Genomic DNA, 288,358 nt, shown 5'->3' on the forward strand with positions numbered 1-288,358 from the left:
CTCATATAGTTACAAATTCTTTTTTTCTTGTGATAAGAACTTTTAAGATTTGCTCTTGCAACTTTCCAGTATGATATAATATTGTTAACTTTAGTCACTATGCTGTACATTGCATCCTCAGAACTTATTTGTCTTATAACTGGAAGTTTGTACCTTAGACTACCTTCGCCTGTTTCACCCACCCCCAACCTCTGGCAACCACCAGTTTCTTCTCTGTATCTATGAGTTTGTTGGGGTTTTCTTGTTTTTGTTTTTGATTCCACATATAAGTGAGATCATACAGTACACGTCTTTCTCTGACTTGTTTCACTTAGATGTCTATTTGGTTCCTCTGCCCATTTTTATTAGATTATTTGGGTTTTTGTTGTTCTTGTTGAGTTGAATGGATTCTTCATATATTTTGGATATTTACCTCTTATCAGATAAATGATTTGTAAATATTTTCTCTATTCTGTAGCTTGCCTTTTCATGTTGTTAATGGTTTCCTTTCCTGTACAGAAACTTTTTAGTTTGATGTAGTCTCATTTGTTTGGTTTTGCTTTTTGTTGCCTTTATTTTTTTGTCAAAAACAAAAAATCATCGCCAAGACTGATATTAAGGAGCTTCTCCCCTATGCTTTCTTCAAGGTGTTTTATGGTTTTAGACCTTATATTCACGTCTTTAATCCATTTTGAGTTGACTTTTGTGTGTGGGGTAAGATAGGAGTCCAGTTTCATTCTTTGCATGTAGCTGTCCAGTTTTCCCAACACCATTTGTTAAAGAGACTATCCTTTCCCCATTATATATTCTTGGCTCTGTTGTCATTAAATTAATTGACCATAACTGTGAGGTCAGTTTTTAATTCTGGACTTTCCATCTTATTCCATTGTTCTGTGTGTCTGTTTTTATGCCAATATCTTACTGTATTTATCACCATAGCTTTGTAATACAGTTTGAAATCAGGAAGTGTGATGCCTCTAGCTTTGTTCATTCTTTCTCAAGCTTGCTTTGCCTGTTTGGGGTCTTTTGTGGTTCTATACAAATTTTAGGATTATTCTATTTCTGTGAAAAATGCCACTGGAATTTTGATAGGAATTGCATTGAATCTGCAGATTGCTTTGTGCAGTGTGGATGTTTTAACAATAATTTTTCCAGTCCATGAGTGTGGAATATCTTTCCATTTATTTGTGTCATCTTTCAATTTCTTTCATCAGTGTTTCATAGTTTTCAGTATATAGATCTTTCACCTCCTTGGTTAACTTTATTCCTGGGAATTTCATTCTTTATGATGGAATTGTAAATGGGATTGTTTTAATATCTCTCTGATAGTTCATTATTAGTGTATAGAAATGCAATTGAGTTTTGTATATTGATTTTGTATCCTGCAACTCTACTGAATTTGCTTATTAATTCTAACAGTTTTCTGGTGGGGTCTTTAGGGTTTTTAAAAATGTCAGCTGCAAATAGAGACAGAAATTTAAGAAGTTGTACTTCTTCCTTTCTAATTTTTGGATGCTTTTTATTTTTTTTCCTGCTAATTGCTTTGGCTAGGACTTCCACTACTATGTTGAATAAAAGTGGTGAGAGTGGGCTTCCATGTCTTGTTCCTGATCTTAGAGGAAAAGCTTTCAGCTTTTCACTGTTGAGTATGATGCTAGCTATGGGCTTGTCATATATGGTATTTATTATGTTGAAGTATGTTCCCCTACACCCAGTTTGAGATTTTTAAAATCATAAATGAGTGTTGAATTTTGTCCAGTCCCTTTTTTTTTTTTGCTTCTATTGAGGTGATCATATGATTTTTATCCTTCATTTTATAAGTATGTTGTATCACATCAATTTTGTATTTGTTGAACTATCCCTGAATCTCTGGAATAAATATCGCTTGATCATGGTTCATGATCCTTTAATGTATTTTAGAATTTGGTTTGCTAATATTTTGTTGAAGATTTTTGCATCTATGTTCATCAGGGATATTGGTCTATGTTTTTCTTATCTTGTGTGGTGCTTGCCTGCTTTTGGCATCAGGGTAATGCTGGCATTGTAAAATGAGTTTAGATGTGCTCCCTCTACTATTTTTTGGAAGAGTTTGAGAAGGATTGGTTTTAATTCTTTAAATGTTTGGTAGAATGCACTAGTGAAGCCATTTGGTCCTGAACTTTTGTTTGTTGGATGGTTTTTGATTTCTGATTCAATCTCCTTACTCATTATTGGTCTGTTCAGATTCTCTGTTTTCTTGGATTTAATATTGGTAGGTTGTATAATACTATGTTTCTAGGCACTTACTTCTTCTGTGTTGTCCAGTTTGGTGTATAACTCTTCATGGTAGTCTCTTATGATCCTTTGTATTTGTGTCGTATCAGGTGCAACGTCTCCTCTTTCTTTCTTTCTTTCTTTTTTTTTTTACTTTATTTTTTTTGAAGTATAGTTGATTTACAATGTTCTGTTAGTTTCAGATGTACAGCAAAATGATTCAGTTATACATATATATAAATCTATTTTTTTCAGATTCGTTTCCCTTGTTGTAAACTGTAAAATACTACATTTCCCCATGCTATACAGTAGGTCTTTGTTGTTTCTCTATTTTATATATATATATAGTAGTGTGGATATGTTAATTCCAAGCTCCTAATTTATCCCTCCTCCTTTTCCCCTTTGGTAACCATAAGTTTGTTTTCCATGTCTGTGATCTATTTCTGTTTTGTATATAACTTCATTTGTATCATTTTTTTAGATTCCACATATAAGTGGTATATGATATTTGTCTTTCTACATATACTTGTAACAGATGTTGGTAATAACATTAACCACTTGGAGTGAAATGTGGAAAGCTTATTTCCACTTAGGTACCTTTACTTTTCTCACTTTTATTTAATTTATTTTTTTATACAGCAGGTTATTAGTTATCCATGTTATATATATTAGTGTATATATGTCAATCCCAATCTCCCAATTATTCACACCACCACCACCACCCCCTGCTGCTTTGCCCCCTTGGTGTCCATATTTTTGTTCTCTACATGTGGGTCTCAATTTCTGCCCTGCAAACCGGTTAATCTGTATCATTTTTCTAGGTTCCACATATACGCATTAACATACAATATTTGTTTTTCTGACTTCTCTCTGTATGACAGTCTCTAGATCCATCCACGTCTCTACAAATGACCCAATTTCATTCCTTTATATGGCTGAGTAATAGTTCATTGTATATATGTACCACCTCTTCTTTATCCATTCATCTGTCAATGGGCATTTAGGTTGCTTCCATGACCTGGCTATTGTAAATAGTGCTGCAATAAACTTTGGGGTGCATGTGTCTTTTTGAATTATGGTTTTCTCAGGGTATATGCCCACTAGTGGGATTGCTCGGTCATATGGTAATTCTATTTTTAGTTTTTTAAGGAACCTCCATACTGTTCTCCATAGTGTCTGTATCAATTTACATTCCCACCAACAGTGCAAGAGTGTTCCCTTTTCTCCACACCCTCTCCAGCATTTGTTGTTTGTAGATTTTCTCATGATGCCCATTCTAACTGGTGTGAGGTGATACCTCATTGTAGTTTTGATTTGCATTTCTCTAATAATTAGTGATGTTGAGCAGCTTTTCATGTGCTTCTTGGCCATCGGTATGGCTTCTTTGGAGAAATGTCTATTTAGGTCTTCTGCCCATTTTTGGATTGGGTTGTTTATTTTTTTAATATTGAGCTTCATGAGCTGTTTATATATTTTGGAGAGTAATCCTTTGTTGATTTGTTAGCAAATATTTTCTCCCATTTTGAGGGTTGTCTTTTGGTCTTGTTTATGGTTTCCTTTGCTGTGAAAAAGCTTTGAATTTTCATTAGGTCCCATTTGTTTATTTTTGTTTTTATTTCCATTACTTTAGGAGGTGGGTCAAAAAAGATCTTGCTGTGATTTCTGTCAAAAAATATTCTTCCTATGTTTTCCTCTAAGAGTTTTATAGTTATAGCCACAAGAGAAGCCACTGCAATGAGAAGCCCATGCAACGCAACAAGGAGTAGCCCCTGCTCACTGCAACTAGAGAAGGCCCGTGTGTAGCAACAAAGACCCAACGCGGCCAAAAATAAATTAACATATTTTTAATATAAATTTATTTATCTATGTAATTGTGCTTAGAATACTGCACATAGTAAGAACTGTTTAAGTATTTGCTATCAGCTATCTTTTTTTAGAAATGATCCTTGCTCCAGGGCTCATGATACAGTTCAGGTAAACTCATAAATTAAAACTGGCTTGGATTATATTCTATTTCTAAAATAAAGTTCTTACTGAATCAGTAAATATTAAAAAATTACTATACTTGAGAAACAAAGAATAGGATAATGTCTTAGTCTGGGGCCTCTAGAAATCAGAGCCTAAGTTAAGGATTAGGGTGCTACAACTTTAAGAGGTACAAGCCTAGGGCAGTGAGTGTGAGGGAAGAGGGGAAGAGAGTCAAAGAACGATATGAAGCAATTCAAGTGTTACCCTGTGGCTACACAATAGGCTATTGAGGACATAGCACACACCTCAGCGGTTGTATTCACTCACCACACAGGGCTTCACCAGGAAAGAGCCACACCTCAAAATTTCACAGGGGAGAGAAAGGAGAGACCTTTTATCTGTCTCCTTTCTCCTGTCTTCTGTTTCCTATTGGTCCTCAAGGGGAGCTAAATCTCCTGTATCTCTAGTCCATCAATAGCTCTTCAGGGGGCTTCCCTGGTGGCGCAGTGGTTGAGAGTCCGCCTGCTGATGCAGGGGACACAGGTTCGTGCCCCGGTCCGGGAAGATCCCACATGCCGCGGAGCGGCTGGGCCCGTGAGCCATGGCCGCTGAGCCTGCGCGTCTGGAACCTGTGCTCTGCAACAGGAGAGGCCACAGCAGTGAGAGACCTGCGTACCGCAATAAAAAAAAAAAAAACTCTTCAGGGAGTCAGATCCATGTCCTGCATTACGGTACTTCATCTAAATCCAGAAGTAGAGGCAACTCAGCATGCGTAAGATAAGAGAGAAAAGAAGGAAGCTTCTGTGTCCATAGGTTGGATAGAATTACCTGCAATTTGGTATTCTTCCCTCAGTGACTCCTGGATGGATTTGTATACACCTTTCACATCACTCTGGTTCAAAAAAAAAAAACCCACAAACAACCCAGTGTCTTGACAGTGTCTGCTTGATTAAGACTGTTAACTACTTTCCCCTACCTTAGCTCTGGTGGATCACTCAGTGAAGAATATACAATACTCGTATCTACTGTTAAATCCTAAAATCCCTGAGGATAGGAACCATGCATTATCTTCACTGGATTTCTCAAAGCACTCAGCAACTAGATGGTCATGGATGAATAAATAAATATTTGTCATAGTGGTTAACCTTTAGATCCTGTCTGCCACATCTGCTATCATTTCCTTCTCATTTCTACTTTCAGGGACTGGTCCAGTTGTCACCTTAACTAAAAATGATAAAATTTTCCTGAGAGATCTTGTTGCGTGAGAGATCCCCCATCAAATTTGCCGTCGCATTTTACTTGAAAATCGGAATGCATCCCGTGCTGTTTTGCACTGCAATCTAGTTAAACGCGTATTTTAAACATCTCATTTTTACTTTATTCAGTAAACTTTGAACATCTATGTCTAGGATGTAGAGTTACATAAATGAGAAGACTTGGTCATTATCTTCTAGGAACTTATGATTCAGGAGAGAGGGATTCACAGAACAGTATCTCCATCACAGTCATATTGTTATGCTCAAGCTGTAATGTGAGCAGAAAGAAAAGAGAGGCTTTAAAGCAGTTCTCACAGGGGAAATCATGCTAGAGTTTAAAAATGAGAGGCGAATGAATGTGTACATTTTAGGGAAAATGAGGCTGGAGGGTCATGGATATTGGACAGCTTGGGGGGGTGTTTCTTGCTTGTGCTGCGGGGATGCACTGGTGAGAGGACAGTTGTACTCTTGTGAGGCTGAGGGACAGGACATATGGGAGAGCGCTGGAGCGATCAGGCTGAGTAGGAAAGTTGCGGCTAGTAGGGGAGCATGATGAACTATACACTACAGATATTATCGTAGGGGCAAAGGAGGGTCACTGGAGCACTATAAGTAGAAGGGACGATGCACGCTTCCTGAGGGTCAGGGACTATGTCTTGGACACATTTGTTTCCTTCATGGTACCTAGCAGAGCTCATACATACCCCACACTCAGTGAATTTTGGTTAAAAGATGAAACTCCCATAGTTATGGGATACCACGTGAAAGGCACAGATCTTAACATTGACTGTCTTGCTGTGAATTCTTAGAATTTTTTGTTCCTGGGGACAAACTTCTGACTTACCACCTTGTATTTCATACAACTTTGTTCTTCAAAAACTGCTGCTGTATAGTACTTTTTGTCAGTTAGTTGGAATTGCATTCGGTTAATGGCATATGTAATTAGCCGTTTTATCTTGCTTGGAAGGGCACCTAACGAGGTAAAATGAGCTATTTTCAGTGGTTGTTAAACTACTGAGCCACAGAAATGGAAGTTGAGACCCTTTAAGGGCTCAGAGGAAATGGAGCTGAAACTAAAAAAAAAAAAAAAAAAAATACTATTGCAAATGGAAACTTTTCTGTAAAAAGGGAGAGAATTCAGGTCTGATTTTTGAGATTATGCTGCCATATATATTAAATTCCCAGAATCGGTTAACCTCTTCTACCACACTCCCAAGCTGCGTTTTTCCTTTTCCCATTTACATAAATATTGAACCCAAGGAGATAATTGCTTAGTTTCATAAATCTATTGTTTATCTTATCAAACTACAAAAAGCTGGTTACTAATTAAAATTTAACAAAAATCAGCTACATAAAATAAGAGTGTTAATAGAAAAGCTAACATTTATTTTGTGTTTACTATGGACTACGTAACGTTTGAAGTACTCTACATGTATTCCTATTTAATCCTTGTAATAACTCTGGATAACAAAATGGAGTAACTGCTTGATTACACTTCAGTAAGGAAATAATTATTCTCTACTCATGCTTATCTCTAGAGCTGTGCTGTCCAGTGCAGTAGCCACTGGCCACATGTGGCTATTTTTTGATAAATTAAAGTAAAAAGTTTAGTTCCTCAACCACACTATCCCACTCTAACTGCTCTATAGCCGTGAGCGGCTAGTCATTACCATATCGCATAGCACAGCTACAGAACATTTCCATCATCAGAGAAATTTCTATCGGGCAGTGCTGTTCTAGAGAGACTTGACAAATATTGTCACACAGCTCAGAGCATTTAGACTTAGAAGAGAACTAAGAGGTTATCTGGTTCAATATCTTTATTTCCAGTTAAAAAACTATTTGTCAAAGCCGGTAGGGGACTTGCTTAAGATCACACAGTTTATAATTGAGAGAGCCACGACATAAACTTTCACGTCTTTATCCATCACATGCAGTGCTAGATCCAGGTAATGCACAGCAGGAAGAGGGCAGTGAGGATGTGATAATAGCTACAGCCTTGACCATAAGTACTTCTGTAAACAGTAATCTCAGGGAGGGTCTGACTGTGGGAGGATTCAACTCCAAAGGGCATGGACTAGTGTTCATTATTCTCCTGTGGATACCCAGATGCTAATCCAGGTGAAAGAAGAACACCAAGGAGCAACAGGGTGCCCTGTACAATGCGACAGCCTGAGAGGTGGCGGATACAGAACTGAACCTCCATTCCTTCCTTCAAGGGCCAGGGAAGTCTGAAGCTTTCCACAGCCCCTGCTTTTTCTCCTATGATACCCTGTGGCATTTTTACCATGACTTTTGTTTAGCACCTCTGAGAGATGGCTTGTGCCAAAGACTACGTTTTAAAGTTTTCTTATTAGTATTTTCATGGTGACTTTCTTTGATTTAAAAAAAACTTAAAACTTGAAGTATTATAAATACTCTAATTAACAATACGTAATGTATTTCATACACTTTTTTAAAGTACTATCTCTGTTCTACAGCCTTAGCCTTTTTCATTTGTATCTAATATTTTAAGCATATCATAAGTAATAATTTTAAAAATAGGTGTTTAAAATATAATTTGTTGTTCCTTCCCTTATTTTAAATTTATTGAGGTATTGCGGGTGCTCTAGTGCTTAGCCGGCTTCCTCTTGGCCCTTGCAATTCTCAGACATGCTGAAGTCTTCTTACGCAAGCAGCTGAGCCTCACTGCTGCAGGGCTTCCTCTGGATGCAGGAGCACATTTGTTTGTCCAGTGTGGAGTAGGCAAGAAATGATAGGGAGTAATGACAGCTGGGGATTGGTAGATGAATCTCCCCATATTTCTGCTCTGCAGGTGGGACAACTCGGTTATGTTTTTACCTCTAAGGGTAAAACATTCATTGTGGTTTTGAATCATAGCCTTGGATAATATCCTTCACTTTGCTGTAGGCAGAACCTGAGACTTGCTTCTACTCAATAAATATGGCAAATGTGATGGGCTCTTCACTCCTGTGATGATATTATGTAAGACACCATCTTAGCAGACTGGAGTGAGAGATTCTCCTGCTGGCCTGGAGAAGTCAGCCGCCATGTTGTGAGTGGGCCTAGAGAGGGCTGCATGGCAAGGAGCTGCAGGCCCTCTGCAGGAGCTGAGGGCCCAGTCCTAGAGACACATGGAGCTGAATTCTACTATCAATTATGTGAAGCTGGAGAAGACACTAAGTGCCAGAAAGAAATGCAGCCTGGCTGACGTCTTGTTTGAAGTTTTATGAAACCCTGAATAGAAAATCCAGGTAAGCTGTGCCCAGACTTAGGACCCATGGAAACTGTGAGATGATAAATGTATGTTGTTATAAGCTGCTATATTTGTAGTAATTTGTTACACAGCAGTAGAAAACTATACAAGGTTCTTACACAGCCTCTCAGAGGTGCCCAGTGGGATGGAGCACAAGTGGCTATCAGTGGTAAGCTCTTCATTACTGTACCCCATATTAGGCTTCCTTCTATTTTCTTTCCTACTTCCCTATTCTCCTAGTGCTACTTCTTGGAATCACCTTCTAAATAAAGTAGTTGTACTCAAATCCTTCTTTTATGACCTGCTTTTGGGAGAACCAAACCTAAAACTTAAGCATTTTGGCTCCTTTTTTCTTTTTTTAAAAAGTCTTTATTGAATTTGTTACAATATTGCTTCTGTTTTGTGTTTTGGTTTTTTGGCCACCAGCCATGTGGGATCTTAGCTCCCCGACCAGGGATCAAACCTGCATCCCCTGCATTGGAAGACGAAGTCTTAAACACTGGACTGCCAGGGAAGTCCCCTGGCTCCTTATTTCTAACAAGTTATTTTTTTAAATTGTTTTATGAAGATATAATTCACGTCATGCCGTTCACCAACTTAAAGTGTACAACTCAATTAAAAAAATATACACAGTTGTGCAACCATCACTACAATCAATTTTAGAACATTTTTATCACCCTAAAAAGAAATCCTATACACACAAGCAGTCATTCCCCATTCCTTTCTACCCTACCCCCCTCCCACCTCAAGGCAACCCTAATCTACTTTCTGTTTGTATATATTTGCCTATTCTGGATATGTCATAGAAATAGAATCATAAAATATGTGATCCTCTGTGAATGCCATCTTTCACTTAGCATAATGTTTTCAAGGTTCATCAATATTGCGGCATGTATCAGTATTTTATTCCTTTTTATTGCTTAGAATTCCATTATATGGATATAGTATGTTTTATTTATTCACCCATTGATGGGCATTTGGGTTTTCACATTTTGGGTATTATGAATAATGCTGCTATGAACATTTATGTACAAGTATTTTTTTCTAAATATGAGTTCTTTATTATACATGTTACTAGTTTGTGTTCACTTTCTTCAAGGTGTCTTTGATGAAAAGTGCTTAATCTGTTAAAAAATTTTATTTATTTATTTGGTTGCACCGGCTCCTTCATTGTGGCAGGCAGGCTCCTTAGTTGTGGCATGTGAACTCTTAGTTGTGGCATGCATGTAGGATCTAGTTCCCTGACCAGGGATCAAACCCGGGCCCCCTGCATTGAGAGCGCGAAGTCTTAGCCACTGTGCTACCAGGGAAGTCCCTATGTACAAGTTTTTGTGTAGACATATGTTTTCATTTCTTTTGGCTATATACCTAGGAGTGAAATAGCTGGGTCATATGGTAACTCTATGCTAAACATTTTAAGGAACTGCCAAAATGTTTTCCAAAGTGATTGCATCATTTTACATTAGCTACCAGCAATGTGTGAGTGCTATAATTTCTTCACATACTTGCCAATACATGCTATTATCTACCTTTTTGATTGTAGCCATCCTATTATGTATAAAGTGGTATCTCATTGTGGTTTTGACTTGCATTTTCCTAATGACTAATGATATTAAAGGTTTTCATGTGTTACTGACCATTTGTATATATACTTCAGAGAAATGTTATTCACATCCCTTGCCCATTTTAAAATTGAAGTATTGATCATTTTGTTGTTACAAGTCTTCTTTATATATGCTGCATATAAGTCTTATCAGATTTGTTTGCAAATACTTCCATTCTATGAGTTATTTTTTCATTTTCCTTTTTAATTTTAATTTTTAAATTTTTATTGGAGTATAGTTGATTTACAATGTTAGTTTCTGCTATAAAGCAAAGTGAATCAGTTATACATATATATATATATATATATATATATACACTCTTTTTTAGATTCTTTCCTATACAGGTCATTACAGAGTATTGAGTAGAGTTTGCTGTACTATACAGTAGGTCCTTGTTAGTTGTCTGTTTTATATATAGTATTGTGTATATCTCAATCCCAATCTCCCAATTTATCCCTCTCCCAACTTTCCCCCCCGGTAACCATAAGTTTGTTTTTCACATCTTTGACTCTATTTCTATTTTGTAAATAAGTTCATTTGTACCATTTTTTAGATTCCCCATATAAGCAATATCATATGATATTTATCTTTCTCTGTCTGACTTACTTCACTCCGTATGACAATCTCTATGCCCATCCATGTTGCTGCAAATGGCATTATTTTGTTCTTTTTTATGGCCGAGTAATATTCCATTGTGTATATGTACCACATCTTCTTTATCCATTCGTCTGTCAATGGGCATTTAGGTTGTTCCATGTCCTGGCTATTGTAAATAGTGCTGCAATAAACTTTGGGGTGCATGTGTCATTTCGAATTATGGTTTTCTCTGGATCTATGCCCAGGAGCGGGATTGCTGGAACATATGGTAGCTCTATTTTTAGTTTTTTAAGGAACCTCCTTACTGTTCTCCATAGTGGCTCTACCAATTTACATTCCCACCAATAGTGTAGGAGGGTTCCCTTTTCTCCACACCCTCTCCAGCATTTATTGTTTGTAGATTTTTTTGATAATGGCAATTCTGACTGGTGTGAATTGTAGTTTTTATTTGTATTTCTCTAATAATTAGTGATGTTGAGCACCTTTTCATGTGCTTTTTGGCCATCTGTATGTCTTCTTCAGAGAAATGTCTGTTTAGATCTTCCACCCATTTTTTAAATGGGTTGTTTGTTGCTTTGATATTGAGCTGCATGAGCTGTTTGCATATTTTGGAGATTAATCCCTTGTCAGTCAATTCATTTGCAAATATTTTCTCCTCACTTTCCTTTTTAAAATTTATATTTATTGAGATGTAATTGACATGTAACATTATATAAGTTTAAGATGTACAAAATGTTGATTTGATACATTTATATATCGCAGCATCATTAACACCGTAGCACTAGCTAACACCTCTGTCATGCCACATAATTAATATTTATTTTTGTGGTGGGAACAGTTAAGATCTAGCCTCTTAGCAACTTTGAAGTTTATAATACAGTATTGTTGTCTGTAATGGCTAGGCTGTGTCTTAGATATCCAGGACTTATTTATCCACTGGTTGCAAGTTTGTACTCTTAAACAACATTTCCCCAATTCCCCCATTCCTTAGCCCTGGTAACCACCATTCTGCTCCCTGCTTTTTATGAGTTTGAGTTTTTTAGATTCCAAATTATGGTATCATATACTATCTGTCTGTCTTTGACTTATCTCACTTAGCATAATGCTCTCAAGGTCCACCCATGTTCTCACAAATGGCAAGATATCTTTCTTTCTTATGACTGAATAATATTACATTTTATGTATATATATCTCATCTTCTTTATTCATTCATCTATGGATGGACACTTAGATTATTTCCATATCTTGGCTATTGTGAATACTGCAAAATATTGGAATGCATTTATCTCTTCAATATTCTGTTTTCATTCCCTTTGGATATATACCTAAAAGTAGAATTTCTGGGTCATATGGTAGTTGTATTTTTAATTTTTTGAGAAACCTTCATACTGTTTTCAATAGTTGCTGAACAAATTTGCATTCCCATCAACAGTGTAGAAGTGTTCCCTTTTCTCCATATCCTCACCAACTTTTATCTCTTGTCTTCTTGATGATAGCCATTCTTACGGGTGTGAGATAATACATCATGGTAGTTTTGATTTGCATTTCCGTGTTGATTATTGATGTTGAGCATCTTTTCATGTGTTTGTTGACCATCTGTATGTCTTCTTTGGGAAAATGTCTATTTAGTTCCTCTGCACATTTTAAAAATCAAATAGTTTGTTATCGACTTGTATGACTTGTGACTTATTTACATATTTTGGATATTAACCCCCTGTCGAGTATATGGATTAATAATATTTTCTCCCATTCCACAGGTTGCCTTTTCATTTTTATTGTTTCTTTTTAGTTTTTAGTCCTGCTTGTTGATTTTGCTGCTTATACTTTTGGTGTCATGTCTAAAAAATAATTGCCAAGACTGATGTCAGGAGCTTTTCTCCTATGTTTCCTTCGAGGATTTTTCTGATATCCGGTCTTAGGTTTAAGTCTTTGATCTACTTTGTTAAATTTTGTGAGTGGTGTATAGTAGTGGTCTAATTTCATTCTTCTGAATGTGGTTGTTGAGTTTTACCAACACCATTTGTTGCAGAGTCTCTTCTTTCCCAATTTATTGTTCTTGGCTCCCTTGTCAAATATTTGTTGCCCATAAATACATGGGTTTATTTCTGGGCTCTCTATTCTCTTCCATTTGTCTGTGTGTCTGTTTCTATGCCAGTACCACACCGTTTTAATTACTATAACTCCATAGTATAGTTAGAATTCAGGAATGTGATGCCTCCAGCTCTGTTCTTTCTTATGATTGCTTTGGATATTCAAGGTTTCTGGTAGTGCCACGAAGATCTTAGGATTGTGTTTTCTATGTCTGTGTAAAAAAGCCATTGGGATTTTGATAGGGATTGCCTTGAATCAATAGATGGCTTTGGGTAGGATGGACATTTTAACAATATTCTTCTGATCCATGAACACAGGCTACTCTTCCATTTGTTTGTCTTGTCTTCAGTTTCTTTCATCAAAGTCTTGTAGTTTTCATTGTACTGACCTTTCACTTCCTTGGTTAAATTTATTCCTAAGTGTTGCTTTTTGATGCTATTGTGAATGGGATACTTTACTTCTCTTTCAGATGTTTTGTTCTTAGTGTATAGAAATGCAACTGATGTCTATATGTTGATACTCTGCAGCTTTACTGAATTTGTTGATTTGTTCAACAGTCTTTATGGTTTTCTATATATAAGATCATGTCATCCGCAAATAATGGCAATTTGATTTCTTCCTTTATGATTTTAATTGCTTTTCTTTTTCTTGCCCAGTTGTTCTAGCTAGAACTTCTAGTACTATGTTGAACAAGAGTGGTGTGAGTGGTCATCCTTGTCCTGTTCCTGATCTAAGAAGAAAAACTTTTAACTTTTCATGGTCAACTATGTTAGCTGTGGTTTTGTCATATATGGCCTTTTATGTTGAAATATGTTTCTTCTATACCCAGTCTGTTGAGGATTTTATCATGAAAAAAATATTGCAAATTTTTTTCACATATGAGTTTTATATTTTATTCTATTAATGTGGTGTATAACACATTAATTTGCATATGCTGAACCATCCTTGCATCTCAGATAAATCTCATTTAATCATGCACAATCCTTTTAATGTGTTGTTGAATTCTGTTTGCTAATATTTTGTTGAGAATTTTTACATCTGTATTCATTACAAACATTGGTCTATAGTTTCCTTTTCTGTAGTGCCCTGGTCTGGCTTTTGGTATCAGGGTAATGTTGGCCTTGTAAAATGACTCTGGAAGTGTTCCCTCTTCAACTTTTTGGAAGAACTTTACAAGGAATGGTGTTAATTCTTCTTTAAATGTTTGGTAGTATTCACCAGTGAAGCCATCTAGTCCTGGGGTTTTCTTTATTAAAGGTTTTTGATTTCTGATTGAATTTCCTTACTCATTATTCAGACTTTCTATTTTTCTCTGAATGTCTTGGTAGGTTGTATGTTTCTGGGGAATGTGTCTATTTCTCCTAGTTTGTTCAATTTGTTGGATATAATTGTTCACAGTAGTCTCTTACTATCCTTTGTATTTCTTAGTATCAATTGTAATGTCCCTCTTTAATTTCTGATATTTGAGTCCTCTCTTTTTTTTTTCTTAGCTGGCCCTAGCTATATGTTTATTAATTTTGATAACTTTAAAAAAACCCAGCTCTTAGTTTTGATTTTTTTTTTTTTTTTTTTGTACATGGGCCTCTCATTGTTGCAGCCTCTCGTGTTGCGGAGCACAGGCTCCAGATGTGCAGGCCCAGCGGCCATGGCTCACGGGCCCAGCCGCTCTGCGGCATGTGGGATCCTCCCAGACTGGGGCAAGAACCTGTGTCCCCTGCAAAGGCAGGCGGACTCTCAACCACTGTGCCACCAGGGAAGCCCAGTTTTGATTTTTTTTCTTCATTTTTTTCTGGTTTATATTTATTTCTGCTCTGATCTTTGTTATTTCCTTCCTTCTGCTAGCTTTGGGCTTAGCTTCTTTTTCTAGTTTATTGAAGAGTAAAGTTTGGTTGTTGTTGATCTATTGTCTTAATATATGCATTTATTGCTATAACTTTCCTCTCAGAATTATTTTGCAGCATCCCATAGGTTTTGGTATTTTTTCCTGTTTTCATTTGTTTTTGAGAGATTTTTTGATTTTCCTTTTGATTTTTTCTTTGAACCATTGGTTGTTCAGAGTATGTTGTCTAGTTTCTACATATTTGTAGATTTTCCTCCTTTCCTATTGTTGATTTCTAGTTTCATACTCTTGTATTTGGAAAGAATACTTAGCAAGTTTAAGAAGGTTCAAATCTTAAAATGTATGTTTTATGTCCCATCATATGGGCTGTCCTGGAGGATGCTCTGTGTGCACTTGAGAAGAATACGTATTGTCCTTCCGTTGGATGGAATGTTCTATAAATGTCTTTTAGGTCCATTTGGTCTAATGTGTGATTCATGACCAACATTTCCTCATTGATTTTTCTGTCTATCTTGTTGAACTATCCATTGTTGACAATGGGGCTATTGAAGTCCCATACTATTATGTATTGTTGTCTATTTTCCCTTCAGATCTGTATTTGTTTAATATACTTAGGTGCTGCAATGTTGGGTATGTATATATTTATGATTGTTATATCTTCTGTTGAATTGATCACTTAATCATTATATATTGACCTTCTTTGTGTATTGCTTCCATTTTTGACTTAAGGTCTATTTTGTCTGTTAACAGAAGGTCTGTAAGTATAGCCACAACCCCTTTCTTTTCATTTCCTCTTGCGGGGAATATCTTTTTTCATCCCTTCACTTTGTGCATATCCTTAAAGCTGAAGTGAGTCCATGTGTATATCTGGTAATAGCCAGACAAACCTTAGTATGGACTGTGGAACCAGCAGAGCAGAAAACCTTCCCCAACCCCTCTTATCAGTCAAGAAAAAGACTGGAGATAGCTGTCCTGGACAGATAGCACAGAAGAGAGAGAAACTGTAGAAGTCCAGCATATAGTTAGTTAGTTCTTGTTTTTTTATACAGCTACTCTGCCTTTTGACTAGTGAAATTTAATTCATTTGCACATTTATTTATTTATTTATTTATGGCCACACCGTGTGGCATGTGGGATCCTAGTTCCCTGACCAGAGATCGAACCCCTGCCCCCTGTGTTGGGAGCATGGAGTCTTAACCATTGGACCACCAGGGAGGTCTCTAGATTTATTATTGATATGTATGTACTTACTAATGTCACCTTTTAGATTGTCTTCTATCGTGTTCTAATTCCATTTTCCCTCCTCCTTTCTGCCTACATTTGCAAATTTGATTTTTTTTTCCCCATGGTGGTATGTTCTCTTTCTCCTTTCTTTATCTTTGGTACATTTATTCTAGGTTTTTGCTTTGTAATTACCATGAGGCTTACATAAGATATTGCATATATAAAACAGTCCATATTAAGCTGATAGCAACTTAACTTCACTTGCCTACAAAAGCTTCACTCTTCTTCTCTCCCCTTTTATATTTTTGATGTCATTGTTTGCCTCTTTTTTATTGTATATTCATTAACAAATTATAGTAGCTGTAATTATTTTAATACTCCTTTCCTTTGACCTTTATACTATAGTGAAGTGGTGAATACATCATCTGATTACAGAATTAGTTTTCTAATCTGTCTGTGTACATACATTTACCAATGTGTTGTATATTTTTGTAAGTTTTCATGTTGCTGATAGTGTCTTTTCATTTTAGCTTGAAGAACTCCTTTCAGAATTTCTTGCATGGGTGGCCTAATGGTGATGAACTCCCTTAGCTTTTTTTTTTTTTCTCCCTAGGAAAGTCTTTATTTCTCCTTCATATTAGAAGGAGAAATTTGCTGTGGATAGAGTACTCTTGGGCTGGCAATCTTTTCTTTCAATCCTGTCATTTCATTCTGTCCTGGACTGTAGGGTTTTTGCTGAGAAATCCAATGGTAGTCTAATGGGGGTTCCTTTGTAAGTTATCTTCCCCCCCGCCCCGGATGAGTGGACTTTCTGTTGAGCTCAGTCTACAGGAATCATGTTCCTAAAATTCCCTTTGATATTCTTATGTACCTTTTTCCTGATCTCCTACCTCCTCCCAGTCATGGACCTCTGCTGCTTCAGTACTCTGGGCACAGCTAGAGAGAAACAGGTTTCTCCAGCAGCATCCTAGACACTGGTGTGGCTGGGTACTCACTCATCACTATTTCCCCTGAAGCAGAGTTTGCTGTTGCCTGGTAGTCCAGCCCCATGCAGTGTTGCCTTGTTGAGGTGAATGGTGGTGGTAGTTGTTTCTGGTTCTTCTTTCTTTCTGTGCTATGCCCAATTTTTTTCCCAATGGTATATTGGAATCTCTCCTTGGGGAGGCTGGACTTCTACAGTTTCTCTCTCTTCTGTGCTCTCTGTCCAGGACAGCTATCTCCAGTTTTTTTTTTCCTGACTGATGAGAGTGGTTGGGGAAGGTTTTCTGCTCTGCTGGTTCCACAGTCCATACTAAGGTCTGTCTGGCTATTACCAGATATACATATGGGTAAGACTTCACCCAGATCCCTTGGTGTATGGTGCTAGGCCCCCATAGCTCCCACAAAGGCACTTTTGTCTCTGAATGGATGTCTAATGCTTTGTTGAAAAAGGAACAAAAAGCAGGAATGTCTTATGCTGCCATGATGCTCTTTTTCACTTTCTTAATGGTGTCTTTTGAAGCATAAATTTTTTTAATTTTGATGAAGTCCATTTTATCTTTTCATTTGTTGGTTCTTTTGGTGTTATATCTAAGAAACGATTGTCTAATCCAAGGTCACTGAGATTTATTATTATGTTTCCTTCTGAGAATTTATAGCTTTAGGTCTTATATTTAGATCTGTGATCCATTTTGACTTACATTTGTGTATGGTGTAAGGAACATGTCCCAGAACCATGAGGCTTCTTGTGGTCTTGGTATCACTTGTTGAGAAGACTATACTTTCCCCATAAAATTGTCTAAGAACACTTGTAGAAAATCATTTGACTATAAATATAAGGATTTAATTCTGTTCTCTCAATTCAGTTCCATGTTTCTAAATGTCTAACCTTATGACGGTACCACACTGTCTTGATTACTATAGTTTTGTAGTATGTTATTAAAATTGGGACACATGAGTCCTCCAACTTTGTCCTTCTTTTTCATGATTTTCTTAGATATTCTATGTTCCATGTATTTGCATATGAATTGTTTTTTTAAAAGGCAGCTATAATTTTGATGAGGAATGTGTTCAATCTGATGATTGACTTAGCAGTATTCCCTATCTCAACAATATTAAGCCTTCCAATCAATGAACATGAGTGTCTTTCTAAATACTTATATTTTTAATGTCTTTCAATGAACTTTTATAGTTTTCAGTGTGTAAGTATTGCACTGTTTTGTTAATTTTTTTCTAGATAATTTATTCTTTTGATATTGTAAATGGAATTGATTTCTTAATTTCATTTTTAGATTATTCAATGCTAGTGTATAGAAATACAATTGATATTTTACTTTGACTTTGTATCCTACAGACTTTCTGAACTTGTTTATTCATCGTAATAGTGCTTTGGTGGATTCCTAAGGTTTCTTTAGATACACAATCATGTCATCAGCACATATAGATAGTTAACTTCTTCCTTTTAAATCTGAGTGTCTTTTACTTTAGTATTTTTTCCTTATCACCCTGGCTAGAACCTCCAGTGCAAATCTGAATAAAAGTGACGAGAGAAGATTTTCTTATCTTGTAGATCTTAGAGGGTAAGCATTCACTCTTTCACTACTAAGTATGATGTTCACTGTGGGTTTTTTTTTTTTTTTTTTTTTTTTTTGGTGGTATGCAGGCCTCTCACTGTTGTGGCCTCTCCCATTGTGGAGCACAGGCTCCGGACGTGCAGGCTCAGCGGCCATGGCTCACGGGCCTAGCCACTCCGTGGCATGTGGGATCTTCCCGGACTGGGGCACGAACCCGTGTCTCCTGCATCAGCAGGCAGACTCTCAACCACTGCACCACCAGGGAAGCCCTAGCTGTGTTTTTTAAAAATATCAAGAGATGTCTTTTGTCATGGACTGAATTGTCTTCCAAAAAGATATGTTGAAATCCTAGCTTCTGGTAATTGTGAAAGTAGACCTCATTTTAAAATAGTCTTGCAAATGTAATCGAGTTAAGATAAGGTAATTAGGGTGGGACATAATCCAATATGACTGTGTTGTTATAAGGAGAAAAAAGAGACAGAGACATACACACAGGGAAGACGGTCATGTATGACAGAGGCAGAGGTTGGAGCTATGTTGCCAAAAGCAAAGGAATGCCTGGAACTATCAATACAAGAAGCTGGAAGAGGCAAGGAAAACTTCTCTAGACGCTTCAGAGGGAGCATGGCTCTGCCAGCACCTTGGTTTCAGACTTCTAGTCTCATTAACTGTGTAAGAGTAAATTCTTGTTTTAAGACACACCCAGTATGTGGTATTTTGTTACAGCAGAGTTAGGAAACTAACATTCTTTTTGTCAGGCTGAGAAAGTTCCTTTCTTTGCCTGTTACAGATCTATTCAGATTTTCTATTTCTTCTCAAGTCAGTTTTGATAGCTTGATTCTTTTAGATGAAATAGACAATTTCCTTAAGTAATTTGTTGACATAGAGTTGTCCATACTATTCCCCTATCATTCTTCCTATTTCTGTAACTTTTATAGTCATCTCCCCTTTTCATTCATGATTTTATTGATTTGAGTCTTTTTTCTTTTTTCTCTTGGTAAGTCTAGCAAAATATTGTCAATTTATTGCTCTCTTCAAAGAACTAACTTTTGGTCTTTCTGATTTTTTTCTGTTTTTTTCCCTATTCTCTATTTCAATAATTAAATCTGTAATCTTTATTTTTTTTTCTTCCTGCTGTTTGATATACATTTAGTTTGCTCTTTTTCCAGAGTCTTAGTGTAGAAAGTTAGGCTATTTATTTGACATCTTTCTCTTTTTGGTAATATAGATGTTTGTAGCATAAATTTCCCCTCTAAGCACTGCTTTAGCTCATGCCCTTATGTTTTGGAATATTATATTTTTATTCACATACATATTAAATTCTGACTAAATATAGAAACTTTAGTCTTATTCCTTTTTGCTATTATTGTCATATATATGGCATCTGTCTATGTTATAAGTTCAATATGGTTTACTATTTTTAAGAGTCTCTCTCCATTTATTTAGATTTTATTTGATTTCTTTCCACAGCATCTCAGTTTCCTGGACATAGATTTGTACATACTTTGCCAGATTTACAATTAATTATTCCATTTTTTGGTGCTATTGTAAAGAGTATTTAAAAAAATTTCAGTTCTGAACATCTGAAACCAACATAATACTGTGTGTCAACTATATTTTAATTAAAACATTCATTAGTCAGAAAACATTTTCAATTCTGATTACTCATTGCTGGTACAGAGGAAATACACTGACTTTTTTTCTTTACAGTTCTGTTAGGATAAAATTGACATATAGCACTGTAGAAGTTTATAAACAATATAGTTTTATAATTATTTTCTTATAACCTTATTATTTTAAATAAATTGAAAGAAGGGAAGAGAAAGATTTATACAGTCTGTATATGTACCTATGCATAAACCTCTTCTGCTCCTTATTTCTTCTGTGGATTTGAATTTCTGTTTGATGCTATTTTCTTTCAAAATGAAAGACTTTCTCTTGTATTTCTTATAAGACAGGGTGTGTTGGCAACAAATTCTTATTCTTTGTTTATTTGGAAATGTCTTTATTGCACCTTCATGTTTAAAATTAATAGACTTTATTTTAGAGCAGTTTTAGGTTTATAGAAAGATTGAACAGAAATTACAAAAAGTTCTTTACATTTCCCCTTTGTCCACCCACAGTTTCCTGCACAGCTAACATCTTGCATTGGTGTGGTACATGTTTTACAATTGATGAATCAATATTGATATATCATTATTAACTAAAGTCCATAGTTTACACTAGGTGTCATCCTTTGTAGTGTACAGTTCTATGAGTTTTGCCAAATGCATAGTCATATATCCACCATTACAATAACATAAAAATTAATTTCACTTCATTAAAATCCTCCTCCCTTAACCTTCATCCTCTTTCCCTTAGCCTTCCTTGGCAGCCACTGTCTTTTTAAATACTATCTCTATAGTTTTGCCTTTTCCAGAATGTCATATAGTTGGAATCATTTAATGCATAGCTTTTTCAAGCTGACTTCTTCCACTTAGAGGAAACTTAAATGCATACTGCTATCTTTTCATGGCTTGAAAGGTTCATTTCTTTCTATCATTTAATAATATTCCATTGCATGGATGGGCCACAGTTTATTCATTGACCTATTGAAGGACTTCTTGGTTGCTTCCAAGTTTTGGTACTTATGGATAAAGTTGCTATAGACATCCATGTGCAGGTTTTTGTGTGGACAAAGTTTTCAGTTTCTTTGGATAAGTACCTAGAAGCAAGATTGCTGGAATGTGTGACTATGCTTAGCATTGTAAGAAACTGCCAAACTTTTCCAAAGTGGCTGGACCAATTTGCACAACCCCCTGGCAATGAATGAGAGTTCTTGTTGCTCCATATCCTTACCAGCATTTGGTGTTGTCAGTGTTTTGGATTTTAGCCATTCTAATAGGTATGTAGTGGTATCTCAGTGTTATTTTAATTCCCAATTACATATAATGTTGAGCATTTTTCCATATGCTTATTTGCTATCTGTACATCTTCTTTGGTGAGGTGTTTGTTAAGTTCTTTTACCCACTTCTTAATTGGGTTGTTTTTCTTATTGTGGAATTTAAAGAGTTCTTCATATATATTGGATTCAAGTCCTTTATCAGATAAGTGTTTTGCAAGCATTTTCTCCCAGTCTGTGGCTTGTCTTCTTATTTTATGGATGTCCAGTTGTTCCAGTGCTCCTTTCTCCTTTGGATTGCCTTTGCTTCTTTGTCAAAGATTAGTTTACTATATTTGTATAGGTCTATTTCTAGGACCTCTATTATGTTTCATTGGTCTTTTTGTCTATCCTTCCATTCATAGTACAGTACCCATTGAAGTTGGGTAATATTAGTCCTCTGACTTTGTTCTTTTTTATTATCATGTTCACTATATGTAAGTTAAATTTCCATGTAAACCTTTTTTTAGGAGAATATTTTTATTTTTTTAACTTTATTTTATATTGAAGTATAGTTGATTTCCAATGTTGTGATAGTCTCACAGCAAAGTGATTCAGTTATTCATATACATGTATCTTTTCCCATTTAGGTTGTTACATAACATTGAGCAGAGTTCCCTGTGCTATACAGTAGGTCCTTGTTGGTTATCTATTTTAAATATAGCAGTGTGTACCTGTCAGTCCCAAACTCCCTAACTATCCCTTCCCCTATGGTTCCCCCCAGTAAGCATAAGTTCATTCTCTAAGTCTGTGAGTCTGTTTCTGTTTTGTAAATAAGTTCATTTGTATCATTTCTTTTTAGATTCCACATACAAGTGATATCATATGATATTTCTCTTTGTCTTACTTCACCTAGTATGACAGTCACTAGGTCCATCCTTGTTACTGCAAATGGCATTATTTCATTCTGTTTAATGGCTGAGTAATATTTCATTGTATACATGTACCACATCTTCTTTATCCATTCTTCTGTTGATGGACACTTAAATTGCTTCTGTGTTTTGGCTATTGTAAACAGTGCTGCAATGAACACTGGGGTACCTGTAGCCTTTCGGACCATGTTTTTCTCCAGATATATGCCCAGGAGTGGGATAGCAGGATCACATGGTAGCTTTAGTTTAAAAATTTTAAGGAACCTCTGTACTGTTCTCCATAGTGGTTGTACCAATTTACATTCTCACCAATAGTGTAAGAGGGTTCCCTTCTTGCCACACCTTCTCCAGAATTTGTTGTTTGTGGATTTTTTTTGATGAGAGCCATTTTGACTGGTGTGAGATGATACCTCATTGTAGTTTTGATTTGCATTTCCCTAATAATTAGCAATGTTGAACATCTTTTCATGTGCCTCTTGGCTATCTGTCTTCTTTGGAGAAATGTCTATCTAGGTCTTCTGCCCATTTTTTGATTGGGTTGTTTGTTTTGATGATATTAAGCCGTGTGAGCTGTTTGTAAATTTTGGAGACTAATCCCTTGTTGGTCATATCATTTGCAAATATTTTCTCCCAGTCTGTGGGTTGTCTTCTTGTTTATGGTTTCCTTTGCAAAAGCTTTTGAGTTTAATTAGGTCCCAGTTGTTTATTTTTGTTTTTATTTCCATTATTCTGGGAGAAAAAAGATATTGCTGTGATTTATATCAGTGTTCTGCCTATGTTTTCCTCTGAGAGTTTTATAGTGTCCTGTCTCAAATTTAGGTCTTTAATCCATTTTGAGCTTATTTTCGTGTATGGTGTTATTAGAACATTCTCTTTCATTTTTTTTTACATGTAGCTGTCCAGTTTTCCCAGCACCATTTATTGAAGAGACTGTCTTTCCCCCATTGTATAGTCTTTCCTCCTTTGTCATAGATTAATTGACCATCGGTGTGTGAGTTTACTTCTGGGCTTTCTATCCTGTTCCATATTTCTGTTTTTGTTCCAGTACCATACTGTTTTGATGACTATAGCTTTGTAGTATAGTCTGAAGTCTGGGAGCCTGATTTCTCCAGCTCTGTTTTTCTTAAGATTGCTTTGGCTATTCGGGGTCTTTTGTGTCTCCATACAAATTAAATTAAAAATTTTTTTGTTCTAGTTCTGTGAAAAATGCCATTGGTAATTTGATAGGAATTGCATTGAATCTGTAGATTGCCTTGGGTAGTATAGTCATTTTGACAATACTGATTCTTCCAATCCAAGAACATGATATATCTTTCCATCTGTTTGTGCCTTCTTCGATTTCTTTCATCAGCGTCTTATAGTTTTCGGAGTACAGATCTTTGTCTCCTTAGGTAGATTTATTCCTGGGTATTTTATTCTTTTTGATGCAATAGTAAATGGGATTGTTTCTTAAATTTCTCTTTCTGATCTTTCATTGTTAGTGTATAGAAATGCAGTGGTTCTGTGTGTTAATTTTGTAACCTGCAACTTTACCAAATTCATTGTTGAGCTCTAGTGGTTTTCTGATAGCATCTTTAGGATTTTCTATATATAGTATCATGTCATCTGCAAACAGTGACAGTTTATCTTCTTTTCCAGTGTGGATTCCTTTTATTTCTCTTTGTTCTCTGATTGCTGTCCCTAGGACTTCCAAAACTATGTTGAATAAAATTGGTGAGAGTGGACATTCTTATTTTGTTCCTGATCTTAGAGGAAATGCTTTCAGCTTTTCACTGTTCAGTATGATGTTAGCTGTAGGTTTGTCGTATGGTCTTTATATGTTGAGGTATATTTCCTCTATGCCCACTTTCTGGAGAGTTTTTATCATAAATTGGTGTTGAATTATATCAAAAGCTTTTTCTGCATCTATTGAGACAATCGTATGGTTTTTATTCTTCAGTTTGTTGATGTGTGGTGTATCACATTGATTGACTTGCAGATATTGAAAAATCCCTGGAACTTCCCTGGTGCCACAGTTGTTAAGAATTCGCCTGCTAATGCAGGGGACATGGGTTTGATCCCTGGTCCGGGAAGATCCCACATGCTTTGGAGCAACAAAGCCTGTGTGCCACAACTACTGAGCCTGTGCTCTAGAGCCCACGAGCCACAACTACTGAAGCCTGTGTGCCTAGAGCCCATGCTCCACAAGAAGAGAAGCCACTGCAATGAGAAACTCACACACCACAGCAAAGAGTAGCCCCCCCCCCGCAACTAGAGAAAGCCCACATGCAGCAACAAAGACCCAATGCAGCCAAAAATAAATAAATAAAAATACACTTGTATTTATTTACATTATTTAACATGCTATAAATAGACCCCCACCCCCATCCTGACCTGTGGCTCTCAGCTCCAGCAGTGCTGAATTCTGGTCTCCTCCTCAGCCCCATGTGCCAGGCTGTGTCTTACCATGGAGTTTGCCTTCATGCTGTCCCATTTGTTGGAATGCCCCATCCCCACCTAAGTAGCCCTCTCCTCATCTTGAAGACTGGGCACTGATTTCACCTTTTCCAGCATGTTTCTACCCTCTTCCCAAGTCATAATAAGATAAAACGTCTGCATAATAACTTCCTGATAAATATGTGTGCCTCTCTTATGGAAAAAAATTTTATAAACAAAGGAAAAGAAAAATCCCTGCATCCCTGGGATAAATCCCACTTGACTATGGTGTATGATCCTTTTAATGTGTTGTTGGATTCAGATTGCTAGTATTTTGTTGAGAATTTTTGCATCTATGTTCATCAGTGATGTTGGCCTCTAATTTTCTTTTTTGTGGTATCTTCGTCTGGTTTTGGTATTGGGGTAATGGTGGCCTCATAGAATGAGTTTGGGAGTTTTCCTTCCTCTGCAGTATCTTGACCAGTTTCAGAAGGATAGGTGTTAACTCTTCTCTAAATCTGTGAAGCCATCAGGTCCTGGACTTTTGTTTGATGGAAAATTTTAAATCACAGTTTCAATTTCAGTGCTTGTGATTGGTCTCTTCATATTTTCTATTACTTCCTAGTTCAGCCTTGGGAGATTGTACCTTTCTAAGAATTTGTCCATTTCTTCCAGGTTGTCCATTTTATTGGCATAGAGTTGCTTGTAGTAGTCTCTTATGGTCCTTTGTATCTCTGCAGTGTCAGTTGTGACCTCTTCTTTTTCATTTCTAATTTTATTGATTTGAGTCCTCTCCCTTTTTTTCTTGATGAATCTGGCTAAAGTTTTATCAATTTTGTTTATCTTTTCAAAGAACCAGCTTTTAGTTTCATTGATCTTTGCTGTTGTTTTCTTCATTTCTATTCCATTTATTTCTGCTCTGATCTTTATTATTTCTTTGCCTCTACTAACTTTAGGTTTTGTTTGTTCTTCTTTCTCTAGTTGCTTTAGGTGAAGTTTAGGTTGATTTTTTTGAGATTTTTCTTCTTTCCTGAGGTAAGATTGTATTGCTGTAAACTTCCCTCTTAGAACTGCTTTTATTGCATCCCATAGGTTTTGAATCCTTGTGCTTTCATTTTCATTTGCCTCTAGGTATTTTTTTATTTCCTCTTTGATTTCTTCAGTGATCCATTGGTTGGTTAGTAGCATATTGTTTAGCCTTACATGTTTGTGGTTTTACAGTTTTTTTTCTTGTAGTTATTTCTAATCTCATAACATTGTGGTTGAAAAAGATGCCTGATATGATTTCAGTTTTCTTAAATTTACAAAGGATAGCTTTGTGGTCCAGCATGTGGTCAATTCTGGAGAATGTTCTGTGTGCATTTGAGAAGAATGTGTATTTTGCTGCTCTTGGATGGAATGCTCTATAAATATCAATTAAGTCCATCTTGTCTAATGTGTAATTTAAGGCCTGTGTTTCTTTATTGACTTTCTGTCTGGATGGTCTGTCCATTGATGAAAGTGGGGTGTTAAAGTTCCCTACTATGAATGTGTTACTGTCGATTTCCCCTTTTATGGCTGTTAGTATTTGCCTTATGTATTGAGGTGCTCCTATGTTGGGTGCATAAATATTTACAATTGTTATATCTTCTTCTTGGATCGATTCCTTGATCATTATATAGTGTCCTTCTTTGTCTCTTGTAATAGTCTTTATTTTAAAGTCTATTTTGTCTGATATGAGAATTGCTACTCCAGCTTTCTTTTGATTTCATTTGCATGGAATATCTTTTTCCATCTCCTCACTTTCAGTCTATATGTGTACCTAGGTCTGAAGTGGGTCTCTTGTAGACAGTATATATATGGTCTTCTTTTTGTATCTGTTCAGCCAGTCTATGTCTTTTGGTTGGAGCATTTAATCCATTTACATTTAAGGTAATTATAGATATGTGTGTTCTTCTTGCCATTTTCTTAATGGTTTTGGGTTTGGTTTTGCAGGTGTTTTTTCTTCCCTTCCTCTCTTGTTCTCTTCTCTTGTGGTTTGATGACCCTCTTTAGTGTTGTTCGGGCTGCTTTTTCTTTTTTGTGTGTGTATCTATTGTAGTTTTTGGGTTTGCTGTTCCCATGAGGTTTTGATATAGCCGTCTATATATGTACGAGTTTGTTTTAAGTTGCTGGTCTCTTTCCCACCTAGAGGAGTTCCTTTAGCATTTGTTGCAAAGCTGGTCTGGTGGTGCTGAATTCTCTTAGCATTTGCTTGTCTGTAAAGCTTTTGATTTCTCTGTCAAATCTGAATGAGAGCCTTGCTGTGTAGAGTATTCTTGGTTGTACGTTCTTCCCTTTCATCACTTTAAATATGTTGTGCCACTCCCTTCTGGTTTGCAGACTTTCTGCTGAATAATCAGCTGATAACCTTATGGGAGTTCCCTTGTATGTTGTCATTTTTCCGTTGTTGCTTTTAATATTTTTTCTTTGTCTTTAATTTTTGTCAATTTGATTACTGTATCTTGGCATGTTCCTTCTTGGGTTTATCCTGCCTGGGACTCACTGTGCTTCCTGGACTTGGGTGACTGTTTCCTTTCCCATGTTAGGGATGTTTTCAGCTATTATCTTTTCAGATAATTGCTTAGGTCATTTCTCTCTCTGTTCTCCTGCTGAGACCCCTATAATGCTAATGTTGGTGCATTTAGTGTTGTCCTAGCAGTCTCTTAGACTGTCTTCATTTCTTTTAACTTTTTCTTTCTTTATTCTGTTCCATGACAGTGATTTCAATCATTCTGTCTTCCAGGTCACTTAGCCATTCTTCTGCCTTAGTTATTCTTCTATTGATTCCTTCTAGTGTATTTTTCACTTCAGTGTTTGTAATGTTCCTCTCTGTTTGTTTGTTCTTTAGTTCTTCTAGTTCTTTTTTAAACATTTCTTGTATCTTCTCAATCCTTGCTTCCATTCTTTTTCTGAGATCCTGGATCATCTTTGCTATCATTATTCTGAATTCTTTTTCCAGAAGGTTGCTTATCTCCACTTCACCTAGTTGTTTTTCTGGGGTTTTAGCTTGTTCCTTCATCTGAGACATATTCCTCTGCCATTTCATTTTGTGTAACTTTCTGTGATTGTGGTTTTTGTTCCGCAGGCTGAAGGATTGTAATTCTTCTTGCTTCTGCTGTCTTCCCTTTTCCATGTAAACTTTAAAGTCAATTTGTTGATATCCACAAAGTAACTTGGTGGGATATTGTTTGGGTTTGTGTTGAAACTATAGATCAAGTTGGGAAGAACTTATATCTTAGGAATATTGAATCTTACTATCCATGAGCAATAGAATATTTTTGCATTTTAGATATTTGATTTCTATCATCAGAGTTCTGTGGTTTTCCTTATGAGAATCTTATACATATTTTGTTAGATTTACACTAAGTGTCCATTTTTGGGGGGGAGGTTATATAAATGGTAGTGTTCTCTTAATTTGAAATCCCACTATTTCATTGCTGGTATATAGGAAATCAATTGGCTGTTTTATATTAACCTTGTATCTTTCAAGCTTTCTATACTCATGTATTAGTTTCAGGAGGGTTTTTTTGTTTGTTTGTTTGGGTTTTTTTGGTCACTTCTTTAGGATTTTCTACATAGACATTCATGTAACCAGCAACGATGTTTTATTTCTTTCTTCATGGTGTGTATAACTTTTATTTTCTTTTCTTATTGTATTAGCTAGGAATTCCTGGAAACTGTTGAACAAGAGTGGTGAGAGGGGGCATCAGCATTTCTGAAGCATATTTTTGATGGATATAGAATTCTTGGTTTACATTTTTCTTTCAACACTTTGAATATATCATTCCACTGCCTCTGGTCTCCATTTTTTTTTTTCTGATAAGTCAGCTATTAATCTTATTGTGGTTCTCTTGCTCCTCTTAAAATATTATCTTTGTCTTACATCATTTTTTACTCTGATGTGTCTGTCTTTGTATCTCTTTGCATTTGTCCTACTTGGATTTCACTGAGCTTCTAGCATATGTAGATTAATATAATAAATCAAGTTCAGAAAGTTTACAGCTATTATTTCTTAGATTTTTTTTCTGTTTATTTTTCTCTTTCCCCCCTCTGGCATTCACATTGCTTATTATGTTGTTACATTTAATGATGCCGTACATTTATCTGAGGCTCTGTTCATTTTTCTTTTTTCTTTCTGTTTTTTCACATTATATTATCTTAATTGGTTTATCTTAAACTTCACTTATTCTTTATTCTGCCAGCTTAAATCTACAGTTGATCCTGGTAGCAAAATTTTCATTCCAGTTTTTGTATGTTTCAACTAAAGAATTTCCATATGATTCTTTTAAAATATAATATCTGGCTCTTTATTGACATTATCTATGATGAAATATTATATTTCCTTCTTTAGACATTACTACATTTACTTTTTTGAGCATATTTATAATAGCTGCTTTCAAATTTTTGTCTGCTAAATTTGACATCTGGGACCTCTCAAAGGCCATTTCTGTTGTTCCTTTTCCCTGTATGTGGGTCATACTTTGTTGTTTGTATATCTCATAATTTCTAGTTGGAAACTGAACACTTTGGATAATAAAGCAAATTTGGATACTTATTTTCCCACTACCACGCTTCTGGGGCTTGTTGTTGATTGCTTTTACACTTGTTTAATTTGTTTAGTGACTTGGCTGAATAATTTCATGAAGTTTATTCCCCCCTCAGTATGCAGACTCCAGTGTTGCATCTTAGAAGGTACAAGCTTGGGCAAGTGCACAGTCACTCTGACTCCCTCATCTCCCATCCCAGATATGACAATGGTTTTACTAGTCTCTTTAAATGTCTCTCAATCTCCTTGTTACCTGTTTTATCTGTTGGTATCACACCCAGCTGCTAGCCCTCCAGTAATTGCTGATTTCTCTCTTGTTTTCTATCCTGGGGCATAAATTTTTCCACAATATGATCCAGTTAAGTTCAATCTATTTTGCAGGGACAATCTTTGAGGCTTAGGCCAACCCCAGGAGGGCTCTTCTTAGCTGTCTCTTTCCCTAAGTCTCTCCATTAAACTAGTTGGCCTACCATTTTGCTTGTTGCCCTCATGGAGCTACCACCAGCTGGTGAATTGCTCACTACCAAACTCTTCATTGTTTTTGACATCACCCTTGGCTTGAACTTCCAGATTTGTTCCAAATAAAGTCAGTCCTCTTAGGGAAAGCTTTGGGTCTCTTTATTATTGCCTGCCTCTTCCCATGCCAGAAATTCTGTCCTGCAACTCCTGGGGGCAGGGACTGCATCCTGTTTCTCTCTGAGTTAACACTGCTCTATGAGGAGGTCAGTGGGTGGTCTCTTGGCTTGCCTCCTTCTGCATGGAATGTCCACCCCATGAGTGATCTGGTACAAGCCCGAATCAGAGCTCAGGATTCTCTTCCTCCCATACCTGGAGTAGACCTTCTACCCTATGAGTGAGGGCTGGATGGAAGAAAGGAGTTGCAGATCACTCAGCTGCATTTTCTGGGAAAGAGCCTCTGCAACACAGGCCTATGTGAAATGAGAAACACTGACAGTCTGTCTATCTCAGAGAGAAAACATAGCCCTATATTGGGAGCTGAGAGAGAGGGATCCCTTTCATCTTGGCTGCATATACCCACAGTAGAGCTTCCATAACACAGAGTTGGGGATAGGGCAGGGGTAAGGTGGCATTTCATGGCTCAAATGCCACAAACTCTCACCTTTTTGTAGATATTTAATAGATATTCTTGAATAGATATTTCTATGTTTTCTGTATTCTCTTGGAACAATTTCTAGAAAGTTTAAGTGGTTCTTTTAAAATATATATATAATTTTCACCAGTTGTGGTTGTTCTTCTTAGAGAAGGTCTGCAGAGCTCCTTACAACACCATTGATGTCTTACCAAATTAATTTTTACTTAATCACCTATTTATTTTATAATCTCATGTTTTCCTCCTTATAACAGTTTTCTGATTTTCTTATGAAGCAAGAAAACATCATGTACCTACATTGGACTTACCTTATGGTTCAGGCACCTCTGGAATATTTGGTCATCTGTGTGAGTACAGGCCTCCCAAGATTATATTTGTCAGAGAAAATGAGGAAGCCTCCTGAGGAAGATTCACTGGAGGAAGGATTAAACAACTGTGCTTCAGTTATGGGGCAGGTGGAGGGTGCTTGTGACTCAGATTTGAGAGAATGAAACAAATTTGGGGGAAAGGGAGTCTCCCTGTGAATATAAGAGGGTGGAACAGTGTTCGTCAGGATGGAAAAGACAGATTGCTGTAGGCAATGGGCTTTCTGGGTAGTCCAAACATAGGAGGCAAGGATGTGCTGCTTAGGAACATCAGGGGACCATTTCTGTCCTCCCCTCCTCCCGATGCAGGTATGGACTTTCTGGCATGGAGTTTAGTTTAAGAACTAGCAGATCCTGATGTCAGGCAGCATTCCCTTAAGTGAAAGCATCTAAATCATCAGTCATTTATATGATTTCTTCTTAGAATAAAATATCTATAATTTTGTACACTGTTAAGTTTTCTGATCTAGTAAGACATGTCTCACATTCCTACTGCTGCTTTGCAGCTGTGAGCCAGTTGGTGTTGGGTGTGGACGACTATATAAAACACTGTGATCCTAGGGGGATGGAGATTCTAGGAGGGGAGCCTCCTAGTCAGAGTTTGCACAGATTTATGGTGTCCACATTGGATGGAAAAAGAAAATTGGAGCCTTATTGGTTGTCCTTGTTCTGGTCATCACCACTCTGTGATGTGGAATTCATACTACTTGGCACAACAAAATTAAGGTGTCACCAGCTTGAGGCATAACAGAGGTAGGTTTGGCATCTTGAGGACTTTATCACTCATTTGTCTCCCAGGTGGGAGGTCTGACAAGTTCTGAAGGCAGAGGTGAGGCGTCCATGTGGCTTTGCATAGCCCTTTCCAGGTAAATAATAGTAATGATTTATAATAATAATAGCTTAAAAAAAGACTTTATAGTTTCAATAACTGTTTTAGATTCACAGCAAAATTTAGGGGAAGGTACAGAGATTTCCCATCTACCACGTGCTCCCACACATGCACAGCCTCCCTGGTTATCAACATCCCCCACCAGAGTTGGTACATTTGTTAAAACTAAGGAACCTGCATTAGCACATTATATAATCACTCAGAGTCCATAGTTTACCTTAGAGTTCACTCTTGGTCTTTTACTTTCTGTGAGTTTGCACAAATATTTAATGACAAGTATTTATCATTATAGTATCACAGTATTTTCACTGCCCTATAAATACTCTGGTCTCTACCAATTCATCCCTCCACTCCCCCCTCCTTTAGTAATAGCTTTTGAAAGCTTACTGTGTGCCAGTAAACATGGTGCAATATCATTAGGGGGTAGATCTTTTCATTAACTTCATTTTACAGTTGAGAAAACGGAGACAAAGTTGAGAGGCTTGCACATACCTTGATCAGGTCTAGCAAGTGGAGAAGGAGAGAATCTAAGTCCTAAGTCAGCACTGTTGATCAATACACTATATTTCCTCTGCAGAGATTCTTAGAGGGGAGTGTGGATGACCCTGGTAGGTAGGAGGAGGGCAAGAAGCAGGGAAAACTATTGGGTTGGCCAAAAAATTCGTAAGATCCCATGGGAAAATGAATAAACTTTTTGGCCAACCTAATACTTTACTACTTAGAGTGATCGCAGTTCTTTGTTTAATGCCCCAGGGTAGGGTGTCCTTGAGAAACACTGTTCATATTTATTAGTATTTTTGTGTTGTTTTACTTTCCTTTTTTCATCATGTAGAATATAGCATTTAATAGACAAACATTTCACATTTTTGTTTCAAGTTGCTATACTTGTTATGAGTATTAAAAACCATATTTTAATCACATATTTACTGATGTTTTGTAGTAGCAAATGAAATTTACAGAAAAATTGGGTAATTTCTTTTGCTATGATTCTCATATACACCAAGAGAAACATTTATCCCTCCTATATATGTTTATGTCCTTCATAACGTTTCTACTATTTTACTTACCCACCTTTGGAACAAAGCAATTAAATTACATTTTTCTACATTTTATTGTCAACAGATAATCTACAACCCGATGTATGGTGTTATAATGACTTTATTTGCATCTTTGCTGAGCAGTGAGAGTTACCATTATTTACCATAATCATATTTGAAGTGTTCAGAAAGAAATCTTTGTTCTATACCATTTGCCAAATCTACTTAACCCTCTTTTGAACTGATAATTCTCCAAATATGTTGCCATCTCAGATTTTGCTTCTGTGCACTAGACCCTTGCATCAGTTACCAACTGGACACTTGTGATTGTAATACTCCCTGTTGTGGACACTGCGATGCCTTGTCCAGATCCCTGTTTAAAATACCTCTTATTCCAGGTATGGAATATTTACTGTTGTCAGCCTTATTCAGGGAGGGCTGGCTAAAGAGAGGCAGCTCCCTCAGTCTCCTATCCCTTCCCTGGGGCAGCTCCCTTCCAATGACTGATCAATGTAGGAGTATAAATGCCTGACCTTCCCACTCAGCTGGGGACAACTCTGAGGTTTTATTTCATCTTCAAAACTCCTCCTAGGGCTCCCTGGGGCTGTATTGCTGCCCAACTTTTCTCTCTTCCCAATCCTGTTTCCTTCCCTTTCCTTCATCATGATTGATTCCGATGGTACTCGAATAAACCTCCTGTATGCTAATCTCCAGAGTCTTCTTTCCAGGAAACCCAACTTGCAATACTGACAGATATCTCAAATACAGATGCATGCTTAAAACTTAACATGGATTTGGGGAAGAGGATTAGGGCTTTTCTCTATTTCCTAAACCAGTTAATAGCACCATCATCCACTCTAACAGCCAAGCTAGAGATCTGGGAGTTCCTCTGGACTCTTCATTCTTCATCACTATTATTTCTTTGGTTGCCAGTCCTGCTAAGTCTCTCAAATTCATTTCCAAATGCTCCCTTTTCTCTTCATCCCTACTGCTACTGCTATGGCTCAAGCCTCTTATTTCTTGCCTGCCTAGGACCACAGCCTTATAACTTACAGAACTGTAGCAGATGCTGTCAGTGCTCTGTACATCCCTTGACACTCACTGTTCCCAGACTTGCTGAAGGCTTGGTGCAGCAGCCACCTGCACCTCTTTGCCTGAGGGCTTTTTCTGGCCTTTGGAGACTACTGAGATTGTGCCATGGGCACAGGAAGTGCTGGCGAGTTACACTCCCAGAAGCAGCCCTAACCATTGGCGGATAGGAGTTGGTGGATAGATATTCTGATGGGAAACTCTGAGGCATGTTCTGTATGGTCTCCCAGAGGGCACCTGTGGACCTGAACTTTAGCTGGCCATCGTTGTAACCTTATCAATAGTGTAAACTTCAATGATACCCTCCCCTACCCCATCTTACTTCTTTACTCCTGTATCAGTGTTTCCTGGTATCACCTCCCGTAGGAACTGGCTGTGAGAAGGATTTCACCTTAGTCTGGGTTGCCCCAGAAGCAGACCCCAAGATAGGGGTTTAAGTGCAGAAAGAGTTATCTGGATAAAACACACATGTTATGATTTCATTGTCTTATTTAAAAGTTGAGGCTGCTAAAGGTAAAGCCCAAAGTCCTTAGTATGCCATCCAAGGCCCTTCATGACTTCTAGCAGGATCTTTGCTGACTCATTCAGCTAGCAAGTCAAAATCATGGCCCTCCTAAATAATCCACAGTCAACTCTCACTTAGATAGAAGGTGAGACCTCAAGCTGCTAAGCCGACCTGGTTCAGGCTAAATGTAAGATAAATCTGATAGTTCTAAGAATAGTTCAAAGCAGAACTTCACTGAGCCAAGAAATAAAGTAACCTCTATCCTAGGCATACAAAAGTGTGGGCTTCTCAATAGTACTTCGATGGTAAGTTTTCCCACCTACACCCTATTTTAATGGGATTTGGATTAAAATCTCATTAGTTTTCCACAGCTGAGCATTTCTTCATAATGAAGATTGAAATTTTAGAGCCCACACTAAAACAGGCATTCATTCTTATTTGTGCCTTTAACTTGGCCACTAGGGTCCAAATGGAAATGAAACCCAAAGCTAAATTTATTAGATTTGAAAACAAGGCAATGTGGTACTACTAAACGAACACGTATTGAACACCTACCACACAGCGTGATGTCAGAAATGCAGGAGAGGTATTGGAGCTAGGTAAGAAGACTTGAAAGAGAAGGGAGATGACATTTGAATAGATGGTAAATAAACTTCAAAACTATGAGTCTCTTCTCAAAGCCTTTTGCTGAACTGTTATTTAATCCTGTGCCCACTATAAGGGTCTCCACTTTACACATGAGGCAGTGATCTTAAATTGAATAGCTAGCCCAGTCACAAACTTAAACACCATTTCCCCAGGGATGACTTTCTGACCCCATAATCTCTTTTCCAGAACGTCTTAGAGTTTTTCTTTTTAGCTATTACAACATCTCCCTCACTGGACCGCAAGTTCCAGGAAGGTCGGGAACACATCTGTATTGTTTACAACCATATTCTTAGTACCTACTGCCTGATACATGGTGGGAGCTCAATAAATATTTGTTAACCAAATGAATACTCAAATGTGACAGATCAAGGAAGGGCCATCAGAACTGGGCCTAGAGGTCTTTAATGATTTTCCTCCCCGCCCCGCATCATACTTCTTTCTTAGCACTTATTGTCATGTGACCCATATCAGTAGAGTTCTATTCCTAATTTCCTAATCTATGACTTCAAGGACTCCAAAGTATAGTAACTTATTTATCTTGGTACTTCTATGACTGAATGCCCTGTGTATAATCAATGCTTGAAGTAGATTCTCTCTCTTCCCTGTATCTATACCCTTTGTACTTATAGACTTTCCTTATTGATGGGAGGAATTGCAATTTCCCTACCCCTCAAAACTGGGCTGACTGGTGGCCTGCAGCAGTCCTTAGCCAAAACAAAAGTAACAGTATGTTCATTCCGAATCTAGGCTTCAAGAAGCCTTTATATGCTTCTGCTCTCACTTTCTATCAGATTAGCCTGTGTTTGTTTATGCAGCATAGCAGAAGGGGTGGGGGAGGAAGAGAGTGATAGAGACCATGTAGAGGAGAACTGAGACTATCTTGGACAAGCTGACAGCCAGCTGACCCCAAAACAAATGGGAAAGCCAAGTCAGGATTGACAGATATGCCTATTCACGTCACAGGTGACCCAATGCACATCTGTGAGCCTCCAGAAACCAGAAAAAATCCCCATCCAACCTATAAACATGTGAACAATATAAAATATTATGTTTTTCAGCTACTATGTTTTGGGGTGGTTTTTACAGAGCAATAATCTACTAACACCATGATCAATAATTTATTTCATTGAAACCACCTTTGGTAATTCAACAAGAATTTCCATCCTTGACAAAGGTCTAATGAGTACATGGTCCAAATTCTTAATTATCATAGATAGTTAACTAGCTGACACAAAGTGAGAAACAAGTTAATAAGATAACACTTCCACTTACTTTTTAAGGGTTTTCTTTAAAGTATACGTGATACGAAAACAAGATGAAAAAGTCCAAGCATAAAATCATTTAATACTAAGTATTTTCATTCCTGAATAAAAGCTTTTCATGTGCCTAGAGAGAGGGTAGTAATAACATTCAAAAGTCAAATTTATTCAGAAAGGCTTTCAAGCATTCTTTTATTGTTATGCTAATTAAAATTCATAAATAAAATATCAAGTTGAGATGTACATGTTTGGCAAACATGATCTATTAAGGAGCACTTAGGTTCACAACCACCCCCCCAGTTGGCTGAGTTCTTAATACTGCACGGTTCTCTGCCAGGCAATGGGGCTTATTCTCATGTTATGCTCAACATCATTAATCATTAGAGAAATGCAAATCAAAACTACAATGAGATATCATCTCACACCAGTCAGAATGGCCATCATCAAAAAATCTAGAAACAATAAATGCTGGAGGGGAGTGGAGAAAAGGGAACACCCTTGCACTGTTGGTGGGAATGTAAATTGATACAGCCACTATGGAGAACAGTATGGAGGTTCCTTAAAAAACTACAAAATAGAATTACCATACGACCCAGCAATCCCACTACTGGGTATATACCCTGAGAAAACCATAATTCAAAAAGAGTCATGTACCACAATGTTCACTGCAGCTCTATTTACAATAGGCAGGACATGGAAGCAACCTAAGTGTCCATCGACAGATGAATGGATAAAGAAGATGTGGCACATATATACAAAGGAATATTACTCCGCCATAAAGAGAAACGAAATTGAGTTATTTGTAGTGAGGTGGATGGACCTAGAGTCTGTCATACAGAGTGAAGTAAGTCAGAAAGAGAAAAACAAATACACCGTATGCTAACACATATATATGGAATTTAAGAAAAAAAAGTCATGAAGAACCTAGGGGTAAGACAGGAATAAAGACAAAGACCTACTAGAGAATGGACTTGAGGATATGGGGAGGGGGAAGGGTAAGCTGTGACAAAGCGAGAGAGAGGCACGGACATATATACACTACCAAATGTAAAATAGATAGCTAGCGGGAAGCAGCCGCATAGCACAGGGAGATCAGCTCGGTGGTTTGTGACCACCTAGAGGGGTGGGATAGGGAGGGTGGAAGGGAGGGAGACGCCAAGAGGGAAGCGATATGGGAACATGTGTATATGTATAACTGATTCACTTTGTTATAAAGCAGAAAGTAACACACCATTGTAAAGCAATTATACTCCAATAAAGATGTAAAAAAAAAAAAAAAAGTAACAGGCATTCGCCAAGAATCCTGATTTAACTATGTCTTCATACAACTATAAACAAATCATGTTGGAGTCTCAGCGTTCTGTGCATAGAGAGGGATCATCAGTAGCCCAGAGCTCCCTGACTCAGAACTTTAGATTTTATGTGACTGGCATCAGAATGCTAATCTGAATTAGTGATGCAAAAGATATTTTCAGACTCCAACATTCAAAACCTGTTAAGGAAGAAAACATCATTCTACTTTAATCAGGATTTAAATGGATATAAAAGATTGCACTGTGTTTGCTCTTTCTTCTGTGCCTGGCAAAATCAGCTTTCTGTGACTATAATTAAGATAAGCCATAGAGAAACTCAGTAAAGGGACAAGAGTTGGTCACATGCCCAAATCTTTTGCTTCAGGGGCAAGGTAAAAGGAAGGTTTAAATGTGCACAGGATTGCCCTACTCATGTTAGAATTTAAGGAAGAGGCAAACACTTAGGCAGTGGTTCTACTTAGAGTTCTATCTGTGGGTTCAGAGAAGGCATCCACTTGGAGGTAAGACCTGGGACTGTGAAGTTCATCTAGAGATGCACACAATAGGAGGTGATAATACTGCAAATATTTCTTTGATATTGTCCCTTAGGGTCTGGCTTTCCACTGAATGCTAATGAATTTAAATTCAGTCAATATTTACTGAGCACCAGGTGCATCTGGGGTGTGTGTTGGGTGGGAGGGAGCAGGGAAGGAAAGCGCACCACTTTATCTCTGCTCAAAAGTTTACTGTCTTAGGGAGATCAGCTCAGTGCTTTATGACCACCTAGAGGGGTGGGAGAAGGAGGGTGGGAGGGAGGGAGAGGCAAGAGGGCAGAGATACGGGGATATATGTATAGCTGATTTACCTTATTATAAAGCAGAAACTAACACACCATGGTAAAGCAATTATACTCCAATAAAGATGTTAAATAAATAAAGTATACGGGAGGATGTGCATAGGTTATACATACACACACACACACACACACACACACAAGTTTACTGTCTTATTGAAATAGGAGGGGGGATGTGAAGGACATTAAATACTGAGCAGCTCTATGCCTCCTGCCTCACATATATCTTTACATTAAATACCTCTTCCACCACACCCTGCTGGCAATTCCCCCGTATGAAACAGTAGACATGATGGACAGAGACTCTGAGAAGTTATGTAGACCAAGGCCACGTAACTAGTAAGTGGTAAAGCAAGGATTCAAAATCAGGTGTGACTCCAAAACCCATGCTCTTTTCACTACAAAACACTACAGAAGAGCTGGAAGAGTAGTTTTTGTGACTAGTACTGTATCTGTGAGAAAATACCTAAACCTACACATGTATGTAGGTGCTTTTCCAGGGAAGTGTGCCTCCACCAGAAGGGCAATTTCCTCAGGGCCAGGCTACTAGGTCCTTGATTACAGTTACATTTAATCTCTTTTTGTGGGGGAATAATGTTTTCCTTTAAAAAAAAATCTTGCATGTCAGCTCACAGTATTAGAGGTGCTTGGGAGTCAGGGAGTTGGTAGGTATTTTTTCGAACTGTAGCTTTTTTTGGAGCCTAAAATGATAGAATCCCTACAAACTTAGAAGCATTTATGTCCAATCCCATTGATCTTGGGGCATTGTTAAAGGGTGTGATTGACCTAAGAAACATCAATGTTGAAATATGTAGTTAGCAAAGGCAAATTGTTTTAGGCAGATGGTCCTCTTATTACCCTCTCAGGAGACATTCCTCAGAAACAATTTTAGAGCAAAAATGATTAATAATATACTTTTTGCCTCATGTAGTTTGTGGCAATTGAAAACTGCTTGCATGTATGGCATCCTTAAACAAAAACTTTATTTAGATATACTTTACATGCCATAAAATTAATCCGATTAAAGTGAACAATTCAGGGATTGCAACTATATTCATAGTTATAGAAATATCACCATAATCTAAGTTTAGAACAGTTTTATCATCCTTAAAATAAACCCTGTACCAGATTTTAAAATCCATTATTCATTTGATGAATATTTGAGTTGTTTTCACTTTTTGGCTATAATGAATGTTGCTATGAGCATTCGTGCACAAGTTTTTATGTGGACATATGTTTTCATTTCTCTTTGGTATGTACCTAGGAGTGAAATTGCTATGAGCATTTGTGCACAAGTTTTTATGTGGACATATGTTTTCATTTCTCTTTGGTATGTACCTAGGAGTGAAATTGCTGGTTATGTGGTAACTCTCTACTTATTTTTAAAAACTGCCAGATTATTTTCAAATTGCTGCACCATTTTAAATTACCACCAGCAACGAATGAGGGTTCAATTTCTCCACATCCTCATTAACACTTGTTATTGTCTTTCGGATTTTAGTTTGTAACAGTTGCGTATCATTGTGGTTTTAACTTGCATTTCCCTAATAACTAATGATGTTGAGCATCTTTTCATGTGCACATCGGTCACTTGTGTATCTTCTTTGGAGAAATGTCTTCTCAGATCCTTTGTTCATTTCTAAATTGGCTTATTTCTTTTTTTATTATTGAGTTATAAGAGTTTTTAAAAGTGTGAATTTTAGATACAAACCTCTTATCAGATATGATTTTCATTTGTCTTCTATTGTATGGGTTGTCTTTTCACTTTCTTGATGGTATTGTTTGCAGCACAAAAGTTTTTCTTTCTGATAAAGTTCAGTTTATATATCTTTAATTTTGTTGTTTGTGCTTATAGTATCATATCTAACATTGCTTAATCCCAGATCACATAGATTTATCACTATGTTTTCTCCGAGGAGTCTTCTAGTTTTAGCTCTTACATTCAGGTTGTTGATGCATTTTGAGTTAATTTTTGTGTATGATATAACATAGGGGTAAAATTCATTCTTTTGCATGTGGATATCTACTTGTTCCAGCACCATTTGTTGAAAAGACTATCCTTTCCCCTTCATTGTCTTGCGACCCTTGTAGAAAATCAATTGACCATAAATGCAAGAGTTTATTTTGGCCTTTCAATATGTTTAATTGATTTATATGTCTGTTCTTATGCCAGTACCACACTTACGTGACTGCATATTTGTAGTAAGTTTTGAAACTGGGAAGTATGAGCCCTCAAACTTTGTTCTTTTTTCAACATTTGGTTATCTGGGTCCCTTGCATTTGCATATGAGTTTTAGGATCACCTTGCCAATTTCTATCAAAAAAGTCCAGCTGGGATTTTGATAAGGATTGTGTTGAACCTGTATATCAAATTGAGGAATACTGCCATCATAACAATAAGTTTCCAGTCCATAAACTTGGGGTATCTTTATGTTTAATTAGCTCTTCCTTAATATCTTACAACAATGTTTTGTAGTTTTCAGTGTATGGGTCTCCTTTTTGAGGATCTACTGTACTCCTCCTCTTTGAGTACATAGTCTACTCCTCCTGTATTAGAGGATAGAAGGACAAAGCACTGTTTAATGCTGCGCATTCCTCCAGTCCATAAGAAGTTCTGCCAGGTGTCTTAAGTCTCTGAGGCTCCCCTCCTACCCACCTCAGTGTGAGTCTGCCATAGTCCCTCTCTGTCCTCATGAAGGCCCTAGACTTCTGTTCACAGGATATGGTCAACCACACAGCTAACAAAATTTCACTTAATAATGCATAGGATTGTAATTAAGATGTTGCTAGGTGTAATTTACATACATTCAAAGAAGTCTCATAGGCTTGCCATTAGTTGATAGGTTGTAACTCTTCTTCAGGAAAGTTAAACTTCTCTTGTTTTACTTTACATCTTTGATTACCTAGACCATTTTTCTAGACTGAGATTCTCCTAAATCACTGGGGCTAAGAGGTCTAGTTGGCACTTAGATAGATGCTTAGGAATGGGGTGAAATGCCTATCTTGGAGCAAGTAGTCATGCAGGAACACACACTCTTCAAAGACCAGATCTACTTGAAGGTAGGATTCCTCCAGGAGAAGCTCTGCTTAACACACACAGTGGGGAGAGACGGTGGGAGGAGGTAAGTGAGCTCTGATGTGTTAGATGTTTGGAAAGCAGAACAAGGTGACAAAATGGTATGGGGGCTTTCCTGCTCTGACATTTCAGGACACTGGTGGGAGAGCAGTCTGAAACATGGGAGGCAGCATTATTTTGTAGAATGTGCAAAGTTTTATTGTCATGGAATTAAATCCTGAATCTGAGAATTTCTACAGCCTTGGGCTATGTTACTTCTCTACATTGGACCTTCAGCTTCCTTAAGTCAACGCCCACACTTCAGTGCTATATATCCAATATCTACCCCCAAATGAATGCTGGTGTGCTTACCAAGGTCTTCTCCATAGTTTACATTGTTGTGAGGGTTATGTTGGGGCCCTAAGGGAAAAAGATTTTCCAGTTACCAGTCATATTGGGAGGAGGAGAGATATGGGTTGGAGAGAAAGTAGAAAGAGAGGTCAGTCGCCAGAATGGATGAAATTGTATGTATAGAACACTTCTGGAGGTCGTGGTGAATTGATTGGCATTTATGAAGCAAGAGAAGGAACTACATTTTCTCTTCATTTTTTATGATACTGCTGGGTGTCTGAGTTTCTGCTCCAGCTATCACATGAGAGTAATGAGAACTGGAGTCCTAGATATAAATTATGGTGTTGGTACCCAGTAGTATGAGGGCAGCAGATACAAGTGACAGCATTGCAGACTGGCCAGAAGCAAAGACATTAGGCTTCCCCTGCTGGGGGATCACTTGTAGCTTTCTAAGACACTTTGGAGAAATCAGCATCTAATAGCAGTTGTGGAGTCCTCCAGCCTCAAGGAGGCACATTGAAATTCTGGTTCAGAACTGGTGCTTTTTACAGATGCATGTGGGGATTGATGGATATATACCAGTATCCTCATATACACACACACACACACATATATATCTATATACATATATTAGAGGTGTGATGTGTGTCGTGTGACAAACGTAATGGCATTTAATTTGATGAAATGCCATGTCTTCAGTCTACATTGAGAATTAGGGTATATATTTATTTAAAGTATCTGACCTGATAGATACTCAGTAAGCGATAGTTAAGACATGAATTTCCTGAAATTGAGATCAGTATTCTCAGGGTTTTTTTTTTTTTTTTCCTAAAATTGGATTTAATGTGTAGTAAAATCTAACCAAACTTGCATTAATCAAACATGCTTACTTATCTGTGATGTGATTTGGTTGATGAAATTTTTTAACAACCATTCCTGAACTCTGGAGAAGGCTAGCATTCCTTTGTTTGTTTTGTTTTTTTTGTAGGGGGAAGCAATGAGAGGGCCTATATATCCAAAAATATAGCGGTGACTTAGGACAAAATAACACTGTACAATTTTATTCTATTAATTATTAGATTTAGCCACACTTTATTCATAGACAAAATATCAATGCTAAAGACCATGAGATTATTTACCAGCATCTTTATAGGTGTAGTTCTGCTGGGTTTGAAAGGACTGCTCCTAATAAATTATCCATTATTCTACAGGAAGTTCCATTTCTAGGGTCCTTTATAGATCTAAGAAAACTCTATTTGTATATTTTCATATTTTGTGTGAAAATAAACTGTTGTATTCTTCTTTCTTTCGAGGCTTTCAATCATGAAAAATTTCACCCTTACCCATAATCCTACTTTTTAAGTGTAAGCACTGTTAATTCTATATGCAGAAGATAAACTTAAAAAATTTTAGAACACTCCCAGATCAAGCGAACATTCTATTTTTACAACAGTGTTTCTCAAAATGGATTGTTTAATATAAAGAGTGTACATCCTCTGTTGCAAATGACAAGTCAGTGGGTGACAGGATACTGACCTTTACCATACAGAATGGCTCAGGTTATAATGTATACTACTAGTGACCACTATAACATCATTAGAATTTTTAAAACTGATTATTAAATCAAAGTGTTGAAATAAGAACTATTATTTCAATGCATTAAATTGCAATTGGGAAAGAATATACTATATCAAATAATTCATATATTAGGAGGAAAGAAATCCAAGAGAATGCATCTATATGTTGAGGTTTGTGTCAGTTTGGGTCCTTGTATGTAGAAGAAATCTATTAGGGAAAACTTGTGAAGAATAAAGAGGAGAGGAAGCAGAGTGAGAGAGGGAAGCCTTCAGACTATGATCCAGGTCTGACATCTATGAAAGGAGAGAGGAAAGGAAAGAGACTTCGGGAGGTAGAGCCTCAGACTGAACTGCAGCTCTGAGAAAGCTTTGGCCAGGCTGCAACATACCCTAAGATGCATTACAAGCTCTTTGGGTTAAAATATGTGAAGTTTGTAAAGGTTGCTAATCTGTAAAAGTCAGCTTCAAATGTTGTAGATAGTCTTTCAGAGTATATTTCAAATCTTAAACATTTTATATATAATATACATTTAAGAACAGCAACAAAATAACGGATTATTTATGTGAACCAGACAAGTAAAAATATAAGCACGAAGGTAAGTTTATTCCCATCCCACTAGGGGGGTGTGTGTGTGTGTGTGTGTGTGTGTGTGTGTCTGCGAGCACACACGTGCTCCTACTGAGCACCTCTTATGCATAATTTAATGACCTCGTGGCTTCTTCTTTTATTCCAGCCACTACTGAAATGACTAGTTTCACACAGGTCAGCTTTGTGCAGGTACAACTTCACCTCTTGTTTCTTATCCTGGGATTCCTGATGCCATTATATGGGATGCCCATGGGCACCTGTTTGACACTGAAGTGCACATCTGTAAGCACAACTTAGAAGTACAAGAGAGTTAATGTCTGTGGTCCTGTCTTGAGCAATGGAGAAAGGGATGTGATGGATAAATGCTACCCCTTTTGTTCACTGAGTGCGTGGTTCTGAAAGTGGCATGAATATGCAGACAGGCAGTTGTCTGCTATGTAGATAACATATCCTCATATTGCCTTTCCCCACTTCCTTGTTTCATTCTTCTGTCCTAAAATCCTGCTCCCTGGGATTGTATTCCCTAACTAATGTCCTGTACTCAGGCTCTGCTTTCATGGCAACCCAAATCAAGTCTTGAGGCAAACACAGCCTCATTTAATGGTAGCATAACTTTAATTTTTATGACTATGACTATGCTATTGTTTGTGCAATCTTTATAGAAACAGTTGGATTTTTAGAAAAATAGAAAAATGTCAACTTAAACATATTGGGACAAGCCTCTTGGCATAAATATTTCTCTGTTGAATAATTTGCCCTAAGGTTTATAAATATTCTGGCTTTCTTTCTGGGACTTGGTAGGATTGCATTTCTCTATGATCTTTGAAATTAGGCGTGGACATAAGATTTACTATAACCAATGACAGGTGGGTGGAAGTGAAAAGGATTGGGCACAAGTTTTATGGGCCAAGGCATGATTTTCCATATTTCTACCCGCTTGCTATAGGAATTGTAAAATATTGAGAATATATCTTTTCATCAACCTGGATCTCAGAGTGACAATGATCAGCAGATCCTACCTTTTGGTCTGCATTGAATGTGTAGCATTATCAAGAAATACACTTTGTCATGTTAAACTACTGAGATTTTGCAGTTGTTTGCTGTGGTTTACAAGTCAGGATGGGCTAGGTTATAACAGTGTCACAACACATACATGTGCACATAACACCCACGTAACACTGTGTACCAAGCATTGCTCTAAGAATAAAAACAAAATAAAACAATTAAAAACAACAACCATGTAAGTAAATCCCCTACATACGAACCTTCAAGTCCCTAACTTTCAAAGATGCTAATGTGCCCAGAGAAAGGACAAAGAGAGGCAAGAGGAAGAAGAAGTAACTGAAGAACCAAAGAGATTTTGAGACGCAGGAAATGGCAAGGGGATCTTCTTTATTTGAGGAGGCACTGTTAGTTTTTGAGGCACAGGACCTGAACACAGAATGGTACATGAAGGTTGTAGCAGCCGTTCAGAATGCAATCCAGTGCTACCGTGTCATCTATGACGAGAAATAAGAGCTACTACCCAGACATCACTGGATCGTTTTTTCAAGAGGGTAGATAGAATTGAATCCAGCAAGGAAACAGAACCTGTGCCATCAATGTCAGGCATGAGTGAAATTGCAGCTTGCCCTCAGTCTCCTATTGCTGACGATCCTTCAGCTCTACCATCTCCCACCTTCTCTCCCTCCATCAGTCAGTAACTCTTCTTGGCTGTTCACTTGATGCCAGCCCCTGTATGCCAGCTGTTGTATTGTACTACTGTACTTTTCAAGGTACTGTACTGTAAGATTAAAAATGTTTATTTTTTGTTTTTTATGTATTATTTGTGTGAAAAATATTATAAACCTATTAGAGTACAGTACCATGTAGCCGATTGTGTTAGTTGGGTACCTAGGCTAACTTTGTTCGACTTATAAACAAACTGGACTTGAGAACAAGCTCTCGGAATGGAACTCGTTCGTATGTAGGGGACTTACTATAGTAGCTAATGAAGTGAATTAAATGAGCTTCTCAACCATAAAATGGGAATTGTAATTGTGTCTAAAGTTCATGTGTAACAACCTGTTGAAGATCACCCTGCTAGTGAGTCAAAAAGCCAGGATTCAAACTTCAGAACCCTATTTCTAACACCTACACCAGTATTTCTTGGCGTGGATATAGATTGTTGATGATCCCTGGTGGTCTTTCAAGTAGTTCACATGTGAGTTTTGTATTTTTAATGATTTCTCTCACGTACTTTACAAATTTTACATTTGAGATTATTAATTGTATTAGTTACATAAATTATACAAAATGGATCTCGTTAACAGGTATAGCTGATATTAACTAATAAATTGCATATGCGCTAAGATGGACTGCACTTAAAAACACAATTATGAAGGGTTCCTTTTCCTCCACACCCTCTCCAACATTTATTTGTAGACTTTTTGGTAATGGCCATTCTGACTGATGTGAGGTAATTTCACTTTGCATTTCTCTAATTATTAGCGATGTGGAGCATCTTTTCATGTGCCTATTGGCCATCTGTATGTCTACTTTGGAGAAATGTCTGTTTAAGTCTTCTGCTCATTTTTTGATTGGGTTGTTTGGGTTTTTTTTTGATATTGAGCTGTATGAGCTGTTCGTATATTCTGGAAATTAATCCCTTGTCAGTCACATCATTTGCAAATATTTTCTTTCATTCTGTGGGTTGTCTTTTCACTTTGTTTATGATTTCCTTTTGCTGTGCAAAAGCTTGATCCAGCAATCCCACTCCTGGGCATGTATCCAGAGGAAACTATATTTGAAAAGATACATGCACCCCAGTGTTCATTGTGGCACTAACTACAATAGCCAAGACATGGAAGCAACCTAAATATCCATCAACAGAGGAATAAAGAAGATGTGGTACATATATACAGTGGAATATTACTCGGCCATTAAAAAGAATGAAATAATTCCATTTGCAGCAATATGGATGGACTTGGAGATTATCATACTAAGTGAAGTAAGTCAGACAGACAAGAAAGACAAATATTATATGATATGGCTTACATGTGGAATCTAAAAAAATGATACAAATGAACTTATTTACAAAACAGAAATAGACTTACAGACATAGAAAACAAACTTATGGTTACCAAAGGAGAAAGGGGAGAGGGAGCAATAAATTAGGAGTTTGGGATTAAATATATATACACTACTACTTATAAAATAGATAACCAACAAGGACCTACTGCATAGCACAGGGAACTATATTCAATATCTTGTAATAACCTATAATGGAAAAGAATCTGAAAAATATATATATACATATATATGTATGCATGTGTATATATATATATATATATATACATGCATATATATGTATAACTGAATCACCTTGCTGTATACCTGAAAATAACACAGCATTGTATATCAACTGTATTTCAATAAAAATAAACACAATTGTGAAGAACATGAGATATCTGTGTAAATAAATAGTAATTTATCTTTACTGTTAGATATAACATTTTCAATTCCACAATAGTGTAAAAGTAGTTCATTAAGAAATGAAAGCAAATGAAGTAGTGATAAACTAGGTGTAATTACTGCAATGCAAAATAATGTTTGATATGTAAATACGGTATAGTACTACAGTGAATATAAAAAAATGACAACTGAAAACAGTGATGTGGCTAGTGTGATGATTTTTCCATATACAACCAAGGAAAGATGAGGAAGAATCTGAATATTGATTTTATTGGATGGAACCACAATACAGTCTTATGAAATTGTCATGAAACCCTTAAAGTGTTTACGTGGCTTTCCAGCAAAGCACAGTGACCTCTAGGGCAAAACAAAAAATTTTTTTCAGGAGAAGTATAAAATAATACTTATATTACAAAATTGATTGTCACCAGGATAGAAAAGAGACCAAAACATTAGAAACATTGTGTAAAGTTATAATACTTATAGAAATCCAATCCCTGCTCTAGCTAAGAATCTTGTAAAACCACCCATAAAGTAGACAAATAAAGCTCATACAGAAAGGACAAACTATAGGCACAATTTCTTTACTAAAAAGTCATTTTGGGCATTGCCTTATATCAATGGCATACAACATGGAAAAGCAATTACTGTCACTTATGTGCTGGCAGGTAATTTGCTTTTATTGTTGGACAAAACCAATTCCAGCAGATGTGTAGCACATGAAGAAATGCCAGGCACTGTTTTTTGTCTCATTTGTCACTAGAACTCATTTTGTGAACTGTATTATCAAGGAGGAATCTTTTCAATAATAACTGAGAAAAAAGATGCACTGGGATCAGTATTGTCAGAACACCACTTGTGAGTACAACAAAGAGCATTGCTACATGAATGAAATTGCACTTAAATCAGATCCACACACTACTTTATTCATAGGAAATAGTTGTGGGTCAATATGATGTGTGAAGGGTATTCTCTGCTTGCTTCATTAGAATAATTCTCTGCATTTTTGAGCCAGGGTCCCAACAAAGATCATATGGCACACATAAGATAATTCAAGGAAGGTTTATTTACAAAGGAACTATTTGCAAATATGTGGTAGAGAACCAGAAGGGCTACTGGAGCAATCCAGGGCTCAGTAAGAGCCAACTCATTACAATGTTTTCACTCCTTTGTGTAGGTCTAACCGACTTCATTTAATATAAATATTATGGACACAGAGCAAGGAATGTGCTAGGGTTCCTGTATCAGAGTCCTCTTGTGTGAAGTCTTACATTGTCTCTGCCCCACCTGATTCTAGCAATGTCCATGGCCAGGAATTTCACACCGATTCTGATCTGCTTTGTACCAACATCACCTCTCCCCAGGCTTGCACTGAGTCTCTTGCTCCCTGCCTGAATCTTCTGATTTCACTCATGTGGGACCTTGAGATCCCAGTGGGCATTACCATATTCAACTAAGAAGTGGGGGGAGATAAAGCTTTAAGGAGCCAAGCTCAGCCAAATGGGGGATGGAAGTCAATAAATGCCTTTCACCCCTTGGGAAGCTGTTCTGAGATGTGCTCCACATACTCTTCGGAAGGTTCCCACAACATTTAACATCCACCACCTACATCAGTAAGTCCACTTCATAATGCATCCTTGTATTGACTTCCCCTCCTTCTCTATGTCAATGTAGATAATACCCCGAAGATACGATACCAGTAATTTCCTCCAACAAAGAAGTACTTCCTGACCCCCATGCTATCAGGGGCTTAATTTTAGGCAGAGGTATCTTTGATGGGAAGGCCATATCAGAAATTTTGAAGCCACAATTGTCCCCCTCTACATTCAGACTTGCACACATAAAGTTGAAGTATAGTTAATTATATTTATGAATATTTTACTTAGAGTGAAGGGCTCCAAGCCCGGGTGAGGTGGTCTCAAGCATATATCCAAGTTAGGCTAAGTAATTTAATGTATAATGTGACTGCAGTTACAACAGTTCACTTAAGATTCGTTTATCATCCTCAGACTCTCTGGGACAGTAGCACCTAATTCAAAAACATTCCTGAACTCAGTGCTGCAAAATTGAAATAGGAGTTAGTGTCCTAGTGCTTCTTGGAGTTGTGCTAACAAACTCTTAAACTAGATCTAAAGTTTACCCTGTAGATGGCCTTTTCTCTTCTTTTCTAGCAGCTTGTAGAATTTTGTGTCTAACCTTGAACAATGATGTTTCAATGTGGATAACTTTCCTATCAAACTCTTCAGTTGTGGAAAAATCTTTTCTAGAGTTTTTGATAACTTTATCCTTTTTCGCCTATCTTTTCGGAAAGTCCTCTTATCTAGAGGAATAATCCTACAGATTCAACACTCATGCCTCATCTTATGTTTTCCATGCATTAGGTGTAAATACTGGGAAATTTTTTGAAATGCAATTTTAAACTTTAAAGTTTAGTTTATCCTTAAACTTGCTTTTTTTGTGTGGAGGGGATATATTTAGGTGGGAAATAAAAGGACCTTAACAGATGAAATATTTTATTTGATTCATTTGACACATATCTTATTTGAAGCATGACTGTTTGTTTCCTTGCCTGCTTTTCATCTGATAGTCTTAAGGGGTGAGTTTAATCTGTCCATTTTTATGATAATTACTGGTATATTCAGACATTTCTAACAACTTATTTTGTACTGTCTTTATTATTATTTTTCCTTCCTTGCCTTCTCTTGGCTTGATAAACTTCTTTCTTTGCCCTCACTGATTTAAATTTTAAAAAGACATTTAAAATTTATATTTTATAATAAAGTCTGTAATTATACAGTGTGTCATGAGTGTGCTGGTGTTTTCTCCTTGGGATGAGACCGAAGATACCAAGGTCACCCTTTCTGTTTTTTCTATTAATGTTTATAAACTTAGTTCTACCTTTGAAATAAGATTTCAGTTATTAGTTATATTTACCAGTATTTTACGTAGTTTTCTGCGCACCATTTGTTTTGCATTCCATTCCTTCCTGTCTTCTTGCTGTGGTAATTATTTAACAGTGTTTACCATCCACAGATCCCTGCTGAAAGAAAGAGCTTAGTTCTTTTCCATCTGAAAACACCTAGTTCCCTTACTCTTGAGTAGTAATCTGGTTGGTTTAAAAATCTCCACATTTTATATTTTCCCCAAGAATTTTGGGAATTTTAGTCTATTTTCACCTGTAATTTACTTATGTTGGTGAGATTACTTCTGTTTATCTATGAGATACATGAGACAGAATATGCATAAAAGGATAGCAAATAGAGTAAGATAATTACAAACTATAATGAAGTCTATAGTTTTTCTAGATGTGGATATATTTCTATTGGTTTTAATTAGATTTTGGTTCAAACTTTTCTAGAGAGGAAGAAAAACACATGTATTCAAAGTGCATGTGATTATTTTTGACTATTACTTCAATTCTTCTCTCCTGAAACTTCTGTTAGACACATGCTGGGGCTTCTTTTATGTTCCCAGTTCTCTGTCACATGTTTTCTTTTTTTTTTTTCTTTTTTTAAATAAATTTATTTTATTTATTTCTGGCTGCATTGGGTCTTCATTACTGTGCATAGGTTTCTCTAGTTGCAGCGAGCAGGGGCTGCTCTTCATTGTGGTATGTGGGCTTCTCATTGTGGTGGCTTTTCTTGTTGCAGAGCACGGGCTCTAGGCACGCGGGCTCTAGAGCACAGGCTCAGTAGTTGTGGCACACGGGCTTAGTTGCTCGCGGCATGTGGGATCTTCCGGATCAGGGCTCGAACCCATGTCCTCTGCATTGGCAGGCAGATTCTTAACCACTGCGCCACCAGGGAAGTCCCTCTGTCACATACTTTCTGTATTATTTCTCGGCTGCTCTCTGGGTGCATTTCTCAAGATTAATTCTTTGTTCAACTCTCTTGTATCAGGAATTTATCTCATATGTGTCACTTTGAGATAGACTCAGAGAGACCTGTCAAGGCCATTTCTCAGACAAAATTACAAAGTAATAATAAAAAAACTCATTACCTGTCACAAAAATCCCCCAATTTAAGTTGAATGATACCAGTAAGAAGTAGATGTGATCGGTTTTTAAATAATATTTTCTTGCCATTGTAATTTTAAAACCCTGCTAAAATATGTCTAAGCATTGATGTTTTAATTTTACTCAGAATTTGGAGAACGCTTTTATTTTTTTTATTTTTTTAACATCTTTATTGGAGTATAGTTGCTTTACAATGATGTGTTAGTTTCTGCTTTATAACAAAGTGAATCAGTTATATATATACATATGTTCCCATATCTCTTCCCTCTTGTGTCTCCCTCCCTATCCCACCCCTCTAGGTGGTCACAAACCACTGAGCTGATCTCCCTGTGCTATGTGGCTACTTCCCACTAGCTATTTTACGTTTGGTAGTGTATGTATGTCCATGCCACTCTCTCACTTTGTCACAGCTTACCCTTCCCCCTCCCCATATCCTCAAAACCATTCTCTATTAGGTCTGTGTCTTTATTCCTGTCTTACCCCTATGTTCTTCATGACTTTTTTTTCTTAGATTCCATATATATGTGTTAGCGTACGGTATTTGTTTTTCCCTTTCTGACTTACTTCACTCTGTATGACAGACTCCAGGTCCAGCCACCTCACTACAGATAACTCAATTTCGTTTCTTTTTATGGCTGAGTAATATTCCATTGTATATATGTGCCACATCTTCTTTATCCATTCATCTGTTGATGGACACTTAGGTTGCTTCCATGTCCTGGCTATTGTAAATAGAGCTGCAATGAACATTGTGGTACATGACTCTTTTTGAATTATGGTTTTCTCAGGGTATATGCCCAGTAGTGGGATTGCTGGGTCGTATGGTAGTTTTGTTTGTAGCTTTTTAAGGAACCTCCATACTGTTCTCCATAGTGGCTGTATCAATTTACATTCCCACCAACAGTGCAAGAGGGTTCCCTTTTCTCCACACCTTCTCCAGCATTTATTGTTTCTAGATTTTTTAAATTTATTTATTTATTTTTGGCTGTGTTTGGTCTTCGCTTCTGTGCGAGGGCTTTCTCCAGTTGCGGCGAGTGGGGGCCACTCTTCATCACGGTGCACAGGCCTCTCACTGTCATGGCCTCTCCCGTTGTGGAGCACAGGCTCCAGATGCGCAGGCTCAGTAGTTGTGGCTCATGGGCTTAGTTGCTCCGCGGCATGTGGGATCTTCCCAGACCAGGGCTCGAACCCGTGTCTCCTGCATTGGCAGGCAGATTCTTAACCACTGCGCCACCAGGGAAGCCCTGTTTCTAGATTTTTTGATGATGGCCATTCTGAATGGTGTGAGATGATATCTCATTGTAGTTTTGATTTGCATTTCTCTAATGATTAATGATGTTGAGCATTCTTTCATGTGTTTGTTGGCAATCTGTATATCTTCTTTGGAGAAATGTCTATTTAGGTCTTCTGCCCATTTTTGGATTGGGTTGTTTGTTTTCTCGTTATTGAGCTGCATGAGCTGCTTGTAAATTTTGGAGATTAATCCTTTGTCAGTTGCTTCATTTGCAAATATTTTCTCCCATTCTGAGGGTTATCTTTTGGTCTTGTTTATGGTTTCCTTTGCTGTGCAAAAGCTTTGAAGTTTCATTAGGTCCCATTTGTTTATTTTTGTTTTCATTTCCATTTCTCTAGGAGGTAGGTCAAAAAGGATCTTCCTGGGATTAATGTCAAAGAGTATTCTTCCTATGTTTTCCTCTAAGACTTTTATAGTGTTCAGTCTTACATTTCGGTCTCTAATTCATTTTTAGTTTATTTTTGTGTATGGTGTTAGGGAGTGTTCTAATTTCATACATTTACATGTACCTGTCCAATTTTCCCAGCACCACTTATTGAACAGGCTGTCTTTTCTCCACTGTATATTCTTGCCTCCTTTATCAAATATAAGGTGACCATACGTGTGTGGGTTTACCTCTGGGCTTTCTATTGTGTTCCATTGATCTATATTTCTGATTTTGTGCCAGTACCATACTGTCTTGATAACTGTAGCTTTGTAGTATAGTCTGAAGTCAGGGAGCCTGATTCCTCCAGCTCCATTTCTCATTCTCAAGAGTGCTTTGGCTATTCGGGGTCTTTTGTGTTTCCATACAAACTGTGAAATTTTTTGTTCTAGTTCTGTGAAAAATGCCAGTGGTAGTTTGATAGGGATTGCATTGAATCTGTAGATTGCTTTGAGTAGTAGAGTCTTTTTCACAATGTTGATTCTTCCAATCCAAGAACATGGTATATCACTTCATCTATTTATATCATCTTTAATTTCTTTCATCAGTGTTTTATAATTTTCTGCATACAGGTGTTTTGTCTCCTTAGGTAGGTTTATTCCTAGATATTTTATTCTTTTTGTTGCAATGGTAAATGGGAGTATTTTCTTAATTTCACTTTCACATTTTCCATAAGTAGTGTATAGGAATGCCAGAGATTTCTGTGCATTAATTTTGTATCCTGCTACTTTACCAGATTCATTGATTAGCTCTAGTAGTTTTCTGGTAGCATCTTTAGGATTCTCTATGTATAGTATCATGTTATCTGCAAACAGTGACAGCTTTACTTCTTTTCCGATTTGGATTCCTTTTATTTCTTTTTCTTCTCTGATTGCCGTGGCTAAAACTTCAAAAACTATGTTGAATAATAGTGGTGAGAGTGGGCAACTTTGTCTTGTTCCTGATCTTAGTGGAAATGGTTTCAGTTTTTCACCATTGAGGACGATGTTGGCTGTGGGTTTGTCATATATGGCCTTTATTATGTTGAGGAAAGTTCCCTCTATGCCTACTTTCTGCAGGGTTTTTATCATAAATGGGTGTTGAATTTTGTCGAAAGCTTTTTCTGCATCTATTGAGATGATCATACAGTTTTTATTCTTCAATTTGTTAATATGGTGTATCACATTGATTTGCATATATTGAAGAATCCTTGCATTCCTGGAATAAACCCCACTTGACCATGGTGTATGATCCTTTTAATGTGCTGTTGAATTCTGTTTGCTACTATTTTGTTGAGGATTTTTGCATCTATGTTCATCAGTGATATTGGCCTGTAGTTTTCTTTTTTTGTGACATCATTATCTGGTTTTGGTATCAGAGTGATGGTGGCCTCGTAGAATGAGTTTGGGAGTGTTCCTCCCTCTGCTATATTTTGGAAGAGTTTGAGAAGGATAGGTGTTAGCTCTTCTCTAAATGTTTGGTATAATTCACCTTGAAGCAATGTGGTCCTGGGCTTTTGTTTGTTGGAAGATTTTTAATCACAGTTTCAATTTCAGTGCTTGTGATTGGTCTGTTCATATTTTCTATTTCTTCCTGGTTCAGTCTCGGCAGGTTGTGCATTTCTAAGAATTTGTCCATTTCTTCCAGTTGTCCATTTTATTGGCCTAGAGTTGCTTGTAGTAATTTCTCATGTTCCTTTGTATTTCTGCAGTGTCAGTTGTTCCTGCTCCTTTTTCATTTCTAATTCTATTGATTTGAGTCTTCTCCCTTTTCTTCTTGATGTATCTGGCTAATGGTTTATCAATTTTATTTATCTTCTCAAAGAACTAGCTTTTAGTTTTATTGATCTTTGCTATCGTTTCCTTCATTTCTTTTTCATTTATTTCTGATCTGATCTTTATGATTTATTTCCTTCTGCTAACTTTGGGAGTTTTTTGTTCTTCTTTCTCTAATTGCTTTAGGTGTAAGGTTAAGTTGTTTATTTGCAATGTTTCCTGTTTCTTAAGGTAGGATTGTATTGCTATAAATTTCCCTCTTAGAACTGCTTTTGCTGCATCCCATAGGTTTGGGTCATCGTGTCTCCATTGTCATTTGTTTCTAGGTATTTTTTGGTTTCCTCTTTGATTTCTTCAGTGATCACTTCGTTATTAAGTAGTGTATTGTTTAGCCTCCATGTGTTTGTATTTTTTACAGATCTTTTCCTGTAATTGATATCTAGTCTCATAGTGTTGTGGTCGGAAAAGATACTTGATACGATTTCAATTTCCTTAAATTTACTAAGGCTTGATTTGTGACCCAAGATATGATCTATCCTGGAGAATGTTCCATGAGCACTTGAGAAAAATGTGTATTCTGTTGTTTTTGGATGGAATGTCCTATAAATGTCAATTAAGTCCATCTTGTTTAATGTATCATTTAAAGCTTGTGTTTCCTTATTTATTTTCATTTTGGATGATCTGTCCATTTGTTAAAGTGGGGTGTTAAAGTCCCCTACTATGAATGTGTTACTGTCGATTTCCCCTTTTATGGCTGTTAGCATTTTCCTTATGTATTGAGGTGCTCCTATGTTGGGTGCATAAATATTTACAATTGTCATATCTTCTTCTTGGATCGACCCCTTGATCATTATGTAGTGTCCTTCTTTGTCTCTTCTAATAGTCTTTATTTTAAAGTCTATTTTGTCTGATACGAGAATTGCTGCTCCAGCTTTCTTTTGATTTCCATTTGCATGGAATATCTTTTTCCGTCTCCTCGCTTTCAGTCTGTATGTGTCCTTAGGTCTGAAGTGGGTCTCTTGTAGACAGCATATATACGGGTCTTGTTTAATATCCATTCAGCCAGTCTATGTCCTTTAGTTGGAAAATTTACTCCATTTACATGTTAGGTAATTATCAATATGTATGTTCCTATTCCCATTTTCTTAATTGTTTGGGGTGGTTTTTTTTTTTTTTTTTTTTTTGCGGTACACAGGCCTCTCACTGTTGTGGCCTCTCCCATTGCGGAGCACAGGCTCTGGATGCACAGGCTCAGCAGCCATGGCTCATGGGCCCAGCCGCCCCACAACATGTGGGATCTTCCCAGTCCAGGGCACGGACCTGTGTCCCCGCATCGGCAGGCGGACTCTCAACCACTGCGCCACCAGGGAAGCCCTGGGGTTTTTATTGTAGGTCTTTTCCTTCTCTTGTGTTTCCTGCCTAGAGAAGATCCTTTAGCATTTGTTGTTAAGCTGGTTTGGTGGTGCTGAACTCTCAGCTTTTGCTTGTCTCTAAAGGTTTTAATTCGTCCATCAAATCTGAGTGAGATCCTTGCTGGGCAGAGTAATCTTGCTTATAGGTTTTTCTCCTTTATCACTTTAAATATGTCCTGCCACTCCCTTCTGGCTTGCAGAGTTTCTGCTGAAAGATCAGCTGTTAACCTTATGCGGATTCCCTTGTGTGTTATTTGTTGTTTTTCCCTTGCTGCTTTTAATATGTTTTCTTTGTATTTAATTTTTGACAGTTTGATTAATATGTGTCTTGGCGTGTTCTCCTTGGATTTATCCTGTATGAGACTCTCTGTGCTTCCTGGACTTTATTAACTATTTCCTTTCCCATATTAGGGAAGTTTTCAACTATAATCTCTTCAAATATTTTCTCAGTCCCTTTCTTTTTTTCTTCTTCTTTTGGGACTCGTATAATTGGAATGTTGGTGCATTTGATACTGTCCCAGAGGTCTCTGTGACTGTCCTCAGTTCTTCTCATTCTTTTTTCTTTATTCTGCTCTGCAGTATTTATTTCCACTATTTTATCTTCCAGGTCACTTACACAGTCTTCTGCCTCAGTTATTCTGCTATGGATCCCTTCTAGAGAATTTTAAATTTCATTTATTGTGTTGTTCATCATTGTTTGTTTCCTCTTTAGTTCTTTTAGTTCCTTTTTAAATGTTTCTTGCATTTTCTCTATTCTATTTCCAAGATTTTGGGTCATCTTTACAATCATTATTCTGAATTCTTTTTCAGGTAGACTGCCTATTTCCTCTTCCTTTATTAGGTCTGGTGGGTTTTTACCTTGCTCCTTCATCTGCTGTGTGTTTTTCTGTCTTCTCATTTTGCTTAACTTACTGTATTTCGGGTCTCCTCTTCGCAGGCTGCAGGTTCGTAGTTCCCATTGTTTTTGGTGTCTGTCCCCAGTGGCTAAGGTTGGTTCAGTGCGTTGTGTAGGCTTCTTGGTGGAGGGGACTAGTGCCTGTGTTCTAGTGAATGAGGCTGGATATTGTCTTTCTGGTCGGCAGGTCCACGTCTGGTTGTGTGTTTTGGGGTGTCTGTGGCCTTACTATGATTTTAGGCAGCCTCTCTTCTAATGGATGGGGCTGTGTTCCTGTCTTGCTAGTTGTTTGGCATAGGGTGTCCAGCACTGTAGCTTGCTGGTCGTTCAGTGAAGCTGGGTGCTGGTGTTGAGATGGAGATCTCTTGGAGATTTTCACTGTTTGATATTATGTGGAGCTGGGAGATCTCTTGTGTACCAGTGTCCTGAAGTTGGCTCCCCCATGTCAGAGGCATAGCACTTACTCCTGGCTGGCACACCAAGAGCCTTTCATCCACAGGGCTCAGAATAAAAGGGAGAAAAAATAGCAAGTAGGAAAGAAAGAGGATAAAATAAAATAAAATAAAGTTATTAAAATAAAAAATAATTATTAAGAAAAAATCTTTTTAAAAGTAAAGAAACCAAAACAAAACAAGAAAATGGATGGACAGAACCTTAGGACAAATGGTGAAAGCAAAGCTATACAGACAAAATCACACACAGAAGCATACATACAGACACTCACAAAAAGAGAAAAAGGGGAAAAAATAATATATCTTTGCTCCCAAAGTCCACCTCCTCAATTTGGGATGATTTGTTGTCTATTCAGGTATTCCACAGATGCAGGGTACATCAAGTTGATTGTGGAGGTTTAATCCACTGCTCCTGAGGCTACTGGGAGAGATTTCTGTTTCTCTTCTTTGTTTGCACAGCTCCCGGTGTTCAGCTTTGAATTTGGACCCACCTCTGTGTGTAGGTCGCCTGAGGGCGTCTGTTCTTTGCTCAGACAGGACGGGATTAAAGGAGCAGCTGATTCGGGGGCTCTGGCTCACTCAGGCCGGGGGGGAGGTAGGGTACGGATGCGGGGCGAGCCTGCATTGGCAGAGGCCAGCGTGACATTGCACCAGCCTGAAGCGTGCGTGTGTTCTCCCGGGGAAGTTGTCCCTGGATCACAGGACCCTGGCAGTGGCAGGCTGCACAGGATCCCAGGAGGGGAGGTGGGGATAGTGACCTGTGCTCACACACAGGCTTGTTGGTGGCGGCAGCAGCAGCCTTAGCATCTCATGCCCGTCTCTGGGGTCCACGCTGATAGCCGAGGCTCGCACTCATCTCTGGAGCTCCTTTAAGTGGTGCTCTTAATCCCCTCTTCTGGCGCACCAGGAAACAAAGAGGCAAGAAAAAGTCTCTTGCCTCTTTGGCAGCTCCAGACTTTTTCCCGGACTCCCTCCCAGCTACCTGTGGTGCCCCAGCCCCTCTCAGGCTGTGTTCACGCCGCCAACTCCAGTCCTCTCCCTGCTATCGGACCGAAGCCCGAGCCTCAGCTCCCAGCCCCCGCCCGCCCCGGCGGGTGAGCAGACAAGCTTTTCGGGCTAGTGAGTGCTGGTCGGCACCAATCCTCTGTGCGGGAATCTCTCCACTTTGCTCTCCGCACCCCTGTTGCTGTGCTCTCCTCCGTGGCTCCGAAGCTTCCCACTCTGCCACCCGCAGTCTCTGCCTGCGAAGGGGCTTCCTAGTGTGTGGAAACCTTTCCTCCTTCACAGCTCCCTCCCAGTGGTGTGGGTCCAGTCCCTATTCTTTTGTCTCTGTTTATTTTTTTTTTTCTTTTGCCATACCCAGGTACGTGGAGGGGGGTGGTTCTTGCCTTTTGGGAGATCTGAGGTTTTCTTCTGCCAGCATTCAGTAGGTGTTCTGTAGAAGCAGTTCCATGTGTAGATGTATTTCTGATGTATCTTTGGGGAGGAAGGTGATCTCTGCGTCTTACTCTTCCGCCATCTTGAAGCTCCTCCTGGAGAATGCTTTTAATCCCATATGAAGATTTTCATCTCTGGAAACTTTTATTCATGTATGTTAGTTTCCTGCTGCTCCTGTTCCATTAGTCCTGAAGATCTATAATTATAGAAATGGGAAAAAATCAGTGGTGACACTTTCACCTCAAGTTGACATTTACTTTGATCCATTTCCTCTTTATTCAGAGAATTCACCAAGTGTGTCTTCTTTGTCACTGATTCTGTTATCTGCAGTTTGAATGCTGTTTGGTTTTCCTTCCAATATGGCTTCAAATTATTCTACTACATTTTTAGGGTTTTTTTCTTTCAATTATTTTTTCCCCTGTCACCTATAGAATTTCTTATAAACTTTTGGTTTACATTCCTTAGGAACCACATTTTCATGCGTTTTAGTGAGGATGAAATTTTGTTTAAAATAATTTTCTAAGATTTTTTTAAAAGATCTTTATTGGAGTATAATTGCTTTACAATGTTGTGTTAGTTTTTGCTGTACAACTAAGTATAACAAAGTTTCAGCTATATGTATACATATATCCCCAAATCCCCTCCCTCTTGCATCTCCCTCCCACCCTCCCTATCCAACCCCTCTAGGTGGTCACAAAGCACTGAGCTGATCTTCCCATGTGATGCAGCTGCTTCCCCCAGCTATCTATTTTACATTTGGTAGTGTATATATATCAGCACTACTCTCTCACTTCATCCCAGCTTACCCTTCCCCCTCCCCGTGTCCTCAAGTCCATTCTCTACATCTGCATCTTTATTCCTGTTCTGCCCCCGGGTTCATCAGAACCACTTTTTTTTTTAAGATTCCATATATATGTATTAGCATATAGTATTTGTTTTTCTCTTTCTGACTTACTTCACTGTGTATGACACACTCTAGGTCCATCCACCTCATACAAATAACTCAATTTCGTTTCTTTTTATGGCTGAGTAATATTCCATTGTATATATGTGCCACATCTTCTTTATCCATTCATCTGATGATGGGCACTTAGGTTGTTTCCATCTCCAGGCTATTGTAAATAGAGCTGCAATGAACATCTGATACATGACTCTTTGAATTATGGTTTTCTCAGGGTATATGCCCAGTAGTGGGATTGCTGGGTCATATGGTAGTTCTGTTTGTAGTTTTTTAAGGAACCTCCATACTGTTCTCCATAGTGGCTGTACCAATTCACATTCCCACCAGCAGTGCAAGAGTGTTCCCTTTTCTCCACACCCTCTCCAGCATTTATTGTTTGTAGACCTTTTAATGATGGCCATTCTAACTGGTGTGAGGTGATACCTCACTGTAGTTTTGATTTGCATATCTCTAATGATTAGTGACGCTGAGCATCCTTTCATGTGTTTGTTGGCAGTCTGTATATCTTCTTTGGAGAAATGTCTATTTAGGTCTTCTGCCCATTTTTGTATTGGGTTGTTTTTTTGATATTGAGCTGCATGAGCTGCTTGTATATTTTGGAGATTAATCCTTTGTCAGTTGGTTCGTTTGCAAATGTTTTCTCCCATTCTGAGGGTTGTCTTTTCATCTTGTTTATGGTTTCCTAAATTTTCTAAGTTTTATAGAAAGTAATTTTTAGGAAGTTTGTTCCTCTTGAGTTTATAATGATATGTCTTTTTTATTTTTAATACACTGTTCACTGGTTAGACAGAAGAAAACCAATATGAGAGCTTTTTTGACTAAAGATGTGCTTAAATGTGTTGTGTAAATTGCACTCAGTCCCATTCCAATCCCCTTTTCAGAGCTACAGCTGGAATGGAGCCATCTTGCTTGACTCCCCAACAATTACTAGTGTTTCAGGATTTTTCTTTACCTCAGTTCATTAGTTATAGTAGTCTTATTCTATCATCACTGCATGGTTATAGGATATTTTATATTTAATATATTCTAGAGGAATACCATCTCTATGGGAACACTGCGGGCAAGAGAGGTTAACAAACCCAGCTGGTGGCAAATGCTGGGATTATAGTTTTATGATTGGTTCCAACACTTCCATTTTGTCTTCTATTATTTTCTTGGCCTTAAAGATTGTGACTATTTATAGAACGATGTACTGATGGGAAACAAGGGAGGCACAGAACTCTACTTGTAGGTAATGATTTTTGAGGCAAAGTTGGCTACTAAATAATTTCGTTATATAAAACTTTTATCTATAATCTAGGGGAAGACTGTGGGGGAGGGCTGAAACATATATCTCCTTCCATGCTCATGGATTCCCTCTGTAAGTAGAGTTTGTGCCTTTACATATTTTTTTATTGATAAGTTGAGAAGAACTAACCCAGAGCCTGTCAGAAATCACAAGTCCCTTATAACTGCTCTAAAAGCCTGCTTGCTCTTTGTTCTTCTCACTCCCCTATGGATCTTTTCCATTGTTGCTCAAATTAATCTCTCTACAGTGCAATTCTGATCATCACTTTTCAAAGTTTCTAGTGATTATATTTCTGTAGGCAATGGATAATTTCTTATCCTTTTTTTTCAATGACTTGTGTAACAGTGGAAGTGTAGGTTAAGGGGATCTTTTCATAGTGTTGGTACTTTTACATTGGAACTTATGTTCTGGTCTAGTTTGAAAGTGTCAGGTTTGTTTTGTTTGTTTTACAGTATTCATATCATTTGATCCATGCAGAATGCCTTCTTCTTTCTTTATATGATAAATTCTTGTCCATCCTTCAATACACATTTGAGATACCATCTTTACTATAACCTATTATCTGAGATTCACACAGCTGGATGTTGGGGCCTTCATGGTCCTTTGCATTTCTTTTATGGTATTTATGTCATCAGTTAGTGTTCTGAACAGAGACTGAATCTTTATTAGTATGTCTGTATAATACCTAGTAAGCAGTGTCTTATACCCTATAGGGGTTCATAAATGCTATTCATTACTTTTGGCCTTTGGGTCCAGTTTGCACATTGGGAAGTTCTAGAGTCTTCACTTGTGATTGTAACCACATAACCCAAAGTCTTGCATTCTATGACCAAAGTGTCTTCTTTCTCCTTAAATGTTTTGCCCCTCCAGAATTATACAGAAATTAGTCTCTCTTTTGTAGGTTGATAAAACACATTACCCAAACATTTTTCAGCAAGTGTAAAACCGTCTGATCCTGTAGATCCTAGAAGGGCTCAGAAAGTGAGATTCAATAAGTCTGGGTGTCTATGCAAATGTCCAATGCCCTTATGGATTTACAGCTATGATACAGATTAATTTGCCTCTGTATGTACAACTGTCAGCAAGAAGAACAGGTACATAAGAAACTTATTGAATATAAGATCGAGGATCCTCAAGTACTTAGCAGGAGACACCAAATGACATACAGTTAACTCTCAAAATTAAGTAACATTCTCTTATCAAATACCTCAAGTATTACTCATGACTTTGTAAAACATTCCAGGACTTGGTAGGTTGGGGATAATAGTTTATCTGAATCAACCTCTCAGAATCAATTCCCAAACACTTCACAGAGATAGTCCTTATTCACTTGTAGCAGGAATAGAAAGTTGTTTTACCAAGCAAAATATGAATGAATTAAGTGTGGAGAAATTACTCTGGTAGCAATGTGGAGGCCGGAAAGACTAGAGAGTAGATGCCGATAGACTAGTCTGAAGACTATTGATATAGTCTAAATGATTACAGCTTAAACTAAATTCAGTGCAATGAGAAGAGGTGAAGAATGTATTGGAAAGATAAGGTAGATGAAAACAGTGCTATCCTTCTCTGTCTCACCTGTTTATTTGCCATTTTCAAAGGCGATTGTCTACAAGTTTGGGAAATTGAGGCAACAATGTTGTTAATAGAAACAGAACCACCAGAAAAGGAGGTTGCTTTCCTGGTTTGTTTCTGCAGCAGCACTATGAGGTGCGCTTCTCCTCAGTTGGGACTTTTAGAGACTCACTGGAAGGATGAGACAAGTAAAGAGAAGAAATGTTGGGAGCCCAACAGAGGTAGATTTGGGCTAGGGAATGTGCAATTTAGTCCTGGCAGTTTTAGAGTTATTTGATTCTCAGAACAGTATACATCTTGATTATAGGAAAATTACTGTCCCTGGAGTTAGAACAAATTAAGCTTGGGGTCAAAGGCAGTTCATAATTATGCTACGAAGGAATGGTTGTGGACACCAAGGACACTGCTGGTTTGGAGACATACTGATGAACTGTGAAAATGATGAAATTGAATACATGCTCTAAACTGCATAGAGTCCTTGATAAGCTGTGCTGAGAACATCAGTGCAGACTTGCTAGTGGTTTCAGAGGAAACTGATTATTCTGCAAACACAAGGTTAATTTAGGGAATGGTGGCAATCTGGAACGTGATCTCTCAGTCCCTTACCTTAAAGTTTTTACAATAAGATGGTTGAAGAGAGACCGGCTACAACTTTCAATCTCAGGAAGAGGGTCACAAACCTTGGCTAGGAAAGCACCTCTACAGTTCCAAACCTGAGCATGTCTTCAGAGATATGGGCCCAAATATTGGGTCAACCAGTAGGGAGGGATGTTCCATGTGTTGGAAAAATCATGAGGTATCCAAAAAAGCAGACTATTCTCGGAGTTTTACTAAGCTCAAGGAAGTAATCCTTTACCTCTGGCCAAGGGAGGGTGCTGACTTCAAATAATGAATATTTAGTGCCCATCACCATCAACCCTACTTTCCCACTTCAGTTTATAAGCACTTATTCAGCATCTCAGTATCATGAAATGGAAGAACATTTCAGAATTTTGTTTTAATTAATTTAAAGCATTAGTTACTCTTACGAACATTTAAAAATATCTAAATGTAGTCCTAAGTTCTTCATTTATATATCAAAGGGCTGAAAAGATCTCACTTTATGAAATAACCTCTAACATAAATAAGGAGATAATATAAATGGGCAATAGAGGGGGCATAAATTGATTCATTTTGAGCAAATGGTAGATGGAGCTACATATAATAAGGTTTTAGCTGAAGCTCCTGTTGTTAACCAAATTAAGGAGAGACCCTAGTTATTTCCTAATTAACCAAAGCAAGAAAGTGGGATGCTGCTGCTCAGAATAGAGATAATGAGAAAACAATTGAGAAAACTGAAATTTCCAAGACACTCAATAGTGCTTTGGTGATCAGGGCAGATGAGGATTTGACTCAATACCATATAAGCGTCAATATCACACAGGAATTCAGGAAAGACTGGCAGAAAAGCCTAAGTGCAGGTTTCTGAAAAACTAGTGGGGGGTGGGTAGTAAAGATGATGTTGTGGGAAAGATAAAACAATGTAAATTCTGTTGTAGTAAAGGGAAAGCTCTTTAGGATTCAGAGGGTTAAAAGCCACTTGGTGAAGGTTAGGAGACTAAGAGTCTAGGGATACCAGTTTTTTCTGGTCCTCTCAAGGGCACATCAGGCTTGGTGGCCACAAGGTTACTTTGATGAAGATAGGTGGGCAGCAGAAGGGATGAGAAACCAAGGGCAGAGGGCCTGGGTAATGAATGGAATTGAATGATAAATCAGAGTTTTCTATAACTTAAGCCACTTTACAAATGTGTCAGTTGGGTCCTTTAGACAGCAGAGGCAGAGGTGAGATTGGGAATGAAAAAGGTGTGTTGGCCTGTAACACCCATGAAAAGAAAAGGGAGGTGACAGGATTGGGCAGAGGAAGCCATTGGACCACGCATCTCTAACAAAGTCTCTACTAGCCAAATCGTGAGCTCCTGAGCAAAGGTTGCCCGTTAGAAAGTCCTCTGTTGGGTATAATTGGTAAGGCTCTTTTACCACAGCCTTGTGTAGTCACTGGCTGGAACCACCCCTCTTTAAGAGCATGATCTCAGCTCAAAATGTGAGACAGTTATGAAGGGGCCTGTCAGGTAGCCACATTCCTCACAGCTGATCCAGGATTTCAGTGAACCACTTACTCTGAGGGGAAACTTAGAAGGAAGATGGTGGGACTAATACAGTTCCTGTTGGTGCATTTGGTCTCAGGGCTGCAAATGGTCCTTACTGTCTCCCTTCTCCAACAACCGTCTTAAATTCTCTTTACCTTTAGCTATTACCTCTGCTGGGGTATCTAGTTTATCTCCTGGTGTGATCAAACTTTCATTCCTGAGGAGCTTATGCCCTTGGTAACCATACTCTTCTCAGGCTAGCATTGCTGCATTCATCCATTTAGTGTCACAATTAGGTAAGTATTATGAACTGAATGTGTCCTCCCCAAATTCATGTTGAAGCCCTAACCCCCAATGTGATGGTATTTAGAAGTGGGGTCTTCGGAAGGGAATGAGGTCATGGGTGTGGGGCCCTTATAATGGGATTAGTGCCCTTATAAGAAGAGGCATCAGAGAGCTTGTTCCCTTTCCACCATGTGAGGACATAGCAAGAAGGAGGCTGTCTACAAGCCAGGAAGAGGGAATCTCACCAGGAACCAATCAGCCAGTGCTGAACTCAACTTCCGAGGCTCCAGAACTGTAAGAAATAAATGTCTATTGTTTAAGCCACCCAGTTGATGGTATTTTGTTATAGCAACACAAACTAAGACAGCAGGGGAATACCAAGAGGTACCCAAGTGTACATATTCCTCCCTGCCTCTATTGAGTAAAAGGAACATTTTTAAATACTTTTTTAAATTTTAAAAAATTTATTTTTTTTTACAGTAGGTCCTTGTTGGTTATCTATTTTAAATATAGAAGTGTGTACATGTCAGTCCCAAACTCCCAATCTATCCCTCCCCACTACCCTTTCGCCTGGTAACCATAAATTCATTCTGTACGTCTGTCTTTTTCTGTTTTGTAAATAAGTTCATTTGTGTCATTTTTTTTAGATTCTGTATATAAGCAATATCATATGATATTTGTTTTTCTCTGACTTACTTCACTGAGTATGATAATCCCCAGGTCCATCCATGTTGCTGCAAATGGCATTATTTAATTCTTTTTAATGGCTGAGTAACATTCCATTATATACGTACACACACACACACACACACGCACACACACATCTTCTTTATCCATTCATCTGTCAATGGACATTTAGGTTGTTTCCATGTCTTGGCTATTGTAAACAGTGCTGCAATGAACACTGGGGTGCATGTATCCTTTCAAACCATGTTTTTCTCTGGATAAATGCCCAGGAGTGGGATTGCTGGATCATACGGTAGCTCTATTTTCAGTTTTTTAAGGAACCCCCATACTGTTCTACATAGTGGCTGTACCAATTTACATTCACACCAACAGCGTAGGAGGGTTCCCTTTTCTCCACACCTTCCCTAGCATTTATTGTCTGTAGATAAAAGCAACATTATTTCATTCTGTTGATCATGATCAATTAATCCTACCAAGGAGACACCTCTTCTTGCCTGCTCATCCATGAGCATAAAAAGTCCAAAGTGCTCAGGTATTAGCTGTACCTTGTAGCGCAATGGGATTCTTGCTGAGCTCCCTGGCAAGAGTGCATTGTCTTTGTTGAACAGAAACTCTAGTCCCACAAAGCTGGGAATTATGAGGATGAAAAGCACAAAGTCCTCTAGTGGGTCACTGGAACCATTATAAGTAGAGCCATTCCTGCTTTCACCCTTTAGGTCCAGGGCCTATGTAATCTTCCTATTGGGGATACAGTGCCAAAAAGAGGCATGGCATCCTATCTGAGTATTGCCTCTGAGCTGGTGCTTCAGTTCACATTCAGAAGACCATTCCAATATTTTCACAGGCCAGCAGATTTGGGGTGGTACAGGATGTGATATAATCAATGGATCCTATGAACATGGACCCACTCTGTTACTTCTTCTGCTGTGAAGTATGCCTATTGGCCAGATGCTTTGTTGTGTGAGATTCCATGACTGTGGATCAGGTACTTTGTATATCCATGGTGATGGCTGAGGCTCTGTGGGATGGAAGGGCAAATTCACCTGGGATAAATATCTATTCTTATGAGAAGAAATCAATAACCTTTTCTAGGATGGCAGTGCCCACTTTGGTTAACTTGTTAACAAGTGTCCAATTGGTCTCCTTAGGGGGAATAGTGCCAAATTAGGGGATCAGCTTTATTTTACTGGCAAGTTGAACATCAGAACTACTGAGGTGATATGACCCTTGATAAGTGGAAACCTATGCTAATGGGTCCAAGTATAAATTCTTTCTCTGCCACCATGGTCATGTCATTTACATTCCCATCATACCAGCATTGGGTAGCTGCTGAAAAAAGCTAACTAATAGCAACTGGCTGAGTTATTTTATCTGATTGTTTAGTGTCTCTTCTAAAGTGAATGCTTTATGGTGGTCATAAATATGTTATGAAAAATTTAAATTTTGTGCCCATTCCTATATGTCTATCTACATGCATCTGTTCTAGACTTCCTTTTCTTTGATCTTAGTCTTTTTCCTACATATTTTATCACCTTGGGCCACTTCACCTTTCACACAAAATAGACGCCAGATGTCCAAAGCTTTGCCCTTTGGGAGGATTTTCTAATTCCACTGTGTAGGCCATCCCTGAGTGAGATACCTATCTTTTTTTGGCTTGTATCCATAGACTGAGCAAACCCGCCCATGAGTCAAGTTCAGAATCTTCCCTCCTTTTTTTTTTTGATTTTTTGAATTTTATTTATTTTATACAGCAGGTTCTTATTAGTTATCTATTTTATACATATTAGTGTATATATGTCAATCCCAATCTCCCAGTTCGTCCCACCACCCCCACCCCGTCACTTTCCCCTCTTGGTGTCCATAAGTTTGTTCTCTACATATGTGTCTCCATTTCTGCCCTGCAAACTGGTTCATCTGTACCATTTTTCTAGGTTCCACATATATGTGTTAATATACGATATTTGTTTTTCTTTCCCTCCTTCTTTAACTTGATGTCATCAGTTTGAGAGCAGCTGGAGGAGTGCTGGTATAGCAGTGGTGGGTGACATGGAGATCTGGGCTATCTGCTCATGAGCTTGTTTGTGCCCTGGTTCTGTGTGTGCTTGGTCCAAAATGTGCCATTTCTGCATTGCTATATATCACTACTCAGGCTATTAGGTTTTATAACTTGGAGAGTCCTGATAGGATCCAGGACACTTCTGGATGCATGGGCACTTGGTATCCCATAGTCAAGCACTCATTTATATAAAATCTGAGGGATATGCCAAGAGGTGTTTGTCAAAAGATGGGCAATTCTCTGCTACAGATGGCTTATCCTTGCTGTAAAACTCTCAGAGCCTCTGTTGTGAATGTATGTGGTTGCCCATTCCATGTAAGTGCAAACTGTGTCTGGCCTTCTTTCTTAATTGGGATAGAAAAGAACCCATTTTCAAATCAGTAGTTGAATGTCATGTAACTGCTCTAGCAGTGATTCCACAACCAGCGTGGAAATATTTATCGAACTTTCAGGAGTCTATAGTCATTATCTAGGGCCCATCTGTGTCCATCCATGTCTTCAGGAGACATATAAGGGAATAAAATAGGGATATGAAAAGAATGACAACCCTTGCATCCTTTACCTTTTAAATTCTGACACTAATCTTTACCTTCCCTACTGCCATGAAATGTGATATTGTTCTTGATATTGGCCAGGAAGTTGGGAGGAGTTTCAGAAGCTTCCATTTGGCTTGTGGGGAACAGCTGTAACAGTGGGACAGACCAAAGACCAATAAGACTAACTTCAACTGCCAAGTATATCAATTTCAATGATATCACAGGTAACTAGGGAAATGACTACCAAGTGGGTCCATGGATCCAGTAAATTTATCGTAAACTGAACTTTGGCCAGGACTCTACTTACTTACTGCCTATCTCCTTTATACCCCCATTTTATCTGGGAACCATGACAGTGCTTCAGGTCTTTGGGTATCAAAGACATTTTGACATTCATAGGCCACAGAGCCTGAGTTATCAGAGTGTTCTCTTTTCCACAGTGTGTAGTTACCAAAGTAACATTGGTCTCTTTAGGAAAAGACTAGGGGAATTATTTCAGTATATACTTGTTGTGATGTTTCAGGGTCCTTTGTCCTGGTGATCTGGTCCCTACTTTAGTCATTATTTGGGTCTGAAATCTGGCTTAAGTCTGGAAATTTGGCAAGGAGTTCTAAACTTTTATTGGGGTGATCATTCTTAGCTTTCTAATCATCCATTCTTCCTTTCTTTTGATTATATATTTTTCAAGCAGTACCTCCACTGGCCACCCATCCATTTTTCCTCTATGGAATTATATCCTATTAGCCATTTCCATAGCCTTCTATGGGTCAAGCCCCCTTGGCTGTCACTATGAGGTTGCTTATTGTTGTGATAATTGAAATCCCCTGCCTTCTGGAGGTTAAGCATGTGGCTGACTAGCCTGTATTGCTTTGGGACCCGTTCTTCCACATCGCTATCCCTGAGCCAAGCTCTGGGACAACTTCTCCTACTGTCAACCCTGGCCAAACTGCTATGTGATGCTGGAGTCTCCTTACTAGCCCATTGCTGATGGTCTTGGTGAATAGTATGCCCTCTTAGTCTTCTCATGCAACGTCATTTTCTGTTGGGGCTTTTGGTCTCGTATATTCATTTCAGCAATGTCCACTTTCCTGAGCCTTCTACTTCTTCCTTTAATGTTTACTTTTTATCGTGGTGAGGACACTTAACATGAGACCTACCTTCTTAATAAATTCTTAAGTGCACAATACAGTATTGTTAACTATAGGCATACTATTGTATAGTGGATTTGAGCCTTTTACTTTTCTCCACAATCTGCGCGGAAGCTCAGTGGTAGCAGCTTGACCCAGTACGAATCATCATTTTCTCCAGACTTCTAGGTGACATTCTAACAGTGATTTATACCATCCCTTGGGGTTCTTGTCAAGGTGTAAATCTCATATCCTGAGAGAGTGCTTCCTGAGTCAATAAACTCTTTCTTATCCCAGGCTTATGTTCCAGCCCCTTTGATCAAGCTTTCTTAAAATACAAGCTGACTTTTACTTTCTTGGCCCTTGTCAGTATAATTTGGTTAGTTCTTTGAAGATATCATTCCTTTCCTTCCTTATCAGGTCCTGCATATCTCCAGCGGTATTAACTTACCCTGTGCTATTGATCTGGCAGCTAGGACAGGAAGTGACAGTAGACTCTGAGAGGTCCATCTGTTGCCTGCTTAGTAACAGGTCTCTGACATGTCTTTACACATGAAGGGATTACTAGCTCTTGATAAGGAGAAGGGGCAGCTCTGTAAGTTCTGAGGGTACAGAGACGTATGGTGAGCCAAAGCTTTCAGGTATAGGCATTTAACTGTCCTTGTCCCATGTGTCCCAGGCTTTCCCAACAGACCCGCTTCTTGGCCAAACATTCTATCTTAAAGCTCTGTACTTGTACTATTAAATTCTGAGTTTGGTTTTCCTTCTGCTCTCCCACAGTGCGGGATAAGGCCTCTTTGAAATCTAACGGCGTTCCCTCTGGCCTTCAACCTTACATTTCGTTGCCCTCACTTTTCATTATCCTTTTGTAGGGCTTTAATGCAACTTAATAATGAGTTAATTCTATTGTCAAAATATGAAATACAGTTGACCCAAACATGGGGGTGTTAGGAGCACTGACTCCCATGCAGCTGAAAATCTGCATACAACTTTACGGTTGGCTCTCTGAATTCATGGTTCCAGATCCACAGGTTTAACCAACCACAGATCGTGTAGTACTGTAGAACCTATTTATTGAAAAAAAAAATTCCATGTATAAGTGGACCTACACAGTTTAAACCTGTGTTGTTCAAGGGTCAACTATACTCTCCTTCCTCTCTTTTTAGATTTAGAAAGGTTTTATTATATGTTGAAAATAAGAAAAATTAATTTCCTTGACTAACTCTGCTCATGAAATACTGCAAAGGATCCTAGAAAGCTTTCTAATATAATTTCATTCATTAATAAAAATTGTATATATTTAAGGTGTACAACATGATGTGATATACATAGTGAAATGATTACTACAATCAAGCTAATTAACACACCTCCTCAAAATAGTTATTTTTTGGGTGTGTGATGGGTGCATCTGAAATCTATCCTCAGCATATTTTCAGTGTTTAATACAGTAGTATTAAGTACAGTCAACATGCCTGTACCTTAGATCTCTAGACTTACTCATCCTACAAAACTGCAAATTTTACCCTTTGACCAACATCTTCCCATCCTCCCCACCTCCTACCCATGGCCCCTGGTAACTGTTCTACTCTCTGCTTCTATGAGTTCTACTTTAAATTTTTTTCTTTTAATTATATTTATTTATTGTGGAGAACACTGCAGGTTTTGAGTTGTACTTAAAATATGTAAGTTTCAAGTGTACAACATAGTGATTCGATATTTTTATACATTATGAAATGATCATCACAATAAGAGCAGTTACATCCATCATCATACACAGTTGTTACAATATTATTGACTATGTTCTCTATGTGTACATTACATCCTGTGACTTAATTATCTAATAGTTGGGAAGTTTGTACCTCTTAATCTCCTTCATTTTTTTTTTACCCATCTCCCTTATCCTCCTCCCCTCTGGCAGCTACCAGTTTGTTCTCTGTGAGTTTGTTTTGTTTGTTCATTTGTTTTGTTTTTTAGATTCCATATATGAGTGAAATCATACAGTATTTGTCTTTGTCTGACTTATTTCACTTAGCATAAAATCCTCAAGGTACATCCATGTTGCTGTAAATCACAAGATTTTATTCCATTGTGTGTGTGTGTGTGTGTATTCCATTCCATTCCATTGTGTGTGTGTGTGTGTGTGTATATATATATATATATATATACTACATCTCATTTATCCATTCATCTATGGATGGACACTTAGGTTGCTTCCATATCTTGGCTACTGTAAATAGTGCTGTGATGAACATAGGAGTGCATATATCTTTTTGAATGAATGTTTTCCTTTTCTTCATGTAAATACCCAGAAATGGAATTGCTGGATTGTATGGTAGTTCCATTTTTAGTTTTTTAAGGAAACTCCATACTATTTTCCATAGTGGTTGCACAGAGTTACAACCTCACCAATAGTTAAAGAGGGTTCCCTTTTCTCCATATCCTTGCCAGTGCTGTTGTTTCTTGACTTCTTGATAATAGACATTCTGAGAGGTGTGAGGTGATATCTCATCATGGTTTTGATTTTCATTTCCCTGATGATTAGTGATATTGAGCACCTTTTTATGTACTTGTTGGCCATCGGTATGTCTTCTTTGGAAAATTATCTATTCAGGTCCTCTGCTCATTTTAAAAATCAGGTTATTTGTTTTCTTGCTATTGAGTTGTTTGAGTTTCCTATATATTTTGGATATTAACCTCTTATGAGAAGTATGGTTTGCAAATATTTCTTCCCATTTTGTATATTTCTCTTCACTCTGTTTATTGTTTCCTATGCTGTGCAGAAGCTTTCTAGTTTGATGCAATCCCATTTGTCTATTTTTGTTTTTGTTACTTGTGCTTTTGGTGCCATATCCAAAAAATCATTGCCAAGACCAATGTCAAGAAAAATTTTCACTATGTTTTCTTCTAATGGTTTTAAGTCCTATATTTAGTCTTTAATCCATTTCTCTTTGAGGTGGTTTTTGTATATGGAGTGATATAAAAGTCCAGTTTCAGTGTTCTGTATGTGGAAAACCAGTTTTCCCCAAACCATTAAGAGACTGTCCTTTCCCCATTGTGTGTTCTTGGCACTTTTGTCAAAGATCAATTGTCCATAAATGTGTGGATTTATTTCTTGGTTCTCTCCTCTGTTTCTTTGGTCTATATGTCTGTTTTTATGCCAGTACCATGCTATTTTGATAACAATAGCTTTGTAGTATATTTTGAAAGCAGGTAGTGTAATGCATCCAACTTTTTAAAAATTTGCTTAAGTTGGTTGGGCTATTGGTAGTCTCTTGTGGTTCCATATTAATTTGATTTTTTTCCCTACTTCTGTGAGAAATGTCATTGGAATTTTGATAGGGATTGCATTTAATCTGCAGATTACTTTGGGCAATATGGACATTTTAACAATATTAATTCTTCCAATCCATGAACTTGGAATATCTTTCCATTTGTTTGTCTTCACTTTGTTTTACCAATGTTATACAGTTTTAAGTATAAAGATCTTTTACTACCTTCATTCAGTATATCCCTAAGTTTTTTTCTTTTTGATGCTATTATAAATGGGACTCTTTTCTTTATATTTTTTGGATGGTTTGCTATTAGTTTATAGAAACAACTGATTTCTGTATGTTGATTTTATATTTATTTTTCACTGAGATATAATTAACATATAGCATTATAATAGTTTTAGGTTTACAATTTAGTGCTTTGATATATGTATATATTGTGAAATGATTACCAGAATAAGTTTACACATAGTTACAAATTATTTTCCTTGTGATGAGGGCTTTGAAGATCTACTCTCTTAGCAACTTTCAAATTACAGTACAGTATTGTTAACTAGAATTCCCATGCTGTACATTACACCCCCAGGCTGTGTTTATTTTAAACTAGAAGTTTGTATTTTTTTAACATTTTTATTGGGGTATAATTGCTTTACAATGGTGTGTTAGTTTCTGCTTTATAACAAAGTGAATCAGTTATACATATACATATGTTCCCATATCTCTTCCCTCTTGCGTCTCCCTCCCTCCCACCCTCCCTATCCCACCCCTCCAGGGGGTCACAAAGCACCGAGCTGATCTCCCTGTGCTATGCGGCTGCTTCCCACTAGCTATCTACCTTACGTTTGGTAGTGTATATATGTCCATGCCTCTCTCTCGCTTTGTCACAGCTCACCCTCCCCCCCCCCCATATCCTCAAGTCCGTTCTCTAGTAGGTCTGTGTCTTTATTCCTGTCTTACTCCTAGGTTCTTCATGACTTTTTTTTCTTAAATTCCATATATATGTGTTAGCATACGGTATTTGTCTTTCTCTTTCTGACTTCCTTCACTCTGTATGACAGACTCTAGGTCTATCCACCTCATTACAAACAGCCCAATTTCATTTCTTTTTATGGCTGAGTAATATTCCATTGTAGATATGTGCCACATCTTCTTTATCCATCCATCTGATGATGGGCACTTAGGTTGTTTCCATCTCCGGGCTATTGTAAATAGAGCTGCAATGGACATCTGATACATGACTCTTTTTGAAGTATGGTTTTCTCAGGGTATATGCCCAGTAGTGGGATTGCTGGGTCATATGGTAGTTCTGTTTGTAGTTTTTTAAGGAACCTCCATACTGTTCTCCATAGTGGCTGTACCAATTCACATTCCCACCAGCAGTGCAAGAGTGTTCCCTTTTCTCCACACCCTCTCCAGCATTTATTGTTTCTAGATTTTTTGACGATGGCCATTCTGACCAGTGTGAGATGATATCTCATTGTAGTTTTGATTTGCATTTCTCTAATGATTAATGATGTTCAGCATTCTTTCATGTGTTTGTTGGCAATCTGTATATCTTCTTTGGAGATATGTCTATTTAGGTCTTCTGCCCATTTTTGGATTGGGTTGTTTGTTTTTTCGTTATTGAGCTGCATGAGCTGCTTGTAAATTTTGGAGATTAATCCTTTGTCAGTTGCTTCATTTGCAAATATTTTCTCCCATTCTGAGGGTTGTCTTTTGGTCTTGTTTATGGTTTCCTTTGCTGTGCAAAAGCTTTGAAGTTTCATTAGGTCCCATTTGTTTATTTTTATTTCCATTTCTCTAGGCGGTGGGTCAAAAAGCATCTTGCTGTGATTTATGTCATAGAGTGTTCTGCCTATGTTTTCCTCTTAAGAGTTTGATAGTTTCTGGCCTTACATTTAGGTCTTTAATCCATTTTGAGTTTATTTTTGTGTATGGTGTTAGGGAGTGATCTAATCTCATATTTTTACATGTACCTGTCCAGTTTTCCCAGCACCACTTATCGAAGAGGCTGTCCTTTCTCCACTGTACATTCCTGCCTCCTTTATCAAAGATAAGGTGACCATATGTGCGTGGGTTTATCTCTGGGCTTTCTATCCCCAGAGATAAACCATCTCCTCTTTAAACTGTGATACAGCAATTTAATTGTTTCTTAATGGAACATAGAGAGATAACTGAAAGACATCGATATTTACAGTCTCAAGTTAGCATCAGTCTGACAAAGCATAATGGAAGAATAAACTACCCATCCATACAAGAGAATACTGAAGTTTTGTGCAGTAAAGGGTCTATCAACAAAGGCAATTTTTGAGGGGATTGAGTATTTAGATTGTGATTTCAATTCTGCTAAAGTGTTTTGAAATACCCTCTGTGCTATGGCTACAGGATTTATTGAGTACAGGAGATACAACTAGTAACCAGTTACAATTCTGAGCCTAGGACACTGATATGACTCAACTAGAAGTGATGTCAGATGTAATGTCTTACCATCTCCTGTGGCATTTAAGGAATAAAAATGGTTTGTTAAACCTCTAAGGAAACAATGGAAGGACCAGCAATGTTCACCATATGGTTGATTCTATATGATATGAGCAGGCTCAATGCTTAACTTAGTTTCATCTTGATCTGATCTGAATTACCTGAGTGACCAGAGGTCATCTCTTCTAACACCCTCATTTTAAAGAGTGGGAAAGAAGAAATGAGGTTAACTTGTTAAAGCAACCTATTTTTGCCTTTAATGAACTGAACCTTAGGTCAGGGTTTTCCTGATTTGTAGCCCATTTCTCTACACTGGATAAAATTGCTCCCAGCTCCACTTTTCACCACATCTGTTATGTGTTGAATTGTGTCCCCTCAAAATTTGAATTCCTAACTCCCTGTACTTATGAATGTGACCTTATTTGGGAATAGAGTCATTGAAGATGTAATTACTTAAGATGAGATCATACCAATATAGGGGGGATCCTTAACCATATGACTGGTATCCTTATAAGAAGAAGGAAAGTTAGACATAAACACAAAGGGAAGATAGCCATATGAAGACAGAGGCAGAGATTAGAGTTATGCTGCTGCAAACCAAGGAACACCTGAGGCTCCCAGTAGCTGGACCAGGAAAGGAAGTTTTAGAAGGAGCGTGGCCCTGCCAACACCTTGATACCAGATTTCTAGCCTCCAGAATGGCAAAAGAGTTAATTTCTGTTGTTTTAAGTGTGTGGCGCTTTGTTACAGCAGCCCTAGGAAACTAATACAACATGTAAAAATTAATTTTGTGGCCTTGTATGAATGTGCCATGTTTATGCCAGAGCTGGTAGCCAGATTTCAGCACTATAGACAGCAGGTAATTTGGAATTAGTGTTGGGTTTAATTGGTTGAACCAGAAGGTCTGGTGCTTTCACAAACTGTGCCTCTGAAATCTTCATGTTAGAAATTTTTAGCCTCTTAATATTAACACATACTTTTAAGTGCTTATATAATGAATTCTATTGGATTACAATAAAATGTGGACACAGCTTGGTGGGTATACATATTGGCTCAATGTCTGAAAAGGTCTGATTACTCCAGATTGCCTAATAGCCATGCATTTCACTATTGTTCACACTCTAAGAGCTGCCAACGAGGATGTACTCTTCTATAATTATCATGACTCTTGTTGGAGTTAAGTCTCCACTTCTATTTTAATAGCAATATAACAAAATGATTATAAAAGGTGTACCTTTGTATGACTGGCCAGGTGGACTCCAATGTAGTGAAGCCAACTGCAGTTTAACCCAGTTTATCTAATGAGTGTCTCCCGTGCTTCTGTGTTCACAGTAGAATGGGGAATAGCACAGACATTGCCTTCCCTGTAAGTATATGACTTAACCTGGGAAGTAGGTTCATCATTAGAATAATTTCTGTTTAATTACAATGGTGACGAATGCTATGAGGATAAGCACAAGTTGGGGTGGGGGGTTACATATAACCTGAGTTGGTTGGGGGAGAAAGACAGTCAGAAAGGCATCTGAGGAATTGACACAAACTCTGTTTCTGAAGAATGAGGAGGAAGCTCACAGCCCTCATCCCATCCATCAGTAAATCCTGTGAGCTCTCCTTCAAACAATAGCTTTAATCCAGTTATTTCATTGCCTGTATTGCTAATACTGTGATGGCCATTCCAATACCACCACCTCAGCACCTGGACTATTTTAATGTGCTCCTAACTGTCTATTGCTTCCATCCTTGTCCCCTTACACTCTAACTCTGGCTGTTGTGGTAAGAATATTCTTTAAAACTATGATTCAGATCATGTCAGTCATCTCTCCAACAACTCCTATGATTTCCCAGCTGGAGTAAAATCCAGAATGCTTTATGGTGGCTGATGGTCGATAAGCCACCTTTCTGACCCTGTCGCCTACTGCCCTCTGCCCTCCCTTACTCTGCTTCAGCCACACTGGCCTCCTTGCTGTAGCTCAATAGCCACTGAGAGGTTTGATTTTTTTTGGGTTTTTTTTTGGCCTGGAACGCTGTTACCAATACAGCTGATTGGCTCACTCATGCATTTCATGTCTCTGTCATTTGTGACCTTTTTAGAAGGTCTTCCCTTGGTCATTCAGTAAAAAAATGACAACTTCCTCCTTTCCCTCAGTCATTCCCTGCCCCTCTTACCTTGTCTTATTTTCTTCTATAGAATTGGGCACCATCTGATAAACTTTCACTTTGTTGCATGATGAGAGGCGGTGGTAGGATAGGGGTGACTGGGATGATACTGTACAGGCAGTCGTACAATGTGGAAAGGAACTTCACTTGTTGAAGGAGTTGAAAGGCCACTGTGAAGGGAGAGCACTGAGCCAAGGGCAAATGGCAAAGGAAAAGGAGGGGCAGGCAGGACCAAATTTGGTGGGCTACAGAGGGCAGATTAGGATGAGGGCCCAAAGCCTAAGAGAAACGGGTAGCCACTGAAAGTTTTAAATGGGGGACTGATGATACATGTCCATACTACAAAGACCATTGTTGATGGTATGTAGAGAATGTTTGGGAAATGACAAGTTTGCAGCAGCCCATTACAGTGATCTGGATGGAAGGTGATGTGTCTTAGATCATAATGTGGGCATGGGGGTGTAGAGGCAGAGGGATGGTGGACAAGGTAGGAGACATTTGGGGAAACTATCAAGACTTCCTCTAAGGGAACAAGGGTGGTAGGCTGGCTCTTGCTGAGCCTGGGATCTTGAGACAGAGTAGGTTTATGGGCATTGACACTAGGGGCTGGGAGAGCAGACCATGAATTCTATTTTATTGATAGATACATTGTCTTTATACCAGAACTCTTCTCACAGCCAGACCCATTTAGGTAATCACTTAGTTAACATTTCTACTCACCTATTTATAGGCAGCTCAAAGCTTAGCATGTAGCCTGGACATGGTGTTTGAACTTGTGGAAAAGATCTTCTAAGGAGAAGTGTGAGAAGTAAACACATGAGAGCCCGGGACTGACCCCTGAGACATTCTAACTTGTAACAGAAATCAGGTGGAAAAGAAAAATCCCCAGAAGATGACTCTCCTCCCCTTGGAGATTCACTCTGGTCAGGTTTTGACAGATGAAGAAACAGATGCGAAGAGCAGGGAGGCAACTTGCCTGATCTCATGGGTAGTTGGGCAGTGAGATTAAGCAGTCTTTCTGGATTGGGGTAGGGTAGAAAGTAAATAAGCCAAAATAAGAGGTTTTTGAACTTTTAGGAGAATGCTTAGATCTTATTACCACTACCTCCTTGGACAAAGGGTCTTGGATATGTCCCTAGCTTCTTCCATATGAAATCTATGTCCACCCCCATTTAGAAGTATCTAGAAAAGGTACTTCCATTTATCTTTTTCAGAAACCTCCCCTCCCTATCCTTGTGACATTAAAAAAATTACTATGAGTTATTAGGCTCTTTTAATTTTTAAATTCATTCTCCCTCCCTCCCTCTGTCTCTCTGATTTCTCCTTTTCTTAGATAGGGATGTATATTTGTGTGTCTGCACCTCTTAACACTGTGAATATACAATAAATTGTTGATAGACATGTGTTTAAATAGAATATGCAGAATGTGACAAAAGTGCATTTTTAAAAGTTTAATCCTACAGACTTTTCAGTATGTTCTAAGGAGAGCTGTAATTCTCACTGTTCTGGATAAAGAATAGATTCAGATCATTAGCATTCTTCTCCTCACAGGAGGAGCAAGTTTTGCAATAAGTTATGCTCATCAGAGCTCCCATAGACCCTTAAGAATAAGGCTCGCTGAGCCATTGAAAGCTGCTTCTACCAACTTTATAAGGGACATAGGACCTAGTTAGGACAAACTGCTAACCATGAATGTAAACCCTATAAGGGACCCACCAGATCAATGTTAGTAGAGTCCCTAAATCTCCTCAAAAGAACCTTGTTATCTCTCTTCTTTAGAGTTACCACAGAATTATAAGTTAGTACTTCAATGCCCTTTACAAAGAGTTTACGTCCCTTGCTCTTCCCCACAAAAAACATTTTCGTCAAAATGTACTTGAGCTCCAATCACTTGGTGAAAAAACAGGTCACTGCTAGTCATGTTTAGCATTCTTCTTTCTTCCCCTTTGGGATAGAATCTGCCTTCAGACTATTTTTCACACAGAATAAGGATTAGTGCTCCTTTATCAATGTTGTCCATATTCCCACTCAGTATAATTTATCATCACTGCTAGAAGGTGCTCCTCAAAGACTGAGGTATAGAGCTGTAAAAAAAAAAAAAAAAAAAATCAAGCTCCCCAAAGCCAGGGAAAATTGAAATGTCACTCTTTACAAGGAGTTTTAGGAGGGAGACTAAGCATTTACTTCAATACAGACCATCCATTCTAGGGCCTAGTTGAGAAACTTTCAAAATCAATTTTAAATCTTTTCTTTATAGCTTTCACATCCCCTCAATATCATCTTTTTTTTTTTCTTTTTCTTTTTCATGCAATTGCCTTGGCCAGGCAACTCAGGCCGGGGCGGGGTGGGCCTGGGGAGGGTTGGAGGGAGGCTGGTGGTTGATTTGTTGTCCCTTCTGCAGCTCCGCACACCAGCCCGGTTGCTAGCCTCGACGCCTGCCCCAGACGCACTGAGCCTGCCTGCTGTTTGGTAGACATTTCCCTTTATTTGTGGGCCTTGTGCTGCTCTAATAACCCTCCTCAAGGTCAAATTAGATTTATATGGAAGGAGAAGTCAGCTAGAGGCTTCAGAATGACTATGCTAATTAGAAACCAAAGTATAAACAACAGCACCACATGGATGTATTAAATAGGCCAGCATTCTCCACAGCAAATCAAATTAAGAGAAATCCCATTATCTGCTCAGGGCTTCTGCGTTGTTTTTCTGACCGCATGCTTTCGTGTTTGAACAGAACAAGCGTACGAATATATTTCATTTGCGGTCTGGTTCTAAACTACAACCTCTTTCACCCTTATCCCAAATTACAATGCTACCAAGTCATTATTAACAATTAAACTAATTTTTTATCCACTGTAAGTTTATGTATCACCCTCTAAAGATTTTAGGTTCAATGCAGCCTCAAATATTTCATTTATTTTCACCAGCTTGGCTTCAGTGTCAACTGCCTATCTAATATCTGCTACAGGAAATGAATGTACCATCCCTTAAATCTCTAACCTTGTGCAGTCAGGCTCATTCTGCAAGGGAATGTAAAACAAAAGTAGCCTCTTTCTTTAAAATGAACCAGTACTAGTCCTCAGGAAGCTCTTAGGAGCTTAGTATTACAGGTGGCAAAGCAGGTGGGAAGAGTAGTCACTTTTGCAGCTAAAAGCTGCTGAGCTAGTGATGGGGGAGGCACTGGGAATGAGAGGTTTTCTCAGAGGCTGGGGAAAGAGAAGGCAGGTCTCTGTTAGTCATCTTAAGCGCTTTTTATGCACAAGGCAACCCTAAGAGGCAGGTACACCAAAGCTGCATGGAGTGGAGAATCATGGCTCCTTTCTTTCAACTTTTTATGTAAATAAGTTTTTCACTACTCATAGCTTTCGTTAGCACGACGTGATAAGTGCGCTGATGATACCGTAGTGAGCATGCTACAAGTCCTTGAGGGAGAAGTAGGATGCTTCAGGAAGACAAGGCCCCAGGAAAAACAGCAGGACTAAGAGACTGGAATGTCAAGGCAGCCAGAACAGCCGTAGTGCTCATTTGGTTGAGTTCTTGGAGGAGGAATCATGAAAGTACATTTTCCACCTGACTCCTGGGCCAGGTTCATCATGGTCTTGTCAACTCCTTTCCTGCTCACTGTGAGAACCCTCAATTCCTTTTTCTTTCTTTTGAAAAGAAGTCATACCGCAAATTTGCAAGTCAGAGGCAAACTAATCTATTGTAACCAGAAAAGAATCAAAGCATTGTGGTAAAGAAAGTAGTGGGAGGGCAAGCACCCTGGCAGCAGACAGGAATTCTGGTCCTCAGGATTAAGTAATGGTGGACATCCCTTCACAACAGAACATATATACCACCCTTTTAGGTTTTTCCTGATTACCTTTTTCTCAGGACTGTCTCTTCTTAAGTAAATGTTAAGCCTACTGCTTCTTCTGGGGAGGGATAAGAAGAGTGACTAGAGGAAAGGAATTTCAGATTACAACACGATTCACATTATTTAGGGAAAATAAGGGTCTCTGAGAACTACTCATTCACCTGTCATCTACTATTCCAGTGAAGGTCTTAGCATTAATCTTCTTTTGTGGTTTCTTATGACAAAGACTCTCCCCTTGATCAAAATTTAGTCAGGTTCCTCTGAGCAATCTTTCTGACTAGCTCTTTGCCTTCCCAGCCTGACTGTAGCAAGAATTCCACTAAGTCAGTTTAGAGAGAATCCTGTCAGACACCCTCGATATCTGGTCACCCTCATACCTGATCAAATTCCTCATCCCCCACCATCCCCCAGGTGATATCTGATCACCTGGCCTGCCTTCAGCAAGAATCCTGTTAAGTCAGTTTAGCAAGAATCCCCTACCCTTGATTTCTCCTCTTGGTAAGTTTCCATCCATTGTACCCTGCACCCCAGCCCCCATGGCCATAAATCTCCAGTTATCTTTACAGTATTCTGAATTGTGTCCCATCTCTCTCTCTCCCATGGCAACAGTCTTGACACCTGTTGCAAGAGTCCTGAATAAAGTCTTCCTTACCATTTTAAGTATCAGAATAATTTTTGCCTTTAACGCTTGACAGGAATAAAGAGGTGCCCTTTTCTAATAAGAAGCAGTTGAATAAATGAAACATCTGTTCCACATCTTGCTTAAACCAAATTCTCTCTCTGTGGTGTGTGTGTGTAATATATGTATATATATTTATATATATCAGACACACACATATGTATATCAGAAGATTTCTAAAAGAATGTCAAAAGAAATAATGTTAAATACTCTTTATTATCTATTACTACCTTCAGGGTAAAAATTCTGATTTGTTAGCAAGGGTAGAAAATCTTCGTGTTTAGGCCTTTTCCTCCAAGCCCCTTACTTTCCACCCAGCTGTTCCTCTATCTATTTCAACTTTCATCTAAAGATCCAAGGCACGCAAACAGGCTGTATTTAAAAAGTCTCTAGATATGTGCCACCCAACATGGGAACCACTAGTCCAAAATGGCTATTTACATTTAAATTAATTAAAATTAAGTTAAAACTGCCTCAGTCACAGTAGCCACATTTCCAGTGTTCAGTATCCAGCTGTGGCTAGTGGCTACCATTTTGACAGCACAGAGAGGATTTCCGTTATCCATCATTAGTAGAAAACTCTATAGAATAGCACTGAGCTATATAATTCAGACTTGCCAGAACAAGAAGTATAGACAGTTCTCATAGCCAGGCTTACAACAGCATACAGTGTGGAGAAGTTTTCAGTATTTCACCAACTTTTACTTTTATTCATTTTTAAGGCTTGTTGTACGGCACACTCTGTGAATCTTGTCTTGGTTCTCCCAGCACAAGTTAATCAACGTCTGCTTCTGTTGCTTACGCAGTTCATTTTTTTGGGGGGGGGGGGTTTCTGTCTGTAAATCTGAAATCTAAGAAGCAGAGTCCATTTCTAAATCTGCAGGAATAAGCAGATGGAGTGAAGGGTCTTGTCTCCATAGCATGAGTGCAAAGTGTCTTGTGAGTTTGGGAAAGCTGAACCTTTAGATAAGGGACAAATCCGCGGCTCTTTCACTTATTATCTGATGTCATATCTCCATTTTACAGATACTGAAACTGAGGCTTAGGAATTAAAAACACCTGCCTTAGGGGTCCTTAGGGTTGCAGTGAGCATTGGTTTAATAAATCACTTAGCACTGTGCTTGGCACGTAAGTACGTAATGTTGGGTATCATTTAATCTAAGTTTTGCATCCTTAATTGTAAAAAAAGGTTTTATTGGGATATTGGGAAGGAGATCAAATTAATATTTTATACAAAATACTTTTAAAAACGTTATTTTGATGTTCAAAACAAGAATTTATTAGTAATGGAAAAAGGGAGGTATATTTCTAGCTTGAACTTAAATCAGGCTTTGTTTTAAGACTTGTATCCAAGTTGGATACAAAGGATGATACTTTACGGTCAGAAGGATTTGTGTTAAAAAAGAAAAAGAGGAATATATCAAAATTATCCTTTAAGCTTTAGAAAGGAGGCAACGGTAATATCCTTAACATATTAGACACAGAGTCATTGAATAAAGTCTCAGTGATGCCACAGATGTTCCTTCTTTCAATTTTATCAGTTTGCAAAATTCATGAGGTTAATAAGTATTAAGAATCTCATTACTGTACCATATCAGATAGGGATGTGGCTCGAGGGTGTAATTAACTAGTTCTATTGCTGAAACTCCATCAAAAAGCAAGACTGAACTTACCCAGCACTATAAAAATCTCTATCTCTCTGCATGCAGCTCTATCTAATGGAAAATATTACATATGGGGTTTCTGAAAGCTCACACTTCAAATCCTGAAGCTCACTGACTTCGCATATAAAGTTACAGCAGGTGGCTATTAGAGTTTGAAAGAGATTCACTGTCAGCAAATGCTATTGGTCTAGATCTCGATATACTGGGCAGTTATATCAATAGCCATATTTTGCTTTTTTTTTTTAAATCTTGTGTAACTTTGCTGAAGCAATATTAGTTCCAAGTACTTTGCACAGTAGGTGTAACTGTTACCCCTCCTTCCTGTAGAGGTTATAAGTCAATATTGATAGGGTTTAATAGCCGCCTACTCCTTTTCAGGACGAAGTGAAGAAGTTTCACTAGCATTCACCTATATTGACTCTACTTACTTCCTGTACTACTAACAACCCTCCCAGCTCAGCCTGGGAGCCTACAGCACCCCCAGTGAGCTGTCATCTACACTATTGCCCTTCTCAAATGTCACTCTGTTTTAACAGATAACTAGAAATTGATCTAGAAATTGATGTGGGAGCCCTACTTGTAAGGCGACTGAATGGGGGAAAATCCTACATAGAAATTTAAGCTAAATACTTTGATAGTATATGAGCTATTTGTTCCTCTCTCAAGTTATTCCAAGTACATCAGGAAGAGAAGGTGGGTTTGCAAGATATATTGCTTTCCTACCCATGTCTTTTTGCCTCCTAAAGAACTCCTAATTTTCAGGGAGGAGCTAGGGTTCTATCTATGATCTCTTGGAGGTTAGGCTCTTATCCCCACTGATTGATAGATCATGATTTGTCTAAACCACTCATGGATATCTATTTTCTCAGACTGATATAAGTATGAGGAAGGGCAGGGAACATGACTCAGTTTTGGCAAATGAACTATAGGGGAACATTTTCATTTTTATTCAGAAAGGCTCAACAAAGCCTTGGGAGGGACAGGCTTTTGCTCCTTCCTCATCATTTCTGCCTAGAAGTCAAATGAGATGCATGGAGGTCATCTTGCTATCACAAATTGAAAAGCTTGTGGACAACAATCCAACATTTTAAAGAGGGAGGAATAAAGGGTCTGGGCCCATGACATCAATATTGAGTTTACAATTCTTACTATGTGAGAAGAATAAACCTACGTTTTAAAAGTACCTCTAAGCTGGGTTTTCTTGTAGCAGGAAACATTCCTAGGTAAGTAATACAGTAGCTGAGAGGCCTTAGCATTCTCAGGCCACATCTTATTCTCTGTGGCCAGAACAGTATTTTTTAGAACTACTAGTGTTTTCCACCATGGCTGGGCATCATTAGACAGCAGTCAAACTTTGTCTTAATCATCATATTAGTCAGCTCAGGCTGCCGCTGTAAATTATCATAGACTGTGTGGCTTAAACAACAGAGATTTATTTTCTCACGTTTCTGAAGGCTGGAAGTCTGAGATCAGTGTGTCAGTGTGGTCGTGTGCTCTTCTTGGCTTACAGATGGCCACCTTCTTGCGCCTCATATGTCACAGAGAGAGCTTTGGTACCACTTCTTGGGCACTAATCCCTCCATAAGGACCCCACTGCTATGACCTCATCTAAACATAATTATCACCTAAAGGTCTCATCTCTAAATACCATCACATTGGAGGTTAGGGCTTCAACACATGTGTTTGGAGGGGGGCACACTTCAATCCACAGCAGTAGGCATCTCCACTATTTTTACTGCTCAGCTGTCAAAGGACCTTGTATTCACGAGGTATATGTGAAGACTTACATATACATCATTTCAATGATGAGGCTATTCCCTGTGCTGGCTTCACAGGCTTGTTGGGGCTTATATGATAAGAGGGAACCTGGTCATGTTTATCAGGTTTTTTCTCATTCAGTGCATCATCGTACTATGTTGCTTCCTTATGAAGGTCAGTCACCCATCTTTTCTTCCTGGCCTCCTACATTGTCCACTGGGTTCCTTCCTGTTTAGACAGGACTTATTGTCTCTGCTGGGAAAGATGAAGAACTTACTAAATTTACCCAACCTCTTGTCTCTTCTACCAAATCTGTTAATTATAGTTACATAAAAGATTGTAAATGTCAAAGCTTGATTTAAAAATAAATTATAACTAAGTCTTCCATTTTCTGGTTTTTAGATTCCACCCATAGATAATGAATGGCATTTACCTTATTATGTAAATGTTCTTTTAAAACAAATTATTATGAATGGATTCTTTCTGAAGTAGACAGTCCTAGATTATTGAAACATTGCTGTTTTTAGGAGACTTTTCCATGTGTTAAGGTCTAATAGATCCATTAATTTCCTTTTATCTAACTTTTTTGGGTTCTTATAACTATTCTCTCCCTCAGACCTAGTGTTGGAATGTCTCCTTCTGTTGCTAGACCCAGGAAATATTGCATATCTTTTTTTTTTGGTCCCTCTGTACCCTGTCCATACTCTGAGGAACTCTTAATAGAGTTGGGTGTATTCTACCCTGATTGGGTGGGTCAGCTTGTTCTTATTAGGATCCTTTTAAGTCTAGTCACAGTCAATCTATTACTCATGTGTAAAGGTGTAAATCCAAAATTTTCACTCAGAACTTTAATGCAAAACAACAAAGCAAAACAACAATACATTGTTGTCACTAAAATATCTGTAGAACTGTTACTTACAAAGGTATTTCTTTCTGAAAGCTGGTATAATTTAGAAATTCCAAGGATGATGAAGTTCTCAGTGTGTGTTTAGGTATGAGTCATATTTTGTTCATCCTACTCAGTACGTGGGGGATCCTTTCAATCAGAATGTCTTTAATTTATAAAGCATTATTTGAAGTAATGCATTTATGAAATTAAAAAAAGTCAGATAGTGCTAAAAGACTTAAAAACAATGATCCCTTTCTCTACCCCATACCTCCTATTCCACTAGTGTTCTCTAGAGGGGACCACTGTTAACTCTTAGCTGTTTTATCTGGAATTTACCTATGCATTGATGATTTCCTTCTATTTCTTTATCAGTTGGGATATTGTATCTTATTATGGATGTTGGTTATTTAGTTCAACCTCCTACCCCTGGCCTTAGTCTGCCCATTCCCATGATTTTCTCAACAAAATTATCAGTCAGATCAAGACAGCATTTACAATATAACTATAAAAATATTGTTCTCTGCTGAGCCAGGTCGTGTACCATACTCTCTTCCCATAAAATGTTTAGTTTTCTATGTATCTGTTTTTTAAAAAGTTCAAGTTCAAATACCGACAGAGTTTTTTAAATGCCAAAATACAAATGCATCCGTTCCCTTTATCTCCCAGATAACTTCCTCTTGCAGCCTCCGTGCTCTGGCACCAACTGGGATTGATTATTCTCTGAGCATGACTTGTGACTCATCTGCGACCTTCCTTTCCTGCTCTCCAGTGTTTGAGCTCCCACTTCCTAAATCATATATCTTACCGTTTTTGTTGTTGTTGCCATCATTGTTTATAACCTTGATTGATGGAATCCATCCTCCAGTAGCATCTGAGAAAAGGTACAGGAAAGGTATATTTTAGTTTTAGACCTGAAAATGTCTTTTTCAACCTGTATTTCTCTGCCTATACAAACCACCCATCAAGTGTGAGGGTAGAACAATCATTGATTTTTCCTCAGAATTTTAAGGGCATTGTTCTATTGCCTTCAGGCATCTAGTGTTGCTGGTGAAAGGTTGCTGTTGAAAGTTCTGAAGACACTATGATTCTCATTCCTTTTTTGTAACTTATTCTCCCCTCTGGAAAATTTTAGGATCTTACTCTCTGTGGTGTTTAGTGATTGTAACTAAACATCTGTGTTGTTTAGTGATGTAACTTTGTGTAGATCTTCTGTATTTTGTGTGCTTTTAAAGGGTAGCTGACTATGCTCATTTTTTTCTCTTGCTGATATTAGAACTAGCATCTTCAAGGATAGCATATCAATTTTGATGTATAAAAACTAAAGAATGAATCTGTGTATACAGTCAATACCACACTCATATCTCAACAAGCATGTACAAACTTGAGATGTTCAAAAGCATTGAGTTTATAATGTACCCCATACCTAAGAATTAAAATAAATTTACTATTAGTTAATTTTCCCTAACAATGAAAAATAATGGTCCATTATGCTCAAATTCCAAAGATTCAACTTGGCAAGTGAAAAATCTTCAATGTGGTTAATGATAGAACTTTTAAGCCCAAATCACATTACATTAATATTGTTAATTAGCATGTTATTATTTAGTAGGTTTTAAAATCAGTTTGTAAATCTGCTTTAGTTTTACAATTACATAAGAAGTCTTGATTCCAATATTTGCTAAATGTCTATAATGTGTAGGACACTGCTTTGGTATCACTAAATACCAAATATATAGCACAGAAATCTCTTTAAGCTTATATTCACTATATTGTAAGTGCTATAGACTGAATGTGTCCTCCCAAAATTCATATATTGAAGCCCAATCCCCAAATGAGAGAGTATCTGGAGGTGGGGACTTTGGGAGGTGATTAGGTCATAAATGGAATTAGTGCCCCCAATAAAAAGACCCCACAGAAGTGTCTGACCCCTTCTGCATGTGAGGACATAGCAAGAAGACAGCCATTTATACCAGGACGTGAGTCCTTACCAGACACTGAATCTGCCACTTCCTTGATCTTGGACTTTCCAGCCTCCAAAACGCTGAGAAACAAATAACTGTTTTGTTAGTAAGCTAGTCAGTCTATGGTGTTCTCTTATAGCAGCCTGAACTAAGACAGTAAGTTTTATGAGGAAGGAATTTATTCTTAGCTAAATTCCTAGGATGTTATATATATGATGCATACATTTAGCATATAAAATGTGTATATGTACATATTTCAATACATAAATTTAAGTTAACTCTGGGTGACTACAAGAGTGTTTCCCGTTAATGGAATCCTCTGAAGTTTGAGAAGCATGTGTATTCCTTATACTTCCACAAGTGCTTTCTTCAGACTTCTCATGTTTTCCCTACTGACTCAGTAGAGAAGAACCTTAAAGATTCACTAACATCCTTGTCTTACTCTAATTCTTCTTCTCGGCAAAATTTCCTCATGGATAAAATGAGAGGATATAGATTCATATCAGAAGAGATAGGGCCAAGGGTATGAGAGAAACATGTTCTCAGAGGTTATTTGCATTGGTTATTTAGAAAAGGACAGAAATATCCTGAGTGCAATATCTATTGCAGCTCCCATGGATGACTTGACAGTGCATATTGTTTTCTGGACTTGGAGAACACCAGGGTGTAGAGGAAATATGCCTGCTTTTTTCTCCTACTTCAGCAAGAACAAAGTTATGGGTAAGAACTTGGCTCCTATAGAAAAAAAGTCAGTACAAAAATTCCTTCTCTTCTACAGATTTATTTGACCTAATTTCTTATGGATTTTCTTATTTGTAGATTCAAGAATTGAGGCAAAAACTTACTTGGTTGCCAGAGAGAACTCTCAGGGCATAATCAGCTCTCAACATATTGCTTTTGTCAGAGAAACAGACACAAAAAGTGACAAATGCAGTCTGGATGAAACACAGCATGCTTTTCTTAAAATGGAAAGGACATCTGCTAGTTGCCTATTTGTATGTGCTTCCCTTTACTTCAATGTTTAGAGTACAAAACAGATTCGGGACCTTTGGGAAATGGGGTTCAGGCTATAAGAACCCCTACTGGCTGTCCTATATACAGTTAATGGCTACGTGGATGGAGGCCAGCCTCCATTTCACCTTTCCATTGTCTGCCAGAGTAGCATGTAATCTATTCCAGGCATCTGCAACTGAAAGCACAACATGCCAATTATTTTTTATTGATCTAAAGCCTTCATAGGTGGGACACTTTGCCAGGGCAGCATATGGAAATTTAGATAAGGGAATGATTGCAGAGACATGGAAAGGGCTTCATTGCTCTTTGGAAAGGAATGTGTAAGCCTTAAAAGAAATGAACAAGCACTTGGTATTCCAGAGCTTAAGAGCGCCGAAGATGAATTATGCAGTCACTGCAATAGAAATTGATTACTAAGCCTTCGATGAGTCACATGCCTTAGGAATTAAGTACTCCAATCTATTATTGTCAGTATCCTGATGGGTCAACCAGGCTGTGAATGGGAATTTGCATTAAATTGATTTGAGTGTTTTTCTTGAACTAACATCACTCAATCAAGGGACACATTCAGACAGAGAAAGATAAGTCTAACTAAATTTGATTTGGAAAAGCAGAGTAGCAAGGGATGAGCAGGCAGAATCTAAAAGCGCCATAAATCTGGCACTACAGCCTGGGCTGCAAGAAGCAGGTGAATAGTTTTTGTGCCACAAATAGTGTATAGAGTCAAAGCAAATTTGTTTTGCAGGTCTGTAGCATGTTGATACAGTCATGGTTTACAAAAATCATCATCAGGTAATAGAGGACTACTTCTCGGAGGATTTCAGAAGATCTGATTCAGAAATGACAAAGTACTTGCCACCTGTCTCAGGACTGAGTCTATGTTTTTAGTGTATGTTTGCTATGCAATGATCTTTTGACCTAAGGGAAGTCATTCACTTTATGTGTAAATAAGCTTTTATGCAAAGAGGGTAAGTAGATTAGATGAACTCAGGTCCACTCAAGTTTAACATTACATGATTCTGTGAGTGGAAAGACATCATCGAGTGCCAAATTTCGCTCAAACATGTGACGCTTTTTGTTGGCTAGATGCTAGGATTCACAAGGAACCTCAGCTGTACCAGCCACTCTGTCCTGGCAATTTAACTGATAGTTTAGGGGAGGCGTGAGTCCCCAGGGGCTATGGTGGGGTGGGAAGTTTTGAGACGAACTGTGATAGGTACTGAGAGTTTACAACATTTGAATGTTGACTGGACAAATACCTACAGCTCAGGAAGGAGCATCTGCTGATGCTCAGAATGATTCTGACTCATTAACTAATTATGAATATAATAAATGAGTTCTCTTTTTCTGCTATTAACCACTTACACAGATACAACAATAAGGATCCAGCTTTGAATGGTGGGGAAAGGGCATTAAAAACTTGTCAGGTGGTTCTTTACAGTAAGAGAAAAATACGAATTCTCAGTGAACCTACAGTATCTGTGCAGCTTAACCTGTTCTAACTAAATAACACCACGTTGAAATTTTATTCCTTCATTCTCAAAAACATTTAACTTTGAACTGTTGTAGTATTGCTCTTAGCTGGTTAAAAGCTACTTAGAAGGATCATAACTAATATTCACCTGTACTAGCCAGTAAGCTGAAAATTTGGTAAAGATGTGAGGTTACTGGTTTATTGATCAAGCAGGAATTGTAGGAGTAATAGCTGACCTCTTATCAGTGTTGAATCTCTTCCATTTCCATCTTATCTGGTCCCCAGGTTGCCAGGGTAACACTGTCAGGGTATCCTTACTGCTGATTCCTGCTTGCCACATGTCCCTTCTAAAGCTCTTTCTGTCACGGCAAGGTACAGAAATCAGTAACAATGAATGAGTCTTTAATCATGCTGGTATTCAAAGGATATGCATCTTTGATGTTTTAGCCTATACCTTTGGTTTGATTAGAATACAGGAAGTTCTTAAAGATCAGTATCTTGGAAATTACCTTGTCCCTTGAAGTTTTCTCTTAAGCAGAAGTTGGTGAAGTTTTGAAGATAGGTCAGGTCATTTGCACAAGAAGAGCTCATTGTTTGAATATGTTATCATTTAAAGGTACAGTAATCAATATTTTTGCAGTATTGTGCATTAGGGTTGTTCAGTCAAACTCCATTCAACATGAACCATGGGTTGTGTTGAATTCTTGTTTGAAATAGAAAGCTATTAAAGTCAAAAGCAGTACACCAAAGATAAAACTACCGTATTATAATTCTCTAGTCAATGTATGGGATGTACTGAGCCCAGAATGATGAAAAGTAGATAGAAGCCAAGGAAAAGAAGTTGAAAATCCATTTTCAAGGACATGAAAGCTTGGTCAGGAGATGACTCTGAAGTAACAGTAAATGTGTATATTATCCTTAACTATTAAACCTATAGAAAGGGCCTGGGAAAATAATCCTAGAGAGAGCACTACTTGTGTATTTCCGGTAAGGAGGGGAGATGACCCTAGTCTGTAAATAATCAGTGGGTCTGAGATGGAAGTTTCAAGATGCCCCAAGAATGTGCAGAAGATTTGTACTGCAATGAAAGCAAATGGTGAGAGGATCCATGAAATGAAATATGAAGTGGAGACAGCTGCATCTCCACCAAACTTCTAATAAAATTTGGAGAAATTGGGCTGTAGAAGATCTTGGCAAGGGTTTCCCTGGTGGTGCAGTGGTTGAGAATCCACCTGCCAATGCAGGGTACACGGGTTCAAGCCCTGGTCCGGAAGATCCCATGTGCCACGGAGCAACTAAGCCGGTGTGCCACAACTACTGAGCCTGAACTCTAGAGCCTGTGAGCCCCAACTACTGAGCCTGTGTGCCACAACTGCTGAAGCCCGCATGCCTAGAGCCTGTGCTCTGCAACAAGCGAAGCCACTGCAATGAGAAGCCCGCGCACCACAACGAAGAATAGCTCCTGCTCGCCGCAACTAAAGAAAGCCCGTGCTCAGCAACGAAGCCTAAATAAATAAATAATAATAAAAAAGAACTTGGCTAACATTTCCTCAGCCACTAGGGGACCTCAGTTGAAAGTACGATGTGTATCTAATGCCCCTTCTCCCTCATTCTGTGTCCTCCCCCATCTTCTGACCCTAGAGAGAAGATCAACAGCTGGTCAGTGTTTATACAGATGTCACAGTATGAGTTTCTGATTGTATCTATAGTGACCTTCAAAGAGAAGAGACAAAATAGGTGAGAACACAAGCTCATTTTTGTGGTACCTCCTACTTAAGAGAGACAATATTTCTGAACAATAAAACCCTATGGGCTACCTTTAACTGAGGTGCTGTGATGTGAAAAATTTACAAATAAATTCGTGTTTATACTTTTACAACTAACTTCATGGGAAATAAAATTAAAATTGAGCAGAACGAAGTCAATACAATATTATGGTCTAGGTTATAGAATATATAGTAATCCTATCAATATCACAGACATTGATTTAAGTCTGACATGGCTATTATTAAGTATTAAATTATTCATAGATTTACCTCTGAATTGTCTGAGCCCATGGTTACCATACTCTTCTCAGGCTAGAGTTGTAGTATCTGTCCATTCATTGTCAAAGTTGGGTAACAGAATCCTTAGTGCCCAAGAGGGTCGCATTGTGTAAAAGGAGTCCTACCTCCTGCTGATGATCAAGGTCAGTTTTCTCTGTCATGATTGTGAGTCTTTTCTTTCTTGCTACTCCCTGGATACAGGTAGAGGCCCAAGTGTCCATGAGCCAATTTACAATTTGATGGGATGCTTGGTATGTCTTCTGTGAAAGTGTTAGTGCTTTGGGCCCCAGGACCCTTCCATGCTGTGATTTGCCAGGAGTTTCAGAAAACAGAAGCATAAATTAAGGGCTCCCAATGAGTCATTTAGGGTAAATGGCTTTGACTGGAGCTATTACTTCGTTGAGGTTTTGGATATCTATAGTCACCCCAAATTCTCTCTGGTTTTCGTAGGACCAGATAGGATAAATGGGAACCACCATCCTTGCATACTTGAAATCTTTAAAGGTAATACTAATATCCACTATCCCTCTCCCCAAGATGTGATATTAGTTTTTGATTTACTGCATTGATCATTGGCAAAGGCAGTTTTAGAAGCTTCCACTTAGCCTGTGGGATTAAATTTCATTCTGGGAAGGGCCATGACCCCAGTAATGGAGTTGCAAAATTTGTCAAATATGCTAATTCCAATCAAAACTTTCTGGAAATGGAGAAATGACCAGCACTCTTTAAAAACAAAAAAGAAGTACATGGCTATAAGCTCAATATAAGGAATTATAAGACATATGCAAATCCAACCACAAAAAGGTATCAGCTCACACTGGTCAGAATGACCATCAGCAAAAAAATACAAACAATAAATGCTGAAGAAGTTGTGAAGAAATGCATACCCTCAACTTTAAGTGGCTCCTAAACTGGTAAGTGCCATGAAGGAAGACAGAATGGACCTGCCTTTAAAAGGTAAACACTGAGATACCATATGATCCCGCAGGCCCACTCCTTGGCCTATAACCTAGGAAGACAGAAATGGAAAGACACAGGCAGGCAAATGTGCACTGCAGCAGTATTACAATAGCCAAGACAAGGAAGCAGCCAAAAAGTCCATCAAGAGACGAATGGACAAAGAAGAACTGGTCCATGTACACAATGGAATATTAGCCACGGAAAACAATGAAACACTGCCCTTTGCAGCACCATAGATGATCCTAGAGATAATCACAGAACATAAGGTAAGTCCGAAAGCAAAAGACAGATATCTTATATCACTTCTAGGTGTTATCTAACAACTGACACAAATGAACTTATTTCCACAGAGAGAGACACTCCCAGACTTAGAAAACAACTACGGTTATCTAAAAGGAAAGGTGGGATCAATAGACAAATTAAGATTAGGGTTGCCATACGTATACCAATGCATATTAAATACATATATCAAACAAACTAGGGCTTCCCTGGTGGTGGGGTGGTTGAGTGTCAGCCTGCTGATTCAGGGGACGCGGGTTCGTTCCCTGGTCCGGGAGGATCCCACGTGCCGCAGAGCGGCTGGGCCCGTGAGCCATGGCCCCTGAGCCTGCGTGTCCGGAGCCTGTGCTCCGCAGCGGAAGAGGCCACAGCAGTGAGAGGCCCGCGTACCGAAAAAAAAAAAAAAAAAAAAAGAACCACCATATAGCAAGGGAGGTCTACTGAACACTGTATTAATTTACATGGGAAGAGGCTCGGTACATGAATAGATACATATAATGTACAAATGAACCAGTTTGTGTACACCTAGAACAAATAATATTCTAATCATTAACCTGATTAAGAAAATTATAACAACGAAGAAGATGGACTGAGACATAAACTTATGGAGTTTTTTCCTGGCATATTCCATTCTAATTGACAACCTAGGAACACGACTTCCAGGAAAGCTCTGCTGCCCTAGTAACCAGATTTGAAAATGGAGAAACGCTGCCGCCGTGTGGCCTTTTCCCACAACAGCAGCTTTCAACCCAGTGCTAATGGTCACTACATATTAACAACAATTGCAAGCCTGTAACTGACAGGCTCCCTCAAAAAAAATCCTGGGGTCGAAAATCGACCAAACAATTCAAAAGAGGGCAAGGTGTTAAGAACACAATTTCAACAGGTATATTTTACTCGCACTTTTTTTTTTTAACAACAACAGAAAGGTGTGGAAAAATGCTCATCATTAAAGACATGCAAATCCAATCTACAAAAATGTATCAGCTCTCACCCATGAGAATGACCATCAGCAAAACGTGTGCAAACAATAAATGCTGAAGGGGCTGTGGAGAAATGCCTACCCTCAGCTCTAAGAGGGACTAAACTGGTAAGAGCCACGAATGAATACAGAATGGAGGTGCTTTTAAAAGGTACACATTGAGCTACCATGCGATTCAGCAGGCCCGCTCCTGGGACTATGACCTAAGAGGACACAATTAGAAAGACACAGGCAGGCAAAACTGCACTGCAGCACTTTTACAATAGCCAAGACAGGGAAGCTACCAGAAAGTCCATCAACAGATGAATGGAAAAGAAGAACTGGTACATGTTCAGGTGGAATATTAGCCGAGGAAAAACATGGAACAATTCCGTTTGCAGCACCATACATGTATCCAGAGGTAATCACAATTTGAAGTAAGTCAGAAAGCGAAGGACACATATCCTATGATATCACTTATTGGTATTACCTAAAAATGGATACCAATGAAGATTTCTGCACAGAGGAAGGAAATCAAAGATTCAATCAACAAACGTACGATTAACCAAATGCAATGGCGTGAGGATTGGATAAATTAGGATATTGGGGTAAACAGAGATATAAACAGAGATATATAAGCACCAAAGACCTACAGAATACCAAGAGAAGACTACTCAACATTGTGTCATAACCTAAATGGGAAATGGATCCAAAGATGAATGGATATATGTGTAAAAGAACCACATCTTGCACACCTAGATCAAACAAAACATTGCAATCAAATTTGCTGTGATAACAAATAAAAATTAAATTTACAAAACCAACAAGAAGTAATGAGACATAAACATATGGGGGTTTTTCCTGGCACATTCCATTCTAATTTACAAGTTGGAACATTATGCCCAGGAATTCTCTTTTGCCCTAATAGCCAGATGTGGGAATGGAGAAATGCCACAGCCTTGTGACTGTTTCCTGCAAAAGCAGCTTTAAGCACACTGCTAAGGCTCACTTAATATTCACAAGAGTTGCAGCACAGTAAATGACGTCTGAACTCAAAAAGAACCCTAGGTTCAAATATCGATGATAAAATTCAAAAGAGGGCAACCTTGCAAGAAGACAATGTGAAGAGGCATGCTTAACTTACATTTCTTTCTTTCTTTTTTTGGTTTAACAATAAAGGGCATGGAAAAAGCTCAACATCAGGAATTAATAAAGACATGCAAAGCCAATCTACAAAAGCTTTTACCTGACAACAATCAGTCATAACCTACATGGCAAATGGATCCCAAGATGAATAGATATATGTATAGGTGTACAACAAACACATCTTGCACACTTAAAACAAAAAAACCATTATAATAAAATTTGCTGTGATAAATATAAAAATTAAATTAAAGAAACGAACAAGAAGTAATGAGGTATAAAAATATGGGGCTTCTTCCTGGCTTATTGCATTCGCACTTACAACCTTGAAACACGGCTTCTAGGAAGGCTCTGCTGACCTAGTAACCAGGTTGGAGAACGGAGAAATACTGCAGCATTTTGGCCTTCCTGCAACAACAGTTTTAAACCCAGGGCTAATGGTCAGTATAATTCACCTTAACTGCATGCCTGTAAATGACACCTGCCCTCAAAAAAAATTCTGGGGTCGAAAAATGACCAAAAAATTTAAACGAGGGCAACCTTACAAGAAGACAATTTCAAGAGGCACATTTAACTCACATTTATCCTCTTCTTTTTTTTTCTTTAACCAAAAAAGCAGCATGGAAAATTGCTCTACATCAGAAATTAATAAAGACATGCAAATCCTAAGTATAAAAACGTTCATCTCACAACAGTCACAATGATCATCAGCAAAACAGTCCACAAACAATACATGCTGAAGGGGTTTTAGACAACTGTGGATCCTCTAGCTGCTGGTGGGATGTAAACGAGTAACAGCCACTAGTGAGAACAGAATGAATATGCATTTCAAGGTAAAAATTGAGCTTCCATATGATCTGGTAGGCCCACCTCTGGGCCTATCACCTGAGAAGACCAGAATCAAAAGACACAGGCTGGCAATCCTACACTGCAGTAATATTTACCACAGCCAACACTTGGAAGCAACCAAAAGGTCCATCACCCAAGGAATGCACCAAGAAAAACTGGACCATCTATACAATGGAATATTAGCCACGGAAAAGCATGAAACAGTGCTCTTTGCACCACCATAGCAGGACCCAGATATAATCACACAACTTGAAGTAACAAGGAGACCGAAAGATATCCCATGATATCACTCAGAGGTCTTACCTAAAAAATGATACCCCTGGATTTATTTCCAAGGAAAGGCTACTCATGCATTACCAATCCAAAATGGATTCGTTTAACCAAATGGAAAGGTGTGAGGAATGGATAAATTAGGATATGGGGGTGACAGACCTATACAAATACGTATGAAACATATAATCACCAAAGACCTATGGCATACCAAGAGAGGTCTATTCAACACTCTGTAATAACGTACATGGGAAAGGATCCAAAGATGAATAGATAGATACATAGATATAAGGAGCCAGATCCTGTACAATTCTAGTGGATATACAACATTTTTATCAAATTTGCTCTGATAAAAAATAAAAATTGAAAAACAAAGAAGAAGTAAGGAGATATAAGCTGTTGGGGCTTTGCCTTGGCACATTCCACTCTAATGTACAGCCTACTAACACGATTTCCAGGAAGGCTCTGTTGCCCAAGTACCCTGAGTTGTAAATGTAGAAATGTTGCCGCCTTGTGGCCATTTCCCACAAGGGCGGCTTTAAACCACAGCTAATGGTCACTTAATATTCACAAGGACTCAGGGCTGTAAAGGACACCTGCCCTCAAAAATATGTTCTGAGGTATGGAGTGGCCAAAAAAACTCAAATGAGAGCAAATTTTTCAAGAAGATCGTATGAGACTTAACTTTTACACACTCTTAAAAAAAAAAAAGGGAAAATGGATAAAAGGTCAACATGAGGAATTATTAGATCATGCAAATCTAATCTACAAAAAGGTTTCAACACACACCAGTCGAATAACCATCAGCAAAAAGTCTACAAACAATAAATGCTGAAGAGGTTTTAGAGAACTGTGGACCCTCTCGCTGCTGGTGAGATGTCAAGTGGTAAGAGCCAATGATGCGAGCAGAAAGGACCTGCGTTTCAAAGTAAAAACTGAGGTACCATTCAATCCAGCAGGCCCACGGCTGGGCCTTTCACCTGAGAAGACCAGGGTCGAGAAGACACAGGCTGGCAAAGGGGCACTGCAGCAATATTCACAAAAGCCAAGACATGGAAGCAACCAAAATGTCCATCAACAGATGAATGGACGATGAAGAGGTGGTCCATGTACACAGTGGAATATTAGCCGTGGAAAACAATGAAACACTGCTCTTTGCAGCACCATAGATGATCCTAGAGATAATCACAGAACATAAGGTTAGTCGGAAAGCAAAAGACAGAAGTCTTATGATATCACTTATAGGTGTTACCTAACAACTGACTCAAATCAACTTATTTCCACAGAGAAAGACATTCACAGACGTAGAAAACAATCTATGGTTATCTAAAAGGAAAGGTGGGAGAAATGGATAAATTAAGATTAGGCTTACCATACGTATACCAATACATACTAAATCCATATATCAAAGAGACCGACCGTATACCAAGGGAGGTCTATGGAACACTATTAATTTACACGGAAAGAGGATCTGTACATGAATAGATATATATGATGTACAAATGAACCAGATGGTGTACACCTAGAACGAACAGTATTCTAATCTTAACCCTGATTAAAATAATTAAATTCAAACAACGAAGAAGATGTACTGAGATATAAACTTATGGGGGTTTTCCTGCACATTCCATTCTAATTGACAGCCCAGGAACACGACTTCCAGGAAGGCTCTGCTGCCCTAGTAACCAGACTTGGGAATGGAGAAACGCTGCCGCCGTGTGGCCGTTTCCCACAACAGCAGCTTTCAACCCAGTTGAAATATTCTTAACAAAATATTAACAAGAACTGCAAGCCTGTAAGTGACAGGCGCCCACAATAAAAATCCTGGGGTCGAAAATCGACCAAACAATTCAAAAGAGGGCAAGGTTTTAAGAAGACAATTTCAACAAGTATATTTTACTCGCACTTGCTTTTTTAAACAACAAAAAGGCGTGGAAAAATGCTCACCATTAGGAATTATTAAAGACATGCAAATCCAATCTACAAAAATGTATCAGCTCTCACCCATGAGAATGCTCATCAGCAAAACTTCTGCAAACAATAAATGCTGAAGGGGCTGTGGAGAAATGCCTACCCTCAGCTCTAAGAGGGACTAAACTGGTAAGAGCCACTAATGAATACAGAATGGAGGTGCTTTTAAAAGGTACACATTGAGCTACCATGCGATTCAGCAGGCCCACTCCTGGGACTATGACCTAAGAGGACAGAATCAGAAAGACACAGGCAGGCAAAACTGCACTGCAGCACTTTTACAATAGCCAAGACAGGGTAGCTACCAAAAAGTCCATCAACAGATGAATGTTAAAGAAAAACTGGTACATGTTCAGGTGGAATATTAGCCGAGGAAAAACATGGAACAATGCCGTTTGCAGCACCATACATGTGTCCAGAGGTAATCACAACTTGAAGTAAGTCAGAAAGCGAAGGACACATGTCCTATGATATCACTTATTGGTGTTACCTAAAAATGGATACCAATGAAGATTTTTCCACAGAGGAAGGCAATCAAAGATTCAGTCAACAAACACATGGTTAACCAAATGCAATGCTGCGAGGATTGGATAAACTAGGATATTTTATCCAATATCCAGAGATATACCAACACATGTGAGATATATAAGCACCAAAGACCTATGGAATACCAAGAGAAGACTACTCAACATTGTGTCATAACCCACATGGGAAATGGATCCGAAGATGAATAGATACATGAATATGTGTGAAAGAACCACATCTTGCACACCTAGATCAAACAAAACATTGCAATCAAATTTGCTGTGATAACAAGTAAAAATTAAATTAATAAAACCAACAAGAAGTAATGAGACATAAACATATGGGGTTTTTCCTGCCACGTTCCATTCTAATTTACAAGTTGGAACATTACACCCAGGAAGGCTCTTTTGCCCTAGTAACCAGATGTGGGAATGGAGAAATGCCACAGCCTTGTGACCATTTCCTGCAAAAGCAGCTTTAAACACACTGCTAAGGCTCACTTAATATTCACAAGAATTGCAGCACACTAAATGACGCCTGAACTCAAAAAGAACCCTAGGTTCAAATATCGATGAAAAAGTTCAAAAGAGGGCAAACTTGCAAGAATCAATGTGAAGAGGCCTGTTTAACTTACAATTTTCTTTCTTTCTTTCTTTCTTTCTTTCTTCCTTTCCTTCTTTCTTCCTTTGCTTTCTTTCTTTCTTTATTTGGTTTAACAATAAAGGGCATGGAAAAAGCTCAACATCAGGAATTAATAAAGACATGCAAATCCAATCTACAAAAACTTTTACCTGACAACAGTCAGTCATAACCAACATGGCAAATGAATCCCAAGATGAACAGATATATGTACAGGTGTAAAACAAACACATCTTGCACACCTAAAACGAAAAACCATTACAATCAAATTTGCTGTGATAAAAAATAAAAATTAAAGGAACGAACAATAAGTAATGAGGTATAAAAATATGGGGGTGCCTCCTGGCTCATTCCATTCGCACTTACAACCATGGAACACGGCTTCCAGGAAGGCTCTGCTGACCTAGTAACCAGGTTGCAGAACGGAGAAATACTGCAGCATTTTGGCCTTCCTGCCACAACAGTTTTAAACCCAGTGATAATGGTCAGTTTAAATTCTCCTTAATTGCATGCCTGTAAAGGACTCCTGCCCTGAAAAAAAATTCTGGGGTCCACAAATGACCAAAAAATTTAAATGAGGGCAACCTTCCAAGAAGACAATTTCATAAGGTATATTTAACTCAGGTTTTTCCTGTTATCTCTTTTTTTCTTTAACCAAAAAAAGGGCATGGAAAATTGCTCTACATCAGAAATTAATACAGACATGCAAATCCAAAGTATCAAAACGTTCACCTCACAACAGTCAGAATGATCATCAGCAAAACAGTCCACAAACAATACATGCTGAAGGGGTTTTAGAGAACGGTGGACCCTCTAGCTGCTGGTGGGATGTCAACTGGTAACAGCCAGTAGTGAGAACAGAGAGGAAGTGCGCTTAAAGATAAAAATTGAGCTACCGTATGATCTGGATGGCCCACTACTGGCCCGATCACCTGAGAAGACCAGAATCAAAAAGACACAGGCTGACACTCCTACACTGCAGCAACATTTACCCTAGTCAAGACTTGGAACCACCAAAATGTCCATCAACGGATGAGTCCGAAAAGAAGAAGCTGTCCATGTACAGAAAGGAATACTACTCCGATAAAAAGTATAAATTAAATATGAAAAACAGACTAAAGTAAGGAGACATATACCTCGGGGGTGTATACACGCACAATCCCCTCTAATTTACAACCAAGGAACACTACTTCCAGGAAGGTGCTGTTTCCCTTGTAACCTGAGTGGGGAATGTAGAAATGCTGCTGCCCTGGGGCCGTTTGCGGAAACAGCAGCTTTAAAACCTGTGCTAAGGTCGTCACTTCATATTCACAAGGACTGAAGGGCTATAAATGACACCTGCCAACAAAATGTGTTGAGGGAGGTAATGGTGAAAAACATTCAAAATATGGCACATACTCCAAGAAACCATTTTAACCGGTTAGCTGTACTCTTAAAATAACAAAACAAAGTACACGGCTATAAGCTCAATATGAGGAATTATGAGACACATGCAAATCCAACCACAAAATGGTATCAGCTGACAGCGGTCACAATGACAATCAGCAAAAAAATAGAAATAAATGCTGAAGATGCTGTGAAGAAATGGATACCCTCAACTTTAAGTGGCTCCTAAACTGGTAAGTGCCACTAATGAAAACAAAATGGAGCTCCCTTTAAAAGGTAAACATGGAGATACCATACGATCAAGCAGGCCCACTCCTTGGCCTGTAACCTAGGAAGTCAGAAATGGAAACACACAGGCAGGCAAAACTGCACTGCAGCAGTATTACAGTACCCAAGACAAGGAAGCAGCCAAAAAGTCCATCAAGAGACGAATGGACAAAGAAGAACTGGTACGTGTCCAGACGGAACACTAGCCACGGGAAAAAAAATGAAACAATGCACTTTGCAGAACCATAGATGACTCTGGAGGTAATCACGCAACATGAAGTAAGTCAGAAAGCGAAAGACACGTATGCTATGGGATCAATTACAGGTGTTACCTACAAATTGAAACCAATGAAGGTATTTCCACAGAGAGAGGCGGTCACAGATTTATTAAACAAACTGATGGTTAGCCAATTGGAAACTTGTGAAGACTGGATATATTAGGATCTTGCGGTTAAACACAGATATATAAACACACGTGAAATATGTAACCACCAAAAGCTATGGAATTCCAAGAGAAGACTACTCAACACTGTGTCATAACCTACATGCCAAATGGATCCAAGATGAATACATATATGTATAGGTGTAAAAGAAACACATCTTGCACACCTAGAACAAGCAAAACATTATAATCAAATTTGTTGTCATAAAAATTAAAATTATATTAAAAAAACAAACAGGAATTAATGAGGCATAAAATTATGGGGGTTCTTCCTGGCTCATTCCATTCTAACTTACAAGCTTGGAACACAGCTTCTAGGAAGGCTCAGTTGAGCTAGTAGCCACATTTGAGAATGGAGAAATCCTGTAGCATTTTGGCCTTCCTGCAAGAGCAATTTTAAACCCAGGGCTAACGGTCAGTTAAAAATCACCTCCATTGCAGGCCTGTAAATGACACCTACCCTCAAAAAAACGTTGGGGGTCGAAAAGTGACCAAAATATTTAAAAGAGGGCAATCGTTCAAGAAGACAATTTCAAGAGGCATATTTTATACACAGTTTCTCTTTTCTTTCTGTCTGTCTTTTTCTTTAAGCTAAAAACGTCATGGAAAAATGCTCAACATCACAAATTAATCAAGACGTGCAAATCCAAAGTATAAAAACGTTCACCTCACAACAGTCACAATGATCATCAGCAAAACAGTCCACAAACAATACATGCTGAAGGGGTTTTAGAGAACGGTGGACCCTCTAGCTGCTGGTGGGATGTCAACTGGTAACAGCCAGTACTGAGAACAGAATGAATGTGCCTTTCAAGGTAAAAATTAAGCTTCCATATGATCTGGTAGGCCCACCTCTGGGCCTGTCACCTGAGAAGACCAGAATCAAAAGACACAGGCTGGCACTCCAACACTGCAGTAATATTTACCACAGCCAACACTTGGAAGCAACCAAAATGTCCATCACCCGAGGAATGCACCAAGAGGAACTGGTCTATCTACAAAATGGAATATTAGCCGCGGAAAAGCACGACACAGTGCTCTTTGCACCACCATAGAAGGACCCAGATATAATCACACAACTTGAAGTAACACAGAAACCCAAAGAAATATATCCTATGATATCACTTATAGGTGTTACCTGAAAAATGATACCCATGGACTTATTTCCAAGAAAAGGCCACTCATAGATTACAAAACCAAAATTACGTTTAACCAATTGGAAAGGTGTGAGGAATGGATAAATTAGCATATGTGGGTGACAGACCTATACTAGTATGTATGAAACATATAATCACCAAAGAACTATGGAATACCAAGAGAGGTCTATTCAACACTCTGTAATAACGTACATGGGAAAGGATGAATAAATAGATGAATAAATAGATACATAGATCTAATGGGCCAGATTCTGTAGAAGTAGAAGATACACAACATTTTGATCAAATTTGCTCTGATAAAAAATAAAAATTCAGTTGAAAAACAAACAAGCAGTAAGGAGATATAAGCTCTTGGGGGTTTGCCTTGGCACATTCCACTCTAACTTACAGCCTCCTAACACAATTTCCAGGAAGGCTCTGTTGCCCAAGTGCCCTGAGTTGTAAATGTAGAAATGTTGCCGCCTTGTGGCCATTTCCCGCAAGGGCGGCTTTAAACCACGGCTAATGGTCACTTAATATTCACAAGGATTCAGAGCTGCAACGGACATCTGCCCTCAAAAACATGTTCTGAGGTATGGAGTGGCCAAAAAACCTCAAATGAGAGCAAATTTTTCAAGAAGATCGTATGAGAGGTAAGTTTTAAACACTCTTTTAAAAAAAAAGGGAAAATGGATAACAGGTCAACATGAGGAATTATTAGACTCATGCAAATCTAATCTACAAAAAGGTTTCAACACACACCAGTCGAATGACCATCAGCAAAAAGTCTACAAACAATAAATGCTGAAGAGGTTTTAGAGAACTGTGGACCCTCTAGCTGCTGGTGAGATGTCAAGTGGTAAGAGCCAATAATGCGAGCAGAAAGGACCTGTGTTTCAAAGTAAAAACTGAGGTACCATTCAATCCGTCAGGCCCACGGCTGGGCCTTTCACCTGAGAAGACCAGGGTCGAGAAGACACAGGCTGGCAAAGGGGCACTGCGGCAATATTCACAAAAGCCAAGACATGGAAGCAACCAAAATGTCCATCAACAGATGAATGGACGATGAAGAGGTGGTCCATGTACACAGTGGAATATTAGCCGTGGAAAACAATGAAACACTGCTCTTTGCAGCACCATAGATGATCCTAGAGATAATCACAGAACATAAGGTAAGTCCGAAAGCAAAAGACAGATGTCTTATGATATCGCTTATAGGTGTTACCTAACAACTGACTCAAATCAACTTATTTCCACAGAGAAAGACACTCACAGACGTAGAAAACAAACTATGGTCATCTAAAAGGAAAGGTGGGAGAAATGGATAAATTACGATTAGGCTTACCATACGTATACCAATACATATTAAATACATATATCAAAGAGACCGACCGTATACCAAGGGAGGTCTACAGAACACTGTACTAATTTACATGGGAAGGGTATCTGTACATGAATAGATATATATAATGTACAAATGAACCAGATGGTGTACACCTAGAACGAACAGTACTCTAATCATTACCCTGATTAAAATAATTAAATTCAAACAACGAAGAAGATGTACTGAGATATAAACTTATGGGGGTTTTCCTGGACATTCCATTCTAATTGACAGCCCAGGAACACGACTTCCAGGAAGGCTCTGCTGCCCTAGTAACCAGACCTGGGAATGGAGAAACGCTGCCGCCGTGTGGCCGTTTCCCACAACAGCAGCTTTCAACCCAGTGCTCATTATTAACAAAATATTAACAAGAACTGCAAGCCTGTAAGTGACAGGCGCCCTCAATAAAAATCCTCGGGTCGAAAATCGACCAAACAATTCAAATGAGGGCAAGGTTTTAAGAAGACAATTTCAACAGGTATATTTTACTCCCACTTGCTTTTTTAAACAACAACAAAAAGGCGTGGAAAAATGCTCATCATTAGGAATTATTAAAGACATGCAAATCCAATCTACAAAAATGTATCAGCTCTCACCCATGAGAATGATCATCAGCAAAACTTCTGCAAACAATAAATGCTGAAGGGGCTGTGGAGAAATGCCTACCCTCAGCGCTAAGAGGGACTAAACTGGTAAGAGCCACGAATGAATACAGAATGGAGGTGCTTTTAAAAGGTACACATTGAGCTACCATGCGATTCAGCAGGCCCACTCCTGGGACTATGACCTAAGAGGACAGAATCAGAAAGACACAGGCAGGCAAAACTGCACTGCAGCACTTTCACAATAGCCAAGACAGGGAAGCTACCAGAAAGTCCATCAACAGATGAATGGAAAAGAAGAACTGGTACATGTTCAGGTGGAATATTAGCCGAGGAAAAACATGGAACAATGCCGTTTGCAGCACCACACGTGTCCAGAGGTAATCACGACTTGAAGTAAGTCAGAAAGCGAAGGACACATATCCTATGATATCACTTATTGGTGTTACCTCAAAATGGATACCAATGAAGATTTTTCCACAGAGGAAGGCAATCAAAGATTCAGTCAACAAACATATGGTTAACCAAATGCAATGTTGTGAGGATTGGATAAATTAGGATATTGGGGTAAACAGAGATATACCAACACATGTGAAATATGTAAGCACCAAAGACCTATGGAATACCAAGAGAAGACTACTCAACATTGTGTCATAACCCACATGGGAAATGGATCCGAAGATGAATAGATATATGAATATGTGTGAAAGAACCATATCTTGAAAGAACCACATCTTGCACACCTAGATCAAACAAAACATTGCAATCAAATTTGCTGTGATAACAAGTAAAAATTCAATTAATAAAACCAACAAGAAGTAATGACACATAAACATATGGGGGTTTTTCCTGCCACATTCCATTCTAATTTACAAGTTGGAACATTACACCCAGGAAGGCTCTTTTGCCCTAGTAACCAGATGTGGGAATGGAGAAATACCACAGCCTTGTGACCGTTTCCTGCAAAAGCAGCTTAAAGCACACAGCCAAGGCTCACCTAATATTCACAAGAATTGCAGCACAGTAAATGACGCCTGAACTCAAAGAAAAAAACACAATCCTGGGTTCAAATATCGATGAAAAAGTTCAAAAGAGGGCAAACTTGCAAGAAGACAATGTGAAGAGGGCTGTTTAACTTACAATGTTTTTTCTTTCTTTCTTTCTTTCTTTCTTTGCTTTCTTTCTTTCTTTGGTTTAACAATAAAGACCATGGAAAAAGCTCAACATCAGGAATTAATAAAGACATGCAAATCCAATCTACAAAAACTTTTACCTGACAACAGTCAGTCATAACCTACATAGCAAATGGATCCCAAGATGAACAGATATATGTACAGGTGTAAAACAAACACATCTTGCACACCTCAAACGAAAAAACCATTACAATCAAATTTGCTGTGATAAAAAATAAAAATTAAATTAAAGAAACGAACAATAAGTAATGAGGCATAAAATTATGGGGCTTCTTCCTGGCTCATTCCATTCGCACTTACAACCTTGGAACACGGCTTCCAGGAAGGCTCTGCTGACCTAGTAACCAGGTTGCAGAACGGAGAAATACTGCAGCATTTTGGCCTTCCTGCCACAACAGTTTTAAACCCAGTGATAATGGTCAGTTTAAATTCTCCTTAATTGCATGCCTGTAAAGGACTCCTGCCCTGAAAAAAAATTCTGGGGTCCACAAATGACCAAAAAATTTAAACGAGGGCAACCTTCCAAGAAGACACTTTCAAAAGGTATATTTAACTCACGTTTTTCCTGTTCTCTCTTTTTTTTTCTTAACCAAAAAAAGGGCATGGAAAATTGCTCTACATCAGAAATTAATAAAGACATGCAAATCCAAAATATCAAAACGTTCACCTCACAACAGTCAGAATGATCATCAGCAAAACAGTCCACAAACAATACATGTTGAAGGGGTTTTAGAGAACTGTGGACCCTCTAGCTGCTGGTGGGATGTCAACTGGTAACAGCCAGTAGTGAGAACAGAGACGAAGTGCGTTTAAAGGTAAAAATTGAGCTACCGTATGATCTGGTAGGCCCACTACTGCCCCTATCACCAGAGAAGACCAGAATCAAAAAGACACAGGCTGACACTCCTACACTGCAGCAACATTTACCCTAATCAAGATTAGAAACCACCAAAATGTCCACCAACGGATGAGTCCGAAAAGAAGTTGTCCAGGTACAGAAAGGAATACTACTCCGATAAAAAATATAAAATAAATATGAATACATATTTATTTTATAAACAGACAAAAGTAAGGAGACATATACCTCGGGGGTGTATCCGCCCACAATCCCCTCTAATTTACAAGCAGGGAACACTACTTCCAGGAAGGTAATGTTTCCCTTGTAACCTGAGGGGGAATGTAGAAATGCTGCCGCCCTGGGGCCGTTTGCCAAAACAGCAGCTTTAAAACATGTGCTAAGGTCGTCATTTCATATTCACAAGGACTGAAGGGCTATAAATGACACCTGCCAACAGAATGTGTTGAGGGAGGTAATGGTGAAAAACATTCAACATATGGCACATACTCCAAGAAACCATTTTAACCGGTTAGCTGTACTCTTAAAATAACAAAACAAAGTACACGGCTATAAGCTCAATATAAGGAATTATGAGACACATGCAAATCCAACCACAAAAAGGAATCAGCTGACAGCGGTCGCAATGACAATCAGCAAAAAAATAGAAACAATAAATGCTGAAGATGCTGTGAAGAAATGGATACCCTCAACTTTAAGTGGCTCCTACACTGGTAAGTGCCACTAATGAAAACAAAACGGAGCTCCCTTTAAAAGGTAAACATGGAGATACCATACGATCAAGCAGGCCCACTCCTCGGCCTGTAACCTAGGAAGTCAGAAATGGAAACACACAGGCAGGCAAAACTGCACGGCAGCAGTATTACAGTACCCAAGACAAGGAAACAGCCAAAACGTCCATCAAGAGACGAATGGATAAAGAAGAACTGGTACGTGTCCAGACGGAATACTAGCCATGGAAAAAAAATGAAACAATGCACTTTGCAGAACCATAGATGACTCTGGAGGTAATCACGCAACGTGAGGTAAGTCAGAAAGCGAAAGACACGTATGCTATGGGATCAATTACAGGTGTTACCTACAAATTGAAACCAATGAAGATATTTCCACAGAGAGAGGCGGTCACAGATTTATTAAACAAACTGACGGTTAGCCAATTGGAACGTTGTGAAGACTGGATATGTTAGGATCTTGCGGTTAAACACAGATATATAAACACAGGTGAAATATGTAACCACCAAAAGCTAAGGAATTCCAAGAGAAGACTACTCAACACTGTGCCATAACCTACATGGCAAATGGATCCAAAGATGAATACATATATGTATAGGTGTAAAAGAAACACATCTTGCACACCTAGAACAAGCAAAACATTATAATCAAATTTGTTGTCATAAAAAACTAAAATTATATTAAAAAAACAAACAGGCATTAATCAGGCATAAAATTATGGGGGTTCTTCCTGGCTCATTCCATTCTAACTTACAAGCTTAGAACACAGCTTCTAGGAAGGCTCAGTTGAGCTAGTAACCACATTTGAGAATGGAGAAATCCTGTAGCATTTTGGCCTTCCTGCAAGAGCAATTTTAAACCCAGGGCTAATGGTCAGTTAAAATTCACCTCAATTGCAGGCCTGTAAATGACACCTACCCTCAAAAATATGTTGGGGGTCGAAAAGCAACCAAAAAATTAAGGAGAAGGCAATCTTTCAAGAAGAGAGTTTCAAGAGGCATATTTTATACACAGTTTCTCTTTTCTTTCCTTTTGTCTTTTTCTTTAAGCTAAAAAAGGTCATGGAAAAATGCTCAACATCACAAATTAATAAAGACATGATAATCCTAAGTATAAAAACGTTCATCTCACAACAGTCACAATGATCATCAGCAAAACAGTCCACAAACAATACATGCTGAAGGGGTTTTAGAGAACGGTGGACCCTCTAGCTGCTGGTGGGATGTAAACGGGTAACAGCCAGTAGTGAGAACAGAATGGATGTGCATTTCAGGTAAAAATAGAGCTTCCATATGATCTGGTAGGCCCACCTCTGGGCCTATCACCTGTGAAGACCAGAATCAAAAGACACAGGCTGGCACTCCTACACTGCAGTAATATTTACCACAGCCAACACTTGGAAGCAACCAAAAGGTCCATCACCCAAGGAATGCACCAAGATAAACTGGACCGTCTACACAATGGAATATTAGCCACGGAAAAGCATGAAACTGTGCTCTTTGCACCACCATAGCAGGACCCAGATATAATCACACAACTTGAAGTAACAAAGAGACCCAAAGATATCCCATGATATCACTCATAGGTGTTACCTAAAAAATGATACCCGTGGATTTATTTCCAAGGAAAAGCTACTCATGGATTACCAATCCAAAATGGATTCGTTTAACCAAATGGAAAGGTGTGAGGAATGGATAAATTAGGATATGGGGGTGACAGACCTATACAAATACGTATGAAACATATAATCACCAAAGACCTATGGAATACCAAGAGAGGTCTATTCAATACTCTGTAATAACGTACATAGGAAAGGATCCAAAGATGAACAGATAGATACATAGATATAATGAGCCAGATCCTGTACAATTCTAGCAGATATACAACATTTTTATCCAATTTGCTCTGATAAAAAAAATTGAAAAACAAAGAAGAAGTAAGGAGATATAAGCTGTTGGAGGTGTGCCTTGGCACATTCCACTCTAATGTACAGCCTACTAACACGATTTCCAGGAAGGCTCTGTTGCCCAAGTGCCCTGAGTTGTAAATGTAGAAATGTTGCCGCCTTGTGGCCGTTTCCCGCAAGGGCGGCTTTAAACCAGGGCTAATGGTCACTTAATATTCACAAGGACTCAGGGCTCTAAAGGACACCTGCCCTCAAAAATACGTTCTGAGGTATGGAGTGGCCAAAAAAACTCAAATGAGAGCAAATTTTTCAAGAAGATCATATGAGACTTAACTTTTACACACTCTTTAAAAAAAAAAAGGGAAAATGGATAAAAGGTCAACATGAGGAATTATTAGACTCATGCAAATCTAATCTACAAAAAGGTTTCAACACACACCAGTCGAATGACCATCAGCAAAAAGTCTACAAACAATAAATGCTGAAGAGGTTTTAGAGAACTGTGGACCCTCTCGCTGCTGGTGAGATGTCAAGTGGTAAGAGCCAATGATGCGAGCAGAAAGGACCTGCGTTTCAAAGTAAAAACTGAGGTACCATTCAATCCAGCAGGCCCACGGCTGGGCCTTTCACCTGAGAAGACCAGGGTCGAGAAGACACAGGCTGGCAAAGGGGCACTGCAGCAATATTCACAAAAGCCAAGACATGGAAGCAACCAAAATGTCCATCAACAGATGAATGGACGATGAAGAGGTGGTCCATGTACACAGTGGAATATTAGCCGTGGAAAACAATGAAACACTGCTCTTTGCAGCACCACAGATGATCCTAGAGATAATCACAGAACATAAGGTTAGTCGGAAAGCAAAAGACAGATGTCTTATGATATCGCTTATAGATGTTACCTAACAACTGATTCAAATCAACTTATTTCCACAGAGAAAGACACTCACAGACATAGAAAACAAACTATGGTTATCTAAAAGGAAAGGTGGGAGAAATGGATAAATTAAGATTAGGCTTACCATACGTATACCAATACATATTAAATACATATATCAAAGAGACCGACCGTATACCAAGGGAGGTCTACGGAACACTCTGTATGAGAGGATCTGTACATGAATAGATATATATGATGTACAAATGAACCAGATGGTGTACACCTAGAACGAATAGTACTCTAATCATTACCGTGATTAAAATAATTAAATTCAAACAACGAAGAAGATGTACTGAGATATAAACTTATGGGGGTTTTCCTGGACATTCCATTCTAATTGACAGCCCAGGAACACGACTTCCAGGAAGGCTCTGCTGCCCTAGTAACCAGACTTGGGAATGGAGAAACGCTGCCGCCGTGTGGCCGTTTCCCACAACAGCAGCTTTCAACCCAGTGCTCATTATTAACAAAATATTAACAAGAATTGCAAGCCTGTAAGTGACAGGCGCCCTCAATAAAAATCCTGGGGTCGAAAATCGACCAAACAATTCAAAAGAGGGCAAGGTTTTAAGAAGACAATTTCAACAGGTATATTTTACTCGCACTTGCTTTTTTAAACAACAACAAAAAGGCATGGAAAAATGCTCATTAGGAATTATTAAAGACATGCAAATCCAATCTACAAAAATGTATCAGCTCTCACCCATGAGAATGATCATCAGCAAAACTTCTGCAAACAATAAATGCTGAAGGGGCTGTGGAGAAATGCCTACCCTCAGCTCTAAGAGGGACTAAACTGGTAAGAGCCACTAATGAATACAGAATGGAGGTGCTTTTAAAAGGCACACATTGAGCTACCATGCGATTCAGCAGGCCCGCTCCTGGGACTATGACCTAAGAGGACAGAATTAGAAAGACACAGGCAGGCAAAACTGCACTGCAGCACTTTTACAATAGCCAAGACAGGGAGGCTACCAAAAAGTCCATTAACAGATGAATGAAAAAGAAGAACTGGTACATGTTCAGGTGGAATATTAGCCGAGGAAAAACATGGAACAATGCCGTTTGCAGCACCACACATGTGTCCAGAGGTAATCACGACTTGAAGTAAGTCAGAAAGCGAAGGACACATATCCTATGATATCACTTATTGGTGTTACCTCAAAATGGATACCAATGAAGATTTTTCCACAGAGGAAGGCAATCAAAGATTCAGTCAACAAACATATGGTTAACCAAATGCAATGTTGTGAGGACTGGATAAATTAGGATACTGGGGTAAACAGAGATATATCAACACATGTGAAATATGTAAGCACCAAAGACCTATGGAATACCAAGAGAAGACTACTCAACATTGTGTCATAACCCACATGGGAAATGGATCCGAAGATGAATAGATATATGAATATGTGTGAAAGAACCACATCTTGGCACACCTAGATCAAACGAAACATTGCAATCAAATTTGCTGTGATAACAAGTAAAAATTCAATTAATAAAACCAACAAGAAGTAATGACACATAAACATATGGGGGTTTTTTCCGGGAACATTCCATTCTAATTTACAAGTTGGAACATTACACCCAGGAAGGCTCTTTTGCCCTAGTAACCAGATGTGAGAATGGAGAAATGCCACAGCCTTGTGACCGTTTCCTGCAAAAGCAGCTTAAAGCACACAGCCAAGGCTCACTTAATATTCACAAGAATTGCAGCACAGTAAATGACGCCTGAACTCAAAAAGAACACTAGGTTCAAATATCGATGAAAAAATTCAAAAGAGGGCAAACTTGCAAGAAGACAATGTGAAGAGGCCTGTTTAACTTACAATGTTTTCTTTCTTTCTTTCTTTCTTTGCTTTCTTTCTTTGGTTTAACAATAAACGGCATGGAAAAAGCTCAACATCAGGAAATAATAAAGACATGCAAATCCAATCTTCAAAAACTTTTACCTGACAACAGTCAGTCATAACCTACATGGTAAATGGATCCCAAGATGAACAGATATATGTACAGGTGTAAAACAAACACATCTTGCACACCTCAAACGAAAAAACCATTACAATCAAATTTGCTGTGATAAAAAATAAAAATTAAATTAAAGAAACGAACAATAAGTAATGAGGTATAAAAATATGGGGGTGCCTCCTGGCTCATTCCATTCGAACTTACAACCTTGGAACACGGCTTCCAGGAAGGCTCTGCTGCCCTAGTAACCAGGATGCAGAACGGAGAAATACTGCAGCATTTTGGCCTTCCTGCAACAACAGTTATAAACGCAGTGATAATGGTCAGTTTAAATTCTCCTTAATTGCATGCCTGTAAAGGACTCCTGCCCCGAAAATAAAATTCTGGGGTCGACAAATGACCAAAAAATTTAAACGAGGGCAACCTTTCAAGAAGACACTTTCAAAAGGTATATTTAACTCACGTTTTTCCTGTTCTCTCTTTTTTTTCTTTAACCAAAAAAACGGTATGGAAACATGCTCAACATCACAAATTAATAAAGACATGCAAATCCAAAGTATAAAAACGTTCACCTCACAACAGTCAGAATGATCATCAGCAAAACAGTCCACAAACAATACATGCTGAAGGGGTTTTAGAGAACGGTGGACCACCTAGCTGCTGGTGGGATGTCAACTGGTAACAGCCAGTAGTGAGAACAGAGAGGAAGTGCGTTTCAAGGTAAAAATTCAGCTACCGTATGATCTGGTAGGCCCACTACTGGCCCTATCACCTGAGAAGACCAGAATCAAAAAGACACAGGCTGACAGTCCTACACTGCAGCAACATTTACCCTAGCCAAGACTCGGAACCACCAAAACGTCCATCAACGGATGAGTCCGAAAAGAAGAAGTTGTCCATGTACAGAAAGGAATACTACTCCGATAAAAAATATAAATTAAATATGAAAAACAGACAAAAGTAAGGAGACATATACCTCGGGGGTGTATCCGCCCACAATCCCCTCTAATTTACAACCAAGGAACACTACTTCCAGGAAGGTAATGTTTCCCTTGTAACCTGAGGGGGAATGTAGAAATGCTGCTGCCCTGGGGCCGTTTGCGGAAACAGCAGCTTTAAAACCTGTGCTAAGGTCGTCACTTCATATTCACAAGGACTGAAGGGCTATAAATGACACCTGCCAACAGAATGTGTTGAGGGAGGTAATGGTGAAAAACATTCAAAATATGGCACATACTCCAAGAAACCATTTTAACCGGTTAGCTGTTCTCTTAAAATAACAAAACAAAGTACACGGCTATAAGCTCAATATAAGGAATTATGAGACACATGCAAATCCAACCACAAAAAGGAATCAGCTGACAGCGGTCACAATGACCATCAGCAAAAAAATAGAAACAATAAATGCTGAAGATGTTGCGAAGAAATGGATACCCTCAACTTTAAGTGGCTCCTACACTGGTAAGTGCCACTAATGAAAACAAAACGGAGCTCCCTTTAAAAGGTAAACATGGAGATACCATACGATCAAGCAGGCCCACTCCTCGGCCTGTAACCTAGGAAGACACAAATGGAAACACACAGGCAGGCAAAACTGCACGGCAGCAGTATTACAGTACCCAAGACAAGGAAACAGCCAAAACGTCCATCAAGAGACGAATGGACAAAGAAGAACTGGTACGTGTCCAGACGGAATACTAGGCACGGGAAAAACAATGAAACAATGCACTTTGCAGAACCATGACTCTGGAGGTAATCACGCAACGTGAGGTAAGTCAGAAAGCGAAAGACACGTATGCTATGGGATCAATTACAGGTGTTACCTACAAATTGAAACCAATGAAGATATTTCCACAGAGAGAGGCGGTCACAGATTTATTAAACAAACTGACGGTTAGCCAATTGGAACGTTGTGAAGACTGGATATGTTAGGATCTTGCGGTTAAACACAGATATATAAACACAGGTGAAATATGTAACCACCAAAAGCTATGGAATTCCAAGAGAAGACTACTCAACACTGTGCCATAACCTACATGGCAAATGGATCCAAAGATGAATACATATATGTATAGGTGTAAAAGAAACACATCTTGCACACCTAGAACAAGCAAAACATTATAATCAAATTTGTTGTCATAAAAAATTAAAATTATACTAAATTATACTAAATTATACTAAAAAACCGAACAAGAATTAATGAGGCATAAAATTATGGAGGTTCTTCCTGGCTCATTCCATTCTAACTTACAAGCTTGGAACACAGCTTCTAGGAAGGCTCAGTTGAGCTAGTAGCCACATTTGAGAATGGAGAAATCCTGTAGCATTTTGGCCTTCCTGCAAGAGCAATTTTAAACCCAGGGCTAATGGTCAGTTAAAATTCACCTCGATTGCAGGCTTGTAAATGACACCTACCCTCAAAAAAATGTTGGGGGTCGAAAAGTGACCAAAAAATTAAAAAGAGGGCAATCTTTCAAGAAGACAATTTCAAGAGGAATATTTTATATACAGTTTCTCCTTTCTTTTTGTCTTTTTCTTTAAGCTAAAAAAGGTCATGGAAAAATGCTCAACTTCAGAAATTAATAAAGACATGCAAATCCTAAGTAGAAAAACGTTCATCTCACAACAGTCACAATGATCATCAGCAAAACAGTCCACAAACAATACATGCTGAAGGGGTTTTAGACAACTGTGGACCCTCTAACTGCTGGTGGGATGTAAACGGGTAACAGCCACTAGTGAGAACAGAATGAATGTGCATTTCAAGGTAAAAATTGAGCTTCCATATGATCTGGTAGGCCCACCTCTGGGCCTATCACCTGTGAAGACCAGAATCAAAAGACACAGGCTGGCACTCCTACACTGCAGTAATATTTACCACAGCCAACACTTGGAAGCAACCAAAAGGTCCATCACCCAAGGAATGCACCAAGAAAAACTGGACCATCTACACAATGGAATATTAGCCACGGAAAAGCATGACACAGTGCTCTTTGCAACACCATAGCAGGACCCAGATATAATCACACAACTTGAAGTAACAAAGAGACCCAAAGATATCCCATGATATCACTCATAGGTGTTACCTAAAAAATGATACCCGTGGATTTATTTCCAAGGAAAAGCTACTCATGGATTACCAATCCAAAATGGATTCGTTTAACCAAATAGAAAGGTGTGAGGAATGGATAAATTAGGATATGGGGGTGACAGACCTATACAAATACGTATGAAACATGTAATCACCAAAGACCTATGGAATACCAAGAGAGGTCTGTTCAATACTCTGTAATAACGTACATGGGAAAGGATCCAAAGATGAATACATAGATACACAGATATAATAAGCCAGATCCTGTACAATTCTAGTAGATACACAACATTTTTATCAAATTGTTCTGAAAAAAAATAAAAATTGAAAAACAAAGAAGAAGTAAGGAGATATAAGCCGTTGAGGGTTTGCCTTGGCACATTCCTCTCTAATGTACAGCCTACTAACAGGATTTCCAGGAAGCCTCTGTTGCCCAAGTGCCCTGCGTTGTAAATGTAGAAATGTTGCCGCCTTGTGGCCATTTCCCGCAAGAGCGGCTTTAAACCATGGCTAATGGTCACTTAATATTCGCAAGGACTCAGGGCTCTAAATGACACCTGCCCTCAAAAATATGTTCTGAGGTATGGAGTGGCCAAAAAAACTCAAATGAGAGCAAATTTTTCAAGAAGATCGTATGAGACTTAACTTTTACACACTCTTTAAAAAAAAAAGGGAAAATGGATAAAAGGTCAACATGAGGAATTATTAGACTCATGCAAATCTAATCTACAAAAAGGTTTCAACACACACCAGTTGAATGACCATCAGCAAAAAGTCTACAAACAATAAATGCTGAAGAGGTTTTAGAGAACTGTGTACCCTCTAGCTGCTGGTGAGATGTCAAGTGGTAAGAGCCAATAATGTGAGCAGAAAGGACCTGCGTTTCAAAGTAAAAACTGAGGTACCATTCAATCCAGCAGGCCCACGGCTGGGCCTTTCACCTGAGAAGACCAGGGTTGAGAAGACACAGGCTGGCAAAGGGGCACTGCAGCAATATTCACAAAAGCCAAGACATGGAAGCAACCAAAATGTCCATCAACAGATGAATGGACGATGAAGAGGTGGTCCATGTACACAGTGGAATATTAGCCGTGGAAAACAATGAAACATTGCCCTTTGCAGCACCATAGATGATCCTAGAGATAATCACAGAACATAAGGTAAGTCCGAAAGCAAAAGACAGATATCTTATGATATCACTTCTAGGTGTTATCTAACAAACGACACAAATGGACTTATTTCCACAAAGAAAGACACTCACAAACATAGAAAACAAACTATGGTTATCTAAAAGGAAAGGTGGTAGCAATGGATAAATTAAGATTAGGATTACCATACGTATACCAATACATATTAAATACATATATCAAAGAGACCGACCGTATACCAAGGGAGGTCTACGGAACACTCTGTATTAATTTACATGGGAAGAGGATCTGTACATGAATAGATATATATAATGTACAAATGAACCAGATGGTGTACACCTAGAACGTATAGTATTCTAATCATTACCGTGATTAAAATAATTAAATTCAAACAACGAAGAAGATGTACTGAGATATAAACTTATGGGGGTATTCCTGGCACATTCCATTCTAATTGACAGCCCAGGAACACGACTTCCAGGAAGGCTCTGCTGCCCTAGTAACCAGACTTGGGAATGGAGAAACGCTGCCGCCGTGTGGCCGTTTCCCACAACAGCAGCTTTCAACCCAGTGCTCATTATTAACAAAATATTAACAAGAATTGCAAGCCTGTAAGTGACAGGCGCCCTCAATAAAAATCCTGGGGTCGAAAATCGACCAAACAATTCAAAAGAGGGCAAGGTTTTAAGAAGACAATTTCAACAGGTATATTTTACTCGCACTTTTTTTTTTAAACAACAACAAAAAGGCATGGAAAAATGCTCATCGTTAGGAATTATTAAAGACATGCAAATCCAATCTACAAAAATGTATCAGCTCTCACCCGTGAGAATGACCATCAGCAAAACGTCTGCAAACAATAAATGCTGAAGGGGCTGTGGAGAAATGCCTACCCTCAGCTCTAAGAGGGACTAAACTGGTAAGAGCCACTAATGAATACAGAATGGAGGTGCTTTTAAAAGGTACACATTGAGCTACCATGCGATTCAGCAGGTCCGCTCCTGGGACTATGACCTAAGAGGACAGAATTAGAAAGACACAGGCAGGCAAAACTGCACTGCAGCACTTTTACAATAGCCAAGACAGGGAAGCTACCGAAAAGTCCATCAACAGATGAATGGAAAAGAAGAACTGGTACATGTTCAGGTGGAATATTAGCCGAGGAAAAACATGGAACAATGCCGTTTGCAGCACCATACATGTGTCCAGAGGTAATCACAACTTGAAGTAAGTCAGAAAGCGAAGGACACATATCCTATGATATCACTTATTGGTGTTACCTCAAAATGGATACCAATGAAGATTTTTCCACAGAGGAAGGCAATCAAAGATTCAGTCAACAAACATATGGTTAACCAAATGCAATGTTGTGAGGATTGGATAAATTAGGATATTGGGGTAAACAGAGATATACCAACACATGTGAAATATGTAAGCACCAAAGACCTATGGAATACCAAGAGAAGACTACTCAACATTGTGTCATAACCCACATGGGAAATGGATCCGAAGATGAAAAGATATATGTATATGTGTAAAAGAACCATATCTTACACACCAAGAACAAAACTTTGTAATCAAATTTGCTGTGATAACAAATAAAAATTAAATTAAGAAAACAAAGAAGTAATGACACATAAACATATGGGGGTTTTTCCTGGCACATACCATTCTAATTTACAAGTTGGAACATTACACCCAGGAAGGCTCTTTTGCCCTAGTAACCAGATGTGGGAATGGAGAAATGCCGCAGACTTGTGACCATTTACTGCAATAGCAGCTTTAAACACAGTGCTAAGGGTCACTTAATATTTACAAGAATTCCTGCTCCGTAAATGACACCTGCCCTCAAGAAAAATCCGGGGTTCGGATATCAATGAAAAAAAGCAAAAGTGGGCAATCTTTAAAGAAGACAATTATAAGAGGCGTATCTCGCTTACATTTTTTCTTTTCTTCCTTTCTTTTTGTTTAATAAAAAAGGTCATGGAAAAAGCTCAACATCAGGAATAAAGACTCGCAAATGCAATCTACAAAAACTGTTACCTGACAACACTCAGAATGATCATAAGCAAAAAATCTCTAAACAATAAATGCTCAAGCGGTTTTAGAGAACTCTGTACCCTCTAGCTTCTGGTCTGATGTCAAATGGTAACAGCCAGTAGTAAGAATAGAAAGGAGGTGTGTTTAAAGGTAAAAATTGAGCTACCATATGATCTGGTAGGACCAATACTGCCCCTATCACCTGACAAGCCAAGAATCAAAAAGACACAGGCTGACATTCCTGCTCTGCAGCACTATTTCCCGTAGACAATATTTGGAACAACCAAATTGTCCATCAACAGATTAATCCTAAGAGAGCAAGTGGTCCATGTACACAAAGGAATATTACTCCGATAAAAAAAATAAATTAAATATAAAAAACAAACATAAGTAAGGAGACATAAGCTTTGGGGGAGTATCTGCACAATCCACTCTAATTTACAACCAAAGAACACTACTTCCAGGGAGGTACTGTTTTCCTAGTAACCAGAGTGGGGAAAGTAGAAATGCTACATCCCTGTGACCGATTGCCACAACAGCAGTTTTAAAATCTGTGCTAAAGGACACTTCTTATTCACAAGGACTTCAGGGCTAGAAATGACGCCTGCCAACAAAATGTGTTGAGGGAGGTAATGTTGAAAAACATTCAAAATATGGCACATACTCCAAGAAACCATTTTAATAGGTAAGCTGTACTCACTCTTTAAAAAACAAACAAAAAAAGTACACGGCTATAAGCTCAATATAAGGAATTATAAGACATATTCAAATCCAGCCACAAAAAGGTATCAGCTCACACCGGTCAGATTGACCATCAGCAAAAAAATACAAACAATAAATGCTGAAGAGGTTGTGAAGAAATGCATACCCTCAACTTTAAGTGGCTCCTAAACTGGTGTCACTAATGAAAACAGAATGGAGCTGCCTTTAAAGGTAAACATTGAGATACCATACGATCCCGCAGGCCCACTCCTTGGCCTGTAACCTAGGAAGACAGAAATGGAAATACACAGGGAGGCAAAACTGCACTGCATCAGTATTACAATAGCCAAGACATGGAAACAACCAACAAGTCCATCAAGAGACGAATGGACAAAGAAGAATTGGTACGTGTAGAGATGGAAAACTAGCCACGGAAAAAAAAATGAAACAATGCAGTTTGCAGAACCATAGATGACTCTGGAGGTAATCACACAACTTGAAGTAAGTCAGAAAGCAAAAGACACGTATCTTATGATATCAATTATACGTGTTATGTAAAAATTGATACCAATGAAGATATTTCAACAGAGAAGGCAATCACAGATTAAACAGACTTATGGTTAACCAACTGGAAAGTGGTGAAGATTGGATATATGAAGATATTGGGGTTAACAGAGATACACAACCACATGTGAAATATATAATCACCAAAGGCCTACGGAATTACAAGAGAAGACTACTCAACACTCTGTCATAACCTACATGGCAAATGGATCCCAAGATGAATACATATATGTATAGGTGTAAAAGAAACACATCTTGCACAGCTAGAACAAAAAAAAATTATAAACAGATTTATTGTGATAAAAAATAAAAATTAAATTAAAGAAACAAACAAGAAGTAATGAGGCATAAAATTATGGGAGTTCTTCCTGGCTCATTCTATTCTAATTTACAATCTAGGAACAAGGCTTCCTGAAAGGCTTTGTTGACCTAGTAACCAGATCAGAGAATGGAGAAATCCTGCAGCATTTTGACCTTCCTTCAACAACAGTTTTAATCCCAGTGGTAATGGTCAGTTAAAATTCACCTCAATTGCAGCCCTGGAAATGACACCTGCACTCAAAAATAATTCTGGGGTCGAAAAGCGACCAAAAAATTTAAAATAGGACAAACTTTCAAGAAGCCAATTTCAAGAGGCATATTTTCCACACATTTTTTCTTTTGTTTCTTTTTTTAACCAAAAAAAGGGCATGGAAAAATTCTCAACATCAGAAATTAATAAAAACATGCAAATCCAATCTATAGAAATGTTCACCTCACAACTCTCAGAATGATCATCAGCACAACAGTCCTCTAACAATACATGCTGAAGGGGTTTTAGAGAACTTGGACCCTCTAGCTTCTGGTGGGATGTAAACGGGTAACAGCCAGTAGTGAGAACAGAATGACCGTGCGTTTCCAGCTAAAAATTGAGCTGCCATATTATCTGGTAGGCCCACCTCTGGGCCTATCACCTGAGAAGACCTGAATCAAAAAGACACAGGCCGACAATCCTACATTGCAGTAATAGTTACCACAGCCAAGACCTGGAAACAGCCAAAACGTGCATCAAGAAATGAATGCACCAAGAAGAACTGGTCCATGTGCACAATGGACTATTAGCCATGTTAAAGCATGACATAGTGCTGTTTGCACCACCATAGAAGGACCTAGAAATAATCACACAACTTGATGGAAGAAAGAAACTGAAAGAAAGATATCCTATGATATCACTTATAGGTGTTACCTAAAAATTGATACCCATGAACTTATGTCCTAGAGAAGGATACTCGTAGATTAAGAAAACAAAATTAACTTTAACCAAATAGAAAGGTGTGAGGAATGGATAAATTAGGATATGGTGGTTGACAGACGTATACTAATACATATGAAACATATAATCACCAAAGACCTATGGAATAGCAAGAGAGGTCTACTCAACACTCTGTAATAACCTACATGGGAAAGGATCCAAAGATGAATAGATACATAGATATAATGAACCAGATTCTGTACACCCAGAAATAACACAACATTTTATCAAATTTGCTCTGATAAAAAGTAAAAATTAAATTAAAAAAACAAACAAGAAGCAAGCAGATATAAGCTGTTGGGGTTTGACTCGGCACATTCCATTCTAATTTGCAGCCTACTAACACGATTTCCAGGAAGGCTCTGTTACCCATGTGCCCAGAGTTGTAACTGTAGAAATGCTGCCACGTTGTGGCCGTTTCCCGCAAGAGCGGCTTTAAACCCACAGCTAAGGGTTACTTAATATTCGTAAGGACACAGAGCTGAAAAGGACACTTGCCTTCAAAAAATGTCCTGAGGGAGGGAATGGCCAAAAAAATTGAAAACAGTGCAAAATTTTCAAGAAAATCATATGAAAAATTAAGTTTTACTCACTATTTTTAAATTAAAAAATGGAAAATGGGGCTTCCCTGGTGGCACTATGGTTGAGAGTCCTCATGCCGATGCAGGGGACATGGGTTAGTGCCCCGGTCTGGGAGGATCCCACATGCCATGGAGTGGCTGGGCCCACGAGCCATGGCCACTGAGGCTGCATGTCCAGAGCCTGTGCTCTGCAACAAGAGAGGCCACAGCGGTGAGAGGCCCACGTACTGCAAAAAAAAAAAGCAAAAAAAAAAAAGGAAAATAGCTAAAAGCTCAATATCAGGAATTATCAGACTCACGAAAATCTAATCTAGAAAAAGGTTTCAACACACACCAGTTGAATGAACATCAGCAAAAAGTCTATAAAAAATATGCTGAAGAGGTTTTAGAGAACTGTTTACCTTCTAGCTGCTGGTGAGATGTAAAGTGGTAAGAGCCAAAATGAGAATAGAAAGGAGCTGCGTTTCAAAGTAAAAACTGAACTACCATTCCATCCATCAGGCCCACTGCTGGGCCTATCATCTGAGAAGACAAGAATTGACAAGACACAGGCTGGCAAAGCTGCACTGCAGCCATATTCACAAAAGCCAAGAAATGGAAGCAACCAAATGTCCCTCAACAGATGAATGCACAAGAAGTGATCCGTGTACACAATTCAATATTAAGCACTGAAAACAGTGAAACACTGCTCTTTGCAGCACCATACATGGGCCTAGAGATAATCCCAGAACATGAGGTAAGTCGGAAAGCAAAAGACACGTATCTTATCATATCACTTATAGGTGTTATCTAACAACTGACACAAATGAACTTATTTCCACAGAGAAGACACTCACAGACTTAGAAATAAAACTCCAGTTATCTAAAAGGAAAGGTGGGAGGAATGGATAAATTGAGATTAGGCTTACCATACCTATACCAATACATATTAAATACATGTATCAAAAAAACCGACCATATACCAAGGCAAGGCTACTGAACACTCTGTACTAATTTACATTAGAAGAGGATTTTTACATGAAGATATATATAATATACAAATAAACCAGACTGTGTAAAATTAGAACAAATAATATTCTAATCATTACCCTGATTAGAAAAAATACATTAAAACAACGAACAAGAAGTACTGAGACATAAGCTTATGGGGGTTTTTCCTGACACATTCCATTCTAATTTACAACCTACAACATGACTTCCAGGAAAGATCTACTGCTGTAGTAACCAGATTTGGGAATGGAGAAACGCTGCCACCTTGTGGCCATTTCCCACAACACCAGCTTTAAACCCAGTGCTAATGCTTAATATTAACAATAATTGCAGACCCCTAAATGACATCTGCCTCAAAAAAAATCCAGAGGTCGAAAGTCAACCAAAAAGTTCAAATGAGGGAAACCTTTCAGAATTCAGAACAACGATACTGACAATGATCCAGGGCCTTGGAAAAAGAATGAGGGCAAAGATCGAGAAGATACAAGAAATGCTTAACAAACACCTCGAAGAATTAAAAAAGAAACACCTAGAAGATTTAAACAACAAACAAACAGGAATGAAAAATACAATAACTGAAATGAAATATACACTAGATGGAATCAATAGCAGAATAACTGAGGCAGAAGAACGGATAAGTGACCTGGAGACAGAATGGTGGAATTCACTCCCACGGAACAGAAAAAAGAAAACAGAATTAAAAGAAATGAGGACAGCCTAAGAGACCTCTGGGACAACATTAAACACAATAACATTTGCATTATAGGGGTCCCAGGAGAAGAGAGAGAGAAAGGACCAGAGAAAACATTTGAAGAGATTACAGTCTAAAAGTTCTCTAAATGGGAAAGGAAATAGCCACCCAAGTCCAGGAAGTGCAGTGATACAGGATAAACCCAAGGAGAAACACGCCGAGACACACAGTAATCAAATTGACAAAAAATAAAGACAATGAAAAATTATTGAAAGCAACAAGGGAAAAACGACAAGTAAAAGACAAGGGAACAGCTGGTTTCTCAGCAGAAACTCTACAGGCCAGAAGGGACTGGCACGATATATTTAAAGTGACGAAAGGGAAGTAACTACACCAAGAGTACTCTACCCGGCAAGGATCTCATTCAGATTCAACGGAGAAATCAAAAGCTTTACAGACAAGCAAAAGCTAAGAGTGTTCAGCACCACCAAATCAGCTCTACAACAAATGCTAAAAGAACTTCTCTAAGTGGGAAGCACAAGAGAGGAAAAGGACATAAAAAAACAAACCCATAACAATTAAGAAAATGGTAATAGGAACATACATATTGATATTACCTTAAACGTGAATGATTACATGCTCCAACCAAAAGATACAGGCTTGCCGAATGGATACAAAAACAAGACCCATATATACGCTATCTATAAGAGACTCACTTCAGACGACGGGACACATACAGACGGAAAGTGAGGGGATGGAAAAAGATATTCTATGCAAATGGAAATCAAAAGAAAGCTGGTGTAGCAATACTCATCAGATTTTAACCCCTGGTGGCACAGTGGTTAAGAATCTGCCTGCCAATACAGGAGACACAGGTTCGAGCCCTGGTCCAAGAAGATTCCACATGATGCGGAGCAACTAAGCCCGTGTGCCACAACTACTGAGCCCACGTGCCCCAACTGCTGAAGCCAGTGAGCCTAGAGCCCGTGCTCCGCAACAAGAGAAGCCACCGCAATAAGCACGCACACCACAACGAAGAGTAGCCCACACTCTCCACAACTAGGGAAGGCCTGCGTGCACCAATGAAGACCCAACGCAGCCAAAAATAAATAATTAAAAAAAAATAGACTTAGATTTAAATAGATAGATTTTAATAGATTTAAATAGACTTTAAAATAAAGAATGTTACAATAGACAAGGAAGGACACTAAATAATGATCAAGGGATCAATCCAAGAAGAAGATATAACAATTATAAATATATATGCACCCAACATAGGAGCCCCTCAATACATAAGGCAACTGCTAACATCAATAAATGAAGAAATTGACAATAACACAATAAGAGGGGGAATTTAACAACTCACTTACACCAATGGATGGATCATTCAAAATGAAAAATAAATAAGGCAACAGAAGCTTTAAAAGACACAATAGACCAGATAGAGTTAATTGATATTTATAGGACATTCCATCCAAAAACAGCAGATTACATTTCTTCTCAAGTGCACATGGAACATTCTACAGTATAGACCACATCTTGGCTCAAAAATCAAGCCTCAGTAAATTTAAGGAAGTTGACATCATTTCAAGCATCTTTTCTGACCACAATGCTAAGAGATTAGAAATTAATTACAGGGAAAAAAATGTAAAAAACACAAACACATGGAGGCTAAACAATACGTTGCTAAATAACCAAGAGGTCACTGAAGAAATCAAAGAGGAAATCAAAAAATAACTAGAGACAAATGACAATGAAAACACAACGATCCAAAACCTATGGGGTGCAGCAAAAGCAGTTCTAAAAGGGAAGGGTATAGGTATACAAGCCTACCTCAAGAAAAAATTAAAATCTCAAATAAACAATCTAACCTAACACCTAAAGGAACTAGAGAAAAAAGAACCAAAAACCCCCAGAGTTAGCAAAAGGAAAGAAATCATGAAAATCAGAGCAAAAATAATTGAAATACAAACAAAGAAAACAATAGCAAAGGTCAATAAAACTAAAAGCTGCTTCTTTGAGAAGATAAACAATATTGATAAACCATTACTCAGACTCATCAAGGAAAAGAGAGGGAGGATACAAATCAATAAAGTTAAAAATGAAAAAGGAGAGGTTACAACAGGCACTGCAAAAATACAAAGCATCCTAAGAGACTACTACAAGCAACTCTATGCCAATGAAATGGACAACCTGGAAGAAATGGACAAATTCCTAGAAAGGTATAACCTTCCAAGAGTGAACCAGAAAGAAATAGAAAATATGAACAGAACAATCACAAGTAATGAAATGGAAACTGTGATTAAAAATCTTCCAACAAACAAGAGTCCAGGACCAGAGAGCTTCACAGGTGAATTCTATCAAACATTTAGAGAAGAGCTAACACCCATCCTTCTCAAACTCTTCCAAAAAATTGCAGAGGAAGGAACACTCCCAAACTCATTCTAAGAGGCCACAATCACCCTGATACCAAAACCAGAAAAACATAAAAAGAAAATTACAGACCAATATCACTGATGAATATAGATGCAAAAATTCTCAACAAAATACTAGCAAACAGAATCCAACAACACATTAAAAGGATCATTCACCATGATCAAGTGATATTTATCCCAGGGATGCAAGGATTCCTCAATATACACAAATCAAACAATGTGATACACCATATTAACAAATTGAAGAATAAAACCCACATGATCATATCAATAGATGCAGAAAAAGCTTTTGAAAAAATTCAACACCCATTTATGATAAAAACTCTCCAGAAGGTGAGCACAGAGGGAACCTACCTCAACATCATAAAGGCCATATACGACAAACCCACAGCAAACAACATTCTCAATGGTGAGAAACTGAAAGCCTTTCCTCTAAGGTCAGGAACAAGACAAGGATGTCCACTCTTACCTCTATATTCAAGATAGTTTTGGAAGTTCTAGCCGAAGCAATCAGAGAATAAAAAGAAATAAAAGGAATACAAACTGGAAAAGAAGAAGTAAAACTATCACTGTTTGCAGATAACTGATACTATACATAGAGAATCCTAAAGATGCTACCAGAAAACTACTAGAGGTAATCAATGAATTTGGTAAAGTTGCAGGATACAAAATTAATGCACAGAAATCTATTGCATTCCTATATACTAATGATGAAAAATCTGAAAGAGAAATTAAGGAAACTTTCCCATTTACCACTGCAACAAAAAGAATAAAATACCTTAAATAAACCTACCTAGGGAGACAAAAGACCTGTATGCAGAAAACTATAAGACACTGATGAAAGAAATTAAAAATGATACCAACAGGTGGAGAGATACACCATGTTCTTGGATTGGAATAAATATTGTGAAAATGACTGTATTACCCAAAGCAATCTACAGATTCAGTGTAATCCGTATCAAATTAACAATGGCATTTTTTACAGAACTAGAACAAAAAATCTTAAAATTTGTACGGAGACACAAAAGACCCTGAATAGCCAAAGCAGTCTTGGGGGAAAAAAGCTGAGCTGGAGGAATCAGACTCCCTGACTTCAGAGTATACTACAAAGCTATAGTAATCAAGACAATATGGTACTGGCAGAAAAACAGAAGATCAATGGAACAAGATAGAAAGCCCAGATATAAACCCATGCACCTATGGTCAGCTAATCTATGACAAAAGAGGCAAGGATATACAATGGAGAGAAGACAGTCTCTTCAATAAGTGGTGCTGGTAAAACTAGACAGCTGCATGTTAAAGGATGAAATTAGAACACTCCCTAATACCATACACAAAAGTAAACTCAAAATGGATTAGAGACCTAAATGTAACACTGGAGTCTATACAACTGTTAGAGGAAAACATAGGAAGAACACTCTTTGACATAAATCACAGCAAGATCTTTTTTGATCCACCTCACAGAGTAATGGAAATAAAAACAAAAATAAACAAATGGGACCTAATGAAACGTCAAAGCTTTTGCACAGCAAAGGAAAAGTTTAATAAGACGAAAAGGCAACCCTCAGAACGGGAGAAAATATTTGCAAATGTATCAATGGACAAAGGATTAATATCCAAAATATATAAACAGCTCATGCAGCTCAATATTAAAAAATGAAAAACCCCATACAAAAATGGGGGAAAACCTTAACAGACATTTGTCCAAAGAAGACATACAGATGGCGAAGAAGCACATGAAAAGCTGCTCAACATCACTAATTATTAGAGAAATGCAAATCAAAACTACAATGAGGTATCACCTCACACCAGTTAGAATGGGCATCATCAGAAAATCTACAAACAACAAGTGTTGGAGAGGGTGTGGAGAAAAGTGAACCCTCTTGCACTGTTGGTGGGAATGTAAATTGATACAGTCACTATGGGGAACAGTATGGAAGGTCCTTAAAAAACTAAAAATAGAATTACGATATGACCCAGCAATCCCACATATAACCAAAGAACACCATAATTCAGAAAGACACATGGACCACAATATTCACTGCAGCACTATTCACAGGAGCCAGGTCATGGAAGCAACCTAAATGCCCATCGACAGATGAATGGATAAAGAAGATGTGGTACATATATACAAATGGAATATTACTCAGCCATCAAAAGGAGCAAAATAGGGTCATTTCTAGGGACGTGTATGTACCTAGAGACTGTTATACAAAGTGAAGTAATTCAGGAAGAGAAAAACAAATATCGTATATTAACGCATGTATGTGGAACCGAGAAAAAATGGTATAGACGAACCACTTTGCAGGGCAGAAATACAGACACATACGTAGAGAACAAACGTATGGACACCAAGGGGGGAAAGTGGCTGGGGGTGTGGGATGAATTGGGAGACTGGGATTGACATATATACACTAATATGTATAAAATAGATAACTACTAAGAACCTGCTCTATAAAAAAATAAAATAAAGTTCAAAAGTTATAAAACAGAAAGAAAAAGTTCTTCCCTTCCCATAGACGTATTTATATGAATGAATTATTTCTATGCTTATATCTATACATAAAAAATAAAGGAATTAAACTACCTTGAACAAAAGAAAGAAAAAAAAAAGGAGAAAAAAAACCAGAACCCAGCAGTTATAAAGATGAAAACCCTATCAGGACACATGCTCCAGCGGTAAACAATTCTGAAGCTGGTCAGAGGTGGGGAATCGTCTCCCATGCAGCAAGCAGCGCCCCCGCAAGGAGCGTCCTCATTGCAAAGCTGGTGGACGGTGCCGAGGCGTCTCTGAGTAAACGTGAGCTGAACCCCAGGCCAGCTGCTGCTGAACTTTTCCCACCCTCCCCAAGGAAAACACCTGAATATGTGCAAGGACTTGAAGCCTAGAGGAAGGGGCGTGGAGTCACACCAGGGATAGCAGGCAGGCTCGATTTGGTGCCTGCAGGCCAGCCAGGATGGTCGTGGCCCTGGGCGCTCTTCTGGAAGCTTTCCATTTCCCTACTTGAGTTACTGCTCCTGTCCTGGTCTCCACTGCTTTTTTCCTTCTTCACCTCTGCCCGGGGAGAAATTCCAACGGCAGTTATTGGTGACACATCCTCTTCTTTAGCAGGTGGCAGACTGGCAACACCGGCGGAAAGTCCAGCAGAGCCCCACTCACACCAGGCCCCCCACAGAGCTGTGGCCCCTCACTCCCTCCCACCAGCCCAGCCCCGAGACTGCTGACGGGGCAGAGAATATGGCGTCAGGCACAGCTGCAGGCACTCTTGCTGCCTAGAGGGGTACACCTGGGGAGGGCTGGCCGGCCGAGTCAGGCTGCGCAGGTAGGCCAATCCCTGCCCATCAGAGACGCAGAGTTGCAGAAAATGGGCCCTGCTGCACTGGCCAGGTCCAAGGAACAGGTGTGGCGTCCTGAGGGTCAGGATAGAAAAGGGGCTGCAGCCCTGGCTTGCTTTCTAATCATTTCATCTGGTCCATGAGTGGGAGACAACTTCAAGAAGGCCCTCTCCTAAAGAGAAGAAGCCAGGAGTCAGGGAGAGGACGGGTGGTGGGTGGAGACAGAGGCCTGGTGCCCCGGCTGCAGTGGAAGCCTCTGGAAGTCCAGGCGGAGTGAGGCCGCACAGAGTGAAGCCCAGTGTCACAGACCTGTCGGAGCTGCTGTTTGTTAGTTCAAGTCCTGCTCTGAGGTGCTCCGGGTGGGCTCTGACCAACAGGTGAGCTGGGGGTGCTCTGCGATGAGGGCTACATGCACGGTTCCTATGGGCCCAGGCTGCCGGGGTACCTGCCCATGTGAGCTCCGTATACTGGGAGGGCCCTGCCCATGAGAGCCCCGTGGGCTGCTGGGTGCCAGCCCAGGTAAGCTCCATATCCTGGGAGGGGCATGACCACGAGAGCCCTGTGGGTTGCTGGGTACTTGTACAGGTGAGCTCCATATCTGGGGGGGGGGGTATGACCACGAGAGCCCCGTGGGCTGCTGGGTACCTGGTAAAGGACGTCAGGACAGTCAGTGAAGCCACCGAGGATATACATCCAGTAGTTCCTAATTCCTACACACTGTTCGTCATTCTACTCTCCACCAGCACCTGGTATTCCGTATTAGACTTAAAAGATGACATCTTCTGTATTCCATTAGTCCCAGAGGCACAAGAAAGTTTAGCTTTTCACTGGCAGGACTCAACATACAACAAAAAGAATACTGCTGGGCCGTCCTACCACAAGGGTTCAAAAATTCCCCCACCACCTTTGCGGAAACTTTAGCTAAAGACCTAAAAGATCTGCCTCTGGAGAAGTGAACCCTCCTTCAATATGCAGACGACATTCTGATCGCCAGCCCTACTAAGGAGGTCTCTGAACTACCCAGGCAATAAAGGATAAGAGGTGTCCAATAAAAAGGCTCAAATATCACAGACTAAGGTGACTTGCCTGGCCTTCATTCTCACAGAAGGTCGAAGAAGCCCATCCCAGGAAAGGGAAGAAGCCATTTGCAGCCTTACCCTTCCTAAAACAAGAAGACAACGTAAGGGTTCCTGAGCGAGGCTGGGGTTTGCTGCAACTGGATCCCTAACTACAGTCTAATAGCTGGGCCTCTATATGAAACATTGAAAGGAAAAGGTGATTCTTTTGAATAGAATCCGGAAGCGGCCTTTCAAGAACTGAAAGAGCAGTTAATTCAGGCCCTTGCCCTGGACCTCCCAAATTTAGCTAAACCCTTTGACCTTTACCTTCCCCGTAGAAGGTGAATCGCCCTTGGAGTATTAGTGCAAAAACTGGAACCACTTGAAATGGAACAACTCAAGAATGCCCTCCAGGTAGGAGAAATTACGGTAACCAAGGGCTGGGCCCGCTGCCCCATACTGCCAGGATACTGGAGTATCTAAAAATCTATAAATCAGCAGCCTGCAAGGCCAGCTGCCTCCTAAGGGAAAAGGCCCCACTTGGTGATCCTAACCACCCACCTTGCCCAGAAGTTGCAGGGATCACTCCGTGGACACACTGACCTCGAGTGAGGAGGCCCTCAAGCTCCAAACTCCAGTGAGACAACCTGGGGCAACGGGCCCCCATGACGACTCGTGTGACCATCACTTAACCTGGAGCTTCTCTCAGAAAACAACAAGAGTGTGCCCCAAAAGAGCACACTACTGCTTGCAGGTCTTACTGCACCCAGAGAGGAGCTAATAAGCTTGGCGGGGAAGTGTATATCACGGTGTCACCACAGAAAACCCAACGCGCACGGCGGTGACGGCGGCCAATGAGACCAGCTGAACTCCTGGCTACTTCAAAAGTCCGTTGAGTCAGTGGCCGTCATGGTCCTGGATCACCACTGGCCCTGGACTCTGGGAGTTGACCAGGCACGGCTCTGACACCTGGTGCTGTTTTTAAGGTAATTCAGTGGCCTAATTGAAGAAAGCGCAGACTGCTAGTCAGCGCATCTCGGCTGGCAGAAACCATCAGCCTAAGGTAGCCGAACAAACGTGGGGCCGGGGTAAAACCGGCCACCCTAGCGTCTCTGGGCATCTCTTTCCTGGACCCTTAAAAGTCATTAGAATCTATAAACTTCAAATGTTGGTGCTCATGCACATGAGCAGTGAGGGAGGAGCCCTGGGGACAATCAAACTCACCTGGAGGCTGCTGGGGAGAAGTTCTGCCCCTCCGCCCCCCGGGTATGAGGACTCCCAACTCAGCACAAAGCAGTTACAGAAGAGGGGTCTGAACCCTCAGCCCCCCAAGAATGAGTAACGAAAAAAAGACACAGGAGGGCTTTCTCACCCGCAAAGCCCATTAAAAATTCCTGGGAGATAAACAGAATCTGGGCCATAAAATAAAGTCTAACCTTTTTTTCCTTTGTGCTTTGTCTAATTTCACTTGCTCGTAGGGTTCCACAGGCAGAGGCCTCACGCCCGGCACTTCAGACCTGATTTCCTAGTGCAAAATGGCTGGGCCCACACCTCAGCTCGCCGGGCCAGGTGCAGACTCCCTGACAAACAGCCAGAGCTCCGCCCCCTCCCTCCTGCTGACACTGACGGGATCCCTACACAGCCTATGAAAAGCGGCAGAATTTCGACAATGATGCAGTTGGCCAGAAAGGGCGTAGGCATTTTTTCTTGAATCTATTCAGGAAAAAACCGCTACGCCCTTTCTGGCCAACCAAACAAGCCGGCAATGCAAATCAGCACTACAAAGAGGTCTCACTTCCCATCGGTCAAAAGGGCCATCCTGAAAATGTGTAAAAACAAGAAATGCAGCACAGGCCACGGAGAAAAGACAGCCTTGTTACGCTGATGGGCGGGATGTAAATGGCCAACGGTCATTCTGCAGAAGTGTATGGTGTTTCCTGAAACATCTGGAAAACAGAGCTACAGAGAATAGGGCACTTCCACACATGGGGGTATATCTTGGGAAAACCAAAAATCGACAGGGCACAGGAACACCAAAGTTTAGGGCTGCTCTGTTTACAAGAACCTCGACTTCAGTACACCATAAATATCTCAGGAAAGAGAAAAATGGATAAAGAAGTTGTGGTACAAATGGAATATGGAATATAAATGGAATATTACCAATGGAATATTACTCAGCCATCCAAAGGAGCAAAATTGGGTCATTTCTAGAGACGTGTATGTATCTACAGACTGTCATACTGAGTGAAGTAATTCAGGAAAAGAAAAACAAATATCATATATTAACGCATATATGTGGAACCGAGAAAATAGTACAGATGAACCAGCTTGCAAGACAGAAATAGAGACACAGATGTAGAGAACAAATGTATGGACACCGGGAAAGCGGCTGCGGGTGTGGGATGAATTGGGAGACTGGGATTGACATATATACACTAATATGTATAAAATAGATAACTAATAAGAACCTGCTGTATAAAAAAATAAAATTCAAAAGTTAAAAAACAATAAAACAGAAAGAAAAACTTCTTCCCTTCCCATAGAGGTATTTATATGAATGAATTATTTCTATGCTTATATCCATACATACAGAAAAAGGAATGAAACTACCTTGAACCAAAAAAAGAAAAAAAAAGGAGAAAAAAACAGAACCCAGCGGTTGTAAACATGAAAATCCTATCAGGACACTTGCTCCACTGGTAAACAATTCTGAAGTTGGTCAGAGGCGGGGAACCTCTCCCATGCAGCCAGCAGCGCCCCTGCAAGGAGCGTCCTCATTGCAAAGCTGGTGGACGGTGCCGAGGCGTCTCTGAGTAAACGTGAGCTGAGCCCCAGGCCAGCTGCTGCTGAACTTTTTCCACCCTCCCCAGGTAAAACACCTGAATATGTGCAAGGACTTCAAAGCCTAGAGGAAGGGCCGTGGAGCCACACCAGCGACAGCACGCAGGCCGACTTGGTGCCTACAGGCCAACCAGGATGGTCCTAGCCCCGGGCCCTCTTCTGGAAGCTTTCCATTTCCCTACCTGAGTTACCGCTCCTGTCCTGGTCTCCACTCCTTTTTTGCTTCCTCACCTCTGCCCAGGGAGAAATTCCAATGGCAGGTATTGGTGACACATCCTCTTCTTTAGCAGGTGGCAGGCTGGCAACACCCGCAGAAAGTCCAGCAGAGCCCTCCTCACACCGGGCCACCCACAGAGCCGTGGCCCCTCACTCCCTCCCACCAGCCCAGCCCCGACACTGCTGACGGGGCAGAGAATATAGCGTCAGGCACAGCTGCAGGCACTCTTGCTGCCTGGAGGGGTACACCTGGGAAGGGCTATTCAGCCAATCCCTGCCCATCAGGGGCGCAGAGTTGCAGAAAATGGGCCCTGCTGCACTGGCCAGGTCCAAGGAACAGGTGTGGCGTCCTGAGGGTCAGGATAGACAAGGGGCTGCAGCTCTGGCTTGTTTTCTAATGATTTTATCTGGTCCATGAGTGGGAGAAAACTTCAAGAAGACCCTCCCCGAATGAGAAGGCAAGAAGTCAGGGAGAGGAGGGGTGGTGGGTGGAGACAGAGGCCTGGTGCCCCGGCTGCAGTGGAAGCCTCTAGAAGTCCAGGCGGAGTGAGGCTGCAAAGTGAAGCCCAGTGTCACAGACCTGTTGGAGCTGCTGTTTGTTAGTTCAACTCCTGCTCTGAGGTGCTCCGGGTCAGCTCTGACCAACAGGTGAGCTGGGGGTGCTCTGCGATGAGGGCTACGTGCACGGTTCCTGTGGCCCAGGCTGCCGGGGTACCTGCACATGTGAGCTCCGTATACTGGGAGGGCCCTGCCCATGAGAGCCCCGTGGGCTGCTGGGTGCCAGCCCAGGTGAGCTCCATATACTGGGAGGGGCCTGACAACGAGAGCCCCGTGGGCTGTTGGGTACTTGTACAGGTGAGCTCCATATCCTGGGAGGGGCATGACCACGAGAGCCCCGTGGGTTGCTGGGTACTTGCACAGGTGAGCTCCATATCTGGGGGGGGTCTGACCACGAGAGCCCCGTGGGCTGCTGGGTACCTGGTAAAGGACGTCAGGACAGTCAGTGAAGCCACCGAGGATATACATCCAGTAGTTCCTAATTCCTACACACTGTTCGTCATTCTACTCTCCACCAGCACCCGGTATTCCGTATTAGACTTAAAAGATGACATCTTCTGTATTCCATTAGTCCCAGAGGCACAAGAAAGTTTAGCTTTTCACTGGCAGGACTCAACATACAACAGAAAGAATACTGCTGGGTCGTCCGACCACAAGGGTTCAAAAATTCCCCCACGATCTTTGGGGAAACTTTAGCTAAACACCTAAAAGATCTACCTCTGGAGAAGTGAACCCTCCTTCAATATGCAGACGACATTCTGATCGCCAGCCCTACTAAGGAGGTCTCTGAACTTCCCAGGCAATAAAGGGTAAGAAGTGTACAATAAAAAGGCTCAAATATCACAGACTAAGGTGACTTGCCTGGCCTTCATTCTCACAGAAGGTCGGAAAAGCCCATCCCAGGAAAGGGAAGAAGCCATTTGCAGCCTTACCCTTCCTAAAACAAGAAGACAACGTAAGGGTTCCTGAGGGAGGCCGGGGTGTGCTGCAACTGGATCCCTAACTACAGTCTAATAGCTGGGCCTCTATATGAAACATTGAAAGGAAAAGATGATTCTTTTGAATAGAACCCGGAAGCGGCCTTTCAAGGACTGAAAGAGCAGTTAATTCAGGCCCTTGCCCTGGACCTCCCAAATTTAGCTAAACCCTTTGACCTTTACCTTCCCAGTAGAAGGTGAATCGCCCTTGGAGTATTAGTGCAAAAACTGGGACCACCTGAAATGGAACAACTCAAGAATGCCCTCCCGGTAGGAGAAACTACGGTAACCAAGGGCTGGGCCCGTCGCCCCATCCAGCCAGGATACTGGGGTATCTATAAACCTATAAATCAGCAGCCTGCAAGGCCAGCTGCCTCCTAAGGGAAAAGGACCCCAGTTGGTGACCCTAACCATCCACCTTGCCCAGAAGCTGCAGGGATCGCCCAGTGGACACACTGACCTCGAGTGAGGAGGCCCTCAAGCTCCATCCTCCAGTGAGACAACCTGGGGCAACGGGCCCCCATGACGACGCGTGTGACCATCACTTAACCTGGAGCTTCTCTCAGAAAACAACAAGAGTGTGCCCCAAAAGAGCACACTACTGCTTGCAGGTCTTACTGCACCCAGAGGGGAGCTAATAAGCTTGGCGGGGGAAGTGTATATCACGGTGTCACCACAGAAAAGCCAACACGCACGGCGGTGACGGCGGCCAATGAGACCAGCTGGACCCCTGGCTACTTCAAAAGTCCGTTGAGTCAGTGGCCGTCATGGTCCTGGATCACCACTGACCCTGGGCTTCCTGGGAGTTGACCAGGCACGGCTCTGACACCTGGTGCTGTTTTTAAGGTAATGCAGTGGCCTAACTGAAGAAAGCGCAGACTGCTAGTCAGCGCTTCTTGGCTGGCAGAAACCGTCAGCCTAAGGTAGCCGAACAAACGTGGGGCCGGGGTAAAACCGGCCACCCTAGCGTCTCTGGGCATCTCTTTCCTGGACACTTAAAAGTCATTAGAATCTATAAAACTTCAAATGTTGGTGCTCAGGCACATGAGCAGTGAGGGAGGAGCCCTGGGGACAATGAAACTCACCTGGAGGCTGCTGGGGAGAAGTTCTGCCCCTCCCCCCACCGCGGGTATGAGGACTCCCAACTAAGCACAAAGCAGTTACAGAAGAGGGGTCTGAACCCTCAGCCCCCCAAGAATGAGTAACGAAAAAAAGACACAGGAGGGCTTTCTCACCCGCAAAGCCCATTAAAAATTCCTGGGAGATAAACAGAATCTGGGCAATAAAATAAAGTCTAACCTTTTTTTCCTTCGTGCTTTGTCTAATTTCACTTGCTCGTAGGGTTCCGCAGACAGAGGCCTCACGCCCGGCACTTCACACCCGATTTCCTAGTGCAAAATGTCTGGGCCCACACCTCAGCTAGCGGGGCCCAGTACAGACTCCCTGACAAACAGCCAGAGCTCCGCCCCCTCCCTCCCGCTGACACTGACGGGATCCCTACACAGCGCCAGGCCCACAGCCCTCAGGGGAGCGCAGGCTCTCACCTCTCCATTCTCTGATCAAATTATAAAGTTTTCCTTTGCTTCTCAACCAAACTTAGTCCCGTTCTCTTGGCTCCAGTGACACTGGGCAGGAGGACCCTTGTTGGGGCCCAGTCTGGAGGATTAGTAACAGAATTTGAGAACATTGTAACTTCAATGAACAGATGTGTGAGCCAAACTGTTAACATAGAGCAGTGTATAAGGCTTGGGTAAAATGTTTCTAACACTTCCATTTGATATTTCCATCATTTTATTATAAGCAGTTCAGTGGAGGGGTTGGTCTTATTTTTCAGGTCAACATTAAAGAAATGAAGGGATTTCTTTCCAAGGATGTACATCTAATAATCTTGGCTGAAGCGTCAATCTTGTTTTGAATGCTTATCCACTGAAAATGATACCTCTCTTTCAGCTCCCCCATTTCTGAGAAGTAAAAAATCTTATACCTTATTATTACCAAAGGAGGAATGCAGGAGGAGGGATAAATTAAGAGTTTGGGATTCACACATACACACTGCTATGTATAAAATAGATCATCAACAAGGAACTACTGTACAGCACAGCGATCTACACTCAATATTTTGTAATAACATATAAGGGGAAATAGTCTGAAAAAGCATACATATCTATATCTACCTCATCAATCAACGACAGATAAAATGTAACCTAAAGGAGAGCGATGGTGAGCGCTTCTGACCCTGAAGCATTCAATCATTTACTGCTCGGACTCTGCCTACTGCCCAAGACCCTTAACGAACAAACATGTACCCGTAGCTTAAAAATTTTCCAGTATACGGTTTGGGGAGACACTGATTTGGAAAAATCCCTGGTGTTCCCTTATATGCAGGGGACTCTTCCTACGGCTAAAACATGCCTGTGACACACAGAAGATGGTACAGTTTCAACGAGAAGAGTTAGGAAAAGACACGTCAACTCTACATCTCCCGGTGCTCGGGTCCAGCCTTCCAACCGTATACTAACAGGTACACGACTTGGAGAATCACCACCTTTAACCTCCTATTTCGTACAGTTGGCAATTTGTCCGGAGGACGAAGGGGAAGAGGTGAAACCAAAGAGAGACTAGCTCTAGGTATTTGAACAGGCATATGTTACTCTAACTTCTAATCAGGAAGAAGAATTAACCAATGGATCAGCCTGACCCCCGCAACCAGAAATAGGGCCTGAAGCAATCCTGCGGTTTTGCGGCCAACTCCCAAAAAAGCGAGTTGAAAAATGGAGCTCAGGGGCACTGCAATTCACAAAGCTTCAGGGTTACTAATGATAACCATCATCCAAAAATATATTGAGGTAAGGCCACGAAGAGGATTTGAAAGCAAGGCAGAATTGCAGGAAACACTTTTCAACAGGTAGATGGGAGTCACCTTTAAAGCACATGAAAAGCGGCAGAACTTCGACAATGATGCAGTTGGCCAAAAAGGGCGTAGGCGTTTTTTCCTGAATATATTCAGGAAAAAACGCCTACGCCCTTTCTGGCCAACCAAACAAGCAGGCAATGCAAATCAGCACTACAGAGAAGTCTCACTTCGCATCAGTCAAAAGGGCCATCCTGATAAGTGTAAAAACCAGAAATGCAGGACAGGTCATGGAGAAAAGGGAGCCTTGCTACGCTGATGGGCCAGATGTAAATGGCCAACGGCCACACTGGAGAAGTGTACGGTGTTTCCTAAAAAATATAAAATGCAGAGCTACAGAGCACAGGGCACTTAAATCATGGGCGTATATCTTGGAAAAAACAAAAATCGACAGGACACAGGCACCCCAAAGTATAGGGCTCCTCTGTTTACAAGAACCTCGACTCGGGTACACCTTAAATATGCCACGAAAGAGAAAAATGGGTAAACAAGTTGTGGTACTTATGTACAATGGTATATCTCTCAGCCATGAAATCAATGTCATAAGGGCAGAGCAGCATAATGAGTGATTTAGGTACTATGATTCTAAGAGAAATAAGTCACACAGATAAAGAAACTTATATCACTTATACACGGAATGTAAGAATCACTACACATGAACTGAATTACAAAACAGAACAGAATCACATGTTTAGAAAACACACTTATGGCTGCTCAAGAGGAAAGGTGAGGTGGGGTGATCCATAAGACAAGAGTTTGAAATTAGCACAGATACCGTTCCAGCAGCCACATATGTAACAGACAAGACCTATTCATTGCTCAATGAACTGGAATCAACACACCCTATTCAAGCCAGAAGAATATATCTGAGTAGCACAAACCTTACGTAGTATTTATTGATATCTCTCTGTAAGTGAATCTAGTGGGTGTATAGTGGCATAAACAGAGCATTGAAAATCAGCTAAACCCCAGTATAAATATAAATTACACCCAAAAAAAGATAGGTAAAGAGAGAGAAATTCTTACAAAATTCGTTCAGGGGCTGTGATGCAACCTGGATTGACTACATCTAGACCCACAGCTGGAAGAGACATAAGGCTGGACACTCTGGGGCCGAGAGGATTGGTGAGGTTGGCTGTGCAAATGCAGACCCTTTAAAGTACTACTGCGTTCTACCCATTCCATGGGTCCCACATCTCCAGGTTAGAGGGAATCTTCTTACAGCTAAAACATGCATGAGAAACCCAGAGGATGGTACACCGTGTGATCGGGAAAGGTTTCTAAAACGCACCTCATTTTTCATTTCCTGGGGCTCGGGTTCGCCATTCCAGCCGCTTAACTAACAATCTCCCCACTTGGAGAATCAGCACCTTTAACCTCCTGTTTCGTAGTTTGCAATTTGTCCCGAGGGTGAACGGGAAGAAGGGGGACCAATGAGAGACCAGATTTCAGGGTTTGGACATGCATATGTCACTCTAATTTCCAATCAGGAAGAAGAATTAACCAAAGGCTCAGCCTGCCCCCTGGACCCAGAATAGGGCCTGAAGCAATCCTGTGGTTTTGTGGCAAGCTCCCAAAGAGGCGAGCTGAAAAATGGAGCTGAGGGGCACTGCAATTCACAAAGCTGCAGGGTTATAAATGGTAACTATCGTCCAAAAATATATTGAGGTAAGGCACCGAAGAGGATTTGAAAGCAACGCAAAATTTCAGGAAACAGTTTTCAAGAGGTAGATTGGAGACACCTTTAAGGCACATGAAAAGCGGCAGAATTTCGACAATGATGCAGTTGGCCAGAAAGGACGTAGGCGTTTCTTCTTGAATCTATTCAGGAAAAAACCCCTACGCCCTTTCTGGCCAACCAAACAAGCGGGCAATGCAAATCAGCACTACAAAGAAGTCTCACTTTGCATCGATCAAAAGGGCCATCCTGAAAATGTGTAAAAACCAGAAATGCAGCACAGGCCACGGAGAAAAGGGAGCCTTGTTATGCTGATGGGCGGGATGTAAATAGCCAACGGTCATTCTGCAGATGTGTATGGTGTTTCCTGAAACATCTGGAAAACAGAGCTACAGAGAATAGGGCACTTCCACACATGGGGGTATATCTTGGGAAAACCAAAAATCGACAGGGCACAGGAACACCAAAGTTTAGGGCTGCTCTGTTTACAAGAACCTCGACTTCAGTACACCATAAATATCTCAGGAAAGAGACAAATGGATAAAGAAGTTGTGGTACAAATGGAATATGGAATATAAATGGAATATTACCAATGGAATATTACTCAGCCATAAAAAGGAGCAAAACTGGGTCATTTCTAGAGACGTGTATGTATCTACAGACTGTCATACAGAGTGAAGTAATTCAGGAAGAGAAAAACAAATATCGTATATTAACGCATATATGTGGAACCGAGAAAAATAGTACAGATGAATCAGCTTGCAAGGCAGAAATAGAGACACACATGTAGAGAACAAACGTATGGACACCAAGGGGGGGAAGTGGCTGGGGCTGTGGGATGAATTGGGAGACTGGGATTGACATATACACAGTAATATGTATAAAATAGATAACTACTAAGAACCTGCTGTATAAAAAAATAAAATATTCAAAAGTTTAAAAACAATAAAACAGAAAGAAAAAGTTCTTCCCTTTCCATATACGTATTAATATGAATTATTTCTATGCTTATATCCATACATACAAAATAAAGGAATAAAACTACCTTGAACCAAAAAAAGAAAAAAAAAGGAGAAAAACAGAACCCAGCGGCTGTAAAGATGAAAACCCTATCAGGACACTTGCTCCAGTGGTAAACAATTCTGAAGCTGGTCAGAGGTGGGGAACCTCTCCCATGCAGCCAGCAGCGCCCCCGCAAGGAGCGTCCTTATTGCAAAGCTGGTGGACGGTGCCGAGGCGTCTCTGAGTAAACGTGAGCTGAACCCCAGGCCAGCTGCTGCTGAACTTTTTCCACCCTCCTCAGGTAAAACACCTGAATATGTGCAAGGACTTGAAAGCCTAGAGGAAGGGCCGTGGAGCCACACCAGCGACAGCACGCAGGCCGACTTGGTGCCTACAGGCCAACCAGGATGGTCCTAGCCCCGGGCCCTCTTCTGGAAGCTTTCCATTTCCCTACCTGAGTTACCGCTCCTGTCCTGGTCTCCACTCTTTTTTTGCTTCCTCACCTCTGCCCGGGGAGAAATTCCAACAGCAGGTATTGGTGACACATCCTCTTCTCTAGCAGGTGGCAGGCTGGCAACACCCGCAGAAAGTCCAGCAGAGCCCCCCTCACACCGGGCCACCCACAGAGCCGTGGCCCCTCACTCCCTCCCAACAGCCCAGCCCCGACACTGCTGACGGGGCAGAGAATATGGCTCAGGCACTGCTGCAGGCACTCTTGCTGCCTGAAGGGGTACACCTGGGGAGGGCTGGCCGGCCGAGTCAGGCTGCGCAGGTCAGCCAATCCCTGCCCATCAGGGGCGCAGAGTTGCAGAAAATGGGCCCTGCTGCACTGGCCAGGTCCAAGGAACAGGTGTGGCGTCCTGAGGGTCAGGATAGACAAGGGGCTGCAGCTCTGGCTTGTTTTCTAATCATTTTATCTGGTCCATGAGTGGGAGAAAACTTCAAGAAGGCCCTCTCCTAAAGAGAAGCAGCCAGGCGTCAGGGAGAGGAGGGGTGGTGGGTGGAGACAGAGGCCTGGTGCCCCGGCTGCAGTGGAAGCCTCTAGAAGTCCAGGCGGAGTGAGGCCGCCCAGAGTGAAACCCAGTGTCACAGACCTGGTGGAGCTGCTGTTTGTTAGTTCAAGTCCTGCTCTGAGGTGCTCTGGGTCAGCTCTCACCAACAGGTAAGCTGGGGGTGCTCTGCGATGAGGGCTACGTGCACGGTTCCTGTTGGCCCAGGCTGCCGGGGTACCAGCCCATATGAGCTCCGTATACTGGGAGGGCCCTGCCCATGAGAGCCCCGTGGGCTGCTGGGTGCCAGCCCAGGTGAGTTCCATATCCTGGGAGGGGCCTGACCACGAGAGCCCCGTGGGCTGCTGGGTACTTATACAGGTGAGCTCCATATCTGGGGGGGAGGTCTGACCACGAGAGCCCCGTGGGCTGCTGGGTGCCAGCCCAGGTGAGCTCCATATCCTGGGAGGGGCCTGACCACGAGAGCCACGTGTGCTGCTGGGTACCTGGTAAAGGACGTCAGGACAGTCAGTGAAGCCACCGAGGATACACATCCAGTAGTTCCTAATTCCTACACACTGCTCGTCATTCTACTCTCCACCAGCACCTGGTATTCTGTATTAGACTGAAAAGATGCCTCCTTCTGTATTCCATTAGTCCCAGAGGCACAAGAAAGTTTAGCTTTTCACTGGCAGGACTCAACATACAACAAAAAGAATACTGCTGGGCCGTCCGACCACAAGGGTTCAACAATTCCCCTACCATCTTTGGGGAAACTTTAGCTAAACACCTAAAAGATCTACCTCTGGAGAAGTGAACCCTCCTTCAATATGCAGACAACATTCTGATCGCCAGCCCTACTAAGGAGGTCTCTGAACTACCCAGGCAATAAAGGACAGAAAGTGTCCAAGAAAAAGGCTCAATTATCACAGACTAAGGTGACTTGCCTGGCCTTCTTTCTCACAGAAGGTCGGAGAAGCCCTTCCCAGGAAAGGGAAGAAGCCATTTGCAGCCTTACCCTTCCTAAAACAAGAAGACAACGTAAGGGTTCCTGAGGGAGGCTGGGGTTTGCTGCAACTCGATCCCTAACTACAGTCTAATAGCTGGGCCTCTATATGAAACATTGAAAGGAAAAGGTGATTCTTTTGAATAGAACCCGGAAGCGGCCTTTCAAGGATTGAAAGAACAGTTAATTCAGGCCCTTGCCCTGGACCTCCCAAATTTAGCTAAACCCTTTGACCTTTACCTTCCCAGAAGAAGGTGAATCGCCCTTGGAGTATTAGTGCAAAATCTGGGACCACTTGAAATGGAACAACTCAAGAATGCCCTCCAGGTAGGAGAAATTACGGTAACCAAGGGGTGGGCCCGTCGCCTCACACAGCCAGGATACTGGGGTATCTATAAACCTATAAATCAGCAGCCTGCAAGGCCAGCTGCCTCCTAAGGGAAAAGGACCTCACTTGGTGACCCTAACCGTCAACCTTGCCCAGAAGTTGCAGGGATCGCTCCGTGGACACACTGACCTCGAGTGAGGAGGCCCTCAAGCTCCAACCTCCAGTGAGACAACCTGGGGCAACGGGCCCCCATGACGATTCGCGTGACCATCACTTAACCTGGAGCTTCTCTCAGAAAACAACAAGAGTGTGCCCCAAAAGAGCACACTACTGCTTGCAGGAATTACTGCACCCAGAGAGGAGCTAATAAGCTTGGCGGGGAAGTGTATATCACGCTGTCACCATAGAAAAGCCAACACGCACGGCGGTGTTGGCGGCCAATGAGACCAGCTGGACTCCTGGCTACTTCAAAAGTCCGTTGAGTCAGTGGCCGTCATGGTCCTGGATCACCACTGCCCTGGAATCTCTGGGAGTTGACCAGGCACGGCTCTGACACCTGGTGCTGTTTTTAAGGTAATGCAGTGGCCTAATTGAAGAAAGCGCAGACTACTAGTCGGCGCATCTTGGCTGGCAGAAACCGTCAGCCTAAGGCAGCTGAACAAACGTGGGGCCGGGGTAAAACCGGCCACCCTAGCGTCTCTGGGCATCTCTTTCCTGGACACTTAAAAGTCAATAGAATCTATAAAACTTCAAATGTTGGTGCTCATGCACATGAGCAGTGAGGGAGGAGCCCTGAGGACAATGAAACTCACCTGGAGGCTGCTGGGGAGAAGTTCTGCCCCTCCCCCCACCGCGGGTATGAGGACTCCCAACTCAGCACAAAGCAGTTACAGAAGAGGGGTCTGAACCCTCAGCCCCCCAAGAATGAGTAACGAAAAAAAGACACAGGAGAGCTTTGTCACCCGCAAAGCCCATTAAAAATTCCTGGGAGTTAAACAGAATCTGGGCAGTATAATAAAGTCTAACCTTTTTTTCCTTCGTGCTTTGTCTAATTTCACTTGCTCGTAGGGTTCCGCAGGCAGAGGCCTCACACCCGGCACTTCACACCTGATTTCCTAGTGCAAAATGTCTGGGCCCACACCTCAGCTCACCGGGCCCAGTGCAGACTCCCTGACAAACAGCCAGAGCTCCGCCCCCTCCCTCCTGCTGATGCTGACGGGATCCCTACACAGCGCCCGGCCCACAGCCCGCGGGGCAGCGCAGGCTCTCACCTCTCCATTCTCTGATCAAATTATAAAGTTTTCCTTTGCTTCTCAACCAAACTTAGTCTTGTTCTCTTGGCTCCAGTGACACTGGGCAGGAGGACCCTTGTTGGGGCCCAGTCTGGAGGATCAGTAACAGAATTTGAGAACATTGTAACCTCAATGAACAGATGTGTGAGCCAAACTCTTATTAACATAGAGCAGCGTATAAGGCTCGGGTAAAATAAGATGTTTCTAACACTTCCATTTGATATTTCCATCATTTTATTATAAGCAGTTCAGTGGAGGGGTTGGTCTTATTTTCAGGTCAACATTAGAGAAATGAAGGGATTTCTTTCCAAGGATGTACATCTAATAATCTTGGCTGAAGCATCAATCTTGTTGTGAATGCTTTTCCACTGATAATGATACCTCTCTTTCAGCTCCACCGTTTCTGAGAAGTATAAAATCTTATAACTTATTATTACCAAAGGGGAAACACAAGAGGAGGGATAAATTAAGAGTTTGGGATTAACACATACACACTGTTATCTATAAAATAGATCATCAACAGGGAACTACACTCAATATTTTGTAATAACATATAAGGGGAAATAGTCTGAAAAAGCATACATATCTATATCTACCTCATCAATCAACGACAGATAAAATGTAACCTAAAGGAGAGCGATGGTGAGCGCTTCTGACCCTGAAGAATTCAATCATCTAAAGCTCGGACTCTGCCTACTGCCCAAGGCCCTTAACGAACAGGTACCCGTAGCTTAAAAATTTTCCAGTTTAGGGTTCCAGGACACACTGATTTGGAAAAATCCCTGGTGTTCTCCTTATATGCAGGGGACTCTTCCTGCAGCTAAAACATGCCTGTGACACCCAGAAGATGGTACACAGTTTCAACGAGCAGAGTTAGGAAAAGACACGTCAACTCCACATATCCCAGTGTTCGGGTTCACCCCTCCAGCCTCTATACTAACAGGCACCCCACTTGGAAATACACCACCTTTAACCTCCTATTTCGTACAGTTTGCAATTTGTCCGCAGGATGAACGGGAAGAGGAGGAACCAAAGAGAGAATAGTGGGCTTCCCTGGTGGCGCAGTGGTTGAGATTCCGCCTGCCGATGCAGGGGACACGGGTTCGTTCCCCGATGCAGGAGGATCCCACATGCCGCGGAGCGGCTGAGCCCTTGAGCCATGGCCGCTGAGCCTGCGCGTCCGGAGCCTGTGCTCTGCAACGTGAGAGGCCACAACAGTGAGAGGACCGCGTACTGCAAAAAAATAATAATATATAAATAAAAACAAAGAGAGACTAATTCTAAGTGTTTAGACAGGCAGATGTTACTCTAATTTCTACTCAGGAAGAACAATTAACCAATGGATCAGCCTGCCCCCCGGAACCAGAATAGGGCCTGAAGCAATCCTGAGGTTTTGCGGCCAGCTCACAAAAAAGCGAGTTGAAAAATGGAGCTCAGGGGCACTGCAATTCACAGAGCTGCAGGGTTATAAATGATAATCGTCCAAAAATATATTGAGGTTAGGCAACGAAGAGGATTTGAAAGCAAGGCAGAATTGCAGGAAACAGTTTTCATCAGGTAGATGGGAGTCACCTTTAAAGCACATGAAAAGTGGCAGAATTTCGACAATGATGCAGTTGGCCAGAAAGGGTGTAGGTGTTTTTTCCTGACTATATTCAGGAAAAAACGCCTACGCCCTTTCTGGCCAACCAAACAAGCGGGCAATGCAAATCAGCACCACAAAGTAGTCTCACTTCGCATCAGTCAAAAGGGCCATACTGGAAAAGTGTAAAAACCAGAAATGCAGGACAGGCCATGGAGAAAATGGAGCCTTGTTACACTGATGGGCAGGATGTAAATGGCCAACGGCCACTCTGCAGAAGTGTATGGTATTTCCTAAAACATCTAAAAAAGAGAGCTGTAGACTATAGGGCACTTCCTCTCATGGGCGTATATCTCGGGAACACCAAAAATTGACAGGGAACAGGCCCCCAAAGTTTAGGGCTCTCTGTTTACAAGAACCTTGACTTCGGTACACATTAAATATCCCAGGAAAGGGAAAAATGGATAAAGAAGTCGTGGTACTTGTGTACGATGGAATATCACTCAGCCACAAGTCAATGTCATAAGGCTCCTAGAAGCATAATGAGCGGTTTTAGGTACGATAATTCTAAGTGAAATAAGTGACACAGAAAAAGAAACTTATCATAAGATATCACTTATAGAGGGAATGTAAAAATCGCTACACATGAACTGAATTACCAAAGAGAACAGAGACACATATTTAGAAAAAACACTTATGGCTAATTAAGGGGAAAGGTGAGTTGGGGTGATGCATCAAAAAAGAGATTGAAATTAGCACAGATACGGTTCCATAAGCCAAATATGTAATAGACAAGACCACTCATTGCTCCGTGAACTGGACTCAAAACACCCTATTCACCGCAGAAGACTTCATCTGACTAGTAAGAATATTAAAAACTATTTACTCGTATCTCTCCATAAGTGAATCAAGTGGGTGTAAAGCGGCATAAACACAGCAGTGATCAGCTAAACCCCATTATAAAAATAAATTACAAAACAAAGACTGTGAAAAGGGAGAAGTTCTTACAGAATTCGTTCAGGGGCTTAGATGCAACCTGGATTGACCACATCTACACCCACAGCTGGATGAGACATAAGGCTGGACACTCTTGGGGCTGAGAGGATTGGTGAGGGTGGGTGAAAAAATGCAGACCCTTTAAAGTAATACTGCGTGGTACCCATACCATGGGTCCCGAATCTCCAGATTCAAGGGAATCCTCCTACAGTTAAAACATGCATGGGAAACCAGAGGATGGTATTCCTGTGACCGGGAAAGGTTTCTAAAATGCACCTCGTTTTTCATCTCCTGGTGCTCGGGTTCGCCATTCCAGCCGCTTCGCTAACAATCTGCCCACTTGGAGAATCAGCACCTTTAACCTCCTGTTTCGTACAGTTTGCAATTTGTCCGGAGGATGAACGGGAAGAGGGGGAATCAATGAGAGACTAGCTCTAGGTGTTTGGACAAGCACATGTCACTCTAATTTCCAATCAGGAAGAAGAATTAACCTAAGGCTCAGCCCGACCCCCGCAACCAGAATAGGGCCTGAAGCAATCCTGCAGTTTTGTGGCCATCTCCCAAAAAAGCGACATGAAAAATGGAGCTCAGGGGCACTGCAATTCACAAACCTGCACAGTTATAAATGATAACTATCGTGCAAAAATATATTGAGGTTAGGCAACGAAGAGGATTTCAAAGCAAGGCAGAATTGCAGGAAACACTTTTCAAGAGGTAGATTGGAGTTGCCTTTAAAGCACAGGAAAAGCGGCAGAACTTCAACAATGATGCAGTTGGCCAAAAAGGGCATAGGCGTTTATTCCTGAATATATTCAGGAAAATACCCATATGCCCTTTTTGGCCAACCAAACAAGCGGGCAATGCAAATCAGCACTACAAAGAAGTCTCACTTCGCATCGGTCAAAAGGGCCATCCTGAAAAAGTGTAAAATCCAGAAATGCAGGACAGGCCATGGAGAAAAGGGAAGCTTGTTATGCTGATGGGCGGGATGTAAATGGCCAAAGGCCACTCGGGAGAAGTGTATGTTGTTTCCTAAAACATCTAGAAAACAGAGCTACACAGCATAGCGCCCTTCCACTCGTGGGTGTATATTCTGAGAAAACCAAAAATCGAAATGACCTGGGCACCCAAACGTTTAAGGTTTCTCTGTTTACAGGAACCTCGACTTCGGTACACCTTAAATATCCCAGGAAAGAGAAAAATGGATAAAGAAGTTGTGGTACTTATGTACAATGGAATAACACTCAGCCATGAAATCAATGTCATAAGGCTAGTAGCAGCATAATGAGTGGATTTAGGTACGATGATTCTAAGTGAAATATGTCAGACAGAAAGAGAAACTTGTCATAAGATATCACTTATAGGGGGAACGTAAAAATCGCTACACATGAACTGAATTATAAAACAGAACAGAGGGCTTCCCTGGTGGCGCAGTGGTTGAGAGTCCGCCTGCCGATGCAGGTGACGCGGGTTCGTGCCCTGGTCTGGGAAGATCACACATGGCTGCTTAAGGGGAAAGGTGAGGTGGGATGATGCATAAAACAAGAGTCTGACATTAGCACACATACCGTTCCATAAACCAAATATGTAATAGACAAGACCTGCTTATTCCTCAATGAACTGGAGTCAACGCACCCTATTCATTGCAGAACAATACATCTGACTAGTAAGAATCTTAAAAAGTATTTATTGATACCTCTCTGTAAGTGAGTCAAGTGGGTGTAAAGCGGCATAAACACAGCATTGAATATCAGCTAAACCGCATTATAAAAATAAATTACAAAAAAAAAAAAACCAAGATAGTGAAATTCTTACAAAATTCCTTCAGGGGCTCTGATGCAACCTGGATTCACCACATCTAGACCCAGGATGGATGACACCTAAGGCTGGACACTCGTCGGGCTGAGAGGATTAGTGAGGATGGGTCAGTGTATGCAGCCCCCAGAGTAATACTCCCTGGTCTCCATTCCATGGGACTAAAATCTCCACGTGCAGAGGAACCTTCCTACAGCTAAAACATGCATGGGACACCCAGAGGACGGTACAGAATGTGATCGGGAAGAGTCTGGAGAAGGCACCTCATCTCCTCATCTCTTGGTGCTCAGGTTTCCTCCACCAGCCTCTTTCCTAAAAATCTCCCCACTTGGGGAATCATCACCTTCAACATCCTTTTTCGAACAGTGTGGAAATTGTCCAGAGGATGAAGGAGAATGGATGGAACCAATGAGAGATAAGTTTGGACAGGCACATATCACTCTAATTTCTAATCAGGAAGACGAATTGACCAAAACCTCATCTTCACCCCGGAATCAGAATAGGGCTTGAAGAAATCCTGCTGTTTTGTGGCCAGCTCCCAAGAAAGCAAGTTGAATAATGGAGCTCAGGGGCACGGCAATTCACAAAGTGGCAGGGTTGTTAATGATACCTATCGTCGAAAAATGTCTTGAGGTAAATCATCGAAAAGGACTTGAAAGCAAGGCAGAATTGCAGGAAAGGGATTTCAAGAAGTAGATTGGACTCGGCATTAAATCACATGAAAAGCGGCTGAACTTCGCCAATGATGAATTTGGCCAAAAAGGGCATATGCATTTTTCCTGAATATATTCAGGAAAAAAGCATACACCCTTTTTTCCCAGCCAAAGAAGCAGACACTTCTAATCAACACCTCAGAGTTATCCATTCACATGTGTCAGAAGGGCCATCCTCAAAAAGTGTAAAAACCACATGCAGGAGAGTGCGTGGAGAAAAGTGAGCCCTGTTATGCTGTTGGGGGGAATGTAAATTACAAACGGCTACTCTGGAGAAGTGTACTGTGTTTCCTAAAACATCTAAAAAACAGAGCTACAGAGCATAGGGCACTTCCACTCATTGGCTTATATCTTGGGAAACCCAAAAATCGACAGGACACAGGCACCCCTACGTTTAGCGCTGCTCTGTTTAGAAATGCCTCAACTTGGGTACAACTTACATGTCCTTGGAAGGAAAAAATGGATTAAGAAGATGTGGTACTTATGTACAATGGAATATTACTCAGCCATTAAATCAATGCAATAAGGCCCATTGCAGCAACTCATGGAGACTTAGGTATGATCATTCTAAGTGACATAAGTCAGACATAAAAAGAGACTTATCATAAGGTATCACTTATAGATGGTACCTAAAAATGGCTACACATGAACTCAATTACAAAACAGAAACAGAGTCACACATTTAAAAAACACACTTATGGCTGCTAAAGGAGAAAGGTGGGGTGGGGTGATGCATAAACCAGGAGGTTGAAATTAGCATCGATACGGTTCCATAAGCAAAATAGGTAATCGACAGGACCTACTGTATAGCTCAAAGAACTGGACTCAGTACACTGTTGTCACCGGAAAAGAATATATAAGACTGGTAAGAATCTGTAAAAGAATTTATTGATGTGTCTCTTTAAGTGAGTCAAGTGGATAGATGTAGAGCAGCGAGAAACACAGTATTGAAAATCAGCTATACCCCATTATAAAATTAAATAACAAGAACAAAAAAAAAAACAGTGTGAGAGAGAGAAATTCTTACAAAATTTGTTCAGGGGCTGTGATGCAACCTGGACTGACCACATGTAGACACACAGCTGGATGGGACCTAAGGCTCTACACTCGTGGGTCTGAGAGGCTTGGTGAGGATGGCACAGCAAATGTAGCCCTTTTAGAGTAATACTGCGTGGTACCCATTCCATGGGCCCCATATCTCCTGGTGCAGGGGACCCTTCCTACAGCTAAAATATGCATGGGACATCCAGAGGATGGTACACCGTGTGTTCAGGAAGAGTTTGGAAAAGTCACCTCATCTCCACATCTCCTGGTATTCGGGTTCCCCCCTCCAGCTCCTTTCCTTAGAGTCTCCTCACTTTGCGAAGGCAGCACACTCAACAGCCCGTTTTGCACAGCTTGGAATTTTCCGGGTGAAGAGGGGAATTGGGGTTGGAATGAGACACAAGCCCTAGATGTTTGGACAGGCATATGCCACTCTAGTTTCCTAATCTGGAAGAAGAATTTCCCTATCCTTCAGGTGCCCGAGTAACCAGAATGGGTCTGTAGAAATCCTGCCCCTTTGTGGCTGCTTCTTCCCTAAACAGCAAGTTGAAAACTGGTGCTCAGGGGCACTGCAATTCAGACATGCAGGGTTGTAACTGACACCTCTAATGGAGTCATTTCTTTAGCCAAGTATTCGTAAAGGCCTTGTAAGCAAGGCAGAATTGCAGGAAAGGGATTTCAAGAGGTAGTTTGCACTCACCATTAAAGCACATGCAAAGCTGCTGAACATCGCCAATGATACAGTTGGCCAAAAAGGCCATATGCGTTATTCCTTAATATATTCAGGAAAAACCCTTACTCCCTTTTTGGCCAACAACACAGGCGGGCAATGCATATCAATACTACAAGGAGGTATCACTTCTCACCAGTCAGAATGGCCAACCTCACCAAGTGTAAAGCCTGAAATGCAGGACAGGGTGTGGAGAAAAGGGAACCTGACAAGCTGATGGTGGGAATGTAAAGTGCTAACAGCCACTGTGGAGAAGTGATGGTGATTCCTTAAAAATCTAAAAAACAGAGCTTCAGAGCACATGGCGCTTCCACTCCTGGGCCTGTATCTTGGAAAAAACATAAATTGACAGGACCCAGGCACTCCAACATTTATGCAGCCCTGTTTACAAGAGCCTCTACTTGGAAGCTACCTAAACGTCCTCGGAAGGAAGACTGGATATAGAAATTATGGTGCATATGTACAATGGAATATTACTCAGCCATGAAATGAATGAAATAAGGCCATTTGCAGCCCCTCGGAAGGACCTAGATACATTCATACTAAGTGTCATAAATCAGACAATGATAACTATCATATGGTATTACTTACCGGGTGGAATCTAAAAATTGATACAAAGGTACTATCTGGGCTTCCCTGGTGGCGCAGTGGTTGAGAGTCCGCCTGCCGACGCAGGGGATGCAGGTTCGTGCCCTGGTCCAGGAAGATCCCACATGCCGCAGAGCAGCTGGGCCCGTGAGCCATGGCCACTGGGCCTGCGCGTCTGGAGCCTGTGCTCCGCAACGGGAGAGGCCACAACAGTGAGAAGCCCGCGTACTGCAAAAAAAAAAAAAAAAGGTACTATCTTACAACACAGAAATAGAGTTCCAGGCTTAGAACACAAACTTATGGTTACCAAACTGGAAAGGTGTGTTGGAGGCATAAATCATGAGGTTGGAGTTGGTATATACATATTTACAGAGGGAAAACTTGTAATCAACATGGACCTGCTGTAGAGCACTTGGAACTTTTCTCAACACTCTGTAGTAACCTCAATGGGAAAATAATTCTAAAAAGAATATATAGTTATCTCTGTATAAATGAATCATGTTGGTGTATAGCAAAAATGAACACAACATGGTGAATCAACTATATTCCATTATAAATTTAAAATTAAATTATAGAAAAGAAAAATGATCACTAAATTCGTTTAGTCATGGTGAACGTGCTGGTGTCACATCCCTGGACATAGATCCCATTTGGTCCCAAGGCTGGACTGTTGTGAGCCTGAGGACCCTGGGAGGATATGCCAGCTACTTCGCCCCCCTTGAACATGTAGTACCTGGTCCCCTGTGCATGGGATCACAATCTCCAGATCTAAGTGTGCCCTTATACTACGAATTCAATCCTCTGACACCCAAAGGATGGTGGACTCTCTGGGCTGGATGACATTTGGAAAATCACCTGGTCTCAACATCCTGGTGTTTGGGTTCTGACCTCCAGACTCCTTCATTAGGGTCATCCCACTCTGCAAGACAGCACCCTCAACAGGTGATTTTGCAGGGGGTTGTATTTGTTCGGGGGATGAAGGGTAAGGGGGAAGAAGGAATGGGACAGAAGCCCTTACATGTTTGGTCAGGCACATTCCACTCTAATTTAAAACCCAGGAACAGGACTTTCCCTACATCTAAGGTTGTGTCAGTAACCAGAGAGGGACAGTAGAAATCCTGCCGCCTTCTGTTTCCCATAACAACAACTCTAAAACTGGACCTTATAGGCACTTCATATTCACAATGCCTGGGGAGCTGTAAATGACAACAGCCCTCAAAAAATGTCTTGGGGTAGGTAATCGAAATAGACTTCAAAACAAGGCAACCTTTCAATAATCCTTTTTCAAGGGGTAAATTTTACTCACACTGTTCAAAAAAAAAAAGCACATATGAAGATGCTCACCATTGCTTTATGTTAGACAAATGCAAATCAGATGTACAAAGAAGTATCACCTGGAACCACTCAGAATAGCCATCATCACAATGTCTACAGCACGAAATGCTTCAGATGGTGTGGAAAAAAGAGAAACCTACTACTTCTTATTATTTTTTTAAATCTGCTTTGGGTCTTCGTTGCTGCGTGCGGCTTTTCTATAGTTGCAGCAAGCGGGGGCTACTCATCATTGTGGTACGCAGCCTTCTCTTTGCGGTGGCTTCTCTTATTGTGAAGCACAGACTCTAGGCACACAGGCTTCAGTAGTTGTGGCTCGTGGGCTCTAGAGCGCAAACTCAGTAGTTGTGGCACACGGGCTTAGTTGCTCTGCGGTGTGTGGGATCTTCCCGGGCCAGGGCTCGAACCTGTGTCCCCTGCACTGGCAGGTGGATTCTTAACCACTGTTCCACCAATACTATGCTATTGGTGGCAATGCCAATTTGTAACCGCCACTATGGAGCACAGAATGGAGGTTACCAGAGTAAGGGGAGGCGGGAGGGATAAATTGGAAATTGGGATTGACATATACACACCACTATATATAAAACAGATAACAAATAAGGGCCTACTGTATAGCACAGGGAACTTTAGTCAATACTCTGTAATGACCTGTATGGGAAAGGAATCCAAAAAGGATTGGATATATGTATAACTGATTCACTCTGCTGTGCAGCAGAAAGTAACACAACATCGTAAATCAACTATACTCCAAAAAAATTGAAATTGAAATGAAATGAAATAAAATAAAATAAAATAGAGCTACCAGATGATCCAGCAAGTTCACTCCTGTGCGCATATCTGGAGGAAACCATAAATCGAAAAGACACACCTTCCCCAATGTTCACTGCAACACTCTTTACAATAGCGAAGACATGGAAGCAACCAAAATGTCCATCAACATATGAATATAGGTAAAGAATATATGGTACATATATATAATGGAACATGACTCAGCCATAAAATAGAAGAAAATAATGCCAATTGCAGTAACATGGATGGACCTAGAGATGATTGTACTAAGTGAAGTAAGTCAGACACAGTAAGATAAATATTGTATGATATCACTTCTAGGTGGAACCTAAAAATTGATACAAATGAACTAATTTACAAAACAGAGGCTGACTCACAGACTTTGAAAACAAACTTATGGTTACCAAAGGGGAAAGGTGGGGGGTAGGGATAAATCAGGAACTTGGGGTAAACATACGAATACTACTCTATATAACATAGATAAGCAACAAGGACCTACTGTATAGCACAGGGAACTCTACTCAATATTCTGGGAATACCTTTATCAGAAAAGAATCTGAAAAAGAATGAATATATGCATATATGTAACTGAATCACTTGCTGTGCAGCTGAAACGAACACAACATTGTAAATCAACTATACTCCAAGAAAATTTAAATTACAAAATAAAGAAAATCACCTATATTTCAAAAGAAGAAAAGAATTTCTCCATATTTTTATGGCTTGATAGCTTACTTTTTTAGTGCTCAATATTATCCCATTCCCAGAATATATTAATACTATATCATTTCATTCACCTATTGGAGGACACCTTAGTTTCATTCACATTTTGGCAATATTGAACTAGGTGCTATAAATATCCATATGCAGGTTTTCGTCTGGACGTATGTTTTAAACTACTTTCAGTAAATATCCATGAGAACACTTGCTGGATTGTACAGTAAGGGAATGTTCAATATTATAGCAAGTGTCAATCAGACAACCAAAGGAGCTGTATTATTTTTCATTTCCACCAATAACAAATGACATTTCCTATTGTTCCACACCCCCTACAGAATTTGTTCTTGTCATTGTTCACATTTTAGCCATTCTAAGTGTTACATAGTGGTATGTAATTGTATTTTTAATTTGCTTTTCCATGGCAGCATGTAATCTGGATTATTCTTCTGTATACTTATATGCATACTGTCTATTTTCTTTGGTGAGGTATCCATAAAATATATTGGTCCACATTTTATTTAGGCTGCTTTCATTTTTTTCTACCCAATCTGTATTTGTTTTATTTATTTTCGTGCCTTGTTGCATTAGCAAGGACTTGGAGTAAAATATGGAAAAGGGTCATGAAAGGGGACATCCTTGCTTTTACCTGAACTTAGCGGAAAAGCTTCATGTTTTTGACCATTAATCATGATGTAAGATAAACGTTTCCTGTAGATCTTTGTTATCAACTTGAGAACGCTCCAGTCTATTTCTTTAACTGAGAGTTTTTATGAAGAATGGGTGTTAGATTTTTTTCAAAGGTCTTCTGAATCTATTGATACGCTAATGATTGTCTTTAGGGTGTTGATATGATGGATATAATTATTTGATTTTAGAATGTTGAACCAGCCTTGCATACCTGGGATTATTCCCTCTCATTCATGATATAAAATTCTTTCAAAATATTGTTGGATTCAATTAGTTAATATTTTGTTGAGGATTTTTGCATTGATGTTCCTGAGAGATATTGGTCAGTTTTCTTTACTATTCATATGTTCCTCTAAGTTTGGATGTGTGGTTTTAGTGTCAGACATTCATTTGGGGAGATTCTCAGTCATTTTAAAAAAATATTTTCTGGGCTTCCCTGGTGGCGCAGTGGTTGAGAGTCCGCCTGCCGATGCAGGGGACACGGGTTTGTGCCCCGGTCCGGGAAGATCCCACATGCCGTGGAGCCGCTGGGCCCATGAGCCATGGCCACTGAGCCTGCGTGTCCGGAGCCTGTGCTCTGCAACAGGAAAGGCCACAACAGTGAGAGGCCCGCATACCGCAAAAAAAAAAAAAAAAAAAAAAAAAATTTCTGTTCTTTGTTATCTTTATTCTCCTCCTGCTATACCCATTACATATAGGTCACAGCATTTTTCATTGTTCCACAATTATTGATTACTCTGTTCTGTTGATTTCTTTCCTGTCCATTTTCTCTTTTCTTTTGAGATTTAAAGGATTCTCTTGATATGTCTTCAAGCTCACAGATACTTCTCCTCAGCCAGCTCTTTGACTGCTAAAACAAAATACGAGAGACTTGGTATTTTATAAACAACAGAATATTTTTGTTTTCTCATAATTGCTGAGGCTGAAAAGTTCAAGAACCAGTTACCAGGGGCTTCCCTGGTGGCGCAGTGGTTAAGATTCCGCCTACCAATGCAGGGGACATGGGTTCGAGCCCTGGTCCGGGAAGATCCCTCATGCCATGGAACAACTAAGCCCATGCACCACAAATACTGAGCCTGTGCTCTAGAGCCCACAGGCCACAACTACTGAGCCCGTGTGCCACAACTACTGAAACCCACACGCCTAGAGCCCATGCTCCGCAACAAGAGAAGCCACCCAATGAGAAGCCTGCGCACCGCAACAAAGACCCAATGCAGCCAAAAAATTAATTAATTAATTAATTTTAAAAAAAAGAACAAGTTGCCAGCTGACTTAGTGTCTGGTGAGGGACAAATTTCTGGTTCATAATGTGGGTCTTCTGGCTCGACAATGAAATCATGTAATGGGCATAAGATCTTCTGTGTGTTACATTTATTAGGTCACTAATCCCATGTTTGAGGTCTCTGGCCTCATGCCCTAATCACCTCCCAAAAGCCCCACCTCCTAATACCATCAACATGGGAGCTGGGTTTCAAAATTTTAAAATTAGAGGTACAAAGTGTTTACACCATGACAGGGACCACAGAGTTCACTGATTTTTCCTTTCATGTTAAAGGTTTGCACATTTATATTTATTATATCATCCCCAAACCCTTGGTTTTTTTTAAGATTCTTTTCCCATATAGGCCAGTACAGACCATTGAGTAGAGTTCCCTGTGCTATAAAGCAGGTCCTTATCAATACTTATCTATTTTATAGTAGTGTGTATATGTCAGTCCCACTATCCCAATTTATCCCTTCCTCACTTACCCCATGGTAACGATAAGTTTGTTTTCTATATCCATAACTCTATTTCTGTTGTGTAAATAAGTTCATTTGTACCTTTTTTTTTAGATTCCTCATATAAGCAATATCATATGGTATCTGTCTCTCTGTGTCTGACTTGCTTCACTCAGTTTAACAATCTCTAGGTCCGTCCATCTTGCTACAAAACCCTTAATTGTTCAGGATAACTCTCAATTTTTTCCAGTATCATCAGCAATTCTTTCTGTCAGACATGTGATAACACTTTTTAAACAGGGATATTGAGACTAAGGCTCCTGACTTGCAAACAAACAAAACATCGTTCATATAGTGAAAACTTTGCACATCAAAGGATGAAAGCACTTGGTCTAAATCCCTTTGCACCCACTGCTGACAGAGGGCAGAGGAGTTTGACTCACTAATCTTCCTTACATGCACTTCTTCCTAATGGGGTATTCCATCTAAAACTTATAAGAAGCGGGAATGCATCATGGAACACACCAAACTCTACTACAGATTCTGAGGCAGCAAAAAAACCCCCACAAAAACATGATGAATCCATCCAAAGGGTTCTGTCCACATTGTTATAGTAGTTTCCTTCGCACTGGGAACGCTTTTCAAACCCTATCACTTGAACCTATTTTTTTTTAACAAAAATAATGTTAATCTGCAGTCACACGCTCCAGTAGTATTACACTATCCGTTGTGCAAGGATGTAGGGATTTGAGGAGCTATGGGAGGCTATCATGAGAGGTTGCCTAGAGTAATTAGGACATTTCATTTAATGTTGGCTCTTCTCCTTAGATGTCTGCTGCCCTCTTCTTTCTGTAGCTACTAGCATTGAGAAAGTGACCAAGATAAGGCCCTTCTCTTTTACTGTCCATGAATGCAGCTGTGATTAACCCCACAGACCTTGGTGCTTCCAGAATCCCCTGAACCTACTGACCCTCCATGCATGGCATCACACAGATAAGGATGGTGACGTGTATACTTGTATAAAGCATGCTATAAAATTTTTGACTTTGGCTTCCCTGGTGGCACAGTGGTTGACAGTCCGCCTGCCAATGCAGGGGACATGGGTTCGTGCCCTGGTCCAGGAAGATCCCACATGCCGCACAGCGGCTAGGCCCGTGAGCCATGGCCGCTGAGCCTGCGCGTCCGGAGCCTGTGTTCTGCAACGGGAGAGGCCACAACAGTGAGAGGCCCGCGTACCGGAAAAAAAAAAAAAAAAAAAAGAATTTCGACTCTTCCCTTCCTCATAATTCCAAAGAATAGATTTCTTTGGATTTCTGCTTAATGCTGCTGGTGTTGGTACATAACGTGAGGGAGGTATCAGGGCACACCAAAAGAGAGGGTAACTGCACAGAAAATACAAGCAGGTACGTTTCTGTGTAGTTTCAAGCAGCTTATTTGCTATATCAACCATGGTGACATGTTGACCCTTCCTCTTTCTACTAGTAGTACAACAAACAAACATAAAGGATATTTAGGCTGCTTGTTTTATCCCCACCTCTCACAATTGATCTGCATTCACATATAGGACAATGAAGGGCCCTTACTACCATCTTAACCAATACTGGAGAACTAGAGAATGTCCAGATTTTTCCAAGGATTATTTTCATATTCCCCTATCAGGCCTATGAAGGAATCTTAGCTACTGTGTTTAATGAAGTCATATCTCTGATGGCATCCCATCATCACCAAAACTGGAAAGAAATTTGAAGGGTCTTAGATTTTACCATATTTGAAATTCCAGTATTTTAGCCTGACACGTTTTTGGATTTTAGAAAAAAATATTTTAAATGAGACAAAAAATCATTTTTATGACACAAAAAGACAGCAGTAGTTTTATATTATCTGTTCCACTTGCACACACAAGTCTCATGGGGTGATGTAAAGCAGTCCTGTTGGGTGCCGTGCATGGTGCAAGTATGGATTAAAGCTTAGGAATCTTAAGCTTCAGTCACCTGAAACTTTTAAATTAGGATGCAAGCAATCCTGTCCAACATTTGAACAGAGCAAGACACTGTCTTTATTTTATTTGTCAGGTAATTAATCTGTCTTTTGCCCCAATGAGAGAAACTGGCATCTTCCATCAATGTGTTGTACAAAAATCTTTGAACAGAGAGTGCAAGCAGAGGCTGATACAGGATGTGAAAAAAAAAAGAGAGACCCTTGTGGTATTTTCTCCTAACTTATTTCAATCTCCCATTTAAAATGTGAGAATAATCAATCTTCTGAGGAAAAAGGCCCAAGGAAGGTTTTTGCTTTTGTGGAATAATGGGATGGTTAAAGATTTCAGGAGGCAAGAAGAATTAGTGGGAATGATCATGAGACATCAGAGAAAAGTCAGATCCATGGATGAAGTGATATTTACCTCTGTGAATCAATGAGAAGTAGGAGCAAATGAAAAGAAAGCTGAATACAACATTTTCTGAATGAATGTAACCTTTCAGCTGTCATAGAAAAATTAATACTCACTATGATACAACATATTTAGTTTAGAAAGTTAAATTTAAAGCTTAATAATTAGATTTATTGAAGAAACAAAAACATTTTTGTGGTTTATAATAAATAATGTGTTCTGCTACAGATAAGAAGACTACATAAGTAAATAGAAATAAGACTAAATAAAGAGGAAAATAACAAATTAGATGTTATGAACATTAAAAACTGACACTCATCTAAAGAAAGAGAAGGACAGAAAGAGAGAAGAACTCATATCAAGCATATATAAAAAACTCATAAATAAGAAGTCTTCAGATGTTAAAAAAAAAGAAGTCTTCAATAAGAAGATAATGTAATAGCAAAAATGGGGAAAATATACCAAAAGATATTTCAAAAAAGAGAGTACAGAATGTTAAGTAAACATGTCAAAAGATGCTTTGCTTCTTAGTAGTCAATTAAATGCAAAAAAGTGATACCTGGAATTATCACTCACCAACCAGAAAGTTCAAATGAAAATGACAGGTATTATCAAGTTTGACAAGAATGTGTATAATCCTTGAATCTCATTCACTGCTGATGAGGATGAAAAATCATACAAATGTTTTGAAAATTGTTAGAAATATCTAAAAAGATAAACACATGAAAGCTATGACTCGAAAATTTTACTACTACATGTATACTGAACAATAATTTATACACACCCCACCAAAGCTCAAGTTCTAGAATTTATATACCAGTGCTATTCTCAATAGACACAAACTGAAAATCACTCATATTGTAATACACATTGGAATAAATTAATTAATAGTTAAATATTTACACTATGGAATCCTATGCAACAGTGGCAATGCATGATCACAACAACAGGCAACCATATAGGCATATTCACAAACAACATAAAATAAAAAAGCCCAATCCAAAAGTGATTTTACTATGCCATTACATTTATACAAAATATAAAATACAGGTAAAGTGATCTTTTTGTTATTTACCAGAACAATATTAAACCTTAAGGGGAGCCACTAGAATGGGACCAGGGGGCTTCTGAGTATCTGGCAATTTTCTGTGTCTTTATCTATAAGCTCTGTATGGAGTGTATTCAGATTCTGAATTTTCTGAAATTTGTCATTTCCTTACAAACCATGCATGTTTTTAGTTTTTTATACATAACAAAAAGTAAAAAAGATAGACTAGGGAAGGTAATTATAGTAGCACTTTAATATCCATGCTTTTCAAGGTGGAAGTGAAAGGTATTAAATACTTGACATTGTGATTAGTTCTTAAAAGGTGAAAATTTGAGATTAATAAATAAGACATACTTCTTCATATATAATCCTCAAAGAGGAGGAGTAGAAAGGAGAATTTTTTTTAATTTAATACAGAATCGTTAAGATAGAAAATAATGAAAACAGACTAGGTTTAAAAAAGAGCACACTGGACTTCCCTGGTGGCACAGTGGGTAAGAATTTGCCTGCCAATGCAGGGGACAGGGGTTCAATCCCTGGTCTGGGAAGATCCCACATTCCACAGAGCAACTAAGCACGTGTACCACAACTACTGAGCCTGCGCTCTACAGCCTGCAAGCAACAACTATTGAGCCTGCATGACACAACTACTGAAGGCCATGCACCTACAGCCCATACTCCACAACAAGAGAAATGACCGCAAGGAGAAGCCCGTGCACCACAACGATGAGTAACCCCTGCTTGACACAACTAGAGAAAACCTGTGCAGCAACAAAGACCCAACACAACCAAAAACAAATAAAATTAAATCTTTTGACTTCTGAGATGACTCACTCACGTGGCTGTAGGTAAGAGGTCTCAGTTCCTTGCCACATGGATCTCTCCTTAGGGCTGCTTGAGTGTCCTCATGACATGGCAGCTGGCTTACCCCAGGATGAGTGATCTAGCAGAAACCAAAGCAGAAGCTGCAATGACTTTTATACCTTTGGAAGCTGCACTCTGTCATTTCTGCAATGTCTTATTAGTTAAACAGTCAGCACTTTTCAAGTGTGAGGAGCCACATAGGTGCATGAAGACTGGGAGATAATTAGGGGATGATTAGGGCCATCTTGGAGGCTGGCTACCAAACTGGCTGACTCGCCAAAGACTGACTTTTGTTTTCTTCACTTCTGGAGACAAAATGGTCAGTGAATCCCATTGGTGTTCTTTGAGATGTAGCAAAGCTACCTCTTGCTCTCACCCCCAGCCATGTGGCTGACAGGGTCTTGGTGCTCCGGCCGGGTGTCAAGCCTGTGCCTCTGAGGTGGGAGAGCTGAGTTCAGGACATTGGTCTACCAGAGACCTCCGGAACCTTGTAATATCAAACGGCAAAAGCTATCCCATAGATATTTGTCTCAACACTAAGACCGAGCTCCACTCAAAGACAAGCAAGATCCAGTGCTGGACACCACATGCCAAACAACTAGCAAGACAGGAATGCAGGCCCACCCACTGGCAGAGAGGCTGCGTAAAATCATAATAAGGTCACACACATCCCAAAACACACCACCGGATGCGGACCTGCGCAACAGAAAGACAAGATCCAGACACACCCACCAGAAAACAGGCACCAGTGCCCTCCACCAGAAAGCCTACACAACCCACCGAACCAACCTTAGCCACTGGGGGCAGACAGCAAAAACAATGGGAACTACGAATCTGCAGGCTGTGAAAAGGAGAACCCAAACACAGTCCCGAAAGCCAAATAAGACAGAGAAACACACAACAGATGAAGGAGCAAGGTAAGATCCCACCAGAACAAACAAATGTAGAGGAAATAGGCAGTCTACCTGAAAAAGAATTCAGAGTAATGATAGCAAAGATGATCCCAAATCCTGGAACTGGAATTGAGAATATACAAGAAACATTTAACAAGGACCTAGAAGAACTAAAGAGCAAACAAACAATGATGAGTAACACAATAAATGGAATTAAAAATTCTCTAGAAGGAAACAATAGCAGAGTAACTGAGGCAGAAGAATGGATGAATGACCTGGAAGATAAAATAGTGGAAATAACTACTGCAGAGCAGAATAAAAAAAAAAGAATGAAAAGAATTGAGGACAATCTGAGACACCTCTGGGACAACATTAACCACACCAACATTCGAATATAGGGGTCCCAGAAGTAGAAGAGAAAAAGAAAGAGACTGAGAAGATATTTGAAGAGATTATAATTGAAAACTTCCCTAATATGGGAAAGGAAATCGTTAATCAAGTCCAGGAAGCACAGAATCCCATACAAGATAAACCCAAGGAGAAACACGCCAAAACATATATTAATCAAACTATCAAAAATTAAATACAAAGAAAAAATATTAAAAGCAGCAAGGGACAGATAACACACAAGGGAATTGCCATGAGGTTGCAGCTGACCTTTCAGCAGAAACTCTGCAAGGCAGAAGGGACTGGCAGGACATATTTAAAGTGATGAAAGGGAAAAAGCTACAACCAAGATTAATCGACCCAGCAAGGATCTCATTCAGATTCGACAGAGAAGTTAAAACCTTTACAGACAAGCAAAAGCTAAGAGAATTCAGCACCACCAAACCAGCTTTACAACAAATGCTAAAGGAACTTCTCTAGGTAGGAAACACAAGAGAAGGAAAAGACCTACAATAACAAACCCAAAACAATTAAGAAAATGGTAATAAGAACATACATATCAATAATTAGCTTAAATGTAAATGGATTAAATGCTCCAACCAAAAGACACAGACTGGCTGGATAGATCTGAAAACACAACTGGTATATATGGGGTCTACAAGAGACCCACTTCAGACCTAGGGACACATACAGACTGAAAGTGAGGGGATGGAATAAGATACTCCATGCAAATGGAAATCAAAAGAAAGCTAGATTAGCATTCTCATATCAGACAAAAAAGACTTTAAAATAAAGACTACTGCAGGAGACAAAGAAGGTCACTACATAATGATCAAGGGATCAACCCAAGAAGAAGATATGCACCCAACATAGAAGCACCTCAATACATAAGGCAAATGCTTACAGCCTTAAAAGGGGAAATCAACAGTAACAGAATCATAGTAGGGGACTTTAGCACCTCTCTTTCACCAATTAGCAGATCATCCAAAATGAAAATAAATAAGGAAACACAAGCTTTAAATGATACATTAAACAAGATGGACTTAATTGATATTTATAGGACATTCCATCCAAAAACAACACAATACACTTTTTCTCAAGTGCTCGTGGAACATTCTCCAGGATAGATCATATCTTGGGTCACAAATCAAGCCTTGGTAAATTTAAGAAAATTGAAATCATATCAAGTATCTTTTCCAACCACAATGCTATCAGACTAGATATCAATTACAGGAAAAAATCTGTAAAAAAATACAAACACATGGATGCTAAACAATACACTACTTAATAACCAAGAGATCAATGAAGAAATCAAAGAAGAAATAAAAAAATACCTAGAAACAACTGACAATGAAAACATGACGAACCAATACCTATGGGACTCAGCAAAAGCAGTTCTAAGAGTGAAGTTTATAGAAATACAATCCCACCTCAAGATACAAGAAACATCTCAAATAAACAACCTGAACTTACACCTAAAGCAATTAGAGAAAGAAAAAAAAAAAACCAAAGTCAGCAGAGGAAAGAAATCATAAAGATGAGATCAGAAATAAATGAAAAAGAAACGAAGGAAACAACAGCAAAGATGAAAAAAAACAAAAAGCTGGTTCTTTGAGAAGATAAACAAAATTGATAAACCATTAGCCAGACTCATCAAGAAAAAAAGGCAGAAGACTCAAATCAATAGAATTAGAAATGAAAAAGGAGCAGTAACAACTGACACTGCAGAAATACAAAGGATCATGAGAGATTACTGCAAGCAGCTCTATGCCAATAAAATGGACAACCTGGAAGAAATGGACAAATTCTTAGAAAAGCACAACCTTCCAAGACTGAACCAGGAAGAAATAGAAACTATAAACAGACAAATCACAAGCACTGAAATTGAGACTGTGATTTAAAATCTTCCAATAAACGAAAGCCCAGGACCAGATGGCTTCACAGGCAAATTCTATCAAACATTTAGAGAAGAGCTAACACCTGTCCTTCTCAAACTCTTCCAAAATATAGCAGAGGGAAGAACTCTCCCAAACTTATTCTATGAGACCACCATCTCCCTGATACCAAAACCAGACAAAGATGTCACAAAGAAAGAAAACTACAGGCCAATATCACTGATGAACATAGATGCAAAAATCTTCAACAAAATACTAGCAAACAGAATCCAACAGCACATTATAAGGATCATACACCATGATCAAGTGGGGTTTATCCCAGGGATGCAAGGTTTCTTCAATACATGCAAATCAATGTGATACACCATATTAAAAAACTGAAGGATAAAAACCATATGATCATCTCAATAGATGCAGAAAATTCTTTCAACAATATTAAACACCCACTTATGACAAAAACTCTCCAGGAAGTAGGCGCAGAGGGAACTTTCCTCAACATAATAAAGGCCATATATGACAAACCCAGAGCCAACAACACTCTCAATGGTGAAAAAGTGAAAACATTTCCACCAAGATCAGGAACAATACAAGGTTGTCCACTCTCACCACTATTATTCAACACACTTTTGGAAGTTTTAGCTACAGCAATCAGAGAAGAAAAAGAAATAAAAGGAATCCAAATCGGAAAACAAGAAGTTAAGCTGTCACTGTTTGCAGATGACATGATACAATACATAGAGAATCCTAAAGATGCTACCAAAAACCTACCAGAGTTAATCAATGAATTTGGTAAGGTTGCAGGATACAAAATTAATGTACAGGTATCTCTTTCATTCCTATATACTAAAGATGAAAAATCTGAAACAGAAATTAGGGAAACACTCCCATTTACCACTGCAACAAAAAGAATAAAATACCTAGGAATAAACCTACCTAAGGAGACAAAAGACATTTACTCAGAAAATTATAAGACACTGGTGAAAGAAATCAAAGATGACACAAACAGATAGAGAGATATACCATGTTCTTGGGTTGGAAGAATCAACATTGTGAAAATGACTATACTACCCCAAGCAATCTACAGATTCAATGCAATCCCTATCAAACTACCAATGGCATTTTTCAGAGAACTAGAACAAAAAATTTCACAATTTGTATGGAAACAAAAAAACCCAAACAGCCAAAGCAATCTTGAGAAGAAAAACAGAGCTGGAGGAATCAGGCTCCCTGACTTCAGATTATACTACAAAGCTACAGTAATCAAAACAGTATGGTACCGGCACAAAAAACAGAAATATAGATTGATGGAACAGGAGAGAAAGCCCAGAGATAAACCCATACACATATGGTCACCTTATTTTTTAATAAAGGAGGCAAGAATATACAATGGAGAAATCACAGCCTCTTCAATAAGTGGTGCTGGGAAAACTGGACAGCTACAGATAAAAGAATGAAATTAGAAGACTCCCTAACACCATACACAAAAATAAACTCAAAATGGATTAAAGACCTAAATGTAAGGCCAGACACTGTAAAACTCTTAGAGGAAAACATAGGCAGAACACTCTATGACATCAATCACAGCAAGATCCTTTTTGACCCACCTCCTAGAAAATGGAAATAAAAAGAAAAATAAACAAATGGGACCTAATGCGACTTAAAAGCTTTTGCACAGCAAAGGAAAATGTAAACAAGACGAAAAGACAACCCCCACAATGGGAGGACATATTTGCCAACGAAGCAACTGACAAAGGATTAATCTCCAAACTTTACAAGCAGCCCAAGCAGCTCAATATCAAAAAAAACAAACAACCCAATCCATAAATGGACAGAAGACCTAAATAGACATTTCTCCAAAGAAGATATACAGATTGCCAACAAACACATGAAAGAATTCTCAACATCACTGATCATTACAGAAATGCAAATCAAAATTACAATGAGGTATCACCACACACAGGTAAGAATGGCCATCATCAAAAAAATCTACAAACAATAAATTCTGCAGAGGTGTGGAGAAAAGGGAACCCTCTGGAACGGTTGGTGGGAATATACACGGATACAGCCACTATGGAGAACAGTATGGAGGTTCCTTAAAAAACTAAATATAGAACTACCATAAGACACGGCAATCCCACTACTGGGCATATACCTGGAGAAAACCATAATTCAAAAAGAGTCATATTCCACAATGTTCATTGCAGCTCTATTTGCAATAGCCAGGACATGGAAGCAACCTAAGTGTCCATCAACAGATGAATGGATAAAGAGGAAGTTGCACATCTTCAATATACAATGGAATATTACTCAGCCATAAAAAGAAATGAAATTGAGTTATTTGTAGTGAGGTGGATGGACCTAGAGTCTGTCATACAGAGTGAAGTAAGTCAGAGAGAGAAAAACAAATACTGTATGATAACACATATATATGGAATCTAAAAAAAAGAAAAAAAATAGTTGGGAAGAACCTAGGGGCAGGACAGGAATAAAGATGCAGACAGAGAGAATGGACTTGAGGACATGCGGAGGGGGAAGGGTAAGCTGGGATGAAGTGAGAGAGTGGCATGGACTTATATATACTACCAAATATAAAATAGTTAGCTAGTAGGAAAGAGCTTCATAGCACAGGGAGATCAGCTCAGTGCTTTGTGATCACTTAGAGGGGTGGCAGGGAGACCCAAGAGGGAGGAGATATGGGGATATATGTATATGTATAGCTGATTCACTTTGTTATAAAGCAGAAACTAACACACCATTGTAAAGCAATTATAGTCCAATAAAGATGTTAAAAATAAATAAATAAATAATTTATGCCCCCCCAAATTAAATCTTTCTTAAAAATAAATAAATAAAAAAGAGCACTCAATAACATGGTAACTCTAAACCTAAGTATTTCAGTACTATAGTAAATGTAAATGGATTAATATCTCCTATTAAAGTGTAATTTTTTATATTATGTGCAACTAAATTTTTTCTACAATATACACATAAAATAAAAGAATTACATTAGAAAGGAGAAAACATTCCATGTATTGAAAAACAATAAAACAATATGCATGTAATATGCATCTTAAATAAAGTAGTCTTTAAGTCCAGAACAATTTGTCATTATTGTAATTAGTATTATTATCCCAATTTCTTAAAAATATTTCAATACTTTTTCTATTTGAAATAATATTTTAATATTTTTTTCTTTGCTCTTTTGTGGTCTAATACATGGTAAGTATTTAGGTGCTAACATAACCTAAAACTATATGTTGTTTTTTTTTTTTACAGCCGAACAAAACTGAATCAAGAAGAAATGGATAACTTGAAAAGACTGATCACTAAAAGCAAAATAGAATCTGTCATTTAAAAAAACTCCCTACCAACAAAAGTCCAGGATCAGATGGTTTCACAGGCAAATTCTACCAAATATACAAAGCAGAACTTACACTGATTCTTCTCAAACTCTTCGAAAAGACTGAAGAGTAAGGAATACTTCCAAAGACATTCTATGAAGCCACCATCACCCTGATATCAAAACCAGATGCTGTGGGGGGGACTTCCCTGGTGGCACAGTGGTTAAGAATCCATCTGCCAATTCAGGGGACATAGGTTCGAGTCCTGGTCCGGGAAGATCCCACATGCCACGGAGCAACTAAGCCTGTGTGCCACAACTACTGAGCCTGCGCTCTACAGCCCACAAACCACAACTACTGAAGCCTGGGCACCTAGAGCCCATGCTCTGCAACAATAGAAGCCACCGCAATAAACAGCCTGCACACCACAATGAAGAGTAACTCCCACTCACCACAACAAGAAAGAGCCCGTGCACAGCAAAGAAGACCCAATGCATCCAAAAATAAAGAAGGAAATAAATTTACTTAAAAAAAACAAAAACAAAAACAGAAAGGGACTTTTCTGGTGGTCCTGTAGTTAAGATTTCACCTTCCAGGGCAGGGGGTGTGGGTTCGATCCCTGGTCGTGGAGCTAAGATCCCACATGCCTCACAAACAAGAAACCAAAACATAAAACAGAAGCAATATTGTAACAAATTCAATAAAGACTTAAAACACACACACACACACACACAGAAAGACACTACCAAAAAAGAAAATTGCAGGCCAATATCTTTGATAAATATAGATGCAAAAATTCTCAACTGAATATTAGAAAACCGAATCTGACAACACATAAGAGGATCATACACCATGACGAAATTTGATTCACCCCAGTGTCACAAAGTTGTTTCAACATATGCAAATCAATCAACATGATACACCCCATCAACAAAGGAAAAACACAAAACAAATGATCATCTCAATAGATGCTGAAAAAGCATTTGAAAAACTTCAATATCCATTCACGATAAAAACGCTTACCAAAGTGGGTATAGAGGAAACATATCTCAACATAATAAAAGCTATTTATGAAAAACCCACAGCCAATATAATACTCAATGTTCACAAGCTGAAAGCCTTCCCGCTAAAATCTGGAACAAGACAAGGATGCCCACTCTCACCTCTTCTCTTCAACATAGTATTGGAAGTCCTAGCCACAACAATCAGACAAGAAAAAGAAATAAAATCTAACCAAATTGAAAAGAGGTAAAGTTGTCATTATATGCAGATAACATGATAATATATATAAAGGAAACCCTAAAAATTCCACAGAAAAACTACTAGAACTGATAAACAAATTCAACAAAGTAGCAGGATACAAGATTAACATACATAAATTGGTTGTATTTCTTTGTTTTTCTTTTTTTAATTTATTCTGGCTGCATTAGGTCTTCATTGCTGTGCACGGGCTTTCTCTAGTTGTGGCCAGTGGGGGTTAGCCTTCGTTGTGGTGCGCAGGGTTCTCATTGCAGTGGCTTCTCTTGTTGCAGAGCACAGGCTCTAGGCATGCGGGCTTAAGTAGTTGTGGCACACGGACTCAGTAGTTCTGGCTCACGGGCTCTCGAGTGCAGGCTAAGTAGTTGTGGAGCACAGGTTTAGCTGTTCCATGGCATGTGAGATCTTCCTGCACCAGGGCTCAAACCCATGTCCCCTGTATTGGCAGGCGAATTCTCAACCATGGAGCCACCAGGGAAGTCCCTGGTTGCATTTCTTTACACTAACAATGAAGTATCAGAAAGGGAATGTAAACAAGCAATACTTTTTAAAATGGCATCAAAAAAATAAAATACTTATGAATAAACCTCACCAAGGAGGTGAAAGACTTATATGCTGAGAACTACAAAACATTAGTAAAGGAAACTGAAGATGATCCAAAGAAATGCAAAGACATCCCATGCTCTTGGACGGGAAGAAGTAATAGTGTTAAAATGGCTATACTACCCAAAGCAATCTACAGATTTAATGTGATTCCTATCAAATTGCCCATGACACTTTCCCCAGAACTAGAACAAATAATCCTAAAATGTATCTGGAACCATAAAAAGTCAGAACTGTCAACACAATCCTGAGGAAAAAGAAGAAAGCAGGAGGCATAAGCCTCTTAAACTTCACACAATACTACAAAGTTACAGTAATGAAAACCGCATGGTATTGGCACAGAAAGAGATGCACGGATCAATGGAATGGAATAGAGAGCCCAGAAATAAACCCACACACTTATGGTCAATTAACCTTCGACAAAGGAGGCAAGAATATACAATGGGGAAAAGACAGTCTCTTCAGCAAGTGGTGTTTTGAAAGTTGGACAGCCGTATGCAAATCAGTGAAGTCAGAACATACCCTCACACCATACACAAAAATAAACTCAAAACGGCTTGTATGCTTAAATATAAGATATGACACCTTAAAACTCCTAGAAGAGAACATAAGCAAAACATTCTCTGACATAAATCATACCAAAGTTCTCCTAGGTAGTTCTCCCAAGGCAGTACAAATACAGTAAGTCACTTACATATGAACCTTCAAGTTGCAAACTTTCAAAGATGCAAACATCCATTCACATGTCCAATCATGTAAGTTAGTTCACGTGCCTGGCATACATTGTCACGTGCATGCATCCTCTATAAGTGGTTGTGCTTTTGTGTGCTTTACAGTACTGTATAGAGTACAGTAGTACAGTACTTTTATTTCAAGTCCAAGATGTCTGGAAGCAAGCGTACAAGCAGCGGTGATGTAGCTGGTACTGTTAAGAAGTGCCAAGCGATAATGATGGAAACAAAAGTGAAAGTAATTGAGAGAGTGGAGCAAGGCAAAAAGATGTTAGACACCGCACATTCTTATAACATGAATCATTCAATCATTGGCATGAATCTAAAGAACAAGGACAAGATCATGGAACATGTGAAGTCTGCTGTGCCAACGATGTTGACAAAATATCGAAGAAGCATGGAAAAGTGATGGAGGAGATGGAGAAACTTCTCAGTGTGCGGATGCAGGATCAACATCAGCACTGAGTCCTGCTCAGCTTAATGCTGATTCAAGAGAAAGCTAAAGGCCTTTATGAAGATTTGAAGAAGAAATATGGCAAAGAATCAGAGGGCACATCTTTTAATGCCAGCCATGGCTGGTTTCATCGGTTCAAGGCTAGAGCCAACCTTCACAATGTAAAAGTAAGTGGAGAGGCAGCAAGTGCAGATAGGGTAGCTGTCCAGGAACTTCCGGAAACACTTTGAGAAATTATTGATGATGGGGTGTATTTACCCAAGCAGGTTTTTAATGTGGATGAGAAACAACTGTACTGGAAGAGGATACTGGACCGAAGTTACATCAGTAAGGAGGAAAAGTTGATGCCAGGCTATAAAGCAGCAAAGGACAGGCTAACTGTTGTTTGGTGGCAATGCTTCCAGTGATATGAAGCTGAAGCCTCTCTTAGTTTATCATTCAGAGAAGCCAAGAGCCCTTAAAAACATAGCCAAGGGCTCTCTTCCTGTTGTGTGGAAGAGTAACCCCAAAGCCTGGATTACACAGGCCACGTTCCAGGACTGGTTTTGCCACCACTTTATCCCAGATGTAGAGAAATATTGCTTGGAGAATGACGTCCCAGCAAAACATTCTTTTGCTGCTCAACAATGTTCTGGGCCACCCCCCATTCATGGATGACTTTCATCCCAACGTCAAAGTAGTGCATCTGTCACCAAATACTACATTGCTCATCCAACCTATGGATCAGGGAGTTATAGTGACTTTCAAGAAATATTATTTATGTCACATTTTTTGTCAGACAGTAAAGGTAAGTGACAAATCAGGAACAACCTAGGGACAATTTTGGAAGGACTATAACATCTACAAGACCTTAAAAAACATTGACTTTGCATGGTGTGAGTGTATGGTGGTCACCATGAATGTGGTTTGGAAGAACATTTGCCCACAGTTTGTCCATGATTTTTGTGGATTTGAGAAGGTAGATCAGAAGTGCGAAGAGGTCTTCAGCAACGTAGTGACCCTCAGTGAGAAGCTGGAGCTAGGTCTGCAAGAGGACGATTTCACTAAACTCCTTGCTGTGCAACATGAGGAGCTTACTAATGAAGACCTGATGGAATTGGAGGCCCAGAGAAAGGATGAAGAGGGGCAGGAGGAAGAAGAAGTAAGTGAAGAACTGAAGAGATTCATGACACAGAAAATGGCAAGGGGATCTCCTTTATTTGAGGAAGCACTGTTAGATTTTGAGGCACAGGACCCAAACCTAGAATAGTACCCAAAGGTGGCAGTAGCAGCCATTCAGAATGCAATCTAGTGCTACCTTGTCATCTATGATGAGAAGAAAAGAGCTACTACCCAGACATCAATAGATCATTTTTTCAAGAGGGTAGATAGAATTAAATCCAGCAAGGAACCAGAACCTATGCCATCAATGTCAGGTATGAGTGAAATGGCAGCTTGCCCTCTGTCTCCTACTGCTGATAAACCCTCACCTCTACCATCTCCCACCTCCTCTCCTTCCTCCAATCAGTAACTCTTCTTGCCTGTTCACTCGATGCCAGCCTGCGTATCCCAGCTGTTGTACTGTACTACTGTACTTTTCAAGTTACTGTACTGTAACATTATAAATGTTTTATTTGGGGCTTCCCTGGTGGCGCAGTTGTTGAGAATCTGCCTGCCAATGCAGGGGACACGGGTTCGAGCCCTGGTCTGGGAAGATCCCACATGCCGCGGAGCAACTAGGCCTGTGAGCCACAACTACTGAGCCTGTGCGTCTGGAGCCTGTGCTCCGCAACAAGAGAGGCCACGACAGTGAAAGGCCCGCGCACCGCGATGAAGAGTGGCCCCCGCTCGCCGCAACTAGAGAAAGCCCTCGCACAGAACTGAAGACCCAACACAGCCAAAAATAAATTAATTAATTAATTAATAAAAAATTAAAAAAAGAAAACTCTAAGGCAACCACTAAAACATTAAAAAAATGTTTTATTTGTTTTTGTGTTTGTTTTTTATGTACTGTTTGTGTGAAAAGTATTATAAAACCTATTACGGTACAATACCATATAGCTGACTGTGTAAGTTGGGTACCTAGGCTAACTTTGTTGGATTTACAAACAAATTGGACTTACAAATGCACTCTTGGAACAGAACTTGTTCATATGTAGGGGACTTACTGTAAAAGCAAAAAAGAAACAGGAACTAATCAAACTTATAAGCTTTTGCACAGCAAAGGAAACCATAATCAAAGTGAAACTACAACCTATGGACTGGGAGAAAATATTAGCAAATGATGAGACTGACAAGGGCTTAATTTCCAAACTATACAAACAGCTCATGCAACTCAATAACAAAATAACAAATAACTCAATGGAAAAATGGGTAGAAGACCTAAATAAACATTTCTCCAAAGAAGACATACAGATAGCCAATAGGCACATGAAAAGATGCTCCTCATCACTAATTATTAGAGAAACGCAAAATCCAAATTACAATGAGGTATCACTTCACACTGATCAGAATGGCCACCATTAAAAAAGTCTACAATTAACAAATGCTGGAGGGGGTATGGAGTAAAGGGAACCCTTCTACACTGCTGGTGGCCATGTAAGTTGGTGCCGCCACTATGGAAAACAGTATGGAGGTTCTTCAGAAAAACTATAAAGAGAGTTGCCATATGATCTAGCAATCCCACTTGTGGACATATTTCTAGAAAAAACTATAATTCAAAAAGATACATGCAACTCTGTGTTCATAGCAGCACTATTTATAATAGCCAAGACATGGAAACAACCTAAATGTTCATTGAAAAATGAATGTATATAAAGAAGGTGTGGTATACGTATACAATAGATATTACTCAGACATAAAAAAGAATAATGCCATTTGCAGCAACATGGATGGACCTAGAGATGATGATACTAAGTGAAGTAAGTCAGAAAGAGAAAGACAAATACCATATAATATCACTTATAAACAGGACACAAATGAACATGTCAGCGAAACAGACACAAACACACAGATATAGAAAACAGTTGTGGTTGCCAAGGAGAGAGTGAAGGAAAGATAGGGAGTTTTGGAATAGCAGAAGCAAACTATTCTACATAGGATGGAAAAACCACAAAGACCTACTGTATAGCAGAGGGAACTATATTCAATATCCTGTGATAAACCATATGGAAAAGAATATATATATATAAAACTGAATCACTTTGCTGCACAGCAGAAATTAATACAACAATGTATAAAGGCTGGAGAGGGTGTGGAGAAAAGGGAACCCTCCTGCACTGTTGGAGGAATGTAAACTGATACAGCCACTATGGAGAACAGTATGGAGGTTCCGTAAAAACTAAAAATAGAACTACCATATGACCCAGCAATTCCACTACTGGGCATATACCCGGAGAAAACCATAATTCAAAAAGAGACATGTAAAAAAAAAAAAAAAGAGACATGTACCACAATGTTCACTGTAGCACTATTTACAATAGCCAGGACACAGAAGCAACGTAAATGTCCATCGACAGATGAATATATAAAGAAGATGTGGCACATATATACAATGGAGTATTACTCAGCCATAAAAAGGAACAAATTTGAGTTATTTGTAGTGAGGTGGCTGGACGTAGAGTCTGGCATACAGAGTGAGGTAAGTCAGAAAGAGAAAAACAAATACCGTATGCTAACACATATATATGGAATCTAGAAAAATGGTACTGATGAACCTAGTGATAGGGCAGGAATAAAGACACAGATGTAGAGAACGGATTTAAGGACACAGAGGGGAAGGGGAGACAGGGACGTAGTGAGAGAGTAGCACTGACATATATACACTACCAAATGTAAAATAGCTAGTGGTAAGTTGCCGCATAGCACAGGGAGATCAGCTCGGTGCTTTATGTCCCCCAGAGGGGTAGGATGGGGGTGTGGGAGGGAGGCTCAAGAGGGGGGGATATGAGGAATATATGTATACATATAGCTGATTCACTTTGTTGTAAAGCAGAACCTAATACAATGTTATAAAGCAATTATACTCCAATAAACATGTATTTAAAAAACCCACAACATTGTAAATCAACTACACTTGAAAATATTTCTTAAGGGCGAAAAATTTTTTGAATGTAAGTTTTATTGTGTGTGTATACCACAGGTTCAATATATATGAATTATGTCAAATTGATTATTGTTTTTCAAAAGAAAGAATTTTTGATATTTCACATCAGCTTCATAATATAAAGGCAGAAAAACTATAGTATTTTTTCTAAAGCTCAGAAATAGCCATTTTGCTCATTCAGTATACTATAAACCACTAACTTTATTAAAAAGGGATTCGTGACCTCTCCCTTCCAAAGAAATATTTCTCCACTCACGCAGGTTTAATAGAATGTTCCGCCATGAACTGACTTCCCACCTTAGAGACATGAGATTTGCATCCTGAAATCTCTTTCTTGCAAAAATGTCCAATTAGCATCCTAGCATTACAGAAAAGAAATGCTTTTTTCCAGATCTCAAATTCCATACAACTTTACTCAAGACATCATGTATTTTTTTCACACACACACACACACACACACACACACACACACACACACACACTGTATTTTATTTTTATAAGAGATAAATAAACTGACACCAAGCATTGTAAATGGATGACCACAACAAAAGCAACAATGACTGCAATTACCAAACATGAAACACACTCATACTGTGTCATAATATTAACATTCAGTCCAGGAATCCTCCACTGTAACAGCTCCTTTACTTTGCAGTGAAAGACATCATGTATTTGTAAATTATCAACACTCACCTGAGGTATTTAAAGATCAACAGAAACATAATTTTGTGTTCTCTTTCATTTATTCTGGTTCTAAGTGGTCATTTTTAAACGAAAGTATTTAAGTATGTTAATGTCACCTTATAACATCATATTTCAAATGACTACCGTCTCTCCAAAGATGAAATATGAGGAACTATTGAAATATTAGGCTCTCCAAAGTTTTACTCTCTGAATCTGTATTACCCTTCTGCTGAACTCCACATTGTTCATTATTCTCTGAGAATATTCTTTTTCTCGTATGGCCGTCTCACATGCTCTTTCATTTCATGAAGTTTTTCCTACAATTTTATGCCTAGTTTATTTCTGAGAAAATGCATTATTTCAGATTGATATTTATACACACAAAGACTTCTCTATAATTCTGAGAGTTTCAAGAACTCCTTTTTTTGTTTAATACTTAGATTCTGAAGCTCTCCACAAAGCATTACTAAAATTGCACTTACATAAGTATCTACATATTAATCACACATTAATGCATTTACAATTGTATTATGATTTATTGCTAATTTTGAAGCATAAACGTAGCTGTCTTATTTACCACCCTCTTGGAAATCACTTTAATATTTGCACTTAGGACTTGAAAGAGAATGGATAAATAAAAACCTGAAGAATATGCAAATACAATTTATATATTTCTCATAAAATTAGGTGATTATCTAACCTTTATCCAGAAAAAAGAAGAGCCCAGATACTCTTCAGGCATGATACTCGAGAATGTAGGGTCTTCCAGCAGGAAAACAGGCAGTAATCCATGTGGCAGAGTTTACCTGTGACCAGCTGGGGTAAGTGACCTATGCGTTCCTTACATGCAACATATCAGGAGTGGAAAAAGGGAACTTGTCAGTTGTGGCAATAAGTATAATGAAGTTTTGTAGCAGGTCATGCTCATATATTCAACACAGGTACAATCAAAATTTTGCTCAATTCTGGTAAATCTAAGTCTGTATCTGTTACCTTGTCTTTAATGAGGAAATGTCAGAACTGACTTACAAAAAACAAAGTGTTTTGTTTGTTTGTTTGTTTTAATTACAGTCACGGTTAGTAAGACATAGCTCAGAACAGCTAACGTGACTTAGTGATTCTCTCATCAGGAAATACAGTTTCTACTTCCTTGTTTATTCTCCACATCCTGTAGTAAGTAAAGTTTCAATGAAAGATAAATCTACAGGGCGAAAAGAAAATTACATGTGTTGATAAGATCATTTTGACAGGTTTTACCACATATGTCAGTGTTTCTGGGGATGGACACAAGCCAGAGCTCCCTACTCTGACATTTTCACTGATGTCATTCCCTTTGATCCTCAATTTGAAAGTGGATAAAAATGTTTTCTATGTTTTCTTCTTTAAGAAATTAAATAAAGAATGCTGTCTAGACATGATCCTCTAATGATGTTCAGTCAGTGGTCATCAACAGAGGAAAAGCACAGAATCTGATCCCCACAGAAGGATGACATTCAGTCAGGTAAGAAAATTCTCCCTGAAATCAGAGCTTCATCTTTAACATGCAATCAAAGGCTTTCACAGGTTCTTCATCACTCTGCACTCAGCCCTATTATATGGGATTGGCTCTGAGAATCTCACCTCAGAGGACTGACAAACATGTCATAGTACACTGATCTGGTACCAGATCCTGCCTCTCTTAATGATCTCCTGCAGGGACATTGGAATATTCTAGGATACTTCCTGGAGCCCTCTACTCCATACAGGTACACTTCCAAGTAGAAACAGAAGCTTTGATTCTCACTGGGAGAAGCTTTGATTCTCACTGGTCCAACCAACCTCTCTAGAAATATGATGTTCTAATCTCTCCTGATTAGAACATTTCAAGGTCTCTCCCTGTGCTAATTTAGTAAAGCTAAAAGAGAAACAAGAAAGAGCAAACTATACAGGGAGCAATATATAAGATTCCTTTACTTACTGTATTTATCTGATATACCCAAATACTGATAAATATAGATTCATTTCATAATGGTCAAGAAAAGAGGAGGAGGAACCTCCATGCCAACAGTATATATAAAATGGAATCAATATTGCATAAGCTCCTGCTTAAGCTTGGCTACGAGGTACTAACTCTTCTAAAGAAGCAGTAACTCTCCATCATTTGAAGCACACTGAGGACTCAGACAGCTGGACACTGAGGGTGTAGTCTCCTCACTCGAATTCTGTACCTGCATCACAGAACAATGAAATATTCCCAAAGAATTATTAAGGATGAGGTGGGGAACCGAAATAAAAAAGATGAATCCATAGTCTGCCCTACCATCTGTTCTGTGGGATATTACCCCCATCGCGGCCCAATATGACCTTCCCACTTTTCTCTGGGCCTCCCTACTTTCCACCTCCATCCTCTCATTATATCTTACCTACACTTGGAAACGACTCTAGTTTTTCCACTGATCTTTATCTACAAGTAATCCAAAGAGCAACTGTGTATATAACTCCTTAGAAACCTCAGGTCTGACTCAGTAATACATGACCTTCGAAGTCCAAAGTTTTCCTAATTCCCTTTATTATTTTTTTTCCAATTTCCATGTACTTAAACTCTCAGGACCTCCACTGTTCTCAGGTTCGTCTTCCCTGCAAAATCTGTCAACCTAGACATAGACTTAAGTACCATCCTCTAATTCTCTCCTAGGGAATCCAGTTTTTAAAAAAGCCTCAACAAACCTTATGGACTTTATTAAAGACTCTTTAAGATAACCCATGGGAGATAGCAGTACACCCATAGATATCTATTTAATACACCCTCAGAGTATTTATTTTTTCTTTTTTATAAAGTCTCTTCTGGCCAATGAAGACTCTCAGCTCTTCTTCCTCAGCATATGCAGTGTCTCACCCTTCTGATTACTCTCTGCTCTAACCCAGGTCCACTCCCTTTCCTGATATTACATTCTTTCCCAATTTTGTATGTTGGTAAAATCAAATAACATAAAATGTAACATGTTAACTATCATAAAGTGCACCGTTCAGTGATATTAAATACGTTCATATTATTGGGAAATCAACATCACCATTTATCTTTCTAATTCTTTTCTACAGTTTTAAAACTGTAACTCTATATCCTTTAAACATAACTTTCCTTTTTGTTCCATAACCACCTGAAAAGCATCATTACCCTCCCAATTTATATGGTTTTGACTACACTAAGTACCCCATATAATTGAAATAAGTAGTTGTTATGACTCACTAAAAGTCACAAAAATGGCATTTTTGGTAGCTAAATTTCCTCAAGATTCATCCATGTTGTAGCATATTCCTAGATTTCTTCCTTCTTAACAGTGAATAATATTGTATTATATGGGTATACCACACTTTGTTTATCCAGAATCTAGTGGATGAACACTTAGGTTGCTTTCATATTTTAGCTACTGTGATTATTACTGCTCTAAACACTGGCGTACAAATATTTCTTTAGGACCCTGATTTCAATTCCTTTGGGCATACCTCATAGTACAATTCCTGGATCATGTAGTAATTCTATTTTTCAATATCTGAAAACTTGCCATACTCTTCTGCAAAGCAGCTGTATCATTCTACGTTCCCACTGACATAGCACAATGCTTCCAACTCCCTCACATCCTCACCAATACTTGTTTTCTGCTTGTGTATGTGTCTGTGTGCTTGTGTGTGTATGCATGCACACAAATATATAAACATGCATTTAGTGATATGGAGCATCTATTCAAGTGCTTAGTCATTTGTACATCTTTCTGAAGAACCATCTATTCAAGTCTTTTATCCATTTTTGAATCAGGGTGTTTGCTTTTTGTTGAGTTGTAGGAGTTCTCTGTATATTCTGAATAGAAATCTCTTGTCAGATAGATGGCTTTCAAATATTTTCTCCCATCTTGTGGGTTGCCATGTTATTCTGTTTACATTTCTTTGATACACATTTTTTTAAATTATGTACTGCAAATTGTTTATTTTTTTGTCAGCTGTACTTTTGTTGTTCCTTCGTTTCATATTGAGGAAAACACTGCCAAATCCAATGTCATGAAGCTCTTGTCCTGTGTCTTCTTCTAAGACTTTTTATTTTATTAGGTCTTATATTTAGTTTCTTGATACGTTTCCATCAATTTTTGCATATGATGTTAGGTAAGGGTCCATCTTCCTTCTTTTGCATGTTGACAACAAGACTTCTCAGCACCATTTGTTGAAAATACTATACTTTCTACTTTGAAAAATCTTGGCAACTTGTCAAAAACCATTTGGCCATATATCAGGGTTTATTTCTGGGTGTCGTATTCTATTCTGTTGGTCTTGAATAAGGGAGAAAATAGTAAAACCTATCCAGGTTGATGAAGAACAGAAAGAAAGACCAGGACTGAGAATTAGGAGGGCAATATAAAACAGCAGGGAATAAAAGACAGTGTGAGAGAAGATCTTGTATTTCCGAGTTCATGGAAATATGATCATGCTAAAACCAGTAAACGCCTGACTTTGAACAACACGGTAAATGTGCTAGCAAGAAACATAACACTTACCCATCTCTGGGAAATATAGTATAGACATAAAGATAAACTACACACAAATATATTAAAAGGGGAAGGGATTTCATGGTGTGAGAATATTGTGGGATTTGAAATACAATTTACTTCTGTTCTACCATTGTCTCTAAAATTTATCAAAGTATATATACAAGCAATTCCAATTCTGGTAATGTGCTTGACAGGTTTATATATGAACTTCAGCAGAGCAGTAAATGTACATTCATAGTAGGACTGTTCCCTAAACCAAAAAACAAAACACAAAAACTGGAAAGACTACAGTTCACTTTGTCAACACACATACAGATGCAATATGATGGTTAACAGTCCAAAAACAGAAGGTGAGCATGGGTGCAAGAGGTTAATCCCCAGGCTGGGGTGGGGTGCAGAGTTTGAGGGTAACACAGGTAGAAAAGGCTTTTGTCCTATCCTAGATTTCTGAGGTATGGAAATTCACAGGTCACTACCTACATTTCAAAATGAATGAATTTTTTTTTAATTCAATTTTTTAAAACAGGCGAAGTAAACATGAGTGATAATAAATTTCAATCTGTTGCTAATCAAATAAGATACTAAGAAAAATTAAATAATATGATTTAAGAATGAAGTGGAGAGATTGTCCAAGATGGTAGCATTCAAAGACCCAGAGCTTGATGCCTCTCATGGGCACACCAAAGTCACAACTGTTTACAGAACAGCAATTGATGAAAAAGGCCGGGACCTACCATAAAAGATGTTTTACAGCTAAAGACATAAGGAAGGCACCACGACAAGACAGGAAGGAAGGGGAAAATCTCAATATAGTCAAGACCCATACCACCAGGTGGGTGGCCCACAAATGGGAAAATAATTAAAATTTCAGAGGTGCTCCCAGGTAGCAAGGGGTATGAACCCAACATCAGGCTCCCAAACCCAGTGATCCTGTGCTGGAAAGAAGAGTTCCTAGAAAGTTGGGCTTTGAAGACCAGTAGTGCTTATTTTCCAGAGTTCCAGAGGGTTGTGGGAAATAGAGATTCCACTCTTAAAAAATGCTCACAGGGCTTCCCTGGTGGCGCAGTGGTTGAGAGTCCGCCTGCCGATGCAGGGGACGCGGGTTCGTGCCCCGGTCCGGGAAGATCCCACATGCCACGGAGCGGCTGCGCCTGTGAGCCACGGACGCTGAGCCTGTGCGTCTGGAGCCTGGTGCTCCGCAATGGGAGAGGCCACAACAGTGAGAGGCCCGCGTACCGCAAAAAAAAAAAAAAAAAAAAAGTTAAAAGATGCTCACAGGGCTTCCCTGGTGGCGCAGTGGTTGAGAATCTGCCTGCCAATGCAGGGGACATGGGTTCGAGCCCTGGTCTGGGAAGATCCCACATGCCGCGGAGCAACTAGGCCCGTGAGCCACAACTACTGAGCCTGCGCGTCTGGAGCCTGTGCTCCGCAACAAGAGAGGCTGCGATAGTGAGAGGCCCGCGCACCACGATGAAGAGTGGCCCCCGCTCGCCACAACTAGAGAAAGCCCTCGCACAGAAAAGAAGACCCAACACAGCCAAAAGTAAATAAATTAATTAATTAAAAAAAAAAGATGCTCACAAAATCCCACATGATCCGAGAATCAGAACAGAAGCAGTCATGTGAAAGGATCCTGGGTCACACCTACCTCCTGATGTTGGAGAATCTCCCAGAGAGGCAAGGGGCAACTACAGCACAGCCTCAGGGACATAGACACTGGCAGCAGCAGTTTGGGGGAGTTCCTTCTACCTCGTGGCCACTGGTACCAGCAAGCATAATTTCAGAATCCTCCCTCTATCTTTTTAGCCTCAGGACCTAGTCCTACCCATTTCCACCAGACTATAGACACAAGTACTAGGATGCTGCAGGCCAAGCAACTAATTGAGCAGGGGCATAGCCCCATCCACCAGCAAACAGGCTGCCTTCAGACCCTCTCAATGCACAGCTGCCCCTGGACATGGGCCCAGCCACCAAAAGCCCCAGGACCAGCCTCCACACCTCAGTGGACAGACACCAGCCCTAGAATCCCTGGCCCCTCTGACAAGTGAGCCTGCTCTGGCCTCGGAATCAGCCTCACCGTTGGCAGGTGTTTACTGCACAGGGACTGGATGGAGCTTGGACTTACCCAACAGCAAACCTGCTCTAGCAGTGCGATCAGCCTCACATACCAACAGGCACGCACCATCTCCAGGAATACCACAGCCCAGCAGCCGGTGTGACCAGAACACTCACTTGCAGGCCAGAAGCAGCCATGGACTCAGCTGGGTCCTGACCCTGCCCATCAGAATGCCAACACAAGATTAGGGATACCGCAGACCCTGCAGATAGTTGTGTCAGGAACAGTGATCCAACACCAACTCTGCGACTCCTGGGCCCTGCAGCCAGAACTCAGGACCTGTGTCTTCCTCCCAGTAGCCAGTATAGCCCCAGGACCAGTGACTGGGCACTAGCCCTGATATCACCTGGACTGCAATTCAACCCATAAATGATCCAGCACTAGATTTGGTGTCCCCCAGAGTTGTGCAGCCAGCTGCCTTATGATTTAGCCTCACCAAGCAGCACAGACAGCCTCCATACTAGGCAGGGTCTGGCAAACATGCACTCTGGGGGCAGCCAAGCCTACCAGACCACCCACAGTAGTCAGCCCACCACAACAGAAGAGCCCAAGCAGCCTGCATAGGGGGAACACCTAGAACATATAGTTCTCGTGACCAGGGGACAGTGGGCTGCTGGGACACATAGTACATCTCCTACAAAAGGCCACTTCTCCAAGGTCAGGAAATGTAACGAGCCTACTACATACATAGCAATAAAAACGGCAAGTTAAGAAAAATGAGGTGACACAGAAACACTATCCAAATGAAGGAATGAGATAAGAACTCAGAAGAAGATCTAAGTGAAGTGGAGATAGCCAATCTATTCAAGAAAGAGTTCAAGGTAAGGACTGTAAAGATGATCAAAGAACTCAGGAGAAGAACCGAAGACCAGAGCAAGAAGTTAGAATGTTTGAAAAAAGTTAGACCATTAAAGAACAACAAAACAGAGATAAGGAATACAATAACTGAAATGAAAAATACACTAAAAGGAAACTATTGTAGACTAAATGATACAGAGGAATGAATCAGAAAACTAAAGGACAGAGTACTGGCAATCACTGAAGATGAACGGTAAAACAACAGATTAAAATGAAATGAGGAAAGTTGAACAGACCTGTGAACAACATCAAGTATACTAACATTTGCATTATACTGGTCCCAGAAGCAAAAAGCAAAGAGAAAGCAGTGTAGAACATACCTGAAGACATAAGAGCTGAAAACTTCCCTAACCTGGGAAAGAAAACAGACAACAAAGTCCAGTACACACAGTAAGGCCAAAACAGAATCAACCCAAAGAGGACCACAACAAGACTCATTGTAATTAAAATGGCAAAAAAAAGTAAAGATAAAAAGACACTATTAAATGGAGCAAAGGAAAAGCAACAAGTTACAATCATGGGAACTTGCCTAAAGTTATTAGCTGACGTTTCAGGATAACCTCTGCATGCCAGAAGGGAGTGGCATGGTATATTGAAAGTCATGAAAGGGAAAAGCCTATAACCAAAAATACTCTACCCAGCAAGGCTCTCCTTCAGATTTGATGGTGAGATCTAAAGTTTTACAGAGAAGCAAAAATAAAAGAGCTCAGCATTGCCAAACCAGCTTTATGAGAAATCTTAAAGGGGCTTTTCTAAGTGAAAAAGAAAAGGCCACGACTGAAACATAAAAATTATGAAAAGAAACTTACTAAAGGAAAAACCTCATTGGTTAAGGCAAATATTCAACAAAGGTAGTAAATCAACCATGTACACAGCTAATAGGAAGGAGGAAAGAAAACAGTAAAAAAAATCATCTATATTCACAACAAGAAGTTAAGGGACACACAAAACAAGTAGATGTAAAATATAAGGTCAAATTCAGTAACTGTGGGGGAGCAGAGTAACAGTTCAGCGTTGTTAGTGTCCACGTGAAATTAAGAGCTCAGCAACTTAAAATAATCACACACACACACACACACAACTGAAAGAAATCCAAACATAATATTAAAGATAGTCCTCACATCACAGATGAAGGGAATAAAAGGGGAAGAAAGCAACACTGAAGAAATTAAAGAGGGATTCTAAAAATACCCAGAGACAAATGAAAATGAACACACAATGATCCAAAATCTATGGGACACAGCCAACGCAGTTCACAGGGGGAAGTTATAGTGATACAAGCTTATTCTGAGGAAACAAGAAAAATATCAAATAAACAACCTAACATTACACCTGAAGGAATTAGAAAAAGAAGAAAAAGCAAAACTCAAAGCTGCCAGAAAGAAAAGAATTAAGAAAACAATACCATATGCAATCACATCAAAAAGAATAAGATATGTAGGAACAAACACACCTAAGCAGGTAAAAGACACGTACTCAGAAATCTATCAGCCATTGGTGAAAGAAGTTGAAGGCAACAGAAAAAGATGGGAAAATATAGCATGTGCATGGACTGGAAGAATTAATACTGTTAAAATAACCATACAACCAAAGACAATCTACAGATTTAATGCAATCCCTATCAGAATACCAAAGCATTTTCACAGAACTTGAAAAAGTAATTTTAAAATTGGTATAGAAACACAAAGACCCCAAATAGCCAAACAATCTTGAGAAAGAACAGAGCTGGAGGCATCACACACCTTGACTTCAGACTATACTGCAAAGTGACAGTAATCAAAGAGAATCGTACCGGAGCAAAAACAGACACAAAGATCACTAGAATAGACTAGAGATCCCAGAAATAAGCCCACACACTTATATTTAATTGATTTATGACAAAGCAGGCAGTATGGAGAAAAAACTGTCTCTTCAATAAGTGGTACTGGGAAAACTGGTCAGCTACATGGAAAAGAATAAAATTAGAGTATTTTAGCACACCATATATAAAATAAACTCAAAAGTGAATGAAGACCTAAATGTAAGACCAGAAACCATAAAGTTCCTAGAGGAAAATATAGAACATTCTTCAACATAAATGACAGCAACAGTTTTACGTTCAGTCTACTAAGGCAAATGAAACAAAAGCAAAAATAAACAAATGGGACTTCACTAAGCTTAAAAGATTTTGCACAGCAAAGGAAACCAAAGATGAAATGAAAAGACAACCTGCTGAAGGAGAGAAAATATTTGCACATGATAAGAGATTAACACCAAAAACATGACCAAGCAAGGGTTAATATCTAAAATACAGAAACAGCACACACAACTGATTATCAAAAAAACACCCAAGATCTTTTTTAAAAAAATGAGAAGACCTAAAGAGACATTTTTCCAAGGAAAAAATACAGATAGACAGCCAGAACTCACAAAGATGCTAAACATAGCTAATTGGCAGTAAAATGCAAATCATAACTATGAGATATATCACCTCAGTCTTGTCAGAATGGCTGTCATCAAAAAGTTCACAAATAACAAAGGTTAGTGAGGATGTGGAGAAAGGGAAACTCTTGTACACTCTTGATGTGAATGTGAATTAGTGCAGCTACTGTGGAAAGCAGAATGAAGGTTCCACAAAAAACTAAAAATAGAACTACCATAATATCCAGCAATTTCACTCTTGGGTATATATCAGAAGAAAACAAAAACACTATTTCAAAAAAATAACTGCACACCAATGTTCATAACTGTTATTTGCCATAGCCAAGATATAGAGTCAAACTAAGTGTTCATCAATAGGTTAGGGGATAAAAAAGATTTTTTATGATGACTTCAACAAAAAATGAAATTTTGCCATTTGCAAGAACATGGATGGACTTGGAGGGTATTATGCTTAGTAAAATAAGCCGCAGAGAAAACAAGCATGGTATGTTATCAATTACACGTGACATCTAAAAAATTGAATAAAACAACAACAACAAAAAACAGATTCACAGATTAAAGAACAGACTAGTGGTTACCAGCAGGGAGAGATAGGGTGGAGGAACAAAAGAGTGGTAGGAGATTTTGAGGTATAATCCACTATGTATAAAATCAATAATCTACAATTATGTAGTGTATAGCATGGGGAATATAACCACTCTTTTATAATAAGTATAAATAGAGGAGAACCTAAACATGTATGAATCACTATGTTGTACCTCTGAAACTGATACAATAATGTAAATTAACTATAGATCAATAAGATATAAAGAAACAATAAAGGGGAGACAGATTATTAGATAGAAATCAATTACATAAACACAAGTTTTGGAAATCAAGGAAATAAAAAACAACATGTAAGACGTAACATTGGCATTTAAAGTGTACAATCTATCCATTTAAAAGAAATCATTTAAGTGGTAAAAAATGTTACCCATTCTCACAATTTTGTATATCTAGGATAAATTATTATGTACAAAAATGTTACAAATATTCAGTCAAAAAGAAAGAGAAAATTTGGATTAACCAAGTTTAGTATACAAATTTAATATCAAAGTCTCTATCTAAAACTGATTTGAATAAGTTCTGTTAGACACTTCTAGTTTCTTTGTGATGTAAAATCTTTTAAAGCATAAAAATCAGCCTTTCTACATTATTCCATTAGACATACATAGAAGTTAAAAGAAATGAGAAGACAGAACAATCAACCAGGAAGGTGAATTTACTGAGAAACAGTCATTCGTTCTCCCTCCTCCTTTTCTTCTCCTCCTTTTCCAGGTCTCTTTCGGTTCCAATCAAGAGAAGTCTTGAGAATTCTGAAAATATTTCTTGGAGGGCTTCAAATCACCATACCTACATCCTCTGCCACAACTACTCACACGGGAACAAAAATAAACCTCTGCTATCTACTCGTGTAGGAGGGATTCGTGCAAAATAAACTCCTACATGGAGACCAACAGGTGAGTTTTCTACTTGTTCTTTATAATGTCCTTCCATTATAGTAAATCGCACACATTATGAGGCAGAAGTGGTTATGTGGGCTTTTCCTTGAAGTCAAAAAACTTGCATTCATTTCAAGTACCTGGTGATCATAGGGTACAGCCAGGGAAGGTGCCATCCCCCTTGGGGGGAGGGCGGTGAATGGGCTCCCGCAGCCATGCACCTCCTGATGTACAGATTCTGGAGAAACAAAGGGCGGTCACACCGCAGGTCAGCCCGTCAGGCTGTCGGGCCACTGGGCAACTCAACCAGCCTGGAAGTGCTCCGTCAGTTGCTGAAAGCAAAACTCTGTCCCTGCTGTGAAGCCAGGCAATTTGGGCTAGAGAGTCAGAGGAGACCGGTAATCAACTCCTCTCTACTCACCTCCTTGGGGTTACAGCAAACCCATCTCCAAACCCAAATCTGACCCTGGAGTGCCAAACTGGGAGTGGCAGGTGGGCTCTGCCGCTGCTTCAGCGCCCTCTGGAGGTTGTCTGCAATAATGGCAACTCTCAGCCCTTCCTCCTCCTCCTTCCCTAGTCCTGGGGGATGCCTTGGCCTCCTGCAGCTGCTGGCCTGATTTCATTCTTCTTTCTTCTCCAATTACAATTAAGTGTTTTACAGAGGTTTGGAATATTTTGAAGAAGGAAGATCTTTTAGTCAATACACCTTAACCGTGAGAAGTTGGTTTCAAGAATGAACCTGAAATACTGTATTTGTCTCCTGATGATTCCAAGGAGAGACAGCTCAAGTTTTCTAAATCATAAGAAAAATCAAGTTATAAATATGATATTCTGAGCCAGAGATGAAAAAGCAGTTTTTAGTACCCCCTCCTCTTGTCATATGACTGGGATTTAAATCAATCAGCTGCCACTGGTTTTTAAGTCCCATGACCCAACTTTAAATCAATCAGCTGCTTCCCTGTAACTCACATGACTTGGTTTTGAAGAGTAAGAAATGCAGAGGTATAAAAATGATGTTCTGAACAATAAATGGAAAAACAACATTTTAGAAAGTTTTTTTCTTTTCGAATGGACCATTCATTGCATACAGAATAAAGGATTCTCTTGTGGATTTCCTGAACTGTAAACACATACAATGTCTCCGTTGGCTTGACTGACTTAGTTTTTGGGGGTTTTTTTTGTTGTTGTTGTTAACATCTTTATTGGAGTATAATTGCTTTACCATGTTGTGTTAGCTTCTGCTGTATAACAAAGTGAATCAGCTATTCTATACATATATACCCATATCCCCTCCCTCTTGCGTCTCCGTCCCACCCTCCCTATCCCACCCATCTAAGGTGGTCACAAAGCACAGAGCTGATCTCCCTGTGCTATGCGGCTGCTCCCCACTAGCTATCTATTTTACCTTTTTTAGTGTATATATGTCCATGCCACTCTCTCACTTAATCCCAGCTTACCCTTCCCCCTCCCCGTGTCCTTAAGTCCATTCTCTACATCTGCATCTTTATTCCTCTGCAGTGACTCCTGCTAGGGATGGATACTACCTTTTATGCTCAGGGGAAATCCCCTAGTTTGAATATGATTTGAGTTTGGTCCTGTGAAACCATCAGAACTTCCCACCAGAGATAAATGAGGAGATTCTGGCCTTTACTAGTATGCAGGATGAACACGGGTGTCCTGGCTGTACTTGCCAACCCTCCTATTTTATCCACCTATTTTTATCCAACTTCCACCCTGTGAGTACTTTTGACCAACCCTGAGCTCAGACTCCTGACCTATTACAGTGACTTTGTCAGTCTTTCTTTTAAAATGGACAGGTAATAAAATGAATTTAACCTAGAAGCAGCAGCTCAGTAAGGGAAATAAAATCACCAGAAGTTATCTAATCACAGCCACAGCCATCCAGGGCTCTGTCTTATCTGCTGGGTCATAAGAATGAGACCTTCCTAAACTTGAAGGTCATCCAATCAAATAAGTAAAGGTGTTGCTCACCTCTGGCTCTTGGAGGGATTGCTAGGCAGTCTACCCAGTGTATACTAATGTCAAAACTCTGTCATGGTTTTGAAACACTTATGTTCCAGGAAAGCTTTTTGGGGTGCGTGGGGGAAGGTTTTTTTTTTGACATCAAGCAAAAAATAAATCACCAAGCTCTTTGAGCACAGGGGTTCTTAAGAGGGCAGTAGAAGGAATTAATGGGCAGAAAAGACGATCTCCTCCAAAGTGAAGGTCGTTTTTCCAAAAGAGTAGGATTTAATCTCAGTTTAAGGAGAACACTTTTAAATAGCTGGGACAGCTCCAAACTGCAGTTTAGAGAATGAGTGCTTCAAGAGAACAGTGCTTTAAAGGTCCTGGCAAGGCAGCAAGAGGATGAAGAGTTGGTTTTGCATAGTTTTGAACACAGGAGTAAAGAAGCAGAGGCATCTCTGACTAAACGGCCCTGAGATCCTATGGCATCAATGCGTCAGTTGCAGCGGGCAGGGGATGGGGGTGGGGATATATTCCTCTCAAAGTCTCCCAGGGCCGTCACCCCTCCCTGCCCCACCCCCTACTCCCTTCACCCTTCCTCCCTCCACTGTTGGGTCCCCAGGGATAGCACTTCTTAAGCTGGAGCGCTCAGGCACCATCTCTGCAGTCTGGATTCTGGAGCCTGGCAAGTTCTGGGACAGGAAGGCAGGTCTTCAAGGCCTCTGGGGTGCATTCAGACTGGAGGGCTGGAGGGGAACTGGAGCTCCGAAGCCCCCTCATGTCCTTGAAGCCGAGGGAGGAACACATCCTCCTAACAGTACTTCTCAGGGGTCAGCCTGCTCCCCACCCGACGGTGATCCATACTCACTTGAGGCAGCAAGGACTGCTTCTAACTGGCCCCCTCGATTCCACCTTAAGGGTCCTCACACATGTGTGACAGCGCAGGCCCTGGCTCTCTTTAGTCAGCTGAGGCTACTGCTGCCGGGGTCCCTCCAGTCCCATCCCCCAGCCCCTCCCTCTGGTACTTCATCTAATAGAAGAAAGAGCACAGAAGAATTGGCTGAATCAAGGGACCTGTGAGACTGTGTATGAGTTTGAAGACCGAGAACCTAAGGCACAATTAAATATTATTGGAAACTATTGTAGGGTGTGTGGTGGGAGGTAAGGAGGCTGAGAGGCTGAGTCAATCTGGTGAGTCCAGCCCCAGGACACCACACAGCCCCTGCCCCACCTTCCCTGCCATCAGACAAGGGTTGCTGCAACTCGAGCCAGGACTGTGCATTTCCCCCTCCCTGATTCTCCTCAATAAGAGCAGGTGGCCCCCCTCTGAGGGCAGGGGCAAGACAACGGACCAAGTTCCCGTGGACTAAGGTGCTGCTGGAAGCTCTCCCTGAACAGCAGTGCTGGCTTGGAACGAACCCGTACACCTCCAAAGTTGGTCTCGTCCTGCAACTGAGGGACGCAGGCTTCAATTCAGGTGCCCTGGCTTTAAATCAAACAGCCCCCCCTTTAAGTCAGGTGACCCGACTTTAAGTCACTGTGTGCCCCTCAAGCCTGCAGCTTCAAAAGTTGGGAACTTCACTTTCATCCCAGCACCTCACATAGCTGAATGCACACTGCAGTCACCCCCAAGCCTGGCTTAGAGGCAGGGTATAAGATAAGGGGATGGGCGTGCACACATGGTGATGAGGATGTACTTCATGTGCCAGAAGGGTCTAGGTACTCTGGGGTACAGCAAGCAGTGCACGATACAGCAGCTCCCTGGCAAAGCTGGGGATACACAGGGAGAGCGGGCACACCCATGCATGCAGATGTTCCAGGGCGGGGGCTGCAGCACAGCCAGCCAGGAAGGTGTGAAAGCGGAGGATCTGAGCCTTCTTGAGAAAGGCAGACACAGAGGATGGATGAGAAACAAAGACCAGATGAAATACAGATTTGAAAAACACACCCTGCTCTTGAAATTGGGGTGGGGGGCACCCCAGATTTGAGTCCTCTTACTCTCCAGTTGCTAGTGCTTTAGCATTTGCCCAATTATTTATAAAATGTGACTGATAATATCTAACCCATAGAATATTGCATTTGTAGTGGTTTTGCGCGTTTATGTTTCTATAGTGGAATAATCTTTTCTACAAGAAAAATGTACATTATCTGAAATAAATCAAAACCCCTTTTTAAAAAGTACTATATCGGACTTCCCTGGTGGCATAGTGGTTAACAATCTGCCAGCCAAGGCAGGGGACATGGGTTCGAGCCCTGGTCCGGGAAGATCCCACATGGCGTGGAGCAGCTAAGCCCATGCACCACAACTACTGAGCCTGCCTGCCACCTACTGAAGCCCGTGTGTCTAGAGCCGGTGCTCCATAACAAGCGCAGCAAGGGAAGCCACCACAGTGAGAGGCCCGTGCACTGCAACAAAGAGTAGCCCCCGCTCGCCGCAACTAGAGAAAGCCCGCGCGTAGTAACGAAGACCCAACGCAGCCAAAAATAAATAATTATTATTATTTTTTAAAGTACTTCTGTACAACTTCTCTGGGAAGAACAGAGAGATGGTGTGGGAGAGTGAGAAAGACCAATATTTAGTGCACATCTCTGATGCAGGTGCTCTGCTGGCTCAGATAGCTTTATCGCCACTTTACAAAGGAGGAAGTAAGCTCAGAGAGGTTTAGTAATTTTCCCAAAGCCAAACAGCTATTGAGTGGCAGAACCAAGATCTGAACCAAGTCTGTTACCTTCAAAGCCTAAGTCCTCGTCACAACAAAACTCAATTAAAAATGACATTTATCAAATTACACTGCAACCTGGTGAGTTCTTGGCACAATCCTGAATAAGAGTGAGAAAGAAAGAAATAGCATTGTTCCTACAGTCAACCAAAATTTTTGAAGCAGCTGCTAGATGCCTGGCCCTCTGGGGTTCAGCAGTGATCAAGACAGGAAGAGTCCTGCTTTCACGAGGTATGTAGTGCGGAAGAGAGACGGGTGCAACTTGGGTGAGGGATTTCACCTTGCTGGGCCTCTGTTTTCTCATCTGGAAAATGGGACAGGTGTTCCTCATTTTCTGGGATTGTCCAGCCCTCACATTCTCTGATTCCATGAGAAGCATTTGTTTTCCTATTTCTTTAAAATTCAATCAGGCCATGAGCTGTGATGAATGTTGTTAGCTGCTCCCCAAATCACTCTATTCCCACCCTTTTCCTGTGATCAGGTCTTTCCCGAAACATGACTCACAATCAATCAAGTCCCAGAACCTAAGGGGCACCCAGCAGAAAAATTCCAACCCTGGCTTCTCAGGAGCTCTGCGGTCTACCTGGCCAGGTAAACTTAACTCACTTGGCACAAGGTGACCATCCCTGGTTTCACATCAACATGATCTCAGGCACAAACCTCCTTGTTTTTCAATTTTGTCTTTAAGTTACTTGTTGAAACAACTGCATAAATATGACAAAGATATAAAATCAGGCATCTTCTGCCCCCAGTGCCTACTAATAAATGATTTTCTGCCACTTTAATGATAAAGATAGAACATTTCAACATTCTGCTGCCCTTATTATTTGCCATTTTTGTTGATATTTCTATTGAATACATCTTTCAATATTTTAACAATGGAACATTATTTAGGTTGATCCAGACCCAGCCTTGAGTGGTAAAGGTTTTGTTGTTATATTTCTATTATGTTTCCTTTAAAAATCATTATCCTATTTAAATGGATTAAGTCGATTCTATAGGCATTTATCTTATGATATTGATGAAATTAATACATAGAGGGCAGTGGTACACGTTGATTGGACTTGAGAACCTCTATTAGCACAGTTAAGTATAAATATTATCTATATGTAAGCCAAAGTACATGCTGAGTGAGATTCTCTGACTCTTTTTCACTGTCTGCCCCTCAAGCCTGTGAGAAATGGAATATTTCTTGCCATCTCAGTAAACAAAGGATGTCACAGTCATCAGCACTTGCAGCCCTCCAATGTGAGCCGGTGGGCCCTGAGGAAACTCAGGATATGCAAATACAGAATGCAGGCCCCAGAGAGCTGAGGTGCATATCAAAGGAAGGATTTCAGTGAGCCCAGACTCTTGCATCCTCCCATACAAAGAAAAGCGCTAAATTCCTTAACTTGGCATATCCGGTTTTCCTTAGTTAACAATCATCTTTTGATGTTCCCCATTACCTGCGCCAGTCCCCTGCCCTGTCCCCTCCCCCCTGGTACTTTAATTCTGGGAGGAAGGGGCTCAGAGGGACTTGGTTGAATAAGGGGCCTGCGAGCCTAGGGATGAGTTTTAAGCCGCTTTCCCCGCAGTCAGGAGGAGAGGCGCTGACGCTCCAGCCGGACCCTGCGCCTCCCTTTCCCAGATTTCCCCTCAGGACGCTCAGGCCGACCCCCTCCCCACGCCCACCGGGCCCCGCGAGCCAGGCCGAGGGCAGGGGAGAGAGGAGGGACCAAAGTTCCCCAGGACCAGATGCTGGAGGCAGCTCTTTCTAAACAGCAGCGGCGGGTGGCAGCGAACCCCTGCCCCTCAGAAGTTGGTCTTGCTCTGCCGCCCCGGCACCGAACCAGGCGGAGGGTCCGCGTCCACTTACCTGGCGCGCGGTCCCAAGGACTGTCGCGGCTTCGGCTGGTGGGGCCCCTACAGAGCCGGCAGCCTCAGTGAGGCCGCCCTCCTCTCGGGCTCCGGGGCAGTTCAGTGACGGCGGAGCGAAGAGACCCCAAGCCAGGAGCTCCAACTCTGCGGAAGCGCGGGCTCCATTCTGGGCGCAGAGGGTGGGACGGCTCTGCCCCGAAGCTTTCTGGGAGGGAGGGGGTGCGGGGGTAGGGAGCCGCCAGGAGCGCGCAGGCCCCTTTGGGGGTCCTTGGAGGGGCGGCCCGCACTGGGGGCCCCGCCCACTGTGACCGCAGCCCAGGCCTTTTTACTGTAATCCTACACAAAAAGTTAGAAAGATACAGTCTATAGTAAATATTCAAAAATGATTGTTGCTGTTGTGCTTACTATTCTATTAAACGTGTAAAATCCATAAAACACTTTAAGTTCAAAGTTAAATATGAATTTTTACCTTTCCTTATTATCTCTCTGCTATTCACAATTGTGGTTAATGAATTAGAGACTGCAGCATCACTAGTTAAAAATGAGCTTGTTAAAAAAATGGAATTCAGGCCCACCAGACCTACTGAATCAGAATCTGAACGTTTACAATCTCCCTAGTGTGCTTGTGTACCCATGAATAGTTGAAAGGTACATTTCTACCTCGAAATGTCTTTTCTGTCTGAGAAATATACACATTTTTTCCAGTTTGACATAAATAAAACACTCAAAAATGCATATGCCTGTGTTGAAACCATCATTTTGTAATTTCTTTTCCAGATAAGTATAGTCTCTATACTGATTTTGTGGATCACATGTCATACTCTTTACTTGTAGTTAGAAATAAGGTATAGAATGTTACTTTGTAATATATGTGGATAATTCAAAACACTCTTCTAAATTAAAACCAGTTCTTTTAACTTGTTGTTTTCTTCTTGGGTTACATTATGAACTCTTCCCGTGGCCACACGGCCTGTGTACTTTTAATTTCAGGGACGGCTGACATTCCAGGATGTGGCCATAGATTTCTCTCAAGAGGACTGGGAATGCCTGGACCAAGATCAGTGGGAATTGTACAGGGATGTGATGTTAGAGAACTATAGGAACCTGCTCTCCTTGGGTGAGGATACCTTCCTTCCAGAATTCCTTATCCAACCACAGGGTTTAGATCTTTCATTTGTAGAATGTCTCCTGTAATTTTCTGCTTCCTACAGTAGGGTTTCAGATTGCTACTTTTCAGGAAAGATTGGGAGTTTGTGGGTATATTTTATTTTATTATTTTAAAATTGCAACCTCCCTTTTAATATACTTTGTAACTGCTTGGGATGTGTCTATATGAACTGTGTACTATATGCTTCTGTTATAGTCCTTACAATATTTTATTGTCTTATTTTCTGTAACAATTTTCAATGGATTCTTTGGGTTTAAGGTATATTAAAAGGGAGACTGCGATTCTGGGACTTCCCTGGTGATGCAGTGGTTAACAATTCGCCTGCCAATGCAGGGGACATGGGTTCGATCCCTGGTCCGGGAAGATCCCACGTGCCACAGAGCAACTAAGCCAGTGGGCTGCAACTACTGAGCCTATGAGCCAGAACTACTGAATCCGGTGCGCTTTGAGCCCGTGCGCCATTTATTTTTTGGAGAATAAAACCACCTCTGAATGATTAAAATTTAGACCAGCTAGTCAAAATGCTTTATCACCTGTTGTTCTAAAACACTGATCAACGGAACAAGTTAGACAAGGGATAGCAGTGTAATCGTATTCTAGACTTCATATCGACAATATGGTTTATGACCTTCATGCTGGATCAGGACATTTCAATGGTATAACTGCTATTAATGGTCTGTTTGTTCAACGATTAAAGTCCCACATGATCGGAGTTCAGACTGGGTCATCCTGGTTGGTTTCTGTCTATTATAGACTTCTCCCAGTAGGAAAGGACAAGAGAAATACGGCTTACTTTACAAAATGTCTTCAAACTAAATGATGATATAATCTACATTCAATTAATTTATACATACCCTACTGTAGAACAGGGTTTGATACGGTGGCAGAGCCCGGTAATTATGTAAAACTGAAACCTTTATCTGCAGTGGTTCAAGTCCTCTTCCTAAGAATATGTTTATAATCAACATTTTTTCACAAATTACCCAATTTAATTCACCATAGCATTCCTCATATTAACTAAATGGAGAATCCTAGGCTATATACAAATCCAGAAAGGGCCCAAAATCATCAGCCCCTGTGGATTATTACAACCCATTGCTGAGGCATTCAAATTATTTATTAAAGAACCACCATGACCATCAACATCATCAACTTATATATTATTACCCCAATGCTAGCCTTAACCATGGCTCTCACAACATTAATTCCTCTTCCCATATCTTATCCATTAATTAATATAAATGTAGGCATACTATTTATATTAGCCATATCAAGCCTAGCCATTTATTCCATCCTCTGATCTAGATGAGCTTCAGATTCAAAATACTCACTCACTGGAGCTCTACAGACAGTAGCACACACAATCTCATATGAAGTCTTGTTAGCAGGTATTCTATTCTCAGTCCTACTGATAAATGGATCACTTACACTTCCAACAGTATTTATTACACAAGAACACCTATGACTAATTTTCTCCTGACTCCTACCCAGAATTTGATTATCTCTGCAGTAGAAGAAATCCAACGAAGCCCCACTTGATGTAACAGAAGTAGAATCAAACCCTGTATTTGGCTTCAATGAAGAAAATGTAGCAGGCCCATTCACCCCATCCTTCCTAGAGAATAGGTCAATTTCCTTATAATAAACATTTCCACAACATTCTATGTTTAGGAGCATTCGACAATCCCTAGGTGCCAGAATTATATACAGCCCAAGTCATCATTAAAACACATCTGACAATCTCCTTTCTATGAATTCGAGCATCCTACCCACAATTTTGATATGATCAACATATACATCCCTTATAAAAATATTTTTACTACTAACGTTAGCCCTATGTATATGAGAGTTTTCACTACCTGTCATCATACCAGGCAACCCACCACAAACTTAAGAAATATGTCTGACAAAAGAGTTACTTTGACAGAGTAAATGATAGAGGTTTAAATGCTCTTATTCCTGAAATTGAATTCTTCCTAAGAATTTTACATTCTCCATGCCACCACTTTATACCACATGCTATATAGTAAGGTTCTCTAAGAAAGCTTCAAGGCCCATACCCCCAAAATATTGTTGTATATCCTTCCTGTACTAATAAACTCTCATTGTTTTTACTATCATTCTACTGACCATTATCTCAGGAAATATAATTGTAGTAACAAGCTCACACTGGTTAATGGTTTCCCCATTCTAATAAAAAACATGAACCCATAAGCTACAGAAGCATCCAATAAATATTTTCTAAAACAATCCACATCAATACTACTTATATGGCTATTATCATTAATCTAATATACTCTGGTCAAAGAACACAATGAATTACAAAAATCTTTAATCTAGCAGCATCCACTATCATAGAAATCGTCCTTGTCACAAAAGTAGGACTTTCCGGGCTTCCCTGGTGGCGCAGTGGTTGAGATTCCGCCTGCCGATGCAGGGGACACGGGTTCGTGCTCCGGTCCGGGAAGATCCCACATGTCGCGGAGCGGCTGGGCCCGTGAGCCATGGCCACTAAGCCTGCGCATCCGAAGCCTGTGCTCCGCGGCGGGGGAGGCCACAGCAGTGAGAGGCCTGCGTAGAGCAAAGAAAAAAAAAAAAAAAAAAAAAAAGTGGGACTTTGCCCATTTCACTTCTTATTGCCCGAAGTAACTCAAGGCATTCCATGAAGAGCAGGCCTGATGCTATCAACATGACAAAATTGCACCCCTATCAGTTTTATACCACGTCACCATCCATCAACCTAAACATACTGTTAATCATAGTGATATTATAAATCATAGCTGGAGGCTGAGGCAGACGTAGCCATACTCACCTGCAAAAAATTACACCCTCCTCATCAATTGCCCATATAGGATGAATAACAGCTATTATAACGTATATTCCAATTATAACAATCCTAAACATACTAATTTATATCATTACAACACTATCTTCCTATTTACACCCAGATCATGTACTACAAGAGTATCATTATCACACACATGAGATAAAACACCTCCCGTCACAATCCTTATCCTCACCATTATAGTGTCATTAGGAGGTTGCCCACCATTATCAGGGTTTGGACCCAAATGAATAATTATCCAAGAGATAACAAAAATGATAACATCATTCTACCAACACTAATGGCCATCACAGTACTCAGCATAGATTTCTACTTGCAGTTAACATACTCCACATCACTAACTATATTCCCTTCAATAAACAACACAAAAATACAAACATACAAAACAAATAACCTTCCTATCATTACTAATCATAATAGCTGTAAGGTCGGATCTTAACAAACGGCACCGCGAAACAGAGGAAAGCTTCAAGTGAGCTTTATTATGGAGCGCTCCCGGGCGAGGTTCACTGGTCCGAGCGAAAAGGGCCAGAGAAGTCGCACCCGGGCAAGGGTTGGGCAAGATTTTATAACGGAAGAAGGGAAAGGGGTGTGGTGAATCTGGGAGGGCGCAGGGTATTCCTTATTTGGTGGTCTTTTCGGGTATCCTGGGGGACCGTTGGTCCCGCCCCTCGAAAGGCGGGAAGGCTAGGCTGGGTTCAAATTCCCCAGGTCATTTCCTGGAACTGGGTGGTCCGGAAAGTCTCCAGGTCAGTTTCTGGAACTGGGTGGTCCGGAAAGTCTCCAGGTCAGTTTCTGGAACTGGGTGGTCCGGAGAGTTTCGGTCTGATGCAACCTGTGAATCTGATTGTGTTCCCCTGCCTCGGGCCAGTTGGCCTTACAATAGCCACACGATTACTACCCATAACACCCATTCTATTGGTGCTGGACTAGGAATTTAGGTTAGTTTAGACCAAGAGCTTTCAAAACCCTAAACAAGAACAATTTGCTTAATTTCTAAAAATAAGGACTGCAGGACTTTATCCTACATCAATTGAATGCAAAGCAAACATTGAATGCATAAGCCAAATCCTTACAAGATTGATGAGTTTTAACTCCAGGAAATTTTAGTTAACAGGCAAATCCTCTAGTCAACTGGCTTCAATCCACTTCTCCTGCCTTTGAGAAAGAAAAAAGAAAAAAAAGGCAGGAAAATCACGGGCAGAATTGAAGCTGCTTCTCTGAAGTTACAATTCAATTTGTTGATTCAGCACAGGCTTTGTGAGAAAGAGGGCTCAATCTCTGTCTTTAGATTTACAGTCGAATGCTAGCTCAGTCTTTTTACCTCTGTTCATACACTGCTGATTATTTTCAACAAATCACAAAGATATCGGCATTTTATATTTACTATTTGGTGCTTGAGCTGAAGTAACAGGCAGCACCTTAAGTATATTAATCCAGGCTGAGCTATGCTAACCTGGAGCGCTACTTGGAGATGCCCAAATCCATAAGGCAGTCATAACAGTCCCTGCACTTGTAATAATTTTCTTTATAGTTGTACCCATTATGATTGCAGGGTTTGAAAACTGACTTAGGCCACTAATAACTGGGGCACCTGAGGTAGCATTTCCCCAAATAAATCATATAAACTTTTGACTACTTCCCCCATCATTCTTACTCCTACTCATATCACCAATAGTAGAAGCTGGGTCTGGTACAAGTGGAACCGTATATTCAGCTCTAGCCAGCAATCTGGCCCACACAGGAGCCTCTGCTGACCTAACCATTTTCTCCTTACATTTAGCAGGTGTCTCTTCAATTCTTGGTGCTATTACTTTTATTACTATAGTCTTTAATACAAAACCAGCAGTCATATCCCAATACCAAACACCAGTATTTGTTTAATCTTCCCCAACTATAGCCATATTACTATAATTACCAGTGTCAGTCCGAGCAGTCAGAATTGCCATACTGTTAAGAGATAGAAATCTAAACACTACTTTCTTTGACCCTGCAGGAGGAGACCAAATCCTATACCAACATCTATTTTGACTCTTTGGTTACCCTGAAGTCTGTATTCATGGCCTACCAGGTTTGTTATAATCTCACATATCATTACATTACTATTTAGGACGAAAAGTGCCTTTCAGCTATTTGGGAATAGTATGAGTCATGTCCACTGGCTTTGTAGGATTCCTCTTGTGGGCCCATCATATGTTTACCATAGGGATAGCTGTCGACTCAGGAGTATACTTTGCATCAGCTACCACAATTACTTCTATCCCTACAGGAGTAAAAGTATCTAGCTGATTAGCAACTCTTTTTTAATTTTTTTTTTTCTTGGCTGTATTGGGTCTTCATTGCTGCGCGCAGGCTTTCTCTAGTTCCGGTGAGCGGGGGCTACTCTTCGTTGCGGTGCGCAGCCTTCTCATTGCAGTGGCTTCTCTTGTTGCAGAGCACGGGCTCTGGCACGTGGGCTTCAGTAGTTGAGGCTCTCAGGCTCTAGAGAGCAGGTTCAGTAGTTGTGGCGCATGGGCTTTGTTGCTCCGCAGCATGTGGGATCTTCCCAAACGAGGGCTTGAACCCGTGTCCCCTGAATTGGCAGGTGAATTCTTAACCACTGCGTCACCAGGGAAGTCCCTGATGAGCAACTCTTCACGGAGGTAATATTATATGACCTTCCACTATATTATGAGTTTTAGGCTTGATTTTTCTTTTTACAGTAGGTGCTTTGACAGCAATCATCTTAGCCAACTCATCCCCAGACATTGTCCTCTAGGATACATACTATGTAGTAGCACACTTCCATGACCTAATGTCCATGGGAACAGTCTTCACTATTATAGGAGGCTTCCTACACTGATTCCCACTAGTCTCAGGTTATACACTTAACTCAGCATGAGCAAAAATTCACTTTACAAGTATATTTGTAGTAGTAAATATGACTTCCTGCAGCACTTTCTTGGCCTCTGAGGGATGTCACTACGTTAGTCTGAGTACGCTGAGGCACACACAACATGAAATATTTTGTCTTTAGACTCATTCATCTCAGTAGCAGCAGTAATGCTAACAACCTTCATACTCTGAAAAGCTTTTGTGTCCAAACGAGAAGTATCAGCAGTGGAAACTGCTACTCCTAACCTAGAATGGTTACACGGATGCCCTCCACCATATACTGTGTTTGAAGATCCTACCTATGTAAATGTAAAATAAGGAAGTACTCAAGTCCTTTTCAACCAGTTTCAAGCCAACACCAGAAAAATTATGCCTTTCTCAATAAATGAGATAAAAGTAAAAAGTGATGTCACTTTTTCAAAGTTAAATCATAGGCTAAAATCCTGTATATCTCTAAGGCATATCAACTTCATCTAGGCTCTCAAGATGCAACATCGCCGATTATGGAAGAACTTTTGCGTTTTCATAATCACACATTAATAGTTATTTTTAAAAGAAGTTCTCTAGTCCTCTATACTATTTCACTAATATTAACAACTAAACTAACTCATATACGTACAATAGATGCAGAGGTAGAAAAAATTTGAACAATTTACCAGCCATTATTTTCATCTTAATTGCCCTATCATCATTGTGAATCCTTCACATAATACATGAAATCAATAACTCTTCCCAAACCATAAAAACTATGGGTCAGTAATGATACTGATGCTACAAATACACAGATTATGAAGATTTAAATGTTGACTCCTCTGTAATCCCCACATCAGAGCTAAAACCAGGAGAATAATGACTAATGGAAGTCAACAACCTAGCAGTATAGAGAGAGTCATTGAATATTAGTTTCATCTGAAATTGTTGTACACTCCTGAGCTGTTCTTTCTTAGAACTAAAAAGAGCTGCTATCCCAGGACGGCTAAATTAAAGAATCTTAATACCGACAGGACCAGGACTATGTTGTGGACAATGATCAGTAGAGGTCATTTTCCTGAGTCCAAAGACAGGACAGAGGGATATGGCTGAGATATGGGGTGAATCTGGAGCCCATGGGGATGCACTGTCCAAGCTCCAGGATAGGAATGGGCCCTCTGGGGTCCCAGGCCACCCACTGCGCCCTCCCGAGCAGGATCTTGGCAACATTCCCTGTCAGTGATTAGGCAGCCCTAGCACTTGTCATACCCCAGTGCTGTGTCCTATGTGGGTCCCATGCTCTTGGGACCACACCCTACACTCTGCAGGTCCATGCTGCAGGGTCCTTTGTGCCTCAGGAGTAGAGACCACACAACAAGCAGTTCCCTCCCCAACCAGCAGGAGGAGGGAAGGAGAGCAGGGGCACCAGGGGAATCTCACTCAGACAACAACACCCCAGGGGCGCCAGTGGGGCCAGTGATGATGCAGATGAGGCCCAGGCCAAGAGATGGAACCAGAGGACCCAAAAGGCAGCTGGTCAGGTCCTGGCTCATCTGCATCCCGGACACCTTTGTCCCTCATACACCCCCTTCCTCATACACCCTCTCCTTAAATGCAGATCCTTCAGATACAAACAGGCAGAGCTTCAGACTGAAAGTCAGCTCTTCCACAGTGACCCGTCAGCAAACACTGCAGGATTCCACTCCAGTGGGTGCCCTGGAGTCGACAACTCAGGGACTGAAGTGGATATCGGTGCCAGGGGCAGTGAGAGGGAGTGGGGAGTGAGACTTGCATGGTTGTGGAATTTTGGTTTTGCAAGATGAAAAGTCCTAGGAATGGTGGTGATGGCTCCACGAGAAAGTGAATAGATCTGATGCCTCAGAAACGTGCACTTTAAATGGTGGTGATGGTAAAGGGTATGTGATGTGTGTTTTATTTCACTTAAAATAAATTCTTAAAATAATGTCTTGTTAATTGAGATTCCATTTCGACTCCCCTTCATCACAAATGTTGGAGGACCAAACAGTCCCCCACCTAAGGGGACATCATAGTACCCTCACATGGCACATGGGAGACCATTCTTAGGGGGGGCTAGTCTGTGCTCATCTGACCTCTGTCCAGGGCGACCCAGGCAGTGGTGACCCCCATAGATTAGATATATGATATGCTATGATATTAATATGATACCACCAAGGGTTGTCACTCACCAGAACACAGAGCAGCAATGCAGTCAAACATGCCTGACCTCATATGAATGTGACAAGATTAAGAGAAGAAAAGGAACCACAGGATAATCAGGGCAACACTCTTCATTCAGATGTTGGAAATCTCAAAAGGGACAAGAAACTCTGCAGGCAAAGAGCAGACATGGGGTCTCCCCGTACATGTGATCCCGACCCATGCAGATGTGGTGAGACCCACACAGTCCCCACACCCTATGTGTGTGACCTGGGGTCACACATCCACACTCACCACGGTGACCCACCTCCCCAGACCCTGCATCTGAAGTCACACGTTCTCACTCATCAGGGTGACCCCACTTCCCCAGAAACCCCCACACCTGGGTCACATGTCCACAGTCCCAGGGTGACCCCACCTCCCCAGACCCCCCCACCTGGGGTCACAGGTCCACACTCACCAGGTGACCCCACCTCCCCAGACTCTGCACCTGGGGTCACATGTCCCCTTGGTCAGGACACCATGGCTCTGCTGGGTTGTCCCCTAATGTGGAAAAAAGCTGGGTTCCTGGGACCTCCTGGGATGCCAGAATAAGTTGTAAGGTTGCTCTCCTCCCCCAACACTTGTCCCAGAGAAGTCCTCCTCTTCTCACTTTGGTTCTGTGTGATTTTAACTGTTTTTAAAGCTTTCATGCTAGAGTTGAACACACTACCTTGGTTCTGGCAGGCTCAGTCCTTTCTTTTCTCACTTACATGTTGAGAAAACTCACAGGACAGCAGGGCTGAAAGCCGAGGAGTAGCTCTGGACTCTGCTGGGTAGGGACGATTGACTGGAAAGAGAGCTCAGAAGCAGACTCACCTGTTGCCCATCGGCCTTTTGCCCGATCTGCGTGCCCTGCAATCAGTTCACCAGGTAAACCTGCCTCCCTACTCACAATGCAAATTGGAATAATTGGAATAATTTCCCGGTAGCCCTTCTGAGGAGTCTCCATGAGCCTCAAGGAAGGTGAACCTTGCAGGGATAAAGACTAAGGCCCCGACCATAGCACTGACCCTTGGGAGGACCAGGTAACCACACTCAGAAGAGACACTGTTACCTAGACAAGCCCACCTCAGCTCCAGACCCCAGACATCTAAGCACTGACATTCAGAAGCAGACACTGCAGGAGCTTCCCAGTACTGAGGCCAGGCCGTGTCTCTACCCAGGTCCCCATAGTCCTAACGTACACAGAACATGGTCAGGTCTAAATGTTCTTATTATAGACAGCACATGGTCAGCTCTAAACATAATCAGTAGACAGGACAGGCAGAGGTCTAAATCTACTGTGTAGACAGAACTTGATCATGATTAAACTACCTTAGGGCTGATCTCATAGGAGGTACAGGTCACACACATGGGTCTCTCATCTTTGGACACCCACATCAGGAAAGTGAACAAAATCTTTGTCATTAAACACTTCAACAGGCAAAATAAAAATGTTACCAATTTCTCTGGCCACCTGATGGTCAGGATCCACGGGTGAGCCAGGAACTTCTTGTAGTGCAGCCCAGTCTCCTGCAAGGACAGACAAGAAGTGGCCTGATTCCAGCCTCCCAGGCTTCCAGAAGGAGGCAGCCACACTGGAAGCCCAGCCAGCACAGTCCTGCATGGTCCGGGCCGGGAGATCCGGTCTGTCCATTCCGCTGGCCGATTCCGGGCGGGACGCTCAGGGCCACTGACAGCCCTGCACTCAGGTCCTGCTTCCCTGCAGCGTGTGAGGGGGGTGGGGGGGATGGAGGGGGGTGGCTGATGGCTCCTATAGCTCCCGGTCAGGTGACCTCACGCCCTGGGGCTGACACCCAGCACGGGCACCGAGCTGTCTTCGATGGGAGACACGGGGAGAGGTTGGGGCACAGAAGCCATTGGAGAGGAGAACCCACCGTGGAAATCCTTGCACACTGGCTCATCCCCACCTGGTGACCCACCTGCCCATCGTGGGCCGTGTGCCACCACCCCACCACCCCTGAGTGCAGAGTGCCTGCTCTTTCAAAAGCACAGGGTCTCACATGAAGGAGACCCAGTGGGGACTGTCACACCCCCCCATACTCCTGATGCTGTGTTTGGGGAGAATGAGCCCCCTTGACTCGGCGATGGGACCCTGTGAGGAAAGAGGTGACAGCCGCATCCAAGTCGGGACCTGGCTGAGAGATGGGAACACAGGAGCCACGTTCAGGGCCTGGAGGCCAGGCCAACAGGAGGGGCACACCCAGCCCCGGCCAGGCTCTTCAACTGTGACATTGTAGCTTATAGGGGACCCGGGGAAGGTGACTGAATGGAATGGGGGCCTAAGGTGGACCCTGAATGGGGCTTAAAGAAGGTGTGAAGGATGTTACTGAGACAGTGACAGTCATTGGAAGACAGACTCTGTGTCAGGACATCCTGCTAACTCCATTTAAATCCCTGAGATCTGTGACCTTTACGTGGCTACGCAGGATTGTTTGAGCAGGTGTGTGCGGACATATCTGGGGCACAATTCAGTCTGCAACCAACTTGCAAGTGGTTCCGGCAAACACACAGGTGTGGGCACAGGCAGGCACAGCACACACACAAACACATGCACGTGCATAGCACAAATATATTCACACACTAGCATATGAAAACACATGCATGCATATGCCAATGCACAAACTAACGTGTGCAAATACACATACCTAAGCACATGCACAGCACATGTATGCAAACAGGCACATGCACACGTATAGCACACACACAGGGAATAAAGTGAATACCATGAGGCATTAATTCCTGAACACAATTGAAGCTGACATGTGTTCTTCCCTTTTTCTTAGCTTTGATGTTTTTCACAATAAAAAGTTTAAGAAAAAAGTTAATGGCAAGTGACTTTTGATTCATAGGACTTTCTGACGTTATTCCACAAATATTATAAGACATGAGAAATGAATGTAGATATTACATGTGTCCATTAACGGATGAATGGAGAAGCAAAACATGGTCCATCCATACAAGGGAATGTTATTCAGCCTAAAAAGGAAGGCAATTCTGACCCAGCCTGCAGCAGGGATGAACCTTGAGGGCATTATGCTCAGTGATGTAAGCCAGACACAAAAAAAACAAATAGTGCTTGATCCACTCATACAAGGCCGCTAGAGCAGTCAGAACCATCGAGACAGAAAGCAGGATGGTGGGTGCAGGGGCTCAGGGAGGGAGAATGGGGAGTGCGTGTTTAATGGGGACTGTTTCAGTTTTGCAAGATGAAAATGTTCTGGAGGAGGATGGCGGTCAGGGTTGTACAACAGTGCGAATTACTTCTTGACCCTGAAATGTGCACTTTAAAATGGTTAAGATAGTAAAGTTTATGTTTTGTGTATTTGACCACAATTTTAAAAACTTTTTTTAAAACAACAGGAAGTAGTCCATGAATACCACAAGATGCACAACTTCATAACAACCGAGGGATTAAAACCATAAGAAAACTACTGTGCACACACCTACCAGAATGGCAGACATGAAGACACAGTATCAAATATCAGCAGGATGTGGAGCAATGGAAAGCCTGGTGCGCAGCGGGGGATGCAGCCACTTCTGAAACAATCAGGCCTCAGAGAGTGCAGTCCGTGCACACAGACCCACAGCGCTGCTCCCAGCTGAACACAAACCCCTCAGCCCTGCAGCAGGACACACGGACATGGACTCTGCAGCCACAGGAGCCAAACCTGAAAGAACCTGAAGGCCATCACAAGCGGATGCAGAAATGAACCACGCACGCTCCTAGGAAGGAATATTCCACAGCAATGGAGTACGTTTTGTTTAAAGGTAGTAAAACTATAAAAATTATTTTAAAAATACTATATTCACAAGATGAAAGAATCTCACGGGCACAATGCTGAGCCCTTAAGAGCAACAAAGCAGCAAGCACGGTCCACCCACTTACGGACTTTGGAACTAGGCAAAGCTGGGCTGCGTTGTTTAGGGATGCGTGCCTGGGCGTAAACTATGAGGACAAGTCGCTGACACAAAATCAGAAGAACAGCTACCTCACGGTGGGGAGGAGGCTGTGACAAGGGAAGGGCACTCCTGGGTGTCCACTCATCATGTTCTGTTTCTTGATCTTTATGATTATTCTTTACATATGTATAACCTAATCCTTAATATGTACTTACAGCTTATCATTTTCATTTATTATAAGGGGGGTCTCCCCAACAAAGTAGAAGGAGACCTGCTTCTCCCAGGGAAGAAGAGGAATAGTTCCTACCAGTGAAATCTTGATACCATGGCTGCTTCAACCATCACGCCTGACAGCAGCTCCCGTCAGAGGGGCACCGGGGCCACGACACTCAGAAGGAGGCTCTGGGGCCTCAGTCCTGGGTCACTGCCTCTGCGGAGCCCACGGCACCTGGTCAGAGTTCAAAGTCATTCTGTGCGCGACCCTTTTGCCTTGGTTGCTCTGGCACAGCTCGGCTGGCACCATCGCTGGGAGAGAAAGAAGAAACGTGCAGAAGAGGGAACCAGACTTCCAGCTGACCCACCTCCTTCTACGGAGATGATGCCACAGTCCCTAAGAGAGGACAGCAAGGCCACAGAATCCAGCCTCTCTGCCTGAGGCCTGGCCACACTAGCGCCCCACGCTTCTGATGCCACAGGGAGAATTTCGCAAGGTGCCCTCAGACCACCTGGTTGGACACAATGGGGCTTTCAGACATGCAGGTCCTGTGCGACCCCGCACCTCTGCTGTCAGATTCTGGAGGTGGGCCTGGAAGCCTCCAGGTTTTCACTTTTGGTAGCAGCTTTATTGAGATTGAATTTCTATACCACACAGTTAACCCACTTTAAGTCTTAAGCTCAGTGGTGTTTTGCATATTCACAGGGTTGTGCAGCCACCAGCGTAATCCATTTGACAACATTTCCATCATCTCCCCAAACCCCCATTCTTTAGAGGTCACCCCTCATTTCCCACAGCTCCGGCATCCCCAGTCCACTTTCTGTCTCTGTGGGCTTGCCTGTTCTGGATGTCTCATGTAAGTGGAATCCACTAATTGTCTTCTTCTGTCTGGCCTCTCTCACTGAGCATCATGTTTTCGAGGTTCATGTACACCATAGCCTGTTTCAGTGCTTCACTCCTTTTCCATGGCTGAGTCACCCTTAGTCTCTCTGCTTTTAACTCTATAATCAATTGTGTCTCCCTGCCTGCACCACACAGGGCTGATGAGGATTTCACCTTCCATCATTCTTGGGCTGTAAGCTGAACTTTGAATCAACACCAAGGGGTCTTGTGCAGAGGCTGAAAGCCCAGCCCCACACGGTGCACAGTCGCCGTGTGTGACCAGAGCCCAGGAGGAAGGGTGAGATGGGCCTGCCTGTTTACGGGACCAGCATCCTACGGTCTCATGGGAAACCAACTCACTGGTCAGCGTTCCGTGGTAGGTGCTCCCCACCTTGCCAAGTGGGCAAGACAGACTGGTCAGGGACCACGGTGCTGCCTCCAGTTCAGGCCCACTCATACTAACTGTCTAGTTGGAAAGTGCTGAGGCTCCAGGGGAGGGTCCTTCCTGCTTCTTCCAGCTTCTTGGGGCCCCAGGCATCCCTGGGCTTATGGCTGCATCCCTCCCATCTCCACCTTCATCTTCATGGGGCTTCCCCTCTGTGTCTGTGTCTCCACTCATCATATAAGGACGCAGTTACACAGGATTGGGACCACCCTAAGGCCCGTGTCTCATCTAGTTACACGACCAGGCCCTACTTCCAAATGAGGTCCTGGCCTGAGCCTCTGGGGTCAGGACATGGATGTCTCTTTCCCTGGTGGGTACACAATCCCCCTTCAGTCTGAGGTAACAGTAATGTTGCCCAGGAAACAAGCAAGCCCCTTACCTAAGCCAGCCCCTCGAAGAGGTCTGAGCCTGCCTGGTTTCTTGGAAACTGACTGCGCAGGAGAGTGTGGCTCAGGACCCGAGTGTGCAGGACACCAGGAAGTACCCGTGTGAGGCTCCCCTTCCCAGCTGCAGGACTGGACCAGCTGATGAAGTCCATCAGGGCAACTCCGACCTCCCTATAGGACTCGACCCACGTGGACTGGGGTCAACAGGCAGCAGTGAGTGGGTGTGTGATGAAGTGTATGTGACGGGCCTGCAGTGAGCAGGTGAGCACATCTGTGTGTGTGACATCAGGCACATGTGATGGGTCAGCAGTGAGCACACATGTCTGAGATCAGGTGCGGTACACACTCACGTGATCAGGTTCACGCGACATCTTAGCGGGCTGCAGTGCTGCCACGGGCTCGAGCCACCGACCCTGCCTGGTGTGGAGCATCCCTCCCCCACCACGTGCCCCAGCAGCTCCCACGTCCGCAACTGCGCAGTGGCTGCACCTGTGCAGAGTACTTCCCCTGGGCAAATACTTCTTGAAAAGGGTCACCTCTGTGGTGATGGCAACCTTCCTCTTCTGCTGCTGCAGCAGGGGCGCCCCCGCCAGTGGCTGCTTGTACCAAGGCATCCAGGCCGCAGAGAGCTGGTCCCTGCACCTGAGACCAAAGACAAGGACTTGAGGGGCTGTGCTTTCTCCCACCAGGAGCCCCATATCCAGGGGGGCCAGCGGGGGCATGTCAGACACACAGGGCCGGACATTCTGGTTCATCTTCCCCCAACACGGTGGGTGAAAGGACAGCCACGTGGGACTTCAGACCACATAGGACACGGCGCGTGTCGAGGACCATCTCACCACTGTCGATTGGCTCATTCAGTCTGCACTCCTGTGGAATGCTGTTCATGACCGCTTTTCTCTACGTGACAGCTGAAAAGAACTTGAATTTGATGAAGGGGTACGTGCAACCAAGCACACAACTTGGTAGGAGGTTACTGCTATTCAGGAGGGACAGATACCCTAATGGTTTTAGTGCTTTTCTAAATGTGGGCAGAGGCAAGAATCCAGGTTCATAAAAATTTTCTCCTGAAAATATGGAACTCTCTGAGGGTCAGTTCTGCCAGTTTTCCCAGAGTACAAAGTGCCTCATCCTGATCTTTGCCCTGAATTCCTTTCAGTGTGTCCTGATTGTGGTGGTTGTTGTAAGTCAGTGATTGTGGTGGTTGATGACAATTCTTTTTTTTTTTTTTTTTTTTGCGGTACGCGGGCCTCTCACTGTTGTGGCCTCTCCCGTTGCGGAGCACAGGCTCCGGACGCGCAGGCTCAGCGGCCATGGCTCACAGGCCCAGCCACTCTGCGGCATGCGGAATCTTCCCGGACCGGGGCACGAACCCATGTCCCCTGCATCGGCAGGCAGACTCCCAACCACTGCGCCACCAAGGAAGCCCTGATGACAATTCTTGTACAACTGAATGGTGGGCAACCCTCTTTATGTTACAATCCCCCCTCTTTTGGTCGAAATTTTGACCAAGATTTAGGAGACCTTTCATGACCGATTTATCCCACGGCACCTGGAATACTCATTCCCAGTTCAGGCGAGGATTTCCTTGATAGGCCACTCAATGTGCTGTTACTGGACTAGGCCCTGTTAACAGTAGCCCAAAGCCTCTGGGTCGCCTGTCCTACTAGTCTGTCATGGTCCAGGAAATGGTTCCCTCTTGTAGCATCTTCCCATATCTAGAGTTATACTATTAAAATCACTGATCTTATAGAACTATGTATTTGACAACTGTTTTACACACTGTCCTGTGCCTGCCCGCCCTTCCTGGGAAGGACCTGCTCGTGATTTTCTGAGCTGAGAATCTGACTCTGTTCTACTTTACACACAAGTTATTTCTATATGGCTTTAAGCTAGGCTGAATTTTGCAGGAATAGAACAACAATGTGATTCTAGGAAAGCTTGTTCTCACAGTTATTCAGAACTTTACCAAGAATTCTCTGACATTTTGGAAAGTCAAATCTCCTGGTAAAGTGGCTCAGAGTTTCTGAATCGCCAGTTAATACACCAGGATTGCTGTCACCACAGTAATTCAAATTATATACAACAATGCCTATTTGTCCTCATTTAAAAACATTAAATATAAAGTTTGAAGCGAGTTGAATGTTACCTGCCTTTTCTTAAATGTAAGTTGAAGAAAAATTTAAGCAAACATCTGATTACTTAGTGTAGTTGAAGCCAAGCATTCACCTATTAAATTATGTATTATTTCATTAAAATGTATTTATCTTTAATTCTCCTCTCTATTGTAACTATAGCTGCATACACACATATATGTAATTATACTTAAATTATATGTGTAGAGAGATTATCTTATCTCTGTCTCTGATTTCAGAAAGTGAGGGGAGAATTACAAAGTACTTGGTATAAAAGGGGTGAGTGTCTGATGGGCTGACAGAACACCCATGACATAGCATTTCATTCCCACTAAGATACTAGAATCCAAAAGACAGACAATAAAAAGGGGAGAAATTGGAACCTTCAAACAGCGCTAGTGGGAATGTGAAATGGTGCCACTATTTTGGAAGACAGTCTGGCAGTTCCTCAAAATGTCTAACATGGAGTCACTACAAGACTCAGCAATTCCACTCCTACGTATAAACCCAAGAGAAAGGAAAACACACGTCCACACAAACACTTGTACATGCATGTTCATAACAGCATGAATCACAACAGCCAAAATGTGGAAACCACCCAAATGACCATCAACAGGTAAACAGAGAACAGATACACACAATGTGCTCCATCCACACAATAGAATATTACTCAGCCATGAAAAGGAGTGAAGCACTGACACCTGCTACAATGCTGACAAAACTCGAGAACACAATGCTCAGTGAGAGAAGCCAGACACAGAAGGACACTGTCTTAGTCAGCTTGGGCTGCCATAGCAAACTACCAGGCTGGGGGCTTCAACAACAGAAATGTATTTCCTACAGTTCTGGAGGACAGAAGTCAGAGATCAGGGTGCCACTACCCTGGTGAGGCTCTCTTCTTGGTTGTATGTGGCATCTTCTCCCTGTGTCCTCACATGGAGAACATGTGAGGGAGCTGTCTGAGGTCTCTTTTATAAGGACACTAATCCCATAATAGGGGCTCCACCCTCATGACCTAATCACTTCCCAAAGGCACCACCTCCTAATACCATCATCTTGGGGGTAAGGATTTCAACATGTGAATTTTGGAGGGACACAAACCTTCAGCCAAGAACAACCATAAACTGATTCCATTTGTATTAAATGTCCAGAACAGGCAAATCACAGAGACAAGAAGTGGGTTAGTGGTGCCAAGAGCTAGGGGAGGGGGAGGGGGAGGGGGTTCTCCTTTTGGGGGATGAGAAGGTTTCAGAACCAGAGGGAGGTGGTGCTGGCACAACACTGTGAATGTGATAAATACCAGAGTTGTTCGGTTGAATGGTAAATGGTGAATTTTATGTTACATATATTTTAATCACAACTAAAAAATAATTATTTGTCACATCAACAACTTGACACTTCAGGGAATTTCCATTTCTGCCAAGAGACACTGTTTTCTTGCCCAGGTGATTCCTGGGACCCCGGATGACCTCGTGGGGGCCGTGGAGTGTAAATGAGGGCATGAACAACCCCTCACAGGGACGATCCAGAGGCAGACCCAGGGCTCGTCCCCAACAGCACAGGACAGAATCCATTCGGATTTATCATCGCACTGTGAACAGCCCCATGGGGCCAGTGGCCGTGTACTGCCTGACTGCAGCCCTGGACACCGGGGCCGTGGCCCGATGCCTCTCGTCCCAAGGCTGGGCCCTTCCGGGTGAAGCAAACGGCGTTGCAGTCAGTCCTCGGAAGCTGCTGGAGCACGGGCACAGCCACAGTAAGGCCAGAGCACTTCCAGCTACCTGAAAACCCACATATTAGAAACATGATTTTTCCGTAACGCACGGGGAACCAGAAAGTGTGTTTTCTCAGGTAAACTGATAACACCACCCCCTCCACGTGTGGACGCCGCCCTTACGGCGACAGAGTTGAACCTTTACCCCTCCCCCACCAGAATTGACCTCCAAGGCCTCCTGGGGGCCCACCCAAACCCTGAGGATGTGTCCTGCCTGAGGCTCCTGACACAATATACTCCCCCTCAGGCCGGCCTGCAGAGGTCACACAGAGGTCGGGCCCCAAAGCAGCAGGATGTGACCCTGGACACAGGCATGTTCACCCTGCACAGGTTGGGTCTCTACGAACAAGTGTCAGGTTACTTCTTAGGGCCATGCCCCTGTCCCGCTCCAGGTGCAGGACCCACCCCACTGCCCGGCCCGAGTCCCTTTCTCTGGGGCACCTGCGGGACGCAAGCCCGCACCTTCCCCAGCCCTGCCTCCCCACCATGTAAGGCTGTCAGTATAAATGATGCCATCCTGGACTCGTCCTTCCACTGACCCTACCCAGGACTGTATTGTGTGGTCAATCACTTCTCTGTTCTCCAGACACTTCTAGTTAATAGAGGCTGTTTAATAATTATCAGGACCAGGTGGCCTCTATGCTTTGTTAGTCCCCAAACAGGGAAGACCTTCGCTGATGTGTTCCCGGCGCCCATGAGGCCAGTTACCCATTCATGAACCTTGACTTAGGAATGTACGTCCTGATTCCAAGCACCCCCCCATGTTAACCACAAGTTGTCTCGGTGACCCCTTGGCCACGCAGAGCGCGGCGGCACATGCTTCCAATCGCTGTCCACCACATCCCGATCCCACCCTGTGAGTAAACTACCCAATAATAAACTGATCCTTTAATTACCTGGAGCTGCCTGTCTCGTTTTTCGGTCTCACGATGCCCTGTCAGTTCGGTGGGCACTTCTCGTTCCCTCCATCCGCTAACACCTCACCTACTACTGTGGGTTCAGTAGTGTCCCCTCCCCCAAATTTATATCCATTCTGACCCCAGAATCAGGTCTTATTTCTGAAACAAGGCGTCTGCAGATGTGGTTAAGATGAGGTCATGCTGGATTAGGGAGAGCCCTAATTCCAACAGCAGGTGTCCGTATAAGAAGAGGGAAATCTGGATACAGACACAGAGGAGAAGCCACGTGACGATAGAGGCAGAGGTGGGGGTGATGCAGCCCCAAGTCCAGGGGCGCCAAGGATTTCTGGAAACCAGAGAAGTCGGGAGAGGCCAGGGCAGATTCCCTGAAGTTCCAGCAGGAACCAACCACACCTTCATTTTGTATTTCCAGTGTCCAGAGCTGCGAGAGAGAAATCTCTGCTGTTGTGACCCCCCCCCGGCTTGTGGCATGTTGTCACGGTCGCCCCAGGACCCCCACACCTGCCAGATGATGAGACACGAGGCATCGGAGGAAAGAGCCCCTTGGTATCTGGACGAGCATCTCTACACACACGTCTGGGTGCTGAAGATGGAGGACATGCAGCCGCCTCCCCACCCGAGCTGGGCGTTGGGCTGGCCTTGCTGTCCCGCTCGCTCCTGTCGTATGTCCAGTGGATGACCCGCCTCTGTTGATGCAGGTGCCCCACCGCTGTCCTGCGACCTCCCCGCGCACCTCCCACCCACAGGTCGTGCTCCGGCCCTGGCCGCTCAGCAGCTTCAGCTTGGCTGCAGTGACGGGTCAGGGGACCCGCTGGCCCCGCCCAGCCCAGGGGCGGTGCCCGAAGCAGAAGGCCCTGGGCAGCCGCCCTCCGTCCCCGACCAGGTGAGGCCTGGAGCAGGCACCTCGAGCTCCTCAGGGCCCTGGATGCAGCCCCACGTGCCACCAACTGCACACACTCCCCGGCAGGCTGGAGGCTCCGTGTCCCCAGGCATAAGGCACTTCTCGAAGGCGGCCCTGGGATGTGTCTTCAAACCCCTCCACGTTTGGCCCAACCTGGCTGGGGGCCCACGGCTGACTGCCTTCACAGGAGCAGACAGAGGGCATCCCTGAGGCCCCCGTGCATCTGCCCCGAAGCGACCCCACCCGTCGCAGACCAGGCCGCCCGCCTCGACCGCCGCATCCCCCCCGCCAGCTCCGGCCCGGCCCTCTAGAGACTCCTCACTCCCCGGAGGGCAGGGCTGACGGCCCCTCGGTCTCCCTCTCACCTCTGCCTGTCCGTCCGTCTTCCCTGAGTTAGGACACCACTTCCTCCATGAGGCTCCTGGATTCCGGCCTGGGGGACCCACACGCCCCCACGAGCTGTGTCGATCACCAGGATTGTCACCTCAAGAGGCCCTGGAAGACGGACTCCCCAGGACATCAGAATGGGACTCTGTGTGCAGATAGGCCACTGCAGAGCTGCCCGGGGTGAGACGAGGTCACTGACCTGTGTGTGGGGAGGTCCTCATGGGGGGAATTTGGACAGACACACGGGGGAGAAGGCTATGTGACGGCAGAGACAGAGCTGGGGCTGGGAGGGGCCTGGGACAGACTGACCCCAGAACCCGCGGAGGAGCGGGCCCCCAGCACCTTGACCTCGGGCTCCAGGCCTAAGAGGAAGCGTCCCCTGTTCCAATCCCCCACCTTGGTGTTCTGTGATGGGGCCGCAGGAATCCCACACCCTGCCTGCGGGAGGCGGCGCTGTGCTTGCTGACACCCAGGACTGTCACTGGCCAAACCCCCTCTGGGCATGACCCCCTCTCCTCCTCGGGGAGGGGCCCAGGGCCCCGGAACCCTGTCCCACACATCCTTGTCACAGCGACCTCCCCCCCTCACCCAGCCACCCCTGGGGCATCTCAGACCCCAGAAAAGGAGCCAGACCCCAGAAAAAGACCCAGAAAGGAGCCGCAGCGGCGTGGTGACCATGGTGAGTGGCCGCAGGCCACCGCACCCAGCCCGAGACCTGAGTGTGGCCATCTGAGAAGGGACCCACCAGCCCCCCGACCCCGGTGCCCTGTTTCACAGGGAAGGTCCTCTTGCCGAGTCTCTGGAGGGGGCTGTCGAGCAGGGGTGACTGAGGCCTGTGAACATGTGGGCCGGAGAGGTCCTCCCCAGGAGCCCAGGCACAGTGAGCCCAGGACGTGTCCATCCCTCCCCTGCTGTACCCCACAGAGTGAGGATAAAGCCCCAGTGACCCCCAAGAAGAGACATGACACCTGGAGGACTACACCATCCACAGACCGGGGACTGAGTGTCCACGTCATTCCCTCAGAGTGAACAATGTCTTCACCGAGGCTGCCAGACTGGCCCATGTGCCCACAGACACCCAGCTTCAGTGAACCAGCCAGACAGAAAACCCCCTTCCAGGGTGCCCTGTGTTAACAGACCCAGCCTTCGGGGGAGGCGGGGCCGGCCTGAGGGAGGATGCACGTGCTCCAGCGCCGGACACTCACCACTGCCCATCCCCCTGCCCATCCCCTGTCCCTCTCCTGCGCCCTGTGGTCTCACCCCCTCAGGAAACCCTCCTCTCCAGGCTCCCAGCACCCACATTTCCCACCTCCACCCCATCACTCTCCACTTCAATTTGCCTGTTTCCCCGCCAGGTGAAGAGGAGGGCAAACGTCCCGCACTGGTGTTTTCAGTAGTGTAGACAGGGCTTCCTTTCTCTTCCTGGCGGGGGTCTGGCTGGACACCAGGTGGCTTCCAGCAGTGCAGGGCTAGCCGCTGCCCTGCAGGGAGCAGCCCTGATCCCCGCGCCTACAGCACTGCCTGCTGGACACCGGGTGGTTTCCAGCCTTGTGGGGCTTGGGCGCCACCCTGCAGGGAGCAGCCCTGATAACTGCGCCTACAGCGCCACCTGCTGGTCTCTGCGTCCTCCCGTCAGGCACAGTCTTCACCTTTCCCGCTGCCTCGGATGATCCCTCTCTGCACTGTACGGTAATCAGCCCCTCCTTGCCACCGCCATCACCCCCAGCTCCACACCTCTCGCCCAGCCTCAGGGATGACCCAGGAACCTTCCTGGGCTCCCGCGCCTGCCCAGCCTTGTTCGGTGTCCTCAAGCTGCCTGTGCAGACAGGTGAGGATCCCCTCCAGATGCTCCCAAAGGCTTCACCCCAACATCCTCCCCGTGGTCAGCTCCATGACCTGTCAGGATGTTCCACCCTCACCAAGCCCGCAAGTACATGCCAAGGGCAGGCATCAAGCCTGCTGCGTGCACTGCTGTGCGTACTGCTGTATACACAGACATGACCCTGTCCCAGGATGCAGGAAAGGCAGCTCTACCTCTTGATGTGGGGAGAGGGACTGACCACAGGGTGCACGTCAGCTCACAGCTTGCCAGGCAAGGGCAGCAGTGTTCTTGCTCCGTGGACCGTTTCTCACCCAGCCTGACCATGACCCGGCTTTGTTCCCACCCCTGTTGTCTCTCCATTGGCCTCGCTCTTGTGAGCAGAGAAGGACAGCGTGGTCAGTGGTCACAGGCTGAAACGCACAGACACTGGCTGACCCGCGTGCACCCATGCTCACCACACGGAATGGGCACTGCACCAGGGCCCGTGCGGTGTGGGTTCACCTGCCCACAGTTAGGCCGGGCCTCTGCTCCTGGCTCCAGAGGTCACCTTGAGTCTGATGGGAATGTCCGTGTTCCGTGGACCTCACTCCAGGCTGCTGTGTGCTGACGGCGTTATGCACGGTGGGGCTTCCTGAGTCCCCCCAGGGACTGGAGGCCGAGGTCAGGCACATGGTGGTCCCCACATTGATGTGACAGACCCCAATAAACCTTGCACTTCAGGACTCAGGTGGGCTTCCCTGGGCTGCCACAGTCGAGGATGCTGGACCCTGCTCGTCCCCTCTGTCTTATCTGATTTTAACTTGCATCCTTCACCATAATATACCCTGAGTACAACAGCTTCAGGGAATTCTGGGAGCCCAAGGAAAAAGAAGCCGGGGAGGGGGTCTCTGGGTCCCCGACTCTGCAGTTGGGGTCAGAAGTCGGTGGGGAGGATCTTGGGGCCCTGGAATCTGAAGGGCCCCCCTACCAGGGGAGGGGTAGGAGACCCTGGGTGGTTGTTAAGCTGAGTCCAAGGTCCTCCTGGGTGGGAGGCATCCTGTCCCCATGGATCCCAAAGAAGCCGGCTGCCTCCTTCCCTCAGCCCCCAGGCCTGGTCCCTGCTCTTGAGAAATTCCCTAGGGTGGGGTCCTGGTGCTGGAGATGCCCCGATGCTGTGGCCTCCTGAGCCTCCAGTGGGGATAACGGGAGTGGGGGAAAACTTGTTCACATTAAGGGAGCTTCTGCCAAAACGAAGCTTCGGCCTGCTGCCCCCGACCCCAGGTGCACTGGGGCAGGAATGTGAGAGCGAGGCTCCTTCCCCCCCCCCCAAGACACACAGGACACATGGGCACTGGTCACTGGACTCCCACACAATATTAAAATCTCCCACGCAGGCCTGTTGGGTGAGAGACACAATTTAAAGACTATTAATGGGGCCAGGGGGGCTCAGGGGGTGAAGCTGGGGGTGGGGAGAGTTGGAAAATCACCCAAGGATGTGCTCTCCCTGCAGCGAACCCCCAGGTGGGCCCAGGTGAAGGTGGACCCCTCAAGTCAGAGCCCACATTCTGGGTCTTTGGGGGTCAAATAGCCAAGCACCCCTAGTACTTGCCTTCACCTGCTGCAGTTAGGGCCTGCCCTGTCGTCTTCATGACCAAGTTCTCACCCCTCCCAGAAGGCCTCTTGGGGGTTGAGATGGGGATGTCCGTGGCAGAACTTGAGGGTCTGTGGTGGGCTGGAGGCCACGTGGCAGGCAGGAGGGCTCCCACCGATCTTACCGGTCCACACCTCCTGGTCATAGGCCCGCACAGAGTCCACCAGACTGTGGATGTGGTAGAAGGTGCCAGGGACCGGTCCAGCCCATGCAGGTGTCTGACCACCGAGCAGTCAGTGCACGGTATTCACAGGGGACCCTGGCCGTGCTCCCACACTCCCAGGAAGCACACTTCAGCATGGTCCCTGGAATGACCAGGAGGTCGGCCAGCAACGCCCTCAACCCAACCTCACTGTTACCACAAGAAACAAAAGACAACTCCGTGCAGATAGACAGAACATCGCCAGCCTGATGCTGTCCTGAGGAAAGTCGGCTGGGAACTGGATGCTATAGTGGGTTGAATGGGGGGGGTCCCCCCAAAAGTTATGTCCACGTCTTGTCCCCAGAATCTGAGAATGGAACCTTTTTTGGCAGTAGGGTCTTTGCAGGCATAATTAGTTACCGATCTGGAGATGAGGTCATCCGGGATCAGTCTGGCCCTAAATCAGTGACAGTGTCCTTCTAAGAGACCAGAGGAGAGACACAGACACACAGGAGACACCATGTGAAGATGGAGGCAGAGACAGGAAAGATGTGGTCACAAGTCCAGGGACGCCTGGAGGCCCCAGAAGCTGGAAGAGGCAGGCAGGACCCTCCCCTGGAGCCTCCAGAGGGAGCGCAGCCCTGCAACACCTTGACCTCAGACGCCTAGTCTCCAGGACTGAGAGAGGACAGGTTTCTGTCGTTCTGAGCCTCCGTTTGTGGTCGCTTGTCACAGCTGCTCTGGGAAGCTAATGCAGCTGGTGAGCAGCTCCCTGCCCTGATCTAAACCCTCCCGCCTCCCCTTAGGGCCAGCCCCCTGCGCCTGTGCTGTTGCACAAACCATGTGGTTCATGCTGAACCCCAGCTCCCCTTCTGGGCACTGGCATTTTGGAGGGTGAGGGCAGAGAACATCAAATGACCAGCCCTCAGCCAGGTGCCAAGTCTCTAGTGAGCTTCCCTGGGGGGACGGGGGTGGGGGTAACTGTCATGGTTCTGCCCTTCGTCGCTGGGGGAAGAGACACCCTAGAGACCCTCGAGGGAAGGAGGGGGCATGAAGGGTCATGAGCTGACTGGAACAGGGACCCTCCCTCCCGTGCATCCCTACTGCGTGCTGTGACCCATCTCAGCTGTGAGCACACAAGCCACAAGCATGTGCTGGGTCCTGTGAGCCTCCCAGCCAGTACCTGAAGGTGAGGGCGGCCCTGCAGACCCCACCCCTTTCCTCCACGTCTAATAGGTGGAAGACCCCCTTCTCCTTGCCATTCCAGAAGCGGTTCTGGAGCTGTTCTGGGAGGGGTTCTGGGGTTTTGTGGGCTGAGCCCCTGTTGCTGTGCCCCCACATTCCCACAAGAACATCCAGAGCAAGCAGTTTGTCCTGTTGCCTGAATGCCCCCCCACAGTTTTCTCAGGAAAGAATCTGGGGTTTCTGTAGCAGCGTCTGCAGGCAGCTGTGCATCTGGACCCACGTTCACATCTTCTGTGTAAACACCAAGAGCCTTCCCTGACACATGCCCCCTACTGACCACCTCTGCATGCCGACCACAGGCCCCAGTGCGGGCGTCAGACTGACCGCCCATCTCAGCCTCCTTCTCTTGTTGTCAGAGCTGCTCCAGGCCCTTGCTCAAAACCCGTGGACTCACCTTGAACAGGGCTGTCCTCCACCCCACCCTCAGCAGGAGTTCACCTATGTATTAAAGGGTCCAGAGATAAGAAAGGAAGCTACAAACAAAAAAAACAGATGGAACCAGCTGGGACCAAGATGGCAACGAATCTGACCTCCAACAGACCCTGCGTCTCATCACAGGTTGAATTTACTATATCAGCATATTAAGTGACACACCTACCTGTGGCCATGACTGGACATGAAGGACCAAAAACGGGTCAAAGGAGGTGGTACCCCACTCCCTTGGAAAAAGCCCCGCCCCTTCCCCGGAAGGCCTCTTCATCCCCATCATTAGCCTCACTCCTCCTGTCTTTAAAATTAAACCACTCTCTCCAGGAGGGCGAGAAGTTGATCTGTGATCTTAGTTACCACTTCTCCATTCTTTGGCCACTGAATGGAGCCTGTGCTGTGGTGGTCTCAGTTTTGGTTTTGTTATTTGCCTACTTGAATGCAAGTGGACAAAGGAAACCTTCCCCACTGAGGCAGAGTGCCTCGCCAGGCTAGGGCCCGAGCAGGGTCCATATGACTTAGCTTGGTAACAGTCTGTAAGGGGACGAGGCTCTCTGCCCATGGGGTGGGGGGAGGGAACACGTACAGCCACAGCACCGGCTCCGTGGACGGCACGGCCCCTCGTGGGCCTGGACCGCGTGCTCTCGTTCCCCCACGGCAGACACACCCTGACAGTCATGACGCAGTGACACTGGCTGCTGTGCGTCCAGTTAGGAGGGACCAGAGGCAGCACCTGGTGCCAGATCAGACGTGCCTTTTCACGGGCAGGGGACATAGGAGATATTAGGACTTTGTGTGTAGAAAACAAACCAAGCGGCTGGAAGGTGATCTGAGCTGTGGACTTGAAACCCACATGCCAAGTGAGAGCTCCCACTGGACACTGGCTCAGAAGCTTCTGTACAGGTGATGACCACACCAGTGCTTCCCGCCCAGCCCCTCCAGGCCTCCCTGGTGGGCACAGCTGGACCTGCGCCCCTCAGGCTCCCCGACCCAGAGCCTGAAGGTCTGATGCTGCCAGGCCCTAGGGATGAGAGTGGTCCCTCCACCAACGCTGCTCAGCTGCTCCTCCCCAGTGACCAGGACAGGGAAGCCCAGGGGCGTCTGAGGCCCGGCACAGGCAAAGCTTGTCGCAGCCCCTCCTCAGGACCCCCGGCCCCGCCCTGCTTACTCAGGCCCACCATCTGCCCCTCCCAGTGCCTGCGCCCCACCGACCCACATTCCTGGTGTGGACGTCCACGTGCACAAGCCGCTCTATGTCCTCTTCCCACATGGGACACCTCCATCCCTGCATCTTCCTAATAACGGCCTGGAGCTCCACCTGTTCTGGACAGGAAGAGGGCCGAGGAGGACGCCGGCCTGTCCCGTCTGCCTCTTGGGGGCCCAGACACAGGGCTCGGGGCCTGCTGGGCCTTGAGGTGTGGACGGTTCCAGGTGGGATGAACCTGCCACGGCCGACTGGAGCCTGCTCCTTCTGAGATTCCGGAAACAGGGGGACCTATCAAACCGAACCCATCCCCAGGCTCTGCTGCAAGTGAGCTTGGATTTGCTCTCCCGACCCTGAAGACAGGGAAACAGGGCCTGCGATTCCCATACTGACGGTGTTCCGCGGAATTTCCACTAGACCCCTTTCTAAGCTGTTCTGAGGAAATTACTAGCCAATCCGTGCTACCATCACCCCACAAACAGACCAGGAAGCTGAGGCTCTGAGAAGCCAAGTAATCCAGCCAGAAGCACAGATGTGCGGCCACGGAGTGGGGTCTGCACCCACTACCCGCCCAGGGGGACTGCCCGCTCCCAGCAGGTTCCACACCTCTTCCCTTCACCCCCCTCCCAGGGCCAGCTCACAGAGCCTCCTCTTGGGGGGATTCACTTACCTTCTTCTAACAGGATCCGTCTCACTATCCTGTTTTGGGGTCATCTGGAAGCTTGTCACTCTGAAGCAGGTTCAGCCTCACGTCACCAGGACAGCTTTCCACCTGTTCGTCCACTCCCAGCTCAGACCCAGAAAGGCCCCCTTGGCTCGAGCCCCATGGCCCTGCCTGGGCTTCCACGCCCTCCTGCCTGGTCCATCCCTCTCATGTCCCCTGCAGGGTCACCAGGAGCTCCCACCTGTCCCAGGCAGGCTGTCTGCTCTGGCCGGGGGAGGCCTCCATGGTGTCAGGTGGAAAAAACAAGAGGTACCCGTGGGGCCTCCCTCACTCAGCACAGTGGCCAGCACCTATCTACTGACCTCATCACTCTGGATGGACAGGGGTTCATGGGGCCCGCAGCATCTCCTGATTCTCATCTCATCCCAGCACTGCCCACAGAGAAGTCGCTAAGCAACTCTGTGCAGTCTGCACAGAGAGGACGCCAATACACACACCCCGCTCCCAGCCCACAGGGCTCTCGTAGTCAGGCGCCTCCCAGGATACAGAGCTCACCTGGGTAGGCAACCCAGCAGCCCACGGGGCTCTCGTGGTCAGGCCCCTCCCAGGATACAGAGCTCACCTGGGTAGGCAACCCAGAAGTCCACGGGGCTCTCGTGGTCAGGCCCCGCCCAGGATACAGAGCTCCCCTGGGCAGGCACCCAGCAGGGCTGGGCACACAGGAACCGTGCACGTAGCCCTCGTTACAGAGCACCCAGCTCACCTGTTGGTCAGAGCTGACACTGAGCACCTCAGAGCAGGACCGGAACTAACAAACAGCAGCTCCGACAGGTCTGTGACCCTGGGCTTCACTCTGTGCGGCCTCCCTCCACCGGGTCTTCCAGAGGCTTGCACTGCAGCCAGGGCACCAGGCCTCTGTCTCCACCCACCACCCCTCCCCTCCCTGACTCCTGGGTTCCTCTCATTAGGACAGAGTCTTCTTGAAGTTGTCTCTCACTCACGGACCAGATAAAATGATTAGAAAACAAGCCAGAGCTGCAGCCCCTTGTCTATCCTGACCCTCAGGACGCCACACCTGTTCCTTGGACCTGGCCAGTGCAGCAGGGCTCATTTTCTGCAACTCTGCACCCCCGATGGGCAAGGATTGGCTGACCTGCGCAGCCTGACTCGGCCGGCCAGCCCTCCCCAGGTGTACCCCTTCAGGCAGCAAGAGTGCCTGCAGCTGTGCCTGACGCCATATTCTCTGCCCCGTCAGCAGTCTCGGCACTGGGCTGGTGGGAGGGAGCAGGGTCCACGGCTTTGTGGGTGGCCCGGTGTGAGTGGGGCTCTGCTGGACTTTCTGCAGGAGTTCCCAGGCTGCTCCCTGCTAAGGAAGACGATGTGTCACCAATACCTGCTGTTGGAATTTCTCCCCGGGCAGAGGTGAGGACGCAGGAAAAAAAGCAGTGGAGACCAGGACAGGAGGGGTAACACAGGTACGGAATCCGAAAACTTCCAGAAGAGCGCCTGGGTGAGGACGCAGGAAAAAAAGCAGTAGAGACCAGGACAGGAGGGGTAACACAGGTACGGAATCCGAAAACTTCCAGAAGAGCGCCTGGGGCCACGACCATCCTGGCTGGCCTGCAGGCACCAACTTGGGCCTGCGTGCTGTTGCTGGTGTGGCTCCAAGCCCCTTCCTCTAGGCTTTCAAGTCCTTGCACATATTCAGGTGTTTTACCTGGGGAGGGAGGAAAAAGTTCAGCAGCAGCTGGCCTGGGGTTCAGCTCACGTTTACTCAGAGACGCCTCGGCACCATCCACCAGCTTTGCAATGAGGACGCTCCTTGCGGGGAGGGGGTGCTGCTGGCTGCATGTGAGACAATTCCCCACCTCTGACCAATTTCAAAATTGTTTACCACTGGAGCAGTTGTCCTGATAGCGTTTTCATCTGTATAACTGGTGGGTTCTGGTTTTTCTTTTCTTTTTTTTTTGGTTCAAGGTAGATTTTATTCCTCTTTTTTGTATTTATAGATATAAGCATGGAAATCATTCATTCATATAAATAAGTGTATGGAAAGGGAAGAGCTTGTCTATTCTGTTTTATTTTTTTAAATTTTATTTATTTTTGAATTTTACTTTATGTTTTTATACAGCAGGTTCTTATTAGTTATCTATTTTATACATATTAGTGTATATATGTCAATCCCAGTCTCCCAATTCATCCCAACTCCCCCACCACTTCCCCCCCTTGGTGTCCATACATTTGTTCTCTACATCTGTGTCTCTATTTCTGCCCTGCAAACTGGTTCATCTGTACTATTTTTCTAGGTTCCACATATATACGTTAATATATGATATTTGTTTTTCTCCTTCTGACTTACTTCACTCTGTATGACAGTCTCTAGATCCATCCACGTCTCTAAAAATGACCCAATTTCATTCTTTTTTATGGCTGAGTAATAGTGCATTATATATATGTACCACATCTCCTCTATCCATTCAACTGTCAATGGGCATTAGGTTGCTTCCATGACCTGGCTATTGTAAATAATGCTGCAGTGAACATTGGGGTGCATCTGTCATTTTGAATTACGGTTTTCTCTGGGTATATGCCCAGTAGTGGGTTCGCTGGGTGGTATGGTAGTTCTATTTTTAGTTTTTTAAGGAACCTCCATACTGTTCTCCATAGTGGCTGTATCAATTTACATTCCCACCAACCGTTCAAGAGGGTTCCCTTTTCTCCAATTAATGCCTCTCCAGCAATTATTCTTTGTAGATTTTTTGGTGATGGCCATTCTGACTGATGTGAGGTGATACCTCACTGTAGTCTTGATTTGCATTTCTCTAATGATTAGTGATGTTCAGCATCCTTTCATGTGTTTGTTGGCAATCTGTATGTCTTCTTTGGAGAAAAGTCTATGTTGGTCTTCTGCCCATTTTTGGATTGGGTTGTTCGTTTTTTTGATATTGAGCTACATGAGCTGCTTGTAAATCTTGGGGATCAATCCTTTGTCAGTTTCTTCATTTGAAAATGTTTTCTCCCATTATGAGTGTTGTCTTTTCGTCTTCTTTATGTTTTCCTTTGCTGTTCAAAAGCTTTTAAGTTTCATTAGGTCTCATTTGTTTATTTTTGTTTTTATTTCCATTATTCTAGGAGGTGGGTCAAAAAGATCTTGCTGTAATTTATGTCATTGAGTGTTCTGCCTATGTTTTCCTCTTAGAGTTTTATAGTGTCTGGTCTTACATTTAGGTCTCTAATCCATGTTGAGTTTATTTTTGTGTATGGTGTTAAGGAGTGTTCTAATTTCATTATTTTACATGTAGCTGTCCAGTTTTCCCAGCACCACTTATTGAAGAGACTGTCTTTTCTCCGTTGTATATCCTTGCCTCCTTTGTCATAGATTAGTTGACCATAGGTGTGTGGGTTTACCTCTGAGCTTTCTATCCTGTTCCATTGATCTGTATTTCTGTTTTTGTGCCAGTACCATATTGTCTTGATTACTGTAGATTTGTAGTATAGTCTCAAGCCTGGGAGTCTGATTCCTCCAACTCCGTTTTTTTCCCTCAAAACTGCTTTGGTGATTCAGGGTCTTTTGTGTCTCCATACAAATTTTAAGATTTTTTTTCTAGTTCTGTGAAAAATGCCACTGGTAATTAGATAGGGATTGCATTGAATCTGTAGATTGCTTTGGGTAGTATGGTCATTTTCACCATATTGATTCTTCTAATCCAAGAACATGGTATATCTCTCCATCTGTTTATATCATCTTTGATTTCTTTCATCAGTGTCTTATAGTTTTCTGAGTACAGGTCTTTTACCTCCTTAGGTAGGTTTATTCCTAGGTATTTTATTCTTTTTGTTGCAATTGTGAATGGGACTGTTTCCTTCATTTCTCTTTTTTTTTTTGCGGTACGTGGGCCTCTCACTGTTGTGGCCTCTCCCGTTGCAGAGCACAGGCTCCGGACGTGCAGGCTCAGCGGCCATGGCTCACGGGTCTAGCCGCTCCGTGGCATGTGGGATCTTCCCGGACTGGGGCATGAACCCGTGTCCCCTGCATCAGCAGGCAGACTCTCAACCACTGTGCCACCAGGGATGCCCCATTTCTCTTTCTGATCTTTCATTGTTAGTGTATAGGAATGAAAGAGATTTCTGTGCATTAATTTTGTATCCTGCAACATTACCAAATCCATTGATTAGCTCTAGTAGTTTTCTGGTAGCATCTTTAGGATTCTCTATGTATGATATCATGTCATCTGCAAACAGTGACAGTTTTACTTCTTCTTTTCTAATTTGTATTCCTTTTATTTCTATTTCTTCTCTGGTTTCTGTGGCTAGGACTTCCAAAACTATGTTGAATAATCGTGGCAAGAGTGGACATCCTTGTCTTATTTCTGATCTTAGGTAAAATTCTTTCAGTTTTTCACCATTGAGAATGATGCTTGCTGGGGGTTTGTCATATATGGCCTGTATTATGTTGAGGTAGGTTCCCTCTGTGCCCACTTTCTGGAGAGTTTTTACTATAAATGGGTGTTGAATTTTGTCAAAAGCTTTTCCTGCATCTATTGAGGTGATCATATGGTTTCTATTTACAGCTTGTTAATATGGTGTATCACATTGATTGATTTGTGTATTTTGAAGAATACTTGCATGTCTGGGATAAACCCCACTTGATAATGGTGTATGATCCTTTTAATGTGTTGTTGGATTCTCTTTGCTAGTATTTTGTTGAGGATTTTTACATCTATATTCACCAGTGATATTGGTCTGTAATTTTCTTTTTTTGTCATATCTTTGTCTGGTTTTGGTATCAGGGTGATGGGGGCCTCACAGAATAAGTTTGGGCGTGTTCCTTCCCCTGCAATTTTTTGGAAGAGTTTGAGAAGGATAGGTGTTAGCTTTTCTCTAATTGTTTGATAGAATTCGCCTGTGAAGCCATCTGGTCCTGGACTTTTGTTTGTAGTAAGATTTTTAATCACTGTTTCAATTTCAGTGCTTGTGATTGGTCTGTTCATATTTTCTATTTCTTCCTGGTTCAGTCTTGGAAGGTTGTACCTTTCTAAGAATTTGTCCATTTCTTACAGTTTGTCCATTTTAATGGCATAGAGCTGCTTGTAGTAGTCTCTTAGGATGTTTTGTATTTCTGTGGTGTCCCTTGCAACTTCTCCTATTTCATTTCTAATTTTATTGATTTGAGTCCTCTCCCTCTTTTTCTTGATGAGTCTGGCTAAAGGTTTATCATTTTTGTTTATCTTCTCAAAGAACCAGCTTTTAGTTTTATTGATCTTTCCTACTGTTTTCTTTGTTTCTATTTCATTTATTTCTGCTCTGATCTTTATGATTTATTTCCTTCTACTAACTTTGGGTTTTGTTTGTTCTTCTTTCTCTAGTTCCTTTAGGTGTAAGGTCAGATTGTTTATTTGAGATTTTTTCTTGTTTCTTCAGGTAGGCTTGTATTGTTATAAACTTCCCTCTTAGAACTCCTTTTGCTGCATCCCATAGGTTTGGGATCGTTGTGTCTTTGCTGTCATTTGTCTCTAGGTATTTTTTGATTTCCTCTTAGATTTCTTCGTGATCTCTTGGTTATTTAGTAACATATTGTTTAGCCTCCATGTGTTTGTGTTTTTTACGTTTTTTTCCCTGTAATTGATACCTATTCTCATAGCGTTGTGGTTGGAAAATATGTTTGATATGATTTCAGTTTTCTTAAGTTTACTGAGGCTTGATTTGTGACCCAAGATGTGATCTATCCTGGAGAATGTTCCATGTGCACTTGAGAAGAAAGTGTAATGTGCTGTTTTTGGATGGAATGTCCTATAGATATCAATGAAATCTATCTGGTCTATTTTGTCATTTAAAGCTTGTTTTTCCTTATTAATTTTCTGTCTGGATGATCTCCATTGGTGTAAGTGAGTTGTTAAAGTCCCACACGATTATTGTGTTACTGTCGATTTCCTCTTTTATAGCTGTTAGCAGTTGCCTTATGTATTGAGGTGCTCCTATGTTGGGTGCACATATATTTATAATTGTTATATCTTCTTGGATTGATCCCTTGATCATTATGTAGTGTCCTTCCTTGTGTCTTGTAACACTTTTTATTTTAAAGTCTATTTTATCTTATATGAGTATTGATACTCCAGCTTTCTTTTTTTTTTTTTTTTGCAGTATGTGGGCCTCTCACTATTGTGGCCTCTTCCATTGCGGAGCACAGGCTCCGTTTGCGCAGGCTCAGTGGCCATGGCTCACGGGCCCAGCCACTCCACGGCATGTGGGATCCTCCCGGACCAGGGCACGAACCCACATCCCCTGCACTGGCAGGCGGACTCCCAACCACTGCGCCACCAGGGAAGCCCCTCCAGCTTTCTTTTAATTTTCATTTGCATGGAATATCTTTTTCCATCCCATCACTTTCAGTCTGTATGTGTCCCTAGGTCTGAAGTGGGTCTCTTGTAGACAGCATATATATGGCTCTTCTTTTTGTATCCATACAGTGAGCCTGTGTCTTTTGGTTGGAGCATTTAATCCATTCACATTTAAGGTAATTACCGATATGTATGTTCCTATTACCATTTTCTTAATTGTTATGAGTTTGTTTTTGTAGGTCCTTTTCTTCTCTTGTGTTTCCCACTTAGAGTAGTTCCTTTAGCATTTGTTGTAGAGCTGGTTTGGTGGTGCTGAATTCTCAGCTTTTGCTTGTCTGCAAAGCTTTTGATTTCTCTGTCGAATCTGAATGAGATCTTTGCCGGTAGAGTACTCTTGGTTGTAGGTTCTTCCCTTTCATCACTTGAAATATATTGTGCCACTCTCTTCTGGCTTGTAGAGTTTTTGCTGAGAAATCAGCTGTTCCCTTGTATGTTATTTGTCATTTTTCCCTTGTTGCTTTCAATAATTTTTCTTTGTCCTTAATTTTTGTCAGTTTGATTACTATGTGTCTCGGCATGTTTCTCCTTGGGTTTATCCTGCCTGGGACTCTCTTCACTTCCTGGACTTGGGTGGCTATTTCCTTTCCCATGTTAGTGAAGTGTTCGACTATAATCTCTTCAAATATTTTCTCGGGTCCTTTCTCTCTCTTCTTCTTCTTCTGGGACCCCTATAATGTGAATGTTGTTGTGTTTAATATTGTCCCAGAGGTCTCTTAGGCTATCTTCATTTCTTTTCATTTTTTTTTCTTTATTCTGTTCTGTGGCAATGAATTCCACCTTTCTGTCTTCCAGGTCACTTATCCGTTCTTCTGCTTCAGTTATTCTGCTATTGATTCCTTCTGGTGTATTTTTCATTTCAGTTATTGTATTGTTCATCTCTGTTTATTCTTTAATTCTTCTAGATGTTTGTTCTTTAATTCTTCTAGGTCTTTGCTAAACATTTCTTGCATCTTCTCCATCTTTGCCCTCATTCTTTTTCCAAGGTCCTGGATCATCTTCACTATCATTATTCTGAATTCTCTTTCTGGAAGGTTGCCTGTCTCCATCTCATTTAGTTGATTTTCTGGGGTTTTATCTTGTTCCTTCATCTGGTACAAAGTCCTCTGCCTCTTCATGTTGTCTGTCTTTCTGTGAATGTGGTTTCCCTTCCACAGGCTCCATAACTGTAGTTCTTCTTGCTTCTGCTTTCTGCCCTGTGGTGGATGAGGCTATCTAAGAGGATTGTGCAAGCTTCCTGATGGGTGGGACTGGTGGTGGGTAGAGCTGGGTGTTGCTCCAGTGGGCAGAGTTCAGTAAAACTTTAATCTGCTTGTCTGATGATGTGTGGGGCTGGTTTCCCTCCATGTTGGTTGCTTGGCCTGAGGCAACCCAGCACTGGAGCCTACCTGGCTCTTTGGTGGGGCTAATGGCCAATTCTGGGAAGGCTCACGCCAAAGACTATTTCCAGAACTTCTGCTGCCAGTGTCATTGTTCCCATGGTTCGCCACAGCCACCCCTGCCTCTGCAGGAGATCCTCTAACACTAGCAGGTTGGTCTCGTTCAGTCTCTTATGGGGTCACTGCCCCTTCTCCTGCATCCTGATTGCACACTACTTTGTGTGTGCCCTCCAAGAGTGGAGTCTTTTTTCCCCCAGTCCTGTCAAAGTCCTGCAATCAAATCACACTAGGCTTCAAAGTCTGATTCTCTACGAATTCCTCCTCCCGTTGCCAGACCCCCAGGTTGGGAAGCCTGACATGGAGCTCAGAACCTTCACTCCAGTGGGTGTACTTCTGTGGTATAAATGTTCTCCAGTTTGTGAGTCAACCACCCAGCAGTTACAGGATTTGATTTGATTGTGATTGCGCCCCTCCTACCATCTCATTATGGCTTCTCCTTTGTCTTTGGACGTGGAGCATCTTTTTTGGTGAGTTCCAGTGTCTTCTTATCGATGATTGTTCAGCAGTTAGTTGTTATTCCAGTGTGCTTGCAAGAGGGAGTGAGCGCACATCCTTCTACTCCACCATTTTGAACCAATCTCCACTGGTGGGTTCTTAATTAGCAATGTGAATGGTAATGTTAAAAGTCCTGAATCAGGATTGAAATTCTTACCCCCCACACGTACAGGTGTAAGAACCTGGGGAGGCTGTCTGCACACAGCACCCTTAGGGCTTCCAACTTGACGCATCAACATTCTGGTGTCCAGCCACTGTTTTAGGATTTCTGGGCACCCAATGCTGACTCTAAGGGTTCCATAATCCAGCCTCTGTCTGCCTTTAGTGAGACCCACATTTCCAGGATCCTACAGAGCAGGGTCTGTGTGACTGTTCTGTGGCTTCTCTAACAAATGACCACAAGCTGGGTGGTTTAAAACAATAGGAATTCATCCTCCCCCAGTCCTGGAGTTTAGACATATGAGATCAAGGTGTTGTAGGACTGAAGTCCCTCCAGAGGCTCCAGGATAGGGTTCTCCCTGCCTTTTCCAGCTTCTGGGGGCTCCAGGCGTCCCCAGGCTTGTGGCGGTATCCCTCCCATCTCTACCTCTGTCTTCATGTGGCATCTCCTGTGTCTGGGTCTCTCCTCTTTTGTCTTTTACAAAGACACTGTCATTGGATTGGGGGCCACTCTAACCCAAGATGACCTCCCGTGAGACCCTTAACTACATGTAAGGAGACCCTTTTCCCAGATATGGCCCTGCTCACGTGTTCTGGGGAGACACATCTTTTGGGGCCACCATTCAACTCACTATCTCTGTATAAAATAACCCTCATTTTAGGAGTTTACCAAGGTCTCATATAGGTTGGTACAGACAACAGCCATGTGGGTGGGGGTCTGGTGATGATGAGGACCCTAGAGTCACCTGGAAAGGATCAAAGCCTGGCTTCATCAGAAAGTGAGCTCTTCCACCATGAGGCCCGTGGAAACAACCACTCCACTCTGTCCGTGGAAAGCGACCCAGTGTCAAGTCCTGAAGTAGTTACCTTGCAAAGCTGGCCCTTCTGGGATTTCACAATCAATAGCATGATGTAACCAATAACTATAGGCTTGGAGGAATCACTTTCTGGTACGTGGTGACAGCACTGTCAGTTTAGGCGTAGCAAGCCTAGAATAGGAATGTTTGAAGGAGAAGAGTTTGAGAGATTGTGAAGCTTGGTTTTCAAGGAAACTGAACTGGTTTTTCAAGTTTGTCAAAGAAACTTCTCTCTTAAACTGAAGGCAGGGCTGGGAGAGCTGAACTTCAGGGATCTTTTAAATGGGATGCTCTGAAGCACCATCACCTGAGTGGTGGTCTCAATGTGAGCTGGGGTTTGCGAAAAGTGTGATGAGATTAAGCCTGACTTTCTGTGACAGCTGGGGAGGGGTTTGTAAAGCACCTTGGCATTTAGAGCCAAGGTTTGTTGCTGGAACAAAGAGGCTCCCCAAAATGGGCCAAAGCTGAAGATGACTCTGTCCCCTTCTTGTTAGAGTCCAGAGCAGGTGGGTGTCAGAGCCCAGGCCGTGTCCCCCTTGCTTCTCCTCCCTGCTTCCAGGTGAGGGTTCTAACCAGCAGCGTGGGGTGATGACGAGGACATCATGCCCTCCATCCTAGGATGCAGGCTGGTCAAGCCCCTCACCACCTCCACCCCTTCCCCTTGGTAACACGAGACACTGGGTCCCAGCTGCAAGGAGTGGGAAGGCTGGGGGGTGCAGGGTGGCCGTGAACAGGAAAGAGGGAAATGGGTCCTGATGGGCAGCTGAGCGGCACTCCTGTGAGGGTCGCCCAGACGCTAGCGTACAGACTCTGGGTCCTGTGAAGCTTCGATGTTTTGTGGTTCTGGAAATCCTATAGGAGACGGTCCGCAGCAGGTGAAGCTAATGCTGTCAGTGGAGGTGGTGAAGCAAAAGATCGGCAGTTCAGACTAAAGGTGCCGATGTACATTCAGGACAAAACCATCTCGTGTGAAGGTAGTTCAGGCACGTTTAACATGAATGCAATCATGTTAATGCCTAACATCTTCTATCTTGTGCCTCCCTTCAGGGACCCCCTCCTCAGTTTCTGAGGCTCCTGTAACTCATGTACAGGGGAATGGAGAGTGGGCTCTTTCCTGTCTGAGCCCTGAGTTACCCTGTGTGTGAGTCTGCTCGGGACTGCTGTAACAAATACCACAGACAGGGCAGCTTAAACGACAGACATCTCCCAGTCCTGGATGCTGTCTGAGATCAAGGTGTTTCTTCTGAGGCTTCTCTCCTTGGCATGTCGACAGCCATCTTCTCCCCCTGTCCTCACATGGTCTCCCTCTGTGCCTATCTGTGTCCCAATCTCCTCTTGTAGGACATCTGTTCTATTGGATCAGGATCCACCCTAGTGACCACATTTTTACCTTGATCGCCTCTTTGAAAACCCCGTCTCCAAATACAGACACATCCTGGGGTCCTGGGGGTTAGGGATTCAACATGTGAATTTGTGGGGGACATGGCTGAGCCCACACCATCCTGCTTAGGAACCAATATGTGCCTCGGTCCCTCCTTCCCTCAAGTCCCACGGGGATCATGCGATGGCTCAGGGAGAGTGTGTGCAGTGTTTGTGTCCCAGCTGGGGAACCCTTCTCTGCTCTCTTTGATCAGGCAGTGACAGTGTGTTGCTAGTCCCATCCCGAGGTGAGCAGTTCTGGGGTTTTTTGCCATGTTGTCTGGCCTGCTGAGATGTTCATTGTCAGGGAACCCAGGAGCCAGCAGCCTAGTGGGGATGCCGGGGAATCTCAGGACCATGATGGACGCCTCTCCCACCAAGCACCCCAGCAAAAGTGGGGAAAACTTTGCGGGGGTGTGCAGGTGGGAGAGAGTCAAAGTCTCGTTTATGCTTCAGAAAGACCACTCTTTGGGGTGGGATGTGAGATGCACTTGGGGACAGGGAGTGTTGTCAGGACCTAATGGAGGGATCGGGCTTGGGCCAGGGCTGTGGGTGTAGAGGTGAAATAGTGTGGGGACTGGCCACAGACTCTGGAGGAGGAGCTGACAGTCACTGGGGCACAAGGAGAGTGAGAGCCTGGGAGGCCCCAGTGTTACCGAACTAAACTTGGGTCCACTTGCCTGCGTGCAGTAAAGCCAATCTACTGACACCGGTTTGGTGAAGGAAAGTAGAGCTTTAAGTGTAAAAGTGCCAATACAAGGAGGACAGGTGGCTTGTGCTCTAAAAGCCCGAACTCCCTGAGGGATTTCAGCAAACCATTTTAAAGGCCAGTTTAAGGAGGGGGGCGGTCACAGGGTATGTGATCAGCTGGTGCACAATTCTCTCGTTGATGGTGAAGTAACAGGCAGTTAACATTGTAAATTCTTAGGCACCAGAAGCTCTGGGGCTACCTGTTCATGATCATCAAGTAGTTAATTTCTTCCACTTGGTGGTGGTTTTAGCATCTGTAAAAGAACTCAGGAAGTGTGCATTAGATACTATTATCCAGGTACTTCAGACAGGAGCTACAGTAGAGGATATGGGGGAGGGGTCTGTCCTGGGAAGGCCCCATAGGGTCCTGCTTGGTTACACCTGGTGCCTGGGCTCAGCAACCTGGGAAGGTAGGGCTGCTCCTGGGTGTGGAGAGCTGCAGGATCACAGTCCTCTGAGGGGCCAGTTAGCCCCCAAGGTGAGACGGGAATGCAGTGGATGGACAGAGGCATCTGGCCTGGGAGAGAGGTCCAGGCTGGAAATGTCACTGGAATCATTGCAGGGAGGGAGAGGAAAGGCCAATGGGGGCAGGTAAGTCACAGCAGACTACGTGCAGGTGACTGCGGTCCTGTTGGAAGCAACTCAGAGCCAGAAAGGAGTGGCTATCAGGGTCTCAGCTTCATTCTCTCGTTCCTTTGTAAAACCACTGTGTCAGAGTGAGACACCGCCAGGAGACTTCTTGGGCCAGTGCTGCCATGGCTTCACCAAAGGGCCCAGGGGAACACAGAACCACAGCACGCCCCGCCCATGTCCGCATTGGGAATGAATCCCATCGGGTCACCGTGGCTCACAGACTTCAGGGAACCTTTGCCCTCAGGACTGGTCCTCCTCCTTCCTCTCACTTGCTGGTCAGAGGCCCAGAGATCCCCAACCTGGCTCCATCCCCAGGGCCTGGATTCTGGGACAGCTTAGGGGTAAGCAAAACCCTTATGCTCCTTTATCTGCCTAGGGGTGATAATGTCTTAAAATCTGCAATTGACTGATTATGAAGGACTGAGTGTTTCCAGCAGGTATGGGTGGAAAGATGGGGTGTGAAGTTCCCCTGGCCAGTCAGCATCCTCCCAGGAAGCCCAGATCCAGGATTACGAGGACAGAGGCTCTCCCCTTGATTACTTGTAACTTCCCACTCTCACAGCAAGTAGCCTGGCTCCCAGCATCTGCCATTATATCTATGCATTGCTCCTTTCTAGGTTACATGCACAGAAGTTTCAGAATTGTTAGCTACTACACCCTGGAAAGAACTTCATAGAGTAAAGCCCACTGTTTACATACGGTCCATTTTGCCTTTAGTCTACAGATTCCATTCATTTCCAAACGTAACTTAGGTCATCACCGTTTACCCCATCCCCTACAGTGAGTTTTTTCCCATATATTTCTAATACAGTTAGATTCTGTCACATTATGTATTCCATCCTGCAACACTCCTACATTCTAAATAACTAAATTTGCATAGATTATATGATTGACCCCTTGGGCTATACACATCTATGGGCTTAGACAAATGCATAGTGACGGGTATCCATCCTAGAGTATCCCATGGAATACTTCAAACGCCCCACCCCATGATCTGCTTATCATCTATGTACCTTTGCCTTTCGTAGAATGTCATCAGTGGGATCATACTGTGTGCAGCCTCCTTAGACTGGATTCTTTCACTTAGCAGTATATACTGAAGATTTATCCATGTCTTTCCATAGGTTGATGGTGCATTCCTTTCTACTGCTGAGTAGTATTCCATTGCACGTGTATGGGAGGAAAAACAATTTTCCCTCTACTTTACTAGGTTCTTGGTTGAGACCCCCCTGCCCCCAATAATAAAAGACAGGTTACCAGGAGAAAAACAGAAGTTTAATAACATGTATACCCCCTGTATACAAGGGGGATACCAAGGAAAACTGAGTCACTCCCTGAAATGACCAAAGCCATCACCTTAAATACCATCTTCAGCTAAAAACAGAATGATGTTGGGAAGGGGGAAGCCAGTTATGGATCATGCATAGCACAGTAAACAAGGGTATGATTGTTAGCACATTTAAGTCAGGACTTCTTCACTGATAACAGTTACTTGAGATTTCATTATCCTTCTATTTCTGGTGCAAAGAGGGACATAGCCTTATAAATGGAGACTTCTCTATTGTAAATGTCCTTCAGAAAAGGGCAATCTCTACTTAGTTTTCTGAGTTTCCTTTTTCTTTTCTTTCTTTTCTTTTTTTTTAAAGCAGACTGAAATAATCCTTATGCCAGAAAGGCATATTTTGGGGTGGTGTATTCTACTCACCTTGACATGGATGTACCCCAGTTTGCTTATGCATTCATCTATTGAAAGACATTCTGATTTCCTCAAGTTTTTAGCCATTATGAGTAGAGCTACTGTGCATAATTGCATCTTTGTTTGCATTTGGACATAGATTTTCAAAGCAGTTGCCTAAATACTGGAAGCACGATTGTTGGATCCCAAGGTGAGACTTGTTTAGCTTTGGAAAGAAGTGACAAACTGTCTTATGAAGTGGCTGTACATGCATCCCACTAGTAAGCAGGGAGAGTTCCTGTTGTTCCTCACCCTCTAGCAATTGGTCTTGTCATTATTTTCAGTTTGGCTGTCCTGATTTTGGAGAGGCAGCAGTGATTGGTGGTGTGAAGTGAGATCTTAATTCCCTGCCCAGGAATTGACCTGGGTAGCCTGGATGAAAACTAGGAATGCTAGCCACCACACCCCCTGGCTGTTGCCCCCAGTGAAAAATGCTTTTCATACAGAGACAAAACTGTAAAAACAGGTACAAAGTTTATTATTAGAGACATAGCACAACAACAGGTGGGAGAGCACACAGAGAAACAGTTTGTTTAGTTAAGACAAAAGCAAGGCAGAGGGGCTTCCCTGGTAGCGCAGTGGTTGAGAGTCTGCCTGCCGATGCAGGGGACACGGGTTCGTGCCCCATTCCGGGAAGATCCCACATGCCACGGAGTGGCTGGGCCCGTGAGCCATGGCCGCTGAGCCTGCGCGTCTGGAGCCTGTGCTCCGCAACGGGAGAGGCCACAACAGTGAGAGGCCCTCATACCGCAAAGAAAAAAAAAAAAAAAAAGCAAGGCAGAGACGCACACCCGGAGAGAAAGGGTGTGGGCATCCCCCCAATGAGGAGGAGCACAGTAAAGAGGTGGCTAAGTCACTTATAGAGGGCAGTTCTCCCGGGTCTCTGTTTACCTCTGGCCAAATTATCTGGTTTCTTTTTCCACACCTGCCCTGCCCTAGGACCCTGCCCAACATGCGTGTGCAACTTTTTTCCAAGATGGATTACAGCCCAGAGACCTATGGGACAGCCTTATCATCACCTATTATGGGGTGGTGCTCCTTCCTTTTTGACCTCCAAGGTGCCTTTCTGCACATGTGCAATGTCTCCCTGGCCCCAAGGATGGGAAATGTATGACCTCTTGATCTTTTAACAGGGTTTAGTGCCACTCTGTCCTTAGCATAAAAATGTTCAATGTCCAGTTATTTACCCTGTTTCTGTTGCTGGTTTTTATATCGAGGTGCAGATCTCGAAATATAGACAGAAGTCCAGTTATAAACATGTAGTCCTGGAGCCCGCTTGTCTCTTGCTTCGGGAAGTGTAAACAGGGGGCTGGTAATGAATGTCCAGCCTGGAGCCCATCTTCTTCTCACCCCAGGAACTGTGAACAGGAGACCAGTTTTAAATGTCTAACCTGGAGCCCATCTATCTCCTGCCTTAGTCCTAATAGGTGTGCTGTGATATCTCATGATTTTAATTTTTAATTCCCTAACGGTGTATGATGTTGACCATGTTTTTGTATGACTTTTACTATCTGTATATCTTTTTTGGCTGGCTGTCTGTTCAGATCCTAACCCATTTTTTATGGGGTTGTTTTAGACGTCTTTGTCTATTTTGAGTCCAAATCCTTTATCAGATACAAGTTGTGCAAATATTTTTCTCCCAGTTTGTGGCTTGTCTTTTGATTTTCTGAATAAGTTCTTTGAGAGTAGAAATTTTTAATTTCATAAAGTCCATAAGATTACTTTTTTCTTATGTGGATTGACTTTTTGTGTTGTGTGTTAAAACTCAAAGCTCATGATCTCCAGACCAAACCCAAGGTCATGTAGATTTTCTAGGTTTATCTCTGTAATTTTTACAGTTTCCCATCTTAAATGTCTGTTAATAAACTGGAGTGAGTTTGGCATAAGTTTTAAAGTTTGTGTCTACAGTCATTTCATTTCATACAGTTCCCAGTTAATTATTCCTTAACTATTTTGGAGAAGTCATGGGATACTTGACTGTATTTCAGTTTGAACTTCCACAGTTTAGTGGATGCAGCGGAAGTGTCCTCAGGGGGAGGGGCATCCACTGAACTGGGAGGTGGCTTGGTCTGCACGTTCCCATTGGCTGGCAGGGAACGTGAGCCCGCCTCCCTGACCCTCTGCGGAACGCGCAGTCAGCCTGCGGACTTGGCTCCGTGCGGAGCTGACGGGAGCACCGTCTAATCAGGACTCGCTGGGGCTTTGGCTTCTGGAACACACGTGGCTGAGTCCATGCTGACGGCCGGGCTCCGGGACAAGCTGGGGTCGAGTCCACAGTAACGGAAGCCGGGTCTCCTCAGGACCTGCTGGCCCTTCAGCTTTGGGACATCGTGGGGTCCATTTCTCTCTGACAGGAGCCTGGTCTCCTCAGGACCTGCCGGGAGGTGATGGCAGTGAGCGAAAAGGTGAGGAAAAGTGGGGAGAAGGTTCCTGTGTGTGGCTGACCGCTGAGGGTGTCTGTCTTCAGAGGACCCAGGAGGGGAAGGGCTTGATGTGGAAAACTGGGTTTTTGGCCACTTTTGTGTGTGGTGTAGACAGAATGCAGTGTTGTTCTTTGGCGTGTGGCGTCTGGTTTTCCCAGCACCATTTATTGAGGGAACTGTCCTTTCCCTGGCGTATGTTCTTGGCTCCCTTCTTGTGAATTAACTGACCACATGCCTATAGGTTTATTCCTGGGCTCTCTGCTCTGTTCCTATGGTCTGTGTGCCTGTTTTTGTGCCAATTCCACACTTTTTTGGGACTGTAGCTTCGTAATGAAGTATGAAGTCGGAGCGAGATGCCTCCAGCCCGTTCTCCTTCCTCAGGGTCACTTTGGCTCTTCTGGGTCCTTTGTGGCTCCACACAAATGTTAAGATTGTTTGTTTTGTTTCTATGAAATGTCATGGAAATTTTGGTAGTGGTTGCATGTATGTGTACATTGCTCTGGGTAGCATGGACATTTGCGCAATATTTTCACCCATGCGCACGGGATATCTTTCTATTGATTTGTGTCTGTTCAGTTTCTTTCATCAATGTCTTAGTTTTCAGTGTGCAGGTCTTTCAAGTTCTTGGTTAAATTTTTTCCTAGTTTTTGGGGGGATGAAATTATAAATGGAATTGTTTTCTTAATTCCTCTTTCTGATAGTTCATCATTAGTGTATAGAATCACAAATGATCCTGCAGTTTTACTGAGTTCATTGTTTTAGTTCTGACCATTTCTTTGGTGGTTTTATGTGGAAACCTAGAATTCACAAATCCCACTGTTTTCCACTACATCCAGGACATCCACAGCTCCCAGGACCTAGTGGCTCCTAATATTATCTTCCCACGGTGCCTCTTAATACCATGTGGACAAAGTGATTAGCATCACTGCTTTGGTTGAATTTGGTCTGGGTAAGTCTTGGCCTCTCTAGCAATGTTTGATGTCATTTCTGATTTTCTGGCATGTTACTGACATACTTGTATTGAAAAGTATTTTCTAGTAAATTTCAAATGTTTAAACTTTAAATAGCAGTACAAAGTTTTCTACGTTCACACCAAATACTGCAGTGTGTTTTAGCCAAAACAGGGCCAGTCTCCCAGGGAACCAGGACATAACTTCAAAATGAGGGATAATTGTGGTTTCCACATTATAATTCTATTCACAGGATCACTTCAGCTTTCACCAGCTGCCCCAACTTTGTGGAAAGGTCTTTTTCCATTCTAATCCAGGTTTCATTTTCTGGAACCATCCCTGGGGCTTTCCCTCATTTTAAAAACCTGCATGGGTTTTAAGTGTACAAGATGAGTATGATCTGGGTGGCTTTTTCTTTCACTTAGGATGTTTTCAGTGTTTATCCATGTTGTAACATGTATCATTTTTTTCATTGTGATTGAAAACACATAACATTTATCGTTGAAGTCATTTTAAGTATACACGTCTATAGCATTAAATACATTTGCATCGTTGTAAAAACATCCTCACCATCCATCTCCTGAACTTTTTCATTCTCCCTGAGTGAAACTGTAATCAGTAAATATTTATTCCCCTCAACCCCTGGCAAACTTATTCTACTTTTTGTCTTTGACTTATCTGGATACCTCATACTAGTGGAATCATAGAATGTTTGTCCTTTTGTGTCTGGCTTGTTTCACTTAGCATAATGACTTCAAGGTTCATCCACGTTGCAACCTGTGTGAGAATTACCTTAGTTTTAAAGGTTGAATCATATTCCATTCTGTATATACTACACTGTACTTATGCATTCATCTGTTGAAGGACACTTGTGTTGCTTCCACATTTTGGCTATTGTGAATAATGTTGCTATGAATATGGGGGTACAGATATCTGTTCCAGTCCTTGCTTTCTAATATTTGGGGTGTATACCATGGAGTGGAATTGAGGGATCATACGTTAATTCCATGTTTAAGTTTTTGAGGAGCCGCCGTACTGTTTTCCACAGCGGCTGCACAATTTTACTTTATTCCTTTATATGACAGAATAATGCGGCTTATGGATCTACCTTATTTTGCTTATCCATTCACCCACTGGTGGACATTTTAGTTGTTTCTACCTTGGGCTATTGTGAACAGTGCTGCTATGAATATTGGTGTACAAGTTTTTATTTGAACACCTGTTATCAGTTCTTTGGGTATATATCTAGGAGTGGAGTTGTTGAAACATACGATAATTACATTTTTATATTTTTGAGAAAATGCCAAAATTTTGTACACATACATTGCACCATTTTACATTTCCATAAGTAAAGTTTAAGGGTCCCCATTTCCCTACATTGTTGCCAACATTTGTTACTTTTATTTATTTTTAATATAACCATTCTAGTGTGTGTGAAGGGGTATCACATTGTGGTTTTAATTTGCATTTCCATCATGACCACTGATGTTTGACATCTTTTCGTGTGCTTTTTGACCATTTGTATGCCTTGTCTGGAGAACAGTCCATGCAAGTCCTTTGTGCATTTCAAATATTGGGTTGCTCTTTTACTGAGTGGTAAAAGTTCTTGATATATTCTGGATAAAGACTCCTATCAGATATATAATGTGCCTAAATTTTTTTCCATTCTGTGGGCTGTCTTTTTACTTTCTGGATAGCCTCTTTTGATGTACAAAGGTTTGTAATTTTGAGGAACTCCTTATTGTTTTTTTCTTTCATTGCTTGTGCTTTAGTGTCAGATCTAAAAAACTATTGCTAAATGCAAGGTCTGAATCCCTTGGTTTATTCCAGAGTACCGTCATCCCTCGGTATCCACTGGGTGAGGGTTTAGGTCTGGCGTTTGAGTCAGGTCAGGGTTTAAGGGTCAGGGGTCAGGGTTTGAGAGTCAGAGTAGAGGGAAGAGGGGTCTGGGGTTAGGGTGTTAGGGTTAGAGGTTAGGGTTCCTTAGGGTTAGGGTTAGGTTTAAGCATAACTGGCCCCCATTGCCCTTCCTTTCTCCTCTCTGAGGTCTCCAAGGTGGATAGGATTTGCCCAGGGTCACACATGAGTCAGGGAGTTGAGCTGGACCACTGCTTTTCTACCCCCTCCCCCCAGTCCTGGGCTCTGAGAGAAGAATGAAATGTCTGTACTGTCTCTGAGTGTTTCAAATTGAACTCGTTGTCAGTCAAGAGTTGTGGAGGGTGTAAGCAGTCATGCATGGTTTCCTCCTGCCCTCCCATATGGGAAAGGTGGTGCTGGCCCTACTCTGCCTGGGCAGCCTCCATTCCAGCATAGTGCCCAGACAGGAGGGCACTCAGTGGACATGTGTGGATAAATGCAGGACTGGGTATAGCAACCTGCCAGCCCCCTGCCTACTTGAGGGCTGGTGGGGCCCTCCTGGGACTGCAGGCATCCTTTGTCCCATCTGAGTGGGTGTCAATAGACCATCAAGTCTCAGGCAGGACAGTCCTTGACCTCTGACCATTCAGACAGGCATCTGTGGTCCTCTAGCTCAGTTCAGCCTGGGCCCTGTCAAGACCACACGGACAATTAGTGAGCTGACCATGCTGCTGAGCAATGGAACACTTACCTGGGCACGGTAGACATTCCTTTGAGATGTTTCAACTACCGTCATCCATGTGGTTGAGAAAAGGGCCTCCCCTTCACAGGCTTCACAGCCTCATAGCCTGCCCAGAGAGGTAATAACTCTCTAAATATTTGAGTGTGTCACTTACACAACAACGATACAGCAGACCATGGCCCTGCAATCCTTTGTCCTTTTAGTTGTTAGAAATTTTGCCATTCATATTCATTAAGAATCAAAGTTATGGGAGTAACTGGGCCTCCCAATGGGAGGTTCACACTGAGATTGCATTGTCTTGGAGAGCCATATGCATCCATGTGGCCCCTGGAAAGCCTGCCAATTATGGGTTCCATGGCATGAAATAATGCTTGAGCCTCCCATTACTTCATTGCACAAGAGTTTCCTTACCACCCTAGCATTTGGTTTCTTCCCTTAGTAAAGGAGACAGAGAACCTGGAAAAGGAGCAGTATTGTTTTTCAGGGATGGGTAATTAATATGGCCAGGGAGATGCCATAACTCAAGCGTTCCCACCTCTCAGGGGCAGGAATGAGGGCTGTGTGTCTTCTCAGGGCACATGGGCTGTTCTGGGCCAGCCTCTGAGAGGTGAGGACCTGATGCCCAAGGCAGGAGACTTGAGTTTACCAACAACAATGATCCTGCCTTTTCAGCAAGTGAAAGAACTCTTTGCAGTCTTGGGAGGACAGTAAGAGCACTGGATGAGTAGCTGCAGCCCCTGACCCTAAGTGAACCCCTTTCTGCCTTTTGTGTCAGATTCTGTTCTGTGCAGTAAGCTGTCATTGACATAGAATCTGCTGCTTTCTCCCAGCCAGCATCTGTTCTCATGCCCAAGTCTAGTGCCTCAGTTTTCCTATGGGAATTACATCTCACCTGCTTCCAGTCCAAATAGTTCCAGAAGGATGAGCCCATATTCCACCCAGCTCAAAGATGGGTTTACAACCCACATCTAGCCAGTCCCATTTTCCATCTTCTGGTGATGGGTCAAGGATGAGAATGAAACCCAAGCCAGGCCAAAGGTATTCAAAACCATGACTTTTCTTCCAACCCAAGAAGAGGAGAAACTTTTTCTCAGAAAAGGATGGTGACTGGTTGTCAACCTAGAATTGCTGTTGGCCCAAGGGCAGTGAGAGAGACTGTGCCTGTGAATGGGGTCCCCCACAGACACTGAGCAGGACAAAGGTTTGGAGAGAAACAAGGTCACACTGAGAGAGTGTGAGATACTGGACCTGCCAGGTCCAACCCATTCTTAAACTTGCCACTTGCAAGTATTACTTTATTTCTACCCTTACAATAAATACTAATTTATTTTACTTCAGTAAGTGTGTCCAGTTGCTGGGAATAAAAAAAGTCCTAGTTGACACATCCGAATCAATAATCCCTGATGCATCCTCAGGTGTCCTCACTGGGTAGGCATGGCTGGCGGAGATGACACTGGCTGGGGTCATATACTAGGCGAGCTGCCAAACAGCTCTTTCCCTGTTCCTTCCCTGTCCTGAGAGACGGAAACCCTGGAACAGTGATAGGATAACCAGTAGGGGAAGAGGTTCCTCAGTGGTTAATTAGTCTTTTTGTATTTTCCTTAATTTAGGGTCCATTTTGGTAATGTGTTTTTACAAAGAAATCACCCATTCCCTCTAGATTTCCAGTTTGTTACAATAGGTTTCTCTTATTTGACTTTTAATTTTTCCAGTCTAATTTTCTACAGAATCATCACAACTAATGAACAAATATTGATACTTTCTTATTAACTGAAGTCCCTATTCATGTTCCCTTTGTTATACCTTTCCTTGTTCCAGGGTCTCAAAGGACATGGGGTCATCATGTCTGTTTAGTCTCTTCTGGGCATGGACAGTTGCTCAGACTCTCCTTGTTTCCATGACCTTGACAGTGTGGAGGAGGATTGGTCAGGTATTGTGTAAACTGCCCTGCACTGGGATTTGCTTGGTGTTTTTGTTGTAATTAGACTTGGCTTTGAAAAAGCAGATCACAGAGGTAAAGTGCTTCCTCTTCACTATATATCGAGAGAACAGGCTCTTAAGGGAACTTCTCACTTACGTTCTTAACTTTGGTCACCAGGCTGAGGTAGTGTTTGTGAAGTTTTCACACAGTGAAGTTAATTTTTTCCCATGTTCATCCTGTGTGTCTTATTTAGGAGGAAGTCATAATGCAGAAGCCACACTTGAGGACAGAGTAGTTAGCTTCACATCCTTGATGGACAGCTGAGTATATGAATCGCTTAGAAGCTTTCTGCATAGGAGATTTCTATTTAACATCATTCATCAAAAACTATGTAACTTATTTTTACCAGTTTGGAAACATGAATAATTATTGTAAACTTTTGGGTATAATCCAGCACTACATTATTAGACTGCTTAATTCATCCTTGCTTTGGCTGTTGAGCGCTTTTTCCATTTGCTCCTGTTTTCATTCTACATAATTTTTCTTTTGTGGGTTTTAAAATTTTTTGGTACTTCTTTACTTTCTGATATTTTTAAGATTATCCTGCTTCATATATTTACTGTCTCCGTCCTAGCATCAGCCCTTTCTTCAAAGAGCCCTTGTTCCTTTTATTAGAGGATGGTGTTAAAAACTTACATGTGGGAGCTAAATACGCTCAGCTGACAGTGCATGGAAATATATGCATGTATCCCAGCCTATGCATATACACACAATTATAAAGATTTCCGTGTGGAACTATGTGTATCTCTATTAGGCTAAAGATAGTTTATACTGATGTCTCCTACCTGATCTGTTATGACAGATATTGTAACCTTCTCCCTTTGTTTGTCTGTGACTTCCCACTCCAGTGGTAAGAAACCTGGCTTCCACCATTTGTCATTAAATTCAGTGCTTGTTCCATTCGATTACTGATATAGTAGTTTCAGTACTATTAGTTACCACTCTCCACGGGAAAGAACTTACAGAGTCCACTGTGTATGTACGGCATATTTTGCCTTTGGCCTACAGAGTCCGCTCATTTCCAAAGTTGACTTAGGTCAGCCCATTTTGTCCCACCACCAACAGTGAGTTTTTTTCATACCTTTCTAAATCAGTCAGATTGTTTGTTACATTCTGTATGCCAGTCTTTGACACTCCCATATCCTAAGTAACTAAACTTGAATAGATTATAATTTACTTGCTGGGTTGTAAAAAATCTGTGGGTGTAGACAAATGCGTAGTGACAGGTATTCACCACTAAAGTATCGTATGGACCTTTTCAACCACAAATTCCATAAACTGTTTACCATGTCTGTTTTGCCTTTTCTAGAATGTCATGTAAATGAGGTCATACAGTGTGTAGCTCTTCAGACTGGGTTCTTTCACTTAGCAATGTAAGTGTTAGATTCATCTTTTTTTTTTTTTTTTTGCTCCGGTTGATGATTCATTCCTTTGTATCTCTGAATACTATTGCACTGCATGTATATGAGAGGAAAAATAATTTTCCCTCTACCCTTCTATGTTCTTCATTGAGATTCCTGTTGTAATGAAAGGGAGATGAACTGGAGAAAAACAATCAGAAGTTTCATATATACCATGCATACGTCCTGTATACTTGAAAGATACCCAGGAAAACTTAGTCTGGCCCAAGCCATTACCTTAAAGGCTACCTTCAGCTAAGAATAGAAGAATGATGTTAGGGAATGGAGGAAGCCATTTAAGGGAGGTTATTAGGCAAAGTACAGTAAACAAGGGTATGGTTGTTACGCAGATTTACATCCAGACCTATTTCACTGACAAGCTTTTTTTTTTAATATTTTTTATTTGGCTGTGCCGGGTGTTAGTTGCAGCATGTGGGATCTATTTCCCTGACCAGGGATTGAAACGAGGCCCCTGCATTGGGAGTGTGGAGTCTTAACCACTGGACCACCAGGGAAGTCCCAACAAGTTTTTCTTGATATTTAGTCATCATTCAATTCCTGGTCCAGAGAGGGACATACCCTTACTAATGGAGATATCCTTAATAAATGTAAATTTACCTCATAAAAGGGCATTTTCTACTTGGTTTTCACAGATTCTCCTGGGTCTGCTGTTTTTTAAATTAATCAGTCCAAAATAATCCTTTTGTCAAATGGGCATATTTTGGGGTGGTGTATTCTGCTCCCCTTGACATGTATTTGCCCTAATTTGCTTATGAATTCATCTACAGAAGGACATCCTGATATCTTTAAGCTTTTAGCCATTATGTATAGAGCTGCTGTGCATTACTTGATGCTAGTTTTTGTTTGAACACAGGTTTTCAAAGCGGTTGTCTAAATACAAGAGGTACGCTTCTTGGATCCTAAGGTGAGACTATTTAGATTTGGAAAAAACTGCCAAACCGTCTTCCAAAGTTCATTGTACATGAATTCTACCAGCATCTTGAGCATATTCTTGTATGCTTATTTAGTTTCTGTTTATCTTCTTTGGACAGGTGTGTGTTTCATTCTTTATCAAATTTTACTGGCATTGTTTGGTATAATTTGAGTACACACCCTTTATCAGATACGTGTTTTGGAAATACTTTCTTCCAGTTTGTGGTTTGTCTTTTGGTTTTCTGAATAAGTTCTTTCATAGAGTCGAAATTTTTAATTTTATAAGGTCCACATTATCAATTATTTATCTTTTGTTGAGAGACGTTTGGTGTTGTGTGTTTAAAATGCATCACCAGACCCAAGGTCATGTAGATTTTCTTCTTTTTTTAAAAAAAATTATTTATTTATTTTATTGTTGGTTGCATTGGGTCTTCGTTGCTGCACGCGGGTTTTCACTAGTTGTGGCGAGCGGGGGCTACTTGTCGTTGCCATGCGCAGGCTTCTCATTGCGGTTTCTTCTCTAGTTGTGGAGCATGGGCTCTAGCTGCGCGGGCTTCAGTAGTTGTGGCATGTGGGCTCAGTAGTTGTGCGTGGGCTCTAGAGCGCAGGCTCTGTAGTTGTGGTGCACAGGCTTAGTTGCTCTGCGGCATGTGGGATCTTCCCGAACCAGGGCTCGAACCTATGTCACCTGCATTGGCAGGCAGATTCTTAACCAGTGCACCACCAGGGAAGAGTCCTAGATTTTCTTTTTTCTTCTAGAATTTTTATAGTTTGGTAATTTAAACTTGTCTATGGGCACTTTTGAGTGAATTTCGGTTTACATTGTAAAGTTTGTGCCTACATTCACTTCATTACATATGGTTTCTAATTAATTGTTCCTTAACCATGTTTTGAGAAGATACAGTGAGATACATGGCTCCATTTCAGTTTGGATTTCCAGACTTAGTATATACAGCAGAACAGCATTCCGGGTGAGGCCTCTGATTTTGTGTGTGGTGCTCCCGGCACTTCTCTGACGTCCCACAGGGGGCGCCTAACACACCTGTCTGACCCTGGGGACACAGGTGCATCCGGCCCACAGACTTCGCTCTGTGACAAGCAGACAGGAGTTTGTCTCCTGTCAGGGCTTAGGTTTCTGGATCATGGGGCAGTGTCTACACTGACTGGAGCTGGCTTTTCTCAGGACCCACTGGTGAGGAGATGCCATGAGAGGAAGAAATGAGAAAGTGTGGAGAATCTTCCTGTACAGCTGACTGCTGGGTGGGTAGCGTGCATCTTCAGAGACTTAGGAGAGAAAGGGTTTAATGTGGAATACTGTGCGCTTTTAGTTTTATGTGCAGTGTAGATAGTGACCAGTGTCGTTCCTTGGAGCCTGGTGTCTAGTTTTCCTGGCACTGTTTGTTGATGGTTTTGGGTAGAATAAACATATTAATAATAGTCATTTTTCTGAGGCATGAGTATGGAATGTTGTTTTCTATTGTGTCTTCAACTTCTTTATCAATGCTTTATACTTTTCTGAGTATAGGTCTTTCATGTCCTTGGTTAAATTTATTCCTAAATGGTTTGTTCTTTTTGATGGAGTTGTAACTGGGATTGTTTTCTTAATTTTTCTTTCTGATGATTCGTTTTAAGTGTATAGAAACAAAACTGAATTGTGCTTATTGATTCCATATTTTGCAACTTTACTGAATTTATTTTTTTAATATTTTTTTGAAATAATGTGAAAAATTGTAATGCTAAAATCTAATTGTTTCTACTGCATCCCAGGTAATCCTCAGGACCCAAGACATGGTAGTTACTAATATACTCCTCTCACAGTGACTTTTTTAAAAAACTTTTTTTTTTCTTTTCTTTTTGCGGTATACGGGCCTTTCACTGTCGTGGCCTCTCCCGTTGCGGAGCACAGGCTCCGGAAGCACAGGCTCAGCGGCCATGGCTCATGGGCCCAGCCGCTCCGCGGCATGTGAGATCCTCCCGGATCGGGGCACGACCTCGTGTCCCCTGAATCGGCAGGCGGACTCTCAACCACTACGCCACCAGGGAAGCCCTAAAAAGCTTTTTTATTTGACTTATTTTTGGCTGTGTTGGGTCTTAGTTGCTGCGCACGGGCTTTCTCTAGTTGTGGGGAGTGGGGGCTACTCTTCATTGCAGTACGTGGGCTTCTTATTGCAGTGGCTTCTCTTGTTGTGGAGCACAGGCTGTAGGCGCGCGGGCTCAGTAGTTGTGGTGCATGGGTTCTAGAGCACAGGCTCAGTAGTTGTGGCCCATGGGCTTAGTGCTCCGCCGCATGTAGGATCTTCCCGGACCAGGAGTTGAACCCGTGTTCCTGCATTAGCAGACGAATTCTTAACCACTGTGCCACCAGGGAAGTCCTTCTCACTGTGCCTCTTAATACCATGTGGACTCCTACAAAGGAAATAACAATCACAACTTTGGTTGAACTTTGTCTGGGTAAGTCTTGGCCTCTATAACAAAGTTTGATGGCTGTCTTATCTGATTTTCTGGCATGGTACTGACATGGTTGTATTGAAAAATAATTTACTTTCCAGTAATTTAAAATGTACAGAAAAGTTTCAATGATGGCAAAAGTACTCACATTTGCCACTTCACACAAAATGCTCAGTGTGTTTTACGCAAAACAGGGATACTGTCCTGAGGAATCAACACATAACCCCTAAATGAGGAAATCATGATGTCTACATTGTAATTTAATACACAGGCCCACTTCAACTTTCACCTGTTGTCCCAACTGTACGAAAATGTCTTTTTCCATCCGGCTCCAGTTTTCTTTTTCTGGAAACATTACTGAGTTTTTCCCTCATTTGGACAACCTTGATGGATTTAAAGCAGACAAGATTAGTATGGGATCTGGGTGGCATTTTCTGTATGGCTTGTTTCACTAAGGATTTTATTTTATTTTTTTAAAGATGTTGGGGGTAGGAGTTAATTAATTAATTAATTAATTTTTGCTGTGTTGGGTCTTCGTTTCTGTGCGAGGGCTTTCTCTAGTTGTGGCAAGCGGGGGCCACTCTTCATCGCGGTGCGTGGGCCTCTCAATATCACGGCCTCTCTTGTTGCGGAACACAGGCTCCAGATGCGCAGGCTCAGTAGTTGTGGCTCACGGGCCTAGTTGCTCCGCGGCATATGGGATCCTCCCAGACCAGGGCTCAAACCCGTGTCCCCTGCATTAGCAGGCAGATTCTCAACGACTGCACCACCAGGGAAGCCCACTAAGGATGTTTTTAATGTACATTTATGTTTTAAGAAATATCAGCACTACACTTTTTTTTTCATTGTCATTAAAAATACAAAACATGACATTTACCATTTAATTCATTTTACATATACACTTTTGTGGTATTGACTACCTTCCTATAGTTGCACAAACAAGTTAACTAACATGTACCTCCTGTGTGCATGGGAGATACCCAGGAAATTGAGTAACACCCTGAAATGGCCCAAGACATCACCTTAAATACCATCTTCATCTCAAAGGAAAAAAAAGGACGGGTATGGTTGTTTCTGTCTACATTCATTTGATTGCATATGGTTTCCAATTGATTGTCCTATAACTAGTTTTGGAGAAGTCATGGGATAGTTGGCTTCCTTTCAGTTTGAATTTCCAAATTTAGTGGAATCTGCAGGCATGGTACAAGGTTTACAAACTTGATATTGGATCAGGACATCCCATGGTGTAATTGGTATTATTGGTTTGTTCAACAATGAAAGTTCTGTGTGATATGAGTTAAGACTGGAGTAATCCTGGTTAGTTTCTACCTGCTATACATTTGTCCCAGGATGAAAGGACAAGAAACACAAGGCCTACTTTATAAAAGTGCCTTCAAACTAATTGATGGTATAATCTCCACCTAATTTTTTAAAAATTTATTTCATTGAAGTATAGTTGACTTACAATGTTGTGTTAATTTCTGCCATACAACAAAGTGATTCGGATACACACACACACACACACACACACACACACACACACATACTGTTTATTACATATATATATGGTTTACTACAGGGTATTGAATATAGTTTCCTGTGCTGTACAGTAAGACCTTGTTGTTTATCCATCCTATATATAATAGTTTCCATCTGCTAATCCCAAACTCCCAATCCATCCCTCCCCCGTCTTCCCCTTGGCAACCACAAGTCTGTTTTCTATATCTGTGAGTCGGTTTCTGTTTTATAGATTCATTTGTGTCTCATTTTATATTTCATATATAAGTGATATCATATGGTATTTGTCGTTCTCTGTCTGACTTCACTTAGTATGATAATTGCTAGGTCCATCCATGTAGATGCAAATGTCATTATTTCACTATGTTTTTTGTTTTTTTGTTTTTTTTTTCGGTACGCGGGCCTCTCACTGTTGTGGCCTCTCCCGTTGCGGAGCACAGGCTCCGGACGCGCAGGCTCAGCGGCCATGGCTCACAGGCTCCGCGGCATGTGGGATCTTCCTGGACCGGGGCACGAACCCGCGTCCCCTGCATCAGCAGGCGGACTCTCAACCACTGCGCCACCAGGAAAGCCCCTTCACTCTGTTTTATGGCTGAGTAATAGCCCATTGTATATACTTATCACATCTTCTTTATCCATTCATCTGTTGATGGACATTCAGGTTGCTTTCATGTCTTGGCTATTGTGAATAGTGGTGCTATGAACATAGTGGTGCATGTATCTTTTCGAATTATAGTTTTGTATGGATATGTGCCCAGGAGTGGGATTGCTGGTTAATATGGAAATTCTATTTTTATTTTATTTATATTTTTATAAATTTATTTATTTTATTATTTATTTTTATTTTTGGCTGTGTTGGGTCTTTGTTGCTGTGTGCGGGCTTTCTCTGGTTACGGCGAGCAGGGGCTACTCTTCATTGCGGTGTGTGGGCTTCCCACTGTGGTGGCTTCTCTTGATGGGAGCACGGGCTCTAGGCGCACGGGCTTCAGTAGTTGTGGCATGCAGGCTCAGTAGTTGTGGCTTGCGGGCTCTATAGTGCAGGCTCAGTAGTTGTTGCGCACGGGCTTAGTTACTCCAAGGCATGTGGGATCTTCCCGGGCCAGGGCTCGAACCCATGTCCCTTGCATTGGCAGGCGGATTCTTAACCACTGCACCACCAGGGAAGCCCCGGCAACTCTATGTTTAGTTTTTTGAGGAACCTCCATACTGTTTTTCATAGTGGCTGCACCAATTTACATTCTGACCAACAGAGTAGGAGGGTTTCCTTTTCTCCACACTTTCTTAGGGACATAAATTCAGGGACATAAATTCAGCATTTATTTGTAGACTTTTTATTGATCGCCATTCTGACCACTATGAAATGATAGCTCACTGTAGTTTTGAGTTGCATTGTTCTAATAATTAGTGACATGGAGCATCTTTTCATGTGCGTATTGGCCATCTGTATGTCTTCTTTGGCGAAATGTCTATTTAGACCTTCTGCCTACTTTTTGATTTTTTTTTGAGTTTTATGAGCTGTTTGTATATTTTAGAAATTAGGCCCGTGTTGGTCACATCATCTGCAAATATTTTCTCCCAAATAATTAGCACAGGTGCTGGGACAGCTGGATACCCATACACAGAAGAATAAAGTTGGACCCTTACCTCCCCGCCATCCCATATACAAAATCAACACAAAATGGATCAAAGGCCTAGATGTAAGAATCAAAATTGTAGAACTCATAAAAGAAAACATGAGAGTAAATCTGCATGACCTTGGATTTGGCTGTGATTTCTTAGATCTGCTACCAAAAGCACAAGCAGCAAAAGATAAAATAGATGAATTGAACTTCGTCAAAATGAAAAACCATTGTGTATAAAAGGAGCAAGGAATAAGATAATCCACCATCCAAAATGGCACAAGATGTTTGCAAACCATGTGTCTGATAAAGGACTGTAGCCCACCAGCCACGCCTCCAGTGGTCCAGTGGAGTGTCTGTGTGGCCCCTCCCATCCTAGGTGATCAGGAGATTTCAGACCCTGCAGCACCCAAGGGCCGGACACTGGTCATCCTCAGCAGCCTCAAGGAGTGAGTGCTGGATTGTTTTGAGCCCATATTCCCTCCCATTACTGCCCTCAAAGGCTGAAGGCTTCAGCATGCCTCCAGAAGGACACAGAGTATTTGCAAGTCTTTGAGAACCAAGAGAAGAGTCTTCACTTTTCTGAAAAGGTAATCTTATTATTTCACAGCATGAACATTTTCAGTCTGGCTCCCTGGGGTGCCCTCTCACCTTCTTTATTTCTCTGAAAGTGGACATGGTGGTTTGCCTGTCCCCAGTCCCCACACCAGGTGACAAGGCCAGTGGGGCCAGCTCCTGGTTGTCCTTAGCTTCGATGGAGATTAACCCAGACTCTCAGCCTGAGATTGAATGTGGACGCCCTTGCTTCTCCCCATCACCAATTCTCATCTCCTGCCCTGTCTCTTTTCCTCTTGCTTTTCAGAATCAGATTTACCTGAGGGTCACCACTCACAGTTCCCTCAGAATCCAGAGATTTCTCCTCGAAAGAAAGGTTCTGGAAAAATCAGAGGGATAAATAAAGAATGCAGCTGATTCCAGCCTTGTGCTGATGCCCAAGAGGGTGATGAGAGCGAGTGTTTTCATTAGAATTTTAAATCCTCCAAGTAATAGATCATTGGAGGGGCATCCTGTGTCTTCCTGCTCATTATAATAATGTCATTCCTGAATTTTAATGTGGCAAATAATTTATATTATAAATATTCCAAGAGGGAGATCCATTTAAAAAATGTTAGAGGTGGGCTTCCCTGGTGGCTCAGTGGTTGAGAGTCCGCCTGCCAATGCAGGGGACACGGGTTCGTGCCCCGGTCCGGGAGGATCCCATATGCCACGGAGTGGCTGGGCCCGTGAGCCATGGCCGCTGAGCCTGCGCGTAACTCCAAGGGTTTTACAACAAACAAAGACACAGAACCTTGTGTCCAGACACTGGCTGAGCGATTCCTACCATGAGCCGCAGTCCCCTGGAGGGCGGAGTGGCCACGACCCTCCTCCTGCAGGTCAGCCTACTTAGGCACATCCCACGTGGGACCACTGCATCGTAGAATCTTAGAGTGGCCAATGACAGGTAGCTGGCTAGAGATGCAGACAAGAGAAAACTGCCCAGCGGCCTGGGACAACCCCGGGGTGAGGCCTTAGTAAGGGCCAGTGTCATGTCATTAGTTAGGGCCAGCATCAGGGCCGAAGTTAAGACCATTGTCAGGGCATTAGTGAGGGGTATAATTAGGGTGTTAGGTAAAGAGTCAGGTCATTAGTTACAGACAGTGGCAGGGCCTCAGGTAGAGACTTCATCAAGGTCTTAGTTAAGAAGAGCATCAGAGCTTCACCGATGTAAGGGACAGCATCAGGACGTTAGCTAGGGCCAGCCACCAGGCCTTAGTTAGGGGTAGTGTCAGGACCTCAGAGAAAACTTGAGGGGCTTAGTATAAGCCAGTTCAGGCCGTTAGTTAGAGACACATCAGAGACTTTCTTGGGGACATATTCAGGGCCTTAGTAATGGTCAGGATCGGGGCGTTATTTAGTGACAGTAAATGCTATGAGGGACAGCTTCAGGGCCGTAGTTAGAGACAGTGTCAGGGCCTCAGTTAGAGATAACTTAGGGCCTTAGTAAGAGAGAGTTCAGGCTGTTAGTTAGGGACATCTTGAGAGACTTTCTTAGGGACATATTCAGGGCCTTAGTTATGGACAGGATCAGGGCGATAGTGTCGGATATCTCAGTCTATTAGGGTCACCATCAGGGACTTAGTTAGAAATAGTTCAGGCTGTTCCTTAGGTATATTCTCATGGACTTAAATAACTCCAGAATCAGAGCTGTAGGTAGGGCCAGTGTCAGGATATTATTGTGGGATATCTGCAGCCATAAGGGACATTGTCAGGGTATTAGTTAGGGAAAGAGGTAGGCCATTATTGTACAGTGTCAGGGCCTCAAGTAGAGACAGTGTCAAGGCCTTAGTTAGGAAGAGCATCAGGGCCTTAGTTAGGGACAGTGTCAGGACCTCAGAGAAAACTTGAAGGCCTTAGTAAGAGACAGTTCAGGCTGTTAGTTAGAGACACCTCACAGACTTTTTTAGGGACATATTTAGGACCTTAGTAATGGACAGGATCAGGACATTATTTAGTGACCACTTAGGCTCTGAGGGATAGCATTAGGGCCTAAGTTAGGGAGAGCATCAGGGTCTTAGGGACAGGGTTAGGGACTATGTAAGTTATAGTTCAGACCATTAGCTTGAGACAGTGTCAGGGTCTTTGTTAGGGAGAATGTCAAGGCTTCAGTTAGAGATAATCTGCGGGCCTTAATTAGACACACTTCAGGCTGTTACTTAGGGACATCTTCAGAGCCTCAGTTAGAGAAAGCATCAGGGTGTTAGTTAGGGAAGGAGTCAAGCTAGTATTATAGACAGTGTCAGTGCCTCAGATAGAGAATGCATCAGGGCCTTAGGGACAGGGTCAGAGACTTACTTAGGGGCATATTCAGGGCCTTAGTTATAGACAGCATCAGGGCATTATTGAGAGATATATGAGGCTATTAGGGACAGCATCATGGTGTTAGGGAAAGAGTTGGGGCATTATTACAGACAGTGTTAGTGCCTTAGGTAGAGACATCATCAGTGAGGGCATCTAAGGCTATTAGGGACATCATCAAGGCCTTACACTGGGTCAGCATCAGAGCTGTTCTGTCGACCAGTGTCAGGGCATTAATGAGGGACAAAATTAGGGTGTTAGTTAGGGAATGAATCAGGTCATTAGTTACAGGCAGTTTTAGGGCCTCAGGTAGAATCAGCATCAAGGCCTTAGTTAGGAAGAGCATCAGGGCCTCAATTAGGTTCAGCATCAGGACGTTAGTTAGGGCCAGCAACAGGGCCTTAGTTAGGGACAGTGTTGTCAGAACCTCAGAAATAACTTGAGGGCCTTAGTAAGAGACAGCTCAGGCCGTTAGTTAGGGACACTTCAGAGACTTTCTTAGGGACATATTCAGGGCTTTACTAATGGACAGGATCAGGGTGTTATTTAGTGACAGACTAACCTATGAGGGAAAGCGTCAGGGCCCAAGTTAGGGAGAGTGTCAAGGTCTTAGGGACAGGGTTTGGGTCTTCATAAGTTATAGCTCAGGCCATTAGCTTGGGATGGCATCAGGGGCTTGGCTAGGGAGGATGTCAAGGCTTCAGTTAGAGATAACTTAAGGGACTTAATTAGACACAGTTCAGGCTGTTACTTAGGGACATTTTCAGGGCCTTAGGACTAGTGTCAGGGCATTAGTTGGGGACAAAGTTAGGTTGTTAGTTAGGGAAAGAGTCAGGTAATTAGTTACAGATAATGTTAGTGCCTTAGGTAGACATTGCATCAAGTCCTTACTTAGGAAGAGCGTCAGGGCCTCAGTTAGGGACACTGTCTGGACACTAACAGGACCAGCCTCAGAGTGTTAGGTGGGGCAATTGTCAGGACATTAGTTAGGGGCAGCTTCAGGGCCTTAGTTAGGGACAGCATCAGGGCCTCTGTTAGAGAAAACTTGAGACCCCTAGTAAGAGACAATACAGTTGTTAGTTAGGGACATTGTCAGGGCCTTAGTTAGGGACAGTGTCAGGACTTAGTGATAGCATCAGGGCCTTAGTTATTGACAGTTTCAGGGCCTCAGCCATTATGAGAATAAAATATTCTGTTCTTTATAAACTACCAAGTCTCTGGTATTTCATTTTAGCAGCCATAGAGCTGGCTGAGGATAAATAACCCTGAGCTTGAATACCTATCAAAAGAAACCTTCAAATCTCAAAACAAAAGAGAAAATGGGCGGGAAAGAAACCAACAGAACCTAATAATCAATAATTGTGGAACAACTAAAAATGCTATGACATATACATAATGGGTATGGCAAGAGAAGAATAAAGATAGAAAACAGAAAATATTTTTTAAATGACTGAAAATTTCCTCAAATGAATGTCTGACACCAAAAACACAACGTGGGAACTGAGACAAAAATATGAATAGTAAAGAAAACTACTGACCAATATCTCTCCAGAACACAGATGCAAATATCCTCAAAAAATATTAATGAATTGAATCCAACAATATTTTGACAGACTTGTATACCATGAATGAGAAGGATTTATCCCAGTTATGCAAGGCCTGTTCCACATTCTAAAATCAAATAATTACAGCCATCATATTAACAACCTAAAGAAGAAAACTATATTATCATATCAATAGATGCAGAAGACTTTTTAGAAAAATCCAACACTCATTCTTCATGAAAACTCTCAGTAAAATAGAAATAAATAGGAGTTTTCTCAAGTTGATAACAAAAATCTATAAAAACTTTCACCTCACATTGTGCTTAGTGGTAAGAAACATGAAACTTTCCCACTAAATTCAGTTAAAAATCAAGGATGTCCCTTGCTCATGCAATAAGGCAAGAAAAGAAATAAAATACAGATTGTGTAGAAAAATAATAAGAAAAGCAGCTCAGTTAAAAAGTGGACCAACACAATTTACAGCCACCTCACCAGAGAACACAGACACTTTCCATGTAAGTATATGGAAGAATAATCCAGATTACATGCTGTCATTAAAATGCAAATTAAAAATACAATGATATACCACTATGTAACTCTTAGACTGGCCAAAATGTGGAACAGTGACAGCAACAAATGCTGTAGAGGATGTGGAGCAATAGGAACTATCGTTCGTTGCTGGTGGAAATGAAAAATAATAGAGCTACTTTGGAATACAGATTGATACTTTCTACAACATTGAACATACTCTACAATCCAGAAAGTGTTCTCATGGATGTATACTGAAAGGAGTTAAAAACATTTGTCCATACAAAATCTGCATATGGATATTTTTGGCACCTTTATTCAATATTGCCAAAATGTGAATGAAACCAAGGTGTCCTTCAGTAGATGAATGGAAAAATATACTCTAGTGTATTCTGGGAATGGAATAATATTCAGCACTAAAAAAGAAAGCTATCAAGCCATAAAAATATATGGGAAATTCTTTTTTTCTCTTTTTAAGTATAAATGATTTAAGATAATGTTAGTTTCTGTTGTACAGCATACTGATTTTTTTTTTGCAGATTCCATTCCATTACAGGTTATTACAAGATATTGAATAAAATTCCCTGTGCTATACAGTAAATCCTTGTTGCTTATCTATGTTATGTATAATAGTTTGTATATGTTAATTCCATACCCTAATTTGTTCCTCTTCCCTTCCCTTTCCCTTTTGTAACCATAAGTTTTTTTCTATGTCTGTGAGTGTGTTTCTCTTTTGTATATAAATTTATGTATCTTTTTAGATTCCACCTGTAAGTGATCATATAGCATTTGTCTTTCTCTGTCTTATTTCATTAAGTGTAATGTTCCCTAGGTCCATCCATGTTGCTTTAAGTAGCATTGTTTTATTCTTTTTTATGGCTGAGTAATATTCCATTATACAGGTACATAAACCACATCTTTTTTAAAAAAATAATTAATTTCTGGCTGCGTTGTGTCTTCGTGGCTGCGTGCGGAATTTCCCTAGTTGCGGCAAGTGGGGGCCACTCTTTGTCGTGGTGTGCGGTCTTCTCCTTGCGGTGGCTTCTTTTGTTGCGGAGCAGGGGCTCTAGGTACGTGGGCCTTAGCAGTCGTGGCACGCAGGCCCAGTGATTGTGGCTCATGGTCCCAGTTGCTCTGCGGCATGTGGGATCTTCTCAGACCAGGGCTCGAACCCGTGTCCCCTGCATTGGCAGGTGGATTCTCAACCACTGTGCCAGCAAGGAAGTCCCTACCACATCTTCTTAAGTCAATAGTCTGTTGATGGTAACCTGGATTTTTTCAGTGTCTTGGCTACTGTAAATAGTGTTGCTATCAACATAGGGGTGTAAGTATCCTTTCAAATTAGTGTTTCTGTTTTTTTCAGATTTATATCAAGTAGTGGAATTGCTGGATCATATGGTAGCTTTTAGTTTCTTAAGGAATCTCCAAACTCTTTCCCATAGTGGCTGGAATTCTTAAATGCATATTACAAGGTGAAAGAAACCAGTATGAAAATGGTACAAGATATATGATTCCAAAGATATGATATTATGTTAAAGACATATGTATAAGACAGTTAAAAGGTCAGGGTTGCCCAGGGTGGCAGAGATGGAGCAATGAATAGCTTAAGTCTAGAGAATTCTCAGGATAATTAAAATAATCTGTATAATACTATTGATATAATGATGGATTCTTGTCATTATGCATTTGTCCAATCCCACAGAATGTACATCACTAAGGAAGAACCATAAGGTAAACTATGGTCTTTGAACAAGTATGGTGTATCAATGTAGACCCATTGACGGTACAAATGTACCACTCTTTTGTGGGGTGTTGAGCATGAGGGGCCTATACCTGTGTGGGAGCAGGAAGCATATGGGAAATCTCCGTCATGTTTTCACTTTTGCTATGAACCTAAATGGCTTTTTAAATAATCACTTAAAATTTAAATATTTACATTGGTAAGTGGAGCATGAAACACTTATTGGCGTATATTAAAAGATTCCACAACTAAAAATAGAACTACCATATGACCCAGCGATTCCACTCCTGGGTAGATAACAAAAACAACCCCAAAACACTAATTCAAAAAGATACTGCACCTCAATGTTCATAGCGGCATTTTTTACAACTGCCAAGATATGGAAGCAAGCTAAGTGTTCATCAACAGATGAATGGATAAAGACGATGTGATATATATACACACAATGCCATCCTACTCAGCCATAAAAAACATAAAATTTTTCCATTTTCAGCAACATGGGTGGAGTTGGAGGGCATTATGCTAAGTGAAATAAGTCAGACAGAGAAAGGCAAGTACTGTGTGACATCACATACATGTGGAATCTAAAAAGTACAACAAATCAGTACATATAACAAAAAAGCAAACTCATAGATATATAGAACAAACTAGTGGTTACCACTGGGGAGCATGGAGGAGCAATATAGGGGTTGGGAAGTGGGAGGTACAAATATTGGCTGTGGGTGGGGATGTATTGTACAAAACAGGGAAAATAGCCAATATTTTATAATGACTAAATGCAAAGTAAACCTTTTAAATTGTATAAAATTTTATTTATTTTACTTTTTTTTTATTGAGCAGAGTTCCCTGTGCTATACAGTAGGTCCTTGTTGGTTATCCATTTTAAATATAGCAGTGTGTACATGTCAATCCCAAACTCCCTGACCATCCCTCCCCCCTCTGAATTCTAGTTTTTTATTTTTTTAATTTTTTTTTGCGGTACGTGGGCCTCTCACTGCTGTGGCCTCTCCCGCCATGGAGCACAGGCTCTGGATGCACAGGCCCAGCAGCCATGGCTCACGGGCCCAGCCGCTCCGTGGCACGTGGGATCCTCCTGGACCGGGGCACGAACCCGCGTCCCCCGCATTGGCAAGCAGACTTCCAACCACTGTGCCACCAGGGAAGCCCTGAATTCTATTTTTTAAATGTTTATTTATCTATTTATTTCTTATTAGTCATCCATTTTATACACATCAGTGTATACACGTCAATCCCAATCTCCCAATTCATCCCACCACCACCACCACCCCCCCCGCCGGTTTCCCCCCTTGGTGTCCATACGTTTGTTCTCTACTTCTGTGTCTCAATTTCTGCTCTGCAAACCGGTTCATCCGTGCCACTTTCAAGGTTCCACATGTATGCGTTAATATACGATATTTGTTTTTTTCTCTTTCTGACTTACTTCACTCTGTATGACAGTCTCTAGATCCATCCACGTGTCTACAAATGACACAGTTTCGTTCCTTTTTATGGCTGAGTAATATTCCATGGTATATATGTACCACATCTTCTTTATCCATTTGTCTGTCGATGGCCATTAAGGTTGCTTCCATGACCTGGCTAAACTTCTTAAATTGTATAAAAATTTAATTTTTAAAAAATGAATAAAATAAAAATTTTTAATGATTCAGTATTCTCAAAGAATATTTGAAAAAGTAGATATGCTTTTCTCTAATTTTTATTTAATTAATGCACTTTAAAGATGTGAGAAAAGATGAAGTGGGGGTTGGGAGAACAAACTGACACTACAATTTATAACACACACAATAAACAAATTATTCTGATCTGTTGATTCATTTATAATGTGCTTTATTACTTAATATAGATCACTTTTTTTGTTAATCATCAGATGTACATTCATGGCATTATTTTCAGAAGTTTCTGTCCATTCCCAACCCAAAATGTTAATCTACCCTCCATCACTGCCTTCGGTTTATTTTCAAACAAATCTGTGATGTAAACAACTTTGTGCTCTGCACCTTTTGGGGTATGGAGTCTCAGCTCACCTGAGGACTGGTGGTCATGCTCTGCCCCCCGGGAAGTCTTGTGGGTCAAGTGGGCCCTGAGAGGAGAGGGGGCTAGAAGACCTGAGGACTAAGGGTAACTTTGGGTAGATTTCTAAGGGTGACCCCTCACTCATCCCTAAACCCACCACGTGATTTCCACCAACACAGCAGCATCTACCCTAGGCAACAGCAAGGGCACACCCATTCCCAGAGGAGCTCAGCCCTAGGAATCAGGCCCAGGGAACCTGCACTTCTGGAAGTTCTTACCCCAAACCTTCATGCTACGCAGTGGTTTCAGATGTGCTATGCCTGATGCCTCTAGCTCAGTGCTGTTGAATATGGGTCTGAGGGAGTAACATCTGCTCCAACAAATAACTTGTTAAAGATGCCATTTCATCAGCCCCACAGGAGGATCATAACTTAGAGTGGGACTCTGATTCCCCCCAAAATTTGTATGCACTTTGAAGCTGCAGAAGAAATGTTTGCTACGTGGTTCCCGTGCAGTTTCCCATTAGTACTACATGATGAGGATTTAGAAATAACATCATCTGTGCCCTCCCCACAGAGTCTGTCTGTTGATCTGGGTCGGAGCATCCGTGTTGTTTTAACTCCAGGTGATTCTACGGTGAGACCAAGTTTAAGCCCAAGGGCTGCTGGATAATCGGTGAGAGTTGCTTCCAGTCTTTGGTCTTTCTTCCTTTGGGGAGGCATTGGTGTCTGCTCTACATGGGCCTGGAAGGGGCAGGACATTATAGTCCACTTACTCTGTGCTATAGCAGAGTTTTTGGGCATCTGCATGAGGGAAGAGTATGTGTAGATAGGAAAGAAAAAGCTCACAGTTTGGTCTCCATTCAGGGGCTCATCGTTCCTGAATCTCTCTTTTTCAAGTGGTTGGCATTTCAGCGTTTCAAGGTCCTTTTGTCTGTGGCTGTGGTGGGAACAGGTGAAGGAGCTCTGCTGATGGTGCTGAAGGCGTATTCTCAACATGCTGATGTGGTTGCTCCACATAATGTCCATGAGCAAAAGACCAGAGCAGGAAGAAGATGAGGAGGGAATGGCAGCTTCTCAGGTGACTGTCCTGTCCTGGGTCAGAGGCTGTGTCTGCTTTTCCTCCTGAAATTTCATGGATTGTGAACCTACAAAACTTTAATTTTCTACTTCTGATGTTCCTGCCTTGCAAAGTTGTTTTCAACTACTTATTTTTTTCCTTCTTATGATAGTCAAAGTCCACTCTTTAGAATACCTCTCCCCTGTGATCCAGAGCCTTTTCCCCGTTGTCTGCATCCAGGCTCCCTACACAGCATGGAGAATTCTGACTATGAATAAATGACATTCAACTATTGAAATGATTCTCTTTGTGAAAGATCAACATGGGAAGGCAGTAATATCCAAAATGCCCTACGGCATAATTTCAGATGCTGGATATTAGTGAAGAAGGGAAAGTGGAATGATTAATGTACATCTGAATACAACAGAAACGTCAGCTTATCACAGCAGGATTAAGAAAATGCTCTTTTAAGTGTGATGGCATTAGTGGCCCAGATAACTCAAGGTCCTGGGAGAAAAAGTAATTAGGAGAGATTTGCTCTGTATATTGATAAGAAAGACTATTTAAATACAGTGTAACAGTCAGGGAACATGGGAGGTATATGTGGACTGAAATTTCCATAAAACTGACATTTTTTTCATGATAGTTTCAGATTATGATTTTCTTACGTATTTTCACCCAGAATACCACAGTAGCGATCACGTTTCTTGTGAGCTTCAGTCACCTGATAATCATTTGTCCCATTACACCTGATGTTCACTGGTTCAGGTGCTTTCTGCAAGATTCCTCCACTATGAAGTTCATATATTTTATCTTTAGTAAATGTCTGGTGTGATTCACTGAGAAAATGTGCATAAACCATCAAGGTAAATCTGGAAAATCCCATTTCTTCTGAGTTTTGTTTTTCTGGTTTTTTTTTTTTGCTTGTAGTTTTCTTTGGAAAATGAACATTGTCACCTTTGTTTATTAAAGATATTGGCTTTTCAAGTGGAGGTTGTAATTGGTCAAGCCTTGTTCTTGTAAGTTTCCATTGTACTCCATAGTCAGGTAACAGACATACTCTTCTTTATCACTTCTTTGTATTTTCAAAAAAGTTTACAAGAATCTCATTATTAATGTATGCTCAACTGTGTTTATGAAATAAAGCTCAACTCAAATGATAAATAATTTTTCAAAGAAATCAGAGATTAAGAACCAATAGCGCTAATTTTATATAATTGTGTGTATTTCTTCCCTAGTGTATTTATAATATACAAAGTGTATCACCCACAAATAGATTTATATGATTTACCCAATTAAAAATGGTTCGTATTAATTCTTCTTTAAAGGTTTGTTAGAATTCACCTGTGAATCCATCTAGTCTTAGTATCTTTTTTTTTTTTTTTTTTTTTTTTTTGCGGTATGCGGGCCTCTCATTGTTGTGGCCTCTCCCGTTGTGGAGCACAGGCTCCGGATGCGCAGGCCCAGCGGCCATGGCTCACGGGCCCAGCCGCTCCGCGGCATGCAGGATCCTCCCAGACCGGGGCACGAACCCGCGTCCCCTGCATCGGCAGGCGGGCTCCCAACCACTGCGTCACCAGGGAAGCCCCAGTCTTAGTATCTTTTTGTTGGAAGGTTTTTAAGAACTGATGCAATCTCTTTAATAGTAATTTGGTCTGTTCAGATTGTTTCATTTCTTCATGATTCAGTCTTTTTATTTTTTAAATAAATTTATTTATTTGTTTTTATTTTTGGCTGTGTTGGGTCATCTTTGCTGTGCGTGGGCTTTCTCTAGTTGCCGTGAGTAGGGGCTATTCTTTGTTGCAGTGTGCAGACTTCTCATTGTGGTGGCTTCTCTTATTGCAGAGCACGGGCTCTAGGCGCGTGGGCTTCAGTAGTTGTGGCTTGTGGGCTCTTGAGCACAGGCTCAATAGTTTGGCTCTCGGGCTTAGTTGCTCCACGGCATGTGTGATCTTCCCAGGCCAGGGCTGGAACCCGTGTCCCTTGCATTGGCAGGCAGATTCTTAACTACTGCGTTACCACGGAAGCCCCTGGTCTTTTTATTTTTTTTCTTTGGCCCATTGATTATTTAGGATCATGTTGTTTAATTTATGTATATTTGTAAATTTTCCAGATTCTGTCCTGTTCATTTCTGGTTTCTTACCATTATGGTTGAAAAAATACTATGATGTCAGTCTTCTTAAATTTATGAAGCCTTGTTTAGTGACCCACCACATGATCTGTCCTGGAGAATGTTCAATGTGTACTTGAGAAGAATATGTATTCTGCTGCTGTTGGATGGACTGTTCTGTTTTTGTCTGTTCAGTCCATTTGGTCTAATATACAGCTCAGGTTTGGTACTTTCATATTGATTTTCTTTTTGGATGACCTATTCATTGTTGGAAGTTGGGTATTAAAGATCTCCACACTTTTTTTTTAGTATTGTCTATTTGTCTCTTCAAATCTGTTAGTGTTTGCTTAATATATTAAGATCCTCCACTGTTGGGTGCATATTTATTTTTGATTTTTGTCTTGATAAATTGAAAGCATTATCATTATATAATGGCCTTATTTATTTTTCCTTGTTGCAGCTTTAGGCTTAAGTCTATTTTGTCTGGTATAACTCTAGCCACCACTGCTTTCTCTTGGTTTCCACTTGTATGGAATATCTTGTACCAGAGCTTCAATTTGAGCCTATTTGTGTTTTTGTTTTTTGTTTTTTGTTTTTTTTCCAGTACGCGGGCCCCTCACTGCTGTGGCCTCTCCCGCTGCGGAGCACAGGCTCCGGACATGCAGGCTCAGCAGCCACGGCTCACAGGCCCAGCCGCTCCACGGCATGTGGGACCTTCCCAGACCGGGGCACAAACCCGTGTCCCCTGCATTGGCAGGCGGACTCCCAACCACTGCGCCACCAGGGAAGCCCCTATTTGTGTTTTTAACTCTGAAGTGAGTCTCTGATAGCCAGCATATAGTTCGCTCTTGTATTTTTATCTGTCTAGCCACTCTATGACTTTTGACTAAAGAATTTAATACATTTATGTTTACAGTAATTACTTACAGTTAAGGACTTACCAATGCCATCTTATTCTTTTCTGGATTTTTTATTGTTTCTTGTTCCTTCCACTGTTGCTGCCTTTCTTTGTGAATTAGTGATATTCTGTAGTGCTATGTTATGATTCCATTCTCTTTATATTTTCTGAATCTACTATAAGATTTTTGCTCTGTGGTTCCATGAGGTGTACAGAAAACATCTTACAGATTTAACAGGCTATTTTATGTTGATAATAATATAATTCCATGACACAAACACAAAACTACACTTTTACTCCCCTCCATGAATTTTTGTATATGGTGTTACAACTTACCTCTTTGTATATTGTTTATACATTCAAATTATTATAGCTGCAGTTATTTTAATAATCACGTACTTTAACCTTTATATTAAAGTTAACCAGGTAACACACCACCATATCACATTATTAAAAGTATTCTTACCTTAACTATATACTTATGTTTACAAGTCTTGTGTATTCTCATATGTTTTCAGGGTACTATTTAGTTTACTTTTATTGTAGCTTGAGGAACTCTTTTAGAATTGTTTTAACACAGATATAGTGATTATGAACTCTCTCAGCTTTTTGGGAGAGTTTTTAATCTCTTAAGGACAATTATGACAGAGAGGATATTCTCTGTTGGCAGTTTTTTTTTTCATTGAGTAATTTGAATGTATTATCCCCCTCTCTCCTGGCCTGTGAGGTTTCTGCTGAGAAATCAACTGATAACCTTATGAGGTTTCTCCTGTAAGTTATAAGCTTCTCTCCTGTTGCTGCTTTTCAGATTCTTTGTTTTTGATTGTTGACAGTTTTACTATAATGTGTTTTGGGGAATGTTTTTCTTTTTTTTCTTTTTTTCTTTTTTTAGTTTGGTGCCCTATGAGCTTCATGAACTTGGATATCCAAATCTCTCCCCTGATTACGAAAGTTCTCAGCAATTATTTCTTTAATTAAGCCTTCTCTCTATATCTTTTCCTTTTAAGACTCCATAATTCACAGAAAGTTTCTTCTGATGGTATCCTATAGATCACAAAATCCTTCTTCATTATTTTTTTCTTTGTTCTTCTCTGAGTGGATATATTCAACTTACTGTCTTCTGACTTACAGAAAATTTATTTTGCTTGATCTGTTTGTATATTGATTATGCTTATTGCATTTCTTTTTTCTTATATTTAACATAAAATATTACTTGAATTTAATGGTGCTTTGCTACGTTTAAATGCTATGCTTTGCCATTGTAGCAGTAGCTATCACCTCTATCATGTCACATAATTATTATTTCTTTATTATGGTTAGAAAAATTAAGATCTAGTCTCTTAGCAAGTTTGATGATTATAATACAATACCATGGTCTATATTGACTATCATGTGCATCAGATCTTTAGGAATTATTTACTATTAGTTAAAAGTTTGTATCCTTAAACAACATCTCTCCTATTCCCCATACCCCAGCCCCTCGTGACCAACATTCTACTCTTTATTTTTATAAGTGTGGCTTCTTTTTTTTTTATTGTAAACTGCTATGTTTTTTTTTTTAACATCTTTATTGGGGTATAATTGCTTTACAATGATGTGTTAGTTTCTGCTTTATAACAAAGTGAATCAGTCATACATAAACATATGTTCCCATATGTCTTCCCTCTTGCGTCTCCCTCCCTCCCACCCTCCCTATCCCACCCCTCCAGGCTGTCACAAAGCACGGAGCCAATATCCCTGTGCCATGTGGCTGCTTCGCACTAGCTATCTACCTTACTACATTTGTTAGTGTGTATACGTCCATGACTCTCTCTCTCCCTGTCACAGGGCGAGAGTGTGGCTTCTTTTTATTTCCATATATAAAGGATATCACATAGTATTTGTCTTTCTCTTTTTGACTTATATCAGCATAATTTACCCAAGGTACATCAATGTGAAAAATGGTAGAATTTCCTTCTTTCTAATGGCTAAATAATATCCATTGTGTGTATGTGAATATAGATAAGTATATAGACATAGATATCTTATCTTTCTTATCCATTCATCTTTTGATAGGAACTTAGGTTGATTCCATATATTGGCTATTGTGGATAATGCTGCAAGAAATATGGGGTGCATATTTCTTTTCAAGTAAGTGCTTTTTTTTTTGGATAAATACCCAGAAATGGAATTGCTGGATAATGTAACAGGTCTATTTTTAACTTTTCTGAGCAACCTTCATATTGTTTTCCATAGTTGTTGTGAAATTATACCCCCACTAAACTAACAGTTCACAAGTGTTCTCTTTTGTCAACATCATCACCAACGCTTATTTTCTTGTCTTTTTCATGATAGCCATTCTAACAGATGTGAGATAATATCTCATTGTGGTTTTTATGTGCATTGTACTGATGATTAGTCATGTTGAGGTCATTTTTGTATACTTATTGGCCATCTGTATGTTCTTTTTGGAAAAATAATGTTTCCTTTGCCCATTCATACATTGGATTGTTTGATTTCTTGTGGCATTTTATGAGTTTTTTAAAAAATGTATTTTGATTACAGGCCCCTTATCCAGCCTGTGGTTTGCATTTTTTTCCCGTTTGGTAGGTTTACTTTTCATTTTGTTGATTGTCTATATTGTTGTACAGTAGCTTTTTTTTAAGGCTTTATTATTTATTCATGCGTTTTATTTATTTTTTTTGGCTGCGTTGGGTCTTAGTTGCAGCATGCGGGCTGTTCATTGTGGTGTGCAGGCTTCTCTCTAGCTGTGGTGTGCGGGTTTTTCTTTTTTTCTCTCTCTGTAGTTGTGGTGCACAGGATCCACGGTGCGTGGGCTCTGTAGTTTGTGGCACGCAGGCTCTCTAATTGAGGCGGGCGAGCTGAGTAGTTGTGATGCGCACGGGATTAGTTTCCCTGTGGCATGTGGGATCTTAGTTCCCCTACCAGAGGTCAAACCCACGTCACCTGCATTGTAAGGCAGATTTTCTACCACTGGACCACCAGGGAAGGTCCTAGAAGTTTTAAGTTTGATTTCTTCTTGGTTGTGGATTTCTCCTTTTGTTGTTTGTGCTTTTAGCATCATATTAAAAGAATAATAATCAAAACCAATGTGGAAGAGTTTTTTGTGCTTTCTTTTAAGACTTTTATGGTATCAGTTCTTAGGTTCAAGTCTTTGATCCATCTTGAGTTAATTCTTGTGACTGACATAAGATAGGGGTTCAAATTTCTGTTTTGCTTGTGCCTATCCAGGTTTTCTAACACCATTTATTGAAGACACTATTATTTCTCTATGGTTGTTCTTGCCTACCTTGTCAAAAATTAGTTAACCTTATATCTAGGGGTTTAATTCTGGGCTCTCTGTTCTGTTGCATTCGTCTAGATGTCTATTTTGATGCCATCACTGTACTGTTTTAATTAATATAGATTGTAGTATAGTTTAAAATTAGGAACTGTGATGCCTCAGGTTTTGATCTTCTTTCTCAGGACTGTATTGGCTATTCAGATTTTCTCTGGTTCCATATAAAGTTTAGAATTGATTTTTTATTTCTGTGGAGAATGTCATTGGATTTTTGAGAGATATTGTTAGAATCTACAGATGGTGTTAAGGACTTTTGATCTTAGAAATCCCTCCAATCTATGAACATAGGAGACCTTTTCATTTTTTAGTGACTTCAATTTATTTTATCAATGTCTTACAGTGTTCAATGTAGAGACTTTTCAACAACTTTGTCAAATTTATTTCTAAATATTTTAGTATTTTTGATGCTATTGTCAATTAGATTGTTTTCTTTTTTCAGATGCTTTACTATCTGTGTGTAGAAATACAACTGATGATGTATGTTGATTTTATATACTGCAATTTTACATACTTTGTTGATCAGTTACAACTTTTTGGTGAATTCCTTGGGATTTTTTATATACAAAATCATACCCTCTTCAAATATTGATAATTTTAGTTCTCCCTTTCCTATTTGGACACTTTTCTTTGTCCTGCCTAATTGCTCCAGCTAACACTGCCAGTACTATATTGAATAAGAGTAATTAAGTGTGCATCACTATCTTGTTCTTGACCTTAGAAAAATAGCTTTTACCTTTTTACCAACGACTATGATGTTAGCTGTGGGCTTGTTACATATGGCCTTAATTATGTTGAGGTACATTCCCCCCATACTCAATCTGTTCAGAGTTTTTAATCATAAAATGATAGCATTTTGTCCATTGCTTTTTCTGCATGTATTGAAATGATCATATGTTTTTTATTTTTACTCTTTTAATGTGATGTATCTCGCATATTCATTTGTGTATGTTGAAACATTCTTACATCCCAGCGATAAATCCCACTTGGTCACAGTGTATGATCCTCTTAATGTATTGTTGAAGTTGATTTGTTAATATTTTGTTCAGAATTTTTGCATCTATGTTAATCGGTTTTATTGACCTGTAGTTTTCTTTTCTTACAGAGTCTTTATTTGACTTTGGTGTTTTGGAAGTGCTGGCCTCATAGAACAAGTTTAGAAGTATTCATTTCTCTTCAATTTTTTGGAAGAGTTATTACTGGTGTTAATTTTTCTTCATTGGCTTGGTAGAATTTACCATAAAGTCATCTGGTCCTTCCGTTTTCTGTGTTGGGAGTTTTTTTATTACTGATTCAATCCCTTGTTATTGGTCTGTTTAGATTTTCTATTTCTTCCTGATTCAGTCTTGGTAGGTAGTGTGTTTCTAGGAGTTACCGGTTTCTTCTAGGATATCTAATTTGTTGGCATATATTTGTTCATAGTAGTCTCTTATGATCCTGTATTTCTGTCGTATCAGTGGTAATGTCTCCTCTTTCATTTCTGATTTTGTCTTCTCTCTTTTTGCCTAACCTAGCTGAAAGTTTGTGAATTTTATGGTTTTGAAAATCCAGCTTTTATTTCATTGATCCTTTCTATTGATTTTCTTTTATCTATTTTATTTATTTCCATTCTAGTCTTTTTTTTTTTAAGATGTTGGCATAGAGTTTATTAATTAATTTATTTATTTTTGCTGTGTTGCATCTTTGTTTCTGTGCGAGGGCTTTCTCTAGTTGCGGCAAGCGGGGCCCACTCTTCATCGCGGTACGCGGGCCTTTCACTATGGCGGCCTCTCGTTGCGGAGCACAGGCTCCAGATGCGCAGGCTCAGTAGTTGTGGCTCACGGGCCTAGTTGCTCCGCGGCATGTGGGATCCTCCCAGACCTGGGCGCGAACCCGTGTCCCCTGCATTAGCAGGCAGATTCTCAACCACTGCACCACCAGGGAAGCCCCTCCACTCTAGTCTTTATTGCATCCCTCCCTCTGCTAACTTTGGGATACATTTCTTCTGTTTCTAGTTCCTTGAAGTGTAGAGTTAGATTATTTAGGTGCTTTCTAATATCTTGTCATATGCACTTATGGCTGTAAACTTTCCTCTCTGAACTGCTTTTGCAGCATCCCATAATTTTCAGTAGATTGTGTTTCCATTTTCATTTGTTTCGAGGGGTTTTTTTAATTCACTTTTTAAAAAAATTATTTATTTTATTTAATTTTGGCTGTGTTTGGTCTTTGTTGCTGCATACAGGCTTTCTCTAGTTGTCGTGAGCAGGGGCTACTCTTCGCTGTGGTGTGCAGGCACTACTCTTCATTGCGGTGTGCGGGCTTCTCATTGCAGTGGCTTCTCTTGTTGTGGAGCATGGGCTCTAGGTGCGTGGGCTTCAGTAGTTGTGGCGCATGGGCTTAGCTGCTCCACATCATGTGGGATCTTCCCAGACCAGGGCTCGAACCCGTGTCTGCAGCCTTGGCAGGCGGATTCTTAAGCAACGCGCCACCACGGAAGTCCTTTTAATTCACTTTTTTTTTTCTTTTTTTTTTTTTGTGGTACACGGGCCTCTCACTGTTGTGGCCTGTCCTGTTGTGGAGCACAGGCTCCGGACGCGCAGGCTCAGCGGCCATGGCTCACAGGCCCAGCCGCTCTGCGGCATGTGGGATCTTCCCGGACTGGGGCACGAACCCGTGTCCCCTGCATTGGCAGGCGGACTTTCAACCACTGCACCACCAGGGAAGCCCTTAATTCATTTTTGATTTCTTTTTTTGACCCATTGATTTTTCGGAAGTGTACTGTTTAGCATCCACATTTTTGTAGATTTTCCAGATAGACTCTTGTTGATTTCTAGTTCTATATCATTGTGTCCAGACAGTTGATATGATTTTGATCTTCTTAAATTTACTAAGACGTATTTATGTTTTATGATATGACCTATCCTGGAGTATGTTCCATGAGAACAGGTTGTTGGGTGAAATGTTCTATATATGCCTGTTAAGTCCACTTGGTGTAACGTATAGACCAGAATCTCGATTGTCAGGAATTTTCAGTGGGGGATACGGGGGATGCTGTTCAAATGGTATAAAACTTTGGTTATGAAAGATGAATGAATTCTTGAGCGATGCGTACAGCCTGGTGAAACAGTCAATTATGGAGTGTATTATACTTAAAAAAATAATTTAGATTTAATTAACAAATTATCAGTAACATTCTGAAACATGCTGCATTACAACAGAGATCACCAGTTAAAATATAATGTTAAAGCAAATCTTCTGCAGTGAAAAATTACTCCTTTTCCAAGCTATCCTTGCACTCATATAACTTTTTTAATGCAATTTATTTTTTATACTTTTTATTGAAGTATAGTTAATATACTATATTCCTCCCCCCCCACCTTTCCCCATTGATAACCATAACTTTGTTTTCTTTATCTGTGAGTTGGTTTCTATTTTGTAAATAAGTTCATGTGTATCATTTTTTTTAGGTTCAACATACCAGTGATATCATATGGTATTTGTCATTCTCTGTCTGACTTACTTTACGTAGTATGTTTATCTCTAGGTCAATCCATGTTGCTGCAAGTGGCATTATTTCATTTTCTTATGTCTGAGTAGTGTACCACATCTTCTTTGTCCATTTTTCTGTCAGTGGACATTCACGTTGCTTCGATGTCTTGGCTATTGTAAATAGTGCTGCAGTGAACATTGGGGTGCATGTATCCTTTGTTTCTTTTTTAAAATTAATTAATTAATTTTTAACATCTTTATTGGACCATAATTGCTTTACAATGTTGTGTTAGTTTCTGCTGTATAATGAGGTGAATCAGCTATACTTATACATATATCCCCATATCACCTCCCTCGTGCGTCCCCCTCCCACCCATCTAGGTGGTCACAAAGCGCCAAGCTGATCTCCTGTGCTATGCGGCTGCTTCCCACTAGCTAACTATTTTACATTTGCTAGTGTATACATGTCAGTGCTACTCTCTCATTTCGTCTCAGGTTACCCTTCCCCCGCCCCGTGTGCTCAAGTCCATTCTGTATGTCTGTGTCTTTATTCCTGTCTTGCCCCTAGGTCATCAGAACCTTTTTTTTTTTTTTTTAGATTCCATATATATGTCTTACAATTCAGTATTGGTTTTTCTCTTTCTGACTTACTTCACTCTGTAGGACAGACGCTAGGTCCATCCACCTCACTACAAATAACTCAATTTTGCTTCTTTCTATGGCTGAGTAATAGTCCATTGTATATATGTGCCACATCTTCTTTATCCATTTATCTGTCAATGGGTACTTAGGTTGCTTCCATGTCCTTGCTATTGTAAGTAGTGCTGCAATGAACATGGTGGTACATGACTCTTTTTGAATTATGGTTTTCTCAGGGTATATACCCAGTAGTGGGATTGCTGGGTCCTATGGTAGTTCTATTTTTAGTTTTCTAAGGAACCTCCTTACTGTTCTCCATAGAGGCTGTATCAATTTACATTCCCACCAACAGTGCAAAAGGGTTGCCTTTTCTCCACACCCTTTCCAGCATTTATTGTTTGTAGATTTTTTGATGATGGTCATTCTGACCGGTGTGAGGTGATACCTCATTGTAGTTTTGATTTGCATTTCTCTAATGATTAGTGATGTTGAGCATCCTTTCATGTGTTTGTTGGCAATCTGTATATCCTCTTTGGAGAAATGTCTATCCAGATCTTCTGTCCATTTTTGTATTGCGTTGTGTGTGATTTGAGCTGCATGAGCTGCTTTTATATTTTGGAGATTAATCCTTTGTCAGTTGCTTCGTTTGCAAATGTATTCTCCCATTCTGAGAGTTGTCTTTTCGTTTTGTTTATGGTTTCCCTTGCTGTGCCAAAGGTTTTAAGTTTCATTAGGTCCCATTTGTATTTTTGTTTTTATTTCCATTTCTCTAGGAGGTGGGTCAAAAAGGATCTTGCTGTGATTTATGTCATAGAGTGTTCTGCCTATGTTTTCCTCTAAGAGTTTTATAATGTCTGGCTTTACGGTTAGGTCTTTAATCCATTTTGAGTTTATTTTTGTGTATGGTGTTAGGGAGTGTTCTAATTTCATTCTTTTACATGCAGCTCTCCATTTTTCCCAGCACCACTTATTGAAGAGGCTGTCTTTTCTCTATTGTATATTCTTGCCTCTGTTGTGTTAGATTAATTGACCATAGGTGATTGGGCTTACTTCTGGGCTTTCTTTCCTGCTTGTGCCAGTACCCTGTTGTCTTCAGGACTGTAACTTTGTTATGCCTAGAAGGCAGGAAGTCTGATACCTCCAGCTCCATTTTCCTTTCTTAAGGTTAGTGTGGCTACTAGGGGTCTTTGTGTTTTCATACAAACTTAAATTTTTTTTGTTCTAGTTCTGTGAAATATGCCATTGGTCATTTGATAGGGATTGCATTTAATCTGTGGATTGTCTTCAGTTACATGACCATTTTAACAATATTGATTCAGTCCAAGAATATAGTGTATCATTCCACCTGTTTGTGTCATTTTTAATTTCTTTAATCAGCATCTTATAGTGTTTGGAGTACGGTTCTTTTGTCTCCTCAGGTAGGTTTGTTCCTAGGTATTTATTTCTTTTGATGTGATGGTAGATAGGATTGTTTCCTTCATTTTTCTTTCTCATCATTCATTGTGCTTTAATGCTCCAGTTCTCCCCTGCACTCCTGGTCCAGCCGCACACCCGGGGGCCTTGCCACCTGGCTTCCAGTCGAGACTTTGTAAAGATCCATGAAAAATCTGGACTGCAGAGGTGGTCCCTGGGGGCTCCAGCTTAAGAAGGTTGCCCCAGGTTAACTTCTGCCCCAGGTTCCAGAAATTGAGAAAGGAAAAGTGAACATAGTAGTGGGGTGGCATAGGGAAGGGTGAGTGCCCTGGGAGATTTTGAAAGAAACACCCTCCACCCAAAACCCCTGCCCCTGCAGCTGATCCACTGGTGCCATGGGATTTCAGTGCCTTTTGGGAGGTGATGTCTCTGCTTCTTTACTCCTGCACTCAACACTGTGCCGAACCAAATCCTCACCTCTCACTGATTTCCAAGGATTTTAAAGCACTGTTCATGGCTGACTTGGTTTTCATTTCCCTAAACAGCAGTTTTGAGCTGTCTATGCTATTTTAAAGTATTCTGCTTAACTGAGACAAAACTATTCTTTTGATAAACTAACATGAATTGAGAGCAAATGTGCTTTTCACCCCTTTCCATCAATCTGCTGCACACTTGGTGGATACAGGATTAGATGCACCAGACACCTCTGACTCTCTGGCCCAAACTGGGTCCCTTCACAGAGGGGACCTAGGTCTGCCATCAATATCTGATTGTGAACTTACAGCCTGGTCGGGTGGCAGAGTGGCCAGACACTGTGGAATGCTCTCTGCACTATGACTGCCTTTGTTTTCACCATAGGTAGGATTCTGGACCCAGAAATACCTTGTTTGAATCTTGGGCTGACAGGTTACTTGCTATAGGCCTGTGTGAGTGTTTGAACCTGGAAAACAGGGCAGGCGGTTGTGAATGTGGAGCATATAAAACCAGTGATATTTTTGATGGCTGCCTGTACTCCACCCTGTGCCCGAGCTCTCCAGAGTTCTCCCCAAACTTCTTTCTCCCCTTTAGATCCGAGCCTCTTCCTTCTGTCTACACACCCCTGACCTCAGCAGAAGGGTCTCACTTACTTATCTGTTGCACCATCAGTGATCACAGCCTGTATGCCCAGAGCTATGTTCAGTGCTGGGATCAACGTGAAGCTCCTGACTTTTGAAGGTGCAGGTTTCAGGGGCAGATTCTGAGTTCATACAGGGTCAGGTAAATTAAAGGGTGTGGAGCTGATTTAAAGCTGTTCAGTGAGGTACAAGGGTCAGCTGATTGATTTAAAGCCCGATCACGTGACTTGCAGGGTGGTGGTGTAGAGAAGCCCCAAAATGTTGATTTTCTATCTCTTGCTCCAAATGTCATATTTATAACTTTTTTTTATGACTTAGAAAACTAGAGCTGTTTCTCCCTGGACACAAAAGGAGAAAAATACAGTATTTCAGGTTCATTTTAGAAAAAAAAAAATAACTTCTCAGGGTAAGGTGATGGTGACATGGTCCAGATCAAATGTCTTGGTGGCAAACTAGGGAAAACCATAGGAGAAGATCCGAGGCCTGTAGTCTGTCAGCTTGGCAATGACGTTTGAGCAGTGACCAATGTGCTTGAGTGCAGCAGGTGAGGGAATAATGATATCCTCATCCTGTCCTTTATCTGGTCCACAAGTTGAGAGCAAAGAGCTCAGTACAGAGCTCTTGATGTAAGGCTGTGCACAGCAGATGGCCCTCATATCAAGTGTCTTGAGTGGTGGATGACCTGTGACAACAAGTTCTTGACAAATTTTTTAGTGACTCTGTGGACAGTAATTGGTTTGGAAGGATGCTGTGGGAGAAGACACCACAAATATACAGTATATTCATATTACCTCTCAGTAAAGAGAAAAAATAGAAGCAACCAAATAAAAATATTTGGAACCTATGAAATTAAATTTCACTGAAAAAGAAACAAAAATAATCAGTTTACATATGAAGAGGCACCCAACCTCAATGATGTTCGGGGAAAATAAATTACAATGCCAATGTAATCGGTTTATTTTCCATTATATTGAAAACTTAAAGAATCGTTGTAGCATCTCTTGTCATCATCTGTGGAAACAAGCCCTTTGATGTACACTTACAGGGAGTATACATGACTACTGTCCCTTTTGAGGCAGTTTATCTCCTCTTTTGCTTCTTCAGGATCTGGGCTTTAGGGGTCTGTGGGGCTGATGTTTGTGTAATGACCTTGATATTTCCTGTGTCCTTGGGCCTCTGGTCAGTCTCCTTCAGGCACTGATAATTTGATCTCCCGAAGTAGAAGAAAAAAAGGCAAACAAATTACATAGAAGTTGAGTCAAGATGGCAGAACAGAAGTATGTGGAATTCACCTCCTCTCACAAATACATCAAAAATACATACATGTGGAGCAATCCTCACAGAATACCTACTGAATGCCAGCACAATATCTCAGACACCCAGACGTGCAAGAAAGATCTCCACGTAATGAGATTGGATGAAAGAAAAAAGAAGAAGAAGAAGAAGAAGCAGCTCCCTCCTGGGGGGGGCGCTGTGTAAGAGGACAGTTTCTCTCACCCTGGGAACCCCCTTCACCAGTGGGGACATGAGCTGGGACAGAAACGGAGCTGCAGAGGTTTTGAGGAGAGCGCAGCAGTCAGTTTGCAGCAGAGAAAACAGAGACACGCACAGAGGATCTGTACTAGCTCGCTGCAGTCCTCAGCCCAAGACTTGTGTCTGCTGGTATGTGTGGGTTTTGGGTGCTGAAACTTGGGCTTCAGAGCACAGACCAGGGGATTGGACTGGGTTTGGCTGCATGCAGACAGCCCGAAGAGGCTGGAGTGTGGTAAGTGCCCAACCCGGGGTGTATGCAGAAGAAGACCAGGCTGGCCATAGAAGCAAAACATCATTGTTGAGGGGCAGCTGAAGGGAGGGGAGGGCCACCATAGCAGCCTCTTTCTTGGTGCCACCTCTACGACGACCTCTGGGAGCACACAAGCACCAGCAAGTTGCTCACACGTGGAGGTGGGGTTGAAATCAGAGTGGATCCCAACGTACTGCCTGACTTAGGAAGCAAGGCTGATACCGGAGCCCTCTCCCCATGGCTGTGCAGTCTGCAGATTTATGGCACTGCCACTGGCTTTATAAACTCAGTGCCTGTGGGACATCCGAGTGGACAGTGGGCACTCCCGTGTCTGGGACGGTTCCAGCATTAGCAGCTGTGGGCTTCGTGGGCACGGGCACAAGGAGGCTGGGCCAGGCTGGGGTTTAGTCTGCTTCCATAGCTCCCACAGTGGGTCCATGTGTCGGACACTGTGGTCCTAGCACCTGACATCAGTGGATTAGCACCTACGGATTTGCACTGGTGGCTTTGTGAACACTGTGCCTAAGGGACACCAGGGCTGATTGCCTGCATTCCCACAGTTGAGGTGGGGCTGAGAGCAGTGCCAACAACAGAGTACTTTGTGAGCCCGCACCATGGGTGACAGGTGACACCACAGAGCACACTTCCTGGTGGACAGCTCTGGCAGAGGAATGCTCAGTGACTCCCCTCCCATTGGGAGTGCCCCAATCCAGCCTACCTAATTATGTTCTTTAATCCAGCGTAGAAACAGACCTGGGGGCTTCTATTCCAACAACTAGGGAGCAGACCCTGCCCCCGACAGGGCTGTGTCAACCACAGAGCAACGAGGTGACCCTATTCAACATCCAGTGCAAGCTGTGGTCACCACATACTCCTTATGATAGTCTTCCAAAAGACTGAAGAGAAAGGAAGCCTCCCAAAGGCATGCTATAAAGCCACTATCACCCTGAGACCTAAACCAGACAAAGACACCACCAAAAAAGAAAATGACAGGCCAATACCTTTGATGAGTATAGAACCTAAAATTCTCAACAAAATGTTGGCAAACCAAACCAAACAACGCATAAAAAAGATCATACACCATGAACGTGCTGAATTATCCTAGGGTCACAAGGATCTTTCAACATATGCTCATCAATCCATGTGTGATACACCACATCAACAACAAAAAAGACAGAAATGACATGATCATCTCAATAGATTCAGAAAAACCATTTGATAAATTTCAACACCAATTCATGATAACAACTCTTATGAAAGTGGGTATAGAGGGGACATATCTCAACATACTAAAAGCTATTTATGACAAACCCACAGCCAATATGATACTTAATGGTGAAAAGCACTTAGCCTTCTCGCTAAAATCTGGAACAAGACGAGGATGCCCAGTCTCACCACTTCTATTCAACATAATACTGGAAGCCTAGCCATGGCAATCAGACAAGAAAAAGAAAGAAAATGTATCCAAGTTGGAAGGGAAGAGGTAAAATTTTCATTATAGGCAGATGACATGATACAATATATAGAACCTAAAGACTCCACACACAAACTACTAGAACTGATAAACAGATTCAGCAACACAGCAGGATACAAGCTTAAAATACAGAAATCGGTTGCATGTCTTTATATTAACAATGAAATAGCAGAAAGGGAATGGAAAAAAATCCGTTTTAAAATTGCATCCAAAAAAATAAAATACTTGTGAATAAACCTGACCAAGGTTGTGAGAGACTTATAAGCTGAGAACTATAAAACATTAATAAAGGAAAGTGAAGAGGATTCAAAGAAATGGAAAGATATCCTATGCCCTTGGATTGGAAGAAATATTGTTAAAATGGCCATTGGACCCAAAGCAATCTACAGATTTAATGACATCCCTATCAAATTACTCATGATATTTTTCACAGAACTAGAACAAAGAATCCTAAAATTTATATGGAACCATAAACAACCCAGAATTGCTAAAGCAATCGTGAGGAAAAAGAACAAAGCAGGAGACATAATGCTTCCAGACTTCAGAGAATACTACAAAGCAACAGTAATCAAAATGGCATGGTATTGGCACAAAAACAGACGTATGGGTCGATGAAACGGACTAGAGAGCCCAGAAAAAAACCCACACACCAATGGTTAATTAATCTTTGACAAAGGAGGCAAGAATATACAATGGGAAAAAAGACAGTCTCTTCAGCATGTTGTGTTGGGAATGTTGGACAGCCACAGGTAAACCATTGAAGTTAGAACACACCCTCACACCATGCACAAAAATAAACTCAAAATGGCTGAAACAGTTAAATATAACACATGACACCATAAAACTTTTAGAAGAGAAGATAGGCAAAACATTCTCTGACATAAGTTGTACCAATGTTTCTGTAGGTCATTCTCCCAAGGCAATGGAAGTAAAAGTAAAAATAAACAGATGGGACCTATACAAACCTACAAGCTTTTCCACAGGTAAGGAAACCGTAAAGAAAATGGAAAGACAACCTGTGGAATGGGAGCAACTATTTGCAAATGATGCAACCTACAAGGGCTTAATTTCCAAAATATACAAACAGCTCATACAACTGAATCACAAAAAACCAACCCAATCAAAAAAATGGGCAGAAGACTGAAATAGACATTTCTCCAAAGAAGACATACAGATGGCCAATAGGCACATGAAAAGATACTCACCATTGTTAATTATTAGAGAAATGCAAATCAAACCTACAGTGAGGTATCACCTTAAACCGGTCAGAATGGCCATTATTTAAAATTCCACAAATAAATTATGGAGAGGGGATGGAGAAAAGGGAGCGCTTCTACATTGTTGGTGGGAATGTAAATTGGTGCAGCCATTATAGAAAACAGTATGGAGGTTCCTCAAAAAAATAAAAATAGAGTGGCCATAGGATCCAGCAACCCCTCTCCTGGGCTTATATCCAGACAAAAGTATAATTCAAAAAGATGGACCTCTTGGGGGGAAGGGCTACATAGTCTGGTGGGACAGTCCTTCATCCCACCATCAGTGCCTGCAACCTTTGCTCCTTCACCTACTCCTGCTGTGGTCAGCAGTGGTCTGAATGACCAACTTGAACTCTCTATGGGGATAGTCATGGCACCTGGTGGATATGGGGCTCCTACAACTGTCTGGCTACCTGCAGTAAAGGCTAAAGTCTTGGAGATTTCAGGAACATTTACTCACCTCCAAGGGCACGTCTATATGGAAATGAACTTCATGAAGAAAGCTCTGTAGCACATGACAGACTTGGCAATTCAGTTTAACAAGAATAGCTTTGGTGTCATCCACAGCACTCCTCTGGCCATCCCTACACCACTGATGCCAAACCAGAGCATTGATGTCTCCCTGCGTCTCCACACCTTGGACCCAGTCATGAAGATAGAACCTCTGAACAACCTACAGGGGGCTGTGAGAAACAATCGTGATACATTCTACTTCAGCTGCCTCATCCCACTCAATGTGCTTTTTGTAGAAGACGGCAAAATGAAGCGCCAGGTCTTCCTTGCAACATGGAAGGATATTCCCAATGAAATGAACTTCAGTTTCAGATTAAGGAAAGTCATTTAAATGCTGACACTGTTTCCAGCAAGTTGCAAAACAACAATGTTTATACTATTGCCAAGAGGAATGTGGAAGGGCAGGGTATTCTTACCAATCCCTGACTCACTAATGGCATTTGGGTTTTGGCCCAGCTCCATAGCCAGCCAGAAAACCCCAATTACACACTGTCGCCAAAGTGTAGAGCTAGCTCCTGAAGCCTCCCAGTACATCTATCAGGTCTATGACAGCGTTTTGAAAAACTAATAGACTGCTCCGGTGCCCTCAGGCCATCCTGTGATTGGTGCAATCCAAGAACTCTTAACCGGAAGAAATTGTATTGCCATGTGGAATCTGAACCCAAACACACCGAGGCCACCCGCCATGGTAGTGATGGGTCTGACCTGTGCTAATATTAGGGCACAACCTTTTGGATAGTTTTAGCTATCCGACACTTGAGCATTTGTAACCACAGCTTCAATCACTTCCCACCTCTTGCCACCTGCTGCTGTCTGTCCTTACTTGTGGGCTTCTCCATCCTGTGCCAGTGGCTGGCGTTTTTTAGTGTAATTTGATATTTTGTAATTGAGAGCTCACTTCAAAAGCAGCAAAAGACGAAATATATTTAAGCAAGGAAAAGTGTTCCTGAAAGAAAAATGTTATTTGTTGTGTTTTTTCTACTCAGTTGTTTGAGCATATTATACATATTAGAGTGGTTTTTCAAATATTTTTCACATTTTGTAGGTACACTGTGCTCTCTGTAAATTGTTTCCTTTGCTGTTCAGAACTTTATAGTTTAATGCAATGTTTTCAATTCTTTTTTTCATTTTCTTTTTTTGCTTTTGCTGCCTGTGCTTTTGTGGTCACATCTAAAAATACATTGCCCATAGCAGGTCAAGAAGTTCCCCCCCCATATCTTCTTCTAGTAACTACAGTTTCCGATCTTTTATTTAATTCTCTAAACCAGTTTGAATTAATTTTTGTATACAGTGTGAGATACAAGTCTAATTTCTTCCTTATGCTTGTGAATATTCAGTTTCCCATGAATTTACTGAAGAGAAGATCCTTTTCTCATTATATATTCCTGTCACTTTTGTCAAAGATCATTTGATTGTAAATATGTGGATTTATTTCTGAGGTCTGTATTTCTTTCCATTGTTCTATATGTCTGATTTTGTACTGTGACCATACTGCTTTGATTACTGTGCTTTGTAGTATAGTTTGAAATTATGAAGAGTGATGCCTACAGCTTTTCTCTTTGTGCTCAAGATTGCTTTGGACATTTGGGGCCGTTTATGGTTCCATATGAATTTTAATATTTCTTTTTCTATTTTCTGGGGAAACTGCCTGCGGATTTTGACATGGATTGCATGGACTCTATAGATTGCTTTGGATAGTATGGACATTTTTAGCAATGTTCATTTATTCAATCTAGTAATATGGGCGATCGTTCCATTTATTTGTGTCTTCTTCACATTCTTTCATCAATATTTTATAGTTTGCAGTGTACGGCTCTTTTACATTCTTGGTTAACTTTATTCCTAAATATTTTATTCTTTTGTGTGCTTTTGTAAATGGGACGTTTTTTAACCTTTTCTGATAGTTTCTGTTGTTAGCATACAGAACCACAAGTAATTTTTATATGTTGATTTTGTGTCATGCTTCTTACTCCATTTATATATTAGTTTGAACAGTTTTTTTGAAGTGGCATTTTTAGGTTTTTGTAGATATAAAAACATGTCATCTGCAAACAGAAAATTTAGGTTTACCTTTGTGATTGGGATTTATTTATTTTTCTTGCCTACTTGCTCTGGTTAGGAATTCCCGTACTATGTTGAAAAGAAGGGGCAAGAATTGTAATCTTGTCTTGGCTGAAACTTAGGAGAAACACTTTTGGGACTGTTAGCTTTGGACCTGTCATATGACTTTTAATGTGTTGAGGTATATTCCTTCTATAGCTAATTTCTTGACAATCTTTATCATGAAAGGAAGTTGGATTTTGTCAAATAATTTTATGTATCTATTAATATAATATTTTCCCTTTATTCTCATAATGTAATCTATCACATTTATTGATTTGCATACATTGTGCCATCCTTGCATCCAGGTATAAATCCCACTTAATCATCATGGTGAATGAATCCCTTCAATGTGCTGCTGAATTTAGTTTGCCAGTATTTTGAGTGTATTTCATTTATGTTATTCAGGAATGTTGATATGTACTTTTCTCATTGTGCCCTTGTCTTTTTTTAAAAATTATTTATTTATTTATTTATTTTTAGTTGTGTTGGGTCTTTGTTGCTGCATGCAGGCTTTTCTCCACTTGCGGCGAGTGGGGGCTGTTCTTCATTGCGGTGCGTGGGCTCCTCATCGTGGTGGCTTCTCTTGTTGCGGAGCACAGGCTATAGGCGCGAGGGCTTAGTAGTTGTGTTGCACAGGCATAGTTGCACCACGGCATGTGGGATCTTCCCGGACCAGGGATCGAACCCGTGTCGCCTGCATTGGCAGGAGGATTCTTAACCACTGCGCCACCAGAGAAGACCCCTTGTCTGGTTTTGGCATTACCCTTGTCTGGGGTAATGCCTCATAAGATGGGTTGAAAGCATTCCCTCCTCTTTAAATTTTTGGAAGTATTTGAGTAGTCTTGGCTTTAATTTCTCTCTAAATGTTTGGCATAATTCATGAGAAAAACTATCTGGTCCTGGGATTTTATTTATTGAGAGGTTTCTCAATACTGTTTCATTCTCTTTACTCATTACTGGTCTGTTCAGGTGTTCTGTTTCTTGGTAGGTTGTATGTTTCTATGAGTTTGTCCTTTTTTGTCTAAGTAATCCAAGTTGTTTGCATATGATTGTCAATAGTAGTCTCTGATTGTCATTTGTATTTCTGTGGCATCATTGTAATGCCTTTATATGCATGTATGTGTGTGTTTATTTATTCATTCATTCATCATTCATTCAACCTCTCTTTTTCTTAGTCTTGCTAACAGTTTGTCAATTTTGTTTATCTTTTCAAAAAAAACCTCCAATATTATTTATCCTTCTACTGTTTTCGTAGTCTCTATTACTTTAATTTTTATTGGAGTATAGTTGATGTACAATGTTGTGTTCAGTAAAGTGAATCAGTTATACATATATCCACTCTTTTTTAGATTCTTTTCCCAATAGATCACTACAGAGTATTGAGTAGAGTTCCCTGTGCTAGACAGTATGTCCTTCCATTACATTTATAACTGCTCTAATCCTTATTATTTATTTCATTCTGCTAATATTGGGCTTAGTTTGTTCTTTTCCTAGTTCCTTTAGTTGTAAAGTTAGGTTATTTAATTGAGCGGTTTTTCAGAAACAAAAGGTTTTATTACTTATGGTACAGCAAGCATGAGCATAATATTGTATTGGTTCTCCTTCCCCACACCCAGGTTCCTAGTGGGATGACAGAGAGGGATCCAGTTGAGTGCTATGCATGTACTCGGCTGTGTTACACTGAGGAACACTGAGTTTGAAGACTCCACTGCTTTTAAAATGAGAGGTTAGCAGGTTCCTGTTTGTCTGAGGGAGAGACATTAGCTCATTCCTCAAGGCTGTTCATTACAAACACACTCCCAAGAAATGGCTCAGGTGAAATGCTGTCAGGGCATACATTCTTTTTCTTTCTTTCTTTTGCTTTTTTTTGATTGAAGAATAGTTGGCTTATAATATCACATTAGTTTCAGATGTACAACATAATGATTCAGCATTTAAGTATATTACAAAATGATCACCTTGATGAGTCTAGTAAACATCTGTCCCCCTCCACAGTTACTGCAGTATCATGAACCATATTCTTTATTCTGTATATTAAATTCTTGTCAATTTTTATCATATAACTGGAATTTTGTACTTCTTATACCCTTTCACCTGTCTTGTCCAAGACCCACTCCCCTCCCCTTTTGCAACCACCAATTTGTTCACTGTGCCTGTAAGATTTGTTTTGTTGTGTCTGTTTTGTTTTTAGATTACACATATAAGTGAGATCATGTAGAATTTGTCTTTGTCTATGTGACTTCACTGAGGATAATACTCTCTAGGTCCATCCATGTTGTAAAAAATGGCAAGATTTTATCTTTTTATGGCTGAGTAATATATAACTGTATATGTACATTTGTATACACATATATACATATATATGTATCTGTATATGAATATATCTACATACATGTATAGATACATGTATACATATGTGTATATGGATGTGTGTATGTGCGTTGTGTATATTCATATATATGTATGTGTATACGTGTGTGTGTGTGTGTGTGTGTGTGTGTGTGTATATATATCACTTATCCATTTGTCTCTCTTTGAACATTTAGGTTTCTACCATATATTGCCTATTGTAAGTTATGTTTCAATTAACACAGGGGTGCATGTATCTCTTTAAATTAGTTTTTTGCTTTTTTTCTTTGGATAAATAACCAAACATGGAATTGCTAACTCGTATGGTAGTTTTATTTTTTAATGTTTTCAGAACCCTCTGTACTGTTTTCAATAGTTGGCTGCATTGACTTACATTCTTAGCAGTAGTGCAGGTGAGTGCTCTTTTCTCCACATCCTCAGCAACACTCATTAATGTCAATTTGATGATAGCCATTCTGACACCTGTAAGGTGATCTCTTTCTTGTGGTTTTGATTTGCATTTCCCTCCTGATGATTAGGGATGTTGAGCATGTTTCCATGTGTTTTTTAGCATCTTTTTTTTTTGGCAAAATGTGTATTCAGATCCTCTACCCAATTGTTTTTATTTTATTTATTTTTTAAAATTATAATTTATTGACAATATTATATCAGTTTCAGGTGATCTGGGATTTTTTACAGATTACACTTGATTAAATGATTTTACAAGGAGAATGGCTATAATTCCCTGTCCTATACAATATATCTTTGTTGCTTATCTATTTTATACATAGTAGTTTGTACCTCTTAAGCCCATACCCCTAATTTGCCCCTCCCCCCTTACCTGTCCCCAATGTTAACCACTAGTTTGTTTATAGATCTGTGAGACTGTTTCTGTTTTACATATACATTCATTTGTATTATTTTTAGATTCCACATATAAATGATATCTGACTTACTTCATTAAGCATAATATTCTCAAGGTCCATCCCCGATGCTGCAAATGGCAGAATTTCATTCTTTTTATGGCTGTGTAATATTCCACTGTACATATATATTGTATGTTTTTATCCATTGTCTGTTCATGGGCATTTAAGCTGCTTTCATATCTTGGCCATTGTCAGTAGTGCTGTTATGCACATTGGGGTTTATGTATCTTTTTGAATTAGTGTTTTCATTTTTCTCCTAGATAGGTACCCAGGAGAGTTATTGATGTATCATATGGTAGTTCTACTTTTACTATTTTGAGAAACCTCCATCCTATTTTCCATAGTGCCTGCAACAATTTACAATCCTACCCACAGTGTACAAGGGTACACTTTTCTCCACATGCTCTCCAAAATTTCGTATTTATAGACATTTTGATGAGAGCTATTTTGACAGGTGGAGGTTGATATCTCATTGTTGCTTTGAATTGAACTTCTCTAACAATTAGTGATGTTGAGCATCTTTTCATCTGCCTTTTAGCCATCTGTATCTTCTTTGGAAAGATGTCTATTCATGTCTCCTGACCATTATTGATTATGTTGTTTGTTCATTTTTTGTGTGTGTGATATTGAGTTATATGAACCATTTATATATTTTAGATATTAACCTTTTGTCAGTCATATCATTTGCAAATGTTTTCTTACACTTTGCACTTCGAATTTTGATTTTGTTGATTGTTTTCATGGCTGTGCAAAAGCTCTTAAACTCTATTTAGCTTCCATTTGTTTATTTTTGCTTTTATTTCTTTTGCCTTAGAGGCCAGATCCCAAAAAATATTGCTACAATTTATGTCAAAGAATGTTCTGCCTATTTTATCTCCCAGGAGTTTTATGGTTTGGTGTATTAACTTTAGGTCCTTAATCCATTTTGAATTTTGTGTCTGGTGTGAGGAAATGTTCTAAATTCCTTATTTTACATGTAGCCCTCCACTTTTCCCAACACCACTTATTGAAGAAACTCTCTTTTCTCCATTGTATATTCTTGCCTCCTTGGTGGTAGACTTATTCACCATAAGTGTGTGAGATCCATAAGTGTGTGAGATCCTTCATGCTATTCAGCTTGGGTGATTTTCTATTTCTATTCCATTGATCTATGTGTCTGTTTTTGTGATTATTGTAGCTTTGTAGTCAGGGAGCATGTTATCTCCAGCTTTGGTCTTTTTTTTCCTCAGGATTGCTTTGGCAGTGTGGGTATTTTGTGGTTCTGTATTTATTTGGGGATTATTTGTTCTGTGTGTGAACAAGGTCATGGGTATTTTGATAGGGATTGCTTTAAATCTGTAGGTTGCTTTGAGTAATAGGGCTATTTTTAAAAGATTAATTCTTCTGATCCAAGAGCATGGGATATCTTTTCATTTGTTTGCATCATCTTCAACTTCCTTCATCAATGTCTTATAATTTTCAATATATAAATCTTTCACCTCTGTGGTTAAATTTATTCCCAGGTATTTTATTATTTTTGGTACATTTGTAATTTTTTTTCTTAATTGCTCTGACAGTTTGTTATTAGGGCTGAGAAAAATAACAGATTTCTGTATATTAATTGCATATATTTCAATGAAAATAAAAACAAAAATTAACAAATGGGATCTAATTAAACTTAAAAGTTTTGCACAGAAAAGGAAACCATAAACAAGATGAAAAGACAACACTCACAATGGAAGAAAATATTTGCAAGTGAAGCAATTGACAAAGGATTAATCTCCAAAATATAGAAACAGCTCATATAGCTCAATATTAAAAAACCAGACAACCCAATCAAAAAATGGGTGAAAGACCTAAATAGGCATTTTTCCAAAGAAGACATACAGATGGCCAACAGGCACATGAATAGCTGCTCAACACCATTAATTATTAGGGAAATGCAAATCAAAACTACAATGAGGTATCGCCTCACACCGTTCAGAATGGCCATCATCAAAAAATCTACAGGGGCTTCCCTGGTGGCGCAGTGGTTGAGAGTCCACCTGCCGATGCAGGGGACACGAGTTCGTGCCCCAGTCCAGGAAGATCCCACATGCCGCGGAGCGGCTGGGCCCGTGAGCCATGGCCTCTAAGCCTGCGCGTCCGGAGCCTGTGCTCCACAATGGAAGAGGCCACAACAGTGAGAGGCCTGCAAACGCAAAAAAAACCCCCAAAAACTACAAACAATAAATGCTGGAGAGGGTGTGCAGAAAAGGGAACGCTCTTGCACTGTTGGTGGGAATGCAAATTGATACAGCCACTATGGAGGACAGTATGGAGGTTCCTTAAAAAACTAAGAATAGAGCTACGTTATGATACAGCAATCCCACTACTGGACATATACCCAGAGAAAACCATAATTCCAAGAGACACGTGCACCCCAGTATTCACTATGACACTATTTACAGTAGCCAGGATATGGAAGCAACCTAAATGTCCATCAACAATGGACATTCTTTGTCTAATGGACAAAGAAGATGTGGTACATATATACAATGGAGTATTACTCAACTATAAAAAGGAATGAAATTGGGTTATTTGTAGAGATGTGGATGGACCTAGAGAGAGTCATACAGAGTGAAGTAAGTCAGAAAGAGAAAAACAAATATCGTATATCAACACATATATGTGGAATCTAGAAAAATGGTATAGATGATCTAATTTGCAAAACAGAAATAGAGACACAGATGTAGAGAACAAACGTATGGACACCAAGGGGGGAAAAGGGGGATGGGAGAAATTGGGAGACTGGGATTGACAGATAAACCCTATTGATACTATGTATAAAATAGA

At 41.3% G+C, this 288,358-nt stretch overlaps 1 protein-coding gene across 4 annotated transcripts; it reads right to left on the reverse strand.

The window, feature by feature from the left end:
- Positions 1–65,504: 65,504 nt before the first annotated feature.
- Positions 65,505–195,153, reverse strand: LOC307180005 (uncharacterized protein). Of its 4 annotated transcripts, none has more exons than XM_079909957.1 (7): positions 194,448–195,153; positions 162,153–162,261; positions 152,635–152,859; positions 91,221–91,343; positions 88,524–88,576; positions 87,341–87,406; positions 65,505–65,674 (listed from the first exon to the last, which is right to left on the reverse strand). In XM_079909957.1, the coding sequence occupies exons 2-7, from the start codon at positions 162,191–162,193 to the stop codon at positions 65,601–65,603; spliced, it is 582 nt and encodes a 193-aa protein (XP_079766083.1). In that variant the 5' UTR covers positions 162,194–162,261; positions 194,448–195,153; the 3' UTR covers positions 65,505–65,600. The 4 variants fall into 4 exon arrangements, 3 of the variants coding, with proteins under 3 accessions (XP_079766083.1, XP_079766085.1, XP_079766084.1); XM_079909959.1 differs by lacking the exon at positions 65,505–65,674 and adding an exon at positions 76,374–79,776; XM_079909958.1 differs by lacking the exon at positions 65,505–65,674 and adding an exon at positions 85,737–85,901.
- Positions 195,154–288,358: the final 93,205 nt, after the last annotated feature.

This window comes from Stenella coeruleoalba (assembly GCF_951394435.1).
Source record: "Stenella coeruleoalba genome assembly, chromosome: 2".
Lineage (NCBI taxonomy): Eukaryota > Metazoa > Chordata > Mammalia > Artiodactyla > Delphinidae > Stenella > Stenella coeruleoalba.

Bases quoted from the DNA above. Each gene is read 5' to 3' on its own strand.
- LOC307180005 (XM_079909957.1), bottom strand. From the start codon at position 162,193: ATGTGGCAAGGAACTGAGACCTCTTACCTACAGCCACGTGA. The intron at 91,344-152,634 runs GTAAGTAATACC...TTGCCGTGACAG, and splicing joins CAATTTTTAGATTCCACCCG to AAAGAGCTTTAGAAGGGACA. The intron at 65,675-87,340 runs GTAAGATATATG...TATTTCTTACAG, and splicing joins TGGCAACAACAACAAAAACG to TTCTGGAGCCTCGGAAGTTG.